The sequence below is a fragment of the Podarcis raffonei genome, chromosome 3 (assembly GCF_027172205.1).
Source record: "Podarcis raffonei isolate rPodRaf1 chromosome 3, rPodRaf1.pri, whole genome shotgun sequence".
In the NCBI taxonomy this organism is placed as follows: domain Eukaryota; kingdom Metazoa; phylum Chordata; class Lepidosauria; order Squamata; family Lacertidae; genus Podarcis; species Podarcis raffonei.
The window spans coordinates 10,504,732-10,710,621 of NC_070604.1; the positions used below are offsets into that span (position 1 = coordinate 10,504,732).

General features: G+C 45.0%; 4 protein-coding genes, 1 long non-coding RNA gene and 1 other non-coding gene across 11 annotated transcripts; 3 read left to right on the top strand and 3 right to left on the bottom strand.

The window, feature by feature from the left end:
• Nucleotides 1-30,507: 30,507 nt before the first annotated feature.
• On the bottom strand, nt 30,508-101,369 carry SIL1 (SIL1 nucleotide exchange factor). Of its 2 annotated transcripts, XM_053380504.1 has the most exons (11): nt 101,181-101,368; nt 92,247-92,316; nt 88,539-88,652; nt 88,114-88,249; nt 85,234-85,354; nt 76,741-76,849; nt 68,586-68,777; nt 66,180-66,301; nt 41,577-41,673; nt 36,400-36,564; nt 30,508-30,937 (listed from the first exon to the last, which is right to left on the bottom strand). In XM_053380504.1, exons 3-11 carry the CDS (start codon nt 88,644-88,646, stop codon nt 30,584-30,586), a joined length of 1,404 nt encoding a protein of 467 aa, XP_053236479.1. In that variant the 5' UTR covers nt 88,647-88,652; nt 92,247-92,316; nt 101,181-101,368; the 3' UTR covers nt 30,508-30,583. The 2 variants fall into 2 exon arrangements, with proteins under 2 accessions (XP_053236479.1, XP_053236480.1); XM_053380505.1 differs by lacking the exon at nt 92,247-92,316 and having other exon boundaries at nt 101,181-101,369.
• A 2,730-nt stretch (nt 101,370-104,099) lies between these two features.
• On the top strand, nt 104,100-136,055 carry MATR3 (matrin 3). 2 transcript variants are annotated; one of them, XM_053380498.1, is made up of 16 exons: nt 104,100-104,298; nt 110,512-110,611; nt 113,620-114,674; nt 119,602-119,663; nt 121,540-121,581; nt 123,053-123,153; nt 125,723-125,775; nt 128,148-128,273; nt 128,880-129,005; nt 129,131-129,301; nt 129,878-130,009; nt 131,603-131,646; nt 131,732-132,101; nt 133,075-133,420; nt 134,545-134,666; nt 135,059-136,055. In XM_053380498.1, exons 3-16 carry the CDS (start codon nt 113,781-113,783, stop codon nt 135,104-135,106), a joined length of 2,637 nt encoding a protein of 878 aa, XP_053236473.1. In that variant the 5' UTR covers nt 104,100-104,298; nt 110,512-110,611; nt 113,620-113,780; the 3' UTR covers nt 135,107-136,055. The 2 variants fall into 2 exon arrangements, with proteins under 2 accessions (XP_053236473.1, XP_053236474.1); XM_053380499.1 differs by lacking the exon at nt 110,512-110,611.
• On the top strand, nt 120,859-121,432 carry LOC128409956 (uncharacterized). The gene is made up of 2 exons (XR_008329350.1): nt 120,859-120,944; nt 121,002-121,432. It is a non-coding gene; the product is annotated as an uncharacterized LOC128409956 (long non-coding RNA).
• A 3,318-nt stretch (nt 136,056-139,373) lies between the features above and the next one.
• On the bottom strand, nt 139,374-139,446 carry TRNAV-AAC (transfer RNA valine (anticodon AAC)). The gene has a single exon. It is a non-coding gene; the product is annotated as a tRNA-Val (tRNA).
• A 533-nt stretch (nt 139,447-139,979) lies between these two features.
• PAIP2 (poly(A) binding protein interacting protein 2) lies at nt 139,980-154,722 on the top strand. 3 transcript variants are annotated; one of them, XM_053380513.1, is made up of 4 exons: nt 139,980-140,001; nt 148,103-148,262; nt 150,724-150,903; nt 153,625-154,722. In XM_053380513.1, exons 2-4 carry the CDS (start codon nt 148,125-148,127, stop codon nt 153,679-153,681), a joined length of 375 nt encoding a protein of 124 aa, XP_053236488.1. In that variant the 5' UTR covers nt 139,980-140,001; nt 148,103-148,124; the 3' UTR covers nt 153,682-154,722. The 3 variants fall into 3 exon arrangements, with proteins under 3 accessions (XP_053236488.1, XP_053236487.1, XP_053236486.1); XM_053380512.1 differs by lacking the exon at nt 139,980-140,001 and adding an exon at nt 140,008-140,117; XM_053380511.1 differs by lacking the exon at nt 139,980-140,001 and adding an exon at nt 144,105-144,370.
• Nucleotides 154,723-155,531: 809 nt separating this feature from the next.
• On the bottom strand, nt 155,532-196,843 carry SLC23A1 (solute carrier family 23 member 1). Of its 2 annotated transcripts, none has more exons than XM_053380500.1 (14): nt 196,773-196,843; nt 191,875-191,994; nt 183,341-183,498; nt 183,148-183,236; nt 181,444-181,511; nt 177,526-177,707; nt 175,385-175,505; nt 171,984-172,140; nt 170,494-170,641; nt 167,434-167,539; nt 164,953-165,082; nt 160,217-160,360; nt 157,252-157,347; nt 155,532-156,162 (listed from the first exon to the last, which is right to left on the bottom strand). In XM_053380500.1, exons 1-14 carry the CDS (start codon nt 196,806-196,808, stop codon nt 155,915-155,917), a joined length of 1,803 nt encoding a protein of 600 aa, XP_053236475.1. In that variant the 5' UTR covers nt 196,809-196,843; the 3' UTR covers nt 155,532-155,914. The 2 variants fall into 2 exon arrangements, with proteins under 2 accessions (XP_053236475.1, XP_053236477.1); XM_053380502.1 differs by lacking the exon at nt 196,773-196,843 and adding an exon at nt 192,089-192,273.
• Nucleotides 196,844-205,890: the final 9,047 nt, after the last annotated feature.

Here is a 205,890-nt window from a genome sequence, read left to right on the forward strand (position 1 = left end):
AATAGTGGCGCTCTGCATGGTGAAGTTTTTTTTGGCACCAATAACAAGGCTTTACAGCCGACCAGGGAAACATTTGCCTGATTGCTCTCGAGCAACCCCCTGATACCATTACACAACCCTTTCCTCTTTAACCCTTTCCATTTATATACTCAGAAGTTTTTACTTGTTATTATTTTTTTAACCGCCTTTCACTAAAGCAGTTCCAGCAAAAAAAAAAAGCAGTACGGTCGTACCATGATTGTCAAACGGAATCCATTCCGGATGTCCGTTTGACTTCCAAAAACATTCAACAACCAAGGCGCGGCTTCCGATTGGCTGGAGCTTCCTGCAGCCAATCAGAAGCAGCCTCGGACATTTGGCTTCCGAACAACGTTCGCAAACTGGAACACTCATATCCAGCTTTGCGGTGTTTGGGAGCCAAAACATTCGATTCACAAGGCATTCAGGATCAAAGGTACGACTGCACAGCAGACATCATACAAGCCAGATACCTTTACTATATATTTTCCAAAGTAGTTTACATACCTTTCGACATTTTCCCGATGAAAATAGGGATGTCGTATTCAATAACAACCACAGTAGCAGCAACAATTTTATTATTTATACCCCACCCAGCAGACCTGGGGAGAGTGTGAGGTGCACATGGGTATGGAGAGGAGAGTAGGGAATTCTGACATGCTTCACCAATAAAGTCATACACATGGCTGTCTAAAGGAGAGACCCTATAAGTTGTGGTACCTCGGCTTTCGAACGTAATCCGTTCCAGAAGACCTTTCAAGTTCTGAAACATTCGAAAACCAAAAACTCAATATGGAAGCCTCAATACTGAAAACTCAATACGGAAACCGCATGGCGTGTTCATCTTCCAAGGCGTGTTCGAAAACTGAAGCATTTACTTCTGGGTTTACGGTGTTTGAAAACCGAAATGTTCATCAACGGAGACGTTTGAAAACCGAGGTACAAGGTCCCTAGCTCCCCGCACTGCAAGGACTGCTGGACTAGCAAACAAGATCTGAAGCTTGCCTCCAAAATGTGTGTGTGTGTGATTTTTATTTTTAGAGTTAGGTACATTTTAGCATGACAGATTTGTGAAACATGTACCTCTTCATCTTTAAACACATGAGCAAAAGACTAGGTTAAGGTGAATGTTTGCACTGAAATTGACTCACATTGACTCATTGCAAACATCGTTGCTAAATTTAACAATTATGGAACTAGCCCAAAAAAATAAAAATGAGTGCATCAATATTTTGGATTCTTTCCAAAGAATGTGTCATGCAAGGTTCTAATGCAGCAGGCACGTCCAACTTCCAAGAGACTGTGATCTACTCCCACTCTAAAAAAACTGCCAGTGATCTACCCATTAGTCCCTGGATCGGCCAGGGACATCCCGCGATCTACCGGTAGATTGCGACTGGCCAGTTGGACAGGATGTAAAATATTTTTGAGGCCGAGGGCTGCATTCCCCTTCTGGGCTGCCTTCCAGAGGGCACATGATACGCAATAAGTGTCCATTTTACCTCTGTCCAGTAGGTTAGCTTCTACACACAGCCCTCTCTATCCTCCAAGCAGGCAAGAAGCATTATCAGTGTTCAAGGTCACTTTCCAGTCTGCCAGTCTGCCAGTCTGGAGTAAATTCGGAGGACCAGGGGCATTTCAAATAGGGTTTTTCTTATGGTGCTGTTCACACCACAGAGAGGGTAGGGTTGTCTTTACCTAATCCCAATACAGTGGTACCTCTGGTTACAGACACTTCAGGTTACAGACTCCGCTAACCCAGAAATAGTACCTTGGGTTAAGAACTCTGCTTCAGGATGACAACAGAAATTGTGCTCCGGCGGCAGCAGGAGGCCCCATTAACTAAAGTGGTGCTTCAGGTTAAGAACAGTTTCAGGTTTCTTCATATTTATCCATTTTTAATTTGTGTCGACATGCAATTCGTTCGTATGTAACTAGTCTGTCCATATTGTCAATCCATGTGCTCAATGGAATCTATTTGCGGCTCTTCCGATTCATCAAAACAAGTTTTTTTTGCTTCTAATGTGGCACGGAATACTTAAGCTATAAGGCGGACAGTGGTGGGAAGTAGGGGGAGGTGGGGAAATATTGTTAAAAAGGTGTGGTTATAGGTATATCAGGGGTGCGGGTGGTGCTGTGGGTTAAACCACAGAGCCTAGGACTTGCCGATCAGAAGGTCGGCGGTTCGAATCCCTGCAACGGGGTGAGCTCCCGTTGCTCGGTCCCTGCTCCTGCCAACCTAGCAGTTCGAAAGCACGTCAAAGTGCAAGTAGATAAATAGGTACCGCTCTGGCGGGAAGGTCAACAGTGTTTCTGTGCGCTGCTCTGGTTCGCCAGAAGCGGCTTAGTCATGCTGGCCACATGACCCGGAAGCTGTACGCCAGCTCCCTCAGCCTGTAAAGCGAGATGAGCGCCGCAACCCCAGAGTCGTCCACGACTGGACCTAACGGTCAGGGGTCCCTTTACGTTTTTATAGGTATATCAGCACTCAAATCTGAGTTGTTAAATTGTGTTATTAGTGTTATTGTGGCTTTTGTTGTATGTGTTTTTTGTGGTTGTTGTTTGTATTGAAAAAATGATTAAATATTTATTTTTTAAAAAAGAACAGTTTCAGGTTAAGAACGGACCTCAAGAACGAATTAAGTTCTTAACCCGAGGTACCACTGTACCTGATTTGTTTCCCCGCTCCAAACTCGAATTCACTGGTGCTGCCGTCTGCATGTTCAATAGCTGCCTGAAATGGACACACCTCAGGTTTTTATTTTTATTTTTAATATTTGATCAAGATAATTTCATTTATGAAAATATAGAATGAAAAAAGTAAATGAGAATGAAAAAAGAAATATATACTGTTACATTCGCATACATTTATAAACAGATGTGTATATTCTTATTATCCTAATGCACATATAATTGTCAGTAACCTAATATATGCAATGCCAACAAAGGTCCGTATAGTTAAAGCTATTGTTTTCCCAGTAGTGATGTATGGAAGTGAGAGCAGGACCATAAAGAAGCTGATTGCCGAAGAATTGATGCTTTTGAATGATGGTGCTGGAGGAGACTCTTGAGAGTCCCATGGACTGCAAGAAGATCAAACCTCTCCATTCTGAAGGAAATCAGCCCTGAGTGCTCACTGGAAGGACAGATCCTGAAGCTGAGGCTCCAAGACTTTGGCCACCTCAAGAGAAGAGAAGACTCCCTGGAAAAGACCCTGATTTTGGGAAAGATGGAGGGCACAAGGAGAAGGGGACGACAGAGGACGAGATGGTTGGACAGTGTTCTCGAAGCTACCAGCATGAGTTTGACCAAACTGCAGGAGGCAGTGGAAGACAGGAGTGCCTGGCGTGCTCTGGTCCATGGGGTCACGAACAGTCGGACACGACTCAACAACAACAACAACCTAATATATTCTGCACACACTCATTCTAAATTTCATTGTATTTATCCAAAGGAAGTCTGTGTCTGTAAGCTGTCCGTTCATATGTTGCCAAGCCATTTATTAAGGGGAATTGTATCTCTGTCCTTCCAATTCATCAGTAATTAGCAACCATTAGGGTGCATAGAATCCATTTTTGCTATTCCGTTGTTCACACTTCAGCTTAATCGTGGCTTCAGTTTTCTAATCAAATGGTAGCTGGTTTGAGGGAAAGTGCATGAAACAGAGGGATTTTCTACAAGATGTTTGAAGCGCATCCTGGAGCTTGCTTTGAGATCAAGAGATTTGTTTGCAAAATGGGCCAAGTAACTACTTTGTTTAGAATATGTGATTGAATTACTTGAGGTTCGCTGCATTTCTGCACAAGGAACAGACCTTAGTCTCCCTGCGTTTTAAGATGTGAACAGGAACTTTCTCCATTTTTCCATATCCCCAATGTGTTTTTCACAAAACACCCACCCTAATCCAGTGACGCTTCATAGAACAGAAGAGATAATCAGGTGAAAGGAGCAAAAAGTCGAGTTATTGAAAACCTTATCTTCCATGTTGTGGAGAATTGTTCTCTAAAAGACAACCGGGTGCCTATAATCCCAGGTGAATAATATTTTTAATGCCTCCTGTTTTGCTTGCTTTTAGTACAGTCTTTCAAAAATGGCAGGAACAAAATAAAAATCTGAATATTCATAGGAAACTTATGTGGACCCATGTCTATTGCGTGCTGGTGCCTAGAAACATGCCTGTTCTATCTAAAAGGGAATATTCAAATGTCTGTTGAGTACACCCCAGCCCTTACGAACTCGGTGCACAGCACTGTGAAAGCATAAAGGCACCACATTGCCAAGAAGAAAATGAATCTGAAATATTTAAGCTTACATGCACCGGGCAAGAGAGGGAGCTGCAATAGGTCTGTACTTGGTGGTCCTCATAAATGACAGTGGTGACCCAGTTTTAGCTGGAACACTTCCCCAGTGGGCTCCCAGGGTCTGTGAGCCAGGGAACATTAGCAAGCGAGATGATGTTACCAAGATAACCCTTTTCCACTCGGAATACAGCTTGCATAATCAATCATGCCCCAGCTTCCCCAATACATTTCCCCGTGTAAGCTCACGACTCGATCGCTGTGATTTTTCAAACGAGCTTTCTGTGGGCTGTAAATATCAATCTGCTTAACGAGATCATGAGCTCTACATCTGATGGAGCTGAGGGAGTGGGAAGGGAAAGGCTGGGCTTTTCAGCTCTTATACGAGTTCGCCTTATTTGGGGGTTTTCGCGAGGGTGGTGAAACCCTAAAGTTAGAAGTAGCGGAAGAACTTCACTATTCGCAACTGGGGGGAAAGCTGGCTGGCTGCTCTGTTGGAAAGGGATGGGGGTCTCTCCTGTGACCGGCGCCAGGCTAATACAAGCCATTGGGCTTGGGCTGCTGGTGCTACTCTCCGTAATTGGACCCGAGTGTGGAAAGGAACTGGATGAAACCCAGTTCGCAGCTTGGGTTGGGGATTTGATGGGAGAAGCTGGCTGACAGCACTTCAGGACAATTCAGGACCACGTAGGCAGATTGAGGGAGTTCCACCCATCAAGAACTTTTCCAGAATAACGGGAAATGAAAGAAGGGCAGTAAAGGCCACCTTCTACCACAGGGGTGAGGAACCTTTTTCAGCCTGTGATGGGCTGAACCAGAGACAAAAGTGGGTGAATCAACACCTGCTAATGTTACTGTTAAGTTGTGGGTGAACATATCAGACGACACAGCGATTCTTCAAACAGCTCTTGTTTATTCACAGGCCCAGAACTGGGCTGAAGGGTTCAGCCAACCTGCTTATATAGAGCTCCACTACAAAAGCAACAGTAACAACTTTCTGTAACTATCCAATCACTGAACGTCACTTTCAATTGCTTATTTGCATATGTGGACCTGAGTGAAAACTTTCTACAGTATCCCCCTGCTGGCCCAGGGTGAGAACTTCAGTACATAACAGTTAGCTTTGTACAACGGGCTAGTTTCTGCAAACACTCACAGACTCCTCTGTCCTGCATCTAAGCAAGTGCCTTTTACTAGCTTTGGCTGGTAAGATAGGCATCGCCATTTCTGCAGAAACATACACCATGTTGGCAACCTTTAGGCTGGACTACTCTAATGTGCTCTAGGCAGGGCTGCCCTTGAGAGTAGCCCAGAAGTCGAAGGCAGTGCAAAGAGCAGTCAGTGGCTGGGGCCAGGGCCGGCCTAGCCATTGGACAGGCTGAGGCAGCCATCTTGGGTGGCAGAAGCCCCTGAGGCAGAGCCGGCGGATCTCACAAGATCTCAGGCACTCCTCAAGATCTCACAATAGTTCTGTGAGATCTCACCAGGATCCGCCAGAACCACTTCATGGCCATCACTGCACAACCCAGGTAAGGGAGGCTTGGGCAGGGGTGGGGCACTACCTGTGGGAATGTTCAGGGATGCAGAAGAGGATATATTGTCTGATTATATCCTTATCCAACTTGTGCTAACAAGTTTCCCAATTTCAGCAGAGTAAAACATTCCCTTTTATTTTAAGTTTGCAACGGCTGCGTTTGCTCAGGCTCGCTAAAGCCTCTATAACAACTATTCTGGTAATTTCCCCTTATTCCCTCATAAAATAGAAGAGACGACACAGTCTTTTACAAAAGTATAAAAAAGAGTTTACTCACATTCTGTTCACAATCAGATCCCAGAAGGCAGACTTTGCTTAATGAAGTAACATACATTTGGAATCTATCTCTTAAGAAGACAGTCCCTTTCTCCTCTCTTGGCTGGGAGCCAAGAGGGCATCTTTCACTCAGTAGATGTTGCTTCTTCGATGCATGTGGTGAAAGAGGAGCGCGATGGCTGCCCTGTCCTGTGCTTTTGTTGTTACCTGCACAGGTGAGGCGACACCCACCTCTAGTCACATGCAGAGGAAGTCTGTCCCAGCCCAGAGGGAAACAGGAAGTTTTACCTGCTGGCTGGACAAACATCCCTCCCCATGTGTAAACATGTACACTCTAGGAATGTTGTACTTGACTGCTCCTTTGTTTCACATCCCACACTACCTTCCCATTTCCCTTCAGGCAACAAAATGAGAGGCGCCACCCCTGACTGGGGCTGTGTCAGGGACTGGTTGGACGCAGAGGAATGGTGGGAGGAACCAGCTGGGGAACCCCCAAGAGAAGAAGGCTCAGAGCCAGGGAGTGGTGATGGGACAACTACGAGTGGCCAGAGGAAGAAGACTGGGAAGAGGAGGTATCGGAAGCTGAAGGGGTAACAGGGATGAGTGAGCCGGGAGAGTCTGTGGCAGAGAGAAGTCCAGAATCAGAAGCTGAAGCTGAAGCTGAAGCTGAAGCAGCAGAGAGGCTGTGATGGCCTGGGATTCGGACCCGGATGCTGAACCTGAGGAATCCCAGCCTGCACAGGATTCCCCGCCTCCAGGGCCGGCTGAGCCGGGGCTAGGGCCTGAGCCTGAAGGGTCCTCACCTGTGCTGGATCCTCAGGTGCAGGCATCAGCTGAGTCTGCTCTGGCTCCTGAGGTGATGGAGGACCCATTGCCTGCAGGTGCTCCACTCTCAGCCCCATCAGAGGAAGCTGAGGTTGCCTCTGAGTCCGGTAACCCTCCAGCCTCTCCTGAGCTGCAGAGGCTCAGGGCAGAGAGGCGGAGGGAACTAAGTTCCTGCAGGAGGAGTGTGCGCCTCCAGGCCAGGAGAGGTGAGTCACCAGAGGATTGGGCCCGCCCTAATGCCTCAGGGCAGATAAAAGCCAGCCTGCCCCAGTCCCAGGTTGCAGGAGCAACATTGTTGGTTGCCAGTTCCTGCCTGAACCCTGTCCTGCTTTCCTGCCTGAGCTCCTGCCCTAGCTCCCTGCTTGCAAGCCGGTTCCTGACTTCACCCATCTCCCTGCCTTGCACCCAGCTTATGCTGGTCCTGTGGGTCAACCGAGAGGCGAGGTCCAAGTCCAGTCCAAGGTCGAAGGAGCAATATGGCGGCAGTCCGTAAAAGCTGAAGCTGGGTGCAGGGCAGGGAGTCCAGTGAGGTCAAGAGTGCTGAGAGTGGAGCACCTGCAGGCAATGGGTCCACCATCACCTCAGGAGCCAGAGCAGACTCAGCTGGTGCCTGCACCTGAGGATCCAGCACAGGTGAGGACCCTTCAGGCTCATGCCCCAGCCCTGACTCAGCCTGTTCTGGAGGCGGGGAATCCTGTGCAGGCTGGGATTCCTCAGGTTCAGCACCTGAGTCCGACTCCCTGCCCTGCACCCAGCTTCAGCTACTACGGACTGCCTCCATGTTGCACCTTTGACCATGGACTGGACTTGGACCTCGCCTCTCGGGTAACCCATGGGACCAGCAGAGGCAGAGAAGAGTCAGGCTGATGAAGACACATGGACATCTCCTCTTCTGGCTGCAACCAGCTCCTGCCTGGTCATCCAGAACCAGGAGAGAGATGAAGTGGACGGAGCAAAGACAGGCAGAAAGAAGCCGTCTCAGATTGCTTGGGGGAAACCCTGGAGAGGAGGGGACTTGGGCAGTTGTGGGCAGTTCTGTTTCACCTTAGGCAGCAAAACAAGACACACTGCCCCTAACAGGGCAGACCATCATCATATTCTGCTGCTGGTGCAAGAATTTCACTGGCTACCAATCTGCTGGGAGGTTAAGCTCAAGGTGCTGGTGTTGGCATGCAAAGTCCTATATAGATTGGGTGTAGGATATAGGCAAAACTTATTTGGTATTTCACAACTTTCTGACTAGTTGCAGGACCTTAGCCAGACCTAGCAGAATACACGCAGAATCCATGGAAGCAATTGACGAGTTGGCTGCAGACAGGCTAGACGAAGCAGGAACCACAGGAACTTGTAGTTAGGCATTTATTATATACAGTGGACTATTTACAGGAACAGAACACAGATCTTTTACTAGCTCTTTCTGACATGACTCACAACTCCTACACTGACACAGAACTCTGAACATGAACAGTGAACTCCTGAACTAACAGTCAGTAGGCCATTAATTATCACTCCCTTGAGAGAGCTTGGCCAATCAGGGAACAGTCTCCATGTCTCTGTTATCACCAGGCAGACCTACTCCTTCAGATTGCCTTCTGGCTGTCTGCCACACGACTCTGTGTGAGTAGCTGTACGTACACAGTTTCCCAACATAGGATACCTAAAAGATTGTGTTGCCTCTTATATGCCCAATAAATTACTATGCTCTGCAGGGATGGTATATCTCCTGTAGATACCATTACCTTCAGAAGGTCTGTTCCATACAATGTGAGAAACTGCATTTAGTGTAGCAGGGCCTCCCCTTTGGAACTCCCTCCTGTGACATATCAGACAGGAACCATCTCTGTTGCCTTTTTGTCGCCTATTGAAGGCCTTCCTTTTTCAACCAGCCTTTTAGGTGGGTATTTTTTATCCCATTCTGCATCTGTATTGGATATGAAATTGTTCTGGTACACGAAATTGTTTCAATTGGTTTTTTTATATATGAAATTGTGTTTTTTTATATTGCTGATGCTTTTATTGTCCTGGCACTTTGAAATGTTCCATAGGACAGGATTCATAAATGGAAGGAAATAAATAAAACCCATTCTGCTGAATTTTATGACCCATTCTCAATTGCTGTTTGTTTTTATATTTATTGTTCTTTCTTTATATTTATTTATTTTTATCCGTTTGTTGTAGGCCATCCCAGAGTTTTTACTGAGAGGCAGTACATAAATGTCTCAAACAAACAGGAAATGGGCAAGTTTGGGAAATCCTGGATGTACCTGTGTAACGAATAATGAAGACAAGTGAGTTATAGATTCATCCTACCTCATCTCCCCCACAACCCTAGAGGATACATTCATTCACCTGAGTTTTCTAGGAGAAGGACCAGATCAGGGATGGGGAAACTGTGGTCCCGCAAATATTGCTCAGTTATGACTCACATAATTCCTGAACTTTGACCATGCTGGCTGGGGCTGATGGGAGTTTGACTCAGTGGCTTAGAATTGGGGGCACAGGGGTAGTTGCCCCGGGCGAGAAACGGTTAGGGGCATGAAATTTCAACGCCTACCGCTGCCTCAATACTGCTGCACACTTCCAACAGAGGGCGCAGTTGAAAACTGATCCACGTGAACCGGGAAGTGGCTCCTCCAGACAAGGGAATGACTCTGCGGTTACAATCTGCTGGGTGGCACAGATGCCATTAGGCAATTGAATGTGTGTGCGTACTTCGTCCCTTTTCCGTCCCTCCCAAACACCACATACCTTTGCATGGACCCGGGTGCTGGCAAACCACGCTATGCCACTGGCTGTATTCCAACACAATCTAGAGTGCCACAGGTTCCCCATTCCTGGGCAAGGATCCTTAGGACAGGAGCATTAGAAAGCTGCCTTGTTCCGAGTCAGGTCATTGGTCCACCTAGGCGTAGCATGCTCAGTTTCACCTGATAATTTTTGTACTCTAATTAACAGTGCTCAGTATGCTTTGAGGGAAGGAATGTGCTTCAAATGTCCTTTAGAGGTGAAGGGTGTATGGAGCCTTAGTTGGAAGCAACCTATAAGTGTAGGTGGACGCGGGTGGCGCTGTGGGTAAAAGCCTCAGCGCCTAGGGCTTGCCGATCGAAAGGTCGGCGGTTCGAATCCCCGCGGCGGGGTGCGCTCCCGTTGCTCGGTCCCAGCGCCTGCCAACCTAGCAGTTCGAAAGCACCCCCGGGTGCAAGTAGATAAATAGGGACCGCTTACTGTCGGGAAGGTAAACGGCGTTTCCGTGTGCTGCGCTGGCTAGCCAGATGCTGCTTTGTCACGCTGGCCACGTGACCCGGAAGTGTCTCCGGACAGCGCTGGCCCCCGGCCTATAGAGTGAGATGAGCGCACAACCCCAGAGTCTGTCAAGACTGGCCTGTACGGGCAGGGGTACCTTTACCTTTACCTTTATAAGTGTAGGTAAAGGTAAAGGGACCCCTGACCATTAGGTCCAGTCACGGTCAACTCTTCCCGCTGGTATCTACTTGCACTTTGACGTGTTTTCGAACTGCTAGGTTGGCAGGAGCAGGGACCGAGCAACGGGAGCTCACCTCGTCACGGGAATTCGAACTGCCAACCTTTTGATCGGCAAGTCCTAGGCTCTGTGGTTTAACCCTCAGTGCCACCCGCGTCCCTATAAGTGTACATTAGGCAATAAAGCACATCCACCTCTCAGTGACCATCCCGAAACACAATAAAATCTGAGAAGTGGCCGTTCAGTGAGTGCTTAGATTTAAGGGACGTCTTCAACGACTTTTGTAAGCGTTTTTCCTGCACTGGACGATTTCAGCACTTGGCTGGTTCTGGCCTCCTCGAAAATATTGTCCTGTTTGTTCTGTACAATACTGTTCCATTGGTATTCTCGAATGCCTGTGGGTATATAATTATTCATAAAACGTTCTGTTTTTGGTTTCCTGTTGCTTTTCTAAATCATTCCCCCCCTCTCTCTCCCCAGTTACAAAGGGGAAAAGCCCTATTTGTGTTGATACAGTGCACACAACTGCATTTCTATGGAAGATGGCGCCGGCAGTAAGCCTCCTGTGAGCCTCAACAGAGTGAGTAGGAGCTTTTTACAGAATAATAACAATAATAATACAGAAAGACACTCAGAAAAATCAAAGCTTAGCCTGATAAAGAATCCGGGAGCTACCAGGAGGTATTTTTAAAACCTCCCCTCTCTCCTCTCCTGAGCTTTTTTATCTGCCCTTTGTAATCCCGTGGAAGCCATTCAAACTTTCCAAGGCCATTCAGTGCTATTTTGAGGCTATCTGAGGCCAACTATAACCTCTGAGCTCCTTTTGAATAAGGCCCTAGCACACGGCTAGAGAAGATAACTCAAATGGTACTTACAAGACAGAATTATAAAGAACTGGGGATTCCTCTAGCTCAAGCACAAGCTGTTGAACCCCCTGCCCCAAAGAAAAAGCAGGCAAAAATTTCATATTATTTTAAACCAAATGTAGAGGAAATAAAAAACACAGAGAACCTGCATCCGCACGAATGGTCTGTCGACCGTACTTCGTTCGGAAGGGGCATAGAAGCAGAGGGAAGAGGAGGAAAAGGAGTCGACCTGGCAACCGAGTTAAAGCAGGCAACTTTAGAAAATACAGCCCTTAAGGAACAGGAGCCTCAACTGGGAAACCCAGAAATCAAGCCAAAAGAATCTACTCATCAATCTATGCTTAGAGGAAAGGGGGGGTCTCCTGCCCCGACTGAGGTGGAGGAGTGGCCAAACGACACAAGAGTTCGACATCTAGACCTGGGCAGCTACAATTACATAATGACAGGGCTGTACAAAGATCTGTTGGAAGAACATCAAACTCAGCTAATTAAAGAACTGGGGCCAATTAAAAACTTTCTTTCAGAATGTTTGGGTTTGCTCACCTCCCTGATTGAACTAATCAGGAGGAAAGAGGACTGCCACTTTCACAAAGAAGCCAGCAACAAGCCAAATGGAAATAAAACCCAGCCCAACATTAAAGAAAGGAAAACAAGCAGAGCCAAACTAGTCCAAGGAAAAGTATTGGCCACTAGGAAACCTTCCTTAAAGGGGAAGAGTTCAACGCACAAGAAGAAGCTGAAGAATGTGAAAATGGGTCGAAAGGCTAAGCTGCCCTCTCGGCCTGGGAAAATGAATTTCTCAAAGTTATTCAAGATTCTAGAGAACTCAAGCACAAAGAACCCCAGCATAACAACGCCAAACAAGAGCCAAAGCCCAAACATTTTAAATAAACATCAGGTGGCTAGCCCTCCAAGGCTAGTAAAACAATCGCTGCCCTCTAGTGGAAAACTAAAGAGAACTCCAGAGCCAAAGCAAGACACTCCCCAGAAGGGAGTACGAAAGAGCCAGAACTTAATTTTAATTAAACATAAACTAGTCCTCCTCCCTCTTTTCAAGCATGGAGGCCTTTCCACACCTGCACAACAGAGAATTTATATACTTAAGAAAATTGACTTAGTCATCAGGGGCATTATGCCAGCAGAAAACATTGTCAGCGTGAAATTTCTTCCTTTTGATAAGGCCCAAAACAGAGTTGTGGTGACCTTTAAGGATTGGTCGGTAACTAAACAAATCTTGGACAAGAGGGACAGGCTCCAGAGGGCTGGCCTGTTGGTGACCCGCCTATTTGAAGAGTCCGGCGTTCCAACATCCCTCTTAGGAACACGAAAGCCTACTAGTCTGCGCACAGAATTGGAAATGGCTTCTGAAAACTACAAACAAGTCCAACCGGAGGCAGTCAAAATTTCCAAACAGAAGGCTAAGCTCCAAAAAATTTTACTCCCTTCCAACGAACCCAAAAAAGATATCTTAAACGAAAAGGAGCAGTTCTTTTTAGCCTCCCTTGAGCAGATTCATCAGTCCCAGGATGCGTTAATAGCTAGGCTACAAACCATCAAAGAATCCTTACTCCCCCAAGGCTTTTCTGCTCCTTTGGAATTTAACTTTGCTACTAACACAACAAAGCCCCTATCCAACGATGACTGGATGCAGTGCCGGTTCCTGTCCCCCGAAGAAGTGGGTTCTCCCACACAACCCTTAATACCTCAAACAACAACACACCAGGTAGATCTTGCCATGCCGATGAGTAGGAACGGTGCAATCTTTGTGGACGCCTCAGGATCCTTAGATGACATTCAGGTGGAGGATTGAAAGACAGACACAGCGAGGGGACACTGTGCCAGGGAAACAAAACTCACTAGGTTAGCACCTACCACAAATGATTTTAACAGCTCACTCCACCTCTACAAAAACATTCATTCCATCATGCTAAAGAACAAACGGAGGAGTCTACCTTTGTTCCCCTCATCACCATATTTCCACATCTTGTCGTGGAATGTGGCGGGCTGGCTGTCTAAGCAGGGCGATGCCGATTTTCTGGATTTCCTCTCAAAATTCCAGATTATTTGTTTACAAGAGACCTGGTGCCCAGACTCTCATCTCCCTTACTTACAGGGGTATGTGGCTTTTGCTACCCCCGCGAAAAAACTAAATAACCGTGGCCGACCTAGCGGCGGTTTGGTCACTTTTATCCCTATAGAGCAGGGGTTCAGGGTGCGACAACTGCATTGGATGAAGAGCGACAACTTTCTGATTTTACTTATCTCCAATAACACAGGAGGAGATTTTCTATGTTTCAACGTTTATATTCCCCCCGTGTGTACTTCCTCTCAGACAATACAAATCTGGGAAGATTTGGAGTCATGCTTGGAGAAGGCCAAAATAGAATTTCCTGACTGGAACATCCTGCTGGCAGGTGACTTTAATGCTAGGATAGGCAGCGACATCAATTCGTATGGCTCCAAAACCCAGTTTTTACCAGAGGCGGACTGGTTTATTCCTTGGAGTTCTGACGATAAGGTACTGAATAAGGCAGGTAATACATTACTGGAGATTGCCTTTAAGCATAATTTGTACAACCTGCATGGTACCTACATGGATAGGTCAGGAGGTTTCTTTTCTTTTATCGGCCCTCGTGGTGCAAGTGTGATTGACCATATCCTGGTCTCTCCAACAATTTTGGAGAGGGCACAGGGTCTCAGCACTTTTAACAGAACTGAGAGCGACCATCTTCCTAGAGCAATCTCACTAATTCCCCTCGAATCAGGGGGATTACAACAACTACATTGTACAGTCCCTCCTCAAGTACCGGCCCCACGCAGGCGTAAATGGGACAGCGAGCTGGAGCTTAAAATTAAACAACACCTGCACTCTCCAGATTTATTGGTTCTGAGAGACCAATGTCTTTTACCTAACTCTGATCCTTTTCCACTATATCAGCGGGTCTCAGAGTCTCTTTTCCCATTACTTACAAACACCAGGCCTCCCAAACAACATAACATATCGGGGGGCTGGTTTGACAAAGATTGCCGGAAGCTAAGATCCTTGCTTAGGAAACAACAAAACAAGGTAAAACAGGAGAGGACTCTGTCATCTATGGTAAACTTCCACAGATGGCGCTCTTACTATAAAAACACCTTAAAACTCAAGAAATCCCTTTATAGGAAAGAACAATGGGAGGCACTTGATAAGGCGATTAAATCGCGAGACGATAGAAAATTTTGGGCAATAGTAGCACAGGGAGTCTCATCCAAAGGAAAAATTGTAAACAACAGTATTCCATCCGATGTGTGGTTTCAACACTTTTTCCAGCTATACACACCCTCAAATATTGCTAATTTGAGTCCGTCCCTTCCATTGAAGAATGTTCATCTAGCTAGTTGGGATCCTGTTACGGAATCAGAGTGCCTACAGCTAATTAAAACATTAAAAAATGGCAAAGCTCCTGGTGAGGATATGATCCCCCCTGAGGTATTTAAATCAAATACCCAATGGTGGGCCATCTTTTTGGCCAAACTTTTTACGGCAATAAACAACACATGTAAAATCCCAGCAAACTGGAAACTAAGTGTGGTAGCCCCTATCTACAAGAAGGGAGATATTCAAGATCCAGCAAACTACCGCCCTGTAAGCCTTCTGGACATCGCATACAAACTTTATACCAGGTACTTATTAAACAAGTTGGTAGACTGGGCGGACCACTCTAACCTGTTCAACCAGGAACAGGCAGGATTTAGAAAGGGCCACAATACGATAGGTCACTGTATGGTACTACAGACCCTGGTAGCTAAATATGCAAAAGCGTATAAGAGCAGACTCTTTGTGGCCTTTGTTGACTTGACATCTGCCTTTGACTCAATCTGTAGAGATAGACTATGGAAAAAATTATATGAAACGGATATTGATAGACGACTTTTAAAAATTCTCAGAGAGTTACACACAGATACTACAGTCAAAATCAGAACTGGGCCATTGGGAACTCTTACGGACCCACTGCCATTGGGGAAAGGGGTCAAACAGGGATGCCTGCTAGCCCCATTTCTTTTTAACTTTTATATAAACGACATTGTTCAGTACATGGCAAAATACAAGTCATCGGCTCCAGCCATTGAAGGTAAACGTTTGAATATATTGCTATACGCCGATGACATGGCTTTAATGGCACTCACCCGAAGAGGCTTACGCAGTATGCTGGAGGGGATCGCAGCCTACTGCTCTCATAACTCACTAAAGATAAACTATGACAAAACAAAAATTGTGGTGTTTACTAGAGCCCGCCACACCTTTAGATGGTCTTTAGATGAACATGTGATTGAACAGTGCCCCTTTTTTAAATATCTGGGTGTTACATTTCAGGCTACATCTAGTTGGCTAGCCCACTTTAAGGCTGTAACCATCCTAACACGAAGAACAATTGGTGTCCTGCTTAGTTTCTTCCATACCCGGGGAGGACAATTGGTGATCCCAGCATTAAGAGCTTTTGTTGGGAAAGCTATTCCCCAGATGTTATATGGGATAGAACTCTGGGGGTGGAACCAGAGGCTGTTGGAACGGCTTGAAATTTTGCAAAATTATTACCTCAAGAGGATTCTAGGCCTTCCTCAAGGAACACCAGCAGCTTTCTTGAGGGTGGAAGTTGGATTACCCTCTGTGTCTGCCAGGGCCCACTTAAGATTCCTACGATTTTACATCAACCTTGCAAACACTTCAAACACCTTATTGGCCAAACAAGCCTTTGTATCTCTTCAAAAGAACACCACTTGGCGTCAAAACCTATCTGAGATCCTGGTTAGATACACCCTACCGGAGTTTAATATTCTCAAACTGTGGAGCCCGGACAAAGTTCGGGAATGGATCCTGGAGAGAGACGCTCTGTTAAATATTACAAAAATACAGAACCCAGGGTTCTCCCACTGGTTTCCCCGACTGAAATCAGTCAAAACCTGCGCCAATTATTTGGCGAATATCACCAACCCCACCCTTCGGAGAGCTTTCACCATGGCCCGTTTTCAAACCATTCCTACGGCCTATTTGTCAGGCAGATATGCAAAAATCCCAGTAGAGCAGCGTATATGTCCTTGTCATATGAGAACCAAAGAGGATCTCACACATTACATGTTGTATTGTCCCATCTATTCGGCCTTCAGGGATGCGATGTTACAAACTATTCCCAAATCAATAGCCAACCCTGAGGACCAAGTAAAGTTTTTACTGGTGGACGCTGATCCACGGATTTCTCACGTGGTAGCGGTCTTTGTGGTGAAGGCTATGAAAACTAGGGTACGGTTCCTGGAGGAAATGGGGAGGTCCCTCCCATTGCTCTCCTAACCTGTTGCTGTATCTTCTTTCCTGAATGGCGAGTTTTTTTGGGTAGTTTCCTTGCTGGGACAGCATGGCATGAATTTTAGCTTATTTTTATAATTTTATTGTTTATCTTTTAATAATGTTTTATGGTATTTTGTGTAAAGGCATGGACCTCACAAACCTAATAAACTTTGACTTTGACTCTATGGCTGTGTCATTCTGGCATCCAGTTTAGGAGAGGTGCAAAATGAGAGCAGCTTGCCCAACCTCATGTTTTCTGTGCGTGTTTGAGGGAAGGGTAGTGACCTGCTGTTTAAAATCGACTCAAGAGACTATGAAGCACTATCATGAGGCTCATAGCCCATATGCTACATTTACTGGGGGTTGGACTAGATGACCCTTGGGGTCTCTTCCAACTCTTCTATGATTCTAAGTAAGTCTTGCTGTCTCCCAGGGCAGTTTCCCAAAGTCTAGCTGTGTTCTGCTACTTCTTATTTGTCAACTTGCACATCGCTTTTTGTAAGTCTCAAAGTGACTTAAAAGTAAAGGGACCCTTGACCATTAGGTCCAGTTGTGGCCGACTCTGGGGTTGTGGTGCTCATCTCGCTTTATTGGCCGAGGGAGCCAGCGTACAGCTTCCAGGTCATGTGGCCAGCAGGACTAAGCCGCTTCTGGCAAACCAGAGCAGCGCACGGAAACGCCGTTTACCTTCCCGTCGGAGCGGTGCCTATTTATCTACTTGCACTTTGATGTGCTTTTGAACTGCTAGGTTGGCAAGAGCAGGGACTGAGCAACGGGAGTTCACCCCGTTGCGGGGATTCAAACCGCCAACCTTCTGATTGGCAGGCCCTAGGCTCTGTGGTTTAACCCACAGCGCCACCCGCGTCCCACCAAAGTGACCTACCAGTAAGTTAAAATGGAAAGATGTCATGAAACAGACAGAAACCATAAAGTCAGGTATACTGCATACTGCAAGTGTTCCTCACCAGCAAGGAAAAATACCCTCCTCCACTGTACTAAAAGAAAATAGGCCATAAATTAAACCGAATCGAGATTCAAATGCCTGGGGCTGACAATTTTGGCAGCAGCCTCCTTGAAAATAGCATTTCACAACTGGGAGGGGAACACTGAAGAGGTCCATTATTTCACTGCCATCCTCCCTCAGACAAGACACATAAGGAAATACCTCTGTTTCGGATGGATAACAGAAACAGGGTCATCTGGGTCACAGGAGAACCCCAATGGTCAGAATCAGAGTTAGACGACCACACAACACAAAAGCCTGCCAGCAGCTACCTTTGCCTCAGAGGACCACACTGAGTCTTTGGTGCTGGGCTCCCCCAATCCCAAATCTGTAAGCCCCATACTTTCCCTGTCCTCTTTTTAGCCTCTTCTGCATGCAATGGGAGGATCAGCCTGCCCCTCCTTGCAGACAGCAGATTTGGTTCAGGGCTGCTAGTCACAGACCCTACAGTACTTCAGAATGTCCTCTAAGTTTATTTCTGTTTTTTAAAAGGGCCGTTCTCTATGGGTACCTGTTTCTGCTTGCTCTCTTTTGCTTGTGGCATCCCATAATCTGGAAGTGGCCACTGCGCTTGTGAGATTATGCCACTGCAAAATCACCCGGTGCCGAAAGCAACCTCGACATTTGCACAAAACAGGGCAATGCAGTGTGCAAGGTTCAGGAGGGGAAATGAGTTGTTTCTGCTTCTTCGGACATAATGTGCTGCCAGAGTTAGTACAAAGCCTCTTTCGGGATACACAGCTGACCGTCGCAGCTGCGTACAAAACAATGCCTGTGTACAGAGTCCCCTCGCAGATCCCACTGTATTAAAAACAAAAGAAAACACAGAATTTCCTCGTGTGGGTGAAGAGGCGATATGTTTGCAGCCTGCCATCAGGTTTTTCTTCTTATTCTCCGCTCTGCCGTGGCTAACACACTTAACAGACTTCCAGAGCGCCTGTGAGTGTTCATTAGGGCCATCGGTGGCTGGCAGCCCAGGGGCAAAGGATGCCTTGGCTGTTCGTCGCTGCTTAATCAAGCTATTTTTGCCCGAAGCCAACTTTGCATGGCAAAGGCAGATCCCAGGGAGGAATGGCACTCCAAACAAAATCCCCAGCATTCAGCTTAACTGTTCTTTGAACACCGTATCTCTCTTCAAGAAGAGATGTGAGTGGACAGGGAGAGGAATGTCCCTGGAGGTCTTCCCCTTCTGCTTCATTCATTCCGTGGCATAAAATAATGTCCTCGTTTCCTTCTCTCTCTTTTCCCCACCTTTATATGAAAGGGGAAAGGGACTGAATGGGCAACGTGGCTGCATTTCCAGAGTTCCTTCAGAGGTCTCCAGCACCTGCTCGGTCAAACGTTTCCTGTCTCAGCAGAGGAACCAAGTTAAGCTGGCCCTTGTCCTTATTCGCTGTAATATTTTGCTGCAAGCCCTCCTGGCTCCAGCCTTTCCTTAACAAGGAAGACTTGATTAAATGAAACCAGAAGCCCCTGTTGCTTTGCTTTCACTGGTGGAGCCCTCTCCCTTCATCTCGGCAGCAGCAGCAGCAGCAGCATATGAATAGCCTTCTCAACAAAGCACTAAAACCTACAGCAGTCCTGTTTATGATGCATTATTGCTATGATTTATGACGTGTTAAAGGTAAAAGTAAAGGGACCCCTGACCATTAGGTCCAGTCGTGGCCGATTCTGGGGTTGCGGCGCTCATCTCGCTTTATTGGCCGAGGGAGCCGGCGTACAGCTTCCGGGTTATGGGGCCAGCATGACTAAGCCGCTTCTGGCAAACCAGAGCAGCGCACGGAAACGCCGTTTACCTTCCCGCCGGAGCGGTGCCTATTTATCTACTTGCACTTTGATGTGTTATCGAACTGCTAGGTTGGCAGGAGCAAGGACCGAGCAACGGGAGCTCACCCCGTCGCGGGGATTCGAACCGCCGACCTTCTGATCAGCAAGTCCTAGGCTCTGTGATTTAACCCAGAGCACCACCACCTGCGTCCCTTTATGACGTGTTAGTCACTTTATAAAAAGAAGTGTCTCAAAAAGACACAGCAAAATAACTGTTGTTGCGGGCATCTGTCTGTCTTGAGAGACAATGGTAAAAATGTGAAAGGTAAAGGACCCTGTGGACAGTTAAATCCAGTCAAAGGCAACTATGGGATTGCGGCACTCATCTCACTTTCAGGCCGAGGGAGCTGGCGTTTGTCCACAGACAGCTTTCCGGGTCATGTGGCCAGCAGGACTAAACCGCTTCTGGCGCAACAGAACATCATGACAGAAGCCAAAGTGCACGGAAATGCCGTTTACCTTCCCGCCACAGTGGTACCTATTCATCTACTTGCACTGGTGTGCTTTCAAACTGCTAGGTTGGCAGGAGCTGGGACAGAACAACGGGAGCTCACCCCGTCACGTGGATTTGAACCGCCGGCCTTCTGATCAGCAAGCCCAAGAGACTCAGTGGTTTAGACCACAGCGCCACCAGAGTCCCTAGAGATGATGGAGTGGGCCTCCGGGGCTGAACTGCTGAAGAATCACAGCGCCTGCTGTGGCTGCAGAGACTGGTAACTCATAACTGCTGCCTCCCATGTGGTTTTGGTGCTAGCAGCACCAAAGTGACCTCTCCAGGGTCCAAGGCTGGGCAGTGCATATGGAGGTCCTGGGCTGCCCCGATGACAAGACACACCCCCCCAGCCTTGTTGATGCGATTCAAAGGAAAGCAAAGCAATATGTTTGGCACCAGCTTGGCAGTGGCTGGAAGGAGATGTAAAAGGCACCATCCAACTGCCAGAGGGCCTCCACTCCAATTTGTGTAGGGTTTTCTTAGCCTTTTCTTCTCCCGAAGATGCCCTGCAAGGCAGTGGGTACTGGTTTTTCCTCAGGGTTTATTCCCAAAGGCTTTTTCACAACACAGCAGCGAAGGTTTAGGATCAGAGATCACCTTCTCCCAGAAAAATAATATACAGATTAAAAAAAACACACGGGCATTTGAATCCTGCCATTTCCATTTCAGGTGACTCTTTGTAAAGAATCCAGCAGAAGTTTGGTATTCGCCTAAAAATGTGATTGACATTATCTGACAGGAAATGTGTTTTTCCGCCATGTGCACAAACAGTGGGGGACTGGTATCCCTGTCACATTAAGTATGTATTTATTTTAGGCACCATGTTTACCTCAGTGGTGGTGCGCTTGCTCTTGATTTCTTGAGGCTTCTCTGTGTGTGACTTACAATCGTACGGACATCTCTGTCATGGTATACCTGTAAAGTCCGTGCTCTGCTTTGGGGGAGCTGGCAACTGGATAATATAAATCCAGCCTCTGCACATGAAAGCTGAGAGGGGCCAGTCCCCTCCTCACTTTTTCTTTAGCTGTTGTTGTTTAGTCGTGTCCGCCTCTTCGTGACCCCCTGGACCAGAGCACGCCACGCACTCCTGTCTTCCACTGCCTCCCGCAGTTTGGTCAAACTCATGCTGGTAGCTTCAAGAACACTATCCAACCATCCCGTCCTCTGTCGTCCCCTTCTCCTTGTGCCCTCCATCTTTCCCAGCATCAGGGTCTTTTCCAGGGAGTCTTCTCTTCTCATGAGGTGGCCAAAGGATTGGAGCCTCAGCTTCAGGATCTGTCCTTCCAGTGAGCACTCAGGGCTGATTTCCTTCAGAATGGAGAGGTTTGATCTTCTTGCAGTCCATGGGACTCTCAAGAGTCTCCTCCAGCACCAGAATTCAAAAGCATCAATTCTTCGGCAATCAGCCTTCTTGATGGTCCAGCTCTCACTTCCATACATTACTACTGGGAAAACCATAACTTTAACTATACGGACCTTTGTTGGCAAGGTGATGTCTCTGCTTTTTAAGATGCTGTCTAGGTTTGTCATCGCTTTTCTCACAAGAAGCAGGCGTCTATTAAATTTGTTACTGCTGTCACCATCTGCAGTGATCATGGAGCCCAAGAAAGTAAAATCTCTCACTGCCTCCATTTCTTCCCCTTCTATTTGCCAGGAGGTGATGGGCCCAGTGGCCATGATCTTCGTTTTTTTGATGTTGAGCTTCAGACCACATTTTGCGCTCTCCTCTTTCACCCTCATTAAAAGGTTCTTTAATTCTACTTTGCTTCAAAAATTCATTGAGCTAACATCCTCATTGACCTCTACGGTGGGCTGTTTTCTGAGGCTAGGCTTGCCAGATCCTAAACTAGCTATACAGCCTTTGAACCTGGGGGTGGGGGACGAAAGACCTTCTTTAGAGAGCCCTTCTTTAGTCCAGCAACATCAGACACAATGCCCAAGTGGATGTATCCAAAATAAGATGTGTCCTTCCCAAACTCCAGGCATTGGTAGCAATTATTATTTTTATTATCGCCATCCATTTCAGTAGTTAATTTCATTCTGCAGCATCGTCTTTTGCCTCAGCGCTCAGCCTTCAGATATATGGTGCAAATCCAGGAGAATCCGCAGGGATTCTGGCTTCTGCGAGCCTGACAATAATGTGAAACGTGTGACAGGTTCCAAATCTGAGATCTCTGCTGGAGGAACGGCGCCACGTTGGGGAATATCCCTCTTCAGCACAGTCCCACTTCCTTAATTTTTCACAAGCATCGCTGTATAGCTGTCAGATACAGAGAATGTCATCACAGGGCTTTTTAATAGCTTATACGTTGAACTGCAAGTAAAATAAAAAGGCAAATGTAAGCTGAAACCGAAGAACTGCAGCCCTTGTCCCTCACTGTTGCCGCTGCAGAGATGGTCAAGACGCACCTACATAAATACTGGCAGCTTATATGGGTTTTAATGATATGGCTCCTTCTCCGCAGCTCCACGTGTACGAGAAGTGCAGAGAACTTGCTGCACCTCTTAGCAGGACCAGAAAGCGTGATGATCTTGAACCAATGACAGAAAGTGATGGGTTATCTAGCAAATTCTGACAAGGTATGTGGCAGGACCACTTGACTGCCAAAACATCAAAAGCCCATTCTTCTCTAAAAAGGTAAAGGGACTCCTGACCATTAGGTCCAGTCGTGGCCGACTCTGGGGTTGCGGCGCTCATCTCGCTTTATTGGCCAAGGGAGCCGGCGTACAGCTTCCGGGTCACGTGGCCAGCATGGTGAACCAGAGCAGCGCACGGAAACGACGTTTACCTTCCCGCCAGAGGGGTATCTATTTATCTACTTGCACTTTGACGTGCTTTCGAACTGCTAGGTTGGCAGGAGCAGGGACTGAGCAACGGGAGCTCAACCCGTCACGGGGATTCGAACCACTGACCTTCTGATCAGCAAGTTCTAGGCTCTGTGGTTTAACCCACAGCGCCACCCGCGTCCCAATTCTTCTCTAGATCACCACTATTTCCAGAAGTATCGAAAGGAAGGAAGGAAGGAAGGAAGGAAGGAAGGAAGGAAGGAAGCAAAAAAAACCCAAACCTCAAGAGGCTTAAGTACAGAACAGGAATTAACGAAAGATTTTTAAGCCTAGAAATTCCATCATGGCTAGTTGCCCACTGATATTCTTTATCCTCCTCCATGTGTTTTCCAACCAGGTATACAAGGTGAAGAGATAGCAATATCTTTTTAAAAAAAAAATTATACTTTTCAGATTTATATATTTCACTGATTTTACCATCATTTTGACTTTTCAAAACTTGACTTCCTCCCCCCACTTTCTGCGGTTCCTTAAATTTATTTTCAATATCTTCTGCATATGCAAATTAACTTAATTTGCTCATTTATTCATCTTCTTTAAATATATGCTCTTATGAAACTGCAGGTTATTGCAATAATCCTGCCAATGTTTTTACAATTTTATCTGCAAATATTCAGTAAACCATTTCCATTCCTTTATAAAAAAGTGTTACCTTGATTTCTTATTCTTCCGGCAAGTTTCGCCATTTCTGCATATTCCATAAGTTTTTGTATCCATTCTTCCTTTTCTGAGACTTCTTCTTCTTTCCATTTTTGGGCAAGTAACATTCTTGCCGCTGTACATGAATAAGTTTCTATACATTTTAGGTAGTTCTGTCCCTATAATTCCCAAGAGAAAAGCTTCTGGGTTTGTTTTTGTTATGAATGTTGCTTTAAACATCCTTTTCATTTCATTACATATCATTTCCCAGTAAGCCTTAACCTTACTAGCAATCTCACCTACTTTAGAGGGATGTAGTTGGAGTTTATTTACTTATTACAGTTTTAGCCAGACTTTCCTCCACCGGGCTTAGCGTGGGAAATACCAATTTGACCATATTCCTTGCCTTTCAAACCCAGCTGCTCTGGGTAAATTGGGAGGCCTGCAATACTCTTGCACATTTGAAAACAGCAACTACTCAAGTGACAACTGAATCAGAAGCGTGCAACACAAGAAGGGGACGCGGGTGGTGCTGTGGGTTAAACCACAGAGCCTAGGACTTGCCAATCAGAAGGCCGGCGGTTCGAATCCCTGCGACGGGGTGAGCTCCCGTTGCTCGGTCCCTGCTCCTGCCCACCTAGCAGTTCAAAAGCACCTCAAAGTGCAAGTAGATAAATAGGTACCGCTCCAGCGGGGAGGTAAACAGCGTTTCCATGCGCTGCTCTGGTTTGCCAGAAGTGGCTTAGTCATGCTGGCCACATGACCCGGAAGCTGTACGCCGGCTCCCTCGGCCAATAAAGCAGGATGAGCGCCGCAACCCCAGAGTCGGTCACGACTGGACCTAATGATTAGGGGTCATTTACCTAACACAAGAGGAGGAAGAGAACTTCTTCCGTCCCCTTGCTCTGGAAGGCCTCAAGAATCTGCGTCTCTACTCCCATAATTCCTGCCCACTTGTCATGTTGGCTGAGGCTGGAGTTGGGAGTTCCAACAATCCTTAATGGGTTTCCGACCAACATTGGGTTGGCAACTGTGAGAAAAGGATGCTGGACTAGATAGGCCATTGCCCTGGTCCAATGGGTTGTTCTTATGGGTTTCCGACCAACATTGAGTTGGCAACTGTGAGAAAAGGATGCTGGACTAGATAGGCCATTGCCCTGGTCCAATGGGTTGTTCTTATGTCCTTAGCATCATCTGAAAGGCCACAGGTTATCCACATCCTCTACTAGGCAGGAACTGTTGGAAACAACGAGTGTGGCCTTTTCTTGTAAGTGGCACCCTGTGTCTGCTGCCAAAAGTCTGACATATTCTGAAGCTCCAATGTTTTACTGCTTCTAATAATCACATACTGTTCTCTAGGGAACATTTCCTGTAAAATCCCTTCATCTCCCCCCTTCCCCCCTCCATTAAAGATAAACAACCCAAATGCCACTGGAAAGAAAATCAATGTGTATAATTACTTCTGCTACTTAAATAGCAAGAAGCAAATGTGTGGAATCTGCAAAAAGTAACAAATATTTCTGAGCCTAAAAAGGAAAGGGCTATTAGCTGTTAAGCCTTAAAATAACCCGATCGATAAAAAGCCAAGTGCTATCCATTCACTTTTAGAAGGAGGCTGTCCACTTCACCTCCAACTGGCATAAATTTATTTCGGTAGTAGTTGCAGCCTGTACATTGGGCTTTGCAGCCCAGCACAAATCATACATCCTTTTCGAGGGGTTGGATATTTTTCATGCGTTATTGAGCATGTGCATGTGGGGCACATGCTAAAATAAAGCTAAAGGTAAAGGGACCACTGACCATTAGGTCCAGTTGTGGACGACTCTGGGGTTGCGGCGCTCATCTCGCTTTACTGGCCAAGGGAGCCGGCATACAGCTTCCGGGTCATGTGGCCAGCATGACTAAGCCGCTTCTGGCGAAACCAGAGCAGCACACAGAAACGCCGTTTACCTTCCTGCTGGAGTGGTACCTATTTATCTACTTGCACTTGGATGTGCTTTCGAACTGCTAGGTTGGCAGGAGCAGGGACCGAGCAACGGGAGCTCACCCTGTCGCGGGGATTCGAACCGCCAACCTTCTAATCGGCAAGTCCTAGGCTCTGTGGTTTAACCCACAGCGCCACCTGCATCCCATGCTAAAATAGTGATGGATAAAAAGAGGCAAGTGTGCATTTTGAAAGCAGGCCAATTGAGTAGGAAAAAGATGTACCAGGAAGTCAGCAATGAAAAATGCAATGAACATGCAGTGGTACCTTGATTCTTGAACGGCTTAATTGTGGAATAAATTGGCTCCTGAACGCCGCAAACTCAGAAGTAAGTGTTCTGGTTTGCGAACGTTTTCCAGAAGCCGAATATCCAATGTGGCTTCTACTTGAGTGCAGGAGGCTCCTGCAGCCAATTGGAAGCCGCGACAGTTTTGGGTGTCGAATGAACTCCCGGAACAGATTAAGTTTGACAGCCAAGGTACCACTGTATAGCTCTACCAGTGCAATCCTGTGTGTGTTTACTTGGAAGCAAACCCCACTGAATTCAAATAACAAAAGAATGCATAGGATCGCAGCCTAAAAATACCTGTCTGCCTCCTTTGCACATGAAATGGCCCTGAGAGCAAATGTATGCACTTCTTGAAATGTATAGCTTGCAGAATTTTAAGACATTTGGGTTTCTCAACCCCAGCTCAATGTTTGAAGTGGGACTCACAGATCTCACCTTCCGAAGATCTATGCACGTCAAAAGGTCACCCAGAGCCCACCACAGCTGCACAGTTTGAGGAAATGTACACAGACAATCCATATTTTTTTACAGTTTGGCTTGTGCTGACTGCCTAATTAGGCAAGGGGGAGATCGACGATCCTCAGTAGACAGTGGAAAGATTTTTAAATGGGCAGTTTTCGAGACATACCTTCTCTGCCATGTGTCCCGGCCTTATTGCTTAAGCTACTTCCAGGATTAGTTACTTTTTACAAATTAGCAGACGGGTACTTTGGCCCACAGCCCTGTTAAATCAGAGACATTTGGATTTTGGAAGCGTTTGTTCGCCAAAAGATATGAACTAAGTCCGACACCAACACTCTGTGGAGCTGTCTGTAATGCCAGAAATAGCATCATGCACTGATATGTATACATACTGGACAGAGACAGTGTGGTGTTGTGCTTTGAGTGTCAGACTGGGACCTGGGAGACCAGGGTTCAAATCTCCACTCAGCTATGAAGTTCACTGGGTGATTTGAACGCTTTGAGTTATTGAGGAAAGCAGTAGAGTCACAGGTGAGATACCCACCAGGGCAGAATTGGTCGAGTTGAAGAACACAGGTAGAACCTTCATAATGCATACTAAACAAAATAATAGTAATACAGTGGTACCTCGGAAGTCGAACAGAATCCGTTCCGGAAGTCCGTTCGACTTCCAAAACATTTGAAAACCAAGGCGCAGCTTCCGATTGGCTGCAGGAAGCTCCTGCAGCCAATTGGAAGCCGCGTCAGACGTTCGGGTTCCAAGGAACGTTCACAAACAAGAATACTCACTTCTAGGTTTACGGCGTCCAGGAGTCAAAACGTTTGACTTGCAAGGCGTACGGGAGCCAAGGTACGACTGTACTTAGGAACATACGTTTATTCTTAAATCAGAATTAAGAACAACTGCTTCAAAATCTCCCATTATTTGACTTGGCTCTAAAATACTCCCTGCATTCCGAATGCAGAGGGAGGCAATGGCGTTTGTATTATGCATAGGTTTTCAAAGCAAGGAGGATGAGGAAATCAGAGTTGAAAGGGACCTTGAGGCTCATCTAGTCCAACTGTCTGCAATGCAGTTGTCCTATACAGGGATCGAATCTTCAGCCTCAGCGTCGTCAGTGCCATGCTCTAACCAACTGAGCTATATCTCCAGACATCTTTCGACACCTTCCAACTTTCACACTGGAGAATCTCCACTTTCACCACCACCACCCAATAATATCCTGTGATCTATGTTATCCTCTGTTTCCCTTTTATCCTTTGGAGTAAATATCTGACTGCTCAAAGAGGAGGAGAGCCGATCTTCACAACGATAACTGCGCATTCTAAGAGCGCACTTTCTTTGTCGGAACACAAAAGGCTGATTTCTTTGAAAGAGCAAAATATCTAAGCGGAACAGCAATCAAGAACAGCAGATACCCCAGAAAGCTGTGGTCAGGAATGGACAAGCTCGGGACAGAGGGATGAGAACAGAGAGGCCTCCGCTCTCCAGCTCTCATTTCCTTACTTCTGATGGCCTGAGCAAGAAAGGGAGGCAGGGCCCACTGGCTTTCAAAATTTCTACATCAACCTCTCTGCTAATGAATAGCTCTAGGGGACAGGGCTCCCTGGTATGTGTCTCCTGTTGAGAAATATGGAAGCATTAATGCCTGAAGATGCCTTATGTTGCAGAGGATGCTGAGGAATGCTTGGGCATGTTTGTCCGCACTGGGCACTGGCCAGGTCTCTGCACTGGCCCCAAGTGAACCCAGGTCAAGATGGTTTGAGCAGATTAAACTGACCCTGGCCCAGCTGCACTAGCTGCCACCAGTTCCCAGGCTCCAATTCAAAGAGCTGGTTTTGACCTCTACAGTTGCGCCTTGGAAGCTGAACAGAATCCGTTCCGGAAGTCCGTTCAACTTCCAAAACGTTCGACTTCCAAATTACAGCTTCTGATTGGCTGCAGGAAGCTCCTGCAGCCAATCGGAAGCCGCAGAAGCCCCGCCGGACGTTCGGCTTCCAAAAGAACGTTCGAAAACCAGAACAGTCACTTCCAGGTTTCGATCGTTCGGGAGCCAAAACGTCCAAGTTCCAAGGTGTTTGACAACCAAGATACGACTGCAAAGCCAAAAATGGCTCAGGACTGCATTGCCTCTCCCCATATGAACCAACCCAGACTCTGCAATCATCATCTGAAGTCCTTCTTTGTGTGCTTCCTCCACGAAAGGTCCGGAGGGTGGCAACATGAGAACATGCCTTCTCTGTGGTGGCTCTGTTTGTGAAATGCTCTCCCTAGGGAGACTCGCCTGGCACCTTTGTTACGTATCTTTAGGCTCCATGCAAAAACATTCCTCTTCTCCTTCGGGCTAACTAAACAACAGGTGGCCTTATAAACTGTGTTGCGGGGGGTGTTCTTTTCATTTGTTACCATGTTGTGTATTTTTGTGTTTTTATGTTGCAAACCGCCCTGTGATCCTTGAAAGAAGGGCAGTATAGAAATTTAATTAAGAAGAATTGACAGAGCGCATCTTAAAAAGCCACCCTAACCTGCAGCTGCACATTGAAGGGAAAGTTCAATAATGGACAAGATGTCTTTAAGAGCAACTCATCTGCTTTTACTGTGTGGTGGGGGATAAGTGTTCAGATCCCTGGGCTCTCACTTGTGGGGTGCCTCAGGGTTCTGTCCTCTCCCCCATGCTTTTTAACATGAAGTCGCTGGGAGAGATCATCAGGGGGTCTGGACTGGGTGTCCATCAATATGAAGATGATACCCAGCTCTACCTCTCTTTCAAATCAGAACCAGTGAAGGCGGTGAAGGTCCTGTGTGAGTGTCTGGAGGCGGTTGGAGGATGGATGGCGGCTGAGGTTGAATCCTGATAAGACAGAAGTACTGTTTTGGGGGGACAGGAGGCAGGCGGGTGTGGAGGACTCCCTGGTTCTGAATGGGGTAACTGCGCCCCTGAAGGACCAGGTGCGCAGCCTGGGAGCCATTTTGGAGTCACAGCTGTCCATGGAGGCGCAGGTCAATTCTGTATCCAGGGCAGCTGTCTACCAACTCCACCTGGTACGCAGGCTAAGACCCTACCTGCCTGCGGACTGTCTCGCCAGAGCGGTGCATGCTCTAGTTATCTCCTGCTTGGACTACTGCAATGCGCTCTACGTGGGGCTACCTTTGAAGGTGACCCGGAAACTACAACTAATCCAGAATGCGGCAGCTAGACTGATGACTAGGAGTGCCTGCCGAGACCACATAACACCGGTCTTGAAGGATCTACATTGGTTCCCAGTACGTTTCAGAGCACAATTCAAAGTGTTGGTGCTGACCTTTAAAGCCCTAAATGGCCTTGGCCCCATAGACCTGAAGGAGCGTCTCCACCCCCATCGTTCTGTCTGGACGCTGAGGTCCGGCTCCAAGGGCCTTCTGGTGGTTCCCTCACTGCGAGAAGCAAAGCTACAGGGAACCAGGAGGAGGGTCTTCTCGGTAGTGGCACCCACCCTGTGGAACACCCTCCCACCAGATGTCAAAAAGATAAACAACTTCCTGACATTTAGAAGACACCTGAAGGCAGCCCTATTCAGGGAAGTTTTTAATGTGTGACATTTTAATGTATTTTTAATCTTTGTTGGAAGCCGTCCAGAGTCAGAGGGATACAAATAATAAATTATTATTATTATTATTATTATTATTATTATTATTATTATTATTATCTTCTCACCTGAGGAACTGCCTGACAAACAGCCAAGGAGGAGCCCACAGAACATAGTTTGAAAAATAGTTTGAGCTAGATGAGTTTTTGGGGAGTAAAACCTTTCTACACAATCCACCGTTCAGTCCCCTTTACTCTCGGGTTCCAGCTGGAAGATCAAAATCAAGTGTTGGACTAACCGAAGAATATTTTTTAACAACGGAACTACGGACAAAAACCAGAAAGTTGGAACTGGCTTCGAAAATACACAGGAAAAAGACAACAGTTAAAGAAAGCATCTTGAACATTTTGAGAAAAATCTTCTTTCACCAGAAGTTGCCTTTCCAAATAAGAAAAAGACTAGAATACACTCGCCCTCTTAATACTCACATTCTAAAAATATTTCTATTGACGTGACTAAGGCAGCAGACTGGCTCAAACCAACTCCATGCGCTGGCTGAACTCCTTTGTAAAGACCATTTCCCCGTCAGAGAGTTGTTTTGAAATGCGGGGCTCTTCTTTTCGTAGGTGATGACTGCGGGGACACGTTAAACCTGCTTCTTATGGCGATTTTCAGAAATAAAACACACCATCAACTGCACATACGAAGCTAGTCTTCGCTCTGTAATGAGCGTATGGGCTTACTCGCCACCTAAGGGACTGCACAAAGCCAAAAGGTTTGTTCAGTGGTTTATTCTGCGCAACGTCCCCACATGTACCAGCGAACGTCTCAGCAAGGCTAGGGTAAAGTCTTCATTTCAGCTGCTGGGCCAGGCTATTTATAGAGCCGAGGACTTCCTTAAAATAGCCGTCATCTTCTCCTTCCTTTTGTTCGTCCGCCGCCAGCACTTCGTATTCTTGGCGAAGGAGGCTCAGTGTATGGCTGAGGCTGTGATCTGCTTTGTAGCTGTCCCTGCAGGAAGCTAGCAGCACATGCACGGTCTTCAAAACCTTCTCCCTGGCATCGTGCTCTGGCATCCTCAGGAGGTTAGGAATTATCCCGCACCAGCCTTGTTCGACAATGGCTGGGAGCAAGATCACTTGGCTGTACTGCTGGGCTCTCTCCCGGAACTGGTCGTCGTCATCCGGCGAGTCCTTGAGCGACAGCTGCAATAAAGTTCCTTAAAATTATTATCCTGCACTTTCATTTATTTGATTTTGGTAATAACTTTTTGTTAATTTTTCAAAAGCTTAACATATATACTTCAATACAGTGGTACCTCTGGTTACGTACTTAATTCATTCCGGAGGTCCGTTCTTAACCCGAAACTGTTCTTAACCTGAAGCACCACTTTAGCTAATGGGGCCTCCCACTGCCGCCGCGCAATTTCTGTTCTCATCCTGAAGCAAAGTTCTTAACCCAAGGTACTATTTCTGGGTTAGTGGAGTCTGTTGGGATACTGCCAGGGAGACGGAGGCATCAGGCAGACCCCCAGTCGTCTCCAGACGATCACTGGTCTCCCGTAGAACAGCATCAGTCAATTAGCGACACGAGCCTCAGAGACATTCCAAGATCCGTGCACACCCTTTCAGCAGAGTCTCCACAATGAAAGATGCAGACAGGAGAGCATATTTACAGATTTATTCAACGTAGTTCAGAAAAAAGGAAAAACATGACTGCTTGCCTCCGTGTCCAGGAAAACAGCCAGAATACAAAAGCTACACACAACGGAAGTTCCCCGCAGACAGTGCTGAGAGTAAACAGGCATGTGATACACAACAATCATGCCTGACCCTTTTAAGGTGGAACAGAACTATATCCTAACACCCTCCCCCTTTCCCTGTAACCTGTAGTCCCTGTGATTCAACCCAATTTCAACTTCTGTACATAAACCTTAAGTTGTTCTCTATTAACAACCTTAGACAATAGATCTGCAGGAATTTAATTTCCTGGCATGTAGGACACCTGAATGAGTCTGTAACCTGAAGCGTATGTAACTCGAGGTACCACTGTACATAAAATTCATCTTTTTCCAACTTCCCACCCCATTTTATGTGGTGTTTTAATTTCTCTTCCCACCCTCCTTCTGCACAATATCTTCAATGCTATATTCTCTCATTTCTTCTGTTGCTCCTATTTCAAATCCTGCTCGTGAATTCATCATATTTATATAATATTTCTTTAAACAGTCCGAAAAAGGCTTCCATTCTTCAACAAAACAGTCATCGTCAAGTTCTCTTATTTATTTCAAGCACTTCGGACGCTGCTTCGCCTTGCAAATGTGCTAGCGGTTTTATCACCGGGCCTTTTGCTTTTTTGAAATCCAATTTGCAAACATCCACGATGTGGATGCCTAGTCTCCTGTAGCCCTTAAAGGAAAGGAAAGGAGAAGCTCCTCTAAGGAATGAAATCAACCAGACCAGAAGCTGGCCACAACCCGGGCTGGATCTAGACACATCAAAGAAGTGTTTCAGTTAAACGGGTTGTGAACTGTGCATGAGAAATTGGGTTGGCAAAAACTCCACAGTGCCATCTGGTGTCACAGTGCTATAATGCATATACAACGCATATAAAGCGCTTTTTCTTTGCTAGTGTAGCCGAGTCCCTAGTCCGAACTATTTCATCCTTCTGTTGCTTCCACGAGGAAACGGCAGCAGTTACCGTATTTTTCGCTCCATAAGACACACTTTTTTCCTCTTAAAACCTAAGGGGAAATGTCTGTGCGTCTTATGGAGCGAATGTGTGGTCCCTGGGGCTGGGAGGGGGGACCCGGGCTTCCCTCGCCAGCCCCACAAGCTAGGGGAGCAGTGGAAAGGCTGCACACAGCTTTCCGGTTCCCCAGGGCTGGCGGTGAGGGAAGCTCGGCTTTCCCCACCGCCAGCCCCACAAGCCTTTCTGTTGCTCCCTGACCTGCTCTTTGGGTCGAGCAGCTCTGGGGTAGCCTGCGAAGCCTCCGCAGGGCAGCGGGGAGCCTTCATCCCGCTGCTCTGCGGAGGCTTCGCGCGGCTATCCCTGGCTTTTGCGGGAGGTGGGGGAAGGGACAGAGTGGGGCTCTCTCACTTCCTCCACCTCCTGCAAAAGCCCCCAAGAGCTGCATTATTTTTTTCTTGAATTCCCCCCCCCCCCCAAAAAAGTAGGTGCGCCTTATAGAGCGAAAAATACGGTAGGTGTGAAGAAAAAGGAGGAAACAGGCTTTTCCCACACAGGGAGCTCCCCTCAAAAAACCATTATGCTGTACAATTATCAAGCTCCCCCTGCTAGATCAGGGCTACCACAGTGGTAGTCAAAGGGGAAATTGCTCTTCTTCTTCCACAGGAAGAATCAATGTGGACGCAGCCAAGAAGCTGAGCTCCAGCGGCAAGACTCACGGATTGGCACGGCCAGCCATGTGCACTAAAAGGGTTGCTTACAGCACAGTGCTGCGAGACACAAAACTCAGGGAGTTGGGGTGCTGTATTTTTTTTTTAAGCATTCCTGTGCTTTTTTTTTTAACTTGGCAGCCTCCTGTGGTAATTGCTATATATGTGCTTCATTAATTAGATCTTAATCGCAAGGATCTCCTAGCTAGTATATTATCATTAAGGAAGATTGCTCTTCTCAACCCATCGAAACAGAGTCAAATCAGCCAAATTATAGGGGAACGCGCCCTGGGAACATGCCATGCTCCCCCGCATCTTGGGCTGCGCTAAAGACTTTCTGAGATGCCTCGCTGTAACCTGCATGTTGGGAATAGCCCAACGCAGGCAGCACGCCACAGTCGTGTTTGCAGCAGCTGCAGAAAACAGGGTGCTAGATGATGAAATGGGTGCATAAGCCAAAAGGGCAAGCAGAACAGCAGCAATGCATTCTGCAAAGCCAGGTGGCCATTCAGGCCCGAGAGACTCGAGGTGTGGCGAAAGCGCACTCACTCACATGCCCTTTGCAAGACTTGCCAACTCTGCCACCCCTCCTGGCCTTTCCTACTTGCCATATCATGAATTTGATGCACAGAAGTGCAAAGTGAAGCTCTACCTCTCTATCAAATCAGAACCAGTGAAGGCGGTGAAGGTCCTGGAGGAGGTTGGAGGATGGATGGCAGCTAACAGACTGAGGTTGAATCCTGACAAGACAGAAGTACTGTTTTGGGGGGGAGAAGGGGCGGGTGGGTGTCGGGGCATTCTTGGTGGTGACGCCCGCCCTGCGGAACGCCCTCCCACCAGATGTCAAGGAAATAAACAACTATCTGGCTTTTAGAAGACATCTGATGGCAGCCCTGTTTAGGGAAGCTTTTAATGTTTGGTGTTTTGTTCTGTTTTTAGTCCTCTGTTGGGAGCCGACCAGAGTGGCTGGGAAACCCAGCCAGATGGGCAGGGTATAAATAAAATTATTATTACAGTGGTACCTCGGGATGTGAACGGGATCCGTTCCAGAGCCCCGTTCGCATCCTGAATAGAACGTAAGATGCGACGGCGTGTCTGCGCGTGCTGTGTTTTGCCGCTTCCACGCATGCGTGTGATGTCATTTTGAACATCTGCGCATGTGCGAGCAGCGAAACCCGAAAGTAATGCACTCCGTTACTTCCGGGTTGCCATGGAGCACAACCAAAAGCGCTCAACCTGAAGCACATTGAACCTGAGGTATGACTGTATTATTATTATTATCATTATTATTATTAAGCCAATGGCTTTTGAGGAAGTAGACGTGCCCAAGCTCATCTGCAATGGGTTAAACAACATAGGCAGGTTCAACTACACCTTGAGATGCAGTCTTCATCTCCTTCTATCATCAGCTGAGGAGTTGGATGAAACTTCCAGCAGGTGATATCAGCCATGCACTAAATTAAGAGTGAAGAACCTTCTGTCCTCCATAAGTCATTGCTCTACAGCTGATCTCCCATCGTTCTGACCTTTGCACCTTGCTGGCCGAGGGCGATGAGGGTTGGGGAGTCGAACATCATATGTGGAGGGCCACAGAGTTCCCCCATCTGTGGACTAAACAAGCCTATGTACGAAAATGTCACACTACGTAAAGGTAAAGGGACCCCTGACCATTAGGTCCAGTCATGACCGACTCTGGGGTTGTGGCGCTCATCTCGCTTTATTGGCCGAGGGAGCCGGCGTACAGTTTCCGGGTCATGTGGCCAGCATGACTAAGCCATTTCTGGCGAACCAGAGCAGCGCACGGAAATGCCGTTTACCTTCCCACCGGAGTGGTACCATTTATCTACTTGCACTTTGATGTGCTTTCGAACTACTAGGTTGGCAGGAGTAGGGACCAAGCAACGGGAGCTCACCCTGTCGCAGGGATTCGAACCGCCAACCTTCTGACCGGCAAGCCCTAGGCTCTGTGGTTTAACCCACAGCGCCACCCGCGTCCCTAATTGTCACACTACTGAGCTGTAGAAAAAGGAAGTATTCAATAAACAGAATAATGCATTCAGAGGATGGCCTCTAATTTGTAACTTGCCGCATCGCGGCATGCCAAACGCAATCGTCCACGACTTTTGCAAAGTTTTCCCTGTAAAGAGATTCTGGGCAATGATGAGTCATCGATACAGAGCAAGATAATTGCCTTTTCCAGAGGAGACACACGAGGTTTGAGCAAACAGATTCAGAGCTGCGATTCTGGAAGACTTAGTCTGAATTTCTGTTTTTGGACGAATTAGCCAGGTGGCAGCGGGAAGCCAGCCACCTTCTCGCAGGGGAACGGTGATAATGCCCTAACTTGCAGGATTCCTGTAAGGGGTGTTAGGTGAATCATTTTGAAAATGGATGAGAGCTGGGGAGACTCTAGCAAGTTGCCACCTGATGCCGTCGTGGTGTCAGGTGACTGACAGATGAACAGCCACCTGCCAATGGAAGAAGGTCACACTTATTTGGCTCCACCGTTCCAGTTCTTCTACTCCAGTAGTGATGAAAATACAGCTCTCATTCTCTCTCTCTCTCTCTCTCTCTCTCTCTCTCCCTCCTTCCCCCCCCCCCCCGGCTAAAAGGAGGGTTTGGATGAATTTCTCCTTCCAGGGACACCTGACTCGTCCTCACTATTATTGTATTTTAGTGTTCTGTTGGAAGCCGCCCAGAGTGGCTGGGGAAACCCAGCTAGATGGGCGGGGTATAAATAAATACTTGGGGACCGCCTCTCCCGGTCTGCCCCACGGAGAGCCTCAAGGTCCATAAATAGCAACACTCTAGTGGTCCCGGGCCCTAAGGAAGTTAGATTAGCTTCAACCAGAGCCAGGGCCTTTTCAACACTGGCTCCGGCCTGGTGGAACGCTCTGCCTCATGAGACCAGGGCCCTGCAGGATCTGATTTCTTTCCGCAGGGCCTGTAAGACAGAGTTGTTCTGCCTGGCCTTTGGCTTGGAGCCAATTTGATTCCGTCCCCCTCTTTCTTTTTCCTTTCTCCTCATGTGATGAGGCTGCATTTTAATATTTTAATGTTTCAATATTTTAATGTTGCATTTTAATCTCGTTTTTAAGTTGTATTCATTCAACTTGTTTTTATTATTGCTTGTTAGCCGCCCTGAGCCTGGCCTTGGCTGGGGAGGGCGGGGTACAAATAAAAATTATTATTATTATTATTATTATTATTATTATTATTATTATTATTATTACTCCCGCTAATCTGTGCCGCACAACAGCTCCACTTACCTTTTCCACGACTAAGTCATAGAGAAGCGTCACAATGCGGATGTGCAACATCTCCGTCCCTTTCTCTGTGCAGAGATGGCGAAGCACTTGAAGGCCTCCAAGCTTGAGGAACTGCTGCTGGGCGTAGGGGAACTGCCGCAACATGGACGACAATGCAAAGAGAGCCTGGGAACAAAACACAACAAGAGCGTTGGCGACGCTTCTGGTCTGCCGAAAGCTTTCCCGCACAACTCCTCCGGAACGTGCCCCCCGACACCTCCCTTGCCCCTAATAAACAATTTGTCTATACAGTGGTACCTCGGGTTAAGTACTTAATTCATTCCGGAGGTCTGTTCTTAACCTGAAACTGTTCTTAACCTGAAGCACCACTTTAGCTAATGGGGCCTCCCGTTGCCACCACGCTGCTGGAGCACGATTTCTGTTCTCATCCTGAAGCAAAGTTCTTAACCCGAGGTACTATTTCTGGGTTAGTGGAGTCTGTAACCTGAAGTGTATGTAACCCGAGGTACCACTGTATTTTCATCACGGTTTCACTTTGGGGAATTCGTAGAGCCAAAGTCTGAAGGCACCCAATAAAGAGGTTTTCACTCCGGGAAACGGCCTCATAGATTACAATCATTTATAAATAACAATACTTTTCGGTTTCTGAAAATGCCCAGGCACCTGGCATTCCCTACTGGCTTCACAATATTTTGCGGACTTTCACAGACCCCCAACTCCATGCAGACCAAGTAGAAAACAGGCTCTCTTCCCTCGCACAGCTATCTCTTCTATATCAACAATGCTAGGTTTTCTTCCTTCCTTCCTTTCTTTTCTCTTATTATAAAAATGTTTCAATAAATTATTATTATTATTACTACTACAGTGGTACCTCGGGTTAAGAACTTAATTCGTTCTGGAGGTCCGTTCTTAACCTGAATTGTTCTTTTTTTAAAAAAATATTTTTTATTGATTTTCCAATAAAAAAACATCCAATTGAATATCCAATCATAATACATCAATTAAAATAAAAAACTAAAATAAAAAAGATCAAATTATAGTCCAAATGGTATTTACAGTGGTACCTCGGGTTAAGTACTTAATTCGTTCCGGAGGTCCGTTCTTAACCTGAAACTGTTCTTAACCTGAAGCACCACTTTAGCTAATGGGGCCTCCTGCTGCCGCCACACCGCCGGAGCACGATTTCTGTTCTCATCCTGAAGCAAAGCTCTTAACCCGAGGTACTATTTCTGGGTTAGCGGAGTCTGTAACCTGAAGCGTATGTAACCTGAGGTACCACTGTATTAATTTCTCAGAGTTCCCCGTGGCCTGGGTCTCTGAAGCATATCTCCACATCTTAGTCCTGCTTCTCCTAACCTGAACTGTTCTTAACCTGAAGTACCACTTTAGCTAATGGGGCCTCCTGCCGCCGCTGCTCGATTTCTGTTCTCATCCTGAAGCAAAGTTCTTAACCTGAGGTACTATTTCTGGGTTAGTGGGGTCTGTAACCTGAAGCGCCTGTCACCTGAAGCATCTGTAACCCGAGGTACCACTGTACTAGTAGTAGAATACAAGTTCTGCCTCTTCCCATTTTTATGAAGCTACAGTGGTACCTCGCAAGACGAATGCCTCGCAAGATGGAAAACTTGCAAGAAGAGTTTTCCGTTTTTCGAGGTGCTTCGCCAGACGAATTTCCCTATGGGCTTGCTTTGCAAGAAGAAAGCCCATAGGGAAATCTCCGGGGACCTCTTTTAAAATGCTGGCGGTCGGGAGCAAAGACTTTCGCCCACCGCCGGCCTTCAGAAGAGGTCCTGGACCTCTTCTGAAGGTCGGCGGGGGGCAAAAGTCTTTGCTCCCCCCCGCCTGCCTTCCCGGGACAGCGGAGACTTCTCCACTGTCCCGGGGCGATCTTAAAATGCTGGCGGGCAAGGTAATGGTATTAGGAAGGTATAGGCCGGTAAAGAAACTAAAGTTAAGAAAATGACAGGATTATTATCTGAGAAACCATAAACTTGTTAATGCTTATAAAATAAACTTGTTTATTTGGTTCAATTTTAACAACTGTCTGGACTCAGTGTTTTACCCGAGAGTAAAGGGTTGGTGGCAGCGGGAAAGCGAGCACAGTGGGGGCACAGAGATCAATAGACCGTCAAACGTCCGGGGACCCTGTGTGATGGCCACAGAAGCTTCTTCCCTTCTTCGTTTAATTCCCACAACAACCACGTAAGGCAGATTAGTCTGAGAGGCAGTGACTGGCCCAAAGTCACCCAGTGAGTTTCATGGCTGAGTGGGGATTTGAACCCTGGTCTCCAGAGGTCTTAGTCCGACACTCCAACCACTGTAGCACATTGGTTCTCGAAGCAATTTGCAGAACAAGCCCTCTAGTGCAGTAAAATGGAGCTGGAGGAGGAGGAGGAGGAGGAGGAGGAGGAGAAATTCCAAACACAACCCCCCCCCACTATGTGGATGCTGCTAAACACTTGAGATGGACACACACATTAAAAAGAAAACAAAAAAAGGACAATATACTGCAATAAAGTAACTTTGGTGGACTGAACGAGGGTGTTCTCCACTCTCTGCCTCCCTTCCCTCTAGGAGACGGTTAGAACACTTTGTCAGATTAACAATACGCTCAGTGTAGCTTTCAGGAACATGCCGTAAATATATTTCTGCAAGTGCAGCTTTATATAAGGCTCTGCATCTAGTAAGGGATTCTCCCTCAGGAAGCATTTCGCTGTTACATGAACCTATCCATCAGTCTCTTGCACCTTTTTCTGTTTCCCATCCAGAGAAACTCGGGGTTCTGAACACGGGGAGAAGGGAGACCTATCCCAGGGCAGCCTTTGTCACATTCTTGGCAGCGCAGCCCTGAATACAGTAGAGCCTCGTGAATTAATACAAGGTGCTGCCTATTTACTCTGCCGTTGCAAAAGGGTCTCTGAATGCAGAGGCTCAGAGGTTTATGAGGAAACAGTTGTGGCTGGCATCAACAACAGTAACTCTGCTTGATAAGATAAGGGTAACTGGATCTCATGCACCAGGGAGTAAACTGATCGCTGAAGAAGCAGCAAAGCACCAACCCTCTCGGGCCCATCAATCCTGAACATTTAGCTGGGGGCATTATCTGGCGTTGCCCCTTACAAAAGCATCCGATATTGGTCACTGCTGGAGGCGGATTACTGAACTGCATGAAGCAATTATCTCATCCCCTGAATGTCCACTCCAATGTTCGTTAGCCTCCGAAATTCAAGCCTGCCAGTGGGGTGAGTTAAGTTTCCTTCCTGAAAGTCTGTACCGTACAGGGCAATCTGCCCCGCAGCGCTCTAGAAAACAGACCACGCAATGAGAGCGCCTTGCCTTTCAAAAGGGCCTCGGTGCTGCGGATGCAATCACAAAAAGCCAATCCTAGCAAATGGCAACGTAACCCAGGAAAGAGCATGCAATTGCGCTTTCTTTATAATTCCCAGAGAATAGCCATGCTCAAATTATTATTACTGTTGTTGTTATTATTAGTAGTAGTAGTATTGCAGCAGAGAATAAATTCAATTAGCACAACGTAAGAACTAAAGACAACTGAAATACAGTGGTACCTCGGGTTACATACGCTTCAGGTTACATACGCTTCAGGTTACAGACTCCGCTAACCCAGAAATAGTACCTCAGGTTAAGAACTTTGCTTCAGGATGAGAACAGAAATCGTGCTCCGGTGGCGCGGTGGCAGCAGGAGGCCCCATTAGCTAAAGTGGTGCTTCAGGTTAAGAACAGTTTCAGGCTAAGAACAGACCTTCAGAACAAATTAAGTTCTTAACATGAGGTACCACTGTACATAAAGACCCTTGCACATGATGGCTATACATTGACTCCAGTTAACAGAGGCAGCATGCCCTTCCTACATTCTTATGAAATGTTGGACTTTCACCCAATTGTAGAGTTGGAAGAGACCCCGAGGGCCAGTGTGGTGTAGTGGTTAAGAGCGGTGGACTCGTAATCTGGGGAACTGGGTTCGCGTCTCCGCTCCTCCACATGCAGCTGCTGGGTGACCTTGGGCTAGTCACACTTCTCTGAAGTCTCTCAGCCCCACTCACCTCACAGAGTGTTTGTTGTGGGGGAGGAAGGGAAAGGAGAATGTGAGCCGCTTTGAAACTCCTTCGGGTAGCGATAAAGCGGGATATCAAATCCAAACTCTTCTTCTTCTCCTCCTCCTCTAGTCCAACCCCCTGCAATTGCAGGAATATGCAGCTGTTCCCATACCAGGATCAAACCCGCAGCCTTGATTGCCGTGAAAAATTAATTTGAAATAATCAGGTGCCCAGTTTTGCCAGTAGGAGGTGGAGCCTAGATATACTTGCTTTTCCTTATCTTGGGATCCTATTAAGATTAGAGGACAGAGGAGAACCCAACAAAAAGTGTGTGGAAGGGGGAACGTGTTAATATAATATATCTCTAATATATCTCTAGGCCACACATACTCCCATCTCACTGTTTCCTGCTCTCTCAAAGCTAATTTTATTTCAAAATACAGCACTGGAGCTCTGGGGCGTGCTTTAGATTGTAACTGACTGAGAATTTGGTTCACAGAGGAATAGGACGGACATTTTTTTTCAGATCCCACAAGGAGAAAAATTTGCTCGGGCCTACGCACGTGATGTACAAAAGGCGGCAGAGGATAACCAACTTCCTGAGTAAATTTGCAATCCTGATAAGGTTGCAAATAGTCCTGCAAAACCCATCTTCTACAAGCACCCAACACTGAACTAATTCAGCACGAAAATATATATAATATAATATTTTCCCTCCATAGTGTTATTTTCAATCTAACATATACTGGGAACCACTGGGACAGGTGCCTCTCTTAAATGGTCTGATACTACAGCTGTGCAAAAGCACGTCAGATAACCGGCCCTCTCAAATTAAATGAGATTATCAAGTCTGGAAATGACTAGGTCTGGCTACTGCAGGAGGAAGACTGCAGCCTAAGGAGCTAAACTTAGCTGCCCAATGAAGGGATGCAACCATTTTTAATTTGAGGGGTGACTCTTGTTCGGTGCATTGGCCTGATCTGTTTGCACAGCCAAAACACATTCGAGCCTTAGGTCTACGAACGTCCACCTACAGAGGGCTACAGGCGTTCTCCTACAAAATGCAATTATCCAAGCTGCTCCTGAAAGACAGCCAAGCACATATTGCTCTTCCCTTACCTTTTTCTTCACAGCCAGGGGCTGATCTGTGGCCAAAATCACCAGCAGTTTTTGCAGAGCGCCACCCTCAATCGCAGCGACTTGTATTTTGGGGTTGCTGGGAAGAGAAATGGAACTCATTAGGCTCAGAGATACTTTGGTGTCCTGTAAATTTTGCTGCAATCCGACTTCTACAAAAGACAATTGCAGGGCAGGTTACTCTGAGAAAGATACTGCAAGGTTTTAAACGAAGCCCTTGAGTCCTATTGCTATCACTCTAAAGCGTCCATGTTTATTTTGCCTCGCAAGGCGCCACCTGCTGACTGAAAATGCAAGCAGCTCTAGTTCATTTCTCACACGGAGTATATACCATATTTTTTGCTCTATAAAACTCACTTTTTCCCTCCTAATAAGTAAGGGGAAGTGTGTGTGCGTCTTATGCAGCGAATGCAGGCTGCGCAGCTAAACCAGGAGCCAGAACAGCCAGAGGGATTGCTGCTTTCACTGCGCAGCGATCCTTCTTGCAGTTCTGGCTTCTGAGATTCAGATTTTTTTTTTCTTGTTTTCCTCCTCCAAAAACTAGGTGCGTCTTATGGTCTGGTGTGTCTTATAGAGCGAAAAATACGGTACGCACGTCTGCAGAAATAAACAGGAACCCCCCCCAAAAAAAGAAAATAACGAAGTTACTTGCCAGCTGTTGCATGCTCAATAGCGCAGGGATCGTCTTGCCTTAATAGGATTTCATCAGACAATTTGGCCGTCTTAGCATCACAGTGCAAGAAAAGACGTTCTTGCATTTCCCTCCTGGTCAGAAAGGCTAAAGACCAAAAGGGTGCGTCTGTTTCACACCGCGATAGTCACAAGGGAGGATGTGTAACATCTGCAAGAGGCTGGAGGAGGAGCACGACAATCTTGAGGCTTCCTCCTCCCCTTTGGACCCATTTTCCCATCCAAATCGTTGCACGGGACAAAGGGCGTGTCCATTTGGAAACTCCCAAGTCTGGAGCATGTGAGCTCGCAAGGCCGCCACATGGAACTTCTGCGACATCTTGTGCGCCGGGAATACAAAACCACGTCCCCCGTTCACACAGGAACACTCAAAGTGGAGCATCAAGACTTTACGAGGTTATTTCATTCGAAATAATAAATAAGGTTAAAAAAAAAGGTAAAGGACCCCTGGACAGTGAAGTCCAGTCAAAGGCGACTCTGGGGTTGCGGCGCTCATCTCGCTTTCAGGCCAAGGAAGCCGGTGTTTGTCCACAGACAGCTCTCCGGGTCATGTGGCCAGCAGGACTGAACCGCTTCTGGCGCAGCGGGACACCGTGACAGAAACGAGCACACGGAAACGCCACTTACCTTCCTGCCACAGCAGTACCTATTTATCTACTCGCACTGGTGTGCTTTTGAACTGCTAGGTTGGCAAGAGCTGGGACAGAGAAACAGGAGCTCACTCCATCGAAGGGATTCGAACCGCCGACCTTCTGTTCGGCAAGCCCAAGAGGCTCCGTGGTTTAGACCACAGCGCCACCCATGTCCATATTATTTCATTCGAAATAATAAATGCAGATGGGAAATAGGTAATGAACTGAAATAAGCCAAAAATAAAGGAACAACGAATTGTGACGAAGGGGAAATGCGACCGATAGAAAGTATGCTATATAATGCAGCAGGAAAGGGCGGGAATGGAAACCCCTAGGGAAGGAGGGCGGGAAGTCAGCTTATAAAAATTCTTTTAAATTTGTATTGAATTTGAAGTTGAATTGTTAAATAAATCTTTGAAACACAACCAAAATTAATTGGGAAAAGGAGACTTTGCTAGGTTATTTTAAATGTCAAAATAAGAGGTGCCACGCTCAATATCCAATTTGCTCTTGCTGGAAGTCAGATCATGCAAGAACCCCGTTTGTTTGTTGCATTTACGCCCACTTCCCCCTCTCCTCATTTAATCCCCACGACAACCCTGTGAGGTAGGTCAGGCGCTGAGAGTCAGTGACTGGTCCAAGGTCACGCAGGGACCTTCATGGAGGGATCTGAACCTTCATCACCAAGGTCCCAGGTTGACACTCTAACCACTATGCCATGCTGCCTCAAAAAGCTTCTGCTCTGAGCAACGGCCTTGGCTGCTTGGGGGTTTGGGTTTGGGCAAACAGGGTTAGGCTCCATGGAGAGCTTAAGGCTGGAGACTCTAAGGCAGGCATGGCCAAACTTGGCCCTCCAGCTGTTCTGGGACTACAACTCCCATGATCCCTAGCTAACAGGACCAGTAGTCAAAGATGATGGGAACTGTAGTCCCCAAACAGCTGGAGGGCCAAGTCTGGCCAGGCCTGCTCTAAGGGCAGAACCGAAATGTTGTTTCAGAGGCATTTGGGACCGAGCCTTAAACGAGACCTTGCAAATCTGGTCAACCCCACACATTTGAGGCACTCTCCCTATCACTTCAAGAATCGCGGCTTCCTTCCAAAGAATCTTGGGAACTGTAGTTTGTTAAGGGTGCTGAGAGCTGTTGTTGTTGTTGTTGTTGTTTAGTCGTTTAGTCGTGTCCGACTCTTTGTGACCCCCTGGACCAGAACACGCCAGGCACCTCTGTCCTCCACTACCTCCCGCAGTTTGGTCAAACTCATGCTGGTAACCCCGAAAACACTATCCAACCATCTCGTTCTCTGTCGCCCCCTTCTCCTTGTGCCCTCCATCTTTCCCAACATCAGGGTCTTCTCCAGGGAGTCTTCTCTTCTCATGAGGTGGCCAAAGTATTGGAGCCTCAGCTTCACAATCTGTCCTTCCAGGGAGCACTCAGGGCTGATTTCCTTAAGAATGGATAGGTTTGATCTTCTTGCAGTCCATGGGACTCTCAAGAGTCTCCTCCAGCACCATAATTCAAAAGCATCCATTCTTCGGCGATCAGCCTTCTTGATGGTCCAGCTCTCACTTCCATACATCACTACTGGGAAAACCATAGCTTTAACTATACGAACCTTTGTTGGCAAGGTGATGTCTCTACTTCTCAAGATGCTGTCTAGGCCTGTCATTGCCCTTCTTCCAAGAAGCAGGCTGTTAGCAGACCCTTAACAAACTACATTTCCCAGGATTCTTTGGAAGGAAGCCATGATTCTTTCCATCGCGACCATTTAAACGGCTTTTTTAAAAAATTGTACAATATAGTCACAGCAAAGAAAAAGAGCATAGCAGAAAGCCCATGACAACATTTCACATTGCCTTAAAACATTGGCAGTCCATATAGGGTTTCTCCACAGACAGCTTTGTGAGGCTGGTGGGAGAGCTTGAGGTTCTTTCCCCCTTACATATGAAAAAAAGGGAGACCAGGAATAATTCCTGAAGTGATACGAGAGCGGTTTAAATGTGTGGTGTGGAAGTGACCTCTTTTTTCAGCAGCTATCTCCGTTTTCCCTGAGAGGAAGCTCAGACTGTTTTAGCAGTCGCCACCTCTAACAAAATGGCGGGTTCCTTGGGTCAGAGAGTTACTGGCGCATTGGCTGGTAGTGTGCAGGTGTCCTTCAGCAAGGCCATCTGGGGCTGGCTCCGAGCAAAAACCCTTCAGAGAGATTCCCAGTCTCATCCCTCGAAGACAGGGAGCCCAACCTCCCTGGGCCATGACAAAAAGGGATGAGGGAGGAGGAGGATTTAGGCAGCAAAATGCAGGGTGGACGTGAATGGATGAAGGCAAGTCAACAGAAGAACCGGACAAGATTGCAGTTAGATTGAGAAACGACCAGGCCCTAGATCAGTGTCTTTGCTGAGGTCTCAGTAAGAAAGAAGGGAAGTATTTTTGTAAAGTTGGAAACGGAAAAGTGATATCATGTGACAGAAAGAGAAGGATCAAGGAGGGGAGAGAAGCTTTCTGTTCATGATAGGCAACGTTCTCAATTGATAAGGAGAATGGAGAGTCCTCCTTCCTTTTAATCGGGGTAGGCAAAACGAAGATCATGGCCACTGGTCCCATCACCTCCTGGCAAATAGAAGGGGAAGAAATGGAGGCAGTGAGAGATTTTACTTTCTTGGGCTCCATGATCACTGCAGATGGTGACAGCAGTCATGAAATTAAAAGACACCTGCTTCTTGGGAGAAAAGCTATGACAAACCTAGACCGCATCTTAAAAATCAGAGATATCACCTTGCCAACAAAGGCCCGTATGGTTAAAGCTATGGTTTTCCCAGTAGTGATGTATGGAAGTGAGAGCTGGAACATAAAGAAAGCTGATTGCCAAAGAATTGATGCTTTTGAATTCTGGTGCTGGAGGAGACTCTTGAGAGTCTCATGGACTGCAAGAAGATCAAACCTATCCATTCTGAAGGAAATCAGCCCTGAGTGCTCACTGGAAGGACAGATCCTGAAGCTGAGGCCCCAATACTTTGGCCACCTCATGAGAAGAGAAGACTCCCTGGAAAAGACCCTGATGTTGGGAAAGATGGAGGGCATAAGGAGAAGGGGACAGTGTTCTCAAAGCTACCAGCATGAGTTTGACCAAACTGCGGGAGGCCATGGAAGACAGGAGTGACTGGTGTGCTCTGATCCATGGGGTCACGAAGAGTCGGACACGACTAAACGAGTAAACAATCACAACAGGCAACCTAAGGTCTGTGGGCCGGATGCGGCCCAATCACCTTCCCAATCACATGGACGGTCCAGGAATCAGCATGTTTTTACATGAGTAGAATGTGTCCTTTTATTTAAAATGCATCTCTGGGTTATTTGTGGGGCCGCCTGGTTTTTTTTTCATGACTAGAATGTGTGCTTTTATTTCATATGCATCTCTGGGTTATTTGTGGGGGCATAGGAATTTGTTCATTATTATTTTTTTCAAAATATAGTCCTGCCCCCCACATGGCCTGAGGGACAGTGGACCGGCCCATGGCTGAAAAAGGTTGCTGACCCCTGCTTTTAGTAGTGTTTCTTGTAGGCTTTATGTAAACTTCCATTGCCAGCAAGGACCTTCTTGAATATGAAATAATGGTTATGCACCTTAGGGCTTGCAGTGAACTGCAATGAACATTTCCAGTTCTTATCGAGGCGAAAGGCTTTGGCAGAAAGAGGCATCTGAAAAAATGGCAGCGGGAAGGAAACAAGCCCTTTAATGTAAGCAAGAAGTGCCAGCTACCGTATGAGCTTAATACTGCGACGCGAGAAACATTTCAGGACCGTAAGTGGCAGATGGATGTTGGAAAACCACTGTATAATCGAGCAATGCAATTGGAAGTGAAATATGACTAGCGTAACTTGAACCAGTGGAAATGAGATGTAGGCCGTAAGGGGCACATGAGGCATTTGGGCTGAGGCTTTAAGTGTCACAGCAACTTGTTCATAAAACACTCCGCCACAGATTGCTGCTTCAGCGAAGGAATCTCTCCCCCTACCCCAGAGTTTCATTTTTACAGATTATTCCATTAATCTGCTCACTTAAATGTCACATCTGTTCCTTAATATTTTTAATTCAAGCTCATTTTCCACCTCTCCTTGGCTCTTCTGTTTCAATTAACTTGACGATTTATTTAAACACTTATTATCCGGAGCTGCATAATCTTATTCTCGGATCAGTCTTTCAGCTCGGAGAGAATAGGTGCTTCCTCCACAAAAGTCAAGGTGCACCCAGTCATATGCCGTTTCCCTTGAGGACTGAGAGAGGAAAAATGGGCTGAATTCTCTGGAGATCAGTTGGCACTGCAATTCTTCCCTATCAACCGACTTTCAGACTTCGCCTTTATTCCACGGAGCTAAATGCATCTTAAAAAGTAGAGACATCACCTTGCCAACAAAGGTCTATATAGTAAAAGCTATGGTTTTCCCAGTAGTGATGTATGGAAGTGAAAGCTGGACCATAAAGAAGGCTGATCGCCGAAGAATTGATGCTTTTGAATTCTGGTGCTGGAGGAGACTCTTGAGAGTCCCATGGACTGCAAGAAGATTAAACCTATCCATTCTGAATGAAATCAGCCCTGAGTGCTCACTGGAAGGACAGATCGTGAAGCTGAAGCTCCAATACTTTGGCCACCTCATGAGAAGAGAAGACTCCCTGGAAAAGACCCTGATGTTGGGGAAGATGGAGGGCACAAGGAGAAGGGGACGACAGAGGACGAGATGGTTGGACAGTGTTCTTGAAGCTACCAGCATGAGTTTGACCAAACTGCGGGAGGCAGTGGAAGACAGGAGTGCCTGGCGTGCTCTGGTCCAGGGGGTCACGAAGAGGCGGACACGACTAAACTACAGAACAACAACAAAAATGCAGTCTCAGACCTGTTTTGCTTCATCAAGACTGCAGCAGCAGTGTGAGCCTTCAGATCATGCAAAACTACCCATCTCTAGAAGATCCAGGATTCTTCCAAAGCAGTTCCTCTGTTCTGAATGCAGCATTAATGGACAAACGATACACGATGAGTGATAGTCAATGTTAGACATGATCAGAGTAGATCCATTGAAATCAACAGGCTGAAGTTACTTGTGCAATGGATTTGAACAGGTCTACTCAGAGCATGACTAGCAGCGGCTATCACCCCCATGTTATGTGCTTAATTTGCCTATTGGGAAAGTGCCTTTTACAACCCTCAGACTCAACTGGGTCCACTGGGAGCCACTTGAAAGAGAAGTAGCATGGTTTTCAATAAGCCTGTTACCATTTGTCACATAGCAGGGAATTTCCTTCTTAATCGGGCCAACTGGACGCGGGTGGCGCTGTGGGTTAAACCACAGAGCCTAGGACTTGCCGATCAGAAGGTCGGCAGTTCGAATCCCCGTGATGGGGTGAGCTCCCGTTGCTTGGTCCCTGCTCCTGCCAACCTAGCAGTTCGAAAGCACATCAAAGTTCAAGTAGATAAATAGGTACCGCTCCAGCGGGAAGGGAAAAGGCGTTTCCGTGCGCTGCTCTGGTTCGCCAGAAGCGGCTTAGTCATGCTGGCCACATGAGCTGGAAGCTGTACGCCAGCTCCCTCGGCCAATAAAGCGAGATGAACGCCGCAACCCCAGAGTCGGCCACGACTGGACCTAATGGTCAGGGGTCCCTTTAAGGTGCTCCTGACCTGGACCGTAATGTGTGGCAGAGAAACAAAAGACCCTACCCTGTGATTTCACAACAGGTCCATGTGTTAGGATTAGACCGACAGATACTGCTATTTAACTGTCAAATTGGAATAGGTTTAGGAGAGATGGCATCATGTCCAAAAACGGTGCTGAATTTGCTCCCCTCCCTGTAACCTCTTGCCAGTGATGTTATACATATGGTCTTTTATCCATGAAACACTTGATCCATATAAATGCACTCAGCTGCAAGAATATTTAAGTCTCCTTTGCACAATCAGACAAAACACGCCCCAGCTCGATTCTATCCTTCACACGATGCACTTGCAACGCTGACTTAACAACCCTCATTTTTAATGATGTTTTGTATTGTGTTTTTAACACGTTGTCCTACTAGCACTCAGAAATGCCAACAGGATTTCCTGGTCCCCAGTATACTGTCTGGGTATCAGGCCCCTGCGTCCCCTCACCCCAAATCAATCTATCGACAAGATCTGCTGCTTATGTACTTAATATATTCACTTAACTCTAGCCTACTTCACAGGGTTCCTGCAAATATCAAAGGGGGAGGATCATGTACATAACCTTGCGCTCCTAGGTGGAAAATATACAAATATATGTCGCACAGTATAGATATATATACACACACAACATTCTGACAACCTCGAGAAACAAAAACAAAAAACATTGAGTTAAAGCACAGTCAAATAGGAATTTTAATTATAGGATTTATTTATTTATTATTATTTACTGCTTTGATGGGACGCGGGTGGCGCTGCGGGTTAAACCACAGCGCCTAGGACTTGCCGATCAGAAGGTCGGCGGTTCGAATCCCCGCGACAGGGTGAGCTCCCGTTGCTCGGTCCCTGCTCCTGCCAACCTAGCAGTTCGAAAGCATGTCAAAGTGCAAGTAGATAAATAGGTACCGCTGGCGGGAAGGTAAACGGCGTTTCCGTGCACTGCTCTGGTTCGCCAGAAGCGGCTTAGTCATGCTGGCCACATGACCCGGAAGCTGTACGCCAGCTCCCTCGGCCAATAAAGCGAGATGAGCGCCGCAACCCCAGAGGCGGCCACGACTGGACCTAACGGTCAGGGGTCCCTTTATCTTTACCTTTACTGCTTTGGGAGGGCACCCTTCCAAGTCCCAGTTGCGGGTGGTCAACATTCCTCCCTCTGACTGCTAAGCAACCGTGATTAAGCATCCTTAGCAATGGTGCTGCCTGCAGAGCCAACACCTTAAAGCTGCCTCTGTGTTTTGTTTTCTAACTTTCTTTAGGAGTGTCTGATTCACTTATTTTTTTAAGAAAGCTAAGTGTCTGGGGTCCCTGCTAGCTTGGGGCCTGGTACATGTGCACCCCCCTTTACCCCCCACCAGCAGCCCTGCTAGCACTTAACTGTTGGAGGTATGGGGGGTGCAGGGAATTATGATTGCTGGTGTTGCTATTTGTATTTGATCAATTTAAGCTGGTTTTTCGTAAGAGCTGGTCCAGCACAGGAGAGGGTTCCCCAGTCCTGCTCTGTTGTTGATTAATAATAATAATAATAATAATAATAATTTATTATTTATACCCCGCCCATCTGGCTGGGCCTCCCCAGCCACTCTGGGCGGCTTCCATAAAAGCCAAAAATACAGTAAAATATCACACGTTAAAAACTTCCCTGAACAGGGTTCTGAATGTCAGGTAGTTGTTTATCGCTTTGACATCTGCTGGAAGGGCGTTCCACAGGGCGGGCGCCACTACCGAGAAGGCCCTCTGCCTGGTTCCCTGCAGCTTTGCTTCTCGCAATGAGGAACCGCCAGAAGGCCCTCGGTGCTGGACCTCAGCGTCCGGGCAGAATGATGGGGGTGGAGACGCTCCTTCAGGTATACTGGACCGAGGCCGTTTAGGGCTTTAAAGGTCAGCACCAACACTTTGAATTGTGCTCGGAAACGTACTGGGAGCCAATGTAGGTCTTTCAAGACCGGTGTTATATGGTCTCGGCGGCCGCCCCCAGTCACCAGTCTGGCTGCCACGTTCTGGATTAGTTGTAGTTTCCGGGTCACCTTCAAAGGTAGCCCCACGTAGAGTGCATTGCAGTAGTCCAAGCGGGAGATAACCAGAGCATGCACCACTCTGGCGAGACAGTCCGCAGGCAGATAGGGAAACATGCACAGAATACTGCTAGTGGCACTACAATCCCCATCATTCCTCACTACTGGCCCTGCTAGCGAGGGATGATGAGAGTTGTAGTCCAAAGCCACTTCCGCCCTTCGGAGGTGGAGTTGTGGGCTTCATGGCCCCACCATGCGTGCGGCGGCTGGAACCCAGCCCTGCACGATTGGGAATTCCCAGCCGCGTCACCTCCTGGCCAGCCAATCGGCTGGCTCTGGGGGTGTGGCCTGCCTTATTTAAAGCAGGACGTGGCCGGGGATCTCCCTCTTTGCCGCCTGCCAGCTTTTCCCACCCTCCCACCCTATAAGGTTTCCGTTCCTTGACCTTGCTATGGACCTTGGTTGGTTGCCGTTGAGGGGCCTGGTAGGAATTTTTTTGCACTTGGCAAACTGGCACCAGCCACTTGGTTTTCGCCTACCTCGTAGCAAATCGTCACAACTTTCTTGGTGTTCTTCTGTAGCACCATCACCTGCCCCGCATATTGAAGGGTAGTCCGATAAAGGATTCCGGGGGGCGTGGCCCTGTCTGAAGCCTAGGGAGGTGTGGGCCTAAGGCACGCCCCCTATCGGTGACCCTGGGGGAGTTCCTAGTTGATGTGCATCAGCAGGAGGCCCCCTGCTGGTGGTTAACCCTTCCCGGACTTCAAGCGGATGGGCTGAAGTCGAATATACAGTGGTACCTCGGGTTAAGTACTTAATTCGTTCTGGAGGTCCGTTCTTAACCTGAAACTGTTCTTAACCTGAAGCACCACTTTAGCTAATAGGGCCTCCCGCTTCCGCCTCGCTGCCGGAGCACAATTTCTGTTCTCATCCTGAAGCAAAGTTCTTAACCCGAGGTATTATCTCTGGGTTAGCGGAGTCTGTAACCTGAAGTGTCTGTAACCTGAAGTGTATGTAACCCGAGGTACCACTGTAATAGGTTAGGACCAATGCCTAAGCCAATACTGCTCATCACCTGTAACCAATAAAGTTGTGGCCTTATTTAGCGCATTAACCTTAATAATTGTGTCGTGTCATTATTTCCACTGGGGGGGGGACTCGCCACACAAACTAGAGCTGGAGACTCTAGATTGGGAAACACTGGATTAAAGGAACTCAACACCCCAGCCTCCCCGGCTTCAGCATCAAACCTGAACAATGCCCGCTTTTAGGGTCCCCTTCTACCGCTGCAGCAAACCCGCCACCCTAACTCAACAGCGGCGAGCCTGCGGCCTACTCTGCCATTCACCTCAGGTCATCCTCCCCATCTCAACACGCATTTTGAGTGATTATACCTCCTTCCCAGAAACCCTCCAGCCTTCAGACGCCGCCTGCACTTATTTCTACCCGAGTTTTACAAATGGGCTTTAGAAATGAAATACTGCCGACATTTTCCGGCCTCGGAATCGTTTTGTGAATGGGATAATAATGAGCGTGTTTGATCGAATGTAGAGGGGGCGGAGGAGGGTTCTTATGAGTATAGCAGGACAGCCAGCTGAGCACAGCATGGGTTTGATCCTTCTCCCTTCTCCGCACCCCCCCCCCCAGCAAGGTGTGATGCGGCCTGTTTGTAAAGTAGTTCCTTTTGTTCTCCGCCAAGCATGACTCTCTCCTGGTACTGTTGCCATGGTTTTTACACTTCAGTGCATCGGTGAGGGGAGGCTGAGCCATGCAGCAGCTGTTATTTACGTGGCAGCGGCTATGAAAAATGGTCAAGGAAGCCAGGAGCCCCCACTATTTTTCGTGTTGGATCCTGCTGCCTCCCTCCTGATCCGCGCCAAATTAAAAATTGTACCGCAGAGAAGTCGGTCGATGTGCACAGGGGAGTCGACGTTTCCTAAGAGGGAAGGGAAGCCTTTGCCCAAAGGGAATGCATATTAGAAGCAATCCTTTTCAGGGGAAGCCCACCTTTCGGACAACCCTTCACAGGGAGGTCACAATAGGGCACAGCATTGAAACTGACAAATACCATTTCTAGGTTCAGGAAGTAATTTCATATAGCATCTGCATGGCAATCCCCCCCATATATACAGTGCTCTTTTTCTACAGTGCTATTTTTCTAGGTGACAGCAGTCACGAAATTAAAAGACGCCTGCTTCTTGGGAGGAAAGCAATGACAAACCTAGACAGCATCTTAAAAAGCAGAGACATCACCTTGCCAACAAAGGTCCCTATAGTTAAAGCTATGGTTTTCCCAGTAGTGATGTATGGAAGTGAGAGCTGGACCATAAAGAAGGCTGACTGCCGAAGAATTGATGCTTTTGAATTCTTTTTTTTCCTTGCATAATTTTTATTAATTTGTAAAAATCAAAATACAGATCAAATTATATCAATACTCTTGTTTTTTACAGAGAAAATAAAAAGGACTTCCTTCTGCCATTCCACGAATCGTCCATAATAACAAAAAAATAAATAAATCCGCATTCCTTTGTATGTAGTGCCATAAGTCACTCTCATTCTTCCTTTTTCCATAGGCATTACCCTTTGCTTCTACAGAGCACCTTTGAAACCCACTAGTGTTATCTGTTCATCAGTTAAGCTTTTCAGATATTCCGTAAAACTTTCCCAATCTTTGACAAACCTCTGATCTTTTTTATATCTAACTTTTCCTGACATCCTGTCCATCTCCACATAATCTAGTAGTTTGGCTCTCCATTCCTCTATAGTCGGCAAACTCTCTTGTTTCCAGTTTTTGGCTATCAACACCCTTGCTGCCGTTATAGCATATTGGAACAGTTTGCAGTCCTTCTTTTTTATCTCCTTTCCTACCAAACCTAGTAAGAACGCCTCTGGTCTTTTAGCAAAAGTATATCTTAACATTTTCTTTATTTCATTGTGTATGCTTTCCCAGAACTCTTTGACCTTTTGGCATTCCCACCACATGTGGTAGAAAGTCCCTTCCCTTACTTTGCACTTCCAACATTTGTTGCAAGATCCGTACATTCTGGCTAATTTTACCGGGGTCAGATACCAGCGGTAGAACATTTTCATTAAGTTCTCTTTTAGTGACACACAGGCCGTGAAATTGAGGTGATGTTTCCAAAGTTTTTCCCACTCTTCAAAATAAATGTTACGGCCAAAATCTTTAGCCCAGTGTGTCATTACCGCCTTAACCTCCTCGTCACCTAAATTCCAATCTAATAGTTGTTTATACATTTTGGATAGAGTTTTTATGTTATTCTCCAAAATCTCAGATTGGAATCTGGACTTTTTGTCAGCATATCCTTTGCCTTTAACGTCTTTCTTAAACATATCGTTTATCTGATGATAATGTAGCCAGTCATATACTTGGGATTTGACCTGCTCAAACGGCCTCATTTTCCACTTTCCTTCCGCCTTCATTAGGAGTTGTTCGTAAGTTGCCCAATTGGCTCTCATGTTGGTCTTTTTAACCGACATAACCTCTAATGGAGACAGCCATTGGGGTGTTTTGGGTTCTAACACATCCTTATATCTTTCCCAAACCTCTATCAGGGGACCTCTAAATATATGATTCCCGAATCCCTTATGTCCTTTCTTCCTCCCATGCCACAGATAGGCATGCCACCCTGATCTATTGTCGTGGCCCTCTAGGTCTAACACTTCCGTATCTTCCAGTTTTATCCATGTTTTGACCCAGCATAAGCAGGATGCCTCGTAATATAATTTTAGGTCTGGGAGAGCAAAGCCTCCCCTCTCTTTTATATCCGTTAATAATTTAAATTTTACTCTCGGCTTCCTCCCCTGCCAGATGTATCTAGAAATTTCTTTGTGCCAGGTTTTAAATATCTTTATATCTTTAATGATCGGGATATTTTGAAAAAGAAATAGGATTCTTGGCAGTACCGACATTTTAATTGTAGCTATTCTTCCCCAGAATAGCAATTTGAGCCGACCCCACGTTTCTATATCCTTCTTGACCCCTTTCCATACAGTTTCATAGTTGTTTTTAAATAAGTCTATATTTTTTGGTGTTATCCATACCCCTAAATATTTCAGCTTTTTTGTCACTTCTATTTCTGCTTCTCTTTGTAATTCCTCCAATTTGTCTAATTGCATATTCTTAGCTATTATTTTTGTTTTCCTTTTGTTTAATTTGAAGCCCGCTACTTCCCCAAATTGGTCAAATTCTCTAAGTACCTCTTTTATTGAATCCAGTGGGTCTTCCATTGTTACAACCAGATCGTCTGCGAAGACTTTAGTTTTGTGTTCGTGATGGCCGACCCTGATTCCTTTTATTCCTTTATTATCTCTGATGGAGTTTAGTAGTACTTCTAATATCGTTATAAATAACAGTGGGGACAGTGGGCATCCCTGTCTTGTTCCTTTAGTTACTGTTATTTCTTCTGTCTCCACATTGTTTATCAACAATTTTGCCCTTTGTTCCGTGTAGATTGCTTTTATCCCGTTGTAAAATTCAGTACCTACTTCCATGTGTTCCAGTTGTCTCAGCAAAAATTCCCAGTTTACGTTGTCAAACGCCTTCTCAGCGTCCACGAATAACAATATGCCTTGTTTGTCGCATCTTTCTGTTAAATATTCTATTATATTAATAATGTTTCTTATATTATCTTTCATTTGCCTACCCGGCAGAAAGCCGGCTTGGTCTCTGTGGATATTTTTTACTAAGATGGCCTTGTATCTTCTTGCAAGGACTCCCGCGAAGATCTTATAATCTATATTTAATAGGGAAATAGGTCTGTAATTTTTAATTTGTTCTAAATCTGAATCTTGTTTTGGGATTAATGTAATCAGCGCCTCCTTCCACGTCTCCGGTATTTCTCTTTCATTAAGAATGTTGTTCATTACTTCTTGTAGTGGAGTCAGTAGAACCGGTGCCATTTCTTTATAATATCTACTACTAAACCCATCTGGGCCTGGGGCTTTCCCGTTTTTTAAATCTGTTATTATTGCTTTGATTTCCTCTATCTCAATTGGGGCATTTAATTTCTCTTTATCTGCTGGGGGGATCTTATTGATGTTCTTAATCGTTAAATATCTCTCTATTTTTCTGGTCCTATTCTTTCCAGTATTTCTAAAGAGCTCTCCATAGAAATCCAAAAAAGCTCTCCTTATTTCCTTAGGTTTGTTTATCTCTTCTCCTTCCACCACTATCCTGTTTATCGTATTCTGTTCCTTCCTTTTTTTCAGTTGCCAGGATAGTAGCTTTCCCGTTTTGTTGGCATGTTCGAAACTCCTCTGTCTCAGTCTTTTGATTTTCCATTCTATCTCTCTATTTACCAGCATTGTGTATTGTGATTGTAAAATTTTTATGTTCTCTTTTATTTTCTTATTTTTTGGGTTTTGAGTTAATTTCTGCTCATTCTCTGCCAGTTGTTGTATAATTTCTTTTTTCCCTTTTTCTCTCTTTTTATTCTTGATTGCGCTCTGCTGGATAAAAAAACCCCGCATCACCGCCTTACCCGCGTCCCACACCACCTTCAATTTTGTGTTGTTGTCTAAATTGTCCTCAAAATATTCTTTTAATCTGGTTTGGGCTTTTTCTACTACCTCTTGGTCGTCCAATAAGTAATCTTTAAGTTTCCATCTATTTGATCTGCTTTCCTGCCCTCTTAGTTCCATAATTAATGGATGATGCTTTTGAATTCTGGTGCTGGAGGAGACTCTTGAGAGTCCCACGGACTGCAAGAAGATCAAACCTCTCCATTCTGAAGGAAATCAGCCCTGAGTGCTCACTGGAAGGACAGATCCTGAAGCTGAGGCTCCAGTACTTTGGCCACCTCATGAGAAGAGAAGACTCCCTGGAAAAGACCCTGATGTTGGGAAAGATGGAGGGAAAGGAGAAGGGGACGACAGAGGACGAGATGGTTGGACAGTGTTCTCGAAGCTACCAGCATGAGTTTGACCAAACTGCAGGAGGCAGTGGAAGATAGGAGTGCCTGGCGTGCTCTGGTCCATGGGGTCACAAAGAGTCAGACACGACTAAACGACTAAACAACAACAACAAATTTTTCTAGCAAAAGAGATACCAGAACTCACCATGAACGCCTCCCTTGTTCTCTTAGAATAGGGACGCGGGTGGCGCTGTGGTCTAAACCACCGAGACTCTTGGGCTTGCCAATCGGAAGGTTGGCGGCTCGAATCCCCATGACAGGGATTTTTACCTTCTACCTTTCTCTTAGAATGGCAATAGTGCCCACCTGAGAGGTGCCCGAACTATCTGAGAAGAAGGCCAAGGTTCACAAGAGACCCGTTAAAACATGACTCCATGCCAGCCTCAAATGGGAGCGGGTAAGAAGAGAAGAGAAACCAGGCCAGGCCAAGCTAAGTGCCTTAGCAGCACCAAAGTGTTCTCCCCAGGACGCAAGCATGGGCAGTGTGCAGTGCTCTTTTTTTTCTTTAAAAAATGTTTAGAGGTACTCTCATTTTGACTCAAGAAAATCACCATTTTATAGTTCAAATCAGGGGAAGTAAATACAGTAAACTGACAAAAGTATGAAGAACATGCATTACTCATATTGAGATGCTGCCCCTCAATGAGACAAAACTTTCGTCACTAAAACACCACACATCCACATTCCACACTGCTTCACACATTAAACGCCCGCTTCCATCTGAGACTCAGGAAACACCAGGAAAGGAAATGAAGCTGCCATCGGGGGTAGCAACGGAACTAACGATTCACCATGCTAGAGAAGAAACTTTTTTTTAAAAAAAAAACCCCGTTTCTTCTCCCGTTAGATTCACAAAATGTTTAGGGGTATGCGTACCCCTGTGTCCCCTCCAGAAAAAAAGCACTGGCAGTGTGTATGGAGGTCCTGGGCTGTCCAGATGACAAGACCCCCCCCCCCTCAGCCTCATTGACGTGGTCCAGAGGAAAGCAGACCAAGACGTTTGGCACCTTCCTTGTCGGAAGGAAGGGACTTAGGGACTTCATTCCAGACTTGGAAGGAAAGTTGGAAGGTGCCATCCAACCATCTTAGGGACTCCACTCCAGACTTGTGTAGGGTTTACTCTTTAGCCTTTTCTTCTCCTGAAGACATCGCTGAAGGCAGCAGAGGTTTAGGGTCAGAGTTTTCCTTCTCCTAGATGAGCTCTGTGTGCAGGAGCCGGGCCCTGTGACCAGTAGGGCTTCGCAGGACTGGCGCCTTCCCAAGTTTGTTCTGGAGAGGCAAGGCGCGGCCGCACAGGTAAGGCCGCTTGGTAACTCACTGCACCTGGTGGCAAGAGCCGGGAAGGGATATGAGGTCAGCATTTCCCTTCGGCTCTTTGCCACAGCAACACGCATCCTGCCTTGCTGTGTTTGGCTTCATGACTCTTTGCTTCTTGACCCTCGGACCCTTGACTTCGTGACTCCCTGCTTCTTGACCCTCAGACCCTTGACTTCGTGACTCCCTGCTTTTCAACCCTCAGACCCTTGACTTCGTGACTCCCTGCTTTTCAACCCTCGGACCCTTGACTTCGTGACTCCCTGCTTCTCGACCCTCGGGCCCTTGACTTCGTGACTCCCTGCTTCTCGACCCTCAGACCCTTGACTTCTTGAGTCCCTGCTTCTTGACCCTCGGACCCTTGACTTTGTGACTCCTTGCTTCTTGGCCCTCGGACCCTTGACTTTGTGACTCCCTGCTTCTCGACCCTCGGACCCTTGACTTTGTGACTCCTTGCTTCTCGACCCTCAGACCCTTGACTTCTTGACTCCTTGCTTCTTGACCCTTGGACCCTTGACTTCGTGACTCCCTGCTTCTCGACCCTCAGACCCTTGACTTTGTGACTCCTTGCTTCTCGACCCTCAGACCCTTGACTTCTTGACTCCTTGCTTCTTGACCCTCAGACCCTTGACTTCTTGACTCCTTGCTTCTTGACCCTCGGACCCTTGACTTCGTGACTCCTTGCTTCTTGACCCTCGGACCCTCGACTTCGTGACTCCTTGCTTCTTGACCCTTGGACCCTTGACTTCGTGACTCCTTGCTTCTTGACCCTCGGACCCTTGACTTCTTGACTCCCTGCTTCTCGACCCTCAGACCCTTGACTTTGTGACTCCTTGCTTCTCGACCCTCAGACCCTTGACTTCTTGACTCCTTGCTTCTTGACCCTCAGACCCTTGACTTCTTGCTTCTTGACCCTTGGACCCTTGACTTCGTGACTCCTTGCTTCTTGACGCTCAGACCCTTGACTTCGTGACTCCTTGCTTCTCGACCCTCAGACCCTTGACTTCGTGACTCCTTGCTTCTCGACCCTCGGACCCTTGACTTCGTGACTCCTTGCTTCTTGACCCTTGGACCCTTGACTTCGTGACTCCTTGCTTCTTGACGCTCAGACCCTTGACTTCGTGACTCCTTGCTTCTTGACACTTGGACCCTTGACTTCGTGTCTCCTTGCTTCTCGACCCTTGGACCCTTAACTTCGTGACTCCTTGCTTCTTGACCCTCGGACCCTTGACTTTGTGACTCCTTGCTTCTTGACCCTCGGACCCTTGATTTCGTGACTCCTTGCTTCTCGACCTTCGGACCCTTGACTTCGTGACTCCCTGCTTCCTGACCGGCTTCTGGACTGGCTTCTGGACTCTCGTTCCTGCTCCCACCCTGCCATCTTGTCCCCGGTCCCGACGTCCTCAGCCAGGACTTCGATTGCCTGTAGACCGGACCGTGACAGGCTCCCTTTCCTGCTTGACAAGCCCCACCTGCCCCACACTTCCCTTTATTTACAGCTATGTACAAAGAAATGCAGATCCCGGATGTGTTACAGGATCTCTCCGCCCCAGAGAAGGCAGGCCGCATACACTGAGCTGTTTAACCCTGTAGGCTCAGGTTCTCCTCACAACAGCATGTGCAGAAACTGCCTTCTTGACTAGTGGTCTCTTCCGCTCAATCCTCCAGAGCCTGTCTTCGCATGCAGGGGAAGCGCCTAACTCATTGAGAGTTTGAGACCTGTCAGCTATCCTCACCTGGTTTAGCCGGCCAGTCAAAGCCGTTTCCCGGGACGTGGCCACTGCTGCACACTGACAGCTTCAAGGACCCACAAGTGAAAGCAGAGGGCAGGTGGGGACCGAAGGTGGACAAACGGCAACGTGTTCTCCATCGGAAGTACGGCCTCCAATGCCCCATATACCATAATAAATTGGTTAAACCTTTAAGGTGCCACAAAGCTCCTTGCTGCTTTTGCTTCGGAAAACAGCTACTCCTCTAGAAATTGTAAGCACTTGTTAAGCAGCTAAATGAATTGGAATACTCTATGGATAGCTAAAGAAAACAACCAGTACATTTCTTTAAATTTTAAGGTGCATAAAAAGCTTCACTCCCACATAGATGAGTCACAGCGAGGCAGAGCCATGAAGATGAAGAAAGCAACTCCTTGCTATAGATCCCAAATAGGTAAAGGTAAAGGAACCCCTGACCATTAAGTCCAGTTGTGGCCGACTCTGGGGTTGCGGCGCTCATCTCGCTTTACTGGCTGAGGGAGCTGGCGTACAGCTTCCGGGTCTCATGTGGCCAGCATGACTAAGCCGCTTCTGGCGAACCAGAGCAGCACACGGAAATGCCGTTTACCTTCCCACCAGAGCGGTACCTATTTATCTACTTGCACTTGACGTGCTTTCGAACTGCTAGGTTGGCAGGAGCAGGGACCGAGCAACGGGAGCTCACCCCATCGCGGGGATTCAAACCGCCAACCTTCTGATCGGCAAGTCCTAGGCTCTGTGGTTTAACCCACAGCGTCACCCACGTCCCTTTATATCACGAATAAAAAGGGGCAATTCCAGCCAGGGGATTCAACGTTCGGATAGTCTGCAGGCTTTAAACCATAGATCTAATTCCTGTGATGGAAACAGTTGAGGCTGTACCTGGAAACCAACGAGACAATGCTTTGACAAGACACAAGACAAGTGTGGCGAGCGATGGGGCACCACTCAGGAGCAGAGCATGCAGAAGGGACCATTTAAAATCTTTTCTTCAGTTAAAAACATTGCAGGCAACAGAGCCAGCAAAGGCCTGTTGGTCCAAGGCAAGGGTAGGCAAACTAAGGCCCAGGGACCGGATCTAGCCCAATGGCCTTCTAAATCCGGCCCGCGGATTTAGCGTGTTTTTACATGAGTAGAATGTGTCCTTTTATTTAAAATGAATCTCTGGGTTATTTATTGGGCCTGCCTGGTGTTTTTACATGAGCAGAATGTGTGATTTTATTTAAAATGCATCTGTGGGTTATTTGTGGGACATAGGAATTCGTTCATTTTTATTTTTTTTAGTCTGGCCCCCCACAAGGTCTGAGGGACAGTGAACCGGCCCCCTCCTGAAAAAGTTTGCTGACCCCTGGACTCCAAGGTATTGGGAGAGACCCCGTCCACCACAGAAAACACAATGCTGGTCTAGATGGACCAATTAAAGTTCATCGGCAAGTTTGCTTTCAAGGCAAGATGCCACCAGAAGTGCCACAAAAGAGAGATACTGGTTTCAAGCACAGCCAAGTTATTTTCTTTGTTCTGCTGCTGTTGTCACCTCTGCTGCCTGCCATTCAGCTGATCACTCTAGGGGTGGCTTTTCCCACCGCGGCCAATGTGCTGCGTCTTGAACAACAAAGCCACATGACACATCCCAAACTTCCTCCCCGAAGAACGGCATAATAACCAGCTTTTATTCGCTTGTTTAGGGCACCGGTTGTCTGCGTTTTTCTTTCATGATAACCACACACTAAGCACAACACGGTTTTAATAATACACACAGCCTCTAGAAATCTGGATTCAGGCATTCAAAGAAAAATCCATGCAGTGAAAGAGAACCTTCACTAGTTTTTCAAAAAACACAACCACATCAATATTATTTAGACTCATTTGGCTTCTACAGAGGCTTCTTACTGTTGCTACAATTCAAACACGTTATGAGGGAGGCAAAGGAAAAATGGACAAATATCGATGCTGTGGGGAAAACAGTGCTTGAACCACACAGCAAGAACTGGGACCGGCCCAACCTTGAGGCAAGGTGAGGCAATTGCCTTGGGCGGCAAGATCCTGGCCTTTGGCTTAGAATCTGTTTGATTCCCTCCCCCCCTTTCTTTTTCCTTTCTCCTCCTGTGAAGAGGCTGCATGCTAATGTTTTAATGTTGTATTTTAATCTTGTTTTTTAAATTGTATTTTAATCAACTTGTTTTTATTATTGGTTGTTAGCCACCCTGTGCGCGGTCTTGGCTGGGGAGGGCGGGGTATAAATAACATTTATTATTATTATTATTATTATTATTATTATTATTATTATTATTATTAAGATCCACTGGACCATAAAGAAGGCTGATTGCCGAAGAATGGATGCTTTTGAATTATGGTGCTGGAGGAGACTCTTGAGAGTCCCATGGACTGCAAGGAGATCAAACCTCTCCATTCTGAAGGAAATCAGCCCTGAGTGCTCACTGGAAGGACAGATCCTGAAGCTGAGGCTCCAAGACTTTGGCCACCTCATGAGAAGAGAAGACTCCCTGGAAAAGACCCTGATGTTGGGAAAGATGGAGGGCACAAGGAGAAGGGGACGACAGAGGACGAGATGGTGGGACAGTGTTCTCGAAGCTACAAACATGAGTTTGACCAAACTGCGGGAGGCAGTGGAAGACAGAAGTGCCTGGCGTGCTCTGGTCCAGGGGGTCACGACTCACGAAGAGTCGGACACGACTAAACGACTAAACAACATTAAGATCCACAGGGGCAGCAGATCCCAATGTCAGTCTTTCTCCTCTCCCCTCCTCCCTTGTTCCTGCTGTTGATCTTCCCTAGCAGAGAGGGGGGAACACCATTTTGGGGTCAACACCAGGTTCCAAAATGTATTGGGCCTGCCCTGGCCAGAACCATGAATTCACATGGATTGAATAATGGAGCAGAAAACAGTTTCATGGATTCAGTCCTCTACACTGAAGAGCCCACAATGTGGCTTACATTTGCCATTACTTTGGGCACATGACATGAATTTCAGCCATTTTCTAGGCAGTTCACAAAGGCTGCAAACCTATACACGCAATTACCTGATAATAAGTCCCACCGAACTCAGCAGGACTTATTTCCAAGTAGATTTATGCAGAAGAGTACGCTGTAAATCAATAAGGCTTGCGTTTCTTTCCACTGCCCAGTACTTAATTTCTCCATTGATTTTTTTTTTTAAAAAAAAAACATTTCTGGCAGGTGTGAAGGTTGTTTGGTAGCCGAAAGAATTTCAGCAGCACGGAAAACTTTCCTTATACCATAAAAAGCGCTAATGAAGTCCCAGGCCGAAAGCAGAGGATTCTGGAACAAAAAGCTTCAAATGAAATTTAAGAATAAAATGGACAGGAAGTGTCTTAATATTGCCTTTGGCAGCATTTCCTTGCTACAGAATGCAGACTAGCCTCTCAGAAACGTAATGCCACAGGAAGTCACACAAGTACCGATGATATTTAGTAAGTGGGAGCTTATCGGTGGCTAATAAATAACAGATCCTAAAGGGCTCAGGTAGAAGGTCAACAATACTCACAACCACTTTGAACCATGGCTTACGTGCCACTACAGTGTGGAGCAACAGCAATCTATTCCCACCAACTAGTATCAGTGGGCACGTTTGTTATTCATTCATTCATCTAAACACATTTATTCAAATTATTATTATTCAAAAGCTACAATACAGCTTTGTCCACTGCCATAATGCCACAGAGCGATCACACCAATCCTCAATCCCTCATCACTGCCATGTTGGCTTGCCATATACCCTTGATAGGAACCCAACTACTGATCTGGTTTACTAGATGTTTTCAATTCATATATCCCCTCCACTCTGCAATGAGGACGGCATTAAAATATCCCGTTCTGTGCTCAGAGATGGAAATGAGAAACGGTTTCTACCAAGGAGGACTGGCAGACAAAACAGATGGACTATGAGGAAATGGCGGAACTTACTGGAAGAAAGAGACGTGGGTGGCGCTGTGGGTTAAACCACAGAGCCTAGGACTTGCCGATCAGAAGGTTGGCGGTTCGAATCCCCACGACAGGGTGAGCTCCCATTGCTGGGTCCCTGCTCCTGCCGACCTAGCAGTTCAAAAGCACATCAAGTGCAAGTATATAAATAGGTAGCGCTCTGGCGGGAAGGTAAACGGCGTTTCCGTGCACTACTCTGGTTCGCCAGAAGCGGCTTAGTCATGCTGGCCACATGACCTGGAAGCTGTACGCCGGCTCCCTCGGCCAATAAAGCGAGATGAGCGCTGCAACCCCAGAGTCGGACATGACTGGACATAATGGCCAGGGGTCCCTTTACCTTTACCTTTACCTTTACTGGAAGAATGAGAAACCAAGAAGAAAAAGAAGAAGAAAAACATTAAATAAAAAATGGGGAAAATTGATAGACTATTTGAAAAACTATTGCAAACAACTTAATTCATCAGCAGGATTAATATGAATCAAGCAGTGGTGTGTGTGTGTGTGTGTGTGTGTCTGTGTGTGTGTGTGTTAATTCTGTTTACTGATTACTCCTTAGACTTCGTGTGTGTGTGTGTGTGTGTGTGTGTGTGTGTGTGTGTGTGTTTGTAGAGTCTAAGGAGTAATCAATAAACAGAATTAATTGGGATCTGCAGTAGTAAAGGTGAAAGTATAAGAAACCACTGAGGGGGAGGAGGGAAGTCGAATCAATTAGATGTATTTTAGTATATGTGTATTTGTGTGATTATTGTAAAACGAAAAATAAAATCATTCAAACACACACACTCTGTTCTTCTTCAATAAAAGAGGGGGGGAAAGAGACCAAACTGGAACACGTTCTACTATCCATGCTACATCACCATAAACTAAAGGAGTCCTATGGCAATTTAAAATCTTAGTGGACGCGAGACATTCTAAAGCTGAAGTGGTTCAGTACTTCGCTTTGAGAAGGACAAACCCGAAAGGTGCATATATGACCTGCAACAGGGCTTTGCCCTCTCTGGAAATCTTATTCAAGCAACACTTCTCTGCGTTGGTACAGCATACATTATCATTCGGCGTTAGGTTTCTGAAGGGCCTTGAATCCTTTCAGCAAGACATTTATTTTCATTTTCATTTTTTAAATAAATCACCATCTGATTACCACAGTCTCTGCTCCAGCATCTTGTTTCTATGCTGTGAAAAATACCTGGCATCCTGGAAACCTCTACCTGAACAACTGAATGAGGTCACTCCTTTTTGCTTAGTCACACTGAAGCCACTGGGCACCTGTTTGGTCAATTTTAGGACCAGTAAGTAGCCTTGCGCAGTTGCCCGGTAACCACAGGGCATCTTTAATCGTTTCTGAAATTACTAATTCTGACATCAAGGAGCACCAAGCAGTTGACCACACAGCACGGTGGCCGAATCTGTGCCCACCCTGTCTAATGAGGGAGACTATTACTGCCCATTTCTTAAGGTTAATCTGGCCTGACGCATTCTTTCTCAACTGCATCAAGCAGTTGGTCCCTTACCTTTCCCGCCCCGACCTGGCCACAGTGATCCATCTGACGGTCACCTCCAGGCTTGACTACTGTAATTCGCTCTATGCGGGGCTGCCCTTGAAGCTATCCCAGAAACTCCAGCGGGTGCAGAATGCTGCAGCAAGGCTCCTCACAGGGTCTCTGCCATGGGAGCATATTCACCCAGTGCTTTACCAGTTGCACTGGCTCCCAGTGGAGTATCGGGTCAGATTTAAGGTGCTGGTTTTGACCTTTAAAGCCCTTCACGGCCTAGGACCCTCGTACCTACGGGACTTCCTCTCCCAGTATGCCCCATGGAGGACCTTAAGGTCCATAAATAGCAACACCCTAGAGGTCCCGGGCCCTAAGGAAGTTAGATTAGCCTCAACCAGAGCCAGGGCCTTTTCAACTCTGGCTCCGGCCTGGTGGAACGCTCTGTCTCATGAGACCAGGGCCCTGCAGGATCTGATTTCTTTCCGCAGGGCCTCTAAGACAGAGTTGTTCTGCCTGGCCTTTGGCTTGGAGTCAATTTGATTCCCTCCCCCTCTTTCTTTTTCCTTTTTCCTCCTGTGATGAGGCTGCATTTTAATGTTTTAATGTTGTATTTTAATCTTGTTTTTAAGTTGTACAGTGGTGCCCCGCAAGACAAACGCCTCGCAAGACGGAAAACCCGCTAGACGAAAGGGTTTTCCGTTTTGGAGGCGCTTCGCAAAACGAATTTCCCTATGGGGTTGCTTCGCAAGACGAAAAAATATTGCGAGTCCCCGCGGGTTTTTTTCGCTTTTTCCCCCTTTTGCTAAGCCGCTAAGCCGCTTATCAGCTGTTCCGCTGATAAGCCGCTTAACAGCTGATCGCTGAAAGCCGCTAGACCGCTGTAGCGCTAATCCGCTAAGCTGTCAATGGGCTTGCTTTGCAAGACGAAAAAACAGTTAGACGAACAGAATCGTGGAACGGATTCTTTTCGTCTTGCGAGGCACCGCTGTATTCATTCAACTTGTTTTTATTATTGCTTGTTAGCCGCCCTGAGCCCAGCCTTGGCTGGGGAGGGCGGGGTATAAATAAAATTTATTATTATTATTATTATTATTATTGTATCCACACAGATACTCACCTGGACAGTGCAGCTCCCAGGACGAAGGACGCATATTCCTTCACCAACGGCTCCGTGCTGTTCAGCCCATTAATCAAAAGCTGGAGGCCCCCAATGGAAAGCAAATCTTTTGCATTGTCCACCTATAAAATATGTTGTTCCACATTCAAGCAACGATTTGTGCATTTACACGTAAGGGTGGGTGTTGATTTTTCTATTCAGAATTTACACACGAAGTACAACAATCACGATCAGAACCTGGTCCATCCACTTAAAAAAGATTAAAGGCAAAGCAAAAGCCTCTTGCCTTGAATCGTATGATGCCGTCTCGCTACAGGAACATCACATTCGAATTCTGAAGATACAATAATACAAAATACAAAGGGATCCAGAGTGTTGCTTTGCAGAATAGCTCCTTTCATTTACTGAAAGGATCAATACCCAGCAATATCTACCACCAAGGAAAGGGTGGGAGGTGATTTTTGCCCATTCCCCCTGCAAACCCCCACACTTCTAGAGGGTCTCTCAACTAGAAGCTGTGGGGGGAGCAGGGAGCAACAAAAAACCCCACCTCTACGCTACCATAAACTCCAGCAGAAGTTTCCTGTGAGCAGAGTTCCACTCAAAGGAACTCTGGACCCAATCCTGTTACAACCATCAAAAACAGAAGGAATCACTGAAAACCAAAACATGGTTGGCTTACTGAAAGCTTCCTCTTACTGAAAGGAACGACGCTATCAAAAAAAGATGAAAATTTATTTCTCTAGGAGAACATAGTTGGGTGCCTGAGGAGTTCGATGTCTCTTACCAATACAAAATGTTTTATATTTTAATTTAACAGGCAGGGTTAGAGAGTCAGAAATACTCGGGGACTGGCAGTAAGCATTTGTATTATTGACTAGAAACTCATCAACCAGAACAAATGAGGTGGAAAGAGGACTTGAGATATTGATCGTAAGATGACTGAGCCAACAGTGTGACACGCTAACTAAGGCTGGGCATTTTAGCCATGACAAATTCCGGCAGGCCTGTCTAAGAAGAACAGGGAGGGAGCAGTACTTTTCTGACACAGCACAGGAGAGGCCATATATGAACCACTGGGTCCAGATTGCTCAGGTTCAAGGTTGCATTCCAGCTACACAAAGTGCAAAGGAACAGAACTAAAATGATAGCTGGAGTTGAGAATTTATCATGGGCCGAGAACTTGGGTCAGTTCAGCATAGGAAACGCCGACGGTAGGCTAGCAGTCTACAAACCCTACAAGAGGAATGAATGCACAAGGGAAATTTAAGCTAGGTTATGGCCTAGGCATGGGAAGTGGGTGGCGCTGTGGGTTAAATCACAGAGCCTAGGACTTGCCAATCAGAAGGTCGGCGGTTCGAATCCCCGCAACAGGGTGAGCTCCCGTTGCTCAGTCCCTGCTCCTGCCAACCTAGCAGTTCGGAAGCACGTCAAAGTACAAGTAGATAAATAGGTACCGCTCCGGCGGGAAGGTAAACGGTGTTTCCGTGTGCTGCTCTGGTTCTCCAGAAGCGGCTTAGTCATGCTGGCCACATGACCCGGAAGCTGTACGCTGGCTCCCTTGGCCAATAAAGCGAGATGAGCGCCACAACCCCAGAGTCGTTCACGACTGGACCTAATGTTCAGGGGTCCCTTTGCCTTTACCTATGGCCTAGGCCAGGGTACAAGAATCAACAGAACCCTCTTTTGGTTTCCCTTTTCAAATTCCTCATATATTCTGCCTAAGGCACACCCTCGAAAATTTCAATTTGCATTCTGTTGTCGGGGAAATTCTTGCAGCAGCACCAGCATTAACTCATACATGTTTACCTAGATTTAAGGCCCGTAGATTTTAGTGCAAATTGCTGTTGACTAAGTGCGCTTAGGACTGCAGTCCTAAACGAACACTGCTCTGGAAGACTTTCCTTTTGGGCAAACAAGGAACCCATGATTAATTTATAAAAGGACGGATGCCAAGGCTCAGAGCAGCCTAAAAGCTATACCACGTAAGCCAAAAGCGTCTCCTCAAGCCTAGGAGAATCCAGTGGCAACATCACTTTCCACATTACTTTATGAGTCCCAGGTGACAAGCCCTGGCACTCAAAAACAAACAAATGACAACAATGAATTCTGGCACGCCCTGGCACAAATTAAAGACTCTTCATTATTGTGTTCAATGAAGACTTGGCATCTAATAATGTCACGTTCCAAATGTTTACAATCCACTTACACAATTTCACACACAACAGTGTTTACAGCCAAACACTTACAACTGTGTTCATCTGTCTAGGTAAAATGCCTTGTGAGAAGAAGCCGGGTGCCACAATTCTGCAACATCTGGTACTGCAAGAAATCTATTTTTACGATTCCACGTTCCCGGAACATTGCACACCAGCTGCCAATGTTTATTTTAAAAAGTCTTCTTACCTGATGAACGTAGTATTCGAGATCATGAAGTGCTGTTATTTTCTCCTCCAGCGTCGAAGTGGAACTGTTGAATTTGTTGATTAATTTAAACATAATTTCAAAGTCTGTTTCTAGTTGCAGGTTGAGCTCTCTGAACTCTTCCTTAAGTTTTTCAATGGGACGGAATCTTCTCCTGACATCTTCCTGATGAGCCTTGGAATCAAGGGGAAAACAAACCGAAATAGCACACACCAAAATTAAAACACCGCCAAAGTTAATTATTTTGTTTGCGTTTAGGTATATATGAGTAACCTCTGTTAATTCGGTGAAAAACAAAGGGCCATGTATAATTTCATTCATGCTGAAGATGCAACTAGATATTCTAAGGGACAAAACAAGATGGAAGATATGTGACTGGATCTTAGGTAAAGGTAAAGGGACCCCTGACCATTAGGTCCAGTCGTGACCGACTCTGGGTTTGAGGCACTCATCTCGCTCTATTGGCCGAGGGAGCCGGCGTACAGCTTCCGGGTCATGTGGCCAGCATGACTAAGCCGCTTCTGGCAAACCAGAGCAGCGTACGGAAACGCCGTTTACCTTCCCGCCAGAGCGGTACCTATTTATCTACTTGCACTGGCATGCTTTCGAACTGCTAGGTTGGCAGGAGCAGGGACCGAGCAACGGGAGCTCACCCCGTCGCGGGGATTCGAACCGCCGACCTTCTGATCGGCAAGTCCTAGGCTCTATGGTTTGACCCACAGCGCCACCCGCATCCCTGACTGGATCTTACGGTTGTTTTAAACTTAAAAGCAGCTGTGGGGAGGCAGGTTGCATTACCGTATTTTTCACTCTATAAGCCGCATCAGACCACAAGACGCACCTAGTTTTTGGAGGAGGAAAAACAAGAAAATAAATATTCTGAATCTCAGAAGCCAGAACAGCAAGAGGGATCGCTGCGCAGTGAAAGCAGCAATCCCTCTTGCTGTTCTGGCTTCTGGGATAGCTGCACAGCCTGCATTCGCTCCATAAGACGCACACACATTTCCCCTTACTTTTTAGGAGGGAAAAAGTGAGTCTTATAGAGCAAAAAATACAGTAATTCTTCTGACCTCCCACTGCTTCACATTACTCTCTCCAAAGCTGCGCTTAGACCCTGTGGTCTACACCTTGCTCACAGAAGCTGAGCTGCAGTATTGCACAAGTCTCATCTGTTGCACTGCTCACATATGAGTAGACCGCGACTTAAATATTCAGCAGCACCTGCAACAGGTGATATTAAACATATGAATTAGTTTTAGGACAGGAGCCTCAAGAGAAGGAAAATGACTTTCTCAAAGTTCAAAGTCAAGCAGCTGCCAGAATGCAGTGAAAAGACAAGAAGTGTGATTTGCAAACAGCAAGCAACACTCCTCATTATTTACTAATTATGTTTTCTTTAGATTCTATTTGCGGCTCTTACAAGATAGTTAATTAAAAATGCTTAACAGATTAGGTTACCCAACAGACATCAGAAAGGGAAATTAGGTCCTCTCCCGTGAAATCTCGTCACTCGCACACAGCTCCTGGAAATCAAACCCGACAAGATGTCTTTTCCCTAAAAGCCGGCTGGGACTTCCTCCAAACTTTCACACACAAGGGGCTGGAGACTATTCCCAATACATTTTTAACTGACAATTTCCAGTAACGTCATCTTTAACCCTAAGCATTCAGGGAATAATTGAGCTTCATATTAATGAGTGTTAACGGGCCAAGGTGAAGGGGCTGCATTACAGCCTCCGAGCTTTTGCTGATTTAAGAGCCTCTTCCTAAAATGAAAAAATATAAGGTTCAAGAGCCCCACATAAAGAGCAAAAAAAACCTTCCATGAGACTAAAATACCTTTCAACGTCACAGCCAGGCCCCAAAGCATTGAAAAATGCTAATGAATTCCTAAGGAAACTACTCTTAATTGGCAGCCATGGATCATTTTGCTAATGTTTTGTAGCAAGGGAACTGAAAATTAACCTCCATTCCCTAAGGCTGGGGGGGGGGAGCGGATTTTTGGCATTCCCAGACATTGCTGAACTAAAACGTCCGTCTCCCATGGCCATTCGCCATGCTGGCTGCAGCAGTTGCGAGTGAGGAGTCTCAACATCTTTTTCCATGTGTGGTGGACTTGTAAAAAAAAGTGGCAGGCTTTTTGGGAAATGATACATAATGAATTGAAGAAGATGGTGAGGAAGAAATCATTCCCCAAAAAAGCCTGAAACATTTCTTTTGGGAACAATAGGCACAGAGGTCCCCCGAAAATTGGTTAAACTATTTAGGTTTGCTCCTACCACAGCCAGAATTCTGTATGCACAGAAATGAAAAGAAGTTCCATCAAAAGAGGGGTGGATTTTGAAATTATTGGACAACGTGGAGATGGCAAAAATGTGAGACAAAGAAGAAGAAAAGAATGGAGCCCCTTTTTGACTTATCTGAGGAAAATATCATAGTAAAATGAAATCGCAGGCAGGACTTGAAATATAAGCAAAGGAATGAGAATGAGAAAGGAATGTAATGTAGGATATATGTTTTAGAGAAATATTACATTCATGGCAGCAGATTTGAATAGAAACATCATGGAAGTAAGGATGGGAAGTCAAAAGCCTTTTATTGTATTGAAATTGAATTGGTTAAATTGTTTGAGAGCTAATAAAAAGAATATGAAAAAAGGAGTCTCAACAACATCTGGAGGATCAGAGGTTAACCACTTCTGCTCTAGGTTGTTAAGTACCTCCCTCAGTTTACGAGGTCTAATAGGCTGAACTGGAGGCAGCCTATCAAAATGATGGAAAAAAACCAGCACCTCTTGCCATGCAAACTGGAGTATTCCATCACTCAGGACTGGTTTTCTGGCAAATCATGGATAATTACTAGAAAGGTTAGGATATTAGACCAAGTAAAACAATGTCAAGGGACGCGGGTGGCGCTGTGGGTTATTTTATTTTTTTAAAAAGATATTTATTGAAATTTTCCACTTTAATACATTAAAAAAATCAAAAAGGAAAAACAAAAAAGTTTAAAAACACATAGAGTTCACAATCCTTATTTTTCTATAACATATTTCCCTGACTTCCCCACACCTCCCCTTCTTATATTCCAATTCAAATTGTTAATTCAACAAGTTCTTATCCCTAATTTTTTACCTTTTTCTATTTAGATCATTTTAAAAAAGCCAATTTTACCTTATAAACATCAATATTTATGCATCAGTGCTCATTCTTAAAACCTTTTTCTAAAGTCGACCCAAGTTCCCTTCCACGACTTCCCCACTCTTCATACAAATAACAAAACAGAATAAAAACAAAAACAGATTATAATTATGCACCCTTTGGATTCCCAAACTCCATCCCCCCCCTTTCCCGGTTTCAATCCCCAAGAAATGTCCATCAGTCTTAATCTACTATCAGCCTGGAGATCTCACGTCCGAGGCTCTTAATTCTCTCTCAATTCCTTTTTGATGGTCCTTAATATTAAACACCAGATCTCGGAGAAGCTCTAGCCCAATGGGATCCATGTTTCTTCCAGCCAGACCTCCATACTTAAAAGTGGAGCCCGAATCTTGTTTCTTACTCCTTTCAAGTCCAAATGTCCCCAAAGCTCCAACTTCCACCTTAATCAGATTTGTAATCCTTGGATCTTCAGATCTCCACATAAGGAGATCTCTCCATTCTTCAATCTCCAATTCAAACCAGATTTTCGACATCCAGTTCTTATTTTCCTTTGTAGCCATCATGTCAGGCCTCTGGCTCTCCTTTGTCATCTGCAGCATTACAGCTCCTCCTTCCTTTTCCTCAGGAACAACATATATCTCTTTCTCCACACTCTCAAAGCTCTCAAGTTTCTCTTCTTGTCCAGCTGCATGGACTTCCTGAGTCAATTCCTTATCAAATTCAATGGATTTGTTTACTGTTAAGTCTGTTGCAACATTTGTAGCCAAAACATCAATTTGGCCTTGTAACTTTCCCAAGAGAACAAAAACTCTGTCCAATTTAGCTTGTATTTTCCCTCCTTCAGCCATTCTTGTAATGTCCCAAAACCCCCTCTAGAGGGATTTTGGTTACTTAATATTCCTTCCAGTTCAAATCCAAAAGTCAAGTTACTTTGTATCAGTTCTTCCTTGTTTTCAACAAATTATAACCAAATTGTAACAAATATAACCAGCAGAGACAACAGAAACAAAGTTCTCTTTTTCAGTCTTGACAGCTAATTTGACATCTGTCAAACTCTTCAATACCTCTTCAACAGGCTCTCTCGCGGATCACTCCCGGGTCCGGGGGGTGGCACTTCAGCTCCCAAAATTAGCTCTTATCCTCCAATAAGATTTCTTATACTGCCAAATCGTGAAATTAATGTCTTTTACCCAATAAACAAGAAAAGATTTTCTCGACCTTAGTTAGCAGGTCCTTGCTTTAGATTATTTACAAGACGGGGAGACGGACTTCCTGTTTGCGCCTTCCCCGATCATGCCTAATTAAAAAAAAAAAAATTCTTTGCAAATCCAATTTCCGTACTACTCACAGGTTGTTGCTTTAAAGTCCAATTACTCACAAGAAGAAGTCAGCGCTCTCCGGCCATGGCAATGCGGCTTCACTCCGCAGGAGAAGCAGTCGACTCTCAGCACCGCGCCGCTCACCCCGTCCCCCGTTCCGAAGCCTTTAAAAAGGCTCCTTCGCAGGTCGGGGGGGCGCAAATGGTGCCCGCCGAGTCACCAGGTTCACAGGCTTCACCGCCTGTGATTTTTAAGGGTCCCCGCGTCGCCGCAGCGGGAAGACCCAAATCCTGCGGAGCCGATTCCCTCCGGAACTCGGAGGGAATCCGCCATTCGCCGATGGCGCTAACCCGGAAGTCCCACGCGTGGCGCTGTGGGTTAAACCACAGAGCCTAGGACTTGCCGATCAGAAGGTCGGCGGTTCGAATCCCCGCGATGGGGTGAGCTCCTGTTGCTCAGTCCCTGCTCCTGCCAACCTAGCAGTTCGAAAGCACGTCAAAGTGCAAGTAGATAAATAGGTGGGAAGGTAAACGTTGTTTCCATGCGCTGCTCTGATTCGCCAGAAGCGGCTTAGTCATGCTGGCCACATGACCCGGAAGCTGTACGCCGGCTCCCTCAGCCAATAAAGCGAGATGAGCGCTGCAACCCCAGAGTCGGCCATGAATGGACCTAACGGTCAGGGGTCCCTTTTGTTGATTCAAGCCAGTAAGGTCAGAGGAATTGGCCACCCTCCAGGTGCCCGGCTTGAATCCTTGTTGACCTCCCTGTCAGCGACTCCCGGCAAGACGAGGGGAGGTCTGAATCGGCGATCCTTCTCAACATGAAGAAGAACACACCACTTCACCCCTCCCATTCCCAGGGAGGGGAAAGAGACAGACAGAAATGTATTTACATGCCTTTATTCCTGTCTTTCCAGCAGTACAGAGAAATCGTGTCTGTACTCTCTCATCACCAAGAGCAGAGAGAGAAAACTCCTCCCATGTACTTCCAGTACAGGGTCATGTGACACTCTGAGCTAACATCTGGTGCTCAGTGCACTGAATAGACTGTCCCTTGTTCCCACGGTACAGTCCCAAAACATCAACATCCTGTTTGGCATTCCAGCCACCTGGAGCTCGCTTCTGCATTGCTCCTTTTTCGTAACACCTTTACCTTTTTAAAACAATGTCATCATTGTCTCTCTTAAAAGCACTCTTATGATTTGCCTCAAGTGCAGTGTTAGAATCTCACAATACGCAAGCTAGGTGCCAAATGGCTCTTTAAACCAAGGTTAAGTCGCCAAAACAAAATGTCTAGTTTATTTATTTAGTTTATTTATTTATTGTATACCACCCTGTAACCAGAGGTCTCAGGGTGTTGCTGTTTGGGGGCAAGGCGGCTCTAAAGTCTTATTTTTCAAATGATGGACTGGCCGTGATTGATTATCAGTTAAACATCTGCACCAGAGTCCCACTAGCACCTTGGCAGGGAAGCTGAAGCTTTGATGAGGGAAATGAAAAGCTCCCGTGAGAAAGCATTTACTGTTGCGGTTTGCTGTCCAAGTTTCTTTTCTTTTCCCCCCTAAATCCTCTTTAATCTGTTCAGTTTTGTACACATTGCTTTCATCTGAAACACAGCTGGATACAGCTATAGGTTACCATCAAAGTGTTAGGTTCTCCTAATTGGCAGCTTACGCTGTCGTAGAAATTATTGAATTTATGGAACGAAAACCAAAATATGTGTGAGAAAATCTGAGCGAGTGAAAGCGGTGTTTGCAAGAGAACCATGGGAGAAGGGCTGAACGAACATGTAAAGGTAAAGGTAAAGGGACCCCTGACCATTAGGTCCAGTCGTGGCCGACTCTGGGGTTGCGGCGCTCATCTCGCTTTATTGGCCGAGGGAGCCGGCGTACAGCTTCCGGGTCATGAGGCCAGCAAGACTAAGCCGCTTCTGGCGAACCAGAGCAGCGCACGGAAACGCCGTTTACCTTCCTGCCAGAGCGGTACCTATTTATCTACTTGCACTTTGACGTGCTTTTAAACTACTAGGTTGGCAGGAGCAGGGACCGAGCAATGGGAGCTCACCCTATCACAGAGATTCGAATTGCCGGCCTTCTGATCGGCAAGTCCTAGGCTCTATGGTTTAACCCACAGTGCCACCTGCGTCCTTTCATATAAAACCCTACTCAACAGGAAAAAATATGATTTAGAATATGAAAGACAAAAATGGAGTGAAGAGTTAGGGGTACAGATAACAAATGATATATGGGAGTCAATTATAAAATCAACAGAAATAGCCTCTATGGATCTAAGACTAAGACTTATTCAACAGAAAATAATATTCAGAGTCCACTGGACTCCAGCAAAACTATACCAGAAGAAAATAACATGTGCAGACAAATTGCAGGAGATGTTGGAGTAAAAATGCGAACTTAGTACATATGATGATTAACTGCCCGATGATAAGATCATTTTGGTGCAAGGTGAGGATATTTATAGCAAGAGTAAAAAAAAGAAATTGTTATTTAGGGGAATTGAATTTAATTCTAAGTTCTATTCCGGAAACGTGGGAGATTTCAAGGGGTCAAAAAAAAAAGGATGTAGCGTGCTATATTAGAAGCAGAAAAAAAACTTGTTTTGATGAATTGGAAGAGCCACAAAAAGATTCCATTGAGCACATGGATTGATAATATGGACAGATTAGCTACATACGAACGAATTGCATGTTGACCCAAAATAAGAATGGATAAATATGAAGAAATCTGGAAGGAATATTTAAGCGATAAGGCGGATAGCGGTGGGAAGTAGGGGGAGGAGAGAGAGGTGGGAAAATATTGTTAAAAAAAGGTGTAGTCATAGGTACATCAGTGTATTCAAATCTGAATTGTCAAATTGTGTTATTATTGTTATTACGGTTTTTGTTGTATGTGTCATTTGCGGTTGTTGTTTGTATCGAAAAAATGATTACATAATTTTTTTAAAAAGAGAGACAGCTGTAAAATGAAAGCAGAAATTCTCAGGAGTCTGCCGAAACAAAAGGAGTCTGTGCTAGAAGTTTGTGTTTCCCATTTCTTGCCAGGCAGCATAGTTTGACAAATCTCGTATGAAATTTCAAGCGGAAGCCCCGTATTTGCGGCAGGTTTTTCGACTCCGAAATTCCATAGCAACTCTGCTTTGAGTTGAGTTTGCCTCAGAGTATAGGCTTCCCTCAAGGGACGCGGGTGGCGCTGTGGGTAAAAGCCTCAGCGCCTAGGGCTTGTCAATCGAAAGGTCGGCGGTTCGAATCCCCGCGGCGGGGTGCGCTCCCGCTGCTCGGTCCCAGCGCCTGCCAACCTAGCAGTTCGAAAGCACCCCTAAGTGCAAGTAGATAAATAGGGACCGCTTACCAGTGGGAAGGTAAACGGCGTTTCCGTGTGCGGCTGTGGCTCGCCAGAGCAGCTTCGTCACGCTGGCCACGTGACCCGGAAGTGTCTGCGGACAGCGCTGGCCCCCGGCCTCTTGAGTGAGATGGGCGCACAACCCCAGAGTCTGCCAAGACTGGCCCGTACGGGCAGGGGTACCTTTACCTTTTATAGGCTTCCCTCATCTATTTTCCCCATTTTGAGCTAAGAACATAATAACTATGCTTTCAGTGCTATGTTTGCTATGTTTCAACGCTATGTCGCATTTTCTCGGATACTACCTTTTGAGCCAGTGTATCATCTGTCTTCATGTTTTTCTTCATTTTAGACAAAGCCTTCTTGAGTTCTTGCGTTGTGAATGAACTCGGGTCGATATCTATGTGCCCCAGCCTTGCAGAAAACAAAAACATGCGTCACACAGATGAACAATTGATCCGCAGTGAGGAAGAAACAAATATTTGATGGGCGACCCAAATCCTGGCCTTGTTTATTACTCTATTTAGCACATGACAGACAGCCAATATCCGATCTTGCGTTCATTTACTACTGGGTTTTTTAAAATAATAATAATAATAATAATAATAATAATAATAATAATAATAAAGCTGGGATCTGGCAATCCAAGTGCATAAATTGATAACACACTAAAACGTTTCTAAGTTCTAATTGTATCTCCCTAAAGCTCTTGTCTGGGAACAAATAAAATAGGTTAGTCACCTCCCCAAGGCAAAAGCCAGATGTTCACAGTCATGGAAGTCTTAGTATTAAACTCTGACATAAACAAGCTCATTTTCAAATGTAACAGATAAACAATTTGGGGGGGGGAGAGAGAGACATATAAACCTACTATATAATAATAATAATAATAATAATAATAATAATAATAATAATTAATTAATTAATTTATACCCCGCCCATCTGGCTGGGTTTCCCCAGCCACTCTGGGCAGCTTACAACAGAATATTAAAATACAGTAAAATACTAAAATACAATAAAATACAGAAAGTTCATATTAAAAGCAATGCTCTGCAAGTATAGAACCACAACCAAATCAGATAGGGCTTCAGGCAAGCCTTTTAGCTTATCAGCAATTATATATAAACTGAAGAAGAGGGTTTTTTTATTTTTGAATGTATGCTTTGCATGCATAAGGAGGCGAACATTCCAGTCCATCATAGAGAACAAAAGAAGCCACTATTTTGTAAATTTTGTTCCAGTGAACACACTATTCAAAAAGGGGGGGGGGAAGCTTCTAAAACAAATAATCAAAGTAAGGGAGTGTCCAAGGAAATTTGCATCAAGCAGACCACGCAGATCTGCCAGTCAAGTCTGTTGTTCCTCCTGCAGTTCCCTTTGGATTCTTTCATTTTGAATCTTTTAAGATAATATTTCCATTTCCTGTCCATTATGTTGAAGGCACACTTTTCCTGGGGCAGCTCAGACCCTTGATCTCAGAGTCATGCGTTCGAGCCCCACATGGGGTCAAGAGATTCCTGCATTTTACAGGGTTGGACTAGATGACCCTCGTCGGTTATTCCAATGCTACAGTTCTGTGATTTATATTTGACTTTCTTCTGTAATGTTTCATTCCGGGTTGTTTTATTGGATGTTTTCATGTAGGTTGAGAATTCCCTCCCCCCCCCAAAAAAAATATAAATCGGTATAGAAATGAAATGAAAAATAATATTGATTTTTATTTTTTTTAAGAAAGAGAGATCCAGAAGTACAAGGGGCAGGCTGATATCCAAATCCCGGATGCTTCTAAGCCTTGCCCCCATGTCTAAGCACGAATCAGGCAATCTGAACCCCTCCCTGCACAGAATTGCAGGACTACTGCAATGCGCTCTACGTCGGGCTACCTTTGAAGGTGACCCGGAAACTGCAATTAATCCAGAATGCGGCAGCTAGACTGGTGACTGGGAGTGGCCGCCGGGACCATATAACAGCGGTCCTGAGAGATCGGCATTGGCTCCCAGTACGTTTCCGAGCACAATTCAAAGTGTTGGTGCTGACCTTTAAGGCCCTAAACGGCCTCGGTCCTGTATACCTGAAGGATCATCTCCACCCCCATCATCCAGCCCAAACACTGAGGTCCAGTGCCGAGGGCCTTCTGGCGGTTCCCTCACTGTGAGAAGTGAGGTTACAAGGAACCAGACAGAGGGCCTTCTCGGTTGTGGCGCCCACCCTGTGGAACACCCTCCCTTCAGATGTGAAGGAAATAAGCAGCTATCGTCTCTTTAAAAGACATCTGAAGGCAGCCCTGTTTAGGGAAGTTTTTAATATTTAATGCTGTATTGTTTTTAACACTCAATTGGAAGCCGTCCAGAGTGGCTGGGGAAACTCAGCCAGATGGGCGGGGTATAAATAATAAATTATTATTATTATTATTATTATTATTATTATTATTATTATTATATATTTCCTATTAACACATAGGGTCCCCTGCTCAGAAACCCTACACAGGGATGTCAGGGGTGGGAGTCGGATGCCATACAACTGCAGTGGTAGGACCAGCACCTTGCTATCACTTCCTCTCCTTATAAGTTACATTGGGAAGGAATGTACCAGATTTTTCCGTGTATAAGACAAGGTTATTTTATTTTAAAAGTATGTTAAAATATTGGGGGTCGTCCTATGCACGGATAGTGGAGAGGTGGGACGGGCAATTGGTGGCTGCCGCGAGCAGGAGATTGTCAATGGCTTTTTTGCGGGTGATTGGTGGGTGTGGCAAGGTCCACTGGCTACTGGCAATTGGGCGGGTGATTGGTGCTTGCTTTCGGCGAGCCTGCAGACAATTGGTGGCTTCATCGATGTGAGTGCGATAGTCTGTGGTGGTCCTGCAGGTGAGCAATTTTCGGTAAAGGTAAAGGGACCCCTGACCATTAGGTCCAGTCATGGCCGACTCTGGAGTTGCGGTGCTCATCTCGCTTTATTGGCCGAGGGAGCCGGTGTACAGCTTCTGGGTCGTGTGGCCAGCATGACAAAGCCGCTTCTGGCGAACCAGAGCAGCGCACGGAAATGCCGTTTACCTTCCCGCTGGAGCGGTACCTATTTATCTACTTGCACTTTGACGTGCTTTCGAACTGCTAGGTTGGCAGGAGCAGGGACCAAGCAATGTAGCTTACCCCGTCGCGGGGATTTGAACCGCCAACCTTCTGATAGGCAAGTCCTAGGCTCTGTGGTTTAACCCACAGCGCCACCCGCGTCCCAATTTTCAGTAAGCCCCCGCAAAAAATCACAACAAGTCCGGGCAATCAACCCCAAAAAAATCGCTCTGCAGTTGTGGGAAATCCCTCCAAAAAACAGCTCAGCAACTTTGGGCAATCTCCTCCCAAAACAGCTCAACAACTCTGGGCAATTTCCCCCCATTTTTTCAATTTTGAGTCCGAAAAAGGAGGAGGCATGTTATACATGGAAAAATACGGTAGTTCAGTGGCAGAGAAGCCATTCTGCAAGCAGCAGGAGCCAGACCCAAGCTCCAGCAACTGGGAAAAGGTTCCCACTCTGTGACCCCGGAGAGATGCTACAATGAGGACTGATATTTCTGAACTATACATGTGCCCTGATACATTGCTAATTTCAGAACTGTAAAGGCAATTCCCCCCGAGAAACAGCTTCTCAAATGAAGGATAGCGCTTCCCCCTATTCAGGTCCCAACCCAAAGACATATCAATCTAGAAGGCGTATGCAAAAATTCTCAATGCATCCCAAAATACAGAAGCACATCTTCAAAGCAGAAGGGAGGGGAGCAGCAGAGAAGCCTGTTTGTCATCCTAGATTATCACAAGCGAACCCGACTTCCCTCGTGGTAATTATACGATTAAGACTAAGGCGACACACGAACACCACCATCTGGCTTGTTTGTAATATCAATGAGCCCAAGCTTTTCTGTAATAAATTTCCCTTTGTCAGATGTATAGATGCACATTTCTCATATTTCCCTTGGTGGAAGGGGAGGGGGGGAGAGATCACTTCAAACGGCGAGGCCTGTTGACAGTCAACCATTTCGGCTGAAACTTAGAAAGAACAAGATTTAAAAGAGTGAGTTTTCAAGAGGAAAGGGCTGAGCGCTGATGAATTGCTAATTCCATCTTCAGATTTCCCCCTGCAGTTCTTGAAATCTCTCTCTTCTGCCAGTTGTTTATATGAAGTTGACAATGTTGTCTCGTCTCTACTGATCAGTCCCACGATATTTGCTAAGCCCGAATGCCACCACAGCCCCCACCGGCTCATGAAAACTGGCAACCCAACAAAGGACAGGCGTTCTAAACATCCTGTAGCAGACTCCACAGTACTGACTTGCTTTCCTAGTTTATGTCCTAATGCCTCTGTTTGTACAGTTTCTTAACAAATTGTACAGTCATACCTCGGGTTACGGGACGCGGGTGGCGCTGTGGGTTAAACCACAGAGCCTAGGACTTGCCGATCAGAAGGTCGGCGGTTCGAATCCCCGCAACGGGGTGAGCTCCCATTGCTTGGTCCCTGCTCCTGCCAACCTAGCAGTTCGAAAGCATGTCAAAGTACAAGTAGATAAATAGGTACCACTCCGGCGGGAAGGTAAACGGCGTTTCCATGCGCTGCTCTGGCTCGCCAGAAGCGGCTTAGTCATGCTGGCCACATGACCCGGAAGCTGTACGCTGGCTCCCTCGGCCAGTAAAGCGAGATGAGCGCCGCAACCCCAGTGTCGGCCACAACTGGACCTAATGGTCAGGGGTCCCTTTACCTTTACTACCTTGGGTTACAGACGCTTCAGGTTGCGTTTTTTTTGGGTTGCGGGCTGCCGAAACTCGGAAGTACCACAACGGGTTATTTCCAGCTTCCGAAGGTCGCGCATGCGCAGAAGCACTAAATCGTGCATTGTGCATGCACAGACATGCCGAATCGCAACCCGCGCGTGCAGAGACGTGCCGCTGCGGGTTGCGAACATGCATCCTGCACGGATCACGTTCGCAACCCAAGCATCCACTATCTCCTATCTATGGGTCTGGCTTGCGAGGAGATGATTCGATTTCCCTCAATTCAAAAACTGCATTTGATACATCATCAACTCATGGCGAACCTCCCTCTCCTATCACATGGGGTAGCGTCCGAGTGCTGTCCCTCCACAAGGTATCCGCCAGCAGAATGGAGAGGGGGGCCATTTTCGATGGTTCCCCCTCCACTCTCATCAAAAGTTGCTTCCGAGGGCGGAGGGATACTCTGCGGTGAACTGGAGGGGAGAGCACAGGAGGAGAGGAAGAGTTGCCCAAAATTGGCCCCTTATCCATGTTGATATATTGCCATAATAAACTTGAAACGAGCCTTGAACCGCGCCCTTGGAGCCCATCCTTGAGACACACCTAAAACATCTGCTTAGCAGATGAAGTTGAGCGTGAGACACCCCGTGTGGCTGCCAGAACATGTGAAAGTCTGTGAGCCTGTCTCTCTGGCCGGATAGCTGAAGGGAGTAGAGATCTGTACAGTGGTACCTTGGTTTACGAACTTAATCCGTTCCGGAAGTCCGTTCTTAAACCAAAGCATTCTTAATCAACTTGATCCCCTTCCCCTCTATCCTTTTCCCTTTCTCCTTCTGTGATGGACCAGTCTGGATAGTTGGCCTTGGTAAAGATTTGATGTTTTCATCCCCAAAAAGTTTTTGATTTGAGTTTCTACTGAAATGAGGTTGCATTTTAATGTTGTATTTTAATCTTGTTTTTAAGTTGTATTTTAATCAATTGTTTTATACCTGGTGTTAGCCGCCCTGAGCCTGGTCTTGGCTGGGGAGGGCAGGGTATAAATAAAAATTATTATTATTATTATTGGTATTATTATTATTATTGCCAACAAAGGTCCGTATAGTAAAAGCTATACTTTTCCCAGTAGTGATGTATGGAAGTGAGAGCTGGACCATAAAGAAGGCTGATCGCCCAAGAATTGATGCTTTTGAATTATGGTGCTGGAGGAGACTCTTGAGAGTCCCATGGACTGCAAGAAGATCAAACGTATCCATTCTTAAGGAAATCAGCCCTGAGTGCTCACTGGAAGGACAAATCGTGAAGCTGAGGCTCCAATACTTTGGCCACCTCATGAGAAGAGAAGACTCCCTGGAAAAGACCCTGATGTTGGGAAAGATGGAGGGCACAAGGAGAAGGGGAAGATAGAGGATGAGATGGTTGGACAGTGTTCTTGAAGCTACCAGCATGAGTTTGATCTAACTGCAGGAGGCAGTGGAGGACCGAAGTGCCTGGCGTGCTCTGGTCCATGGGGTCACGAAGAGTCGGACACGACTAAACGACTAAACAACAGCAACATTATTATTATTATTATTATTATTATTATTATTATTATTATACCAAGGCGTCCTTTCCCATAGCAGCGTGGGACTCAATTTACAAATGGAACACACTCAACGGGAAGCGAAACATGTTCTGCTTCCAAGGCAAAGTTCACAAACCAAAACATCTACTTCCGGGTTTGCAGCATTCTTAATCCAAGTTGTTCACAAACTAAGCTGTTCTTAAACCAAGGTACCACAGTACATAGTTTTCTCATTTTATACGTAGACCAGTAGCACTGTGTGACTTGTAATGGGAATAATAAATACTTTAGAGAAAAACTGGATGGGTGAGATGGTTACATGATCTCCTGTAATGATTTTGCAAAGTTTTTTGCAGATAAAGTGGCTCAGATTCGGGAGGAGGTAGACGCCACCATCTGGTATGCAGGTTGAGACCCTGCCTTGCCAGAGTGGTGCATGCTCTGGTTATCTCCCGCTTGGACTACTGCAATGCGCTCTACGTGGGGCTACCTTTGAAGGTGACCCGGAAACTACAACTAATCCAGAACGTGGCAGCCAGACTGGTGACTGGGAGCGGCCACCGAGACCACATAACACCGGTCTTGAAAGACCTACATTGGCTCCCAGTACGTTTCCGAGCACAATTCAAAGTGTTGGTGCTGACCTTTAAAGCCCTAAACGGCCTCGGTCCAGTATACCTGAAGGAGCATCTCCACCCCCATCGTTCTACCCAGACACTGAGGTCCAGCACCGAGGGCCTTCTGGCGGTTCCCTCACTGCGAGAAGCCAAGTTACAGGGAACCAGGCAGAGGAACTTCTCGGTAGTAGCGCCCTCCCTGTGGGACACCCTCCCACCAGATGTCAAAGAAAACAGCAACTACAGTGGTACCTCGCAAGCCTCGCAAGACGAAATTAATTCGTTCCGCGAGTTTTTTCTTCTTGCGAGTTTTTTGTCTTGCGAAGCACGGTTTCCCATAGGAATGCATTGAAAATCAATCAATGTGTTCCTATGGAAACCGCCTTCAGACCAGGTCCGGGGACAGTCTGTCCTCCGACCTCTTCTGAAGGCTGGGGGGGGGGGGGGGACAAGGGCTTTTCTTCCCACCGCCAGCCTTCAGAAGGCTGTTCTGAAGGCTGGCGGTGGGAAGAAAAGCCCTTCTCCCCACCTCCCGCCCCGCAAGCTCCGGGGACAGGAGGGCTTTGCTGCCGACCGCCAGCATTTTAAAAGCCCCCGGGACAGTGGAGACTTCTCCGCTGTCCCGGGGCGATTTTAAAATGCTGGCGGGCGGCAGCGAAGCCTCCGCTGTCCCGGGGCGATTTTAAAATGCTGGCGGGCGGCAGCGAATGCTTCGCTGCCGCCCGCCAGCATTTTAAGATCGCCCCGGGACAGCGGAGAAGTCTCCGCTGTCCCGGGGGCTTTTAAAATGCTGGGGATTGGCAGCGAAGGCTTCGCTGCCGCCAGCCAGCATTTTAAGATCGCCCCGGGACAGCGGAGAAGTCTCCGCTGTCCCGGGAAGGCAGGCGGGGGGGAGCAAAGACTTTTGCCCCCCGCCGGCCTTCAGAAGAGGTCCAGGACCTCTTCTGAAGGCCGTTGGTGGGCGAAAGTCTTTGCTCCCCCCCGCCTGCCTTCAAAAGCCGTCGGGATAGCGGAGAAACGTGCTGCGCTTCTCCGCTATCCCGGGAAGGCAGGCGGTCGGGAGCAAAGACTTTTGTCCCCCGCCGGCCTTCAGAAGAGGTCCAGGACCTCTTCTGAAGGCCGGCGGTGGGCGAAAGTCTTTGCTCCCGACCGCCAGCATTTTAAGAGGTCCCCGGAGATTTCCCTATGGGCTTTCTTCTTGCGAAGCAAGCCCATAGGGAAATTCGCCTGGCGAAGCACCTCGAAAAACGGAAAACTCTTTCTTCTTGCGAGTTTTCCGCCTTGCGAGGCATTCGTCTTGCGAGGTACCACTGTACCAGACTTTTAGAAGACATCTGAAGGCAGCCCTGTTTAGGGAAGCTTTTAATGTTTGATGTATTACAGTATTTTAATATTTTTTTGGAAGCCGCCCAGAGTGGCTGGGGAAGCCCAGCCAGATGGGTGGGGTATAAATAATAAATTATTATTATTATTATTATTATTATTATTATTATTATTATTATTACTACTACTACTACTACTCCTGTCACGGGATTTCACCAAGAGAGGGCTAGACTGCTGCTGCTGTTGTGAAGACGCAGGAAGACTTAACTCTGCTGAAATGGGGGAGAAAGGAACCCAAAGAGTTGGGGCTCACACACCAACAATCCATTCCACTGACAGAATGGAAGAATGGAGCAGCTTTAGGAGGCATCAGGGAACTGCGAAAAACGAGGCTGGAGGCCTCACAAACCACAATGTGTCACAGGTTGCCCACCTTACTCTATGGAAATCCCAAACCGTCCTCAAAGGACGGCAAGGAAAACAGAAGTTCATCTGCTTTCTGCTTAGAAAAAGAAGAGTTGTCTGAAGCTACCTTACCCTTTACTTTTCTGAGGGTCTTTCATGTCACTTTTCTTATTTTCGTTATCTGGAAGCTTGGCTAATTTTTCTCCTGTCTGAAGATTTAATTGCACATGTAAGCCAGCAGGAACAGCCTGACCTGCAAATAATAATAATATAGATATATAAATTAGCACACATTTCTTCTCCTCAGTGTTTCATTTCAAGACCAACATTTTCTATCAAACTTATACAGCAAAAGGCAGCGAAATCATGAAACATGACGGAAGTCAAAGTCAGTGAAACTTGGGGTCACATCTACTTAATTCAAGAGGGTTCTGAAAGCTTCTTTGTGTGAGGGAAACATGCAGAAGGTTACTGATGTTTGGGTTATTCCTTCAAAGAAGCTGAGTACAGCTGGTTTAAACTGCTTCTATTATCTCTTTCTGTCCAGGTCAGGCTGACTGTAATAGTGAGGCCAGAAGGAGCCTGGGTTTCACTTTCTTTCTATCTCTTTTCATTCTGGTTTGATGTTCCGTACATAGCGTTAAGATCTAAACTTATTATAAGTTTGTAAGGTAAAGGTAAAGGGACCCCTGACCATTAGGTCCAGTCATGGCCAACTCTGGGGTTGCGGCGCTCATCTCGCTTTACAGGCCTAGGGAGCCGGCGTACAGCTTCCGGGTCATGTGGCCAGCATGACTAAGCCGCTTCTGGCGAACCAGAACAGCGCACGGAAACACAATTTACCTTCCTGCTAGAGCGGCACCTATTTATCTACTTGCACTTTGACGTGCTTTCGAACTGCTAGGTGGGCAGGAGCAGGGACCGAGCAATGGGAACTCACTCTGTCGCGGGGATTCGAACTGCCGACCTTTTGATCGGCAAGCCCTAGGCTCTGTGGTTTAACCCACAACGCCGCCCGCGTCCCATTATAAGTTTGTACGTTTAAGTTAAGTCTGCTGCAACTGGATTTCTTATGGACAGTGCCAAATCCTGAATGTATTGGATTTGTGACCATTATGCTCATTTGCCTTCAGCAGTAAAGCTCTGTGGATGAAATGCCTCTGGTCTATTTTGGGGGGGAAACTCTGCAACGTGTTTAAGTTGTTACTCTGCTGACTATACATTGGAATCTACTCTGGATCAATACTGAGTAGAATTTCAATGACAACCTCTCCTTTGAGCTTCTTTATTTTTTTATCTTTTTGAGGGGTGGGAGGACTTCTTAAATGGTCAATACAGTTTCACTGCTAAGCAACTAGACCAGGCGTCCCCAGACTAAGGCCCGCAGGCTGGATAAGGCCCGAGGGACTCATTTATCCGTCCCACGGCGACCCCCGCTGCCTGCTGCCACCGCTCGCTCGTACCGGCGCGGTTGCCCACTTCTTGGTCAGAGGAGCACCGGATATATCTTGTGCGCATGCGCATTATTTCCGGTGCACATCCGGGTCGTAAGAGCCCCATGCACATGCGCACAAGCTATTTCTGGTGCTCCTCCGACCCGGAAGTGCACCGGGAATAGCGTGTGCGCACGCGTATGGGGGCACGCTCCTCTGCCCTCCAGCTCGCCACACGATTGGTGCTGGAGACACCGGTGAGTTTGCTGACCCCTGAACTAGACCTAGCCAGGTCTGATAAGTACAGTGGTACCTCGGGTTACATACGCTTCAGGTTACAGACTCCGCTAACGAGAACAGAAATCGAGCGGCAGCAGCAGGAGTTCCCATTAGCTAAAGTGGTGCTTCAGGTTAAGAACAGTTTCAGGTTAAGTATGGACCTCCGGAACGAATTAAGTACTTAACTCAAGGTACCACTGTATCTGCTTTGTTATGTAAGCTTGGGACTGTGTGCTGCCATAGGAACTAATTAGCTGGAGAACCTTCTGGAAAGTGAGGCAAGGAAGGCATGTGTTTGCATTTGGGTCTGAAAAGAGACACAACGGCCTGACTTGCTCTCTGTGCAGAATCCAAAGTGATGGTTTTGGTGGTCCCATTAGAAACCTAATGGGGGAGAGTTACTGCTGCGAGCCTTCCATCTTATGTACGGCCTATGTATGCATGTAAATAAACTTTATTTCACAGAAGGCAATGTCTGCCTACAGTGACATGTAAGGTAAAGGTAAAGGACCCCTGGACGGTTAAGTCCAGTCAAAGGCGACTATGGGGTTGCAGCACTCATCTCGCTTTCAGGCCGAGGGAGCCAACGTTTGTCCACAGACAGCTTTCCGGGTCATGTGGCCAGCAGGACTAAACTGCTTTTGGTGCAACGGGACAGAAACCAGAGCACATGGAAACGCTGTTTACCTTCCCGCCGCAGCGGTACCTATTTATCTATTTGCACTGGCGTGCTTTTGAATTGCTAGGTTAGCAGGAGCTGGGACAGAGCATCGGGAGCTCACTCCGTCACGGGGATTCAAACCACCAACCTTCCAATTGGCAAGCCTAAGAGGCTCAGTGGTTTATACCACAACGCCACCCATATCCCTCCAGTGACCTGCACCCGGAATTAATCTAACCCAAGAAATGCACCGATTTCCTGAAGGCTCTCCCTGCTCAGAGACAGGAGAGCAGGTAACAACACATTAGTTAACAGTACCCTTCTGAACATTCACTAAATTATTTCATATTTAGTTCAACTATTTCCCTCTGTCACCGGGCTGTTTAAGTAGATATATGTGAGTAAAATTAAATGCAATTATGCTGTTGATTTTGGGGAGGAAATATATTCCCTATGAATAACGAGAATCCAAAAGAGGCTATTAGATAGGTCTCCTGACAGAATTGGGATTAAACTGAAAAATTATTGGCATTTTTTGGTGCAGGATGAAGTAGAATGCAACCTCTAACTGTTTCATTGCAGTTTCTCTTGAGTAGCAGAAATTACATTTTAAAAAAATCTTTGCCAACTTTAAATTACCTGGCCGGACAGTTTGCCATTGATTCGTCGGGTAGAATACTTCCAAGTCTTCGGAATCAAAATCGTTTTCCTCCACCACTCCCTCTTGACTGTCCTCTTCCTTCGAATCACCAACTTTTTCTGTGAGAGCAAATTCCTTCGGAAATAAATAAATGAATAAATAAATTATTATTTATACCCCGCCCATCTTAGGACTGTATACAGCCAGCTAGAATGAATGCCTTTTAAGCACTCAGTTAAATGGCTGATTAAATATTTGCATTGAAAACACAGGATTTTCTCCTGTGGTAGACAGACAGACAGAGACAGAGAGTTAAAACCCCAAAAGAATACAAACAGGTAAATCCACCTTGCCGGCACAAATGAATTCTGATTAGTTAACTTTCCCTGTACTTTTTCAAGATTCAGTTATTAAAGATACTCACTGCAACTCTGTCGTTTAAGCACGAAGGGAAACTCGTTACAAATAGCAGCAAAGCCAGGAAACTGAGCTTAATCACACTGGATCGTGGACAGCCGATGCTGCGAGACATTGCAACCTGAAATTAAGACAGTAGATGAATTAAGATTCCTCACCATTTCAAGTATTGTTAGCCCAGAAATGGAAACAAGAAGAAATTCCGACGAAAGAAGAATGGCAGATGAAATTAATGGACTATGCAGAATTGGACAAAATGACAGGAAGGATTCGAAACCTGCGGGACCAGAGATTTACAGAAGATTGGAAGAAGTATATGAATTATTTGAAGAGCAACTGTAATCAACAAATTACGCTAGTAGGACTACAAGAAGTTTTGTATGGAGAAATATACGAATTGTTACAAAGTAGAAAAAGATAGAGATATTGGTTTTGTGTTTGAAATGTAATAGGGAAGATAAGAAATGCATACTGAGAGATTAGATTGGAAAATTTTCAGACAGGATTGCTGGAAGTCAAAAATTTGAATAAGATGTAAAAGTATGTTTAATTACTGTTGAAAATGATGTTAAAAAAACTAATAAAAAATTATACATATAAAAAATTCCTCACTATTTCACCTTGTGACCTTCACAGCAATGCACAATTTTACAAGCCAGCAATACTCCGAAGAATGTAAGAATGCCACTAAGCATTCTTGACACATAACTGAGTGACATGGAAATTAAAGCTACAAAGGTGCATTTAACGAAATGGTTTAGTTGACAATATAGGTGTACATTCTATAACGCATAGGGCGCAACCTATGTTGACCCATGAGCAGTTGAAGGCATTTTGTTTTTTCTTGTATGTCTGGGCAGATACATAATAATACGTGGGAGAGTTTAAGAGGCTTTTTCCCCCGGAATGCGTTTTCTCTCTGGAAGATAAAAGCGTACATGGTCTCCCCACCTACGCACCGACTTTGATGGTATAATGATTGTGCTCTATCACTAGTTGCTATTCACCGCTCTCCCATGCTTTCAGCGTGCATGGGAACAGCAGCAGAGAAGCTACAAATTACAGCCCACCAAAATGATTTCAGCTATTATCACTGGTAGGGCAGGTCTGCGGGACCAGACCGCGGAAGCAAACAACAGCGTGTCAAAACCCAAACAGGTCAACCTGCCTAGAAAGGAAACTTGCACTGAAATTTGCCAGGAGACATGGTTTCAATCATATTGGTGACTCTTAACAAGACAGGTTTCAGGTGCCCCTTCTTTTAAAGGGGCTGTCACCTAGTTTTAACCTTTAAAGCCCTACACAACCTAGGACCCTCGTACCTACGGGACTGCCTCTCCTGGTATGTCCCACGGAGGACCTTATGGTCTTCAAACAAAAACATCTTAGAGGTCCCGGGCCACAGGGAGTTTAGGCTGGCCTCAACAAAAGCCAGGGCTTTTCGGCCGTGGCCCCGATCTGGTGGAACGCTCTGCCACAAGAGACTTGGGCCCTGCGGGACTTGACATCTTTAAGCAGGGCCTGCAAGACAGAGCTGTTCCACCAGGCCTTTGGCCAGGGCACAGCCTGACCCCCTCTTTTGGCAATCCTCACAGAACTCTAACCCAATGGTTGCCATTAATTTGATTTGAACTGATTTTAGAATGAAATGATTTTAGAATGTTGTATTATTTTACTGTTAGCCGCGCTGAGCCCGGCTTTGGCTGGGGAGGGCGGGATACAAATAAAAAAATTTTATATATTTTATTATTATTATTATTATTATTATTATTATTATTATTATTATAGCACGATTCCTTTAATTCTCCATACCTGTGCACGCTTGGCATTTACAAAGTGGCTAGCTTAAGCCCCAATCTTCACCTGAGCACAGGTGATGCCTGGCACTCACCTGTGTGGCACTCAGGTACCTCTCTCTCTCCTACCCTCCGTTCCCTGTAAAACTGGAGTTATGACCCCAACAAAATTAGAGCCGTTCCCACCACTTCCTTCTCTGTCCGGCATCTTTGGGTTTTGCTTTTTCCCAGATCTCTTTCCCGCTCTTCCTCCTTCCAAGTCTACTTCCTTCCCCCCAAAACTTTTCTTTTTCCTCTCTCCTTTTTTTCCTTTCTCCATTATATTTTATCCGCACAAACGGAGTGCATTTCAGGAACCCAAAAGTCGTACAGTGGTACCTCAGGTTAAGTACTTAATTCGTTCCGGAGGGCTGTTCTTAACCTGAAACTGTTCTTAACCCGAAGCACCACTTTAGCCAATGGGGCCTCCTGCTGCCGCCACACGATTTCTGTTCTCCTCCTGAAGCAAAGTTCTTAACCCGAGGTACTATTTCTGGGTTAACGGAGTCTGTAACCTGAAGCGTCTGTAACCTGAGGTACCACTGTACAGTGGTACCTCGGGTTACATATGCTTCAGGTTACATACACTTCAGGTTACAGACTCCGCTAACCCAGAAATAGTGCTTCAGGTTAAGAACTTTGCTTCAGGATGAGAACAGAAATCGTGCTCCGGCAGTGTGGCGGCAGCAGGAGGCCCCATTAGCTAAAGTAGTGCTTCAGGTTAAGAACAGTTTCAGGTTAAGAACGGACCTCTGGAACGAATTAAGTACCTACTTAACCCGAGGTACCACTGTACCTGGAATTGTAAGCACTGTACACTTCTAGCATTTGCAGATCCGGGAACTATGTGCCCTGCTGTCCCATGGTTGGAATATTTGAGGGCTAAGTTGTAACACCACTGCTCCCCTACTCCTGTGCCTCTGCTACCGTAGCTGGAAGATGACAGAGGCATCACCAGCAGCCCAGTAAAAGGGAGAGGATATGGCCTCGCTTGCACAACTGTCTTATAAGGTAGGCTGGTTGTGACCCAAGCGATTTGGTGATGCTGCCCCACACCGCCTATTAACCCCTATGACCCCCAAGTGGGGTGAATTCTGGGAGGCCACGCTATTCCTTTCAACCAATGCACCCTGCTCTTCTCAGCCAAATCCATCTTGATTGATCAGGAACAACAGGACTAGCATCCAGCTACCTTCCTCACCTAGGCGTTCTGCACAGGCTACTCTTTCCCATATGAAATCCCCCGCTTTTACCTATGCAGGGCAGGCACATGGGATATTACCAGAATCCTAGTTTGGAATAAGCACACAACAGATCCCAAGAGCCAAATTATGTGAAGTTTTATTAAGAATGTTAAAAAGCAAGAGATGAGGGCAGCAGATGAAGCAGAAACCACTTTTTTCTTTAATAGTAAAGTGGTATAGGGAAGGGACGCGGGTGGCGCTGTGGTCTAAAGCACTGAGCCTTGGGCTTGCCGGTCGGAAGGTCGGAGGTTCAAATCTCTGCGACGGGGTGAGCTCCCGTTGCTCGGTCCCTGCTCCTGCCAACCTAGCAGTTCAAAAGCATGTCAAGTGCAAGTAGATAAATAGGTACCACTCCAGCGGGAAGGTAAACGGCGTTTCCGTGTGCTGCTCTGGTTTCGCCAGAAGCGGCTTAGTCATGCTGGCCACAAGACCCGGAAAAACTGTCTGCGGACAAATGTCGGCTCCCTCGGCCAGTAAAGCGAGATGAGCATCGCAACCACAGAGTCATCCACGACTGGACCTAACGGTCAGGGGTCCTTTACATTTTTAAGTAGTATAGAAATGAAATAAATAATAATAACAACAATCTTCATCATCACCTTCAAATAAAACACACACACACACATATATATATACCTCTCTCCTCTGTGACTCTATATTCAGGGGTTCCTCATTAGAGCAGCACTGTAGAAAGGTTTCACTGAGGCTAGGAAAAAGTTTGAAAACCACCATTTCAGGAGACACAGAAAACTCGTATTTCCACATTGAATCATAATCCTCTCCGCCAATACTGCACTAGATAAGATTAACGCCCAAACCCACAAATGAACTAGACCAAACATAACAGTACCTACAAGAACTTTGTGCAACTTCTACAGCAGCTGCAACTTCAACACACTTTCCCAAATTATATCGTAAGCCCCAAAGTCATCTTGATGAACGATAAGTTCCATTTTTCATTCCTCTGTGGAGACTGCAGCCTAAACAATGTAAGTGGTTCGAGGCAGCGTTTTAAACATAGATTGGTAAACTTAGTAACAAAAACTATTGGTTTTTCAAGTGTATAGAAAACGCAAGTTAAATATGACTTCACCAAGTCCTCCTTAATTCATGCTGCTGTTAATGTTTTAAAAGTGATTATTTACTAAATGATTCCAAAGTTTCTGGGAAGCGTCCCAGTTTTCAACTAACTACAAGACACAGGGCCTCCTGTACGCAAAGGGGTGAGGAAAGAGAAATCGGTCCCCAAATGCATTTTTTATGCTCCCTTAGAAAAACCATAACACTTAATGCTAAGTAGCTTACTAGCAACCGAGGGAGAAATATAAAGGGCTATAAACAAGGGAATGAGAGCCAAACGAATGGAAAAAACACACTGGAAGGGATATTAACCAAATGATTTTTAAGTAAGTGCCACGGCAGTAAGGAAAGTGGGTGGCATAATAGCATCAGGCTGGCATGAGACTATAATTGTGGCATCGTAAACATATTCTGTTCAAAACGAAGTGGGTGTTTTGCCTATGCAAATACTGCCCAAGTTGGGTTTTCAGAGCTGTGTCAAAAGGCACCTCAGCCTGCTCCTGGTGCAAATCTTCCCAGGTAAATGTCAGAAGACCCAAGTCATGTTGCATGCAATGCCTTAAAAGAAAATGTGATGAAAATGTTTTATAGATGGTATATCACACCCATTAAACTCGCAAAAATGTATAAGGTAAACAACAAATGTTGGAAATGTAAAGAAAAAGAAGGAACATTTTATCATATGTGGTGGGAATGCAAATAGGTTAAAAACTTATGGGAAATGATATATAATGAGATGAAGAAAATGTTGAAATATACATTTATTAAAAAACCAGAAGCATTTTTATTAGGCATTGTAGGAACTGATATAAATAGAAATGATTATAAGTTGTTTTTGTATGCAATGATGGCAGCAAGAATTTTAGTGGCACAAAAATGGAAGCAAGAAGAATTACCGACGAAAGAAGATTGGAGGATGAAATTGATGGACTATGCAGAACTTGACAAACTAACGGGAAGAAATTGAAACCAGCGGGACCAGAGATTTACAGAAGATTGGCGTAAATTTACGGACTAGATGAAAAGTAATTGTGATGATTCGATTACATTCGTAGGTTTGCAGGAAGTTTTGTAAGGGGAATAATTTGAATTATTGCCTTATTGAATGAAAAGGTTGGTATTGGTTATGATGTGTAAAGGTAATATAAATTTAAGAAATGCAGGAGAAATCGTAAAGACGGGAGATCATCAGAGGAGCTGATGGAAGTCCAAAATATTGTATAAGAGATGGAAATTTGTAAAATGTATGACAATATAAATGTTTGTAAAATGAATAAAAATTATAAAAAAGAGAAGAAGACCCAAGTCATGTGGCAAACGCCCACATTGCCACTCCTTTCCACCCCAGCACTGCCCCTTCCAGATCTGGGGCAATGGTGGCACAGGAGGAAGCTCCAGTTTGGACTTCTCCTTCATGGCCTGGGGTTTGTGGTGTTACCTTCGTGGCATGGCAGGTAAAGCTTTCTTGCAGCGTCTCCGAGACCATAAAGGGGACTTAAGAGCAGTGTTAAGAAACTCAGATATATAAGCGAGGCGCCAAATGGCTCCTTAATCCAAGGTTACGGTGGCCAAAATGGAAGGTCTAGTTGCCATTTTGGCGCAAGACAGCTCTAAAGTCTTATTTTTCAAATGATGGACTGACTGTGATGGATTATCAGTTAAACATCTGGATAGTCCAGATGACAATCTAGCTCAAGAGCTTTGAGAACTTAAAGAAGAAAAGTCATTTCTTCCAGGGGCCATCCAAATACAGTGGTACCTCAGGTTACATACGCTTCAGGTTACATACGCTTCAGGTTACACACTCCGCTAACCTAGAAATAGTGCTTCAGGTTAAGAACTTTGCTTCAGGGTAAGAACAGAAATCGGGCTCCGGCAGCAGGAGGCACCATTAGCTAAAGTGGTGCTTCAGGTTAAGAACAGTTTCAGGTTAAGAACGGACCTCCGGAACGAATTAAGTACTTAACCTGAGGTACCACTGTATATACAGTGGACGCTCGGGTTGCGAACGTGATCCGTGCGGGAGGCACGTTCGCAACCCACAGTGTCACATATACGCGCACGCAGGTTGTGATTCAGCGCTTCTGCACATGCGCAAAGCGCAATTTAGTGCTTCTGCGCATGCGCGAGGACCGAAACCCGGAAGTAACCTGTTCCGGTACTTCTGGGTTCGGTGTGGTGCGCAACCTGAAAACGTGCAAACCCGAAGCATCTGTAACCCGAGGTATGACTGTACTGGCCTACTCTTCCCTCTTCTTCTTAATGGTGACACGGACCATTCATAACGTATGGACATTCTTCACAACTGTGAGCACAACTGTATAGCAAAGACAAGCGACAACAATTAACTATAACATTGTCGGCTGCTTTTGCTTAGGCTGCACAGAAATGGCATTTTGGTTCCTGAAATTCATTCTGATTGTGAGGATAAAATATAACTGATAGAATTCTACAGGATGGAGTATTAGTGTTTGAAAACACTCCAGATCAAAACCCCAAGGTGGCTGTCACTGATGGAAGCGAAAGCTCAGAAAAAGCTCAATATGGAGGTTAAATGGCCGAAATATTGTGAAATTTTGGAACAAGATGGAGATAGACTAAAACTGCAGAGTTTTGAGAAACTAAAGAACAAAGTGCGAGATTGGCTTCACTATTATCAGATTATGGAGGCATATAATTTGGATAAGAAAATTGGCTTCCAGGTGGAAAAATCAAAATTAGAAACAGAACTGTTAGAACCCAAAACTAAGATTTTGTCAAGGATGTATAACTTGCTGTTGAAATGGAATACTCAGGATGAAACGGTGAAATCTGTTATGATTAAATGGGCACAAGATGTTGGACACAATATTATGTTTGCTGACTGGGAAAAGTTATGGACCACAGGTATGAAGTTTACGGCATGCAATGCCCTGAGAGAATATTATGAAAATGATATACAGGTGGTACATTACCCCAGTCAAGCTTGTAAAAATCTATCACTTGCCCGAAAATAAATGTTGGAAATGTAAAGAAACTGAAAGTACATTTTTTCACCTTTGGTGGACGTGCCCAAGGATTAAGGCTTTCTGGGAGACGATATATAATGAATTGAAAAAGGTATTTAAATATACCTTCTTGAAGAAACCAGAGGCCTTTCTCCTGAGCATAGTCGGCCAATCGGTGTTAAAGAAGGATAGAACTTTCTTTATGTACACTACAACAGCAGCAAGAATACTTATTGCAAAGTATTGGAAGCCACAAGATATACCCACTCTGGAAGAATGGCAGATGAAGGTGATGGACTACATGGAATTGGCGGAAATGACTGGCAGAATCCGAGACCAGGGAGAAGAGTCGGTGGAAGAAGATTGGAAGCAATTTAAAGACTATCTACAGAGATATTGCAAAATTAATGAATGTTAGAATGATGTTGGATTGAAATTATGTGGTTTCTAGCTGTAATGGTATAAAAGAATATGAAAAAATGGTTTTTTTTATAAGTTAAAATTCAAGATTATAATAATTTAAGATTAAAGATTAGGGTAGAATAAAGAGGGAAACTGCTGAGCTAATAAATTGAATTGGAATACAAAAAAGGGAGGTATGAGGAGGTCCGGGAAACAAGTAAATGAGAAATAATGTGATGAAAAGATTGATTGTTTTTAACTATTTTTATTTTGTATTTTTTCTTTTTTCTTTTTCTATTTTGTAATGTAAAAACCCTAATAAAAATGTTATTAAAAAAAAATGAAAACACTCCAGATCAAAGGATCCCCAGGTATGCACCTTCAGATGGTGGAGAACGTCAGGCACCATCCTGACACCAGGGCATCTTCACTTGGTCACAAGTGGCCAGTAAGGTAAAGGTAAAGGGACCCCTGACCATTAGGTCCAGTCACGGACGACCCTGGGGTTGCGGCGCTCATCCTGCTTTATTGGCCGAGGGAGCCAGCGTACAGCTTCCGGGTCATGTGGCCAGCATGACTAAGCCGCTTCTGGCGAACCAGAGCAGCAGACGGAAACACCGTTTACCTTCCCACTGGAGCCGTACCTATTTATCTACTTGAACTTTGACGTGATTTCGAACTGCTAGGTTGGCAGGAGCAGGGACCAAGCAACGGGAGCTCACCCCGTCGCGGGATTCGAACCGCCGACCTTCCGATCGGCAAGCCCTAGGCTCTGTGGTTTAACCCACAGCGCCACCCGCGTCCCACAAGTGGCCATTGGCCAGGTACAAAACGTGGCTGGCTAATTCAAATACTGCTCAAAGAGGGCTTGAATCACTCCACCCCTCAAGATGACCTGAGAAAGAGATGGGTAACGACAGATAACTTTTTCCAGGCCATCTTCTGAAGGCCACATGCTTGTAGGTAACAAGCCAAACACATAAGTTTGACTTTTGTAGAGTAGGTTAGATTCTAGAGACAGAGTCACACACTGCTCTGTAGCCATTCAAACAAGTATTATCAGAATTCAAGGACACATTCCAGACAGGCCAAACAGGGTACAAGGCAGCGCCAGTGACCTGGATAGTTTTGAGGACCCGATGGAGAAAAGAGGACTACCTTCACAAGGAGGTTCCCCGCCCCCAGGACTAGGAGCACCCACACAAGAGCACCCACAAATTTCTAGATCAGCCTTCCCCCAGCCTGGTGTCCTCTAGATGTCGTTGGACTGCAACTCCCGTCATCCTTGACCCCCAGCCATGCTGACTGGTGATGATGGTAGTTCTAGTCTAAAACATCTGGATAGCTGGGGATAACTTTTACTAAAAAAAGGAGGCATTTCTATTAAGTGTTTTAGATAAAGAGATCCCCAAAAAATCTAAGAGAGGTATTCTTGTATGCAACCGCAGCAGCTTGTATACTTGTGGCCAAGGGATGGAAAGATCATGAGGCTCCAAAAATAACACATTGGCAAATCAAATTACAGGAATTGGTGGAGACGGCTCAACTGACTAGTAAACTCAGAGGAAACTCAAAGCAAAAATTTGCGGGAAAATGGGATGGTTATAGAAGATATGTTCAAAAATACAGTAATAGTTTTGACTCCGTGCTAGCATTCGAGTGATTAAGGAACTAAAAGGAGGTGGACAACAATTAAGGGTTTATTATGTTTTCAGAATGTATTGGAAAATTCATATAGAAAGGTTTATTGTTTTGTGCACATTCGATTGTAAGATAAAATGTATGCAAAGGTACTTGACAGGAAGTCAAAGTTGAAGAAAGGATTTTGGAAGATAAAAGGGGGAAAATTTACTTTCATTATTATCATTTTGTGTGCGGGTGTGCGGGTGTGGATGTCTGCACATATGTGTGTTTTTGTATGGAATGTTTTTGAGGAAATAAGACGTTAAATAACAAATAACAAACTAAATATTGATGTATGTAATTTTTATTTCTTAATTATATTTAGTGGTAGTATGGCTGTATTGTTTTTTGTAACATAAAATCATTCAATAAAAAAATTTTTTTTTAAAAAAAACAACATCTGGAGAGCTACCCAAGCAAAACTTTTCCACTTGCCTCCATTAACGGCCTCCTAAAATTGAACAAAAAATCAAAAGAAGAACAATGAACCAATAACAACACCCCCCAAAACAAGAGCCACATTTAAAAAGTGTAGAGGATGTCGGCTGTCAATCCGGTCAACCAAAGGCCTTATTATTATTGTTATTATTATTATTTATACCCCGCCCATCTGGCTAGGTTTTGCCAGCCACTCTGGGCGGCTTCCAACAAAATATTAAAAATACAATAAATCACCAAACATTAAAAACATCCCTAAAAAGGAACGTCAGGTGAACATCCCTAAAAAGGCGCCAGGTGAACTTCCATAGGGAGAGGACGTCTTTTCCTCCAGCCCTGTGTTCAAAAGACATTGCTGTTACTTTAATCCTAAATAGCACCGCGAACGTAGTAAACTTAACCACGTGCGCTCTGGAAAAAAGTTCTGCTGACCTGTGCGGGACTCACTCCTGGTAAATATTGTGCAATGCTCTCCTTACGGAGGCTTGTCTGGTGCCTCCATCACATACCTTTAGGTGCCAGGCAAAGAATTCCACTTCAAAAAATAATAATAATTACTGTAGATGAAAAACAACATCTGGAGAGCTACCCAAGCAAAACTTTTCCACTTGCCTCCATTAACGGCCTTCAGCTTGAGGCAACTAATATAAGCTCATTTATTCTGCTAGGCCTTGTGAATCTAAATGTTGATATTTATGCCGCTACCATTTTGGCATTCTGCGTTTTGCATCTATGATGCCATATTAAACAATCTATAGGCTTTTAAACTGTGTATGTAAGGCTATTCTTTTCATTTCTTACCATGTTATGTATTTTTGTGCTTCTATACTGCAAACCACCCCTTGATCCTCGGATGAAGGGTGGTATAGTAATTTAATTAATAATAATAATTGTGTGGTTTTTTTGAAATTCTGTTGCAAGTTACTCTATATATCTATATCATTGAAAAGCAATGTGTTTCAAAAATTAGTGACATGCCAGAACTGTACCACATGTTCACAAGAATGCTAATGGACCAGGCAGGGGCAGAATAAGAAAATTCAATTACGGAGGCAAGTTTTAATGAGTATAGTAACGTACACACATGCAAACATCAAGCACCTGTTAATTCTAGATGCAGGAATCATAAAATAAAGGGCCGAAAATACACTGTGAGTCTGCAAGTTAAGAAAAATACAGGCCACAAATACAACCACAAGCAAGGTACATAAAAATTAGTGAAAGCACTCCTATCGTTAAGAACACTTTCAGGTTAAGAACGGACCTCTGGAACGAATTAAGTTCATAACTAGAGGTACCACTGTACTTAAAGTTCATGTCACTATTTCACACCAAAAAGGTTGTTTTTTTGGTAATTAACCTAAGCGTGGATGTTATTTTTTATTGATCTGCAAGTTGCTCGCTGAATTTTTCTGGCTAAAGTGTGTAGTATAAATGTATAAATGCTACTAAAAAAATAAATAAATTCCAGACTAATTGAATAGTATCCTCTCAGTGTGTGGTAGAAATGTATAAATGCTACTAAAATATAAATTCCAGACTAATTGAATAGTATCTTCTCCCTTTTTTTTTCTTTCTCTTTTTTAAAATGATATTTATTAGAAGTTTAAAGATTACAGAGAAAAGAAGAGGAGAATCTTCTCAGTCCACGTGCCATTTTGTGCTTTTAAAAGTACTAGACCGCCATTCGACCAGTCAAACACCCAACCAGTCATGTCACGGACCTGCTGCAATCACCACGCAGAAAATAAAGAGAATGGGCTCCTTTTAAAAAAGACAAGCATGCTAGGCAAAACCCTTATTTATCCACCACCTACTCCCCCCCCCCCCCGCTTCCTTCCCAGAGAGGTAAAAGGCACAAGGATGCTTCTACACCAGCCACCCAATCCTCTCCTTATTACCATCCAATCCCCACGAGAATCTGCACAGTTGGAAGGAAGGGACCCAAGGGTCATCTAGCCCAACCCCCTGCAGTACAGGAAACCTTTTGCCAGTAGACCTGAAGGAGCATCTCCACCCCCATCGTTCAACCCGGACACGGAGGTCCAGCTCCGAGGGCCTTCTGGCGGTTCCCTCCCTGCGAGAAGTGAAGCTACAGGGAACCAGGCAGAGGGCCTTCTCGGTAGTGGCGCCCGCCCTGTGGAACGCCCTCCCATCAGATGTCGAGGAAATAAACAACTCTCTGACTTTTAGAAGGCAGCCCTGTTTACGGAAGTTTTTAATGTTTGATGTTTTGTTGTAATTTTATTATTTTGTTGAAAGCTGCCCTGAGTGGCTGGAGAAACCCAGCCAGATGGGTGGGGTGAGGTATTAATTATTATTAATTATTATTATTATTAATTATTATTATTATTATTAACAACTATCTGACTTTTATGAGACAACTGAAGGCAGGCCTGCTTAGGGAAGTTTTTAATGTTTAATAGGTTATTGTATTTTAGTGTTTTGTTGGAAGCCGCCCAGAGTGGCTGGGGAAACCCAGCCAGATGGGCGGCATATAAATAATAAATTATTATTATTATTATTATTATTAATGACTGATGTTTTAATGTATTTTTAATCTTTTGTTGGAAGCCGCCCAGAGTGGCTGGGGAAACCCAGCCAGATGGGCAGGGTATAAATAACAAATGATTAATTATTATTATTATTATTTTGCCCAACATGGGGCACGAACCCACGACATCCTGAGATCTCACGCTCTACCCACTGAGCTATCCCATCAGCTTTATATGCCTTGGTCTAACTTGTGCGTGATTTTCAAAGGGCAACGGGGCTCATAGTAATAATATCGAAAACGTCGCCGTTATTATGTGGAAACAAGAGAAAACCTTAATTTTAGGAGAAGGGTCCTAGGCTACTCTTCACCCCCATCCCGAAATGCTGGCTTTCTAAGCAGGCAGGAGGACTCCCGAAAAGGTCCCTCCATAACCGGAGCGCCCTTAGCCCCTGCCCAGCCCCGCAGCAGACTCTGAGCTCCTACCTGCAGCGCAGTTTGGGAACAAGACCTCACTGAGGACTAGAATGCTGCGCAGTGCGTCCGGGGAGAGATGCTGCGATGCGCGAGCGCCCAGCTGCCTGCTCGCGGAGTTCCAAGACCAACCGCTTCCTCCGATCCGCGAGCACCAAGGAAAAGTTAATGCAACACGCTCCGCCAATCAGGAGCGGCCGCGTCACCCACCTCCCCCTCGCCTTCGTCGCTAAGGGGGCGGGAGGGCGAGTGGCTGGCTCCGCCCATCGAGCGGAAGCCACGCCCCCTCTGTGGTGGCTGACACAGATATAAGAAAGATGTAGAGAGGACCGTGCTATGTTTCCTCAAACTGTGGCGGGACTACAGCGCCATCATCCTTAGTTGGTTTGAGTTTTTGAATCTATATACCACCCTATACCCAGAGGACTCAGGGTAGTTCACAGAAAAGATTACAAAATATTAAATTAAGGAATTTAATTTAATTTAATTATTAAATTAAATTTAGGGAAGCTTTTAATGTTTGATGTATTACAGTATTTTAATATTTTTTTGGAAGTTGCCCAGAGTGGCTGGGGAAGCCCAGCCAGATGGGCGGGGTATAAATAATAAATTATTATTATTATTAATATTATTAATATTATTATTATTATTATTATTATTATTATTATATCAAAATAAGAACCATGTTGAGATTTATGTTTGTTTGTTTGTTTAACTTTTTTTGGAAAATCAATAAAAAAATTGGGGGGGGGAAATCACAATAAGAACAATGACCCAATAACAACACCCCCCGCCCCAAAAAAGAGCCACATTTTAAAAGGGTATAGGATGTTGGCTGTCAATCCGGTAAACCAAAGGCCTTATTATTATTATTATTATTATTATTATTATTATTTATACCCCGCCAATCTGGCTAGGTTTCGTCAGCCACTCTGGGCAGCTTCCAGCAAAATATTAAAAATACAATAAATCACCAAACATTAAAAACATCCCTAAAAAGGAAGGTTTTTGCCTGGCGCATAAAGGTGTATAATAAAAGCACCAGGCAAACTACCCTGGGGAGAGGAAGTCTTTTCCTCCAGCCCTGTGTTCAAAAGACATCACTGTTACTTTAATCCTAAATAGCACCGCGAATGTAGTAAACTTAACCACGTGCGCTCTGGAAAAAAGTTCTGCTGACCTGGGTGGGACTCACTCCCCATAAATATTGTGCAATGCTCTCCTTAGGGAGGCTTGTCTGGTGCCTCAATCACATACCTTTAGGTGCCCGGCAAAAAATTCCACTTCAAAAAATAATAATAATTACATGAGATAGCTCAGTCAGTCGAGCACTAGACCAGGGGTAGGCAAACTAAGGCCTGGGGGCCGGATGCTGCCCAAGTACCTTCTCAATCTGGACCACAGACCGTCCGGGAATCAGCATGTTTTTACATGAATAGAATGTGTCGTTTTATTTAAAATGCATCTCTGGGTTATTTGTGGAGCCTGCCTGCTGTTTTTACATGAGTAGCATGCATGCTTTTGTTTAAAATGCATCTTTGGGTTATTTGTGGGGCATAGGAATTCGTTCATTTTATTTTTTTCCAAAATATAGTCCGGACCACCACATGGTCTGAGGGACCACGGCTGAAAAAGGTTGCTGACCCCTGCACTAGCCTCTTAATCTCAGGGTCCATTGGGCAAAAAGATTCCTGCATTGCAGGCGGTTGGACTAGATGACCCTTGTTGTCCCTTGTTGTAAATAAAAATATGCCCTTTTCCCTTATGGGGTATCCAAGAGCCCATATAGAGTCCTTACATAGGTTCCCTATTGGTAGGAGAAAATAACAGAGGCCAACCAGAGAATATTGAGAAGCAAAGCAGCTAGTAAGCTTGATCTTTGTTGATCTGTTGCAACATGGTGCTCCCCTCACACGCAGGAGAGGAAGAGGACCCCCAAAAATGCTGTGCAAGGGCTTATAAAGACTTTTGAAATTCCCATCCTGTAGATCAAGACCACCCCCAGAAACATTATGCATTCATCACAGAAGGGGTGTAACCTAAGACCACCCCTCAGATAAGGCGGTCTAAAACAGAACATTTGCATGTTGTTTTCTCCTGTCGCTTTGTTTATTTCCTGTCTGGCAGGTTACTTGATTGGATTTCTTGGGGAGCCTGGGCAGTCTTTTGTAATGATAAGGCCCCCACCCTTATTCAAACACAGATTAAGACAGGATTTGTGAAGGAAGAGACAATGGGGAGGCTTTTCCATTTTGACCATGCAGAGAAACATTTGCTCAGTTTAGGAATCAAAATGGTTCCAGGTTATGAACTTTGCCATATATCTAAGACCATAAAATTACTATCACACCCTTCCAACTCTACAATTCTCTTTCTCTGATTTTCCCAAGCCTATTTAAACAACCTATCTGTGTGGTGGTGGGTTATTTTGCTTGTTACGATAGTATGTATTTTTCTTTTATATTGTAAACCGCCTTGTAATCATCAAACGAAGTGCGGTATAGAATTGAAATTATTAATACAATAATTTAATTATTAATAATAATTAAACAACAATTTCCTTTCAGAGTCCTGTTTACAGCTGAAATCCTGGGGGAAACTGAAAACAGCAGGTCTTCAGTTCCGCTTAAGCACATATAAAGGTCGGGTTAAAGGACACCCTCTTGATAATTTAAGGAAATGTAATATTAGAACCAGCCACAGCGTCACAAAGCCCTATTCTGAATGCGAATGAACCAAGAAACCTGAACCGCGGAGACAAAAGGCAACAGCCGAACACGTGATCAGAGCCACGTGGTCCCCTACCCTTTCAAAGAACGAGGAAGCCAGAGTGCGGGAGGGGGGGGAACCTTTTATCATCTCGCGATAGGCGCGGAGGGGGGCGGAGCAGTTTAAAGTGCGTAGCTTCTCGCGCTGGGGGAGCGCATGCGCACAACAGTTCTCCGCTGACCGGACGGCGCATGCGCTAGGCGGATTAGCGGTCTAATACAAGCGTTGTGGGGGAGACGCTTACGCAGCTTCGTTTGTGGAGGGTCTTTTTTTTATTTTCTGAAGGAGGGGGGTTCCTTTTCCTCACATTACGTTCGTGGTGACGACCGCAAATGCGTGAGAGGCTCGCTTTCTTTCTGAGGTAGGAGAGGGGTGAGCGGCCTGTGCCTATTCCTGTCAGGCCGAGAAAGTGGTGGGTTTTTTTCACCGTTCCGGCTGAACCGTTGAAAAGACGGACGGAGGGTGGGGAAAGGGCGCGTTATACTATAACATGAGGAGAATAATCCGCGCGTGTTGGGGCCGGGCCGGGGAGGCCATGGCGCCGGGGCCTGCCTGAGGAGTGGTCGTGCGCATGCGCGGGCGCGAAACAATCAATCGGGCCTAGTCGGAGACGGGCATGTTGCGCATGCGCGGGTCTTGGGCGAAAATGGCTTTTTATCCGTTGGTTTCCGCCTCTGGCCGCCTTTTTGTTCTCTCGCTAGGGATAGTTCTCGTATCTCTTTCTAATCTAGCTATTTCGCAGCTCGTAAAAATGGTGTCTTCAACTTAGTTGCTGCTGCTGCTGCGAACTGGTTAAAGGTAAAGGTCGCACGTAGTTTCTTTTTCTGGGTCCTCTGACCAACGCCATCCACAAAGGACCCGGATATTATTGTGAAGTTGCTGCTTTCAGCTATATTAACGCCTGAGGAATATTTGAATAATTGTAAGATGTCACGTCTTCGCAGCAAGGAGTACCATTGATTCTTTGTCATGCAGTACGCATGGTAAACTGGGTTTTTATCAAGCAAACTTAAGTCCGCTCACAAAGGAGCCAGTCACTGTCCTCCAATGTAGCATAGTATACATTTTACAATAGTCCTAGTAAAATGCATTTTAATTGACATTGAGATAGCCAAGTTATTTCTGCACCAAAGCACTGAAGAATGCAGGCAGGAGCTTACAAGGTGAAATAATGCATCCCACTACCATTTTTTAATTATTGTATACATACTACTTTGCGATATGCTAGCTTCCCAAGCTAGAACCTTTCTCCTCATTCTAGTTTCTTCCTGTGCCCAGAAAAACAGCAGGTGTTTGGTCACACATTCACCATCTGGTTGAGAATTAATCTTGGTCAGCTATATTTGCAGCCCTCCTCCAGATTTTAAAGATCTATAAATGGTATTACATTTGCATACTCAACATGTCCCATTAGAACTGTTAAAATCAAAATGGCAACCATTCATACATGCAAATTATTAAGTTGTGGTCAGAATCTTCATGAAAAACATGCTTATGTAAAGCTGCTTGGCTGTTTTGAGTTGATTGATTACTCTCCTAGAAATCTGTAATATCTGTTTAGACTGCAACCAGAAATGTATGACTTTTTGGATTTTCCCCCCCCTGTAGACTTCTGTTAATCTTGTTAAATTTACATTCTGTATTAAGATTTGAAAGCCCCAGTAATGAAAATTAAGATATAACAATATGAAAGTGTTCACTTGTCATACATTTATATATATTTTTAAATGCAGCACTGAAAATTAACATTCCAAACCCTGAAGAGCTGTGAGCATAAATATAGATTTGGCCTGAAAAAGTTCTACAACTTTGTTTTTGAGTTGACTAGTATTGTATCCATTACACTAGCCAAATTTGACTTCTAGAGTGTGTTCTCATTGTGTTAAATTTTATGAAAAATTTCCAACGGTGCTATTTTCCACCCCATATCTTTGGTTGCAATGATGAATTGGCTAAATATTAATCAGCTAAAAAAAGTTCCCTGGTTAAATCAGGCAACATATTAACCATTTTAATAGACCTGTTTCTAAAAATTGATGCTTAACGTTGTCTTTGCCAATTGCATTCTCCCTTTTCTCACACAGGAGGAATGGCTTTTCTAAGTTGATGCTCTTGAAGATGTAGCATCTAAAAATAAAATGTGTTTCATTCTTAGAAATTAAATATAATAGTTTAATCTCCTAGATCCTTTATGGTGAATCAAACTGTTTCCAGCTTGTAGGCCTACTTATAATGTGATATGAACATGTTGGGATGGGAGGAAAGATCTAATGTGGTATCATCTCTTATCAAATGTTGATTTCAATAATATTTTAAACGTTCTTAAATAACTTCAATGTTTTGTACTTTTGCAAACTTCTCTTAAAAGGTTTTCATATAATCAAGTGATATAACAATTTTGTTAAATAATCATCTACTCTATTCCACCTTTGTCCATAGTGATAGCTGCAGTCCTGGTAAATCCCAGGAAATGGAAAATGGAAAAGCCAGTTTGAGTCCCCGTCTGGGGAAAAGCACAATATAAATATATATAATAATAAAATAATAGTACCTCTGAATAAATATGCCTTGGTTTACGGTGTGTGTATCTTAAGTATATGCTTACTGTCTCCAGCACTCTTGGTTCATGGATTCATTTCCATCTAAATTGCAGATTTTTCTTGTGCCAATACAAAATGCAATAAGTATGTCACTAAAAACTCCATTTAAGCAATACACCTAGTTTGAAAGATACCAAAGTAAAGTAATGCTATTAATTTTACTGGTTGAGGTTGTGTTTGGAATTCATCTAACTCTAGTTTTAAAATAGTCACATTGCTTGACAATTTGCTTCCAGGTCCAATTCAGGGTGCTCACATTTGTGCTTAAAGCCCTAAATAATTTAGACCCCAAATATCTGACTGCGTCCATCCCTCTCTTAACACCTCAAATGGCCTTCTTGGGAGTTCTACCGCCCAGGTCTGGGGTGCATAGCAGTCCAAGAGAGGGCCTTCTCTGTTGGAGACCCTAAACTCTGAAATTCCCTCCTCACAGAAGTGTGGGCAGCTTCATTATGTAGTTTTTATTGTATGCCAAGTACACACTGCTCCCCTGGCCTTTTATACCTGGATGTTACTATAGTATCACTTTGATGAAATAAAACTCTGATGCTCCTCCTACCTCTTGTGTATTTTTTAAGGAAAGCAGTGGCAGTACAGTGTATAAATCTCAAGGCCACTTGCAACTGGGAGGCAAACCTCACACTGGTGCTAATTGAAGGTCAAAAAGTGCCCGTTACTTATCTAAATATTTCTCAACTAAACTTTCAGAGGACGTATAACAAAACGATGTGCAGCATAAAAATAGAATACCACAATGGTATAGGTGATTTGACAATATTTTTGCCAAGCTTAATAATTCTGTTTCAGCAAAGCATTCTCTGAATTCTGGATCTGAAATTTCAATAGATGGTCTAAAAAGTATTTTTCCAACTCAGTAATATCTATTTGGCGCCAGTTTGAGGTTTGTCTTGCAGCTACGTTGAGGTTTTTTTTGCCACTTTCAGTGTTTCTTTTCTTGTGCAGATTCTTGTAACCATGATTCTGCAGTACTAAAGTTTTTATTTCCTCAACAAGGCTAAGGTTTCCTACAGAATGTCCAACATTTCCTTTGTTTTTGTGGGGAGAGGCCATTTTTCTGAATTTTTTAGATTTCATCTTTTCACATCTGTGTTTTTTGGTTATCAAGGGTTCTGGGTTTGAGACATCATTTGGTTACCCATACTTCACAGATTTGAATAAACCAAATTGCATATTAGGAATTGGGTCAAAGAAGTGGGAGGCTCAAGATTACATTTGGGGGTTACAGAGAGCAAGGGTCTTGCACTGGCTAGGAAACAACCATTTTGATTGGGGGTGGAGAGTTTGAGGGCATACCAGTCAATGATTGGATCATTTTCTTAGGAAATCTGTTTATTTTCCTCATCAGGAGGCTGAACTACTTTATCTGTTTTTTCCTTGAGCCAAATGAATACCAATAATTCTTGAGGATACCCTGAATGTTACTGTGTATCCTGAAACCCTGAGAGGAATATGCCTGCTCAGGGATACTACAAGCAAACCATTCTTTCTCCCCTCTACTCCCAACCAGTTTTGTGTTTTTGTTTTCCAGCTGGCACTCAAAACATATTGTGCCTTGTGGAGGTCCAAATTGAGTTACAAGGGGAGGGGTGGCCCCCCTTAGGTCTCTTAACTTTTCGGTTGCCTTTCTGCATATGTTGCAGTTCATCAGAGCATGGTGATTTCTCCCTCTTGTTTCACAGTGACCGTATTCTGGCTCCACTTTTGCTAAGACTCATCACTACCTTAGTTTTCTGTTAAAGGGACTGAGGTATCTGTGAAGCAAATCAAGTCTTTAATTTAACCACAAATAGAATCCATTGCTTTCTAGTCTTGCATAATTCTTGGTAAGTATATAGATGGGCTTAATGTAGAAATGGACACACCCTAGACTGCACTATAACTGTATAATATCTACACACTTATTTTACTGTAGCTAATTTTTTTAATAGTTTACATTTAGGCTGTCCCTAGGGTTCCAGCCTAAAAGCCAAGAATTGCTCTGCATAAGGTTTTCTTAGTTCTGTTAAATAGATATTCTGAATATTAACCATTATTGACTACTTCATTATGGAACTTGCTCCTGCAGGAAGTGAACTACCTCAATTGTTTGGATGCTAAAGAGCTGGTTGTTTGCATCTAATTTTAACTGATTATGGTTGGCCTGGGCTTTTAAGCATAATTTAATTGCTGGTTTTATTTATATTTACTATTTTACTGCTGGTTTTTATTGGATTCTTTTTTAAGTTGATCTGAACCGCCTTTGAAAGGGCTGTACCAAAGATGAAGAAAGAACTGAATGTTCTTGATTATGTTTAACTTACAAACATTTGCATAAAATTATTTGCAGCTCACAGGTGGTTATGGTTAAAAAATATGGCTGTAACATCAGGTGTTTGCATGTGAAATGCAGAGTTTCTTTTTCACAGAGACATACATATCACATATAGAAGATACAACCTCAACTGATAATTCCCATTTAAAAATGGGCACAATTCAAAATAGGCTCTTATGGTAGTACGCAAGATTTGATAAAATATATAAGGTTGACAAAATTAAGTTAGTCTGTATTCTGAAGAGCATTTCCTCTCTTTTTTCTTTTCTTTTTGCATAAGACATAAAATGATGCCATATAGAATGTATCTTTGTCTCTTATACTCCTTTGAGATGTAAATTTTCCTGTAATTAAATGCTCTCATATTATTCTGTACATTTTGCTCCTATGAAGTTGTCACTTTCCAGTTTTCAGCCAGTTCTATTCGAGCAGCTACTAGCAATGGCCCACTTATGTGATGCATCTCTTTTTCAGGTTCTTAAAAACTAGTGATGTTATTCCAGGATCCTTTGCTAGGTGATTGCAATGGTGTATTTTATGTTCTCAAACATATTTTTAGAGATCTCTCTAATAGAGGGACTGAATCACCACATGAAGATCTTGTTTCTCTGCATCCCTTGTAGTATCTGCTTCTGAACCTTAAATGGTGTGAGGTTCCATCGTGACACTTGACTAAAAGAGTACCTAAATACTGGCAGTTGACTACTTTCATTCAACGTGGGAGAGAATTTGGCCTCCTATTTGTGTTTGCCTCTTTCTCTGCCTGAATTCACATCCCAGCATGCTCTGAGCCATGTAGATTCATCACAATTCTAATTACTTGTTGTTGACAGACTCTCCAATAAAAGCTTGCATCTCTTGTAAGACAAGTATTTTTTGCAGTTTACCCTGTAGTGCTTCCCCTTAACAGCAGCTGTATTCAAATTCGTTGGGGATTCAAGTACTACTACTACTACCTCAAGATTTCTGTTCATATGAGATGGTGAAACTGCGTTGTAGAAGTTGAATCAGATTCTAAACTTGAAAAAGTGGAGAAAACCGCATGCTGGCATAAGCTTAGCAGCTCCTTTCTCAAGGGAGTGTGTTGGGTTTCACAGAGGCCCATCTAGTCCACCATTCTGTTATCACAGGGCCTAACCAGGTGCCTGTGGGAAGCTCATAACCAGGACATGAGTGCAATTGTCCTCTCCCATTGTGGTCTCTGGCACCTGGTATTTAGAGAGATTGCTCTGATACTGAAGTATGTAAGCCAGTATGACTAGTAGCCATTGATAGCCTTATCATTCCTTCTTGTTTTTAGGATACTAGAAGAAATACCCGTAAGAATGCTAAAGATATCTTCCTAATTTCTTTCTAGTTCATATTCCTTAATCATGTGTTTCAAAATAAAGTTAGGCTGTATTCCAACTCTTCTTACCTGGGAGCAAGCCCCACTGAATTCAGTAAAACTTCTGAGAAGATACGGTTAGGATTGTACTGTTAGCTGAACTACAGAGAAGTAATAGTGGCCCTATTTCTATGGGGGTATTGTCGCTATTGTCGCTATTCCCTCTTCCCCAACTCAATTTCTGTCAATGCACTACCTCTTTTTAGTGTTCTGTTTTTAAGGCTTGTTTCTCTCATATCTTCTTTTTCTTTGTAGGTTAACATCGCTTTCATAATAAGCCTGAGCAGTCGCTCCTTGTGTGGAAACCAGGCTGTGCAGTGAAACCATCTGCTGTCCAGCCCAACTCTGTCAGGAGGTACTCTTCAGATGCTCCTGGGTCTGATACTGTCCAAAACCTTCAGCAGCTAACTCAAATCAGAGGTGTAGAGTTCTGAATTTTGTAAGGAACATAACCAGCCTTGCAAATAAGTCTGCCCATTTATATGTGGACTTGAAAATACTTCTCAGAATCCGTATTTTAGGCCTTTAAGGAACTGTTCTGGGGTTGCAAATGTAAAAATCAAAGAAAAACACACAATTGGCGGTGTTTCCTTGAAGTAATTTCAGAGAGGTAGTCATCCACACTACAGAAAGAGGAACACATAGAAAAGCCAGCCTGCTGAAACACCTGAAAAAGTCATTATTGGCTCAGACTTGCACTGTTTTAAAATAAGTTTGTTTATGTCATGTCTTTTAATCTAAAGGTTGACATCCCTTTCCTTTATGACTGAACTTGAATATCAGGCTTCTATGGTTACTCTCACCTTTCTTCCAAACAAGAGCCTGTTTACATTTTAACAAAAAGAGCTTTTGGTAGTAGGTCCACTGCACCCTCCAGGGCTTAATGCAAGTCAGGCCTTGTAGTGCATTGTCCCAGCATCTGTTTCTAATTCAAGGTTCTGTCTGAATAAATCTTGCAGTACCAGGGCACCTATGTATTTGCAGAGCCTTCCTGCGTCACTGTATAACTGTAGATGACCCATGCACATCTACAAAGATGAAATGTGTGGATTTTAAAAAAATAATGATTTAGGCCCCTTTCTTTGATTCTAGCCAGTTTGTTAACTACAGACAGCTCTATACATTAAATTAATACGGTTGTAGTCAGCTAATATATACTCAGAGTAAATGACCCAATGAGATTAATGGCCATGACTAACTTGGGTTCATAAATTTCAATAGTTCTACTCGTGAGTAGAGGTTAGTTGCCTACAACCCATAGTTATTTACTAACCTTTGCTGATGACTTAAGTCTCAGATCAAGCAGGATTCTGGGAAGTTAGGTGGTGAGCTATTAAATTACAAATATTCCAACTGACCTCTGTCATCGCAGGTAACGGAATCCGAAAAACAAGCAGTTGCTTTGCTTCTGCAAGGGAAGGTGCTGGCTATATAATCCACATGTGTACAGAACGCTACCTGGGCTTGGTAGTGATCTTTATAATTCATCTACTGTGGCTGGCACCTACTAGTCTGAGAGTGAGTCACTTGCTCAATAGACTAGTGGTTGTTTACAAGCCTGAAAAACTTTTTCTTGGGATCAACGAAAGTTCTTGTTCAAACTGTGTGTGGTGCTGTTGCTGAGCATGAGATTGCCAGCACCTCATGCACACTTGTTAGAATACCATTTTGCTCAGAAATTCTTTCTGTTTTGCCACTGGTATGGATGGTGTTCTTTTCACTTGACATTTGCTCTCTCTTCTACTTCTGTTGACATCTGCTCTGCACTTGCAATATCTGGACCATCCTTCTAGTTCTACACTTGCATCAATGCTTTTCATTTGTTCCCCACGCCCATGGTACTCAATTTGACAAAATGTAACTGGACGTTACAGTGAAAATTCTTGTTGCTATACTAGTGACACAACTGGTAATCAGTTAATGATAAGTAACCATTTACATCACAGTGTTTGAGAGCTGTGTGTTAAAATAGCCCCTGTGCTATCTCTTCGCAGATGATAAAAGTGCGCATGTAATACAGGTTTTCAGGCAATATAAATATCCATCTATATGGTTTAGCGTCTTAACACTATCAAAGTTAATCAGATCCTTAGTAAAACATTTTCACTTGTAACTGAAACATAATAGGTAATTCTAAGAAAATGAACATTTCATTAAAACTTGCCTGAAGGTTTTGTCATCTTTCCCTGCTAATTGGAGAACTGACCATGGAAAACATTCATTAGTCTTCTGCCCATCCCTAAACTATTCCTCTGTAGGTAGAATACTGAGTATTATAAGACTCCAGTTAGTGGGATTTTCAGAAGTGCCTGAGTAACTTGAGGCCTCAGTTTTCTGTGGAAGTTTATAAAACTTTCACTCTTGGGTACTTTAGAAAAATCTCATGAGCTCTTCTCTTCTTTTAAGATGACTTTGTAGAGAGACACGTGGGCTTCTTAATGTTCACTGTTGGCATAGGAAGACCTAGATAAGCACCGCAAGAATAAAAAAAGGGCTTGTTAAAAGAATAGTCATGTCATGGGAAACTTACTCCCACCTGTGGGCTATAGCTTACAGTCAAGTCTCATCTGAAAGATAACAGTTGAACAACTTGCTTGATTGGAATAGTGCCATAGCATTTCTCTTCTTTAAACAAAATTGTAGTTTCCCAATTCAAGTATTAATGAGGTCTGGTCTTGGTTGGCTTGAAATCTTAGCGCAGACTAATCTGCCATGTTCACAATGTAATGTTAAAAATATGCAGGTACAGTTCACATGTGGTACTAACAACATATAAACTATTACTTGAATGAGAGGTCTTGTGTGCTTCTACCAAACTTTAAATCTGTTTTCCTTCACAAATCTTACAGTACTAATTCAGTTCTACTGAGTGTAAATTATTTGGTCTCACTTAGTAACTCTTTCATTAGACGCATGTCCAGATATCAGCCACTCCTAAGTTCCTGCTATCATTTCCCCTATAGGCTTAATGTTCAACAATTTGAGTTACATTTCTTGGTTCCATGTCTGGTGTATTGTCTTTTTCCTGGAATCCAGAGCAGTAACATAAGATGTATGCACCCTGCTATTCAATAGGGGGCTTGAAAACAGACGGTTCTGTACAACCAGTGCTTGAGTATAATTTCTCATCAAAACAAAAGTGCACATTGATTGGCAACAATTGGTGCTTATCTGGGGGGAAAGCTAGATTTTCACCTGAGGGCTATGTATAATAGGGTTCTGGGTTGCATCTTCAGTCTGTTGACATTACATAATAAAAACCATGTAAGATCTTAAATTGGTTTTAGATCAACATGATGCATACATTTTAAAACTGCATCTTCATACAGGGATTTATGACTAAAACTGCTTGTTTTTCTACAGACTTGTCTGGTGTTCTCAGCTTGAAGAAGATCTACAGTCATTATTGATCCCTTTTCTTGGCGTTACCTTTTTGAAGTGAAGTTTACCTAGCTTTCTAGTGTGAGCTTTCTTTTCAGACATCTCTAACGTTTGATCCATAATAGACAATCTATAGTTCAGCAATGTCCAAGTCGTTCCACCAATCATCTCTAAGTAGGGATTCCCAAGGTCATGGACGTGACCTGTCTGCAGGAATAGGCCTTCTTGCTGCTGCTACTCAGTCTTTAAGTGTGCCAGCATCTCTTGGGAGGATGAACCAGGGTACTGCACGCCTTGCTAGCTTAATGAATCTTGGAATGAGTTCTTCATTGAATCAACAAGGATCTCATAGTGCACTGTCTTCTGCTAGTGCATCTTCCCATGCCTTACAGTCTATATTTAACATTGGAAGTAGAGGCCCACTCTCTCTGTCTTCTCAGCACCGCGGAGATGCCGAGCAGGCCACTAACATTCTGGCCAGCTTTGGTCTGTCTGCTAGAGACTTAGATGAACTGAGTCGTTACCCTGAGGACAAGATCACTCCTGAAAACTTGCCTCAAATACTTCTGCAACTTAAAAGGAGGAGAGCTGAAGAAGGCCCTTCACTGAGTTATGGTAGAGATGGCAGATCAGCTGCACGGGATCCACCGTACAGAGTTCCTAGGGATGATTGGGAAGAGAAAAGGCATTTTAGAAGAGATAGCTTTGATGATCGTGGTTCTAGTCTCAACCGAGTGGTTGACTATGATCATGGAAGTCGTTCTCAAGAGTCTGTTTATGACAGAATGGATTATGAAGATGACAGATTAAGAGATGGAGAAAGGTATAGGGACGACTCTTATTATGGTGAAGCCTCGCATAAGTATCGTAAATTTGACAGTGAGTATGAGAGGATGGGTCGCGGCCCTGAGAGATCTCTCTTTGAGAAAAAGAGAGGTGCTCCTCCAGATAGCAATGTTGAAGACTTCCATGGACTCTTACCGAAGGTCTATCCCCATCTGTGCTCTATCTGTGATTTGCCTGTTCATTCCAATAAGGTGAGTTAAGCATCAGATGCTTATTTTTCTTTACTTTGTAGTCCCTGTTGCTTGTTTCTTTGCCTCACTTTCTATGTTCTGATGACTCGCACAAAGGACTCAAAAGAGTTTGATACATGGTTTATTTTCAGGGCGTCATTAGCAAACACATTAAACCAGGGCTTTACATTAATATTTGATTCACCCATATGGCTTAACTGCAGGTCAGTTATCATCTAGTCTATTTTATATTTTGCATCTGCATAGTCTCTTAACTTAATTTGGTGCAGAGGTTTTTCGTTTTGGTTTGCAGTTATTCAAGAGGCTAGATTCAGCATTCCTTCCCATCTGTCTTGATTGCTGATGGATTTGTAGTTAAGATATGTCCTTGCACAACTCTGCTTTTCCCCCTCTTGTCCATGGCCAGCCAGAAAGCTTAATGTAGAGTCCTTGAAAAGAATTATAGGATTGCAGCTCACATTTTTAAATGAGTTCATTCTTTTTAAAAGTCACTTTAAAAACTGTTTTCATACTGTGTCTGAGACTTCTCATTTTTTCCTCCCCTTTCACAACCTTCTTAAACACTTCAGAGTCACTTTTTATTATTACATATTGCATCTATCCCTTTTTAAAATCTCAGAAACATCAGTCTGCTGCTGTGCTATATCATGCTCTTGTTGGCATTCTCTACTTATAAGATTAGTTCCTTATTAAAATTTTGATCCAACTTCATTCTTCGTAATTAGGTTCTTGAACAAAATAGCAAGTGTCCTAGTGTAGCTGTATTCAGATTTTCTGTTTTACAAACTAGTCATCTATTTGTCAATTGGATACTGTCCTTGCTTTTATTTTTTAAAGCATGATGCGTAGAATTCCAGGTAAGCATGCACATTGTGTTCTTAAGTTGGTTTCATTGGGTTGTCACTAACTGTATTCTCAGAAAATACCTTTATGAAACAAATCTGTTTTAGCAATAGTGAAAAAATGAAATGTATTTGCTCATCTTATTTACTGTTTGATTATCAACATATCAAAATTCACATTTTTTTCCTTACCAACAATACCTAATTTGAAGTCTTTATGGGTTACACTGAGGTGAATCTCAGATCTACAGAAGTTTAAAGGATGCAGTTATTTAAAACACTAGCAACAGAAAATATCTTAAAATGGCATTTTTGTGATGTTCCATTGTGCACTTAAACCTACTCTTCTGGACAAAAGCTCTTTTCCTCAAAACATCTATTTCTCTTCAGCATATTAAAGTCTATAATTTCATCACAGTGTATATTCACTGATTGATTCAAAGGTTATACATTCTGAACTCTACATGCAGAATTCAGCTAATTGTTAAATGTTTAAAGCAGTTAAAGCTTTTATAGCACTGATTAAAAAACAAAAACCTTAATGGAAAGATGTTGCTAAAAGTTGAGGAGACAGAAATCAATATGCAGTACAATTTGTTCTCAACTGAAGAAGACTTACGTTATAAAATTTGTATCATTGAAAGAAAAAATGCATGTTAAAACACCTTTGTATTGTTAGAATTAAGAGTTACATTGCCAGTTTTGTTCCTTAGTGCAAGCAGTTCTGCTGAGGAGAGGGACACATTTTAAGGGGGAAATCTTCTAACATAGGTTATGTTAGACCTACTATATACCTGTGGGTATAGGGCAGTATACAAATTTAATTTTTTGTTGTCGTCTCTTTTCTGGAAGTTTAAAGTTAACTTTTTAAGTGGAAGCACTTATGCAATCAGCATGTGAAATTATGGGAAATTTCCTAATACATGCATGCCATGAATCAGGTTTTTTAAGTACTGTATTTGTCATCTTAAAAAAAAAACTCCACTGACAGTACAGTAAATTCATTTGAGACTGATCTAGCTAAAAACACATAGGGGTCGCGACTCGGCAGAGTCAAAGGGAATGTAGGGTGTTATTACAATTTGTTGGAAAAGAATATGTAAGGAAAACAATAAAAATTCACTTGGGGGGGAAAAAACCACATAGCCAAGCTTCCAGGCGTGCCTTCCATGGGGCCAGATTACATATGATAGCTGGAAGAGGGGAATTAATTATCCTGCCACTCAGCACTTTATTTGCTGAAGTGCCATCTCGTCATTGTGGACAGTTTTCATCAGGGCTCCCCTTCCCCATTCATCAGATAAGCATGCACACCCACACACCCCTTGGTGTCTGGTGTGTGTGTGTGTGTGTGTCCAGTCATCTGTCTATTGAGTGATATCCAGTGTTATCAGAGTAGATATCAGAGTAGACTTACTGAAATCGTTGGGCTCTGGGCCATTGATTTCAAAGTATGATTTAGATGGATGTCACCAGTCATGTCTAGTTGCACACTTCAGCAGACAACTTCTTGTTTACACTTGTTCTGACTAGAAGAAACATCTTGCTGTAATTTCAGATGTTAGCTCCCCCACCCACCCACCCACACAAAAGCTCTAGTGTTTCAGGCTTGGGATTTAAATCTTTGAGTTTCTAAGTCCTGAACAGTGCAGTATTGAAACAACTTTTATTTGAAGAAAGCTTTTTATTAGGTATTCTGTGGTTTTATTGTGTATTTTTATGTTGTGAACCACCCTGTGATCTTCAGATGACGATGGTATACAAAATTAATATTAATAATAATAATAATTATAATTATAATTTAGTAAGCAGGATTTGGGAATCTGGAATGAATAGGTTTTGACACTCAACAGTTTGGTTTGTCTGGAAAAAATTATGTGTAGAGTTTGGGGTATTTAAATTAGAGCAAGAAAAGCTTCAACTGTTTCAAACAGGTGAACTACTAATGCATTAGTGGGAAAAGGCTGTGGCTTTTGAAGAATGTTTTATCTTTTCTTGGGAGGGAGAGGTGGGAAGTAACAGTTAATTATTCCCTACCTCTGTTAATCAAATATCACTGCTAATATAATCTGTAGTGGGGTTAGTCAGGAGTGCTTTATCAAATTGAAGAAAGAACCAGGAAAACTCCCATTTACTCAGGATTCTCTGCTTGGTAATCAGACACATATGTCTGGTGATCTATTGAATGCTGGCATTGATACAGCTAGGCTGGGTATCCTGTTTTATATGGGAACCAAGTGTTGATGTCCTTTCACCTTAAATTGTGTGTGAAATTAGTAGGTCTTCTGTATTTTAAAGTTTATATATTAAATGCCTTATGATTGCAAAAAAGCATTGAATATGAGAAATTGTACCCATGAATCTGTAGCACATTGCTTTTCATGAATCAGCCATTGATTGCAAATGTCCTAAAAATCAAAGCCTATGGTTATCAGGGGCCGGTATTGTACTTTATGCCACTTCTCAAGTTGGTGACCCCTGCCACAGACCTATCTAGATAGTTACCATATTTACTCAAATGTAATACTCACATTTTTTTGGCCAAATTACATCGCGAAAATTAGGGTGTGCATTAGATTTGAAGCCACATTTACATTTGCCAGTAAATACTTTTTTGGTTGAAAAGTTAGGTGCAAATTACATTCAGTGGTGCGTTGCATTCGCGTAAATACGGTAATACCATTCCTGGTCACTTACCTATGGCTAACTGTGTTAGTCTTTAATGTTAAACGGGGATTAAAAGCTAGTGAAGGAACTGGTTGATGTTAAAGCATGATTAGTATATGTCATTCTTTCTCCTTTTCATTACTGGTCTTCTGAATGATACAACACAAAATAAGGCATGCTATCTTATTAGCAGAGTCTTGAAAATAATGAAAAGAAATCTGATCTCTTGCTGCATCTCTATTCCTTCTCCTCCTAAAAGTATTGTTCTGTGCAGCAGCCACAGTATTCAGTTGTTCCTCCCCAGCCTGGAAATGCAGCAAACTATTTATCTTAGTAGGGACACTGATCACACTGTGGTCTAAACAACAGAGCCTAGGGCTTGCTGATCAGAAGGTCAGCGGTTCGAATCCCCACTATGGGGTGAACTCTCGTTGCTCGGTCCCTGCTCCTGCCAACCTAGCAGTTCGAAAGCACATCAAGTGCAAGTAGATAAATAGGTACCACTCTGGCGGGAAGGTAAACAGCGTTTCCGTGCACTGCTCTGGATCGCCAGTAGCGGCTTAGTCATGCTGGCCACATGACCCGGAAGGTGTCTGTGGACAAACGCCGGCTCCCTTGGCCTATGGAGTGAGATGAGCTCACAACCCCAGAGTCGTTTGTGACTGGACCTAACGGTCAGGGGTACCTTTATTTATCTTAGTGGAAATGTACTTTTGTTAAGGGTGGCCAGAATGTGGGTTCTTTGAATATTCTGTTTTATATCCTGATAGCCCCTTTTCCAACTTTTTGTAATCATTAGAATGCAAAACTCATAAGCAGTAGGTTCCATCCAATGGAGGCTTTGCACAAGTGGGGAATAACTTCAGTTTACACACAATGAGTTTCACTCAGTATTTCCCATTCACCCACTACAGCTCCCCTTGTCTCCTGAAAATCTGCTCTTGAAGAGTTGGGCGCCCTCTGTAACAGTATCTGATACTATGCAGCGTTGTAGCACATATGATGTGAATTGGCTGCCTAACGTGCTTCCCACTGGCACAAAGCTACAATTGGATACAAACTAATCTGATGTTTGTCAAAAAGAGGGACATAAAAGTTAGGCTCTTTTGTGCACTTAGCTGGGCATAAGCACCACTGAACACTTACTTCAGAGGATACATGGATAGGATTGCATAGTTAGATGGCTGATTTAACACTCAGGTTTACACTTTTTCCAGAAAACACTGGAGTTCTGATTGTCTTTGTTTGGATGACACTTTTGGTACCCCTTTGATCATGATTCAAGTCCTCTAAGATAAAGGCATTCATTCACTTACACGTGAGAATTTGGCTGACTTGCAAATGATTCCGTAGGTGTTTGAAGTAAGTTTTAAAATAACTTTGTTGTCGATAATTTTGACTTTGTACTTTTGCTGCAGGAGTGGAACCAGCATATCAATGGAGCAACACACAGTCGACGTTGTCAACTTCTCCTGGAAATGTATGGATATAAATGATTTTAAATGTCCCTTTTTCATTGTAATTGCAATGTATATTTGTTTCAGGAAACTTCAAAGTTACAATATACAAAGTTTGAAAACAATTAGCTTATTCAAACTGCTCCAGCAACAAACAAGAATAGATCACATTTTCAAGCTGACACTTGGCGTACTATTTTAGATTTGTTTGAAACATTCCATGAAGCCATTTATCTTTTGTAGGATATTATACTGACATTTTTGGCAAAGCAATACAATAGCTGCATAAAAAGCCCTAACCTTCACACCTGACTGACATCTACATATCTAACTATTTGGGGGTGAGGTCCATATTAATATCACAAAGAAATGTGGATGGTTGGTTATGGACTTGGAGCTCTTCACCAGACTTATAAACATTTTACAGGTGATAGCCAGCTATGGCAGCCTGCCTACATACTGGACTTCCCATGTCTTTCCTTTCCCATGTGCCTCTGAAATATGCTGTGGAGAGTTGGGGAACTGCAGGTGGGAGACCAGGAGGTCATGTCCCAACTGCTGGTGCAAAATTGGATCTCGCTCCATATCTTGTTAAACCACTCTTCTTTAAAGCCATCTATAGTTATTATTTATTTATTTATTCATTCATTCATTCATTCCCCACCCATCTGGCTGAGTTTCCCCAGCCACTCTGGGCTGCTCCCAATCGAGTGTTAAAAACAATACAGCATTAAATATTAAAAACTTCCCTAAACAGGGCTGCCTTCAGATGTCTTTTTAAAATAGGATGGCTGCTTATTTCCTTGACATCTGATGGGAGGGCATTCCACAGGGCGGGCGCCACTACCCAGAAGGCCCTCTGTCTGGTTCCCTGTAACCTCACTTCCCGCAATGAGGGAACCGCCAGAAGGCCCTCGGCGCTGGATCTCAGTGTCCAGGCTGAATGATGGGGGTGGAGACACTACTTCAGGTATACAGGACCGATATTAGCGACTATGGAAATATTCCATGGGAATCAGTTTTACAGATTAATGTTAAGGGGAAAATATATTGACATGAAACCTGCTGCAAATCGGTTGTAATTGTATGACCCCAAGTTTTAACATGTAGAGTATGTGGAAATAATTTCTCTCCATACCCTTAATATAATTCTCTCATGGATAATAGTTCGTTTTAGAAATCTCCCAAGTCTCCTCATCAGTTTTCACCAGACTAAAAGTGAATTTGAGTATTCTGTCATAAAATCTCAGGGTGCCTTGAGATGTGGCATTGATGTTAGCAAACTTACAATTCAGGTTCAAATGGTATACAGTATTCAGAGTAGCTTACATTATTGCGATATCCACAGAACTCACTTCCAGGTATGTATGCAATGGATTCTGGAAGCTAAAGGTGGATTGTAGTGGCCATTTGGTTTCACATTAACTGATACGTTTCATCAGTTCAGATACATTTTATATATATGACTTTCAGATATATTTTAACAGTTTCTTTCTAGTGACAGAAGCCTCTTTCAGGCCAGTGGAGACTTACATGAATGGAAGGAGGGGGTGCAAGGTTCACAAATTCCCCCTTTCCAGTAGCCTCTGTTCCATCAGCAAAATTATTCCCAAGCCCTCTGGAGCAAGTTTGAGAGGCTAAAGAAGGAATAACCTGAAATTTTCTTACTCTTTCTATTCATGAAAGCTTCTATACAGGAACCTTTCATCAGCAAAGGGACACAATTGGGTATAATTCATCTGAAATAAGATAAGGTTAATAATGCTGAGGTTTTTTATTCTCTGAATACATTTCTTTTAAAAAAGTAATGTGCTAAGGTGGCAAATATCTGTATAGTATCTCTCCAGCCCCAATATGAGTTGCAGACAGTGATCTTACAGACTTTGTTTTCCTTTAAAGCTATCCTGAATGGAACCCTGAAAGTGATTCTGGACCTGGAATGTAAGTAAAGACTACCAAGTAGAAGGAAACAAGTTTGCAGCTTCTCTCAATACCATGATAACAGATGAGCTCTAGAGCTAGTTGAGTAGTTTCCTAGTATAGTACTGAGGTTCAGTGCTAGGTGATTAGAAAACGATCTACTTAGGTTGAACCTGAGCAGTACAGTGGGGAGTATATTTCCAGAACAGCACACATGGAATGGAAGGGGGATATCATTCCCTCAAGCAAGCTGAAATGCTTGCGCTGGCAAAACAATACAGTGGTGCCCCGCAAGACGAAATTAATTTGTTCTGCGAGTTTTTCCGTCTTGCGAAGCACGGCTATTAACGGCTTAGCGGATTAGCAGCTATTAACGGCTTAGCGGCTTTAAGAAAAAGGAAACAAACTCGCAAGAACTCGCAAGAAGTTTCGTCTTGCGAAGCAAGCCGATAGGGAAATTCGTCTTGCGGAACGACTCAAAAAACGGAAAACTCTTTCGTCTTGCGCGTTTTTCGTTTTGCGAGGCATTCGTCTTGCGGGGTACCACTGTATTCTCATTGCTACATTGAATTCCACCCTAAGCCACTTAGGTGGCATTCAACTACATTTTACTCATGGTAGACCCATTGAAGGTTTGGTTCCTGGACCTGAGCTTCCCCACTTCCACCTTAAAGTCTGCATCTACATGGCATAATAATGCCAGCACCTTGCAAAATTTGAATACATTGCAGCATTTTCCATCTGAGCAGCAGCAGCCATGTATGTGGTTTTCTCCACAAACACACTCCTCAGGAAAATCTGTGGGGAAGCCCCATGAAATCCTCCCTTGACATTTACAGTACACTCCAAGGTTAGACACTCATGAATCAGCTGAGGTGGCTTTTAGGGGGAGAGAGTTGCAACACGCACGTTTTCTCACAGGTCTAATTACCAGCTGTAATGTCATTCACCCTAGAGTTAATTAGCCAGGACACATCCTGTCAAAAATAGATGCTGCTAGACCAAGCGTAATTGTGAATGGCTCTATTTCATTGCCCTGCTGAAAGGCACTGGATCACTTTTTAGTAATCAGAAGAGTTAAAATTGTCAGATATTCAAAATGTTACTCCCAGTCCATATCACATCCTCTTCTGCAGCTTCTCTAGTAATGCCAGTAATCCTCATGGAACAGTATTCAGTCTAGTAGAATGTTTTTAATATCGCCTGTTAGAACGTTTCCACACAAACTGCATGCATGAATATCGCTGTCAGAAGTGATGTGTAAATGGATTGGCTACAAGCTTATCTGAAATTTGCGTGCAAAGGCCTGCAGAGTAAATACCCACGACTGTCTGCACATAAAGTAAACTGTGATGTGGTGGGACTCCGGCTCACCTCCTGTTGACTTTTAGTCTGACATCTTTGCATTTGTATTCAAAACTAGATTGAAGATTATGTAAATATTTTATTTGAAGGTTAATGTGGATTCATTTTTTTGTGTGTGAACTTCCAGGGGTGATCCGTTTATGTTGCAGTCAACAAATCCTGCCCCAGGAATTCTGGGGCCACCACCACCACCATTTCATCTGGGAGGACCACCAGCTGGGTCAAGAGGTAATAATATGACATGCATCTTGAAGTGGACTCATAAACTTGTAGCTCCTGGCTATATATAGTACGCTTTGCTGGTCAGTAGGGAATTGTGCTGTGCAAATGTCTTAAGATCCAAGTGTAAGGGATAAGCAGGAGTCGAAACCACGGGCATAGGGCAGGAGGAAAATCTGGGGAAGGCGCCAGTGATTTGCATGGTTCTATGCCACCCTTGGGGGACGCGGGTGGCGCTGTGGGTAAAAGCCTCAGCGCCTAGGGCTTGCCGATCGAAAGGTCGGCGGTTCGAATCCCCGCGGCGGGGTGTGCTCCCGCTGCTCGGTCCCAGCGCCTGCCAACCTAGCAGTAAGGGACCGCTTACTGGTGGGAAGGTAAACGGCGTTTCCGTGTGCTGCGCTGGCTCGCCAGATGCAGCTTTGTCACGCTGGCCACGTGACCCGGAAGTGTCTCCGGACAGCGCTGGCCCCCGGCCTCTTGAGTGAGATGGGCGCACAACCCCAGAGTCTGTCAAGACTGGCCCGTACGGGCAGGGGTACCTTTACCTTTATGCCACCCTTGAAGCAGAGGAAAGAGGACAAGGCTGGGCAGTCAGAGATGGGGGAAGAGAAGGTGGGGACTATTGACAAAACCTATTGGTGTTTCGCAACTTTCTGACTAGTTGCAGGACCTTAGCCAGACCTAGCAGAGTAAATGCAGAATTCACGAAAGCAATTGGCAACTTGGCTGCAGACAGGATAGACGAAGCAGGAACCAGGAACTTGTAGTTAGGTGTTTATTATATACAGTGGACTATTTACAGGAACAGAACAGAACACGGATCTTTAGCTAGCTTTCTCTCATACATGACTCACAACTCCTGCACTCGAACTCGTACTAACACACATTCCAGTTAGTAGGCCATTAATCATTATTCCCGTGAGAGAGCTTGACCAATCGTGGAGCTGTCTCCATGCCTCTGTATCACCAGGCAGACTTACCGTATTTTTCGCCCCATAGTACGCACCGGCCCATAGGACGCATCAAGTTTTTTTGGGGGGGAAATAAAGAAAAAAAATTTATTTCCCCCCCAGGCGCTTGTGGGGCCGGCAGCGGGGAGAAGCGCCTTGAGATCAGGTCCGGGGACAGTGGGGAGACACGCTGCGCCTCCCAGCTGTCCCCGGAGCTTGCGGGGCAGGCAGCGGGGAGAAGCGCTCTTCTCCCCGCCGCCCGCCTTGAGATCAGGTCCGGGGACAGCAGGGTGACGCGCTGCGCCTCCCAGCTGTCCCCGGATCTTGCGGGGCAGGCAGTGGGGAGAAGCGCTCTTCTCCCCGCCGCCCGCCTTCAGATCAGGTCCGGGGACAGCGGGAAGACGCGCTGCGCCTCCCCACTGTCCCCGGAGCTTGCGGGGCTTGCAGCGGGGTTCCCGCCGTCAGCCTCCAAATCACTTCAGGAGACAGCGGGATGGCGGCGTTCCGCCTCCCTCTGTCCCCTGACCTTGTGGGGCTGGCACTGGGGCTCTCCTGAAGCCTGGAGAGCGAGAGGGGTCGGTGCGCACCGACCCCTCTCGCTCTCCAGGCTTCAGCGAAAGCCTGCATTCGCCCCATAGGACGCACACACATTTCCCCTTCATTTTTGGAGGAGAAAAAGTGCGTCCTATAGGGCGAAAAATACGGTACTCCTTCACATTGCCTTGGCTGTCAGCCAAACCCTAATTGACTCTGTGTGTGTAGCTGCACGTATGCAGATTCCCAACAGGATGTTGCGCAGGCGCATCCTGAGTTGCAGAATAACGCATCGATTGAAGAGACAGACCAGAGAGAGTTGGGCCATTAGAATCTCCTCCATCCCCCCTCCCACTGTCTCCAAGGACAACAAGGGACATAAAGCGACAGGAGCAACTGGAGCTGTCACACAGGAGAAGTCGATGGTTGCTTGCACCCACTGCATCAGAAAAGAGGGGTTTTTAATGTCCTGATGGAGGCATGCTAGCACTGTTGCTCCAACTGTCCTGATCATCAGCAAAAGCTTGAAGAATTAGCTATTTAGTAGGAATGGTGCATGTAATTCTTGCACCATAGGAGCTGATGCAACCAAGTGCTTTGCCAGTGAAGAATAAAATTTCCAATAATGTTTCCTCATTGGGGGCTGGGTGTGCTTAGGACATCAGAAGTCAGAAACTGGGAATCTCAAGAAATCCATAGCAGTACTATAACGCAAACTCAAAGAGCAGTGAGCGGCTTACCTCCAATCTTAGTGCTAAGCACCACAGTGCTAAAATCAGAGATAAGTCTGCTCTTGCAGCTTGCACTTTGAATCACCTGTTGTCATATGAGTCTGGTGACTGACAGATTGGGGAACCCAGCTGTCGAAATGACCCACAAAGGATGGGTCAGTTCTGGATCTCGCCTCTGATTGCATTCAGTGCCCTACTGAACTAGGCCACATTTTGTTACTTGCTCTACGCAAGATTGCAACATATATGAAAGAATTTGATGTTGTGATATGTCACAGTGCCAACAATCTTGTGAATTATAATCATTGTTTTTGTTCTCCCCCACCCCATTCCTTTTCTCTCCCCCAATGTGTTTATTTTAAGGGTCTGGAAATGGAAGTATGCAAGGACCAAGGCACCTGCAGAAAGGCAGAGTGGTTAGTATTGACTTAGGAACTGCTCTATAAAGACAGATATTTCCACTGTGTCTGTGGTTGTTTTAGACAATAAATATTGTTAATGAGGGTCTACTTAAGGCTGCCCTTAAGACTGACCCAGAAACTCCAGCGGGTGCAGAATGCTGCAGCGAGACTCCTTACGGGGTCTTCGCTGCGAGATCACATTCATCCAGTGCTATATCAACTGCACTGGCTCCCGGTGGAGTACAGGATCAGGTTTAAGGTGCTGGTTTTAACCTTTAAAGTCCTATACGGCCTAGGACCCTCGTACCTACGGGACCGCCTCTCCTGGTATGCCCCACAGAGAAACTTACGGTCTTCAAATAAAAACATCTTGAAGGTCCCAGGCCACAGAGAAGTTAGGCTGGCCTCAACTAGAGCCAGGGCTTTTTCGGCTGTGGCTCCGACCTGGTGGAACACTCTGTCACAAGAGACTAGGGCCCTGCGGGACTTGACATCTTTCCGCAGGGCCTGCAAGACAGAGCTGTTCCGCCAGGCCTTTGGCCAGGGCACAGCCTGACTCCCTTCCTCGGCAATCTTCGTGGAGCTCTGGCCCAATGGTGGCCAGTGGCTTGAATTTAATTAATTTTATAATGAATGATTTTAGAGTGTTGTTTGTGTTGTACTTTTGTATTTTATTGTTGTTAGCCGCGCTGAGCCCGGCTTCGGCTGGGGAGGGCGGGATATAAATAAAATTTATTATTATTATTATTACTTCTCACTTAAGTAGTCAGTTGTGCCCAGGCTGCAGTGTGGAAAGAATTCACTTCTATACCACTCAGTTTGTTACCCAGGTGAGGGACCACCTTTTAAATCAACCACAGAACCAAGGAAACGTAATTTCAAGTACAGCATCCAGGAGGCTCCCAGCTTTATTACAGCGATAGGACAGAGCTCAACTCAACACACCGGTTAAAAAAGTCTGCTCCAAGGCACTCCAGAACAAAAGCTTATATATTGTAGTTCAGACACAGCACACAAATAGTTATAAAACATTCTTAGGCACAAAACATCCCCTTTACATGCGTCAAGAAAGGTCACAAATCATTGGACAGTAGACACGTATGGCGTCTCCCTGCTTTCAGCTCTTTCCCCCTCCCCCGCTATTGCTTTTACCTTAGGATGTCCACAAGTGCCTAGGTCATTTGACCATGTTAGGTTACGGATGTCACACATTGCTCTAGTAACCAATCCTGTGTTAAGATCTTGTTTACATCCTCTATCTCACTCTTTTGCCCCTTTTTTTCTCTGAGCCTCTCAGGAAACCTCAAGGAGAGATTGGGTTTGCCAAAACAAGCTTGGAACAACATCCATAGTGACCATTTGTGCCACTTTCAGGGTTAGATAGGATTTCTTGATTATGGCTTAGAGAGCACAGGGATTGTAAGGTATAGCAACACAGGAACTATACATAAAAGGGATGCGGGTGGCGCTGTGGGTTAAACCACAGAGCCTAGGGTCTGCTGATCAGAAGGTCAGCAGTTGGAATCCCCGCGACAGGGTGAGCTCCCGGTGCCCGGTCCCTGCTCCTGCCAACCTAGCAGTTCGAAAGCACGAAGTGCAAGTAAATAAATAGGTGCCACTCCGGCAGGAAGGTAAACGCCGTTTCCGTGCGTTCGCCAGAAGCGGCTTAGTCATGCTGGCCACATGACCCGGAAGCTGTACACCTGCTCCCTTGGCCCGTAAAGCAAGATGAGTGCTGCAACCCCAGAGTCCGCGACTGGACTTAACGGTCAGGGGTACCTTTACCTATACATAAAACTACTCAGTTAAGCATTCCATCTTTCTAATAGGTTCAAGGCAATTAGTATTTGAAACTTGGTTAAAATATACACCCTGGGTCTCTGATTCTTATATCAGTGGGATGTTGTCATCATTGTTCTTCCACTAAAAATCACTTTTAAAAACTAGTATGGTGAGGAAAAGAGTTTGGAAAAGGATTCTACCATGTGAGCCTGCAGCCTGTGTTTACCTGCAGCTTAATGTAATGCAGCCCAAACAGCTGAGAACATGATACACATTAACTGACTTTGAGACCCTTTTGCATGGTCAAGATCTCAGTGATGGTTTTTCTCAAGTCTCTATTCAACATTTTTTACAGTTAAGGCCAACATCTGCAAGCTTTCTGAGACCGTTTGCTTTCCAGTTAATTAGGTCCCCCACCCATTGCTTCATACTCTTCAGACTAATTTGAGATGAAAGGCAATAGTATTCTGTTTTTAAATATTGGCATTGACTGGTTCATCACAAAATCAGCCAGAAGAGATCATGTTCCAAAATGGGATGGTTATTTTAACATTTACTTAGCTTAACAATTAAATTTATGGAATGCTACTACTTGTCTTTAACAGGAAACAAGCAGAGTTGTGCACATCATGGATTTTCAGAGAGGGAAAAACCTGAGATATCAGCTACTGCAACTTGTTGAACCATTTGGAATAATTACAAATCACCTAATCTTGAACAAAATTAATGAAGTAAGTGTTAAAATCATGTAGAAGAGTGTTACAGCATGACATTACTTGGGGGGGGGGAATACTTCAAATGTTGCTCTACCCTACTTTGACAAGCAATTTCTTGAACTGCAGCAATTACGGTGCCTCTGTGCACAATCAGAATTTTAAGCAGGAGGGGGAAGTGTATGACCCCAAACCCTCTCTTGTACTTGGGAGCCGAGGCTTTGTGATGTCAAAGTAATTTTCTAATCTGAATAGTTGCAAGAAGAAACTTTAATATGCATGACTGAAGCTGTTTTAAAGTAGTTTTCAACATCCAGTTGCCTGTTCCTGGTGTAAAATCAGATGTTTCAACATTATTTAAAGTATTCGTTTCCCATTCTTTATCCAGAAAGGATCCTAGAGTGGCTTGCAAATAACAGTATTATTAAGTGGAGGATGATTGGATTTGCAACACTTAGCCCTGCTTTAGAAATGCTATAGAAAACGTACAGGACTTATTGATGCTCCCTTGACAGCTTAAAGGCTACAGTATTTTATGTATTTCATTTTTGCTCATTTTTCATTCTTCGACATAGTTCCTCTTCAAGAGGGACACCAGAATTTATTTATCTTCTACAATTTCAGGCATTCATTGAAATGTCTACTACTGAAGATGCACAAGCTGCAGTAGAGTATTATTCAGCAGCCCCAGCCTTGGTGTTTGGCAAACCCGTGAGAGTCCATTTATCGCAGAAATATAAAAGAATAAAGGTAAAGTCAGTTGCGTTTCCACTTGTAACGTACAATCTGTATTCTGTGCTTTAGTTTCTAACATTAAACTAAGGTCTAATTATATATATATAATGGATTACTGAAATATTCTCTAACCTTCTTAGAAACCAGAAGGGAAGCCTAACCAAAAATTTGAGCCTCCAAAACAAGAACTTGGTCGTGTGATTCATCTCAGCAATCTCCCGCATTCAGGATATTCTGACAATGCTGTACTTAAACTAGCTGAGCCCTATGGAAAAATACAGAATTACATACTGATGAGAATGAAGAGTCAGGTAATTCATACAATGCTTGCATAACTAGAAACCAGTCCTTAGGTATATTTAGTAAAATGTTCTTTAGTAAAGCATTCTTAAGCATTTTGGTAACAACACAGAAGAAAAATAGGTGCTTACATGAAACACTGAAACTAAGGCTTACAACATCTCTTCCATGGAGAGATGGGTGTGTGCTCCCCACAAATAGATGTTGAGTAAATTCTTGTAAAAGATGTTTCATACCTATGTGTGAATAGACGAGGCAAAAGAGCCATGGGTATTAGGCAAGATTGGGGGTGGAAAATGGAAGCTGGGCCAGCACATGTCTACTTGTTTCTCCACAGCTCATCTTTATAGCCTATTTTGGTACAAGACACCACTATATTGTGAGTTTCATTGCGAGTTCCATTGGCTGATAGAGTAGAAAGCATTTAGGCACCCCTCTTCCAAGAGTTTGAGGCAAAAAGCAAGCTCATCAACTTTATCCTTCCACCAGCGGGGTTTCTGTAATTGTAGTGAATTACCTAGGTTTAACTTTGTAGGAGAATCCTATTGAAATATTGGACCCTGAAATCTCTTTACTCTCATCCATAGGCTTTCATAGAAATGGAGACCAGAGAAGATGCTGAAGCAATGATGGAGCACTGCTCCAACAAAGCTCTTTGGTTCCAGGGAAGATGTGTGAAAGTAGATTTGTCTGAAAAATACAAGAAACTAGTACTAAGGGTAGGTACCATGTGCTGGAGTAAGTTTTCATTTTGAGTATTTGTTCAGTAAGTAATGTAATGTGAAATGTGATACTCCACACTAGTCCTATGAAGAGTAGACCCATTGAATGAACATTGACTAACTTAGGTTCATTAATTTAAGTGGCCCATATTCAAATAACTTGGTGTGCTAGTGGAAACCAGCACAAAGCGCCCCATCCCCACTCTCTTCCTCCAGATCTGGTCTGCAGTGTTATGAGAGAAGGGGGCAGTCATTCCACGTGACAAATGGAAATGCTTGCCCTGACTGAACAATCAGGAGACATTGACATTTTCTACTCTGTGTAGGACTTGGTTGAAAACAACCAAAGTGTATAATGTTTCCTTAATACAGTGGTGCCCCGCAAGACGAAATTAATTCGTTCTGCGAGTTTCTTCGTCTTGCGGTTTTTTTCGTCTTGTGAAGCACGGCTATTAACTGCTTAGCGGATTAGCGGCTATTAACGGCTTAGCGGCTTTAAGAAAAAGGGAAAAACTCGCAAGAAGCAAGCTTCTTGTGAAGCGATTCAAAAAACGGAAAACTCTTTCGTCTTGCACGTTTTGCGAGGCATTCGTCTTGCGGGGTACCACTGTAGTTAGTGTAAAAGCCTCTGACTAGTGTTGCTGCCACATGCCTAGGGATTTGGAGAAATGGGGAGCGTCCTGTCATGTTTGAGTTTTAGGAGCACAGCATGAGGATAGAGTCAATCCTTTGGTCCCTCTCACCTCCAGCCTTTGGGAGGAGGTTGACACTTGTCATGCTCACTGGAGATGGAAAGGGATGCTCGCTATAGTGAGCAAATATGCCACACCCTTGATTAGATAGCTGAAGAATTCAAGACTGATTCAAGGCAGAACCAGTGTTGATACATTTGGGGAAATGCTTTTTTCCTCCTTTTAAAAAATGTTTTATATGAATTTCAACTGTTGTGCTGAATGTTCTTGGTAACGGTGATTATACAACTTCTCACAAGTTCTGCTCATACGAAATGCAGTTTTTCCTGTTCCTTTAGCTCATAGACAGAGAGACATAATTCCACATCCTGTACATCTGGCATCCACATGGTTACCGCTCATAGTTAATAAGAATAGGGAGAAGCCCCATCCTGAATACCATGGTGCATATAAGAAAATATCTGAAGTCCTGCAGTTTGTGGCAGTTCTTACTTCAGCTGTGTTTTCATATGCCTTGAAGACTGGAACCATTTTCACTTGAATAGCTGTGCGCAGCTCCTAATACAGAAATCCACAAAGACCTTTATCATAGAATCATAGAGTTGGAGGAGACCCTGAGGATCATCTAGTCCAGGCATCCCCAAACTTGGCCCCCCAGATGTTTTGGGACTACAATTCCCATCATCCCTGACCACTGGTCCTGTTAACTAGGGATGATGGGAGTTGTAGTCTTAAAACATCTGGCGGGCCGAGTTTAGGGATGCCTGATCTAGTCCGACCCCTTTCAATGCAGGAATATGCAGCTGTCCCTTATAGGGATCAAACCTGCAACCCTTGTCATTATCAGCACCACGCTCTAACCAACTGACATTATTATTATTATTATTATTATTTACAGATTCCCAACAAAGGAGTAGATCTGCTGAAGAAAGATAAACCAAGGTAATAATCTTTCTGGTAGCTTGAGTTTGTTTAAAAATACAGAAAGGAAATGGGTAAGCAAGATTTCCCCCTTTCTTTTTTATAGAAAAAGAGGTCTTTCTCCAGATAGCAAAGACTCTGGAAGTGAGAAAAAATGTAAGCCTGAAGATAATGAGAAAATGGAAAGCAATAGCACTGAAGATAAAGAAGAGAAGAGAGATGAGGCAGATACAAAGGACAATGATCAGGCAGACCAGGAGGAACCAAGTTTACTCCTTGAGTCTGAAGATGAACTATTAGTGGACGAGGAGGAGGCAGCAGCATTACTAGAGAGTGGAAGCTCAGCTGCAGATGATGCGGATGTAGCTAACTTAGGTGATGTGGCTTCTGAACAAAAGGAGGCAGCAGGTGATGATGCTACTGCAAAACCCGAAGAAAATGCTACAGCTACATCAGCGGCAAAAAAACTCAAAAAGGTAAAGAGAAAACAATCATTTGGAAGAAGTTTATGCTTCACCACAAGATTATTTCTTGCCACAAAAAACTTTCTGCCTTTCGAGAAAAGCTGCTCCTCATAACGTGGTATCTTAATAAGGGTTTCAGAAAGGAAGGTTCTTGTGTAGTCTGTGTGTATACACCCCATAGCTGTTTTGGGTGGTATATCAGTGTTCCCCAACCTTGGGCCTCCAGCTGTTTTTGGACTACAATTCCCATCATCCTTGACCACTGGTCTTCCTAGCGAGGGATGATGGGAGTTGTAGTCCAAAAACAGCTGGAGACCAAAGGTTGGGGAACACTGGTATAGATGACTGTAGTCTGCAGCAGTATCCTGTCCTGTAAAAAGTCTTACTTTCCTCATTTTATTGCTTACTCTTGAGACCATGTGCAAGTCTCTTGCTTGCTTCATCTCTGACCATGAAACAAAGATACGTAGTGACAAGCTGTGCATCTGCAGGGTACTCAAATGAATTACAAACCTAAACTTTGCAAGTCACAAGTTTAGGAGGGAGGCAACCCTGCCCTAGGGATCTGGAGAGAACTCTTTCACCAGTGCAAGCAAATAAATAAGTAGTATTTGTTCAAGGAAAGTGCCAGATCCGTAGTGCTAACCTTCGCCACAAGAACATTTTCCTTGTGGGAGTTTGTTGCCTACATGGTTCCTTCTTGTGCTCCTTGCCCATTCCTGTTGCTTGCAAAGTGGGGAGATACTGATCCCTGACCCAGTTTTGCACTGTGGCTGGGGGTAAACTGTGGCCATTGGCATAGTCTTTTGTACCCCACCGCTCCAAAAGTCATCTCTTTTGAGGAGCACTTCCTAGAGAGGGAAATAAAAGTGGGTGTTTGCATGTGATGGAATTACCCTGTTGGACTTCAGTGTGTATTTTAAATGAGATAGCTTGATTTGAGAAAAGCCATATCTAATGTAATAAAAATAAATTGTCTCAATAGCGACATGTAGGTGGATTTCCAAGGAGCATGGAAGGCTTTGTGACTCTAGATGAAGTTGGTGATGAAGAAGATTTAGATCACCAAAAACGTAAATCTGGTATTGTAAAAACCGAGGGCAGCATAACAGAAACTGTAAGCACAGAAGAAGGGCAGCAAGAAAACGAGGCACTGGAAAATGGTGCTAAAAATGAGAATTTGAAGTCAGAATCATCCGAGGTGACAGACAGCACACTGTCAGAAGAACAAGATAAAAAAGAAAACACAGAAGGGCAAGAAAGTGCCCGTGACGCACAGGCCACTCCAGATGAAAATAGGATTGGACCGTATCAGCCAAGTGTTCCTGTTGGTAAGAATATTTCATACTCCTCTAATGTAACGTGTGTTGTAAATGGACCACAAGAAAGAGACTTCCTTTCCTAAAGAGGTATTAGCTTAGAATTCCCAGTCAGTTCAGGCTCAGTCATCAAAACCTTATGGGCACAAACTGTTAAATCACTAAATAGAATACAACACATGTGCACATTATGCCAAGCCATAGTTTAGAATGATGTAATTAAACTGAAGAGACGCGGGTGACGCTGTGGTCTAAACCACTGAGCCTAGGGTTTGCCAATCGGAAGGTTGGCGGTTTGAATCCCCGCGACGGGGTGAGCTCCCGTTGCTCAGTCCCAGCTCCTGCCCACCTAGCAGTTCGAAAGCACGTCAAAGTACAAGTAGATTAAATAGGTACCGCTCCAGCAGGAAGGTAAACAACGTTTCAGTGCGCTGCTCTGGTTTCGCCAGAAGCGGCTTAGTCATGCTGGCCACGTGACCCGGAAAAAAACTGTCCGCAGACAAACGTCGGCTCCCTTGGCCTGTAAAGCAAGATAAGTGCCGGAACCCCAGAGTTGTTCACAATTGGACTTAACTGTCAGGGGTCCTTTACCGTTACCTTTTAATTAAACTGCAGTCAGCCTTAAAGCGCACACACAGCTAGAAGTTCAGAAGTTTTGCTTAACTGCAGTTCAATGAATGTAAATAAGTTGTGGTTTTATGTTGTGAATCATCCTGAGATCTACAGGTATTGGGCACCATGCTAATTACATAAATATAAAACTAACTTACTATGGTTGTTTTTGTTTTCAAAGTGACTAGCTTCATGTAAACCCTAGTCAATGTTAACCACAGTTTGTCAGTACAAACAACAAACTTCTTCCAAACTCTCCTGATTGCGTTGGAAGAAGGGAGTCTTATGTTCTGAGACTGTTAGACTCAGTCGTATTCCATTTATATCACATTAAATAACAGTTCTGTGAGGTGTGAACCAAACCATTTTATTTAAGAGCATTTTAAAGGCAAGGATGCATGTGTAGCCAGTATAAGACTACTGATTTACAGATCACCTATTCAGTACAGAGGGAACTTAGGGACTCACTTTCTGGCCCTTCTGTTCTGGATCAGATTTGCAATTATGTGCATGTTTCTATCTAGGTATGAGCTTTGTGGTGCCCCGAACTGGATTTTACTGCAAGTTGTGTTCCTTGTTCTACACCAATGAAGATGCTGCAAAAAAGGTCCACTGTAGCAGCCTTGCACATTATCAAAAGTTGAAGGTAAGGTAGAATTCCTCACCTTCATGCAGCTATTGGAAGAAGCTTAATTAAAACCTTAGGATAAGTAGCTCTTTGTTAAGGCTCTGGTTTATTTTGAGTGGCAAATTTAATCTCAATTTATTCTACACCACCTAGTTCAGAAGCTCATGCATACGCCATGTCATATGCAATCCAGCCCAAATTGGAACTTGGACATTCCATTGTAATCAAAGTATAGTGACTGGATTATGCCCAATGTACACATCAGCCTTAGTACTTGATTTACCATGAGATGCAGCAAGCTTAAATTTGAAAAAAATTATGGAATGTTGCTAATGATGCCATTGCAACACAATCCCGGCAACAGAAACAAATTACAATTCAATCCTCCCTTGTTTGTTTATTCGTTACAGAAACACATGGAGAAGGCTGAAGACAAGAAACAGAAAAAAGAGACTTAAATGCAAAAAAAAGGTTTGCCAGTTTAAGGAAAAAATGGTTTTATTTTCAACGTTAATCTCAATACAGTAAAATTGGGGAAACGCTATACTACTTAGATTTTAGTAGATTAAAATAGAAGTATAATTCTGTTAGTGTGTTTAATGTTACAGCAAAATCTGCATTGTCAAAAACGATCTTTTTTTTAAAAAAATGGGAATGACAATACAGCTTTTTGTGCTGATTGATGCTTGAAGCTACCAAGGAAATGTACAGCATTCTGAAGAGTTAAGAAAGGATTTCATCTGCATTAATATTTTCAGGCTTCAAAGAACATCCCTTTAACCGTTGGTTCTGTTCAATTGAATATAAGCAGTTAGCTTTTTTCCCTCCTCTGGAACATTCCAGTCTATGTCCAGCTGACTTTCATGATTTCATTTCACTTTTGAGAATCTCTACTAATTTTTTGTGACTTTTTAAAAAGTGGAAATGCTTTATTTTAGTCTAGGTGTGTTTGGTAGTGAATAGAAAAACTGATAGTCAGCTTTTAAAATGCTGTGTTTCTTCTGCTTGCGCAGAAAGTAAATTCTTCTTCTTCTGACCAGTATTATTTTTCTTGCTTGCAACTTGAATTTAGTACTTTTCATACATCTCAAGTATAAGCAAAAGCAGCATTTGAACCATAAATTGTAAATAGTTACCTTTTTATGTTTGTATTTCAATTCTGATCCTAGACCAGTTACTAAGGTGTCACTAAAATTGTTGGGACTTGCTTCAAAGTAACAAGTTTACCTCTTCACATTTGGTTTTATCTTAGAACTGTTCTCTTGATGTACCTTCGTGTGGCTGATGTGATTGGGAGCTTGCGTGTATAATCTGTTTTCATGTAGTTCTATTAATGATTTTAACAGCTTACATATATGTCAATTCAGGTTGTTATAGTGTCAAACCAATAAACCAAACCAGCCATGAGGTTTTTTTGTGTGTGTATATGTGACTCTCTATAGCCAGTTTTTTTTTTATACAGACAACCAGATCATCTGTCATGCTCTTTGCCCACTCAGCTTTTCCACTAAAGGTCAACCAACCAGCTACAATGGTATTAAAGGTTCTGATTTTAAACCTCACAGCATGACCTCCACTTCCATGAAGTTTCCATAATTTATAGTTTGTGTTAACTGTCTGAACAGCATGTGGTATAGCTGGTCTTTACTGTACTTAGGCTAGAATTCAACAGCACACCTTCCAAAAGAGCTTGTTTAGTGTAATCAGCTGAATTTGTATGTTTAGCTCTGGAGCTAGTGTGTGAAACCTTTATTCACAAGGGCAATAAACTCCCTAGTATTTGTCAATAAAAAAATTCATGACTGTAATAATTTGTTTGCATGGAATGGAAGGATCTCTCTGTAATACCAATGCTAAAACATTCAGTTTTGCAAACTTCATGCATAGAATAACTAAGCCATTTTCAGAAAACGTGGAATGTATAGGTATCTGCATACAGTGGTACCTCGGGTTAAGTACTTAATTCGTTCTGGAGGTCTGTTCTTAACCTGAAACTGTTTTTAACTTGAACCACCACTTTAGCTAATGGGGCCTCCCGCTGCTGCCGCTGCAGCACAATTTCTGTTCTCATCCTGAAGCAAAGGTCTTAACCCGAGGTAAAATTTCTGGGTTAGCGGAGTCTGTAACCTGAAGCGTATGTAACCTGAAGTGTATGTAACCTGATGCGTATGTAACCCGAGGTACCACTGTAGTTGAAATCTGCCAATAGTTGACTTCACACAATTCAGAATAACTTCTAAGGTTAGTGCCATTATTTACAGAATATGGAAGCATTATGAAAACTAGGTGTTGAAATTCCCTCTAATATATAAATATATAGTTATAGACCCCTAGCTCTGATTAGTCTTGTTTAGCCATAGCTAAAGGTAGGGCAGGAAGAAGACAGAGACCAGAGAAGGAAGCAGACAGAACTGTGGAGACTGAGGTGAGGGGTGAAGAAAGCTGATGTTCTGGAAAAGGTTTGAAGGAAACAGCCCAAGTAAAAGGAAATTCTAGTAGAATGTGAGTGGTAGGAGGCAGCAAGCAGAAGAGGAAGATGGCCAAAGGAAGAGAAACACAAGAGACTTAAGATGAAGAGCTAGGTGAAAATGTGGGGCAGCAACAGTTAGGAAGAGTACCATCACCACCATGTGGGTGGTCTTTCATGTGGGTGGTCTTTAGCCAAAAGAGAGTGAGGTGGTGACAGAGAGGATTGGGAAAGGGAAATTTTTGGAACTCGTGGCAAAGCTGAGTCATTGATAACTCTTCTTTGCCTGTTGTCCTAAAGCTGGTCTATCACAAAAACTTGGTATGTACTCTCATCACAGGCTGAGCATCTCTGAGATCAAGAAGATTGTCAGCTTGTTCTGTGATTGAGTGAAGATAGCCAGCTCACCTTCAGCTGTCAACATCACTGGACATACACAACAAAATTAAATGAACATTTAAATACAGTTTCACTGTGCTAGAGGGGTGTGATGGAATTGCCCCTGGATATGGGAATTTTTGACATGAATGTTCCACAAAAGTGGATTGATCACAAGCCAAACACTCCAACCAAACCCACTGATGACACTATTACTGATTTTTGATGGAGTGGGATGTATTTTTCTAAAGAACTACCAACTTTCTTTGTGGCAGTAAGAATAACTATTACAAAATATTGGAAACTTGTAAAATCATGAGGATCTAATGAAGAACTGGCATATACAGGTGTAGTTAGTTGCCTTATTGGAAAATCCAGCTCAAGTCAACACAAAAAAATAACATTATAGCTGCATTTGCTAAACACTGGTTCTGCTTCATGTCATAATGCGCTGCTTAGTTTTTCGGGCATATATCAGTATGCTGGAGGATAGACATCTGCCAAGGTTTGCCTTGGGCTGTTTTGAGGGAGATTTTGACTCATCCCTGGTGAATCACGCAACCCAGGGTAGCCAGTTACCACCATTTACACTTTGCCTCTATATTTAAGGTGTTTTCAAGAAACATGTTCCAAGAGCTGCATACACACCTATAGACTTGTAGCACCTTTTAAGACTAACTATAAGTTTTATGGTATAAGCTTTTGTGGCACTGCAGCCCACTGTCAGTCGGCAGGTCTGATGGTAGAGCACGAAACTTAATCTCAGCTCTTGAGTTCAAGCCCCACAATGGGCAAAAGATTCCTGCATTTCAGGGGGTTGGACTAGATGACCCTCTGGATCCCTTCCAACTCTACAATTCTATGGTGATGAATATTTTCTGCAGTGCATGCCAACTGAGATTTCAACATGCATCTGATGAAGCAGGGTTCATGAGAGCTTACGCCACAAAACTTTTGCTAGTCTTTAAGCGGCAGCAAGAGAGTTTTCTGCTGTAGCAAAACCAACACGGCTTCTCACCCGCCTGGGAAAATGATAAAGAAGGCGGTGTAACTTTCTTTTTGGATGTGGGGGAGGGGTGTGTTGGTAAACGGGGGTGTAAAAACTGATGACGTGTCTTGGCATTTCTACAAAAAGCTCAGATGCATGCTACTGCTGAGAATGAACATTGCAGCTGGCAACAACCCAGCCCCCTGCGCTGTGCTAAATTGCATACTTTTATCAGGCACTGGCAGATCTGTTGAATGTCATTTTAAGCAGGATGCCTAAAATTTGTTGTTGTTTGGTTGTGTCCGACTCTTCGTGACCCCATGGACCAGAGCATGCCAGGCACTCCTGTCTTCCACTGCCTCCCGTTTGGTGAAACTCATGCTGGTAGCTTTGAGAACACTGTCCCACCATCTTGTCCTCTGTCATCCCCTTCTCCTTGTGCCCTCCATCTTTCCCAGCATCAGGGTCTTTTCCAGGGAGTCTTCTCTTCTCATGAGATGGCCAAAGTATTGGAGCCTCAGCTTCAGGATCTGTCCTTCCAGTGAGCACTCAGGGCTGATTTCCTTCAGAATGGAGAGGTTTGATCTTCTTGCAGTCCATGGGACTCTCAAGAGTCTCCTCCAGCACCAGAATTCAAAAGCATCGATTCTTCGGCGATCAGCCTTCTTTATGGTCCTGCTCTCACTTCCATACATCACTACTGGGAAAACCATAGCTTTAACTATATGGACCTTTGTTGGCCTAAAATTCATAGAATCATAGAGTTGGAATAGACCACAAGGGCCATCGAGTCCAACCCCCTGCCAAAGCATATTTGTACTCTACAGGATTTATTTCACCTCTTTGTAAATGAACAAGGCAAGTAGGCTTCCATCCTGATAAAATTTCACGTTGTTTCTGCCTGGTTTCGAACCGGGGACCTTTCGCGTGTTAGGCGAACGTGATAACCACTACACTACAGAAACACACAATTATCACTATCTTAAAAGCTGCACAGAAGTCGCCTTTTTCTGGTGGGAGAGAGATCCCTAGTCCCAATTAAGTTGGCATGTGTAAAATCAAACCATTGAGTTGCCAAGTTGGAATGGACTCAAAGGGTCATCAACCAGCAGTGCATGATCTCATCTAGATCATGATCATAACGAATGGCCATCCAACCTCTGCTGAAAAACCTCCACGGAAGGAGAGTCCACAACCTTCCGAGAGGGTCCACTTCACTGTCGGAACAATTTATTTTTCAGCAGCTGCACACCTTCCTATATTTCCCTTATATTCACAGCGTCTTTTTTCCTCCCTCTTGGAAAAATGGCGACCATAGAGGTAGGAAAAATAATAAGAGAGTCCCGCTGCGGCACGACTTCCGGCACACCCTAGAGAGTCTCCCCCTGTTTCGTAGCTCTGTGGTCACTGCGTATATTTTAAGAGCGGAAGCCCGGCTCGGTCGGTCGCCGAGCGGAGACCATAGAGACGGCCGCAAGACGGGGCGGAAGTGACCTCACATCCGGCCTGCGGAGAGATAGGTTGGAGAGGGAAGGGGGGGCGGTTGTTGTGTTTCCAAAGGGAAGGGGGCGGCGAAGGAGAAGCGAGGCAGCCGAGTAGAGAGCGGCGAGGAGCGGCTGACCCAATTCTTCGAAAGGTGCGGCTGCAGCGGAAGGGGGCCGGGGCCTAGCGCTCTGAGGCGGCGCCGTGGACGCCGGTCTCCCTTTGCCGCCCACACCCCGCGTGAGGGAAACCTTTCGGGGGGGGCAGGACCACGACGAATCCCTCTGAGGCGATAGAAGGAGAAGCGAGGGGGGTTGGTCGGAGAGCGGCCTAATGGCGCCCGTTGGGGGGTTGGAGGGTGTGTGTTTCCCCCCTTCATCCGGGTACCCGGGGCAGCGTACCTGTCTGTTAGGGGCGTGGTGCATGATGGGATACGTGCCACGGCTTTCCGCGTCTAGTGTACTTCGAACGCTCCCCCCCCCAGCTCTCAGGGGGTGGGGCCTGCGCGCTCTTTAGGCGGTGGACAAAGAGGGCGGGGCGGGGCTTAAGCCACGAGGGGCGGGGCTTAGCAAAGGCCTAGTTAGGAGACCACCTCCTCCAGCCTGCTGTGCCTTATGGGTCGGGGCTGCTCTTTGCTTTGGCTTAGCATCTTAACCGAGGCAAGGGAGGACTGAAGTGGGGTTTTTTTTGGGGGGGGGGCTTTTCGTTCATATAGGGACCCTGGGGGTCATCTAGTCCAACCCTCTGCAATGCAACGTTTTGCCCAACGTTGGGCTTGAACCAACAATCCTGAGATTAAGAGTGCCGTGTTCTGTCTTGTTGTTTTCCTACGCAGAAAGGAAAGCAGCAGTGGTGGTCGGGAACACAATATAGAGGGCTGTTGTATATATTTGTTTGTTTACCATGTTTTAAGGGACACGGTTGGCGCTGTGGGTTAAACCACAAAGCCTAGGGCTTGCCGATCAGAAGGTCGGCAGTTCGAATCCCCGTGATGGGGTGAGCTCCTGTTGCTCGGTCCCTGATCCTGCCAACCTAGCAGTTCGAAAGCACTTCAAAGTGCAAGTAGATAAATAGGTACCACTCAATCGGGAAGGTAAACGGCGTTTCCGTGCGCTGCTCTGGTTCACCAGAAGCGGCTTAGTCCTGCTGGCCACATCTCGGCCAGTAAAGCGAGATGAGCGCCGCAACCCCAGAGTCGGCCATGACTGGACCTAATGGTCAGGGGTCCCTTTACCTTTACCATGTTTACACCCCTCCTTTCCATCCAAGGAGCTGAGGTTCTCACCATCCCCGCTTTTATCAACAAGCCTGTGAGGTAGCTCTGGCTTTCACAGGGATTTTGAACTCCTGGGCCGTAGCCCAGCGTTTCTCAAACATCCTGGGTCCCCAGATGTTGTTGGACGACTACTCCCATTGTCCCCTAGCTAGCAGGGAGTTGTCCTCTAACAACAATTGAGAACCCTAGTTTGAGAAACACTGCATGGGCTCCATCAAAGTGTCTGTATTATTTGAAGAGATGTATTGACACAAATAGGGATACTCGTGGCGCTGTGGGTTAAACCACACAGCCTAGGGCTTGCCGATCAAAAGGTCGGTGGTTCGAATCCCCGCGACGGGGTGAGCTCCCGTCGCTCGGTCCCAGCGCCTGCCAACCTAGCAGTTCGAAAGCACCCCCGGGTGCAAGTAGATAAATAGGGATCGCTTACTGGTGGGAAGGTAAACGGTGTTCCGTGTGCTGCGCTGGCTCGCCAGATGCAGCTTGTCATGCTGGCTACGTGACCTGGAAGTGTCTGCGGACAGCGCTGGCTCCCGGCCTATAGAGTGAGATGAGTGCACAACCCTAGAGTCTGGCAAGACTGGCCCGTACGGGCAGGGGTACCTTTACCTATTGACACAAATAGGGATATGGGTGGTGCTGTGGGTTAAACCACAGAGCCTAGGGCTTGCCGATTAGAAGGTAGGTGGTTTGAATCCCTGCGACGGGGTGAGCTCCCGTTGCTCGGTCCCAGCTCCTGCCAACCTAGCAGTTCAAAAGCACAAAGTACAAGTAGATAAATAGGTACCGCTCCTGCGGAGAGGTAAACGGTGTTTCCGTGCGCTGCTCTGGTTTGCCAGAAGCGGCTTAGTCATGCTGGCCACATGACCCGGAAGCTGTATGCCGGCTCCCTTGGCCAGTAAAGTGAGATGAGCGCCACAACCCCAGAGTCGTCCGCGACTGGACCTAATGGTCAGGGGTCCCTTTACCTATTGAAACAAATGGGGCTCACATAGGTGAAGCTGATAATTAGATTCACGAGAGGTGGAAGGCAGCACTGCTGTCACACAGCACACACATTTAACTTTTCATATGCAGGTTATATTGTGGGCATATGCAGCTGTCACCATGCTGAAGGTGAGCAGGCCAGGGTCTAGTTAGTGCAGTTGTACCCCTTGGGTTCCATACTAGAAGAAAGATGGGATCTACATCTGCTAAGCAAATAAAAATGGCATTTTTGGTGATGAGCACAGAGTTCGGGGATGTATATTTAATAAACGTACACCCTGTCTTTCCTCTAAAGGCCTCAGGATGGTGTACATGGCTTTCCTATTCATTTTCCTCCTCTCAACAACACTGAGGGTAGGAGAGGTTGTGATTGACCAAATGCCACCCAGTGGGTTTCATGGCCAAGTGGAGATATGAACCTGGATCTTCCCACTCCTAGTCAGATACTTTAAACACCTATTCTCCTCCATGAATTTGTCTGCCTGCAGATTTTTGCCATGATAACTAAAAGGAGCCTCAGCCTGCATACTGCATGCATCTGCATTCTGGTTGCATGGTGACAAACAGTAGAGGAGGGCTGCTGTTTTGATGCCTTTCTTGCTGGGATTCCTAGAAATATACTGCTGGCCACTGTTCCTCTGCCTCATTTTCTCTCTGAATTCTCTAATCAGATACTGAAGTAAGATGGTATGGGATGACATAGTGTGCTTTGGTTATTCTGCTAGGCACCATCTCTAAAGTCTTCATGTTTGAAGCAGAATTAGTAAATCAGATGAGTTTCGCTCAGTAACATTTATTCATTGTTAACTGAGAGAAAAACAAGAGTCCAGAAAGGTACAGTTAAGCTGGCAGGTATAGACATCATATTTCTTACCTACATATTACCTTTAGAGAGGAAAGTGGGAGGAAAGACAGGCCACAACAATCCTTTACTTAGTTTTTCTGTTGTTGCAGACTGTCACTGTTCCTAATGCCCTTTTAAACAGATTGCTATATCCTGGCTTTTTCAGAAATGTGTGTGTGTGTGTGTGTGTGTGTGTGTGTTTGGTAGAATTAGTTTGTGTACCATTCAAGCTTGCAAAACAGTGCATTGATACTTGGGCTGAAGATTCAAAATTCAGTAGCCATTTATTTTCCCCTCATACAGAATATTTCACTGTTTGAAGAGGCAAATTAGTGTGTGTGTGTATATATATATATATATATATATATATATATATATATATTACTCTAATTTGCATTTTTATCTAGGGCCATATTTCCAAACCATTTGCTTCCAAGAAACACTTTTCCCACATTATCTCATCAGATGAGGAACTCCCACAAAACTGCCATGGAACCCCAGAGCATTGTGGAGGATTGTTGGTATGAACTTCGAAACTTAATGTACACAGGGACAGCCTCCTGCCCTATGTTAAATCAGGATGCTGCTCTATAATACATCCCATATTCCTCTGCATTGTGCTTTGTAGAAGATTCGGAAATGGTAGACAAGCTTGCTTTTCAGTGAAGCTTGTTGACAATTACGGATCAGAAACCTCTGGTAAGTTTCTGAGGAGCCTCAAGATTCCTCTGAGCACAGTTTGGAAGCCAGTGATCTAAAATTTCCATATACAATGAAGACACTCTCCCGTATGGGGAAGAGAGAGGTTGGGCAGGTGTGAGAAAAGCTATACCTACTAAAAGTTGTGTCAAAGAAGGCATTTGATGCAGTTTCTCTACTAAAGTCAACCATACCTGGCCACCAGCAGTGCCTGAGAGCCACATGGAAGCTGATCTCTTCTTCTGCAGAAGACATGAATAAAATTATAATAAACATTAAAGATACACTGACCTTGCCTACCCTTGCAGCTATCTTATCCAGGAATCAAATTATATATCATTGGTTTCAGTACATAATATCACAGGGTAGATGGAGAACCGGTTCTTTTAGAGCTAAGTTATATAACTGTTTGGTATTTGCCCACATACATCATCTCTCTCAGGTGAGGTTTGTGACGTCACAATCTCATTTGACATCAGGATCCTATGAATTGCAGGATTTAGGAGGAAGAGACATAGAGCTGCCAGAGGGAAGTCTGTACTTAAACACAGCTCCCCTTGATTGTTGCAAATGGAGAGAGGAACATGATGACATTTCTAAGGTGACTTGCAGTCTAGTTTCCCAAGCTAAATCATAGAAATGGTGTACATTTTGAAATCAAAAGTGGACACAGAACGATAATTATTTTTTGGTTGAATGTAATAATCAGAGATGTTTTAAGCAGAGCCTGGAATATCTTGCAAGATACATTTTAAAAACTAACCTTTTAAGTGTTCTGGCCCTATCTTTGAGTCTGTAGCAGTAGCAGAAGGTTGCATCAATATAACGTGTTCTTGTTTACACAGTCAGCAGGTATGGTACTTAAAGAAGACTTTTAAATTGCAAGTGACAATAATTACAGCAGTTTTGCTATTAATAAGTAGTCTCTGAAATGTTTGGTCAGCTGTGAAATAATTCCTCCAAATACCATGGGGCTTTATTATGATGTATAGTCCGACAATAAATGCTTAACTAAGTATTGCAGAGCTAACCTTGAAACCTGACCATGCTTCTCAAAAGAGAAAGAAAAATAACTGGTATTTCTTGCAGTGTTGGTACTTAAGTAACTTTGACTCCATGTCCATCCTCTAGAATGACCTTCCCTTGTACAGAGTTCTGCTCAGAAGATGCGCCTGCTGGTGGGAGATGAGTGGGGGGGGCGGCACTTCTGCCAGCTCTCCCTTTAATATGTAGCCCCTTTTAGTCTCTAAAAATCTGCTCTGGGGTTGGGACTCTGGAAGGAACGATTGTCAGACAGGGGAAGTCAGCATCAAAAAGCCTTCAGTATACAGAAAGAGCTGTTCTGTTATCAGATGGCTAAACGTCTGTTAAATCAGGGATGGAGAACTTGTACCTGTCAGAGATTGTTAGATTCCCTATATTAAACAGTGGTTTATTTTTAAATGCAGAATTCATCGCTTCAACAAGAGGACCTTCCTTACTAGATTGGCAGAACAATATACAATGGGTGTTTCCAATAAGAACTTAGTCCTCCCTGTGTTCTGAGTGGTGGTTGAAAAACATTTCCGCTGCTTCCAGTGTGTTAAGGCTGGAAATAATACAAAAGAGGGATAGACAGAAAAAATATATAGGAATCAAAACTTTCCCAAGCCTGCTTACCAGCATTCTAAACTCCCATTGTTCTAGGTGCGTTTTGCAACAGGGAATTTCATAAACGCAAGCAGTTTCTGAGCTCTGGGCACAGTACTGCGCCTAAGACAGGGACCGGCAACCTAAGGCCCATAGGCCACAACCGACCCATGGGGGTTGTTTAACCGGCCCATGGACCCCCGCCACCCACTCAATCTGCTCCCGTGCGCCACACTAAACCGGCACAGAGCAGGGACCGCCTTCCGTGATGCTGGCCGGTTTCCCATTGGCTGCAGGAAGCTTTTAAAATGCTGGCGGTGGGGAGCAAAGCCTTTCGGCCCCCGCCGGCCTTCCTGGACCTCTTCTGAAGGCCGGAGGGGGGCGAAAGGCTTTGCTCCCCACCGCCAGCATTTAAAAGAGGTCCCCGGAGATTTCCCTATGGGCTTTCTTCTTGCGAAGCAAGCCCATAGGGAAATTCGTCTTGCGGAACGACTCAAAAACGGAAAACTCTTTCGTCTAGCGAGTTTTTCGTTTTGCGAGGCGTTCGTCTTGCGAGGCACCACTGTATATTAACCGCTACCTATACCATACGAATAACCTATGTCCAAATAAATACACCACGAACAACAACATCAATAACAAATGATACACCACCAACCCTTTCTAATCCACTCATTCGTCTTGCCATTGGAAGCCTTATAGCAGGCTTAGTCCTCATAGCCACCCTCCTTCCAACAAAACACACTCCAATCACAATACCAACCTCTATAAAACTAACCGCTATTATTGTTGCCACCCTTGGAGCACTCTTCGCCCTCCAAATTGCAAAAAAAACAACCTGACTTGCAACCACAAAACGATCAAAACACCATGAATTCTCTAATCAACTAGGCTTCTTTAACCCAACACTTCACCGCATCATCCCACTAACCTCATTATTTATAGGACAAAACATAGCCCTTCACATCAACGATCTCCTTTGATTAGAGAAATCAGGACCTAAAGGACTAGTCTCTTTAAATCTTCCTAGCATTAAAGCTAACACATTTCATCAAGCAGAGATGTTTGATGGGGTTGGGAGGTCAATAAAGGAGGAGTTAATAATTTTAATGAAGGGGTGGTGTTTTCGTAAGTTAAGTGTCATTAGAAGTTTTTTAATAGTTGAATACAACGGTGGTTTTTCAAGTCGCAGGTTTTGGTGAAAGGCCAAATTAAAATAATGATATATTTGATTGAGTTTTTTTATAGTTTGTTTGGTAATTAGTTTAATTGGGGTTGCTTCTAACACAAAAGTCGGAAAGCCCTTTCGTCTTGCGCGTTTTTCGTTTAGCGGGGCATTCGTCTACCGGGGTACCACTGTATTCATTAGATGGAAAGGATTTGAGACATCTTTCAATATGGGAGCTGATGAAAGATACATTAGCTTAACATTGTAATCTGCATCTGCTACAAAGCTGAGAGTGGCAATTAAAGTTGTCTGCATCTTCTCATCCCTCTCCCAGTCAGAAAATATGCCAAATATTGTTGCCTTGTTCCCATATTTCAATTACCAGTCAGCATCCGTGCATACAAAGGGTACCGTATTTTCCGCTCCATAAGACGCACTTTCCCCCTCCTAAAAAGTAAGGCGAAATGTGTGTGCGTCTTATGGAGCGAATGCAGGGGGGAGGCAGGCAGGAAAAGCCGCACACAAGCTCCGCACGGCTTTTGCGGGCTTTTCCTCAGGAGGGAGAAGGGACAGACACGCCTTTCTGCTGCTCCCTGACCTGCTCTTTGGGGCTGGCAGTGGGCTTCCCCAAAGAGCAGGTCGAAAGGAACTCCCGCCGTGCTCCGGAGGCTTCGGGTTGCCTTCACTGAAGCCTGGAGAGTGAGAGGGGTGGGTGCGCACTGACCCCTCTCGCTCTCCAGGCTTCCAAGGTAGCTGCCTGAAAGCGACTGAACGCACCTTGAACGGCACCTTGTTTTAGAGGGGGAGAACAAGAAAAAAAATTCTCCCCCTCTCTGCGCAGCGCCTCCTGCCGCTTCGCTGAAGGGGCGCTGGGCAGAGGGGGAGAATTTTTTTTTCTTGTTCTCCCCCTCTAAAACAAGGTGTGTCCTATAGTCGGGTGCGTCCTATAGAGTGAAAAATACGGTACTTAGATGGCATCTTGTTCAAACCTGATTGAATCTTGCCTATTGGACAATAACAGAGAGAGAGAGCGGAGTGTGTAGAGATGACAAAATAGAACTTTACCAGACTCTGCAGGGAAGGCTTTGAGGAAGATGAAGGACCCTTTGCTATCCATTAATCTTCCTGCCAGAAATTATCAGAACTGCTCTCCACTATTTCTCAGTCAGATTGTCAAACAAGTCAGTGTTGCCTTGCATATTGTCTAACTTGGACCATAATTGCATTATTTTTCACAGTCCGTGTAACATGCAGGTTTTAATCTTTGTGTTTGTTTCCACCCTGAAAGGGCCAATAGGAGAATTTTGATACATGCATAGTCCCATATAGTGTTAGATACTTGTCCATAGATATTCCATCTCCACTGCTTGAGAAGGAAAATGCAGGAATAAGTCTTCCCAAACTATGTGTCTCTTCCAGCACTGCAGACACTGGATCATGTTTCACTGAAATCAACAGTGGACTTTCAAGTAAGTGCAGTTATGGATCTGACTGAGCGTCTTTAAGACCGTGGTGTTGTTGTTTTCCTCCTTTCAGGCTTAAGCTCAAAGGCACAACCATGAAAGACCCAAGTCGCAGGAGTACTAGTCCAAGCATTATCAATGAAGATGTGATCATGAATGGTCACTCTCATGAAGATGATAATCCATTTGCTGAGTACATGTGGATGGAAAACGAGGAGGAGTTCAACAGGCAGGTGGGTTTGCAGATAATGTGACCCCTTCCATATGTTTAAAAAAAGAAGTTTGCTTGTTTGTTTGTTTTTTGTTAAACCGATATTGAGGGCATCTGGAATAGACTGGACTCTTATGGCAGGTTACTATCTATCCGGGAGCTCTTATGGCAGGTTACAGACTATCCGGGAGCAAAGGTCCTGCTGGTGGGCGACCTAAACGCAAGGTTAGGTCCTGATGACCCCAGTTTAGAAACCAAATACAGGCAAAAAATAGGGTACCCTGACGATTTGGGCCCGGAGGTTCTACAACTACCAAGGCAGTCAAAGGATCAACATTCAAATTTTGCTGGAGCCTGCCTCCTCAAATTCTCTAGGCAGCTAAGTCTTCATATCCTAAATGGTTGCACCAGGGGCGACATCCCTGGGGAATATACATTCATGTCTGGGGTAAGATCCAGCACAATTGATTATATGTTGGCGGACAGCGAATTGCTAACAAAAATAGTGAATTTAAAAGTGCTCCCATTCATCATAATAATAATAATAATAAATTTTCTTTATATCCCGCCCTCCCCAGCCAAAGCCGGGCTCAGGGCGGCTAACAACAATAAAACAGTACAAAAGTACAACACAAACAACACTCTAAAATCATTCATTATAAAATTAATTAAATTCAAGCCACGGGCCACCATTGGGCCAGAGCTCCGCGAAGATTGCCGAGGGAGGGAGTCAGGCTGTGCCCTGGCCAAAGGCCTGGCGGAACAGCTCTGTCTTGCAGGCCCTGCGGAAAGATGTCAAGATGTCATAGAGGGGGGACCATTTCCCTTTGCACCTCCAGGTGTCTCCGTTAAACGAGTCACCCTTCCTGAGAACAGTATACCCCTTCCATATGTGTAAAGAAGGAGTGTTTTTTTGTTTTGTTTTTTTGGTATCATATTTTATTAGAAATTTCAGAAGGACTCTTGCCTGTTTTCTGCAGATAAAGCCTTTGCAAAGAATTGTTGTTCTCTCAACATGCCTCTCATTTGCCTATATTTTCTTCCAGTTCTTTGCTTGACAGTCTTGTCTCTCATTCTGAAACACAGCTTGGTACTCTGGTTGCTTAATCTCTGCTCTCTGCTTATACTGGATACTTAAATAGAGAGGAATGCTCAGTGCTGTAGCTATTGGGGGGGTGGGGGCTAGCCAGGTTTTTTGCACCAGGTGAATTTTCCAGAGGAGTGCCATTACACAAATGCACATGGCAGGGGCAAATGGAGTCTTTGACCCAGATGAAATAAAGCCTAGTTTTGCCCCTGGATGCTAAATAAAGTTAGCAAGGCCTTCTAAGATTGAAGGATTCCTTGCCACGTGTAATTTTTAACTTACTAGCCATTTCTAACCCTCTTATTCCACTGTCAAATAGTATCAGTGATTATCTATGTGGGGCTACCTTTGAAGGTGACCCAGAAACTACAACTAATCCAGAATGTGGCAGCTAGATTGGTGACTGGGAGCGGCCGCCGAGACCATATAACACCGGTCTTGAAAGACCTACACTAGCTCCCAGTATGTTTCCGAGCACAATTCAAAGTCTTGGTGCTGACCTTTAAAGCCCTAAACGGCCTCGGTCCTGTATACCTGAAGGAGCGTCTCCACCTCCATCGTTCTGCCCGCTCACTGAGGTCCAGCGCCGAGGCCCTTCTGGCGGTTCCCTCCCTGCGAGAAGCCAAGTTACAGGGAACCAGACAGAGGGCCTTCTCGGTAGTGGCACCCGCCCTGTGGAACGCCCTCCCACCAGAAGTCAAAGAGAAAAATAACTACCAAACTTTTAGAAGACATCTGAAGGCAGCCCTGTTTAGGGAAGCTTTTAATGTTTAATAGGTTATTGTATTTTAGTGTTCTGTTGGAAGCCGCCCAGAGTGGCTGGGGAAACCCAGCCAGATGAGTGGGGTATAAATAATATTTTTTTATTTTTATTATTTATTATTATTATTATCGGGTTAAATGCTGTGTGTTGCTATATTACAAGAATAAGAAGTAAAGTGAAAAGGCAATTTCAAACTCATATTAGTGTTAGGAAAGAAGTGAGGTGTGTTCTGATGGCCTCTCAGACTCCTCCCCCCGCCCCCCCGCCCCCGCGGCCATTTTTCTTTTGTGTCTTACTTCCCAGGCTCTTAGTAGCTGTCTTTAAAGTTAGCCTGCCTCGTTTTACATAGGTTGTGCAGTCAGCTCATGTGGGATGGGAACTAAGGGAAATAAACTATTGTGCAACTAAATTATTGCACAAACTTGCCAAGTTAAGGCTACTTATTGGAAAATAGGACTCTTGCTAGAACCAGCTGAATTGTAAAAAAAAAAACACCCGAAAAACCCTTTATTTTCCATGATGAAATTACTGTGAAGTAGTTGGTTGAGCAGTGCTGTAGCATTTTCTGTGAAGAAGCCTTAAGATTGGTGGCTGCGGTAATGGTAAAGTTTCTCTCCTACGTTTTAAATACAGATCGAAGAGGAGTTGTGGGAAGAAGAATTTATAGAACGTTGCTTCCAAGAAATGCTGGAAGAGGAGGAAGAACATGAGTGGTTTATTCCAGCCAGAGATCTCCCGCAAACGATGGATCAAATTCAGGACCAGCTCAATGATCTTGTTATCAGTGACAGTTCGTCACTGGAAGATCTGGTGGTAAGTGCCTGGTTTTAAACACTGAGTTTATTTGAACCAAGGCTGCCTGCAATCCTTGTCAGGTATTTATTTCAAAGAGGAGCTAAAAAAGAAGGAAATCAAGACACTTCATAACAGAACCTCCTCTTCTGTCTTGTGTTCCTTCTCCCCTCTCCGTCCTGCTTAATGTCTTTGCAGTGGAAAGAATGGAGAGAAATAAGGAAAGCATGTGTGAGAGTTAAGAGTCTAGGAGAAATAGTCTGGGGCTAGGTGGTTAAGAGAGGGAATGTGTGCTTGCAGACCTCCGGAGCAGCTCTCATTTGGCTTTTGGATTCTGTGACAATGTGGCTTGCATGTCTGGTGGCTGAAGCTAGAGATGGCCTCAGTGTCTGTCTAACACCTGCCATATGATCAAGTCCGTTGGTAGCGTGCAAATTGTAATAACATATCCCAAGTGCTGGGAGGCTCAGGGCAATCTTCTGAATTTAAAAAGGCAATACTTTGGGATCAATGAATGAAGTGTGCCTCCAGTTTTAGTAGACTAAAAGCATAGAACTAGCCAATGTAACATATTTTCCTTTCCTCGCACTTTCCAAGTCTGTTCCAAAAACACCTTGAGCATAGATAATGACTAAAATGAGGGAAATCGACTGAATATTGGAGTAGATCCAAAGTTAGCTGCATTTTGGCACCATTGATTTCATTGGGAGCAAAGTTCAACTACTTGTGGGCACCTAAACATATCTGCTCAGAAGTCAGTTCCATTGAAGTTTCCTTCTTGTGTGCACAATGCCTAGACTGAAAAAATGCCTTCCGACAGGGGTAGGTCACCTGCAATATTTGTGTGAATTGCTGCCCTGTATATTTTTTTCCTTGCCTATCAACCTTCTCTGAGAGGCAGGTAATTTTGACAACCTCACCGGAGTCCTTACTTAATAAAGCACATTTGTGCGAGCTGGCTCACAATTTGGGAGTTTCCTACCTCAGTACATACTCTGCACACGAATTCAGCAGAAGTTATCAAAGCAGTTGTTTTTGGACAGATAAACTTGCAGAAACATGTGAATCTTTGCTATTTTTTTCATTGATAGGAACCTCGTGTTAAAAGTGCTGTGACAAAAAAAGTCATAGTGAAGCCTCAGGTACAATAATAAACAAGAATGTAGTATTCAGGAACTCTGGTGTGTTAAGTTAAAACCAGAACTACTTAAAAGTAACCACAAAATAACATCTAAATTGCCACATTAATGTTTTTGCTGTTGATGGTTAAGGATTCACTGTTAAGTTTAGAATTGGGAACAGTGGCTAAGACATCCAGGCTGCTCCGTTTTAATCCATTATCTAATTAGGTGAGCCTGTGAGTTAGGCTCTTTGACTTCTTTTGGGACACGGCTGTGGATCCATAGGCATGTTTTTTTGATAGAAGCTAATAGGCTTGTACCAAATGTATTGGGGTATACTCTTAAGAATGGAATTTCCTAAATACTCTTTATATATCATGTTGGGGGCTAAACATCCAAGGATCTGTATTAATGTGGTGACAATTTGTTCAAAACTGTGGGAAATCAATAAAAATAATTGGTAAACATCCAAGGATCCTTCAAGCCCTACATTCAACATTCAGATAATTGTGTCCTTGACAAACAGTGGGGTTTCCTCTATGATTTTTACAACAGTTTCTTAATCTTAAACATTAGAAATTTAATGTTTGTGCCAGGGGCTTTAGCTCAGTAGCAGAGAACACGCTTTGCATGCAAAGCATACCAACTCAGTCTTGGTGAGTTTGGGACTTCCTCTGCATGTGAAGACAGGGTCCGGCAGATTGAGCGGATGAGACTAAGAGTGGGTCCAAGAGTCAATAAGATGTTTTCTGCATGAGCTGTAGAGGGAAGTGAAGGGCAGGTGGAGCTTGACAACCTGGAAAGGTAGCTCATCCAGGAGAAGGGAAACTCGGGTGCTCAACCTCCAGCTGCCTCGCAGGATGTTTTCGGGAGAAGAAAGGGCTAAGGAGTAAACGAGACACAAATCCGGAGTGGAGTCCCTAAGACAGTTGGATGGAGCCTTGTATGCCTCCTTCCTGCAATTCCTGCTGCTAAGCTGCTTTCCTTTGGACCACATTAGTGAGGCCTGTCATCTGGCCAGCCCAGGACCTCTACACACACTGCACAGGTTTGCACCATGAAGCAGTCACTTCGGTGCTGCTAACACCCTGGCTTGACTTCAGCCCCGGAGGCACACTCCATTGTCTCTTGAGACCCATGGATGCCAACAAGACTCTGCAATCTCCAGCTAAAAGGATTAGTGCATGATGGCAAAGACTCCTGGCAATGCAGCCATGTCCAAAGTCCGTTTCAGGGGCCTAATTCAGCCTGCTGTTTGGTTTAATCCAGCCTCTGTGGCAGTTTATTTCCTGGGTAAAATCCTAAGAAAAGCTCGACAACTTTGGCTGGCCCTCACGCATGTTCACTTCATCAAATCTGGCCCTCTTTGAAAAGTTTGGACACCACTATGGAGAGACACTGGCCATCAGAGCAGACAGTACTGGGATATATGATCAACTAGTCTGACCCCCGTATAAGGCAACTTCTTTTGTTTCTACCTTGTTCTTTAGAATACTTTTCTATGATTGCAGCTTGCAGCTCTTGGCTGTTAAGAACTTTCGTTGAACCTTGTGCAAATGCGCCATAGACACATTTTGCTCCATAAACTCAATCTACAATGTCTCTTTTTTCCCCCCTCCAGGTCAAGAGTAATCTGAATCCAAATGCAAAGGAGTTTGTTCCTGGGGTGAAGTACTAAATATATGAGTAGACTGGGCCCTCTTTTGGTGGATGTAGCACAATTTCCACACTGTGAAGCCAGTATTAGAAGATTTAATTGTTAAAACGCTCTCTCTTCTTGTCACTGTGTTACACTTACGCATTGCCAAAGTTTTGTTAGTCTTGCATGCTTAATAAAAGTGCTGAGACTGTTATTAAGTCAACTGCTGTCAGAGGTTAATGGAATGGAGAGAAAAAATGAAATAACACAATTGGACCCAGGCTCTTTTTGTGAATGAGACAGTGAGGTTGGAAGCACCAGTCGAGAAATGTACCAAGTTTCTGAGAAACTCTTGAAATTCTACTTTTCGAAGGATTCGTGACAAAGAGTGGTCTGTTTTAGCTAAAGCAAGAGTTGGTGTCGATATGCACCTGATAATGCCTTAACATGAAAATAAAAGCAAGGTTTATCTGATTATGCAGATTAGCTGGATTATTTCAGAACTGCTACTAACTCTTCCCATGATGAAGCAAAATTTCACATCCTGCTCTTCTTTTTTGAGAAGAGCGTGGATAATGTATTATACACGAACTGCTTTTACAGACCTGTACAAAGTCCTTTATCTTGGCTACCAGATCTGGCGGAGGAGAAACAAAAATGACTGGCAGATGAGATTGTATTACAGGAAGTTATCATGTTGGAATGGTTGTCCCACTAATACATTGATATTTAAAGTGATGCGAGGTTGTGCGTCACAATTTCTTCCAGAAGTCCAGAAACACGGCACTGCCTGTATAAAATTTTACAACCTCAAAAGAGTTGGTTTTACCTGTAAAACTTTATAGCATTAGTGATTTGAGTGGTGCTTTTCCCCTGCTTTGTTTAATCATCCACTACACAGTAGTCTGCAGCACAATTTTTTTTTAATACAACTAGAACAGTTTTGGCTTCTTAAACTTCATATTTGGGTAGCTTAAGCTGCCATACGTGTTCAGTGTGAATAGTGTTTAAGTTGAAAATATTGTAAAAAAATTATATTTTTTCAAAAATATTTAAAAAAATAAATAATAGTAGAAACGACTTCTTGTTTTTTTTATTTCCTGAGTGTTCATCTTTTTCAGAACTTGTTTGCAGGCCTTGGTGGAGAGAGAGGGTAATAGACTTGACATAAGGAAAAGATGTAAAGGTTGTGTGCTGTTATTTGTAAAGTGAAGCAAATTGGGGGAGACATGGGCCTGAATTAATGTTGCCCTTTTTTAAGATTACTCCTTGGCATGTAATTTCACTAAATGCCAACAACTTTAAGCCTGTTGCTGTGGAATTAGCTTTCTTTACTTCCTAGGTACTGACAGTAATTGTAGTCTTGCACCTGGTTACATGCAAATCAAAGCTATCTTAAGTCTTTGACACATGCATTACCAGATGAAGGGTAACAGCGATTTTTAACTGTCAGAGATAAATTGTAGAGAGTGCTACTTACGCCCTGTATTTCATTGTACATAAGTTGTACATTGACAATAAAAGTATTATTATTATTATTATTATTATTATTATTATTTGACAGTTTCAGAGCAATCATAACCTGAGCTGGGAAACAGTGAGGTGGTTTCAGAGGAGGGGATTTCAGAAAAATGCTTAATAATGGCTTAATACCTTTCATAGTAATTCAGTTCACGGTTTGGTGTTATTAGCTAGCATATTTTTTTACAGCAAGGTCATTATAATAATTATTTACTTAGAAGTGTACTGGAAACAGAACTGGTTCCTTGAGGAATCCAAGCAGCCCTCATATTTGTGTATGTAAACAATACCTCCCACCTGTTGCATCATTTCTTGCCAAAAAAAAGGTCCCAAATTCCTTAATTTGAATCACAACACTAGGCCAGCTGTAAAAATCAAAGTACGTTTAAAGCAATTATACTTGACCGAATCATTTTGACTGTGGAATTTACTTATTTTGACAGGAAGATACACACAATTCTGCTAATGGCCGCCCAAAAACATAACATAGCACCAATACATCTTTTTCTTCCAAGCACGTACTGGATAGACAGAACTGAAAGGGGGTGGCAGAATTCTGCCCATGAACAAAGGTGTCTTACAGATTTACAGCTAAACCGTTCACCAGGCTGAATGTTAACTGCTTTTTCTTTAACTCAACTCGTTGGCAGAAGAAAATCTCTGCTGGTGTGATTTGCTTGAGGCATGGGGTATGATCTAAATACCCTAGTATCTGAGATTGTCCAAACTTCCATACCTTATGGGAGTCTCTTCAAACTTTTGTACATATGACTGTAATCTCTGCCGTGTTTGCTGTCTGTTCTGGTGTGCTGGAATCCCGCTTTGTTCCGCAGTGAAAACCCATGAAGACTGGACAAATTGGCACATATTTTAACCACCGGATCCTTCTAACCACACCCATTCCAAATGGAAAATCGTAACTCTTGAGTTTTGCAGACGTGCCGCTGTTTGCATGTGCCCCAGCCTTCCATTGTACTAGACCACGTTCCTCTAGAGTCCCTGGGAAGGAGTATAGATTGAGGGGGGAAGAGGAGAGGGTGTTCAAAACAAAGATGAGAACCATATAATCTCTAAACAAAATAAAGCAAGTTTACAACCACAGATTAAACTGAGATTTCTCAATTTAAAAACTGCTTTTCCTCAATGGTAACTGCAGCAGTCTTGGCCGAACGGCGACAGACTGTAGTGAAAAGAAACTGCAGCCTCTGACCAGTCCCTTAAAATGGTTGAATCGTTAGACGCTCCATTTTGCGAATGGTTAATTCAAACTTGGTAGAAAGCACACAATTCTTACCATCTGCGATATGGATCGTTCATACAAACAACCCTCCAGCAAATGCGTAACACTCCAAATTCAGAAAATGGTCAGTGTGTGATCAGGATTCTACTAAAGAAATTCTTGCTGCGTTTAAGTGTAGACACACATATGTGTGTGTGTGCCCGAGCCCTCCACAATCACCGCATATGCAAGTGCGCTCTCTCAAGCCCACAGCAGTCGATGAAGAGTCAATGTCAACGTTTCCACATTCCACCACTGTTAGTGAGGTAAAGGGACCCCTGACCATTAGGTACAGTCATGGCCGACTTTGGGGTTGCGGCGCTCATCTCGCTTTATTGGCCGAGAGAGCCGGCGTACAGCTTCCGGGTCATGTGGCCAGCATGAATAAGCCGCTTCTGGTGAACCAGAGCAGCGCATGGAAACGCCGTTTACCTTCCTGCCGGAGCGGTACCTATTTATCTACTTGCACTTTGACGTGCTTTCGAACTGCTAGGTTGGCAGGAGCAGGGACCGAGCAACGGGAGCTCACCCCGTCGTGGGGATTCGAACCGCCGACCTTCTGATCAACAAGCCCTAGGCTCTGTGGTTTAACCCACAGCGCCACCCACGTCCCATTAGTGGGGTAAGAGAGCTAAAAAAATTGTCACCTCTGACAAGCAATGCTCGCCTTGGGTTTCGGACAGAGTTTGGATTTGATATCCCGCTTTATCACTACCCAAAGGAGTCTCAAAGCAGCTAACATTCTCCTTTCCCTTCCTCCCCCACAACAAACACTCTGAAAATACTGCAAGGAAATGAAACTGCTGTACCTGGGATGGTATTGTCCAGTATGAATGCAATGCCACCTCCCACAAACATTTCTGTGGTTAAGAGCACTGTTAATATTTGGTCCACTTCAGCAATACCTAGAAATAAGATTGACATCATGCCTATCGTATCACAAATTCAAAACTGCTATTGAAGCTTGAACTGAAACTTGCAGATGGATTGAGCATGAAAATGTTAAATTTAGTAAATTAAAAACAATCCGTTTACAGTTGAAACGGTGGTATATATGCTTTTGTATGTCATTTTCTCCTTCCCCAACCCAGCCTTTCCATGGAGTTCAGAACCCTATTTTCTTTTACTAACTCATTTTCCTACAAAGGAAGGTGGTACATCAATCAAACCAGTTGAAGGAAGAGGCCTTTTCTACCATCCTTTGCCCTCACCATCAACACATACCCAGACCCCAAGTTCTTTGCCCCCATTAGCCAAAGATAAAGGTCCCAGAAAGCACTTGTTTTTGGTTTGGTAGGTTTAGTCAATCTAAAGAAATGGAGTCTTTCTGCCTCTCTTTCCCACCCAATCCACCCATCGCTCCATTCACACATGCAGTGTACTGCACACCGTATTTTTCGCTCTATAAGACGCACCAGACCACAAGACGCACCTAGTTTTTGGAGGAGGAAAACAAGAAAAAATATATTCTGAATCTCAGAAGCCAGAACAGCAAGAGGGATCACTGCGCAGTGAAAACAGCAATCCCTCTTGCTGTTCTGGCTTCTGGGATAGCTGCGCAGCCTACATTCGCTCCATAAGATGCACACACATTTCCCCTTTTTAGGAGGGAAAAAGTGAGTCTTATGGAGCAAAAAATACGGTAGTTATCTCGTTACTCAGTTTCCTTTCTTTCCTCTCTGACCTGCCCTTTGGCCCCAAACATCCTTGATGACTGAGAAATTATGGCCTGGTGACTAGCTTTTGACACCTCATTCCTTTCTTTTTTAGCCATCAGGCTAGACAGAAAAAGTAAAGCTGGTTCCATCAGTACATAATACATCGCCACTCCATTCTTCTAGGTCCGGCTTCCTCAACCTCGGCCCTCCAGATGTTTTTGGCCTACAACTCCCATGATCCCTAGCTAGCAGGACCAGCGGCCAGGGATGATGGGAACTGTAGTCTCAAAACATCTGGAGGGCCGAGGTTGAGGAAGCCTGTTCTAGGTCATCAGCGCAGAATTCAGTTTCCAAAGCCATTCCTATTTCAAAAAAATCATGCCCATCAAATTAAGAACATTTTTCAGAAGCTGCCTGATGTGGAGCCAGACCATTGGTGTATCAAGCTCAGCATTGTCCACCCTGATTAGCAGCTGCTCTCCAAGGTTTTGGAAGTGAAGCCTTTCCCAGCCTACTTGCAGATGCTGAGAATTGAAGCTAGGACCTTCTGAACTTAAGGGAACTGTGGTCCTTGCCCCTGGCTAGCAGACACTGGGTGTGTGTGGCTGTCATCGGGACAAAGGCTGAATGACCTGGGTTGGGACGATATGGGATTGGAGGGGGCAACTCCCATCTCTTACGGGGGTGCAATTAGTGCCAGCACCGTCCGTTAAGAGTTTGGGTGTAATCTTCGACAGCTCCCTTTCCATGGAGGCGCAGATTGCAGCTATAACAAAGGTGGCGTTTTTTCATCTCCGCCAAGCTAAGCAGTTGGCTCCTTACTTCTCTCGCCCTGACCTTGCCACTGTGATCCACGCGACAGTCACCTCCAGACTGGATTATTGTAACTCGCTCTACGTGGGGCTGCCCTTGAGACTGACCCAGAGACTCCAGCAGGTGCAGAATGCTGCGGCGAGACTCCTTAGGGGGTCCTCGCTGCGGGATCACATTCACCCAGTGCTATACCAGCTGCACTGGCTCCCAGTGGAGTACAGGATCAGGTTTAAGGTGCTGGTTTTAACCTTTAAAGCCCTATACTGCCTAGGACCCTCGTACCTACGGGACTGTATCTCCTGGTATGTCCCACGGAGGACCTTACGGTCTTCAAACAAAAACATCTTGGAGGTCCCGGGCCAACGATAGGTTAGGCTGGCCTCGAACAGAGCCAGGGATTTTTCGGCTGTGGCTCCGATCTGGTGGAACGCTCCGTCACAAGAGACTAGGGCCCTGCAGGACTTGACAACTTTCCGGAGGGCCTGCAAGACAGAGCTGTTCCACCAGGCCTTTGGCCAGGGCACAGCCTGACCCCCTCCTTTGGCAATCCTCACAGAACTCTAGCCCAATGGTTGCCATTAATTTGATTTGAACTGATTTTAGAATGAAATGATTTTAGACTGATGCATTACTTTACTGTTGTTAGCTGCTCTGAGCCCGGCTTTGGCTGGGGAGGGCGGGATATAAATAAAATATGATGATGGTGATGATGTACCATGCACATCATAGAATCCTAGAACTGCCACAAACAATTGTAATCACAATGCGGAGCCACAAGATGCCTGGAAGATCTATGTGTGTCTTTTGTTAGAAGCCAGGCTGGCCCATACAGAAGATGACCAGACTGACAGGAGACACAAGACTGACAAGCAAGCTTCGCGGCTGTTCCTGCTCCAGCTCAGGAGGAAGGAACAAAGGGGTTGGAGCTGAGGAAGGGCGTCTGCTAGCGCTCTCTCTCTCTCTCCCTCTCTCTCTCTCTCTCTCTCTCTTAATTGTAGGACCAGCCCAGTCCTGAGGTTTTGTATGCAAAGACTTTCCAGCGACTTTTCAATACAGTGGTACCTTGGATGCGAACGGGATCTATTCTGGAGCCCCGTTCGCATCCTGAAGTGAATGCAACCTGCGTCCGTGCGCATGCGGCGATTCGCCACTTCCGTGCATGCGCATGATGTCATTTTGAGCATCTGCGCATGCGCGAGCAGCGAAACCTGGAAGTAACACGCTCCGTTACTTCCAGGTCGCTGCAGAGCGCAACCCGAAAATGCTTAACCTGAAGCTACTTCAACCCAAAGTATGACTGTACCTGTGTTGATAGCATTTGGGCGCGAATCTAAGTAGTTTGGGACGGTGAGCCCAAAAAACATTGCGAAGCCCAGGACGAAGAGGTTGCGGGAGGAGTTCATGTCGACAAACTGCAGGTTGGAGAGACCCACAGCTGTGATCATGCCTGCAAATGGGAAAGAGGGAAAACTCAGCTTTATTATACATGCGCGGTGGACTTCTTAAAGATAAGGTAGCATAAAAGGCCAATGCAGGGACCGACTTCCCCAGTCAGTGCTGCTTCAGAAAAATCCTTGTCTGTAAACTGTTTTTCTGGGATCGCACACATTGCAGCAGCCCCAAGTGAATCTTCTAACTCTAAAGGGTAAGGTAAAGGGACCCCTGACCATTAGGTCCAGTCGCGGACAACTCTGGGCATGCGGCGCTCATGTCACTTTATTGACCGAGGGAGCCGGCGTACAGCTTCCGGGTCATGTGGCCAGCATGACTAAGCCGCTTCTGGCAAACCAGAGCAGCGCACGGAAATGCCGTTTACCTTCCTGCCGGAGTGGTACCTATTTATCTACTTGCACTTTGACGTGCTTTCGAACTGCTAGGTTGGCAGGAGCAGGGACCGAGCAACGGGAGCTCACCCCGTCACGGGGATTCGAACCGCCGACCTTCTGATCGGCAAGTCCTAGGCTCTGTGGTTTAACCCACAGCTCCACCCGCGTCCCACTCTAAAGGGTAGAGAAACTGTATTTTGACAGGCGGTGGGTACCATCTATAGTGTCTGGTATGGGTGCAGTCAGGGGGGTAAATTAATCAATCAATCAATCCTTAACTAAAAGTAGAAATTGTAGAAAGATTTTGACAGATTTTTCTGAGCACTTGGGGTCAAAAGAAAGTAATTTAAAGCAACTGTTGCTGAGACATTTCAAAATTGTTGAGCTTTTTCTTACAAAAACGCCAAAAACCCCTGCAAAAATCTGGATGTTTGGCAGCCCTAATGGCAGGTGGGTGTCCAATCCCCCAAAACCAAAATCTTGGATCTGCCCATGGTATCCAGGGTTTTGGATCCCTGCTGGAAACAAATATCCCTGTAGCCCCAAACACAACGTCACTAGTTAGGGATTGAGGGCACCGCAGACCATGGTATGTGGGTTTACACAAATAAATTTCAATCATTACAAGATTCTTTATATTTTGAGTGCTCAAGGGAGTCTTTAGTGCCCTTCCCCTGGCTAAATTACACAAACTAAGGCTGCATACATACTATACCAGGGGTCAGCAACCTTTTTCAGCCATTGGCTGGTCCACCGTCCCTCAGACCATGTGGTGGGCTGGACTATATTTGGGGGGGGAGGATGAACGAATTCCTGTGCCCCACAAATAACCCAGAGATGCATTTAAAATAAAAGGACACATTCTACTCATGTAAAAGCACGCTGGTTCCCGGACCATCCGCGGGCCAGATTGAGAAGCCAATTGGGCCGCATCCAGCCCCCGGGCTTTAGGTTGCCTAAAAGGTTAAGGGACCCCTGACCATTAGGTCCAGTCGTGAACGACTCTGGGGTTGCGGCGCTCATCTCACTTTATTGGCCGAGGGAGCCGGCGTACAGCTTCCGGGTCATGTGGCCAGCATGACTAAGCCGCTTCTGGCGAACCAGAGCAGCGCACAGAAACGCCGTTTACTTTCCCGCCAGAGTGGTACCTATTTATCTACTTGCACTTTGACGTGCTTTTGAACTGCTAGGTTGGCAGGAGCAACTGAGCAACGGGAGTTCACCCCATCGCACGGATTCAAACCGCCAACCTTCCTATTGGCAAGTCCTAGGCTCTGTGGTTTAACCCACAGCGCCACCCCCATTGCCTACCCCTGCACTATACTTTTAAAGTACAGCCCCCTCCCCACCCACCCCAAAGGATTCTGGGCGCTGTAGTTTGTTAAAGGTTGCTGAGAATTGTCACTCACAAACTACAGCACTCAGAATTCTTTGAGGGGAGGAATGTGTTTTGTGCTTTTAACAGTTTAGTGTGTATGTAGCTTTAACTGTGTGTTCAGATCTCCTTAGTTCTCACACTTGAAGCAGGTCACTCTACAATTCAATCTTTCAACTTCGGATATTTTTATGTATCACAGAACATTCATATCACTTCTTCGAGTCCTCTCTAAGGGTGCTTCCAAAGTCTGTTGCTAGTTCTGAGCTGAATTCAATCACATACTAGTAAATCAAATGTACACATTTATATTTGATTGGGGGGGGAGGGAGTCTTGCACAACAAACCCAGCTTTTTTGCTGTAAGGGAAGTGACAGAAAAATACACTGGAAAATGTAGCGAAACACTGTTTTGATGCAACAGTCACCTAACCTCCCTGCAAAATATCAAGATAAATGTTCATTAAATAGCCAGTGTTGTCTAATCCATCTGCAAGCACATCAGGTTGAATACTCAATAAATAGGTTGTCTGGAAACACCCTAAGATATATTAAACCCCCTTTTAATCCTAGAAGCATCAGCAAATCATGCAGAGTTAACTGAGAAATCCCCACAATATGGACGCTTTAAGGAGCTAAGGTGTGCCTAGCATTTTGCAGAAAATAAACACACTGGGGAAGAGTAATGTGGGAATGAGATTGCCCCAAATAAGTGTTTTATGGCCATCCTTAAATTTTTAGTACTGCTTTACTTAAACGGAGCAGGCAGTACTGTTGCTCTACCTCCAGGTAGCTGGCAAAATAAAATACAGCTATGTCAGATTTGGAAACATTTGTGTGTGTGTGTTCTGAGAGAGAATATTAAAGCGGGAGAAATAATATTGACAAATCTCCTTTAATATATAGATGCTTTCCTAACAGTTTTGCTTTTGTGTTTTTAGCTTGGGAAGTCTCTGAGGTGTTCTTAAACTGCTACAGCATTGCTTTTTGTCAAAACTTTGCAAAACACACTTCACTCTTCACTTTAATTTAATAGTCCTCATGTGGCCACCTCTAAAACTTTCATTCAGATAAATGTGTATTCTGGAAAAAGAGGAGGAAAAATAGGACAACCTCAGACCTAATATCTGAAAAGCTGGCAAGGAATCAAGCCATTGCAAGCATTTACTTTGTTCAGGTTCAGGTGTGGTTTAAATTGTGCTTTTGGCTCTGCTTCAGTGAAACAAAGGCTCCTTAACTGCCTTGGCATAGGTGAACTAAGTTTGTTATTGACAACTGAGCTGCCAGACTTTCCTCCCCTTATTGCAGGGGCTTGAACTAGATGACACAATTAATGATTCTATGATAAGGGCTGGAGGGAGTTGTAGCTGAAAACATCTGGACAGGACCAGGTTGGGGGAAACTACTTTGATGTGATTGGCCGGTTAATAAAAATTTATTTAAAAAAAAAAAGGTTGGGGGAAACTACAGCGTCTTAAAAAGCAGAGACATCACCTTGCCAACAAAGGTCCGTATAGTTAAAGCTATGGTTTTCCCAGGAGTGATGTATGGAAGTGAGAGCTGGACCATAAAGAAGGCTGATCGCCGAAGAATTGATGCTTCTGAATTCTGGTGCTGGAGGAGACTCTTGAGAGTCCCATGGACTGCAAGAAGATCAAGCCTATCCATTCTGAAGGAAATGAGCCCTGAGTGCTCACTGGAAGGACAGATCCTGAAGCTGAGACTCCAATACTTTGGCCACCTCATGAGAAGAGAAGACTCCCTGGAAAAGACCCTGATGTTGGGAAAGATGGAGGGCACAAGGAGAAGGGGACGACAGAGGACGAGATGGTTGGACGGTGTTCTCGAAGCCATCAACATGAGTTTGAGTAAACTGTGGGAGGCAGTGGAAGACAGGAATGCCTGGTGTGCTCTGGTCCATGGGGTCACGAAGAGTCGGACACGACTAAACGACTAAATAACAAACAACAACTGTCATTAAGATCCTGGTCATGACTAAAAACACAAAGCTATTTCCACATGACTTCTTCTTCTTCCTCGGCAATCACTTGTACCTGAGTGAGATTGTCTTCCATGAATATGGCCTTAACAGTGAGTCCATAAGTGATTATGGAGGCCAATTCTAGATCCTTCCACAGTGGGGACACAGGTTTCTAGGCAGGAGTTGATCACGGTGAGGCTTTGCCAAGTGTGCCTTCCTCTTAGCACATTTCTCTCTTTTGTCCTGAGTTTGAGCATCTTCAAAGTCCATGACACCTTTGGTAAAGGCTGTTCTCCAACTGGAGCGCTCGCAGGCCAGTGTTTCCCAGTTATGCTTATACAGTGGTACCTCAGGTTAAGAACTTAATTCGTTCTGGAGGTCCGTTCTTAACCTGAAACTGTTCTTAACCTGAAGCACCACTTTAGCTAGTGGGGCCTCCGACTGCCACCACCGCATGATTTCTGTTCTCATCCTGAAGCAAAGTTCTTAACTGGAGGTACTCTTTCTGGGTTAGCGGAGTCTGTAACCTGAAGCGTCTGTAACCTGAAGCGTCTGTAACCCGCAGTACCACTGTACTATTTTTACTTTTTTTAAGATTTGCCTTGAGAGTGTCTTTAAACCTCTTTTGTTGTCCACCGGTATTTTGCTTTCCATCCTTAAATTGGGAATAAAGTAGTTGGTTTGGAAGATGATAATCAGGCATCCGAACTATAAGACCAGTCCAACGAAGTTGAAGAATCACTACCACACTACTACAAGTGACTATATTCTATAGGTTTTCTTGCACATTGCTACATTTATAAGAAATAATAATATCCTGCTTACTGCATTTTGCACAGCAGAATAAAGGTAGCTTACCAAACAATGTGCAAAACATCCCTCCAAGGATTGGGTCAGGGAGGGAGGCAAACAAAGCTGTAAATTTGCCAATGGTTCCCAAAATGAGCATGATTCCAGCACCGTACTGTACCACTCTCCTGCTGCCTACCTGTATAGGAAGAGCAAACACACGAGTAACAGCCAGTTAATCAAATGCTCGTCCTTCACAATATTGTTATTCATCTCCATGTCTGCTTCCCATATTGCTGCAGGGAGAAGGGGGTTCTGTTGCATCTATATATTAGTGTTGTACTGTTAGCTAGACTATTAACATATTCAGGACGGGAGAATTTGCATTTCTTTTGTATAGTAAGTAAAGGTAAAGGTAAAGGTACCCCTGCCCGTACGGGCCAGTCTTGCCAGACTCTAGGGTTGTGCGCTCATCTCACTCTATAGGCCGGGAGCCAGCGCTGTCCGCAGACACTTCCGGGTCACGTGGCCAGCGTGACAAGCTGCATCTGGCGAGCCAGCGCAGCACACGGAACGCCGTTTACCTTCCCGCTGGTAAGCGGTCCCTATTTATCTACTTGCACCCGGAAGTGCTTTCAAACTGCTAGGTTGGCAGGCGCTGGGACCGAGCGACGGGAGCTCACCCCACCGCGGGGATTCGAACCGCCGACCTTGCGATCGGCAAGTCCTAGGCGCTGAGGTTTTACCCACAGCGCCACCCGCGTCCCTTTGTATAGTACCCGCGTCCCTTTGTATAGTACCTGATGACTATAAGCTTTGCCCTTTCAGTCAGGTTTCTAACTGTCATAAGATATCATTAGTCCCATCTTTTCATGAGCAAAGTGAGATTTAACCTACAATCCTGTGCACACTTACCTGGAATTAAAGGTAAAGGTAAAGGAACCCCTGACGATTAGGTCCAGTCGTAGCCGACTCTGGGGTTGCGGCGCTCATCTCGCTTTACTGGCCGAGGGAGCCAGCATACAGCTTCCTGGTCATGTGGCCAGCATGTCTAAGCCGCTTCTGGCGAACCAGAGCAGTGCACGGAAATGCCGTTTACCTTCCCACTGGAGCGGTACCTATTTATCTACTTGCACTTTGTGCTTTCGAAATGCTAGGTTGGCAGGAGCAGGGACCATGCAACGGGAGCTCACCCCGTCGCAGGGATTTGAACCGCTGACCTTCTGATCAGCAAGCCCTAGGCTCTGTGGTTTAACCCACAGTGCCACCTGCGCCCTTACCTGGAAGTAACTCCTCTTGAATTCAGCCATCTAAGCTATGTGCCTTTAAATTCTGCATGTGAAGTTGAATTATAACAGGTCGTATGACATGGTGCCCTCCGGATATTGCTGGACTTCAGCTCCCATCATCCCTGACAATCGACCATGTTGGCTGCGGATGATGGCAGCTGGAACCCAACAGCATCTAGAGGCTACCTCTCAGCCAGGCCTCTAGCTCAGCACTCTCTGCTCCAGCAAACAGCAGCACTCCCAGGTCTCAGGAAGAAAATGGGAGTCTCGCCTCTCCTTTCATCTCCTGCAACTGACACTGGAGACGCCAGGGATTGTCCAGTTGGGGCATTCTGCATGACAAGCAATACAGATGGGTGAATCTTTCTGTTATGTACTGAGTTGAATAGGATCCAAAATGCAGCAGTCTGATTGGTCCAAAACAATAGGCTTCAGAATGCAGCAGTCTGATTGGTCCACAGGAGCCACCCAATCCAGCTCCAGGTGGAAGCGAATCCGCAACCTGATTGGCCTACAGGAGAATCCCGGAATTAGCCAATCACGTGGCGCCCATTGGGTAAATAATGTATATAAAGCAGACATTCTGGGGGAACTTCCATTCCTCCTCACCACTAAGAGCTGAATAAAGAGCATGAAATCCACTCTCGACTCCAAGTATATTTCACTTTCAATGGACAATCTTGGCACCAGAGCTACACCTGTAGAACCACTTGTGTAAAAAATGGTCTCTGTAGGAGAGCCCATTCATTCACATATAAAAGTTCTGATGCATGCTTCCTGGTGTTCTGTCCTTACCACAGGGGTAACTCGGCCAGGGATGAAGGGAGCTATAGTTCAGTGGCCTCTGAAAAGCCACAGCTTCTCTGCCCCCTGACTTAGCACCTACAGTTTAAAAAGATATTAAGCACCTCTGCCAAAACCTTAGATGGACCAACAGTCTGACCTAGTCAATGGGAGCTTCCTCGTCTTCCTAACCCTGCACCCACTGGAATAGTCCCAGGCCGTCACATACGTGAAATCAAAGTAACCAGAAGCCCAAACTAGGATGGGACTGGAAGATCAAAACCTGCTGCTGATCTTGCCCAGGTTCCAGAAACTGGGAGCCGCGTTCTGCTTCTGGAGCAGAGGAGAGAAGCAAGCAGCTGCTGCGTTCAGCTCCGGCAGATGTTCCCGACTCTCCTCCCAGCATAGCCCCAGGAACCATGACTGGCAGAAATCCAGCAAGAAACAGAAGGTGCCATCAAACATCTCAGGGTGGTACCTTGGTGATGCCCAAGACGCCGATGTTGGGGCTCGAGGAAGTCGAACCATTGCCAGTGCCCAGCAAACCAGCAATGATACAAGAGATTCCCTCTGTAAAAATGCCCCTGAGAAGGGAGAGAAAGAGAAAATAACTCTGATTATTGCATTAGGTTTTCCGCATGCCTATCTCCAACAGTTTATTTTATTTTATTTTTTATTACTTTTTTGCAGGAGGGCACTGCAAAAAATAAATAAAAATCAAATACAGTAATACTTTCCTTTTTTATCATTTATTTTTCTGCCTGCCACCCGATCACAAAGCGATCCAAAACTATGATGAAAAGCATCACCATCAGCAACATAAAATTTAGACCATATACGGTATATGATATCTTTATTGTCATTGTCCCATGCAGAACAATGAAATTGAAAAACTACATAAAACTACATAAAAACTACATAAAACTACATAAAAACTACATAAAACATTCAAAAACCCCTAAAAACTCTGAAACCCCATTTTAAAATGCACTATACTATAGAGACCCCTTATGCTGCGTTTAGAACCAGAATTGCATTTGCATAGAAACTGTTTCTCAGGCGGCTAGTCCTGGCCATTATAACCCTATACCTTCTTCCAGAAGGCAGAAGCTGAAAGAGATCATTTTCAGGGTGCGTACTATTCTGCGCTATTTCTGCCGCTTTCTTATGGCACCTGGAAGCGTAGATTTGATCTAAGGTGGGAAGAGTGCACCCAATTATTCTCTCTGCAGTCTTTACAACTCTGGATAGCATTGTTTTTTCCCTGACCGTGCAGCTCCCAAACCACACACAGAGACCATAAGTTAATACACTCTCAACAGTACAATGGTAAAATGCCATCAACAGGTCCTTTGAGAGATTGTTTTTCTGGAGGATTCTCAGAAAATATAACCTCTGCTGTGCTCTCTTCACCAGGTCTTTGCTGTTTTCTCCCAAGGTTAGGTCGTCTCTCAACTCCATTCCCAGAAATTGAAATACCGAGACCTGTTCCACGCACTTCCCCTCAATAATAAGTGGCTGAATATTCAATTTACATTTCCTAAAGTCCACAATGATCTCACAATGATGCAGTGGCATTGCAAGATTATGTGATCCCGAACCACTTGCCCTGCTCTGCTGCATCCCATATTCCAGATACTCTGACAGAGGTACCCCAGAAAAGCAATCTCACCAACAGGAATAGGAGCAAACACCCTCCTTTCCCCACCAAACTCCCAAGTCTAGGACCATTCCTCATGCTTGGAGACAGGATTGCAGCACAGTGGGCTAGCGTTTCCAGGCAGAATCCAGAAGGGGTCTTGTTTGAATTCTGTACAGATGTTGTTCGACCAGACAATCCTGAGCTGATTGAATCAATGGTCTCACTTGCACACCCTCCAACATCCTGGGGACGCAAATCAGGATGCGCCATATTTGGTCCCGAGCTCTCGCACATGCGCAATAGCACAAGACCCAAAAGCAAGTGGCTTTCGTTCTGGCACTCTGCCAGTTTACTCGTGCCAGACCAAAAAAATGGGACATTTTGGGATCTGGGATTGGATTCTGTAATTCCAGGATGTCCCCGCTGTAACGTTAACGTATGAGAGTGCTGGAGGTGAAATAGTTAAACAGGTTACCCAATCAGGACCCAGGGGGTGGAGTCAGAGGGACTATAAAACCAGCTCTGGGAGGAGTTTGGGGGGAGTTCATTGGGAGTTCAGTGGTTGGTTGGAGTGGGAGTGAATTGGGATAGAGTTTGGGGGTAGGTTGAGTTAGTGTAGCGAAATAAGCTGAGTCAGGAATAGTTAGGAACTAGGAAGACAAGTAAATATCTGAGAGGTGGTTTAGTGACTGAGAGCAGATAGCGGAAGTTATAGGTCTGGATAGGCACCCCATGGGAAGCAGGTGGCACTGTGGGTTAAACCACAGAGCCTAGGACTTGCCGATCAGAAGGTCGGCGGTTCGAATCCCTGTGACGGGGTGAGCTCCCGTTGCTCGGTCCCTGCTCCTGCCAACCTAGCAGTTCGAAAGCACAAAAAGTGCAAGTAGATAAATAGGTACCGCTCCAGCGGGAAGGTAAACGGCGTTTCCGTGCACTGCTGTGGTTCGCCAGAAGCGGCTTAGTCATGCTGGCCACATGACCCGGAAGCTGTATGCCGGCTCCCTCGGCCAATAAAGCGAGATGAGCGCCACAACTCCAGAGTCGGTCATGACTGGACCTAATGGTCAGGGGTCCCTTTACCTTTACCTTTAGGCACCCCATGAATGTAATTGACTGATACTGTTTATGAAACCACATGCTCGTTAAACTGCAATAAATAAACAGAAGTTTATGTTCCAATTTAACCCTGACTGGACTCAGTATTGTACCAGGTAGGGCCTGGGTGGTGGCAGCGAGAAATAAAGTGGTGGCACAGGGATCAATAGACGGTGAAACGTCCGGGGACCCTGTGTGATCGCCACACCCGCTTAAATTAGGACTGTTGAGTGGCAGGCACCTTGTGCAAGACAGGTTCCTCATCCCCTCCAATTTGTTTCAACAGTTCCATCATTTGATGTGGGAACAACTTCTGGAAATTTCAATGGAATCAAGTGCCGTATTTTTCGCTCTATACCACAAGACCGCTCCAGACCACAAGACGCACCTACTTTTTGGAGGAGGAAAACAAGAAAAAAATATATTCTGAATCTCAGAAGCCAGAACAGCAAGAGGGATCGCTGCACAGTGAAAGCAGCAGTCCCTCTTGCTGTTCTGGCTTCTGGGACAGCTGCGCAGCCTGCATTTGCTCCATAAGACGCACACACATTTCCCCTTACTTTTTAGGAGGGAAAAAGTGAGTCTTATAGAGCAAAAAATACGGTATATTTAGTAGGATAGGCCAGCTTCCCACACAGAGACAATGCAGGAAGGACCACTGCAGTTTAGATTATTTTAATCCATGAAAGGTGGGATCCCAAGAAGACCACAGGCTCCCCATCTCTGACCTAGTGCCCTGGCTACTGAACTACCATTCCCTGAGGCAATGCGTCAAATATCCATGCAATGCATCTCTCCTACCTGTTAATGGCATGCACAGGTGGAGGTGGAGCACCTGCAAGCCTAGCACAAGCATAATAATCGCCAATAGACTCAACGATCCCACACAAGGTAGCGCTGAACATGCCCAGCACGGCGGCGGCTGTCACTGTGGGGATGCCCCACTGGCCTAGAGCAAGCAAAGGGGAGCAGCTGTTAGCTGGAGAAGAACATTGCCTTCACTTTAAAACTGAATAATAACAGCAGCAATAATCACAATAAATTTTATTATTTGCCCCAGCCACTCCGGGCGGCTTCCAACAAATATAAGAGCATAATAAAACACCAGACATTCAAAACTCCCTCATACAGGGCTGCCTTCAGGTGTCTTCTAAAAGTTGCATAGTTCTTTATCTCCTTGACATCTGATGGGAGGGCGTTCCACAGGGTAGGTGCCACTACCGAGAAGGCCCTTGGTATAACCTGAACACTTTATTCCTCATCCATACCACATCAACTCTCTCACAGATTAACCCACACAATCCTTTATACTAGGCCAGTCCAACGCACAGCCCTTGAGGGCATTTTTGACGGCCTTCAACAACATTTGACCCACCCCATCCTTGCAAACTTCCCCCTGCTGTTTACCAAGCTTTGGGGAGGACATGTGAGGGCTCTGACAGGGTCCTAGAATCCTCCTGCCTCCTTCCCAAAACCTAGCTAGAGACATATCCTATACCCTTTTAAAATGTGGCTCTTTCCTGGGGGGCTGTTATTGGGTTGTTGTTTTTATTCTGATTATATATGTTGTGATCTTTTCTGTGAACCACCCTGAGACCTCCAGGTATAGGGCGGTATATAAACTCAATCAATTATTATTAATAAACAACAACAACAACAATAACAATGGCTAGCACTTAGTGAGTATGTGTGAAGAACTCATGAACTTTTGGACTCTTCCCCCATAGATGCAGCAATGGACTATCCTGAGGGCTGTGGCTATGGGGGTTGTTCTAACGAGGTCCTGCACATCATACATTTGGGATGCGTTGTGGTCTAAACTACTGAGCCTCTTGGACTTGCCAATCAGAAGGTTGGCGGTTCGAATCCCCGCAGTGGAGTGAGCTCCCGTTCCTCGGTCCCAGCTCCTGCCAACCTAGCAGTCCGAAAGCACACCAGTGCAAGTAGATAAATAGGTACTGCTGTGGCGGGAAGGTAAACAACGTTTCCATGCGCTGCTCTGGTTTGCCAGAAGCGGCTTAGTTATGCTGGCCACATGACCTGGAAGCTGTCTGCGGACAAATGCCGGCTCCCTCGGCCTATAGAGCGAGATGAGCGCGCAACCCCAGAGTTGTCCACAACTGGACCTAACAGTCAGGGGTACCTTTACCTTTGCCAATAAATCCCTACTCAGCTCTGAAGCTTACTGGGTGATTTTGAGCCCACGGCTCTACATCGGAGGGTTGTTGTGAAGATAGAAGATGGGGAGATGGAGAAGCGAGAGTCGGAAGGGAATATCCATCGTTACTTACAAGGGTAAGGGAGACGGAACCACGGCGCAATGGATATTATTTCTCCTCTAGCGTCTGTTCTGGCCTTGAATCCATAGGCATCTACATCACGAGGAAATACATCTGTCACTGTCAGAATGTAACACAGCAGCCAGACCACCAAGATGGCCAGAATGATCTGAAGAGGAAACAGATATGGCAATGGTACCCACTGCTTTCACTGCCCTAACTTGCCACACACCTACAGCCTTAGAACGAATCCTGTGAACATTTACTCAGACGTAAATCTTGCCAGGGACGCGGGTGGCGCTGTGGGTTAAACCACAGAGCCTAGGACTTGCCGATCAGAAGGTCGGCGGTTCGAATCCCCATTACGGGGTGAGCTCCCGTTGCTCGGTCCCTGTTCCTGCCAAACTAGCAGTTCGAAAGCACAAAGTGCAAGTAGATAAATAGGTACCACTCCGGCGGGAAGGTAAACAGTGTTTCCGTGCGCTGCTCTGGTTCACCAGAAGTGGTTTAGTCCTGCTGGCCACATGACCCGGAAGCTATATGCCGGCCCCCTCGGCCAGTAAAGCGAGATGAGCGCCGCAACCCCAGAGTTGGTCACAACTGGACCTAATGGTCAGGGGTCCCCTTTACCTTTACCTAAATCTTGCCAAGTTCAATGAGACTTACATCTGGGAAACTGGACAGGATTGCAGCCTGAGTAATTCAAAGGGGAAGGGAAACAGGAGCATAACCTTTCTGCTTTGCTATCAATCGCTACATAGGCCTTTCCCAGTTAGTAGCTGTACTGAATTTACATAATTTTATTTATGTGCGGTGGTTGTTTTAAACTCTCTCTCTCTCATATGTGATTGTTTAAACCATGGGTAAGCAAACTAAGGCCCAGGGACCAGATCCGGACCAATCGCCTTCTCAATCCGGCCCATGGATGGTCCGGGAATCAGCGTGTTTTTACATGAGCAGGATGTGTGCTTTTATTTAAAATGCATTTGTGGGTTATTTGTGGGGCATAGGAATTCGTTCATTATTATTTTTCAAAATATAGTCTGCCCCCCACAAGATCTGAGGGACAGTGGACCAGCCCCCTGCTGAAAAAGTTTGCTGACCTGTGGTTTAAACTATTTTTATGCATGTAACTGTTGTAAATCACGCTGGGGTGCCTCAGGAGAGGCAATCCGTAAATTAAATAAAAGTCTTGCTCGTTCCATTTTGAAATTATTTCTGGTATCCAAGATGACAAGACTCCAGAGAGGCTGTTGAATTATACAACCCACAGGTTGGGGTCCTTTCAATATGACGTGCGTGCTTGCAATAAACGTGCTTCAATTTTTACCCTCATCCATAGCACGGAATCCAAACATTGCTTCTCTTGAAATTGCATTTTCCTAGCATCCATCCTGCTACGTTTTGTCACTGGGAACATTAGATTCTTCCCTGAGACAGCTTTTCCAGCACCACAGCGATTGCTGTGAGGAACGGGGTTGTGCGAGTCATTCCGAACGACACTTTTGTGACCATCAACACAATAAATTCCTCACTCACAGCATTCGCCGCATGTCAACCCTTTCATTTCTTTTTATTGCGTGAAAATGGAAATGCTCCGTTTTTCTTCGCCCTCGAGCCAAAGTAACAGAGAGAGAAGTTCCTTCCTAGTTTCACATCTGCGTCTTGCTAAGGGTTTAGCTACATGTTCTATGCATTTGCAAGATAAACATGCGCTCAGGACCCCCATGAGTGGGGAAACAGATGGGGAAAGTGGCAGGAAACGGAAGAGTTAAATCCTGTCCTTTTTTCCAGCTCCAAATGGACAATTTGGCCTTCTGGTGTTAGGTGTGGGGTGGAAACGGTTGGTTTCTGTGTGTTGCCACTGTGCAGTGCTTGGAGTCACAGGAGTCTGTTTACATTCCAGAGATTCCATACTGTTGGAAGTCTCACGGAAGACAGGAGACGGATGTGATGTTACTGGTTTCCTGTTCCTTTGTTTTTCAGTTGGTCTCTGCTCTCACAGAGAGAGGGTGTATTTCTTTTCTGTCTGTGTAGCTTAGTAATAAAACTCTTAGCATGTAGCTCATATTTCTCGTCACTTCTGCTGCTTTGAAACTCTGCGGAATGGGAACGTGCTTGGAGCCTTATTAGAGGCTCAGGTCGTTAATTATCGTCGGAGGGCGATTTCAGAGGAGCTCAGTTGAACGCAGGTTCCGACAGAAACAGCCTCTTGGGACAAACTGACATCTGTGGCAGGCCAAATCTGGCCTGCAGACAGGAGGTTCCCCACATCTGTGATCTAGGATATGGTAGGGGTGGGATATAGTGGATTTCCTTGGAGGGATGTTGACAGTTGACAGCTTAAGCCAATGAGGCACTGAGGAGAACCAAACCATCCCCTCTTTCCCCATCCTTCTCTCTTTCTGCCACTCCTTCTTTCTCCCTCTTTGCTAGCGAAGGGATATTTCATTCTCGCCAGGTGATTTTCATTGATACTCGGCCCAGAATCCCTGAAGGAGCGTCTCCACCCCCATCGTTCTGCCCGGACACCAAGGTCCAGTGCTGAGGGCCTTCTGGCAGTTTTCTCACTGTGAGAAGTGAAATTACAGGGAACCAGGCAGTGGCACCCACCCTGTGGAATGCCCTCGAACCAGATGTCAAGGAAATAAACCACTATCTGACTTTTAGAAGACATCTGAAGGCAGCCCTTTTTAGGGAAGTTTTTATGTTTGAGCCTTTATTGTGTTTTTCATGTTCTGTTGCGAGCCGCCCAGAGTGGCTGGGGAAACCTAGCCAGATGTGTGGGGTAGAAATAATAAATTATTTTTATTATTATACTCTGTTGAGTTCCCTTGAACCAGTCACTTACTCTGAGCTTAAAACTTTCCCACAGGGCGGGAATGAAATGGTGGTAGGGAAGCCATATTTTGAAGAGCAAAAAAAAAAAAAGAGGGCACATTTGTAGACTTCTGCTTTTAGCTATGGATCGCTATGACAACTCTCATTTTAAATGCCTACGAAAATGAGGACGTGTCCTGGAAAATAGAGGACATTTGGTATGTTGTTTTTGGAATTAAAAGGCGCAGTCAGCTTAAACCTTCCAGTGATGGACCAGAGTGAAGACTTGCTCACTCCAGTCTGCCCACCAAGGCCATGATTAGCCGATTAAAATAAAGAATTTTGGCGGGAAGTCCCACAAGCCGGGAAAGAATTCCTCCATGTCTTGGGGGGCGGGCTGGGCCGGGCCACAAAAGACTCCCACCCAGAATTCGGGTAAGTGAACCTTATATACTACCCCGAGGTTGTTTTTGGAATTAAAATGTAATAACTAAATAAAACAAGCCCTTGGATAATGGAGTGAAATCATCAAAATCTGACCAGACTGTGACCATGGCAAGTTTGCCCTATTGAACAATGGGGACCTTTCTTACCGGGAACATCTTGAAGATCTGAATTCTGAACACAGTGCACCCTTGTCCCCATTTGTAGCCGGGGAGGAGAAAAGACACGTTTCGTAGGTACTGAGCAAACAAAATGATTAAGAAAATCGACCTGTTCAAAAGAGAAAAAGGCATCGTGAAAAGCGGAGATCAAGAGCAATCAGGGCACAGAAACATTAGAACCAATTCACGCAACTTCAAATTGCACGTCTTTTGCTACTGTTAAGGATTCACTCGTCAAGAATGTAATGTTATCCGTGCAATTTTGACTTCTACATTTTCCAAAACAAAAATTGGCATTGCTGGCAGCGGCAAGTCACATGAACTGGCTATGAATCTGTTCTGGATGGAGAAATTTAACAGCACTGGAGCAGGATTTGGCCTTAAAAAGTGATTTGTGCTTAGGAATTACAATCCTGCAGCTGTTCTGTTCCTTTGCAGATTTGATTCGTTCTTTCTCCACAAGCTGAAAAATTAGTGCAGTACAGTCCCTAATGTCCCTCTGATTTTAATCTGACACTAACACCCGCTGGGCCCATCACCTCCTGGCAAATAGAAGGGGAAGAAATGGAGGCAGTGAGAGATTTTACTTTCTTGGGCTCCATGATCACTGCAGATGGTGACAGCAGCCGCGAAATTAAAAGACGCCTGCTTCTTGGGAGAAAAGCAATGACAAACCTAGACAGCATCTTAAAAAGCAGAGACATCACCTTGCCAACAAAGGTCCCTATAGTTAAAGCCATGGTTTTCCCAGTAGTGATGTATGGAAGTGAGAGCTGGACCATAAAGGCAGCTGATCGCCGAAGAATGGATGCTTTTGAATTATGGTGCTGGAGGAGACTCTTGAGAGTCCCATGGACTGCAAGAAGATCAAACCTATCCATTCTGAAGGAAATCAGCCCTGAGTGCTCACTGGAAGGACAGATCGTGAAGCTGAGGCGCCAATACTTTGGCCACCTCATGAGAAGAGAAGACTCCCTAGAAAGACCCTGATGTTGGGAAAGATGGAGGGCACAAGGAGAAGGGGATGACAGAGGACGAGATGGTTGGACAGTGTTCTCGAAGCTACAAACATGAATCTGACCAAACTGAGGGAGGCAGTGGAAGATAGGAGTGCCTGGCGTGCTCTGGTCCATGGGGTCACGAAGAGTCGGACACGACTAAACGACTAAACAACAACAAACACCCACAAACCTTCTATTTCAGTGTGTCTGAGGAAGTGTGCATGCACACGAAAGCTTCTACCAAGAACAAATTTAGTTGGTCTCAAAGGTGCTACTGGACAAATTTTTTATATATTTCGACTGCGTCAGACCAACACGGCTACCTACCTGAATCTAGACCCACAACCCTGAGATATTTGAGCCCACATGGCAATAATAATTCCTTTCTAATAATCTCAGAGTACTTAGTTTGCTCTGGATTGTGCCCAGTATATTTAAGATCTGTTTTTATTTTCTGATTTTACAAAGATTTTATGTGACAGTGGAATATTTATCAGGATTTAATTGAGATATTATCGGGTCAAAGCTGACGTACCAGAGAAACACATTTTGGAATTTAAACCTGAATCTTGATAATTGTCAAAGCTAGAAAATCCTATACTATTCTGTGACCTTTTCCCTTATCTCTCCCTTTCAAACAACATCATTACAACTAACATATCAGTGAGCACTTTACACATTTCATCTAAAACTGAGGATCAAGTAGGAAATGCTCCAAAATTAGATGCATAATCACACACAAGGGAAGGAAGTCTTTCGGCAACTGGCTAGTTTGTGCATCTGCAGTTTGTTGCTTTTGAGATTATGCAATACAGTGGTACATTGGTTTAAGAACAGCTTAGTTTATGAACAACTTGGATTAAGAACGCTGCAAACCCGGAAGTAGCTGTTTTGGTTTGTGAACTTTGCCTTGGAAGCAGAACATGTTCTGCTTCCCGTTGAGTGTGTTCCATTTGTAAATCGAGTCCCCCGCTGCTATGGGAAAGGACGCCTTGGTTTAAGAACGCTTTGGTTTAAGAACGGACTTCGGGAATGGATTACGTTCGTAAATCCAGGTACCACTGCAGTTCTGCAACTCTACTCTTGCGTCAATTTCATATTCTGCAATACTGAAAAAGTGGTGCTTACAGTGCTGCAATGCCCCAGTGCGATCCCGCTCTGTCGCCGGCAGCTTGGAACACGGACAGCCCAATTAAGGAGACGGTGGGAGTGACGGTGAGGGGCCCAATGTAGTTTAGCATGGCCCCAGGGAGGCCCACCAGACCAATGACCACCTCAACCAGGCTGGAAACGATGATTGCTCCTTGGATCTGTGGGAGAAAAGAGACACAACGTGGATCAGGTCACGTTTCACCACAGATACTGTTATGTACTGAAGTTCTCACCCTGGGCCAGCAGGGGGATACTGTAGATAGTTCAGGTCCACATATGCAAATAAGGGGTTGAAAGTGACATTCAGTGATTGGAGAGTTACAGAAAGTGGTTACTGTTGCGTTGTAGTGGAGCTCTATATAAGCAGGTGGGCTGAACCCTTCAGTTCAGTTCAGTTCTGGCCTGTGAATAAACAAGAGCTGTTTGAAGAATCGCTGTGTTGTCTGATATGTTCACCCACAAGTTAACATATACTAGTATTGGCAACAAAAAATGTGAGATGTTGTGGACAGTAGGAGAGGATATATTGATTAAATATTATCCTTCCTCACACACGCTAGTGAGCTAGTAAAGGTAAAGGTAAAAGGACCCCTGACAGTTAAATCCAGTCGCGGACGACTCTGGGGTTGCGGCGCTCATCTCGCTGTACTGGGCAAGGGAGCTGGCGTTTGTCCACAGACAGTTTTTCCTGGTCATGTGGCCAGCATGAATAAGCCGCTTCTGGCGAACCAGAGCAGCGCACGGAAACGCTGTTTACCTTCCCGCCAGAGCGGTACCTATTTATCTACTTGCACTTTGTTGTGCTTTCGAACTGCTAGGTTGGCAGGAGCTGGGACCGAGCAACTGCAGCTCACTCCGTCGCGGGGATTCGAACCGCTGACCTTCTGATCGGCAGAGTACATTTCCCTGTATATTGGAGGAAGCTAGTTGGTAGATTCGTTTGAATCTCTTGTGTTAAGCAATCCAGTCTGGCTTCTCCAGATTGGATTGTTCCCGGTAAATTCCCCTTTATTCCCTCTTAAAAGAATAAGGACACAACAGTCTTCTCTTAAAAGTAGTTAGAGGTTTACATGCATCCATGAAAGATCCTGAAAGCAGGCTTTAGCTTGTAGTTACAGAAGGAAGTGTGGGTTCATCCCATGTGGTGAATGAGCCCATGCAGACAGCAAAAGCATCAACAGGGAAGGGCTGTGTGACCAGCCTTTTTGTAAGGTCTGCCAGGGTCACGCCCATCTATCTGGTCACACACAGGGAGAAGATGGTCCAGACCAGGTGTGACAGGAAGTCCTCCTGGCTGGAGTAACATTCCCCTGTGTGTCCACTCTGGGCAAACAGGAAGTGTTGTATTTGACTGCTCTTGTGATGTTACATCCCACAAGAAAATCCACATTCTGTGATGGGGATGCATTATGCAAGTTGATAACATCTGCAGAAACTGACTTAGTTTGTAGACCTCCTTCAGGTTGCATAATTCTTAAAAGAATTACAAATTTGATTTTCCTCCTTGTTTGGGATCACTTAGGCTGCAACCCTTATCTTGTGATTTTGTTTTGTATTTTTATGCATTTCCCTGAGATCTCCATATGAAGGATGGTATGCAAATTTAATAAATAAATCTTTTATTAAAAAATTAAACCCTTAATGCAAGTTTGCAAAAGTGTGCAGCCTAAGGCTGCAACCTTGCACACACATTCGCACGTTGGAGTTACTTCTCAATTAACATGCATAGGATTGCACTGATAGCCTCTGATCTAGAAACTTTGACTTGGAGGAGGAAGCACCTGCAATTCGTCCCCATGACACTAGCAAAATGTATTCCACTGAATTATGTCAGGGAGACTGAGGTTCTCCAGTTGGAGAACAGGTCCCAACAGGTCCAGCCAGTGTGGCGAATGGTCAGGAATAATGGAAGCTGTCATCCAACATGGGAAGAGACATAGGTTCCCAGTTCCTGAATTACAGTTAGGTATTAATTGTATTGTGACGCGGGTGGCGCTGTGTTCTAAACCACAGAGCCTAGGACTTGCCGATCAGAAGGTCGGCGGTTCGAATCCCCGCAACAGGGTGAGCTCCCGTTGCTTGGTCCCTGCTCCTGCCAACCTAGTAGTTTGAAAGAACGTCAAAGTGCAAGTAGATAAATAGGTACTGCTCCAGCGGGAAGGTAAACGGCGTTTCCGTGCGCTGCTCTGGTTTGCCAGAAGTGGCTTAGTCATGCTGGCCACATGACCCGGAAGCTGTACACTGGCTCCCTCGGCCAGTAAAGCGAGATGAGCACCCCAACCCCAGAGTCGGCCACGACTGGACCTAGTTGTCAGGGGTCCCTTTACCTTTACCTTTATTAATTGTATTTCAATAATAATAATACTAATACTAATAATAATTTGTTTATTATTTATACCCCACCATCTGGCTGGGTTGCCCAGCCACTCTGGGCAGCTTCCAACAGAATACAGTGGTACCTTGGGTTACAGACGCTTCAGGTTATGTGATTTTGGGTTGCGCACCACGCCAAACCCGGAAGTATCGGAACGGGTTACTTCCGGGTTTCGGCGCTCACACATGCGCAGAAGCACTAAATTGCACTTTGTGCATGCACAGAAGCACCAAATCACAACCCACGTGTGTGCAGACGCAGCGCTGTGGGTTGAGAACATGCCTCCCGCACAGATCACGTTTGCAACCCAAGGTTCCATTGTATAAAACATTTCAGAATGTTTTCTACTGCTTAAAACATCTAGAACAGGAGTAGGCTAAATGGCGACCTCCGGATGTTGCAGGTTAAGCCTCTTACTATACAATAGCATTATTCATGCTGGCTAGGGCTCAAGGCTACATCACCATCTTGGCTACCCCTGATTTAGATCACGAATAAGACAAAGGTGGTGGTGCAGCCGGGGGCAGATACCAAAAATCACTTTTCCTTGACTCCTTTCAATTATGAAAATTAAGCTTGCAAAGGCAAACAGGACTCCGTTGATAATAACTTAGCTTTCCTGCAAAAATATATCCCTGCCCATTTTGGTTCAATTTGTTTTTACTGAAAGATTTCCACGGATAACAAAGGTCCATGTAAGAAAGATGTTAATTGATTAAGTTAATTTTATTGGAAATTAGTATTGGAAAACTGCTACAATGAGCTACATGGAAATACAGCTTGAGGAATTCATTTAATAATGGTTATAAAAGTATGATTATAACAGGTAGAATAAATGTTTGTTTGTTTTTTTATATTGTAATGTTTTTTCTTTTATGTTGTTTATGTTTGTTATAAATTTGAAAAATTAATTAAAAAAACTGAAAACAACAACAAAGGTCCATGTAACGTCTACATTTTCAATTCAGAGAGTCCTCTCTACTGGTTAGGCCAGGCTTCCTCAACCTCGGCCCTCCAGATGTTTTGAGACTACAGTTCCCAGCATCCCTGCCCATTGGTCCTGCTAGCTAGGGATTATGGGAGTTGTAGGCCAAAAACATCTGGAGAGCAGAGGTTGAGGAAGCCTGGGTTAGGCATTGTGAGGTTGGGGGGAGGGGGAAAAGAACGGGGGGGTAATGATCTTTCATCCTTTTGCATATTGTATGTGCGGAGAGGGGGTTGTGTCAGCACCACAGCACTGGGTTCTTCACATATTCATTTATGTGTTTTCGTTGGCGGTGCGACACGTTGGCGAGCCCAGAGTGTGGCTGGTGGGTTGCATTCAACTGATTGCGGTGAGTTTTGTTTGTGCGTTTGAGGGAGAGGGGGGTTGATGGGTCAAATTAGCCTTCTCGATTCATATGCTTCCGTTTTTGTTTAATATGCATTACTTCCAAACAACTCCTCGGCAATGAAATCCCAGGATCTGTGTTACTTTAGAGATGAGGCCCCTTCCTGGAAAAGGCTGCTGTTCAACTTACCTCTCTCATCCTCGGCTGCCAAATGTGGGACGTGTTTAAAGGTAACGTCCAGTTGCCATAGATCTCCCCTGCATAATGAGGCAAGAAAGGTCAACAGATAAATATAAGCACAAGGCCAGTAGAACTAAGCAACCCGTTTAATAGAGACCGAGAGAGAATCAGTTAGCAAATGAAGCTTGTCAGCCAACTGCAGCAAAGCCTCACGCTGTGTTACTCAACCCTTCTGAGGCAATTTCCACATGGTCAGCAATTAACACAGTTGTTACACGTTTGTTGCATACAATCCAAGCACTTCCCCTTCCAAGTTTGCGCTTCTTGTTGTTTCCCGGCGCCAGACACATAATATTTTTTTACACGGAGCACCAAAATTCTTACCCATCCTCCCACTCTATCCCTGCACATCCACTGCTATTATAATTGCCGCATAAGATGTGGTTGCAAGGTCCTTTTGGCCCTAAACGGCCTCAGCCCAGAATACCTGAAGGAGCGTCTCCACCTCCATTGTTCAACCCAGACACTGAGGTTCAGCGCCGAGGGCCTTCTGGCGGTTCCCTCACTGTGAGAAGCCAAGTTACAGGGAACCAGGCAGAGGGCCTTCTCGGTAGTGGCACCCGCCCTGTGGAACGCCCTCCCATCAGATGTCAAGGAAATAAACAACTATCTGACATTTAGAAGGCATCTGAAGGCAGCCCTGTTTAGGGAAGTTTTTAATTACAGAGGTACCTCAGGTTAAGTACTTAATTCTTTCCGGAGGTCCGTTCTTAACCTGAAACTATTCTTAACCTGAAGCACCACTTTAGCTAATGGGGCCTCCTGCTGCTGCTACGCCACTGGAGCACGATTTCTGTACTCATCCTGAAGCAAAGTTCTTAACCCGAGGTACTATTTCTGGGTTAGCGGAGTCTGTAACTTGAAGCGTATGTAACCTGAAGCATATGTAACCTGAGGTAACACTGTATTTAATGTATTTTTAATCTTTTGTTGGAGGCCGGACCATAGAGCCTAGGACTTGCCGATCAGAAGGTCGGTGGTTCAAATCCCTGCGACGGGGTGAGCTCCCGTTGCTCACTCCCTGCTCCTGCCAACCTAGCAGTTTGAAAGCACGTCAAAGTGCAAATAGATAAATAGGTACCGCTCTGGCGGGAAGGTAAACGGCGTTTCCATGCGCTGGTGTGGTTCACCAGAAGCGGCTTAGTCATGCTGGCCACATGACCCGGAAACTGTACGCCAGCTCCCTCAGCCAATAAAGTGTAGTAAACAGGAACCTGATACTTTGAAGCATATTTTCTTTTCTTGTGAGTTTGGCAATTGTGCCAGAAGACAATTATTAGAGGCCTTACAACTCAACAGGCTCAATTCTATGCCACCAACAGTTCAGGACCTGCTCTCGGACAGGAACCATCAAACTACTTTAACAGTGGCTGAATTTTTGAGTGCTGTCCATGTAGAAAGACTGGGCCATTATAAAGAGATTTAGTGGTTCTTAACTGATCGGTGATGCAGTAGTGTTATATTGTATTATTTATGCGAATTGATTTTCTCTAGAGTTAAAGATCTGACTGTTATGCTGAATTTGTATTTTGCACAATTTGTATACGCCGTTTCTTTGATAATGTGCGGTTTGCTATGCCTAATAAAGGATTGACTTTTCTTATTCCTGCTCTATCTCCTCACAACCTTCAGGATGAAACGAGTTTGAATTACCTTCTGGAGGACATTTCCATTTCTCCAGGGCCAGAATGGATTTGGCAGGAACCAGGAACGCTAAGGCGCTGGCTTGAAACAGAGGCAGCCTGGATGCCAAAAAGAAAGAGAGCGTGACTTGCCGCCATCAGCCTCCCACAACTTCCTGAAGTTCGCCGAAGGATGGGGAGGTGGGGAGCTGAGCAAAACATACCTAATTCCCACAGTGCTTTGGATAAGAGTTGTGATCCCCACACAGCTGAAGATGGTACCAATGAGCTGGCTGATGGTGTATTGGTCCTTCCCTACGCACAGGGATTCTGCCAGGAGGAAGGGAACTGCGATGGTGCCACTGAAACATGTCAAGTAATGCTGGAGGGGGAAAATGGGAAGGAGGCTAGGTCAAAAGAGCACCCGATTAGACACATTCCCAAAATTTAAACCGCAGCTCAGGATCGCAATACTTCCGTATAATCCTACTCCATATAAACCTACCATATAAACCTTAATTCTGCTCTGGTCAGACCTCACCTGGAATACTGTGTCCAGTTCTGGGCGCCACAGTTCAAGAAGGACACTGACAAACTGGAACGTGTCCAGAAGAGGGCAACCAAAATGGTCAAAGGCCTGGAAACGATGCCTTATGAGGAACGGCTAAGGGAGCTGGGCATGTTTAGCCTGGAGAAAAGGAGGCTAAGGGGTGGATGTTACGAAAAAGCAGCAATGCAGAAGCGAGCTCCAGGTGGCTGGAATGGTAAACAGGAAACTGATGTTATTGGATTATACCGTGGGAACCAGGGACAGTTTGTAAAGTGCTCTGAGAGCCGGATGTTACCTAAGAGTAACGCGTGACCCTGTACTGGAAGTACATGGGTGGAGTTTACTCTCTCTCTGCAGCTGGGAATCAGAGTGTACAGACATGTTTCTCTGTACTGCTGAAAGACAGAAATAAAGACATGTAGATATATTTCTGTCTGTCTCTTTCCCCCTCCCTGGGGGAGGAATGGTGTGTTCTTCTTCACGTTGAGGAGAATCGCCGATTGGAGACCTCCCTTGATCTTGCCGGGAGTCGCAGACGGGAGGTCATAAGGATTCAAGCCGGGCACCTGGAGGGTGGCCAAATTCCTCTGGACTAAGAGCTAAGCTGTGCTCTTCTGGCTTGAATTCCGACATCTGGTAGCAGAACGATGGATATCTGATCTATGAGAATCTGCATGAGAGGTGAGAGGTCGATGAATCGTTGCCATCCTCTGCACCTAAGGAGATAAAGAAATGCGTCTGCCTGCAGCCAGAAGCTGAACAGAACAGACAGCTGGACACCGAGAGGAGTGTATGCTCACAAGGTATGCTGCATTTCGGGCTAGAGAGAATGAACGCAGAAAGGCTTAATTTCTGGTTCACAATAGCTGCGTTTGAAAAACAAGCTCTGAAAGAGCAGGCTTGCATACCAGGAATTCCTGTGGTTAGATAAGGAATTCCGTCCTGAGCAGGTTGCTAGGCAACGTCTGCCAGCACTTGTTAAGTTGCTGAGTGGCCTAAAAAGAGCCTGGGAAATCGAAAGTGTATCTGCGCAGCTGTGCAAGGGTTTTGAAAAACAGCCCAAAGGTTTGCCTGCCAGTGAAGCAGTAAACAGAGACTTTTGGAGTTTACTGGCGTGAAAGAGAAAGCTGGCTTGAGAAAACTGACCCTTGGATTCAGCATGGATTCCAAGAAGGCGGGAGGTTTGCCCTATCCCCCTCCCCTCAGTAATGACAATTATTCATCTTGGTCTATAAAGATGAAGGCCCTGCTGCAGAATCAGAGGGTCTTTGACGTGATTGAGAACCCCATCCCAGCAGCACCAACCCGAGGTTGGGAGTCACAGAATCTGAAAGCCAGAACGGCTATAATTCTGTGTGTGTCAGATGACCAATTGGTGCATATTCAGGGTTTGGAATATGCACGGGAAATTTGGGAAATGCTGCGAAGAACACATCAGAGGGATGCTGGTTCTTCAGCGTTGCTGTATTTTGAGAAGCTGACCAATCTGAGGCTTGCGCCTGATGGAGATGTTCAAGCGCACCTGACGGAGATGAAATATCTGCGCCAGCAGATGGTGGAACGCAATTTCCGTTTGCAGGAGGAAGTGTTTTGCTTCATGATGATCAACAGCCTAAATCGGACTTACAAAACGGTTGCCAGTCAGCTTGGTTCCCTCCCGGCTCAGGATTTGACCGCAGAAAGGGTGTCTGCCGTCGTTCTGAATGAACAGGACAGACTTGCTGCACTGGAGGAAAAGGACAGGGGGAGGGAGGAACGGAGTTCTAATTCCCCCACCGATGAGGCTACTGGAAAGGAGGCTGTAGCTTTGAACGTTGTCCAGTGTTACAATTGTGGACAGGCTGGGCATCTTCAGCGGAACTGCAAGAAGCCACGTCAGCCTAAAGGAGCGAAGGGCCGCTCAGCAAAGCCTGAGGCGTCAGGCAAAGGTCACACCAAGACTTCGGTGAAACCTGGAAAAGCTTTGATGGCGACAGGAACCACGCCAGACGTTGGGAACTCGTTTGTTATTGACACGGGTGCGACAGTTCATATGTCTCCACACAAAGAACTCTTTTCATCGTTTAAGAAGCAAAGCTTCGCTGTTAAACAGGCCAACGGTCAGGAGCTGGAAGCGGCCGGCGTGGGGACTGTCTATCTTAAGAGTCTGGACTTGACAATAAACAATGTTTACTTGGTTCCTGAATTGAAGTTCAATCTGCTCAGTGTTTCGCAGATTGCAAAGAGAGGACTGAGATTGTCCTACGATGCTGAGAGCTGCAAGATCTACAAAGATGGAGAGTTATTTCTTTCGGCCAGAGAGAAGGATGGACTATATTTGTTGACTTTTGCACAAAGTGATTACATGGAATGTAATTCATCTGTGTCTAACCTAGTTTCTCTTGCAGGTGTGAGCAAGAAGAAGACCAGGGTCAACAGGGCATTTCAGCGGGTGTATGCTGATGTGATTGGTCCTCTAGAACCATCTAGAGGCAATGCAAGATATTATCTTGTGTGTGTGGATCATTTCTCTAACTATGTCTGGGTTTATGTGCTGAGAAAGCCACAGGAAGCCTTGGAGAGGTTTCAGGAGTTTTGTGACAAAGTTAAGAGTATGCATGATGCTAACATTGATTGTCTATTCACAGATGAGAAGCAGATTTTTCTTTTACAGGATTTCCAAAGGTTCCTGCAGAAGAAGGGGATCAGACACAAGATTGCTGTTTCAGCGGAAGCGTGGAACAGGGGTGTCTGTGTACGGGTGAACAAAGAATTGCAAAAGGGGATGGAAGCGCAATTGCTAAGTTCACATCTGCCACATGAGTACTGGGCCGAGTCTCTAATGTCGTTCTGTTATACGAAAATGAGAAAGGTTTCAAAAGAGTTGGGAAGTTCTCCTTTTGAGAAACTGTTCCACAGAAAACCTTCTGTTGCCCATTTCAAGGTTTTTGGGTCTCATGTGAGAACAGAAGCTCCAGGTGGAGTAAAGAATGCCAGAGGCATTTTTGTGGGGTATGAAAAGGGTCTCTACAGAGTAATTTTGTCTGAATCTGGTCAGGTGATTCTCACAAAATTTCTAGAGAGTGCTCCTGAACAGGAGAGAGTGATAGTACACACATTTCCCACTGAGGACGATTCAGATGATGATGATTTTACTGATTACAGCTGTAATGAAAGTGATGACACTGATAGCTCGGAGAGCTCAGTTGTCACAGTCATTGAGAGGAAGTCTCACACAATAGATAGGCCTTCACAACTGAAGGATGAACCACTGTTTACCATTGGAACTAGTTCTCCAAAGAGTCCTGAGACTGGACCAGTGAGCAGAGAGGAGCAGCACCTCATACGTAGGTCTGAGAGAGTTACAAAGGGTCAACCACCCAAGAGGTACTCAAAAGAGTTTGCTAACTTAGCTGTTGCATGTGTTGCTGTTGTAAACAACCGAGGACAGGTTGGAGCTGTGTCTAAGTCAGAGACAAAGACACAACAGAGAGTTGCTAGCCAAGGTAATGCAGATGCACTCATTCCTTGGAAACCAGACAACCAGAGAGGTACACTGGGGAAACCAGTGGCGGGGAGTTCCAAGGGTGGAACTGAAACAACAGGGGAGTGTTATGTGTATAACAACTGTTTGTTTTCTTCTCTGGATCACGCTTTGTTTGCCGCAACACGCATTGATTCTTTTGGGGGAGGATGTTACGAAAAAGCAGCAATGCAGAAGCGAGCTCCAGGTGGCTGGAATGGTAAACAGGAAACTGATGTTATTGGATTATACCGTGGGAACCAGGGACAGTTTGTAAAGTGCTCTGAGAGCCGGATGTTACCTAAGAGTAACGCGTGACCCTGTACTGGAAGTACATGGGTGGAGTTTACTCTCTCTCTGCAGCTGGGAATCAGAGTGTACAGACATGTTTCTCTGTACTGCTGAAAGACAGAAATAAAGACATGTAGATATATTTCTGTCTGTCTCTTTCCCCCTCCCTGGGGGAGGAATGGTGTGTTCTTCTTCACGTTGAGGAGAATCGCCGATTGGAGACCTCCCTTGATCTTGCCGGGAGTCGCAGACGGGAGGTCATAAGGATTCAAGCCGGGCACCTGGAGGGTGGCCAAATTCCTCTGGACTAAGAGCTAAGCTGTGCTCTTCTGGCTTGAATTCCGACAGTGATATGATAGCCATGTTCAAATATATAAAAGGATGTCACATAGAGGAGGGAGAAAGGTTGTTTTCTGCTGCTCCAGAGAAGCGGACACGGAGCAATGGATCCAAACTGCAGGAAAGAAGATTCCACCTAAACATTAGGAAGAACTTCCTGACAGTAAGAGCTGTTCGACAGTGGAATTTGCTGCCAAGGAGTGTGGTGGAGTCTCCTTCTTTGGAGGTCTTTAAGCAGAGGCTTGACAACCATATGTCAGGAGTGCTCTGATGGTGTTTCCTGCTTGGCAGGGGGTTGGACTCGATGGCCCTTGTGGTCTCTTCCAACTCTATGATTCTATGATTCTATGATACCCCTGAGATTTCATCCTTTGAGGCCCTTCCTCCTCAAGAGGTCCAGAGGTTGGCAACACGAGAACAGGGCCTTTTCTGCAGTGGCTCCCCATTTGTGGAATGCCCTCTCCAGGGAGGCTCGCCTGGTGCCCTCCTTTAGGCACCAGGAGAAAATGTTTTTCTTTAAGGCACCAGTCTGGAGGGACCCTTATGTGACTGACTGACTGATCAGATTTGTATACCGCCCTATACCCGTAGATCTGAGGGTGATTTACAACATAAAACGACAGTATTAGAAAATACAAAATGCACAATAAAAACAAGAACAGGCCTTTGGCTGATTAACATTCTATGTCCTTTTAAATGTGCTGTGGGATTGAGGTTACAGGGTTGTTCTTGTTTTTATTGTGCATTTTGTGTTTTCTACGGGTATAGGGCAGTATACAAATTTGATCAATCAATCAATCAATCAATCACATAAGGGTCCCTCCAGACTGGTGTCTTAGTCCATGTGTATTCTGCCATGTGTGCTTTCTCTTTTGATTGTGCATAGCATTTTTAGAAGATATAGGTCATGCATGCCTAAAAAATACCAATCGTCTTTTCCCAGGTTTTTTCCAAATCTTTTCCCAGGCTTTTTTTAATATTAAAAAAGCCTGGGGAAAGATATATAAAGATTTGGAGAAAATGTGGGAAATGATTGTTGTTAAAAAAATCCTGAAGTTATGGTACTGAGATTGTATAGGACCTGATGGACTTATAGAGCGAAAGACTTTGTCCTTGCAAGATCAGCCCATCCCTATAGAAGGAAGAAGCCACCACCAAAGAAGATAAGATTGGGGGAAATTAATTAATGAACTATGCAGGACATATTAGTTAATTTGAAACCCAAGAAAGAAGAGGACATTGTCTTTTTAAAAAAGGGGGGGGATGTTTAAGGCATATTTTTTAAGGGTTGCGTAGTTGCGTATGTATTTTTACGGGACGCGGGTGGCGCTGTGGGTAAAACCTCAGTGCCTAGGACTTGCCGATTGTATGGTCGGCGGTTCGAATCCCCGCGGCGGGGTGAGCTCCCATCGTTCGGTCCCAGCTCCTGCCCACCTAGCAGTTTGAAAGCACCCCTAAGTGCAAGTAGATAAATAGGTACCACTTTATAGCGGGAAGGTAAACAGCGTTTCCGTGTGCTGCGCTGGTGCTGGCTTGCCAGAGCAGCTTCGTCACGCTGGCCACGTGACCCGGAAGTGTCTGCGGACAGCGCTGGCCCCCGGCCTCTTAAACGAGATGAGTGCGTAACCCTAGAGTCGGACACGACTGGCCCATACGGGCAGGGGTACCTTTACCTAATTAATGAACTATGCAGGACATGTTAGTTAATCTGAAACCCAAGAAAGAAGAGGACATTGTCTTTTTTTTAAAAAAAAGGGGGAAATGTTTAAGGCATACTTTTCTAAGGGTTGCGTATGGATTTTTACATTAGTAGAACTTTTAAAAGTCACTTGTATTAAGATGAATAAGGTTTTAAAATTGGATTGTTAAGAATATAAGGCTTTATGGACGTGCATGAATAAGCTAATATAATGGAACTATGAGGGGGAGTGGAGGGAAGTCAACTGAATTAAGATTTAGGATCTGAATTTATATATTTGTTTTGTTGTGCTTTAAATTTGTGTTGTTGTTGTTTCGATTTTTGTGGGTCTTTTGTTATTTTGGGGGAAATTAATAAAATGTTATTAAAAAAAAATACTAATCGTGAGATATCCAGATCACTCCTTTTAATAGCAAAAGCTGTCAAGCGATAAGACTGAAGCCAAAATGGAGCCACTGACAATTAATAGGGAGGTGTAAGGTAAAGGTGTCACAGGGACGCGGGTGGCGCTGTGGGTAAAACCTCGGCGCCTAGGACTTGCCGATCGCATGGTCGGCAGTTCGAATCTCCGCGGCGGGGTGAGCTCCCGTCGTTCGGTCCCAGCGCCTGCCAACCTAGCAGTTCGAAAGCACCCTTAAGTGCAAGTAGATAAACAGGTACCGCTTTATAGCGGGAAGGTAAACGGCGTTTCCGTGTGCTGCTCTGGTGCCGGTTCGCTAGAGCAGCTTTGTCACGCTGGCCACGTGACCCGGAAGTGTCTGCAGACAGCGCTGGCTCCCGGCCTCTAGAGTGAGATGAGCGCACAACCCTAGAGTCTGTCAAGACTGGCCCGTACGGGCAAGGGTACCTTTAAGGTAAAGGTAAAGGGACCCCTGACCATTAGGTCTGTCGTGACCGACTCTGGGGTTGCGGCGCTCATCTCGCTTTATTGGCCGAGGGAGTCGGCGTTTGTCCGCAGATAGCTTCCGGGTCATGTGGCCAGCATGACAAAGCCGCTTCTGGTGAACCAGAGCAGTGCAGGAAACGCCGTTTACCTTCCCGCCGGAGCGGTACCTATTTATCTACTTGCACTTTGACGTGTTTTCGAACTGCTAGGTTGGCAGGAGCTGGGACAGAGCAACGGGAGCTCACCCCGTTGTGGGGATTTGAACCGCTGACCTTCTGATCAGCAAGTCCTAGGCTCTGTGGTTTAACCCACAGCGCCACCCGCGTCCCTAATAGGGAGGTGTCCACACCCTCAAAGAAACCCCAAGGGTTTGCAGAAGTGCAAACATCTTTTTAAACACACCTGGAGGGACCCCAAATGTCCAAATACCTCCCTACAGTCCCGTTCAGTTCCTGATATCATGAAAAACACAACTACAATTCATAGAATCATAGATGCATAGAATTGGAGAGTTGGAAGGGATGATCATCTAGTCCAACCCCCGGCAATGTAGGAATATTCAACTGTCCCGTATGGAGATCCAACTTGCCACCTTGTTTGTGTATACAGCTGAAGTGTGAGTATGCACCCAATTTATCACTAAACCAGCAGCTGGAATTATAGGACATTATTTAGAATTTGGGACGCAGGTGACGCTGTGGGTTAAACCACAGAGCCTAGGACTTGCCAATCAGAAGGTCGGCAGTTCGAATCCCTGCGACGGGGTGAGCTCCTGTTGCTCGGTCCCTGCTCCTGCCAACCTAACAGTTCGAAAGCATGTTAAAGTTCAAGTAGATAAATAGGTACCACTCTGGTGGGAAGGTAAACGGCATTTCCATGCGCTGCTCTGGTTCGCCAGAAGCGGCTTAGTCATGCTGGCCACATGACCCGGAAGCTATACACCGGCTCCCTCGGCCAATAAAGCGAGATGAACGCCGCAACCCCAGAGTCGGTAACGACTGGACCTAATGGTCAGGGGTCTCTTTACCTTTACCTATTTAGAATGTACTTGGGTGGGGGGTGGCACAGCATCTTAGTTAACTCTGCACAGAATCTAAGTGATTAAAATGCATTTTAAATAAAGTACAGAAGGGGAGTCAAAAGGGAAGATCAAGGCAAACAATTCCATAGAAATCAACACTGTAAATCAACAAGGCCAATTATTTAATCAATGTAAACAATGAATGGAAAGTTATAAGCACCTTATGTGTGCCCCTAGTAACTTTTACTCCCTGTACTTTCACAACAATAGTATTGCTAACGAGGCTACTATATCATATAACAAAATCTGAATACTTAACAGCTAGAGACCTTGATAAAGTGGTTTCAGAAAAAAAGCAGTGTGAGACTTATTTGGAATGGGGGAATAAACAAAAGCCATGAGGAACAGCTGAGTTTCTTTGGCTCCACACCTCAAAGCACGTCACAGGTGGAGCTTGATCACACCTTTACCTGAAATCCCAGCAGGATGCAGAGATACCAAGGTGGCGCATCTTCAATTCTATAGATCATATCAAAATCCTTCTGCTCAGGATATATCGGTGGTCCGGCATGGTTCCCATCTGCCTTTTGCTGGAAATAAAAGAAGAGGACTGTTAAGAGACTGAACCAGGGATAGCTAACCAGGGATAGGTCCTCCAGCTGTGGACTACAGCTCCCATCATACCTTAGTACTGACCATGGTGAGGGAAGTTGTAGACCATCACATCTGGAGGGAATCAGAGAGTGGAATGCAGGAAGAGTTTGTGTTCTGGCTTGAACCTGGTGCTGCTATGCTAATGCGCTGGGTGTGATCAAGGCAGGTGGGCCCATTATAGCCACATCCCAAGCCACATTCCAGATGTACCTGTGGGAGGGGGAACAGGACTTTGCAGTAGGAGGGGAACGGGGTGTCTGTGTTGGTTTGCCGTTTCGTTGCTCATCCAAGAAATCTCCCACCTGGCAGAAATTGAAGCCGGACGAGGGGAAACAGGCATTCAGGAGAGGCTGCCAGAAAGATCTTGCAAACAGGTGTAGGCTTTGTTGATCAAATGATACTAGCTGTAACATTCCTAAAGGAATTCATAGTTCTGTTGAGGATCCCCAAATAGTGGAGAGCCATGGAATGACAGCCACATCAACCCAGCTTTGGATGAACTGATTGAATCCATTATGAAATATATGAGTCGAGAGTGGATTTCATGCTCTTTATTCAGCTCATAGTGGTAAGGAGGAATGGAAGTTCCCGCAGAATGTCTGCTTTATATAAATTATTTACACAATGGGCCCCATGTGATTGGCTATTTCCGGGATTCTCCTGTAGGCCAATCAGGTTGCGGATTCATTTCCACCTGGAGCTGGATTGGGTAGCTCCTGTGGACCAATCAGACTGCTGCATTTTGGATCCTATTGTTCTAGGACCAATCAGACTGCTGCATTTTGGATCCTATTCAACTCAGTACATAACACATTATATAAGCAGTATTGCATGTATGTGGTTATTGGAGGATGTGGATAGTGATGGGGGGAGCGCTTTTTGCAATATTTTGGGGGCAAACCAATACAGGTACCTCCTTACACATAAAGATTGTCAAGGGGGTGCTCCTATGGATGCCCTCAACTTCTGAAGTGAGGATGGTAGCCATTGGAGAGGGAGTGCCTTTTCAGTGGTGGCGCCACAGTTGTGGATTGCTTTTCCCAAAGAAGTTTGCCAGGCACCTATTTTACTGTCCTTTCTACATGTATTTATTTTTAGATGCAGTTTCAACTCTGCTGACCTGACTGTTTTATGCTGCTTTTCCCCCCTTTTGCTGCTGTTAGCAACATCAGAGGAACTACTCAAAGAGCTAGGAACTTGACTTGAGACAAACAAAATGGCACATGTTGTTCCACAAAGCTACAGCCCAGTACTTCTTTCAGTACTGGGAAATGTGCCCAGGAGTCCTGGGTTCAGTGTAAGAAGGTGAAGGCCAGAAAACAGTAAATGTGGCAAGCCAGACCTCAGGGGAGACTGCAAGAGTTCAGCAATGAATGCTTTCTTTACCTGCCATCACTAGGGGTGCTTTGAGAAAGTCACTGCTGTACTTTTTTTAAAGCTGGGAGTAGAATAACAACATTGAGAATCCAAATCACATCCTGTTGTTAATTGGGCTCTCTCTCTTTTATAATAATAATAATAATAATAATAATAATAATAATAATTATTATTATTATTATTATTATTATTATTATTATTATTATTATTATTTATTGTTTATACCCTGCCCATCTGGCTGGGTTTCCCCAGGCACTCTGGGTGGCTCCCAACAGAATATTAAAAACATGATAAAACATCAAACATTAAAAACTTCCCTAAACAGGGTTGCCTTCAGATGTCTTCTAAAAGTCAGATAGTTGTTTATTTCCTTGACATCTGATGGGAGGGTGTTCCACTGGGCGGGTGCCACTACCGAGAAGGCCCTCTGCCGGGTCTCTGTAACCTCACTTCTCGCAAGGAGGGAACTGCCAAAAGGCCCTCAGAGCTGGACCTCAGTGTCCGAGCTGAACGATGGCGGTGGAGATGCTCCTTCAGGTATACTGGACCGAGGCTGTTTAGGGCTTTAAAGGTAACCCCCACACTTTGAATTGTGCTCGGAAATGTACTGGGAGCCAATGTAGGTCTTTCAGGACTGGTCTTATGTGGCCTTGGCAGCCACTCCCAGTCACCAGTCTAGCAGCCGCATTCTGGATTAATTTTAGTTTCCAGGTCACCTTCAAAGGTAGCACCATGCAGAGCATGTTGCAGTAGTCCAAGCAGGACATAACCAGAGCATGCACCACTCTGGCGAGAAAGTCCGCGGGCAGGTAGGGTCTTAGCCTGCGTACCAGGTGGAGTTGGTAGACAGCTGCCCTGGACACAGAATCGACCTGCGCCTCCATGGACATTTGTGAGTCCAAAATGACTCCCAGGCTGCGCACTTGGTCCTTCAGGGGCACAGTTACCCCATTCAGGGGCACAGTACTATTTCTGGGTTAGCAGAGTCTGTAACCTGAAGCCTATGTAACCTGAAGCATATGTAAGCCAAAGTAGCACTGTAGAAGGCAATACAGTTGTACCTCAGGTTACATACGCTTCGGGTTACAGACTCCGCTAACCCAGAAATATTACCTCGGGTTAAGAACTTTGCTTCCGGATGAGAACAGAAATCGTGCTCCGGCGGCGCGGCAGCAGCAGGAAGCCCCATTAGCTAAAGTGGTGCTTCAGGTTAAGAACAGTTTCAGGTTAAGAATGGACCTCCAGAATGAATTAAGTACTTAACCTGAGGTACCACTGTACTATTTGGAAAGAGAACTGTTATGGTGATAAGAGCTGGTCCCTAGAGGGGAGAGATGGTCTATAGAGAAAGAAATGTCTAGAACACAATCTGTTCAGGTCACTATCATCATGTATAGGGAGAGCTGTAGAGGCTGGAACAACAACACATTCACGACTTATCTACACATGAGGAAATATTGCAATTCTTCTGTTATTACGAGCTCTGAGAGGAACAGCTGCTGAACTGGAGAAGCACAAGAGGGGATGCTTTGTTCAGATGCCCCATGGCTCGTTTCACAGTAAATGAACACTGTGGAAGCCGCTTTTATCAACCTGGGAATAATCCATACATTTTGAATGGTGCAAAGCAGCAAGTTGGGTCATGTACGGACTGGCACCTAACTATGTTTGGCAAAAAGTTTGGAAATCGCTTGAATGTCAAGCTGGCCATCTGTCACCATATGCAGAATGATAGTCACTGAAAACTTCTGAGACAGGGATATGTACAGTGATACCTCGGGTTAAGAACTTAATTCGTTCCGGAGGTCCGTACTTAACCTGAAACTGTTCTTAACCTGAAGCACCACTTTAGCTACTGGGGCCTCCCGCTGCTGCCGCGCGATTTCTGTTCTCATCCTGAAGCAAAGTTCTTAACCTGAAGCACTATTTCTGGGTTAGCGGAGTCTGTAACCTGAAGCATATGTAACCTGAAGCGTATGTAACCCGAGGTACCACTGTATTAGAATCAATGTGAAGCAGGGTTGATTTGTATTATTGTTTGAAGAGATTTCCTTTATTTTAAGTGAATGTCCCATGTTCTGTGAACTCCATGCAACAACTGTGGTGTGTTTTGATTCCCTATTTACCTTCCACAGTGCTAAAAAGAGCTTTCAATGTTTGTTCTCTGGTCTCGTGGTTTCCTTATCCTCTTATAATAGCTACAAAATACACTTCCATCACCTTTGCCTCATGTAGAGATGGGGGAGAAAGTAGGTTCATTTTGGGTTGAAAGGGAAATCTACCTACCTACCTATTGCAGGAGCCTCTATAGCCGCGCGCCACCTCTCCAGCCGGGAGAGCGCGTGCGGGGCTAAAGAAGCCCCCCGCGACCCTCTCCCGGCTGGAGAGGTGACGCGGGGCTATGGCAAGAGCCTCTTTAGCGCGTGCCACCTCTCCAGCCGGGAGAGCGCGCACGGGGCTAGCTGCTTACGACCCATTCCCGGCTGGAGAGGTGACGCGGGGCTATGGCAAGAGCCTCTCCGCTGCGCGCCTTTCCGCTGCTCCCCGACCTGCTCTTTGGGGCTGGTGGTGGGCTCCCCCCCGCCCACCCCAAAGAGCAGGTCGAAAGGAACCTGAAGCCTGGAGAGCGAGAGGGGTCGGTGCGCACTGACCCCTCTCGCTCTCCAGGCTTCAAAGGTAGCCGCCTGAAGGCGACTGAACCACTTTAAACGGCACCTTGTTTTAGAGGAGGAAAACAAGAGGGGGGAATTCTCCCCCTCTCTGCGCAGCGCCTCCTGCCGCTTCGCTGAAGGGGCGCTGGGCAGAGAGGGGGAGATTTTTTTTTCTTGTCCCCCCCCCTAAAACAAGGTGCGTCCTATAGAGCGAAAAATACGGTAATTCACGTTTTAAAAAGAGTGTGCAAACCTAAACCATCAATTGGAATTTGAATTTCTCTGAATTTTGCTGCGCAGTTCTCCAGCTGAGTAATGTGTACGAAATTGCACGTACTACAATAAAGAGTGCATAAAAATGCACATTGGTGGGGGGGGGGAATTCAAAACCCATTGTTTTAGGCAAAACTGCTGCAGAAAAAAATGTGTGTACTAGGCAGAATTGTGTACAAACGTGTATTTGGAATAAAATTGCAATAAAATGGTGAACTTGCATGAGGATTTTTTTAAAAAAATGCAAACCAATGTAGAAATGGGGAGAATCAAATCTAAGACTAGAAAAAAATGATAAAGAGAGAAACAAAAACTGACAGATTTCCTTATCCCTGGCCTTAAGCCATACTTAAACATTTCCAAGCCATAAATTTCATGCAGGTCTATATGTTAATTTGAAGCAGTCGATTTACCTTGAGGTGAGCCAGGCCTTCGGAGTTGCTTCCCATTCCTGTGCAGAACCAAAGAAAGAGGAAGTCTGACTCCAGGCATATTTATAATCTCTGTGAGGACTTTAGCCAACATACCAAAGATTGCTTGTCAATCTGTAACCGCAGCTATTGGCTGCTGATTGTGAAATAAATTTATGGTATTGAAAGCTCACACATCAGTCTCTATTGAGCAGGACATTACACAGATGAAACTCATCCGTACCCCGATTTCCAGAATGACAGTTTTCACAGCTTCGTTGGATAAACATTAATAGAATGGAGTTATTGCACAACCGACTGGCTAGATGATAGTTTGCAGAAAAATTCGACTCAGCCAGCCAGGATCCAAACGTGACATTTTGTTGGAAACCACAGAAACGAAAACATCTCCGTTAACATTGTTTTAATAGGTAGATAGGTGGCAAGAAAACAAGGCAGCCCACACTGTTTTCTGTCATATTTTTCTTGAGTACCCCTTCCAACCCCTTCCCCAAATTGTACCACATAACCCAGTAGTACACTGTGTGAACTACTTTAATTTCTACATCTCCACAGCCAAATCTCAGTCTGCACTGAGACACTAAGGTTATGAATGAGATCAAGCTGTTTCATCAATAACATAATTGTTAGAGAAAGAATAGGATGTAGACTAGAAAATAAACGTACCGGATGATATCCAGCATAGCTCAGAGTAGACCCATTGAAATCTCTGGACCAAAGTGACTTAAGTTTGCTAATTTCAATGGGTCTTCTCTCCATAGGACTTGGTTGGATATCGCCCACTAGCTGTGAATCAAAAAAGGCATATATTATCGGCTCGACTGTAGCAGTTCTTTTCAAATCTGAAGATTTTTAAAAGCCAGGATATTGCATTAGAGATAGGAGCACATCTGCAATTACCTGCCCCTTGCTGTTCTTCACAATGCATTTCTGCTTGGGTTGTCTTTTATCAGCCTTTCTTAAGCAAATGTGCTCCACAACATATATACTCCCAGTTAAAAGGTGCTTTCTTCCTCCTTTCAAGAGTGTGACTCAGGATTCCTTGCTCAGGATTCCTTGTTTTGTTGCTAGTGGAGTTTTGGTTTTGTCTTTTTTAAAAAACAACAACAACACTGAATTTGCATGTGCAGTGCCAGTACACACTCCAATATATTTGCCCAGCTGTGGCAAACCCCACCCACCCAAGTTCCTTGAGCCATTTATCATGGGATTGTGAAGTAATCGAGGTAATCTAGGGCCATAAATAGCCCTCCTGGAAAAAAGAAAGAAATAAGATGTCTGTTGGAGGTGGGGTGCTGAATAGGTGCAAAATGCAAAATCGGCTTAAGAATGTTTTAAAAGGAAATGGAGGATCTGTGATTCTGTGGAGGGGAAGCAGCAATAGTGGAAGAGTGAGATGCAAGGTTGTTACTTAAATTTAGGGGAGAAACGAGTGCTTTCTGCTATTAGATGTGGAAGGGTGAGATGCAGGATTGTTACTTATATTTTGGGGAGAAAGAGTGTTTTCTGCTATTAGACGATGTGGAAAGTTCCTGTTGGTTTTCAAAGATAAAGTGTTTACACAATACAAAATTTAATCTTACTAAAGCTTAGTTAAAGGTAAAGGTAAAGGTACCCCTGCCCGTACGGGCCAGTCGTGTCCGACTCTAGGGTTGCGTGCCCATCTCGCTTAAGAGGCCGGGGGCCAGCGCTGTCCGAAGACACTTCCGGGTCACATGGCCAGCGTGACGAAGCTTCTCTGGCGAGCCAGCACCAGCGCAGCACATGGAAACGCCGTTTACCTTCCCGCTATAAAGTGGTCCCTATTTATCTACTTGCACTTAAGGGTGCTTTCGAACTGCTAGGTGGGCAGGAGCTGGGACCGAACGACGGGAGCGCACCCCGCCGCGGGGATTCAAACCGCCGACCTGACGATCGGCAAGTCCTAGGCACTGAGGTTTTACCCACAGCGCCACCCGCGTCCCTAAAAGCTTAGTTAGGCTGGCCTAATAAAGAAGACTCGGGGCATACCTGGATATGAAATAATACAACCAATTAATTTTTTGGATGTTTAGGACTAAACAAATATGGTTCTTCACTTTCTCACAAACAACAGTTCAGTAGGAAAGAGTCCTGTAATTTAGCGTAGCCAAGGCTGGCTCTGTGTTTGAATCCTTGGTGTTCTAGATCATTCTTTTGATTATCTTGACACCATTTTCCACCAGCCCATTAGACTGTGGATATCTTGGAATCCGAAGTATTCACAGGGTCAGTGTTCCTTCCCATTCCAAAGAAACACAGGGCCATTCCACGCCAAATCACCTGATTTTAATACTCGACCGTGCTCTCACAACTCAGATTTTCTGTTTTTAAAAAAATTATGAGATAATCTCAAATTGATATTTTAATTTTTTTTGGTCCAAAATTGGGCAGAGGACAATTTTTTGAAAGTTTTGATTTTTGCGTGATTTAGGCTAATGCAATTTCTGCGTCAGTTTAGAAAAAAACCTCCTGTTTCGCTGATTTTTCATGGCACCAGGGTGATTTGGCGTGGAATGACCCCACAGGGATGCCATGTTTGGTCCCATCACTGTGTTTGCATGTAATATCCTGCCCTAATAAGCACACTGAGGTTGGAGCATCTAGAGAGAACAATGGTTGCACCTCAATTGTAATGCAACTGTGAGTAGGTCTGTGAGAGGGCCTTCTCGGTGGTGGCACCTGCCCTGTGGAACACACTCCCATCAGTTGTCAAGGAAATAAACAACTATCTGACTTTTAGAAGACATTTCCTGTATCAGGAAATTTTTAATGTCTAATGTTTTACCATTTTTTATGTGTTGTATGCCGCCCAGAGTGATTGGGGAAACCCAGCCAGATGGGCGGGGTATTATTATTACAGTGGTACCTCGGGTTACAGAAGCTTCAGGTTACAGACTCCGCTAACCCAGAAATAGTACCTCAGGTTAATAACTTTGCTTCAGGATGAGAACAGAAATTGCGCGGTGGCAGCAGGAGGCCCCATTAGCTAAAGTGGTACAGTGGTACCCCGCTAGACGAATGCCCCGCTAAACGAAAAACGCGCAAGACGAAAGGGCTTTCCGATTTTTTTTCCGCTTCGCAAGACGAATTTTTCTATGGGGTTGTCTCGCAAAATGAAAATTTTTTCGGGGTTTTGCGGTTTTTTTGCCTTTTCTGAAAGCCGCTAAGCCGCTTATCTGCAAATTGCCGCTTATCCGATAAAGCCGCTAAGCCGCTTATCTGTCAATTACCGCTTATCCGCTAAGCTTTTAATAGCGGTGCTCCGCAAGACGAAAAACCCTGCAAGACGAAGACACCCGCAGAACGGATTAATTTCGTCTTGCGGGGCACCACTGTACCTCAGGTTAAGAACAGTTTCAGGTTAAGAACAGACCTCCAAAACAAATTAATTTCTTAACCCAAGGTACCAAGGTACCACTGTATTATTATTATTATTATTATTATTATTATTATTATTATTATTATTATTATGTCACTGCCAAATAACTGGACAACAGGTGACAGGTAAATATTTAATAACCACAAGGAAACATAATGGTTTTTTTCAGAGTGCCTACTACTATTACAACAAGAACAATGACAAGGAAGGAACAACAATGCCAATTTTAATGTACAAATGGTTTAAAAGGACTACACATACCATAAATATACTTCTGCTGCTGATATTGTAAGCTCTCTCTAATCCATCTCTAAACAGTTGCACTCTTTTTCACCTCTTTGTCCCACCCGAGACCAGAAACAGGTTGGACAAGCCCAGGCTTGTCATGCTATAAGGCCTATTTCAGAGAAGGCAGTCTGGGTAAATAAGGAAATGTATTTCTGTTGACAGCCAAATTTCATATAAGTGTATAACTAAATCTCATTTTTGTAAAAGAGGAGTTGGTTCACGCTGTACTTCCTGGTTTCCACGCTGCACCTTCTGCCTAAAGGTGGCAAACACTATACATATATATATATGTATGTATGTATGTATGTATGTATGTGTATATATATATATATATATATATATATATATATACACACACACACACACACACACACACACACACACACACACATATATTCTGCCTGAAAGAGAGACAGGTACAGTGGTACCTCGGGTTAAGTACTTAATTTGTTCCGGAGGTCCGTACTGAACCTGAAACTGTTCTTAACCTGAAGCACCACTTAAGCTAATGGGGCCTCCCACTGCCGCTGCACCACCGGAGCACAATTTCTGTTCTCATCCTGAAGCAAAGTTATTAACCTGAAGCACTATTTCTGGGTTAGTGGAGTCTATAACCTGAAGCGTATGTAACCCGAGGTACTACTGTATGCTTCAGCATGGAGGGCATTCCACAAATGGGGAGCCGCCACCGAAAAGGCCCTGTCATGGGGCAGCACCAAACAGGCAGCACCACCACCAAGGTTTCACCTGACATTAATTCTGATGTGTTTCATATGTATGGCAACTGGAGTAGCCTGATCAATTCTACTGGAAATGTTTACATAGTCCACTCCTGTGGTACCTTCTGCTCCATGCTGGTGATGCTCAGAAACGGCATTGTTGTTTTGGCCATGTAACCACACAATCCACTCTAATAATCTGAATGGGATAGGACAATCTTCTAAAAAGCACAGGATGAGCTCCATGATCACTGCAGATGGTGACAGCAGTCACGAAATTAAAAGACGCCTGCTTCTTGGGAGAAAAGCATTGACAAACCTAGACAGCATCTTAAAAAGCAGAGATATCACCTTGCCAACAAAGGTCCGTATAGTTAAAGCTATGGTTTTCCCAGGAGTGATGTCTGGAACTGAGAGCTAGACCATAAAGAAGGCTGATCGCCGAAGAATTGATGCTTTTGAATTATGGTGCTGGAGGAGACTCTTGAGAGTCCCATGGACTGCAAGAAGATCAAACCTCTCCATTCTCACTGAAATCAGCCCTGAGTGCTCACTGGAAGGACAGATCCTGAAGCTGAGACTCCAATCCTTTGGCCACCTCATGAGAAGAGAAGACTCCCTGGAAAAGACCCTGATGCTGGGAAAGATGGAGGGCACAAGGAGAAGGGGACGACAGAGGACGAGATGGTTGGACAGTGTTCTCGAAGCTACTAACATGAGTTTGACCAAACTGCGAGAGGCAGTGGAAGAAAGGAGTGCCTAGCGTGCTCTGGTCCATGGGGTCACAAAGAGTCGGAAACAACTAAACAACAACAACATAGAAATCCTCTCCCAGAAAGGCTTTTGTGTCCCCAGCGCTACACTGAATTCCTCAGGTGATTGAAAATAAACCCTGGTGGGCTTTTCTCGTGCCATAGTTCTTGGTGAAATAGCTTGGTCACCATCTTTTTGTGTGAAGAGTATATCTCACCCTACCCATTTTAAAAGAAACAAGTGATTAGCAAGGAAAGAGTAAGGTGAATGGCGTTGTGAGTGGCCTTTGGGGGAGGCTGGAGACAGAAAGGTTGTGATCAGCAATTCTCCCCTTGCGTGTCGAGGTCCCCCAGGCCACCCCAATAACTCACACTTCACACATCAATTTTTGTTTAAGGTTTTTGGCATGAATTTGGCCACAACTTTATTTAAATACACACACGTGAGTGGTTGCTTAGGCATTGGTTACGACTATCTGTCCTTGCCCCAGGGATAGAACGGACTTCCAGATTCCAGCAGAAGCCAGTCCGGGAGAACCATATTGGGGAGAAATGAAGCTGGGCATCAGTCCCTCATCTCTCACTCTCATTCCCCCTGGGGCTTGCACGGCCCAAGTCCGATGCCAGGGGCAAGGACGAAAAGAATGGCAAGCCCCTGGATTCCTTTAATGGAATTCCCTTTCCGCACCACCATTGGAGGGGTAGGCACTTACCCCTCCACCAACCAATTTTAACCAATGCCTAACCGCCAACCTTACAAGTTGTGACGATTTGCTACGCAGTAGGCAAAAACCAAATGGCAACAGCCAGTCAACCAGATGGACAAAATTCCTACCAGGCCCCTGCCCCAAGGCAGGGGACCCCAGGACAGGCATAGCAAGGTCAGAGGACAACGAACCCCCCCCCCTTTTTTTCAGGGAGCATGGGCGGGTGATCCGTGCATGCAGCCCAAGAGAATGCCCCAGGCTGCGAGCCCCATATTTAAGACCTCTGACCCCTTTAGCAACATAACATTCTCCCCAGCAACACTCCTTGCCCAATCACAGCATGTGGCCAATTTGCCCAACAACAGTGGGGTGGCCTTTTTGGTCCCCACCGCAACACGTGCTCTCTATTATGGAGAACGCGCTTTACTATGAGGAATGTGTAGCAGATTTATTAGGCATAAGGACAAAGAGAGGCAGAATGCTAAACAGCTGGCAGAGGAAGTTGCTCATTCCAGTGTACAGTCATTGAATTCAGGACTTTTGGCCAGTGTCAGCAAGGAAATGGATAGATTCAGCACTTACAGTTCAGGCTTTGCCACATACTCAGATCAAAGTCCATCTCTTTAACCCCAGCTCTTTTAACTAGGGGTCTATTAATAAAAGTCGCAGAGAAATTAAGAATTAACTTCTTTGCAAGGCCTCAAAGAACACTTGCTACTGTTTTAGTTGAGAAGCAAGTTTTTACAAGCTGGTGGGACCGCAAAGACGCTAAAGAAGGTTCCCCTCCACGTTCCTCAAGGATCCCACAGATTGTCCCCCAAATCCAGTTTTGTTTTTGTTTTTTAAATTAAGAATGCAAGTGCAAACCACACATATAAGATTAATGAATAATCAGGAAGAATACTACCAAAACCTTTTATCTTGTATTGCTGAAACTGTAAGAGCAATAGCCATTTGGGGAAGAGGGAGGAGGAAAGATAAAAGCAACTGAACTTCATAACTAGACTCCATTCTGTAGGAAAATGGAGTCTGTTTATCATTTACTAAAATTACAAAAGGCAAGATTTTAATCTATACTCGTTAAAAGGAGTGTATTATATGGACCACATATTATTGCTTTGATATGTAATTAGTGTTGATATTGCTATCATTTAATAAATATAAGGAAAGGCGGGAGGTAGAGATTAATAATTATATACAGGTGCAATATATTTATTCTTTTATGACAGTATTTTAAATGAATTATAAAATCTCTCCACTAGTTATATGATCTTTATTATTATCATTTATGTATTTATATACGTCTTCATCCAAAGGTCACATTTAGTTATATACAATGGAATATTATCTCTATCAAATCTCTTTTTAATTTTTTATGATTTTTAGTAATGCAGTAGCATATTTATAGTATTCTGTGCTATCAAAAAATATTTCTTTCTTTCTTTCTTTCTTTCTTTCTTTCTTTCTTTCAGAAACGCATACACAAAGGCAGCAAACACACATGCAGGAAAAATGAAAATGAATACATTCTGCTGGTTTATTTATTTTTAAAACCCAAGATTCTACTTTAAACACATCATCATAAGGCCCTCAGACTACCTTCCCAAAAGGTCTCATAATGGAATTGCTGATACAACTTGTATAAGTCAGGTACCAGTTTGCTTAAAGTCATTAAACAAAAAACCTTGAATCCAGGCAACATGGAGGACAAGCCAGCTGCAGATCTTAGCAATTTGTGCTCTAAGGACTTGTCAAGCATGTTATGGTAGCTTCCAGGTGCAATTCGTTCATATACTGTACTGGCAAATTCAGGTAGAGAGTTATAGTTGATCAGGAACTCTTGCACAGCCAACCCAGGAAAATGCACCGGAAAGTGTGGGATAATGCTTGCTTTGATGTGATGTCAATTCACCTTCCCACAAACATATCAGAATGAGTGCTCATTAAATAGCCCACTCACAAGTCCTTTTAAATGTGTTTGTGAGAGAGTGATGGGTTATTGATTCCCTTTTGATTCCCTTCTTGTTTTTCTTCTGCATTCTGTGCTCTCATTTTGTAGTTAGATGTCCTGAAACTGCCCTGTGATCTGTGGATGATGTTGTTGTTGGCGTCCGTCTGTCTCGAGAGACAATGGAGTGCCCCTCCAGGGGTTGCAGTCAAACTGCTGGAAAATGGCCGCGCCTGGTGCGGCTGCAGAGACTTGCCATTGCTGCCTCCAGGGCCGGCTTACCTATAGGCACTAGGGGTGTGGGGCACCCGGGCACCAGACTCTCAGGGGCGCCAGGCTGAGAGTCCGGGGCCAAGATTTGGAGTCTGGGGATGGAAGAGCCAGGCCGGGCGACAGCCGCAGCAGAGCAGAGCTCATCGGAGCGCCACAGGCTTTTCTGCTGCCGGCGCTGAGGCAGGCGGCTGGCTCTCCCCTCCTGCGTGCCTGGGATTGGCGGGCCGTCAAGAGACCCACCCAGCGCACGCATGCTGCTCACATGAGGCGCGCAGCTTCCCTCTCAAGCCTCTGTGGGGATTGCTCTCCTCCCTCCACCCGCAGCGGCATGGGATAGTTGTGCGTATGGAGGTCCTGGGCTGCCCAGACGACAAGACCCCCTTCTTGGCCCCATTGATATGGTGGGCAAACTGCCCCGAAGGAGCATGATGTGTCTGTCTCCCATCAGAGATGTTAACCCTCCCCTGGCACCCATACACCCCTCTTTGGATGAAGGGTGGCATATAAATTTAATTCATCGTCATCTAGTCTCTCTCCAAACAAATCATGATGAATGTGAAATAAACAGGTTGTCTAACGGGACGTGGGCGGCGCTGTGGTCTAAACCACTGAGCCTCTTGGACTTGCCAATTGGAAGATTGGCGGTTCACATCCGCTTGATGGAGTGAGCTCTCGTTGCTCTGTCCCAGCTCCTGCCAACCTAGCAGTTTGAAAGCACACCAGTGCAAGTAGATAAACAGGTACCGCTGTGGTGGGAAAGTAAACGGCATTTCCTTGCGCTCTGGTTCCATCACGGTGTTCTGTTGCACCAGAAATGGTTTAGTTCTGCTGGCCACATGACCCAGAAAGCTGTCTGTGGACAAATGCCGGCTCCCTCGGCCTGAAAGCGAGATGAGCACCGCAACCCCATAGTCGCCTTTGACTGGACCTAAGTGTCCAGGGGTCCTTTACCTTTTACCTTTACCAAACAGGTTGTCTAGAAGCACCCCATGAAAACATTTTGGGTGAAACCC

Excerpts from the sequence above, each read along its gene's own strand:
- SLC23A1 (XM_053380500.1), bottom strand. The coding sequence starts at position 196,808 with ATGGGAAGCAACTCCGAAGGCCTGGCTCACCTCAAG. Across the intron at positions 191,995-196,772 it reads AAGGCCTGGCTCACCTCAAG|CAAAAGGCAGATGGGAACCA; the intron begins GTAAATCGACTG and ends TTTTATTTCCAG. Across the intron at positions 183,237-183,340 it reads CAAAGCACTGTGGGAATTAG|GCTGCCTCTGTTTCAAGCCA; the intron begins GTATGTTTTGCT and ends TTTGGCATCCAG.
- PAIP2 (XM_053380511.1), top strand. Across the intron at positions 148,263-150,723 it reads AGGAGGAGTTCAACAGGCAG|ATCGAAGAGGAGTTGTGGGA; the intron begins GTGGGTTTGCAG and ends TTTTAAATACAG. Across the intron at positions 150,904-153,624 it reads CGTCACTGGAAGATCTGGTG|GTCAAGAGTAATCTGAATCC; the intron begins GTAAGTGCCTGG and ends TCCCCCCTCCAG.
- SIL1 (XM_053380505.1), bottom strand. The coding sequence starts at position 88,646 with ATGTCTCGCAGCATCGGCTGTCCACGATCCAGTGTGATTAAGCTCAGT. Across the intron at positions 76,850-85,233 it reads GACCCTCAGAAAAGTAAAGG|GCTGGGGCACATAGATATCG; the intron begins GTAAGGTAGCTT and ends GTTTTCTGCAAG. Across the intron at positions 30,938-36,399 it reads ATGACTTAGTCGTGGAAAAG|CTGTCGCTCAAGGACTCGCC; the intron begins GTAAGTGGAGCT and ends ACTTTATTGCAG.
- MATR3 (XM_053380498.1), top strand. The coding sequence starts at position 113,781 with ATGTCCAAGTCGTTCCACCAATCATCTCTAAGTAGGGATTCCCAAGGT. Across the intron at positions 121,582-123,052 it reads AGTGATTCTGGACCTGGAAT|GGGTGATCCGTTTATGTTGC; the intron begins GTAAGTAAAGAC and ends GTGAACTTCCAG. Across the intron at positions 129,302-129,877 it reads TGATGAGAATGAAGAGTCAG|GCTTTCATAGAAATGGAGAC; the intron begins GTAATTCATACA and ends TCTCATCCATAG.